General features: G+C 45.5%; 1 protein-coding gene and 1 long non-coding RNA gene across 4 annotated transcripts; one reads left to right on the top strand and one right to left on the bottom strand.

Annotated features, from left to right (window-relative positions):
* Positions 1 to 140961: 140961 nt before the first annotated feature.
* On the top strand, positions 140962 to 281734 carry UBASH3B (ubiquitin associated and SH3 domain containing B). 3 transcript variants are annotated; one of them, XM_019941741.3, is made up of 15 exons: positions 140962 to 141444; positions 247793 to 247846; positions 248599 to 248785; positions 250356 to 250554; positions 254054 to 254223; positions 259113 to 259321; positions 263367 to 263499; positions 264922 to 265042; positions 265664 to 265786; positions 266849 to 266941; positions 268181 to 268325; positions 274248 to 274354; positions 275773 to 275882; positions 277072 to 277236; positions 277470 to 281734. In XM_019941741.3, the coding sequence occupies exons 1-14, from the start codon at positions 141284 to 141286 to the stop codon at positions 277207 to 277209; spliced, it is 1950 nt and encodes a 649-aa protein (XP_019797300.1). In that variant the 5' UTR covers positions 140962 to 141283; the 3' UTR covers positions 277210 to 277236; positions 277470 to 281734. The 3 variants fall into 3 exon arrangements, with proteins under 3 accessions (XP_019797300.1, XP_019797299.1, XP_033717777.1); XM_019941740.3 differs by having other exon boundaries at positions 140963 to 141444; positions 277072 to 281734; XM_033861886.2 differs by having other exon boundaries at positions 140963 to 141444; positions 247793 to 247850; positions 277072 to 281734.
* Positions 199638 to 201351, bottom strand: LOC109550952 (uncharacterized). Its single transcript, XR_002177655.2, has 2 exons — positions 200899 to 201351; positions 199638 to 199834 (listed from the first exon to the last, which is right to left on the bottom strand). It is a non-coding gene; the product is annotated as an uncharacterized lncRNA (long non-coding RNA).
* Positions 281735 to 288358: the final 6624 nt, after the last annotated feature.

The raw sequence follows: 288358 nt of genomic DNA, 5'->3' as shown, positions 1-288358 counted from the left end.
TGGAGTAATTTGGAACAGTCACTGGGAGAGGCCTCAATAAATAAACAAATAAGCTGTGTGTTAATCTTGTCTCCCTAAATACATGAGTATGTCATTAGGGGTTAAGCCCTGGATTGGTATATATTTGTTGCTTTACTGATTCTCCCTTTATAAACCTATGGCTGTATTTTCTTACTTCTGCTCTTCTGACTTATCTTTTAAGTAAGGTAGTAGATGAATGATTTAATGAGACAGGTAACTGGTTACCTGTCTTTATTGTCACAGATCAGGGTGAGCCTATGATTTTCTCCAACTGTTTCAGAACACTGGCTAAAAAAAAATGGCGAGAGGCTATTATTTATTGCTTTCCCCAACTGTCCAACAATAAGATTCACAGGGACCCTGTAAAAATGCCATCTAGACTCTTGACTACCTGGTGTGTGCAGAAATGACAATGCAATCAAGGTATTGCCTAGAACACACCTATCAGCATACAATTTCCATCTGTCATTGTTTTATAGGAATAATGAGGGAATTCCTGTCTGTAAGTTAAAAAACGATTAAAAATTATAGTGGACAACTATTGGTCTTATTTTCCCAAGATCTCACTCATTTCTTCTGAGATTCACAGGGGTGGACATAAGACTTCAGCTAAGCCAAAAAGATAATACCTCCTTTCCTTGTCCAAGGAGAGGGCCCAGGACCAAAGCCAGCCCATCAGAATTCCCTGGAATTGTTGACTCTGGAGCTAGGAGAGAGAAAACTCTTTTCTTTCTACACAGTGGTGACGCTGTGAGCCCAGAGCTACAGGCTGCCATGCACCATTCATGTGAGGAAGTCTGCCTACAAGGGGAAAGACTCAGCCAACTTGTAGAGAAAAATCAGACCAGACCAGGGATGGAGGAGGAATACCAAAAGTGTGGCATCCTTATTTTACCTGCCCCCAGGTGCACCTTGTCTTTCCTGGTTTTATTATCCAACATAGGCTCCAAACAAAAGTTTAAGCTAGGTCAAGTTGGCCTTCTGTGACTTGCACCCAAAAGAGTCTTAACTAATGCAAATCCTAATCAAGGAGAGAATCCCAAAGATCAGAGCTGTGTAAATGGGACGAAATATCAAGTTCTAGCATGGAGGCAAGCCTGTAAACAGGAAACACATCTGGGAGTTGGGAGTCAAGGAGATCAGGAAAAGGTCACTGATCGGAGTACAAAGCACATAGGGCTGGTTTTTTCAGCTCTTGCCTCTCAGCTCCAAATCCACCCTCCTGGACTCTGCTTCATGACACTCGGGCATGGATACAGAACACCTCACTTCTCCTCTGCCAGCCAGATACCTGTTGGGCTCTGTCGATAGACTGTTAGCCTAGAGAAGGGGCTTTTTCTTCCTGCTTACTTGCCGTTTCTGTGTCGCCCACCGAGTTCTCCATCTCAGCGGTGGCAGTGAGATGCAGTACAACTGGCCCAGTATCCAGGTGTTTCTCACTTATTACAGGGCCCTTCAGAGGCACCATCACCAGTTGAGCAGTACCCCTTCTTCAGATGCCTGAATCCCATTTCCAAAGGGTCCCCAAAACAAGCTACTGTGGCATCAGCAAGGTCAGACTCCCTCCTCTCAGTCCCAGCTTCCTGGGGTTGTTTCTTTAAGCTTTGGGTTCTAACCTCCTAACTTGTCTCTTGTCCTCCCCCAGGGAACACCCTAGGAATGGCAGCTGCTTCCTGCAGGTACCATCTCCATGTTGCCTCTGTGTCCCTTTTTTGCCTTTTCATTCTTCCAATATCTATTTAACAAACTCCTAACATTAAATTTTCTGTTTAAAAATGCATTTGGGGGGGGGCTTCCCTGGTGGTGCAGTGGTTGAGAGTCCACCTGCCGATGCAGGGGACACGGGTTCGTGCCCCGGTCCGGGAAGATCCCACATGCCGCAGAGCGGTTGGGCCCGTGAGCCATGGCCGCTGAGTCTGCGTGTCCGGAGCCTGTGCTCCCCAATGGGAGAGGCCACAACAGTGAGTGGCCCATGTACCACAAAAAAAAAAAAAAAAAAGCATTTGGGGGACTTCCCTGGCGGTCCAGTGGTTAAGACCCTGCGCTCCCAAGGCAGGGGGCACTGGTTCGATCACTGGTCAGGGAACTAAGATCCCACATGCCAGGTGGCATGGCAATCAATCAATAATGCATTTGGTTTCTGTTTGCCAGATCGAACCCCATTTAGGATCAGGTCTGTGAATGAAGCTGGTTATAAGAGCAACATTAGCACAGGCTCTGGGCTCCTAGTTGTCCAAGAATCTGGGAGGAAATGAAGTGGAATGGACATCTGAGAGTTAGATTTTTGTGGGTAGACTCTCTCTTGTTACTATTTGGCGAGAGGGATGTTATTTTTCTCAATTCCACTATGTTCAAAGTGTGTTGCATACACTATCTTCTTTAATCTTACAAAGCACCTATTTTCATCATTTCACAGATTAAGAGACGGAGACTGAAAGAAGTTAGGTAATTTGCCCAGTGTAATCCAGCTAGGAAGCGGCAGAGATGGGATCATAATCCAAATTGATCTTCTATCAAAATTCATGCATCTGGCACCTGTCAGACCCACTGCCGTGGCTTCAGTCACAGGACAACTGAAGTCCACCCTGATGCCCCCTTTGACAGACGTGTCTTGGACTGCTGCCCCCTCAAAGTGCTGACTGTATGTTTACTCAAATGCTCTTTTCAAGGACTAAATACCCACTTGGGACATGCAGGAGCCCCATGCACTAAAGTGATATTTCATGCAGAGAGCTGGGAATGGTAGACAGCTAGAAAGGGTAGAGTGGGTCTGACTGAAGCACCCCAGTGGTGTGGGTGAGGGGAGAGAGTGGAAAATGGGAACAATCAGAACCATATTGGTTGAATCAATTACAGCATAACCGAGTGCTCGGTAAGGAAGAAACCCCGTTGTTCTCACCATTTGGCATATGCCTCACCATTACACACAGTGTCTGCCCCCAGCAAGCTACAAACTTCTGCTCCAGTCTGAGCATCCATTCAGATCTAATCATGACTTCAGAACCTTTCATCTCCTGTAACACATTCTGCACAAATGTGGCCCTTTCTGGGGCCCTTTGACTTTCTGGTCTCTGTGGCTCAACCATTTCTATGCGAGCTAACCAAGGTCAGTGCTGACACAAAACAGGCGCTTTGGAGACGGAGTTCCTGGGAGGGAGACCAACTCTACCGCTTACTGTATGACACTGAACAACTGACTTCCTTCTAATCTCCAACAAAACGTCCTCTTACTATCTCTGTTCTACAGATGATAAAATGATGCTTATGGAAGTTAATGACTAGCCTAAGGTACACATCTAGTGAGTACAGAGTCAGAACCAGAAAACAAGTCTGACTCAAATGCCCATGCTCTTGGCCCATGAAAGAGTAACCGGCACAAGACTCGCCCTCCCACTGTAAACAGCTAGAAAGTAAACAAAATACATGAAACAAATATTTTGAGATTGGAATGCCCAGGCAGCACAGAACTGCAATTCATGAGAGAAGGGAAGGAGCAAGGTTAAAGCCCTACGATGCACCGTCTCTCTCTCTCTCTGGAGGCAATGTTCAGGCTGCTGCAGAGGTGAGGTGGGGCAACCCAAGCACAGACCCAGGGTTCTACCGAGCTGAAGAGTCAGAAGTAATCTGCGACAAAGAATATGGGACCTGTGGGAAAGAGCACGGAAAAGGAAGGAAGCAGGCAAAGAGAGAGCTCCAAAAATCTACACACCTGCCCCTCTGGGCAGCCTCTGGCTCAATACTGATCTGTGCAAGTTTAGAATAAAACTCTACATGGCAGGATAAACTTGACTCACTTCCAGGGAGCCACACGCTGAGCAATTCCCTGAGCCCACACACACCTAGAAGATATTCCAGGGACGATCAACCAGAATGGAGAGACCCTGTTGAACACGGAGGGCACTGAGGAAAGTCACACCCTGCTGGTAGGGCTAAACTCGCCCCAAAACAAAGCCTTGAGAGGTATTAAGCTGATCCGTAAGTCATGAAACAGGCTGCCAAAGCAAGCCTCAGATTTTTTAAAGACAGACAACAAGATGCAAATATTCAACAGCATAACATACATAATGCCTAACATCCAATAAAAAATTACTAGCCTTCAAAGCAGCAGCAGAGAAGGAAAGTATTAGTCAATAGAAGCAGACCTAGAGATTACAGAGGTCACAGAATTAGGAACCAAGGACCTTAAAACAGCTGTTATATGATTTAAGTCAGGGATTTAAAGCAGAGATCAGCAAAATCCTTCTGTAAAGGACCAGATATCAAATATTTTCAGTTTTATGGACCATATATGTTCTGTTGCATATTTTCAATTTTTTTAAATAATCTTTTACAACATAAAACCCATTCCCAGCTCACAGGCCATACAAAAACAGATCATCAGTTCAATTTGGCCCATAGGCCATAGTTTACTAAACCTTGAATTAAAAGAAACAAAATATGGGAAAAGATGAAAGACGTAAAAAAATGAAACAAAACAAAACATACATATGGGTCTTCTAGAAAAGAAGACTACAATATCTGATAGAAAAATATTTACTGGATTACAGCGTATTAGAAGAAATATCAGTAAACTTGAAAACACAGCACTAAAAACTCTCCAGATTAAAGTTTAAGAGAAAAAAAATTAAATGAACAGAATCTTGATGACCTATGAAACAATGTCAAACGACTACTACATGTATAGTCAAGAACCCCAAAAGGAGAGAAGGAGGACAGAAAATGTATTTAAAGTAGTAGTGACGGAAGTTGTTCCAAATATGATTTTTAAGAAACGTGAATTCACATCATAATCAAACTGCCAAAAACCATCAATAAAGAGAAAAGTTTAGAAGTATACAGAGAGGGCTTCCCTGGCAGCACAGTGGTTAAGAAGCCACCTGTCAATGCAGGGGACATAGGTTTGATCCCTGGTCTGGGAAGATCCCACATGCCACGGAGCAACTAAGCCCATGTGCCACAACTACTGAGCCTGTGCTCTACAGCCTGCGAGCCACAACTACTGAGCCTGCGTGCCGCTACTACTGAAGCCCATGAGCTCTAGGGCCCACATGCCACAAATACTGAGCCCGCGTGCTGCAACTACTGAAGCCCACACACCTAGAGCCTATGCTCTGCAACGAGAAGCCACTGCTATGAGAAGCCCGCGCACCGCAACAAAGAGTAGCCCCCACTCGCCGCAACTAGAGAAAGTTTGCGCGCAGCAACAAAGACTCAGTGTAGCCAAAAAAAAAAACAACTAATAAAAAAAAATCATGTTTTTAAATCTATACTATTGATACAAAAGCCCAAACTTCTAGTATGGTAATCTGCCCCAAAGGATCTTTCAATTTCATCTCCACTTTCCCCACAATACATTTGCCTATTGGATTATTTCCCTTTCTCTAATCCACTGTTTTCTCACATCTGAGTCTTTGTGCGTATTTCTAGATACCCATTTTTCAAAGCCCATCTCAGTGCCAACTTCTCTTGAAGTCTTCCATTCGCATCCTTCCACAAGTCATTTCTTCTTCTTTTATGTTCCCGTAATACATTACTCCGGGGTTTCTCAAACTTTAACGTGCCTATGGACCACCTGGAGTGGAATCTGAGCTCTGTAGTTTTACAAGCTCCCAAGTGCCGTCCATGCTTCTAGTCTGAGAGGATGCCACTGTTGAGTAGCAAGGTCTTATATTTTTATGATCTCATCAACTAAAAAAATAACTATTTAAAGAAGAAAGTGAGTTATTCTCACCTTTGTAATTATTGTATTATCTAATACCATAGCACCAAATACAGGGCTATGCAGCTTGTCAATACTAGCTAGATTAAGAGATCAGAGATTCAGAGACATAAATAGGTTATCACCTTAGTCTTCTGCTGCCTAGCGAAACCCTGACTTCTCACTTGCTGACACCTATGGACATGTATCTAATTTTTAACTGTTCAGGCAAAATAAGATCTAGAGTAACCTTAAAGCCCTAGTACCAAGGTTTAGCCCACTACTCCACGATAGCTGCATTAGTCATGTATGATTATGAGAAATTCATTAAGAAGGACACTGCTGATAAAAATCGTCATTTATTTTACTGGATTTTAAAATGCAGATTTACTGAAACTTTCTTTCCACAAACACTCTAAGTACCTACTGTCTCTGGGGGTAAAAAAGAAGCACATGTGTGCTATGTCGTGTTCCAAGGAGGAAGATCATTCTAACTGAAAACAGAAAAGCATTCCTTCCAGACTCTCATAAACTTAATGGAGCCTCTATATTTAAATAGCTTCAGAGACCTTTTCTTCCCTTCTCCTCCCCCACACCCCAGGCCCCAAAGGCTCCTGGGTAGTGCTGCCTGACCCCCACTGTATCCTGTCATGTGACCTGACAGCTCGGCTATCAGCACCTCAGTATTGTTTTGCACTGCAGAACTCAACATGTGTTTCCCCTTTGCAAGAATTACATCATGTCTCAGGAAGTCTCTTTTCTCCAACAGAACCAGCGGATATTCTCCATCAAGGCTTTGCAAATAAGAAAAGGAGATAAATTAATCCTGGTGCAGTTGTTTAAAGTACACACGCTGGCTGCAGAGTCCTCTTCCCACAGTCCAGCCCCAGCCAATTCACCCACGCACTGAGTCCCAAATGTCTTAGTCCCCAACGAGATGAATAACACCAGGATGAGTAGAGTTTGTATCAATACTTGTCTCCTGTGCATTTCTCTACAGAAGGTGCAATTGTTTTCTACACCGGCCTTTGCCCAGAAACAAGCCAGATGATAGTTCGACTTCCACTCTGACAAATGCTTTAACCTGTTGCCAAAGAGCTGGGAACTGCACAATTCTGAGAATTCCATTTCTTTCATGATGCCTTCTCCAGTTTCTCAGAGGAAGGCTAACAAAATCCCTCGCATGCCTAGTTTGAAAGTAAAATGATCTGCGACTACTTTACTTTCCACCCAAAATATATTTGCCCTTGTTCCTCAATCTAAAATGCATTTCCCATATCTATACATTATGTAAAAATTTTCCTTTCTAATTCCTTTTTAAAGGATCAGATTTACACCTAACTTTTACTAAACCCTGTCTATTCCAATCATTGCTGTTTGTCAGAGGTTGTGAGTAACCAGATGCCAGAGACACAGATAACATGGTTCCCTTTTGTCAACAGCCAGCAGAGCAAATAGATGCTTTAGAGCTTACTTATCATGTCATCCTAGTGATCCCTTCAATTTTTGTAACACAAGTTTCAAAAATAGTTTCCTGCCTACGATACCGTATCATCATTCTTCATTTAACAAATATTCATCAATGTCCGCTCATAACGGGTGCCACGCAAGACATTCATAGGGGTTACAATGGTAGACAGGCGAAATATAGTCTCTGCCCTCATTTAATTTACATTCACTGAACGTTTATTTAGTTCCCATAAGGTTCTGGACACTCTGTGCTGGTAACATATTTAGAGAAGGTTATAATTTTCTTCATTTTATAGAACAGAAACCTGGGACACAGAAAGGTTAAGTGACTTTCTCCAGTCCAACGTTAGCTGTGGGTGCAAGGGATGTAACAAATATCAGGTATTATGTCAGAGGCTGACCAAAGCGCAGATAACCAGAGATAGAGCATATCAGTGATAATTAGCCTCCAAACCAAGGTCATAAATAAGTTATGATGCCTTGCATACCAGAAAGAATATCAGACTAGCAATTGTGATTTGGATTTAGGTTCCATCTTACTATTTCCTAATGCATTGAATAAGGTTAGCAGTTTTTAAAGTGCTACTCAGAGTCCTGGGGTTCTAAGGAAATGACCTACGAGTCTTTGAGGGGAGACGAGGGAGGGTGAGTTGGCTCCAGGCTCAAAGCTTTGAGCTGTTTTAAATATACTGAAGTACTATGTGTAATTTTGCTTTTAAAAGAAAAAGAATTTTTAAAAAATAAATTTGGGAACCAATTAACTGGATTAGCTCTAAAAGTTCTTTTTCAATTCTGACCATCTATAACTCATCAATCTTTTCATCACTATGAGGTAAGAGTCCGTTTCTTCTCTATTCGAGATGGTTATCATGGGGCACCATTCCCAGCGGATTGATCAGTATGGTAGATTCTAGAGTCTTATTACCTAAAATGTGGTTCGTATGTCAGCAGCACTGGCATTACCTGGAAGCTTCCAACAAATCTCAGATTCCAGAACTCCTGAATCAGATTTTGAATTTTACCGAGATCTCCACGTGACTTGATGAACATTAAAGTTTAAGAACCACTGATCTAGAATGAAATAATGCCATTTGCAGCAACATGGATGGAACCAGAGATTGTCATACTGAGCAAAGTAACTCAGAAAAAGAAAGACAAATATCATGTGATATCGCTTGTATGTGGAATCCAAAAAAAAAATGGTACAAATACACTTATTTACAAAACAGAAATACAGTCACAGATGTAGAAAACAAACTATGGTTACCAAGGGGGAAAGGGCGAGGGAGGAATAAATTGGGAGATTGGGATTGACATATACACACTACTATATATGAAATAGATAAACAACAAGGAGCTACTATATAGCACAGGAAGCTCTACTCGATACTCTATAATGACCAATATGGGAAAAGAATCTAAGACAGAGTGGATATATGCGTATGTATAACTGATTCACTCTGCTGTACAGCAGAAACACAACATTGTAAATCAACTATACTCCAATAAATTTAATTAACTGTACTCCAATTTAAAAAAAAAAGAACCACTGATCTAGAAGATATTGGAATCTTTCTTCATTGGCTAACATCACTGAACCCCATTCTCCTCTCTATGGTTTGTAGCAGAAAATTTAGGATGGTTGGTCACTCCTGGCCTGTCTCATCTCTCCATGGCTCCAAAGGAAAAGGTAGAGTTAGTATTTGCCATTTTTGCCCATATCCCAACTTACAACTTAACAGTCACCATCTGCCAACTTATTCTTATAAATGGTCCCCCCATACCCATGACCATTTAGAATGTCAGGGATATTAAAAGCAGTTCTTCTCTAGTAGAGAGCTGGGGCCCCTTTGATGAGATCATCTTTCCAATCCAGTCCAATCCTGAGACTCACTAATTCTATAATACAGACATTCATAACAAAAAACTCTCAGATCCTTTACAAATTGCCCCAGGCTTGTCCATGTGTTATTAAAGTTGGGCTGAGTAATAAACGCTATAAATGTCCTAGGAGACAGCACTCATGCCCAGTGAGCATGACATCCCATAATAGACCTATTTGGCTTGTTACCCTGGCGCCTCTCTCCACCCTGATCTCTGGAAACCAGAGAAAGGCAAACATCAGAATGTCAATCCAAAGGCACAGACATGAGTATAAGATGCTTTGCTTGGAGAGTTTTCATAAGATCGTATTTCTGGCCAGATTCCTATTACTTCTGAGTTGTAGTCGGGAGGTGATTTTTTTCATTAGCATTTCTCTTCCCAGAAGGAAAACATTATCTCCCAAATAAAATTCAAGTGAACTAAATCGCTTCCAACCTCAGCATCATTTCAGGTTTGGTGTCATTTGTAGATTCAAGATTGAGTCCTATTTAATCTGCTCAATTTCCATTCCTAATAGGAAAAATGCCAAGAAACAAAGAAAAGATGCATCCCACTTTTCAGAAGCAATCACCTTCTACGTTTTAGACTGATCATAAAGCAGTTCAATTCATAAGAAAATAAGAAAAACACACCCCAGCACTGGTAGGCAGTTCCCGCTAAGTGCCCAATGTATAATTATCTGAAACACATCTACGGCTAAATGTTGTTGGTGAACTAGTTACAGTATCTACCTAGTAATTGAGAGCTATCATGGTGGGCTATGGAGAATCAGGCAGGATGGAGGAGTGGATTAAAGCTGACTGTAAAAAAAAAATGGGAAGAATTTCCATCGCAAAACATAAGAAGGGGGATGAGTGAGCAGGGAAACCAGTGTGAGAAAAGGCATGCAGGTAGGAAAGCACCTCATCTTCCTCCACCCTGGAGCAACAACAAAGCTTTCACCCTGCTTGGAACAGAGGTTTTATGCATAGAATATGTTCAGTGACAAATTTGGAAAGAAAGAGCAGGAGCCCTGAATTGCATATATAGGAATGTGGATTTTATTCCATAACCAACGAAGAGCTCAGATGCATTTTTGAGCATCTGGAAGGAAATCCATGGGAAAATTAAATTTCTGGTAGTTTGTAGGATAAACTGGAGTAAGGAGGTACTGATGACAGAGGGGAAATTTTAGAAGTAATTGCTATAAACAGAGTCCCATGCTTATATTTAACAATCATTAATAAGTAGTCCTAGTATGGGGAGGGGGTGTTCATAAAAGGGAATCCAGGGTAAACAGCATCATTATTTCTGAGGAGTGTTCCTCGTACGTAATGTAGTTGAGGATCCTGGATTTGAACTTAAGACACCAGCTTTAGGTCATTTTCTTCATTTAAGTTGGTCAAATCCAAGTAGCAAGCACACTTGCGGGCATTACAAAGGTACCATCTGGAATCTCAGAACACAATATAACAGTAGGAAGCTTAGAGGCTATTTTGTCCAATGACTTCACTTTGTGGATATGGACAGAGCCCCCAAACAACAATAGGCAAAATTAACAGTACTTAAAATGCAGGAACCTCTAAGAGTTTTATAGTGCCTGGCCTTACATTTAGGTCTTTAATCCATTTTGAGTTTATTTTTGTGTACAGTGTTAGGAAGTGTTCTAATTTCATTCTTTTACATGTAGCTGTCCAGTTTTCCCAGCACCACTTACTGAAGAAGCTGTCTTTTCTCCATTGTATATTCTTGCCTCCTTTATCAAAGCTAAGGTGACCATACGTGCATGGGTTTATCTCTGGGATTTCTACCTTGTTCCATTGATCTATATTTCTGTTTTTGTGCCAGTACCATACTGTCTTGATTATTGTAGCTTTGTAGTATAATCTGAAGTCAGGGAGCCTGATTCCTCCAGCTCCATTTTTCTTTCTCAAGATTGCTTTGGCTATTCGGGGTCTTTCGTGTTATAAAACACTTAGAGGAAAAAATAGGCAGAACACTCTATGACTGAAATCACAGCAGAGCCTTTTTGACCCGCCTCCTAGAGTAATGGAAATAAAATCAAACATAAACAAATGGGACCTAATAAAACTTAAAAGCTTTTGCACAGCAAAGGAAAACATACACAAGATGAAAAGACAATCCTCAGAATGGGAGAAAATATTTGCAGATGAAGCAAATGACAAAGGATTAATCTCCAAAATTTACAAGCAGCTCATGCAGCTCAATATCAAAAAAACAAACAACCCAATCTAAAAATGGGCAGAAGACCTAAATAGACATTTCTCCAAAGAAGGTAATACAGATTGCCAACAAACACATGAAAGGATGCTCAACATTACTGATCATTAAGGAAATGCAAATCCGAACCACAATGAGGTATCACCTCACACCAGTCAGAATGGCCATCATCAAAAAAAATCTACAAACAATAAATACTGGAGAGGGTGTGGAGAAAAGGGAACCCTCTTGCACTGTTGGTGGGAATGTAAATTGATACAGCCACTATGGAGAACAGTATGGAGGTTCCTCAAAAAACTAAAAATAGAACTACCATATGACCCAGCAATCCCACTAGTGGGCATATACCCCGAGAAAACCATAATTCAAAAAGAGTCATGTAGGGCTTCCCTGGTGGCACAGTGGTTGAGAGTCCGCCTGCCAATGCAGGGGACACGGGTTCGTGTCCCAGTCCGGGAAGATACCACATGCCGCAGAGCGGCTGGGCCCGTGAGCCATGGCCACTGAGCCTGCGCATCCGGAGCCTGTGCTCCGCAACGGGAGAGGCCACAACAGTGAGAGGCCCACAAACAGCAAAAAAAAAAAAAAAAAAAAAAGAGTCATGTACCACAATGTTCACTGCAGCTCTATTTACAATAGCCAGGACATGGAAGCAACCTAAGTGTCCATCGACAGATGAATGGATGAAGAAGATGAGGCACATATATACAATGGAATATTACTCAGCCATAAAAAGAAATGAAATGGAGTTATTTGTAGTGAGGTGGATGGACCTAGAGTCTGTCATACAGAGCGAAGTAAGTCAGAAAGAGAAAAACAAATACTGTATGCTCACCCATATATATGGAATCTAAAAAAAAAAAAATGGTTCTGAAGAACCTAGGGGCAGGACAGGAATAAAGACACAGACGTAGAGAATGGACTTGAGGACACGGGGAGGGGGAAGGGTAAGCTGGGATGAAGTGAGAGAGTGGCAGGGACATATATACACTACCAAATATAAAAGAGATAGCTAGTGGGAAGCAGCCACATAGCACAGGGAGATCAGCTCGGTGCTTTGTGACCACCTAGAAGGGTGGGATAGGGAGGGTGGTAGGGAGATGCAAGAATGAGGAGATATGGGGATATATGTATATGTATAGCTGATTTACTTTGTTATAAAGCAGAAATTAACACACCAATGTAAAGCAATTATACTCCAATAAAGATGCAAAAGAAAAAAGAAAAAAAAAATCAAACATAAACAAATGTGACCTAATGAAACTTAAGAGCTTTTGCACAGCAAAGAAAACCATAAAAAAGGTGAAATGACAACTCTCAGAATGGGAGAAAATATTTGCAAACAAAGCAACTGACAAAGGATTAATCTCCAAAATATACAAGCAGCTCATGCAGCTCAATATCCAGAAAACAAACAACCCAATCCAAAAATGGGCAGAAGACCTAAATAGACATTTCTCCAAAGTAGATGTACAGACTGACAACAAACACATGAAAGGATGCTCAACATCACTAATCATTAGTGAAATGCAAATCAAAACTACAATGAGGTATCACCTCACAGCCGTCAGTTATACAGCAGAAACTAACTCAACGTTGTAAAGCAATTACACTCCATTAAAGATGTAAAAAAAGAAAAAAAGATGCAGGTACCTAATTCCAAATCCAATGCTCTTTCCACTACACCCAACTCTTTCTTAAATATGCCTCCCCTCAAAGAACTTACACACATTAAAGAAATCCCAAACATTGTCTTTCATGCAAGGAAGTATAAAAGTGCATGCTCATCCTATTGTGAGACAAATGGGATAATCTTTCTTAAAGACTGATAGAAAAACAAGTCTGTACATTACGAGAATAAAATTTTCTGGCGGGCTTCAAGGCCAGAGAGTCCAAAGCCGTATTTCTCCTTGAGTTTCAGCTTCTGCAGGCAAAGTCTCCCCTAGGAGATTAAAGGAGGAGAGATCTCTTTCTGCAAAAAGAAAGCTTTTCCTTCATTTGCCTAATGCTGTCTCCTTTCTGAACAATGCCCCCAGAAAAGCTAAACCAAAGGATTTGCAATTTGGAGTCACAATATTAAGGGTTCAAGTATTTTAAATAGGTGCAAGACTCGATGCAATAGGTCAGAGCCCTCAAAGGAATGTTCATGAGATCTCGAACAATCAGTCATCTTCTCTGTTAAATCCTTTATGAGAAACTAAACACACAGTGTTTGGTAACATAACAGAAAGGTAATTACTCATTAAAGCATCTCAACCATGGTCTTAACACCCCTTTTTTGGCCCAGCTATTATAATATGCATGAACATCAGAAAAGAGTCGTTAGGAATGATTCAGAAAGATTTCTATTTTTCCAATATATTTTATTTAGACTAGGTTTTCTACCTACAGATCTTTGTTTCCTCTTTAAAACATTTTCCAAAACCGTTGATTAAGTCCCATAACACACTTCAGATGATTAAAATATTTTTAATAAAACCAACAAATGTGAATCAAAATTATGGCATCTTATGGTTTATTGGGATGTTACAGGATGTCAAGCCCAAGCCCTCCACTGGCTGCTTAAATCCCCACTATTATACCTTATCAAGTGGCTCTTCCAGCCTCCACTTGAATACAGTGAATGAGAGGAAACCCACTACTTTCCAAAGTCACCTATCAATTGCATGCATTACCACCCAATGAAAGCCCAAAGCTTCTATCCTGTAGTTTTGCCTTTTGAAATACAGAGACCAAATCTATTCCCCCTTCCGTGGGACAATTCAAGTCAGACACTACCTGAATGTGCACCAGGCACTGTGCTGGGTACTAGACAGTAAATAAATGAACGAATGAGGCATGGACCTTGCTTTAGGGATATTTACATTGTAGTGGGGAGACAGATGTGTACTAGTATACTCAGAGTGTTCTGATGTATAGAACAGGGTACTTAATTCAGATTTGAAGGGTTAGAGGAAGTCAAGTGGACTTTTAAAGACAAATAGGAATTAGCCAAAGAAGTAATTCCCTAAAGGAAAGAAATTTAACGACACGAAGAAATGAGAAATACTATGGTATATTCAAGGAACTACAAGTAGAATGATATGAGGGGGGAGTGGTAGGCAGTGAGGTTAGAGACATAGGCAAGAATCTGATAAAGAGACTTGTATATCAGACCTAAAGGCTTTGAAGTGACTTGAAAAAGAGAATAATAAACTCAAATGTACCTTTTTGTTAGGTTGCTCTAGTGGCAGAGTGTAGAGGAACAAGGGTGGAAGAGGGGAGACCATTTAAGTTTTGTTATCCAGGTGAAAAAATGATGAAAACCTGAGTTCAGTATGTACTAATATGTACATATTTAAGGAATATTTATGAAATAAAATTGACAGGCCTGGATAACTCATTTGATGCAGGTGATAAAGGAGAGGTGGCAGTTCATAGATGATTCTGGCTTCTAACTTGAGTAATGAGGTGACTGTTGGTACTGCCAATTGTTGGTACACCAAGAACCAATGAGTTGATGCTGGATTTGTTTGATGTAACTGTAAAATATCAGTTAAGTTGCATGGTTAGTAACTGGACAAGTAAGCAGCTCAGAGGGAAAAAAAACGAGCTTGGAGAAATAAACCCAGCATATAAGTGAATAATGAGCTTAAGAGCAGGTAAGATCATCCAGGTACAGAACACAGTCTGAGAAACGAGAAGCATAAAATAGAGCACTGAGGAACTATAACATTTAAGATGATTTCCAATAGCTGGAGATAGCCATTGAGGGCCTCCTCTTTTCTAGACTAAACATTCACAGATCTTTCCATTGTCTCTTCTGTTCCACTGCTTCCAAGTATATTTTACTTTGCCAATTTTTCCTCCTAAATGGAATGCTCTCAAATGGTACTAATCCACAAACTGGGGACTGGCCCAAGCTGGGACTATCATCTGCATTCTGGATGGCCTAAGGGGGATGGATGGTGAACAAGTCAGCAATATGGGTCTTCCTACTTTCATAATATAGTTTTGTCACTAGAAAGCAGTTTCCTGTGGCGGGGTGGGGCAGTGGTGGTGGGATGAATTGGGAGAGTGGGACTGACATACACTAATATGTACAAAATGGATAACTAATAAGAACCTGCTGTATAAAAGAGTAAATAAAATTCAAAAATTAAAAAAAAAAAAAAAAACAAGGTAGTCTCCCATCCAAGAACTATACTTCCTAGTCTCCCTCAATAATGAAATGTAAGAGGAAATGACATGTGATATCTCTGGGCCGAGGTTTTCATGAAACAGAGGTCCTCTCTCCACTCTTTCTTCCCTCTTCTTCACCCGGATGCAAATGACAGTGAGGCCAAAGCTTAGAGAACTGCCTGGCCCCCACATGGAAGGAACCCAGGACCTGGGCTTCCACGTGGAAGAAAACACACAAGACGTGCGATATCTGACTTGGATAGTTAAGTGAGCAAGAATTCAATTGCAATTATGTTAAGCCTGAGATTTAGGAGTCTTTTTTGCAGCAGCTACTACCCTACTACCACACATTTATTGAAAGAGCATAAGAAACCATTTATCTTGAAAGAAGGGACATTGTACCAATGTGTTATCACTGAAAACTCCTCATACTGGCAAACTAAGAGTTTCCCCATTCTGGAATTCTACATTGCTTTTTTGGATCCAACTGCATAACTTTACATGCATCCCTGTTAAATTTCATCTGATTAGACTTAGCTGATCTCTGACTATTTTAAATATCCATTTGGAATTTGATTTTTCCAAGCAGTGCATTAACTATTTCCTTCAATTCCCTGGCATCTGCAAATTTAATCAAGGTTTCTATCTCTGAAGCATTAATAAAAATAATTGAAAAGTTGGGCTTGGACTAACATTTCCAGAAATATTCTCGTAACTGCATTCCTTGTGAGCTCTCTACAGACCTTTCCGAACTCTGGCATCTAATTGGAACCTCCTCTAATTGGAGCACACTTGTATCATCCTACGCAATTACTACTTTGAGTTTTGCAGGACTTGAAGATGAAAGATCAAAAGAATAAAAATGGAATAAAACCACAGGGAGTCTGGTCTCCTTTCCCTCTACCCCACCCCCAGCACAAGCTTTTCACCAGTCCCACATCACCCCTTTGGATGCAGTGGCATCCTAACTGGCCCCTCTGCTGATCTACCCCAACCCCGCTACTTATCCTATAGACTCCTCTCTCTCAGTTCTTTTCCTCTAAAACCAATCTGCTTATGTCACTCTCCTGCTAAAGATTTCCAAAGACTTCCCATTAAATCCAAATCCCTTCGTTTCATGTACACAGACCTTTATGACATGGATCCCAACCATCTCCCCAGTCTCATTTTTCTTCCCTCTATCATAAACTTCTTGTCATTCACGAAATATGTGAGGTCCTTCCACAAGCCTCTGTCTTGTAAATATTGTTCTCTGGCTTGCACTGAGGTTTCCACTCCTTTCCCGTTCTCCCCCAGGCAGAGTTAAGTGCCTGCTCCTCTATGCTTTCCCATTTCGTCTGCTCAACTTCATTGTTTACAGGTCCTTCCCCCTCCTCTAGCCTGGGAGCGTGTTGAGGACAGGGCTGTGGCTTCGTCTGTTTCCCCAGTTCCTAGCACAGTGTGTGTTTCATAGCTGGTACTCAGTAAATATTTGTGGAAATAATGAGTGATGAGAGGAAAGCACAAAGGGTGAGTGAAGGAAAAGGTGGTAAAAGGCAGAAGACAGCACTCTGACGTGGAAACAAATTCAATTTGCCAACGTTTATGTGGTGTTAAGTGAAACACACAGGCATTACTGTCCACCCTATCACCATGCAGCTTTAAGAACAATTTTTTCTTTCCAGAATGACAGTCACCATATAGAGACACAGCTTTATTATTACAAGTCTGGACCTACATTGATACACACGATAGATCTGGAAAGTCTCTCTATAGTTAAATATGAACATATTTAAGAAGCACTAAACTCCCTTAATATTTTAATCTTTAACATTAGCTCTAGAATCATCCTCACACCTGGTCAGGTGAAATCAGTATTACTATTTATTGTTGTTGTTTTAGTAACATAAAGAATATCAATGAAAAATGTCCAAATACCTAGAAATAAATTGAGTGAGAAGAATAAATCCAGTAATTAATCTGGGAGTACAAAGCAAGGTTGATTTCATTACATAATAGTTTCCAAAGGGAACTAGCTGTCTTCCTTTTGAATCTTGATTAAAGGTGTACATAGGACGGGTATTCTACTAAATGCTCCTTAGGGATTTCTTCCCATGATTTTGGTTTCCCTTGAGTAGTTGGTATGATTAACTGGGCTGGTTTCTTTCATAATTGTCCTGAAGCCCTTTGTATTTTCAAACTGCTTTGCAATTGTTTTTTCGTAGGATGTCCTTTGAAATGAACCCATTAGGCGATGTCCTGAGGCAGGCTCAGCTCAGGGAAGCTGTGGTTGGCAAAGCCAGGATAAAGCCATAGAAAGTCTTTCTTTTTTAGGGTACTTAGGGTGCTCTTTTCAAAATGTTTTTATTTCCAAAATTAAAAGATGTCCAAAGGAACAGCAAGCCTAGCTTTCCCTCTTTGGACTTCGAATGGGGCTGCCAGATAAAACACAGGATGTCCAGTTAAAATTTGAATTTCCGATAAACAGTGAATAATTTTTTAGAACAAGTATATCCCATCAATACTAGGAGTCCTCTATTTTCATTGGCTAACTCTGGGAACCCCAACTTAGGAAGACAACATTTTTCACCCCAGAGCTTAACCTTTCTGGGTTGAAATTTCCTCAACTCTAAAAATAAAATATTGTGCTGCATGACCTCTACATGACTTCTACTGCTAACCAGGCTATGGTACAACATCTTTCCATCATCCAAGACTTAGCTAGGTGTGTGATTCCAGTGTCATATAAAGAGAACTGCAATGGGAAGAGAAAGACCAGAGTTTGAATCTCATCTCACTAACAACCTATAGTTTCTTTGGCAAATCCTTAAAGGCTCAGATTCTTCAACTACAAAACTGGAGATCGTGTATTTATTCTAAGAATCAGATCAGTTAACGTGCAGAGAAGTGCTTCTTTGTCAAGTTATAAACAAAGGATGACTTATTAGAAAGTTACTCAACTTCTACCAGAAGTTACTCTCAACCAATGTGGAAGTGAGTTATCAAGAGACCACACAGCCAAAGACTCTGTTCCCCTATAGGACTCTAAGTTTTCAAGCTTGGATCAATTCTCAGAAGGTGCCCACAAGCAGTCGTTTTACCAACTGTGCTCTTTTTATTTCAAGAGACATAGGTTTGAATGTTGGCTCTAAACCTCTCTCTTCAAATAATAAATGGGGAAAATAATACCCACTGCACACATTTATTTTGAGAACTGAGGAAATATATACAAAGACCTGGCACAGTTTCTCAAGAGAACTATCAGTTCCTTCCTTTCTCTATGGTCCTGTTGGATGCCTCGGTTGACGCCCGGCCCTGGGTACAGTCCATCGGTCGGCGGGTGTGTTTAAGGAGTGGGTCTCAGTGTCCATTTCCCCCTGTACCAGGCAGCTCTGTTGTCACAGCCCAGCAGGACAAGGAAGGCCCCCTCCAACCCCCAGACCTCCCCCAGGATGGAGTCTGAGATGCCAACTCATTTTGTGTCCCCTGACCTCTACGGACCCATAGGACAATAATAACCTTCCTTAACCTCAGCCAGATTCAAACCAGAAAGCAGCAGGAGAAGAGTCGCCTTGACCCAAAGGGGCAGCCAGCCTCTCCCACACCAGACGCAGAATAATGAAGTCCAGACCCACCAAATTCCTCGCCTTTGATGACTGCATAAGCCCTCCCCGCACAAGGTCATCCAGCCTCTCTCCCGCTTGCCTCAAACACAGCTCTTCCTCAGCCACATTTTTCAGGTCACCAGGCCAGTCCTCAATGGGGACAGAAAGATGTCTGCCCTAGGGAATTTCCAACCTGCCCAGGAGTTGTCGGATTCACCCTTTGCAGAAGCCAACTTGCAAAGGGCAGCTCGGCGCTGTGCGCACACATCTATGGTGCAACAGTGACCTCCAGTGGCAGGCTTGCCTCTGGCTGAACAAGGAGGACAAAATGCCTGCACCCGGCTCTCTCAGGGCAACCCTGTCCCTGTCAGGAGGCCAGCAAGCAGGATGAGAACTTCTTAGGACCACTCTTCCAAAAACCTATGCACAGCATCTTTTTAAAAATACCAAAGAAACCACCCGAGTTATGGACCAATTAAATCTAACCATGTCACTCCATCACTTACACATTTTAAATGGCCATTGGTCCTTCCACTGACTTCAGGGTAAGGTCTGAACTCCTTAGCACAGCAGACAGGGCTCTTTAGGAGCCGGACATGACTACCTGTCATGTCTCACCACCTCCCCATCCTTTAATACACACCACACTTCTCCCTAATCCCTGAATGGCCTGTGCTGTTTCCTCTACTTTAAATGACCTCCTTCACTTCTCTGCCTGGTAAGACCCTTTTAAGGGTTTCATATCAGAAATTGCTGTCTTGGTGACAGCTTCAGTATTGTCTCCTAGCCACTGTGGGATGTTTTCAAAACATACAGCAAGTAGAGCTAATACTAATCTATTTATCTATTCAAGAACCAATAACAGGACAGCTGTTATAAGGTCAGTCATTGTGCTTGGGTGTTTGGAATAAACAGATGAAAGCGGCAAGGTTTCTGACCTCAGAACTGGTTTGTAAACCAGCGGTGAATATGTCGAGAAATAACTGTCATGCAGTGCTAGTAAGGTGCTATGTGCGAGTTCCACACGTGGTGTAAGAACGAGGGTTCTTACTTCAGCCTGGGCAAAGGGCAGAGACCCAGCCCAAGAGTGAGAGGCTTTGCCTGGGTCTTGAAGCATGAGTAGGAGTTAGCCAGGCAGGTGAAATAATTTAAAAGAGAAAAATGAATGCAGCACATTTGGGGCATGAAAGTACCTCGCACGGAAATAGAAATGTGTTGCGGGCAGGCCACAGTCCAAATCCGCTGAAGCGTGAGCTCTGTGTTGTACGATAGAGGGGTACAGGGCTAAGATGCAGGCTGGGATCACAAGTCAGGCCCAAGTGTTTAAAATACTTGCTGTGGCAATGAGAAGAATGAAAGCAACACTTAGGAAGAATGAACTGACACGAGAGCTAGCCACAGCATACAGGACAAGCAAAAGGATCTCAAAATCAGGTTTGTGTCTGACACTCAGACACTGTGGGTGTCAAATCCAGTCTGAGAGGCAAAGGCGAAGTCTGTGGGTAAACAGACATGGGGCACAGGACACTGAAGGAGAAGACTTTACAGCACAAGGGCCATCAATGTAGTCGTGAGTAGCAGCAAAAGTCAAGGTCTCAGGGAACGGGAAGTGCAGGTGCAAACACAGGGAAGTCCAGCTTCATTCTGGTGAACAGCCTCTTGCTGGACTGTGGTTGCTTTTAAAGGGCTGGGCCTTGATGGCAAGGTAGAGGGTCTGCTCAAGCTGCCCTAAAAGGTCCAGTTCTGACATTCTAGAGAGCCTGTTCATTTTATCATGAATGGGGGAAGACAGCCATCCCTTGACAGACAGGGCAGGGAAATAATGGTGGCTGAGATGGGAAATCATATAAACCAGGAGACCGCTTCTAGGCAGTTCTCCATTTGTGTGTCCCAAAGATCTCTTGCACACAGATGAAGGACCACAATCAATCTAGAACAGGGCCTCTCCAGGGAAAGGCAGACAACATGATGAAGAGGACGTTATGGTTCTCCATCCAAGTCCCCACAGCAAGATGCCCCCTTCTGTCATTAGACAACATAACACACCTGCCTGTTTACTAATCCATTTGTCCCATGAGAAAATAAGCTCCCTGAAGGTGACAGACTCATCCTCCTCAAGCCGCACAGTGCCTGGCATGGTCAGCACTCAATAATAAATACTGGTTTGAAGTAAAGAATAAATAAGCAACCCTGGGATGGGGGAAATTGATTGTGAAGTTCTCACAGACACTGTGGCTTAGGGTGAAGCACCAGAAAGTACTATATCTTCTCAGCTCTGTCCTTCATCCTCTTACAAACATTACTAAAGTGTACTTTAGAAAGACTGGTTTTTTTTGTTTGTTTGTTTGTTTTGCGGTACGCGGGCCTCTCACTGCTGTGGCCTCTCCCGTTGCAGAGCACAGGCTCCGGACGTGCAGGCTCAGTGGCCATGACTCACGGGCCCAGCCGCTCCGCGGCATGTGGGATCTTCCCGGACCGGGGCACGAACCCGTGTCCCCTGCATCGGCAGGCGGACTCCCAACCACTGCGCCACCAGGGAAGCCCAAGACTGTTAATTTTGAAAACAGATGAAAGTGATGTCAAATTCGAGCTGTACCATTTTATTCGCTTGAGCAAATTACTCAAATTGTCTAAGATTCCATTTCTTCACCTAATATATGAAGATAAAAATAACAATACCCTTCTCACTAAAGTATGGTGAGAGTAAGAAATCATACCTGTAAAACACCGTAGCACAGGATAAGGCAAATAAACAGCAGGCCTCCAGTAAACGGCAGAGGTGGTGACTATAACACGGTGTGTCTTCTTGTGATGGACTCTGAACCGCCGAAAACCCCTGAAGTCTTAGTGGATACTCCTATCCACCAAGTAGTTCTGTTGTAGGACTCAGGACCTGGAGAAGGCCTGGGCCCAACTCAAGGGCTGTGTCCCTGATTCTGTGGTTGGAACACACGGATTTGTGCTTGTACGCTGGCCTGGCAGTAACAGGGGCTTTTCTGAGCTTGAAATAAGGTCAGCGTGGAGGTCTGACTGTGTTCCTATATCATTCTGTCGTTGCTGGAGCTGGACGTATAAGTTCTGAAATCCTCATGACAGAGTTATGACATGAGAAGCCGCACGAGTATTTTGCCATCCAAGACACAGCAACAGTACAGCAGATCCAGCTTGCAGGCTTACAGGTGATAACAGAAAGAATCAGGAAAAATAATGACCATACCTTGTAGCTGAAGCTGCTGGTAGATGAGAGGCACCTTCAATTCCTTAAAAATCAGGCAAAGCGACCACCTCACATCAGTCACCTTCACATATAGGAGCACCAGCATCCACGGCTTGATACTGCTTTTCACATGTGAAATAATCCCTTAGAGTTGGATGTTGTTGCTTCGAGAAAGGGGAGTCGCATTCAATTTCAGAATCCCCCTGGGTCAATGGCCACATATAAGATACTGATTTCAACTGAAAATGGTTGATCAAGACATTGATCTTGATCCATGCCCTCTGTGGTATGCCCTCTGTGGACCCAGGCAATCCAGAGTGTAAGGTCCTGGAAGCCAGTTTGAGGAGCTGGGCACCAGAGAAGGGATCCCTTTTCCCCAGCTACCTATTGAGTGTGATGGAGCAAAGCAAGTTCATTCTCTTTGTGATGATAACGCTACAATACGAGTCTGTAGCCCAGACCTCTCTAAGGTCCAGAGCCTATACCCAACCTATAAACATGTCCACTTGACTCTCTCTCAGATTCCCAAAATTCAGCTTCTCCCAAATTAAACCATGGCAACAGCATGAATTCCCAAGCACTTTTCTTTTGAAGCATACTTGATTTACAATATTGTGTTAGTTTCGTGTGTACAGCAAAGCGATTCAGTCACGTATGCATTTTTTTCAGATTATTTTCCATCATAGGTTGTTACAAGACCCCACCACTCTTGATCCTGTATCCTTCTCCTCCCCCATATCTAGTCAGTTACTGTGTCCGAACGAGTCCCTATACTCGGTGCCTGCTGCATGCAGCATGGGGCTGAGCCCTCTACGTATGCATGAGTTTTCTACTGCTGCTGTAACAAATTACTACCCAATTGAAGGTTTAATAGAACACACATTTATTACCTTATAGCTCTGTAAGTCAGAAGTCCAACACAAGTCTCACTAGAGTCAAATCAATGTGCTGGCAGGGCTGTGCTCCTTTCTGGAAGCTGTAGGGGAGAATCTGTTTCTTTGCCTTTTCCAGCTTCCAGAAGCCACTCACATTCCTTGCCTCACAGCCCCTTCCTCCTTCTTCAAAACTACCAACGTACGTGACTCACACAGGAACCTGTCACTCCTTGCTCTAAAGCTCTGGATGATTCCCGTTCGCTAGAGAACAAAGTCCAAACTGCTTAGTATAGACCTTAAGGCCCTCTATTAGCGGCTCCAACCTACTTCCCTAGCCTGGTATTTCCCATCGTTCAGTTCCATAAATAAATGCTTGATTTACATAAAATAAATTTCTTCTTCTTTATATCTCTCAAAAAAAAAAAAAAAAAACTACCAACGTAACATCTCTCTGACCCATATCTATTGTTACATTGCTTTCTGACCACAGCCAGGAAATGTTCTCCACTTCTAAGGACTTATGTGATTAGACTGAGGTCACTGGGACCCTAACCCAGGAAAATCTCCCCACCTCAGAGTCCTTAATTTTCGTCACAACTGCAAAGTCTCTTTTGCCATAGAGGGTAACATATTCACAAGTTCTGGGGATTAGGACGCGGATCTCTCTTGGGGACCAGTATTCTGGCTACCACAACATGCATTATCTCAGTCTTCCCAAGAACTCCGTGAGATGGCTACTACTGTTATCTCCATTTTACACATTTAACAAAGTTGCCTAAATTGCCTCAGGTCACTTTAATACACGGCAGAGAGATCTGTCCTGAGCTCTGTTTGGCTTGCTATACTATCCTGCATTCCTGCTTCCTAAATATCTCTGGACTATATGGTCTACCATCCTTGTTCAGGCCACCACTATGATTTACGCAGATTACTGGATTATCCTAACTGGTCTGTCTTCCTCCATTTTTAGGATCCTTCCACCCATTCTCCACTCTGCAGCCAGAGCTCTTTCTAAAGCATAAATCTAATAAGGTCACCACCAATGACACTCCATTGCTTTTGGATAAAGCCCAGACTCTTGGACATGGTGTACAAGGACCGTAAGACGCAGCCTCTGCTTAACTGTAGCTTCACCCATCTCTCTCCAGTCCCCCTCCTCCCACAATCTGTGTTGAAAGCAACATAGTACTACTATCAGTTTCCCAAACTTATCATACCCTCTCTTGGGTATGATTACCACGTGTCCACATGCGAATCCTTCATAGGGCTGTTGGACAGATTAAATAATTGATACAAAGTGCTTATAACTGTATTGTGAACACAGTAAGTACTTAAAGGACTGACTGCACAGAAAGGCAATACTTTGTATGACAGTGAAGAAAACGTGACAGACCTTGCCAACACAGATCTAAAATAAACAGGAAGCTTAATGGAAATTATCAAATCTGCTTTTTTTATTTTTTCAAGTTGTTTTTCATGGGTCACCTCCAAAGATTAGTTTGAGATAGGGAGAACAAAAGCATATTTCCAAAACAACACAGCTAAAAATTACTGAATAACTCATCCTCTCCATTCTGTTGTCTAAGACTAAGCACATAAATGGAACAAAAGTAACAGGAATTCAGAGATTAAACCACAGCTCCATTATAACTACAGCAAGTGCAGGAAATGGGCTAGTTAATGTGAAGGTATCTTTGTTCTTGAAGCATTCTGTCACAGAGCGCAGACAAAGGTCTACGTGGTTTAAGGAACAGGGTGAGTGATCTTTATAAACAATTTGCATTTCCGTGTCAAATAGAATTTTTCATAGTATGATTTAGGGAAAACAGTCAAGGCTAGGTCAGATGTTATCCCAGACCTACACATGGAGTAAGCTACACTATTAATTCATTTGACAAAGGTTGACTGCACATCTACATGTATTGGGCACTGAGAGACATAAATAACCAATTACCTGCTTTTAAGGAGCTCAGAGGTTGGTGACAGAAATAAGCAAAGCACCAACTACGGCAATGCACCACAGACCTGTAGATAATCCCGTGGGGAAGGAGCTGAGGGCGTTCTGAGGCGACGAATCTCCTGTTTTGGATGGTCAAGACATCTCTACTAGACGTGGTGATGCTTTAGCTGAGTCCTGCAGAATGAGCCAGGCATCAAGAATAAACCAGGCCTCAAAGTGCAGGAGCGAAGAGCGTATGGAATGACACAGAGGCACAAAGGAGAGTGAGGGAAAGCAGCTGAGGAGGAGACTGGGAAGGGAGTCAAGAACAAGACTGTGCAGCATCTTGACTGTGATGTTAAGGACTCTGACTTTATCCCAAGTTAATGGGAGCCCATGAACACTTTTTTTTTTTTTTTTTTTTTTTGTGGTTCGCGGGCCTCTCACCATCATGGCCTCTCCCGTTGCGGAGCACAGGCTCCGGACGCGCAGGCTCAGCGGCCATGGCTCACACGCCCAGCCGCTCCGCCGCATGTGGGATCTTCCCAGATCGGGGCACTAACCTGTGTCCCCTGCATCGGCAGGCAGACTCTCAACCACTGCGCCACCAGGGAAGCCCCCATGAACACTTTTAAGCATAACAGTGACATGGGCAAATTTGAACTTTCGAACTATTATTTGGGCTGTCATCTAGAGGCTGGATTGGAGGGGGAGGGGGAGGTTTGTTTCCAAGATGTTGTAGTAATCCAGGAAAGGGCTTTTAATGATGTCCTGGACATGGATCAGAGATGAAAACGGAAATGAAGGGACAAAAATTAAAAGGGAATTTTAAAAAAAAGAGTACCCACTAATTGGATGTGGGTGATGTCATTCCCTGACATAAGGAATTTAAAGTGAAAACCAGTTTGGGGAGAGAAAAGATTAAGCTGGATTTGGATATTTTCAGTTTAGGGTGTCTGTGAAACATCCAGGAAGAGTTATACAACAAACAGTTGGACACCTGAACTTGGAATTCAGGAAAGAGGTCTACAATAGACATAAATTTGAGAGTCATCACCACGAGGTGCTGGCTGAAACCATCAGAGAGAATAAAGGAAGAATAGGAAAGCCCCTGGGGAAATCGGACCCCTAGGATTTTAGTAGGATGAAGAGAAAGTTCATGCAGGGGATTTGGTTGTCATCACCAGAAAGGTTGGAAGAAAAACAAGGGAGATGAGTAGCATTAGAGCCACGGGAAGAGGGCAGCTTCAAGAACGAAGACCTGGCACAGCACTGCCACACAGGAAAGAGGCGACAAGAAGAATGCAGAGCCTTGGGGCTTCCTTGATGGCGCAGTGGTTGAGAGTCCGCCTGCCGATGCAGGGGACGCGGGTTCGTGCCCCGGTCCGGGAAGATCCCACATGCCGTGGAGCTGCTGGGCCCGTGAGCCATGGCCGCTGAGCCTGCGCGTCCGGAGCCTGTGCTCTGCAACGGGAGAGGCCACAACAGTGAGAGGCCCGCGTACCACAAAAAAAAAAAAGAATGCAGAGCCTCACCTGCCTTGTCTGCCCTGAACACCCAACCTACGTGGCCCATCCATCCCTCCTGTCTTCCTGCCATGCTAGTCACTTTCTCTTCTATTACCCTGTTTTACTTTATTCATCACACGAGTTCTGACTAAAAATATCTTGTTTGTTTTTGTCTCCATCGTCTGTATCCGTCTACAGGGTATAAGTGCCACGAAGGCAGGAATCTCATACATTTTGTTCACCACCGTCTTCATTTGGATTTCTCAAGGGCAGACCCTGAGACTAGGGTTTGAACGCAAGGAGTTTATTTGGGACGTGATTCAAGGAAACGCTGGGCAGGAAGACGACAGTGAGTGTTCAAACCAGCTACTGTGGGTAGCTAGTGTGTAATCCACCTGGAACGTGTGTCAGTCAGGGTGGAAGACACAGTCATAGATTTCCCACTCATGGGGCAAAGGGGTTGGTATCTGGTATTTCTATTATCTGCCTACTCCTATAGGTCACTTCGGGAGGAATGCTGGGGGCCGGGGAAGGTGGGCTTTAGTATCCCAGCACTTCTGGGCTACTTACGTGTAGGCAGAACTGGCCCAGCAGCCAGAGAAATCCTAGCGCAAAAACAGCACGTGCCGGCAAAGGGAAGCGGAAGTGAGGACCAAGGGTCTAGAACTAGTAGGTCCAAGGGACAGGAGCAGGCCCTTGACAGCATCTGCTGTAACTCCCAAATCCTGGCACAGAAAAGGGCGCCAGGCACATTGTGAGCGCTCAACAGATATCTGAATGAACACTGCACCCAATTCCTCACCTCTGGGACTTCCCATGAGATGCTCCCACTGAATGAATGTTTCCTTTGCCATCAGTGTCACTTCCTTAGCAAAGTCTTCTCTAGCCTCCCTCCCAATAGTTTATGTCTTCAGGTTACGTATCACTACAGCACCCTGTCACCCCCTTCCCTTTTATAATACTCACCATATCTGAAATCACTGTCTACCTTCTTCAGTGTGACTCTAATACCCAGCATAGAGCCTATCACATAGCAAGTGCTCAACATGTCTTTATGAATAAGGTAAGATTAGAGTTAGATGATCACGTGGAGGGCTCACGCACGAAAGTGAAGAATTGCAACTGCAGCTAAAAGGGATGCAGAAAATTGCTGACGAGAGACACAGAAAGACTCCGGACAACCATGAAGAGCCAGGAGAGTTTGGAGATCATTAATATACAGTAGCACTGATCTTCATGATTCTGTTTTCCCCCAGTCATGCTCTGAAAAGCAGAGAGTGGGTCTGCAGATGGCGGTTGGGCATGTTGATGCAGAACTGGGGCTTTCTGAGGGCAGGGTAGAGAAAAACTAACATGGCAAAGGAACTCCAAAGGTAATTGGAAGAGGGGCTGAAGTGATGTCCTAAACATCTAGGCTGGTCTCCGGGGAAAACGTAGAGCCAGGATGGTAATGGGTGTGTGGTGAAGTGGCTAAAATGGAGATAAAAGATTGGAGGTCTTGATTGGGGTGGGGAATGGAGGTGTCAAGATGTGAAAGGATAAAAGAGTGTGGTTGGACGGTAGGATGTTAAAAGTTTATGATTTCAGAGGTAGAGGGATACTGGGATAAGGAACATGGAACTTCGGATGCAGCATGGTCAGGACTGAATCCATCTTCAGCTGGAGAGACGGGCATAAGATAAATTTTGAAAGTTATGGCAGTCGTTTGTAAGTTATCAGTGAGGTCTCTTGTGATAACCCCTTGAAAACAGACTTTGTCTACCTGTCTACTGTTCACTGCTCTATCGCTAGCACCTAAAACAGTGTTTAGAACAATGCAAGAACTCAATGAATATCTGTTTAATGAACAGATAAATAAAATAACAAATGTGACCCATCTGGCTTAAACAAGTAAGGAAATGTATTGGCTTACACAAGCTAAAGTCGCAGGGTAAGGCTGTCTTCAGGTATTACTAGGCTCAAGGATTAAATAATCAGCACTCGAGTTTCCTCCATGTATGGACTTTACCTTCCATTTTTGTGGCCTCAGTCCTGGGCTTCATGTGATAGCAAGATCTAAGAAGAGTCACTTTCCCAAAAATTCCAGCAAAACTCTCATTGTCCCTAATTGACTAACATGCCCATTCCCAAACCAGTCACAGGGTACAAGAGGACAATTATGATTTTCTTAGGCCTGGATCACATGTTCTACCCTGAAGGCTAGGAGGCAGTCAACCTCACTCCAGTCCCAGAGTCTGAGATCGAGCAGAAATCAATTCTACTAAGAGTCAAGTTAACACAGACTGTGTAGCAAAAACAGCAGGGGCCCATCTTTTCTCCAGTAGCAGCGGAGAAAAGATTTAAGGAAAGAGGCACGGTCATACCTGCATTTCAGGTCATACCTGAAAGATTTAAGGAAAGAGGCACGGTCATACCTGTACTTCAGAAAGATCATCCTCTAGCAGTGTAGAGGGCACGCTAGAAAAGGTTGAGGCTAAGAGAAGAACATATAGGAGGACATCATTCAAATTCAAAATCATCAACTATCAGTGGATCATTTCTTCTCTGTCCACAGAGAGAGAAGAAACCTCCATCTGAAGGCACAGCAATGAACACGACGTAGTCCCTGCACTCAAGGAGCTTCCAGTCTAATGAGGAAGACAGACGAGTAAACAGGCATTTATATGACATGTAACAACAGGAAGGCTTCCTGATGTACCAGGAAATGCCATCTAAGTGAGAAAGGTACATAGGCAGTAACAGTGTCTACAACCAGAGACAAGTGGAAACACTGCACACTTGCAAAAGCAGTAGGTTCAATATAGCCAGAGCGTGCAGTTCCAACAGCGAAGCAGAGAAAGACGAGACCAGATTATTAGGAGGGCAGATCTGGAAGGGCTTTGCAAAGCCCAAGTAAGGCGTTAGGCTTTATCCTAGGAGTCCTGCAGGACCACAAACACTATAAAGTCTGAGAGTGGTATTATCCAATCAGTACTCAAAAAACAAAAAAAATCAATCTGGCCACGTGGCATATGGATTGCAAAGTTACAAAAAAGTACACAAGATCATCACGGAAGAGACTTCTGTGGTAATTCAGGGAAGAGATGGTGGTGCCCTCTACTAAAACAGTAGCAATGGGAAGAGAAGGGGAGAGATTGGAGAGTTTTAAAATCTGGACTCAACTGTACCTGGAAACAAGGATAAGCGTATACAGGAAGTAAAGGAGAATAAGGAGTCAATAACAGCAATTAGGTTTTTTGGTTTGGTTGTTGTTTTTTGTTTTGTTTTGTTTTTTTTTGGCTGTGCTACGTGGCCAGCAGGAACTTAGTTCCCTGACCAGGGATCAAACCCAGGCCCCCAGCCATGGAAGCACGCAGTCCTACCCACTGGACCGCCAGGAATTCACATGGCAATGGGAACTTGCATGACTGAATGGACAGGGATGCTATTCACAGTAAGAGACAAGTTTTGGGGAGGAAGATAATGAACTTGCTTATGGACACACCGAGTTTGAAATGCCTGTGGAATACCCATGTGGAGATGCCTGGCTTGTCACTGGTTACGTAGACCTGGGGCTCAGGAGAGAGTCTGCAGTTGGAAACATACATTTGGGAGCTATCAGCATAAAAATGGTAGCTGAAACCTCAAAGTGGGCGAAGTCACTCTGGTACAATTCAGTGTTCAAAGAGGAGGATCCCGGCAGCAAAAGCCTAGGAAAAACTGCCATTTAAGGGATGACTGAGGGCTGGGAGCCATCAAGGGAGACCAGAAGGATAAGCCCAGAGGCGGAGAAGCAAGAAAGCGGTCTAAACAAGGGTCAGAGAGAAGTATACAAAGATGGCTTGAGAATTATATTTTAGATGTAAAATGAACAGAGCTCCTCAATATCCTGGAGGAGGGGAATGAGGGAGAGGAAGGGGTAGAGAACGAATCCCAGGTTTCTAGCTTGAGTGAAGAGTCGGCTGGTAAGGAGAAGGAAGAAGAGGTTAGGTTCTAGAAATAATTGTTTGAGGTGCTAGTGGGACAGCCAGTAGAAGAGCTGTGGGCAGTTGGAATTCAGGGGAGCATCTGGATAGCAGCCTAGCCTTGGAAGCAGTCCATGCAGAGGTGGTATTTACCATCAGGGAGAAGATGAGATGGTCCTGGAGGAGCCATTAGCTGAGACTGGAGCCCCAGGAATGCTCTAAATTTAAAGAGCAGGCAGTGAAAGAGGTGCCGGCAAAGAAGACTATAAACAAACCGAGAACAGGGAGAACTGAGTTTGTCCTTCAGTAGAAAGCTTTCTTATCTGTAGCTCACATAGTGCTTAGAATATTGGTCCTTATACATTTTTCTGCCATCAATTTCCTCATCTGCTTTGGGTCTTAGAAAGTCTAATTATATAATGATCCCACAGGGCTTCCCTGGTGGCGCAGTGGTTGAGAGTCCGCCTGCCGATGCAGGGGACGTAGGTTCGTGCCCCAGTCTGGGAGGATCCCACATGCCGCGGAGCGGCTGGGCCTGTGAGCCATGGCCCCTGAGCCTGTGCGTCCGGAGCCTGTGCTCCGCGACGGGAGAGGCCACAGCAGTGAGAAGCCTGCGTACCACAAAAAAAAAAAAAAAAAATATCTAAATATAATGATCCCACATATCTTCTAAATTCATCCCAAAGCATATCAAAAGCCCCAGGACTCATAAGGAGTTCTTTATAGTTTCCTAACTTGCCTTTAAATAAAGGACTTCCATGGGTTAAAAGAAGTGGACCACTTAATCCAGAAATGGTTTAAATTTACTTCCATATTTGGAACTACTTCAATCATTAGGGTTGAGCAGAAACACACAGCATCCTTCAAACACTGTTCCTCTTTCTTCACGTGGTATTGTGAATGGCTCAGCAAGTGGCCCCATCATTTTCTTGCTAATTAATTTAGGTCTAATTGGTTTCAGCCCACACAACAGTACAGGTTGTAAGAGAGGGCAACAGCAGTCATATTCCACTTAAAGTACCTGCCAGCATCAGAGCATCCACCGTTAAGCAATTCACTACCAGAGGAAAGAGCGCTTAAGAGCTAAACAGAGTGAATTAAATACTCCCCCCTCCCCGCAATTAGCTTCAAAAAAACCTCAGAGTACTCAGAACTCTGTCAAAGCACCGGGAAGCATTTCATCCTACTATCACCGTTCTAGCGTAACAGTCTTGCAAGGAGTTACGAAACATTTACCAGCCGGCATACTGTGTATTGTTTAGAAGGATTTCAAGTTCTCCAAATGACTGGTACCTCCGTAGGTGCCACAACTAGGACCAGTTTGGCTTGTTATTTTATCCCCAGAGTAACACAGTGCGTACAGATGGTGTACAATTAATATTCATTACACAAACAAATGACTGAAAAAAAGAGAAAGAGGGAGGGAGAGGGGAAAGAGGGAAGGATGGAAGGACTGCCTGATGGGAGTGACTCCAATGCAAAAAGTCATAATAAAAGAGCATGACCTCCAAAGCTGGTGAGCCAGCCCCCATCACCCACAAGCTGTGTGACCACAAACAGGTCCTTTAACCTCTGAATCATAGTTTCTTCATTCATTTAATGGAAATAATGCCTGCACTACGTACTTTAACACGTGATAATGAAGCTGAATTGATGAGTTCGAAAGCATTTTGTAAACAGTAAAAGAGCCGCTACTAAGACTGGGAACTCTACCTGAAATCGTTCTCTACCTAGAGTTATTGTTCTTGCGTCATATAATGAGGTTTTAGTTTCACTAAACTTCTGATAAGACTCTTACCATGAGTTTATGTCCCGAGTGTACAAATAAGAACGCAGCCCAGTCCTTAAAGAGCTCACCGTTTAGTGAGGGATCCCAACATGAAAACAGAAACTATAATTCCAGGAGTACGAACCTGCGATGGAAACCCTACAAATGAATGGCTGTAAGTCATTGGAGAGGGGCAACAGCTCTACTGAGCAAGGAATTGAGAGGGGGTGGTATTTGAACTGGGTCATAAGGAACAGAAGCAGCTCGCCAGGTGGAGACAGAACAGGCTTTGGGGGCTTCAAGTTTTCATAAAGAATATTTCACTAGAATATTTTTTCAACTTTCTTTTGACACTCAACATTATGTTTTTGTTTTTTTTTTTTACATCTGCCCATGTATTTATATAATGGATACAAAAAGAGTGTGTTTTCTGGCTTTTTCCTAGGTTTGGAATGTTCTATGATTAAAACTGATTTTTCAGGAAACAAAGAAAGGTACACAGCTGGGGCAAAGAGTATGAGGCGACTGAGAGGTGGGCTCTGGTAGATCTGGGCCTGATTGGGGAAGACGTAGCGTGTTGGAAGGTTTTGTTTCTTAAAGTTTTGGGTTTGTTTTTTGTTTTTTTTTTTGACGTGGACCATTTTTAAAGTCTTTATTGAATTTTTCACCATATTGCTTCTGTTTTGTTTTGGTTTTTTAGCCACCAGGCATGTGGGATCTTAGCTTCCCGAGCAGGGATTGAACCCACACCCCCTGCACTAGAAAGCTAAGTCTTAACCACTGGACCACCAGGGAAGTCCCAATGTTTTGTATTCCACTGTTTGAACAAAAGGGAATCATATCAGATTATTAAACGGGATTGAAATGATTTTTGTTGTCACCAGAAAGCTAAATTGGGGGTGACCCCAACCAGCTGAGACCTGGCCCATCCCCCTTTGCTGACTGTCTCCACAAACAAAGCCCTCCAGATTCTGAGAGCAAACCAGACAAGGAAAAGATCATTAGCATCTGGGGGACGAAGGCTGCACTTGACATGTTTAAGCTGGTCCTGGTGCATTCACGGCCAGCGTCCAAGGAGCAGGCCTCCACCCCAGGTCAAGCCGGGCAGCAGAAACATCTGTGTGTTCACTCGTATCCTCCCCGGCTCCACCAGTAAGTCATGCTTCCACCACCCCATACCACACGAGGTCCCACCAGCCTCAGGATTGAAGGCCAATTGTGTGTTGCTGTGACAGCAAGTATTTAAGAGGAAAACAAAGAAGCGACAAGCTGCGACATGCTATCATTAAGTAATCATAATTTCCTTCCTATATTACGACAATAGATGTCACTCTCTCGTCTGGAAGGCAGGCCACATATAGAAACACCGTGTCAAAAACCTTTTCAGACAAAGACAGAGGGAGGCGAGTGAGTTGGGTGTGGAACAGAATATTTTGATGGGTTGCATCCACCCTATTTCCCACCCCCCAACTCCTACACGCTCTGATAAAAGTCAGATTTGAAAAGAACTTCAAAGCCTCCCCAGCCTGACAAACAGTAATAAAACAAGAAATTGGGGGGAAAAAATCTGCCAAAGCGCATGGAGGAAGCAGAGCTGACAAGTGTTATGATGGTTCTGTTTTTGTAATCAGCAGACTAACTGCGGGGCACTTCCTCCTCGCCGGGGAGCCGAGCCTGAGCTGTCAGCGATGAAGGAGGACAGAAAGGTCAGGCGGCAGAGGGGTGCGATGGGCCTGGGATAAGCCATGGCACATTCTTCCCGGCTATTTGTCTTCCAGCCCACATCCCAGCCCAAGCCCACAGCCGGCTCCAGCCCAACTGTAACCTCAACTGCTCCCTCACCTCCTTCTTCCAAGGAGAAATATGTGAAAAGCAGACTCAGTCTGGGCTCCCCTTCCCTTTCTCCGTTTCATGGAGTGTTGGGAGTGATGGGAAGTGGACCACGAGGAAATCGCTCTGGAATCCAGGACATCTGGCTTCTATTCAGACCCAATCACCGACCTTGGGAGCATATTGAAAGCATCTGGCTGTCTCAACAGTCTAAAAGGAGCTATTTATTTCAGACTCAACAACCAGCCCAAACATATGCTTCCATTTGGAAACAACTGGAGGTAAAACAGCGTTCCTTTTTTTTTTTTTAAAGGAGGAAGGTGGAAATAACACAGGACTTTAAGTCAGAAGACAGACCTCCATTCCAACCACTGATCTGCCACTTGCTCGAGACAGCTGTGCAACTTTATTTAGCTTCCTTAATCTCTCTGCCATGTTAGTTTCTCAACTGTCAGACCGTGATTGAATGCCTCTCTCATGGAGCTACCAAGGAGTAAATAATGCAATGCATCCTGAGGGCCTGCTGACTTTCCTCAGGTGAACGTTTAGCCATGGTTTACTCACTGGGTATAAACATGCCCGTCTCATCCACCTCCCCTGCTGCTGCCATAACCACGTGGATAACGTACATCTGAGTGTTCGGTAACTTTAAAGTGCTTTGCAGACATGAGGGATTATAGTGGGGACCATTATGCTGCAAGTAATGTGTAATAACATATCAAAGCCAAATGCTTTAATTCCTAAGACCAATCCAGGGGATACTGGGAATGCCAAGTTCCTAGACCATCCCTGGACACCATGTGGCCACGCTGATGACTAACACTGCCTCAGCATTAGACCATCCACACCAGGTCATTATCTGTTTCTCCATCCCTTCCTAGAAACTGCTTCCATGTAATCCCTGTGGCTTCTGCTGTCCTGAATGAGAAGCAGCCGTCCTGTTGGAGAGTCACTAGAAATATCTGTTAAGATAAGCAGTGAGAACTGCTTCTTCCCCTACACCTGTGTGTCCATTCCCTGAGTGTTTTCAAGCCTAGCTAAAGAACACCTGAGCCTCCTTTACTTTGGCCTATTGGAGTCCGATGTGTCCCCATAAGCTTGGCATCACTTCCAGAACATTTCTAAGCCATCAAGCTTCAAGCCTCACTTCTCTAATCTCTAAGACTAAAAATCTCTAAACCCTAAGAACAGGGGCTATTTACACAGTATTTTACAACGTATATGACACTTCCACTAACGTGCTCTCGTTTTATCCTCACAATCACCCTGTAATTTGTGTGTAATATTGCAGATGAGGAAACAGTCTTACCCGGGTGGTGTCGCAGGGCTCCTGGCTCAGAATCCTCAGCTTCATGTCACAGCTTCCCACCGAGTCGGCCGGAACTGCCTCTGGTATGTGAGAGGTGGGTGTAGGTAATCCCGGGACAGGAAAGAAACCAAGAGGAGCCCTAGAAAACAAAGTACTCAGTGAAGACCCTCCATCACACAGGATTTGGGCCAGGTAAAATTATCCCCCATTCCAACTCATACTGAACCTTGTGACTGAAACAAAATATCAGCCCTTAAAATTGCGGAGGGGGCTTCCCTGGTGGCGCAGTGGTTGAGAGTCTGCCTGCCAATGCAGGGGACGCGGGTTCACACCCTGGTCTGGGAAGATCCCACATGCCGCGGAGCAACTGGGCCTGTGAGCCACAACTACTGAGCCTGCGCGTCTGGAGCCTGTGCTCCGCGACAAGTGAGGCCGCGATAGTGAGAGACCCGTGCACCGCAATGAAGAGTGGCCCCCGCTCGCCGCAACTAGAGAAAGCCCTCGCACAGAAACAAAGACCCAACACAGCCATAAATTAATTAATTAATTTTTAAAAAAATTGCGGAGGAAGCAGCAGACCTGCAGTGGAAATATCGGGTCTCCAGACCTGGCTGCAATACCTGCCATCCTCCCCCAGACCTCTCCACGTTTCTGGCTCTACCTTGGGTTTTGGTCCCCTGGGTTCCCGGCTCGACCAGGCCACTGAGAGGACCTGTTGTCTAACCACCTGTCTCTGAGCCCAGCTCACGCCCCAGCGAGACATTTCCTAGGTCTCCTACCAGCTAGCCAACCAAGTCTTCTAGAAGGACTTTTAGTATCACTAAAGTGTCAGAGTCCTTTAGCTCAGAAGAAAAAGCAAAATAAGGAAGTACTTCTTCACCTTGATCTAACTTAGATGCTGGCCCCTCTGGGGCGCCTTCTTTGAAGGCTCTTTCTCCGCTCCAACTCCTCCCCCAGGCTGAGTTAGGCGCACACCCACGTACCTGTAAGAGCACTTGGTCCACTGTTACCGAACCAGGTTCGTCTTGCCCGACGCACAGCAAGCCAAAAGGCCGAGACCCCGAGGTCTGCAGCAAAGAGGGTTTATTTTCAAGACAGCCAAGCGACGAAACGGGTGAACAAATCTCAAACTCACCTCCTGAAGGCAAGGGGCTCGGGGTATTTATGAGCTAAGGAATAAAGCAGCAGGGCGTCCTGAGGCGTCGGGAGCTTGGGGCGCGCCAGGCCCCTGCCAGGCGCCTGCTAGGCGCCTGGAGAAAGGCGTGGTGTGTCGTTCTGCGCAGGCGTGACTAAGCTAGCGGCCTCTGCACGTTCTGGGGGTGGAGTTTTCGGCCCGCCGACAGCAAAAGGATGCTGCGCATGTCCAGCTGGAGGGTCCGTGGTTCTATCCTGTCTGAACAGGCTCAACTCGAACTGGATGCAGCTGACTTCAAGCTCCTAGAACACAACTCAAGCAAACATCTTATTGTTGAGGCTGCGTGCTGCTTGGTGGACTTGCAAGTCTTAAAACAACCTTGATTAGCAAAGACAGGTGAGATGGATTTAGCTAATCCTTGAGGTTTTTCCACTGTATCGTAAATGTCTGCTTTTTCTGTCATTGCCTTTGCCTTGTGAGGTAGATATTCTATCTGGATCCCTAAGTCCATGGCCCCTAGGATAATGTCTTTGACATGGTAAGCGTTCAGTAAATGGTTGATGAATGAATGAATGAGCTATGTTAAAAAAAACAAACAAAAGAAACCTCTGTAAAGACAAGGGCTATAATAGGATGTAAAAAATGAAAATTGTTTTCTGCAATGATATTAAGTGATATCTGTTCTATTATTCTTAAAAAATTATTTATACTGTACAGCCCGAAGAAAAATAAGACATGCTTCCAAAAATTTTTATGAAGTAGGAATAACACTGACACCTGGCAACAGACATAAAACAAAGCTCAAGAGGCTTAAATTTCAGATTCCCTGACTATCAATGGCTCCTCCCAAAGCCCTGGCCCAAAATTTATATTCATCATTTTCTATTCTTAGAATGCCTCCAAAACTGTATAAGCTTCAGGTCTTTTGAAACTTAGGTCCACTCCTACTGAAACCAAAACCCAATAAAAATAGCACAAATATAAGACTACAGTACGATTTCACTTATGAGTATCAGTGTAAATAATACTAAATAAAATTTTATCAAACAGAACCCAGCTGCATATAAAATTATGACCAAGTGGGCTGTGTTTCAGGAATGCAAGGACAGGTTAGTATTAGGAATCTACTAATACCGTTTATCATTATAATATCTCTAAGGAGAAAAAGCATGCATTTTCATAGTTGCCAAAAGCCATTAGTTAACATAGAATACTTATTTTTGATTTAAAAAACTCATTAAGAACAGATGCGTTCTTCCTTAATATAATAAAGGTACATGTAACTTCACTGAAAAGCCAGTGTCCAGTTATCTATTGCTGTGCAACAAACCATTCAGAATCAGTGGCTTTAAAACAATAACAATTATTTATTTTGCTCACAAATCTGGGGGTCTCCCGGGCTCAGCAAGGCAGTTCCTGCCTGGGTCTGTCAGGGCTGCCCTCAGACGTTTCTGGGCCTGGGCCTTCTGCAAAGCATCTCCACTCCAATGTCTGGTGCTCAGCCTGCAAAGAATCAAACAGCTAGGACCCCTCAGGCATCTTTCTCTGTGTGAAGCCTCCAGGTAGAGACCTCAGGGGAGCTAGATTTTTTAAATGGCAACTGAAGGTGCCCAAAGCAAGTGTCCCAGGAGAGAGAAACAGGCATGACCATTTCTAACCTTGCTGGGAAAACCAACAGAGTCTATTTTGCTGAATTATGTTCCCTGAGGCAGCCATAACCTATCCAAGTTCAAGGAGAAGAGACAAGACTGCACCTGTATGGGAGACCTTCAAAAACGTACAAGTACATTTTGAAAGCCACCATGGCATCTTACTTAAATGAGACAACAGAAGCATTCCCATTAAAGTCAGAAACAAAACAAGGATGCCCACTATTAACTAAACTTAGTATTTGACATTGTTCTAGCATAAAGATGGGTAAATTTTTTCTGTAAAGGGCTGGATAGTAGGTATTTAAGGCTTCTCAGGCCATCTTGTCTCCGTCAAAACTACTCAGCTGTAGTGAAAAAGACATAGATAATATGTAAATGAACGTATGTGGTTGTGATCCTACAGAACTTTACTTGCAAAAACAGGTCACAGGGCCTTCCCTGGTGGCGCAGTGGTTGGGGGTCTGCCTGCTGATGCAGGGGACGCGGGTTCATGCCCCAGCCCGGGAGGATACCGCATGCCGCGGAGTGGCTGGGCCCGTGAGCCATGGCCGCTGAGCCTGCGCGTCCGGAGCCTGTGCTCTGCAGCGGGAGAGGCCGCAACAGTGAGAGGCCCGCGTACCAAAAAAAAAAAAAAAAAAAACAGGTCGCAGGCTGGATTCAGCCAATAGGCTGTCATTTGCTGACCCCTGTTTCTGGCAACACTCATTTAGAAAAAGAAAGTAAGATGTATAAATATAGGAGGAAATAATTTTTTTTTTTTGCAGATAGTATGATATATAACTGCAAAGCCCAAAAGAATCAGCTGAAAAACTATAACAAACAATAAGAAAATTCAGAAAGATGGATGAACACACAACCGGAGTACAGCAGTCAATAGCTGTAACATTGTGACACGATACGAAATACTTATTTGGTCTTCACCTGGGTTCCTGACACAGGAGCTGCCCTTGGAGTCTCCTGAGTGATAGGGGTGGGCGAGAATCTTTTATTATTCATAATAAGCCCCTTTTAATAATACCTGGGTGTATGCTAATGAGGTGACTTGTTGGCCCCCTAGACCTGTTGCCGGAGGAACCAACCACGTGATTAGAGGGTTGGACCTTTCAGCCCCACGCCCTGAACCTCAGGCAGTGGGACAGGGAATGAAGACTGAGTTCATCACCAAAGGCCAATGACTTAATTACTTATGCCTGTGGAATGGAACCTCCATACAAATCCCTAAATGGTGGGGTTCGGAGATCCTCCAGATTGGTGAGTGCATAAAATGCTGGGAAGGTGGCCCTCCCATGGAAGCTCTGCACCCCACCCTGTACCTTGCCCTGTGTACCTCTTCACCTTTGTCTTGCCCTGTGTTTCTGTCCTTTATAATTCCCTTTATAATAAAGTGGTAATAGTATACTCTTTTCCCTGAGTTCTGTGAGCCATTCCAGCAAATTATTGAACCTGAGGAGGGAGTCATGGGGAACCCCCAATTTATAGCTGGTGGATCAGAACACCGAAAGGCCTGGGACTTGCTACTGGCCTCTGAAGTGGGAGCAGTCATGTGGGACTGAGCCCTTAACCTGTGGGGTCTGCATTAACTCTGGGTAGTTAGTATCAGAATTGATGTGAGTCACTGGACATTCAGCTGTGTCTGGAGAGTTAGAGAATTGGTTGTTGGTGTGGGGGAAGAAGAATACATATTTGGTTTCAGAAGTGTTGTGAGTAGCAATAGGTCAGAATAGCACTTAAAAATACAAACATTAGAAGTTATAGTGAGAGGTAAGAGAAAACTAAATTGCTTAGGAGCATACCCTAATACCCAAGGAGCAAGGGATTGTGTGTAATTGATGATGGAAACTTAAAAACACTCCTGCAGAACACAATTTATTCTATTAAATATTTACTTCTGAACATGCAAAATGATGAAAATGCAAGGTTATATGTTACCATAGGGTCTTAAATAGCAAAATATTTCAAATAACCAGTCCAACAATAGAGAACTGGTTAAAGTATTGCGTTCACATACAAAGAATACAAAGTATCCATCAGATAAGAATGAGAAGGTTGACTTCCTTGGTAGCGCAGTGGTTAAGAATCCGCCTGCCAGTGCAGGGAACACAGGTTCATAGCCCTGGTCCAGGAAGATCCCACATGCCGCAGAGCAATAAGCCCACACGCCTAGAGCCCGTGCTCCGCAACAAAGAGAAGCCACAGCAAAGAGAAGCCCGCGCACCGCAACGAAGAGTAGCCCCCACTCACTGCAACTAGAGAATACCCATGCCCAGCAACAAAGACCCAACACAGCCCAAAAATAAAATTAATTAATTTTAAAAATAAAATGAGAAAGTCCTTTGTGTATTGATGTGGAACGTGGGAGATTAGGTTTGACATAAATACATTACCACATGTAAAAGAGATAGCTAGTGGCAACCTGCGGTATAACGCAGGGAGCTAAGCTCGGTGCTCTGTGATGACCTAGATGGGGTTGGGTGGAGGTTCGAGAGGGAGAGGATATATGTATACCTGTAGATGATTCACTTCATTGTACAGCAGAAACTAACACAACATTGTAAGACAATTATATTCCAGTTTTTAAAAAGGATGTACTGTTAACACACTCACTGTGCAAAACATATTTATGGTCTCTATCATTTGTCCAAAAAAGGTAGGAAGAGGAAATATACATAAGCACACGCATGTAGGCATTTGCTACAATGTTTGTGGAGTGATACATGAGAGACTAACAACATTGTTTGCTTCCAGAAAGGGGAACTGGATGGCTGGGAGAGGCAGAGGAAGTTTGCATCAAGTTGCCCCTTTCTGTGTTTTGGTCCTTGAACCGTGTGAGTGCATTAAGTAGTCAAAAATTAAATGCCATTTTAAAAATATTGTTTATACACTAAATAAAAATCAAATGCCTTTAAATCTTTAAATTTTTTTTGTCATTATTTACTTTACTTCACAAGTTGTCACATGCCCAAAGATTTGAAGTCACACAGATCTGAACAAGCATATAGAATAGTAATTAATACCATAGATTCTACAGCTCCAGACTGCCTGGATTTGAATCCCAGCCCTGCCAGTTATGATCTGTGGGATCTTGAGTCAGTTAATTAACATCTCTGTGCCTCAGTTTACATATCTGCAAAACAGAAGTATTGATAACTCCTCCACAAGGTAAATGGGATCATCTCTGCTCAGTGTTTTATCCAGTGTCTTGATGGAGTGACAATGTAATAAATTATGCTGTAGTGTCTATCAGGACAAACAAAAGATGAAGGAGGGATTAGAAAGGTGGGCATGTTTCTGAGGATATTTATCTTGTAGGTCAGAGAACCACAGTCTTAGACCTGAAAGTGACCTTAAATTTGAGCAACGCTCCTCCTCCTACTACCTCCAATCAGACCTTTACAATTCAGGGTAGGATACCTGTTTGACCTTGTTTAAATCCACCTGTTAAATGCAGGTGTTCTCAAGTTTGTTTGACAATGGTACCCTCGACTGACAGAAAACCTATCATTATCTTTCAAGAAACTACTCTTTAGAGCAGAGCTTGTTAAACTTTACTATGACTCACATGGATTTATTCTTTTTTTTTTTTTTTGGCTGCGATGGGTCTTCATTGCTGCGCGTGGGCTTTCTCTAGTTGCGGCAAGCGGGGGCTACTCTTCATTGCGGTGTGCGGGCTTCTCATTGCGGTGGCTTCTCGTTGCAGAGCACAGGCTCTAGGCGCGTGGGCTTCAGTAGTTGCAGCACTCGGGCTCAGTAGTTGTGGCTCATGGGCTCTAGAGCGCAGGCTCAGTAGTTGTGGCGCACAGGCTTAGTTGCTGCACGGCATGTGGGATCTTCCCGGACCAGGGCTCGAACCCGTGTCCCCTGCATTGGCAGGCGGACTCATAACCACTGCACCACTGGGAAAGTCCACATGGATTTATTCTTAAAAGGCAGATTCTGATTCAGTAGGTCTGGGGTGGGGCCCGAGATTGTTCATTTCTAACTTTTTCCCAGTTGATTCCAATGCAGCTGGTCCACAGACCCACTATGAGTAGCAAAGCTTCATAGAGCAGCTTGGGAAATGCTGGTGTGTACAGTACATCTGTAGATGTATTCGTGTACAAGCTTCCATTCATCTCTCAATTATTCAAGGGCATTGACTTGTCAGTTTGTGTTTAACTGTATTTCACCTTTCACAGGACAGGTTTTGTTAATTAAATGTGCCAGTCAGTTTATTACGGGGGAAAAACCCTCAACCAGTCCCAATAATAGTGACAGACTTCAAAATGTATAACAGTGCATACATTTTGCCTAAAATGAAAACAGCAACAACAACAAATATGCTATTTTTAAATGACATTACCATGACATTTGTTAACTGAACATTTTTTGTATTTTACAAATCTTAGGATAGTGGACAGAGCTCTGGATTCGGAATTGCTCACTTTTCTGAACTTCAATTTCTTCATCTATAAAATGAAGATAGTAATTCACACGTCGAAAAACTAAACTGAGGGTGTCTAATAGAAAGTGCTCGACATTTAGTAGTTAATACATTAATTTTTAATTGAAATCACTGAAGATTATATTTGTTTAGAGTCCATTTTATCACATAATATAAGATTTCTCTAGAACAATTATTCTCAAACTTCAGTGTGCAGTAGAATTACCGAGAGGGCTTGTTGAAACATAGAAACTCCCAAATTCTCTAAAATGGTTAGTCTGGGTCCTCACTTTAAGAGCTAACGCTCTAGAAGAAAAGAAAAACATGTGAGAAACCGTATACATTTATAGAAAAGGCTGCTATGTTACACAGTGCTTTCCTCCTCTCCTCCACACTATGTGTGTGTGTGTGTGTGTGTGTGTGTGTATACTATATATATATATATCTATATCTATATATATATATAGATATAGATATATGGTAAAATACATCTGTTGTAGAAAGTGGGAGAATTACCGGAAACTGAGAGACAGGGGATTCTGAAAATAGTCAGGCTGTCTTGATGTTACACTCGAGCAAGATTGAAGAGTGGACGTTTACAGGGCTGTTTGGAAATACTGATGGGGGAAATGATGACCATGAAGAAACAGAACTGGTTCACCAAGAGCACACCACATCAGATTAACCTTGTTCCTTTCACTGACAGTGTCACTGCACTAAAACAGATTTTATCAAAGCATTTGACAATGACTTTCAATGATATCCTATAGAGAGAATAAAAAACAAGGAATTATGGATCTATGAAAACATAACTAAGAGGATTAGCAAATAGTGGGACAAATAATCAAAGAATTAGTTTAACATGCCCATTAAGAGGTTGCTGCTGGCGGATCCTGAGCCAACAAGTGAAAACTAGCCTTGATGTCACAGGAAGTCAACATAGTTGCCCTTAAATGTTAGGTGGAACCTTAAAAGGACCTTATTTTTGTAGGTCAAAGTGTTCAGATATTTAACCCAATAGATGAAGAGTTATCCTCTAATGGCATCCCTCTCTTCTAAATCTGTTGACAATGCTCAGTCCTCACTGATATATCTACATATTTCTCACTCCAATAAACAAAGCCCTCTAAAATTTAGCCCAATTTTCCGGCCCCATGTTCCATTATTGCCCCATATATGCTCAACATTTCAGCCAAACTGGATTGCACAATACTCTCCAGACATACCCCAAACTTTCTCGTCTCTGCCTTTATTTGTGCTGCAGCCTTTAAAATTCCCTCCCTCTATCCCATATCCCTCCTCCATATGGCACGTGTGGGTGGAAACCTACTCACAGTACGCTCAGTTGTGAGAGAAAGTCAGCTTATCTATTTTGTGTCTTACTGATCCAGTGTTCCTCATTAAGTCCCCACCCAATGGTTAAGTGGGAAGGAGACTCTGCCTGGACTGGGTTGAATCCAGTCCAGTACTCCAAATTGTCCCTTTAGGGAATACTTAGTCTCTATATGGAACACTGAATACCCATGTCCTCAGATTGCTTCGTCTCCCGAACTCGTTTCTGCAGTGGCATCTGTATGTGGCAGGGAGGTAGGGAGTGACTTGCTGAACCACATGGCGGAGGCAAAGGCTCTGGGATTACTGAGTATCTCAGCCTCAAGACAGGGGGAGAAAACGAAAAGGTAGAGTCTGCCTTTCTCCTCTTCCTCTCCCACTCCCTTCTCCTTTACATTCCTTCTTTAAGAATCCTCATCTACCCATTGGTAGATGGATCCTTAAGACCCATAAGAAGAAGGTCATATACTCAGGGGGCCTTAAAAAAAAGAGAACATATACTTACCCTCCTTCCTAACTCTTTTATAACACTTTTTACTGTTGGAAAATGTGTTGCTTGCATGGTGTAGGTGGTTATTGTATCTCTGTAGGAAAGACAACAGCAAGATGCAGATCAAGAAAAAGGCAGTGGACCAGACCACTCTAGAGGCACCAGAGCTGGGGTGACGGGATGGGGAGGAAAAGAGTTAAAAATTATTTAACTAGAAGGTTCAAGAGAAGAAGAAGGAAGAATAACAAGCGAAGCAGAATGCTTTGGCAGGAAAAACACTCCTTCCAAGAAGACTTTGAGTCTCCAACACTGTATCAGATGCTTCTTGTAACTTTCTTCCACTGTGGTATACTTCAGCAAGCAGTGAGATCTAAAATTTTGGAAATTTTTCCTATGTTCTGCCTGTAGCATGGAGACAGCTGGGCAATGGTCCTAAAGGGACAAACTCATAGAGACTTGGGCTACTCGGCAAACAGTGACTGGCAACCATTGACCGGAAGGGCATCCCCAATGCTTTAGCACTGGGTGACCTTTGGACCTTTGTATGTTCTTGGGGCGGAGAACTCCAATAATAACTGAGGCTTAATTTCCTGCCAGCAAGTTGATTAGAGATTTTAAGTCAGAAGCAATTTGATTTAAAGGAAATTAAGAAATTTGATGTGCTTTGCTTTGCACAACTGGGTTTGTAGACTGAGATTCATTCCCACTATAATAGTTTAGCTTAGCCCAAGGGAATGTGAACCTGGAGGTGAATGTGAGTTTGCAGAATTTAATATAAGTCCTTACTCTCTTCCCAGTGGCCAGCCAGCTTGGGCATGTGCCCAGGACACTCTCCTTATCTGATTATCTTATTATAGAGAACATGAACACAGCAGAGTGGTAAACAACAGAAGACTTTCTTTCACCCTTCCCTTTTAAGGCTTACAACCCACACTAGGCACCCCATAGGAATCATAGTACCACACAAGACAATATCTTGCCTGTTTCCAACAGCGCTGGGGAATTAGTTGACCTTACCTTTGAGTCTTAAGCATCTTCACCAAGTGATTTCTCTCTCTTCTCCATCAGCCCAGTCAGCAGGTTCCACACACATATAAATTATATTAAACAAATGTGTTCAAAAATCAAAACCCCCAGAAGCTCCTAAGACCTTTGGCATTCTAAAGCCCTTCACATTCTAACTGCAAACTGCCTTTCCAGTTTTATCTCCTACCACACACACACACACACACACACGCGCACACACACACACACACACACACACAGTCATTCAGCCATACCCAGTTGCTCCCTTTCCTGAGGGTGCCATATTTATGCCTGTGCACTTCTACACGTGATTCCCTCTGCTTCCTGTTGACCTCCCGTTTCACTTAATAACACCAACTAAAATATCAAAATCCCGCGGAGGGGGTTGGGGGAGGGATGGAATGGGAGGTTGGGGTTAGCAGATGTAAGCTATTATATATAGGATGGATAAACAACAAAGTCCTACTGTATAGCACGGGGAACTATAGTCAATATCCCATGATAAACCATAATGGAAAAGAATATTTAGAAAAATAATGTATGTATACGTGTAACTGAATAACTCTACTGTACAGAAGAAATTAACATTGTAAACCAACTATACTTCAATTAAAAAAATAAGAAGAATTGGACGTCCCTGGTGGCGCAGTGGTTAAGAATCCACCTGCCAATGCAGGGGACATGGGTTCGATCCCTGGTCCGGGAAGATCCCATATGCCACAGAGCAACTCAGCCCGTGTGCCACAACTACTGAGCCCGCATGCCACAACTACTGAAGCCTGCGCGCCTAGAGCCTATGCTCCTCAACAAGAGAAGCCACCGCAATGAGAAGCCTGCACATCGCAACAAAGAGTAGCCCCCGCTTGCTGCAACTAGAGCAAGCCCATGTGCAGCAACAAAGACCCAACGCAGCCCAAAATAAATAAATATATATATATTTTTTAATACTATAAAAAAATAAAGCATCAAGAGCTTCCCTGGTGGTGCGATGGTTGAGAGTCCACCCGCCGATGCAGGGGACCCAGGTTCATGCCCCTCTCCAGGAGGATCCCACATGCTGCGGAGCGGCTGGGCCTGTGAGCCATGGCCGCTGAGCCTATGCGTCCAGAGCCTGTGCTCCGCAATGGGAGAGGCCACAACAGTGAGAGGCCCACGTACCGCAAAAAAAATAAATAGATAAATAAAAAATAAATAAATAAAACATCAAGATTCACCTCAGGTGTCACCACCTCCCCTGACTCAGGACATATTAGAACTCCCTACTCTGTGGGTTCAGAGCACTTAGTGAACACTGGTCTAGAGCACATGTATTGTATAGCAATTGGTTTACCTGCCCGAGTCACTAACACATCAGCTCCCAAACAAGGAAGGACTGTGTTCCTTTGTACTGCCAGCGTATTACAGTGTGAACCACACAGTAAGATGTATAGGTGAATGGCTGAATAAAGCAGTTATGTAGTCAGGAAGCAAAAGTGATTACAAGACCAGACAGGAATCCAATGAATGTGGGCAAGATGTTCAAAATCAAGCCTATCTTAATATATAGCCAAAACCATTTTTAAGTTCATATTTTCCATCTGGAAATGCCAATCCTTGGTTTAGTCCTAAAGAAAAAAAATCACATGCATTTACACATAGCACAGATTAATTTCATAGATCATTCTTGAACATAGGAAGAAACAAGAAAATAACTGCAAAATAAATCAAGATATTTCTTAAACTTATTCAGACTGCAAGTCTTCAGAATGCCTTAGAGATGTTGTTATCGTTATTTTTCCACACACTTTTGCCTCATGTACCATCAATAGCATTGGTCATAAAATGTTTCTTAAAAAAAAGAAAGAACTTTAAAATGTATATGTACAAACACTCTATTTCCAATAATGATGGTATGAGGAAGTTGGGGGATTCCCTTCAGGAGAAAACAAGTATAAAACCAGACAAAATTATAAAAGCACATTTCAGCACACTGAAAAACATCTTGAGAAGTTGTTGTTTCAAGGCAACAACTTGAGAAGCATTCACTCATGAAAAATTGCTAATGCATTTAGTGAGAATGGCACATTGATGGCCTTACTGCCAAGGAACATTGCTATCGTCCCCAGTTTAGGTGGTATAAACCCACAGCTTTACTAACCAGAAGAGGAAGACTTAGTTACTGATGTGTATCAGAGCTGATAAATATACAGCAAGGAAACTTTGGAAGCCAGAAAACCATAGAAGGGCTGAGATAACAAACTCTTCACACAGCCCTGGCTGACTGCTAAGCTACATGTGTGCTGAAAATATCAGGGAGTTCAAAAAAAAGGTAAGCAAGACTTATAAATACGCTGTGCCTTGGAATATGCTCCTCAAACCACAAACAGCTTGGGCAGCAAAGAACAGAAGCCTTCCTGTCTGCCCATATATCACTGACTGACCCCTAAACTATGTACAAGTACAGGAGAAGCACCAAAGTCACACTGAAAAAAATGGGCAGAGACATTAGCAGCTGCACACCACAGAGGAGAAAGATTTGGTAGTTTGAGTCTAAACAAGTTAGATGATTACTAATTATTCAACAAAAATTTAAAAGCAACCCACGGAAGAACAGAACAGAATCCAAAGTCACTGCAACCTATTAATTACAATGTCCAGTTTACAACAGCATCAACATGCAAAGAATAGGAAAGTACGACCCTTATTCAGGACATAATATATGATCAATAGAAACTGACTGCCTGGAGCCCCATGTGCTAGATTTAGGAGACAAATTTCAAATAGCCATTGTAAATATGTTAAACGAATGCAGAAAAATGTGCAAAAAATTAAAGAAAATTATACCAAGAATGAATGATCAAATAGGATTATCAACAGGAAAATTAACACTATTTTGTAAAAAAAAAAAAAAAATGCAATTTCCAGAGCTGAAAAGTAAAAAGAATGAAAAATTCACTAATGGGCTCAAGAGCAGATCTAAGATGGTAGAAGAAAGAATCAGTAACTTGAATATAGAAAGTATCCAATCCAAAGAATAGAAAGAAAATGACTGAAGAAAAATGAATAGTCTTGAGATCTGTGAAACAATATAAAGAATTCCTATACATGTATAATTGAAGGAACAGAGAGCACGAAAGGGAAATCTATTTAAAGCAGAAAGACTATTTAAAGAAATAATAGCCTGGGCTTCCCTGGTGGCGCAGTGGTTGCGGTTGAGGGTCCGCCTGGCAATGCGGGGGACGCGGGTTCGTGCTCCGGTCCGGGAGGATCCCACATGCTGTGGAGCGGCTGGGCCCGTGGGCCATGGCCGCTGAGCCTGCGCGTCCAGAGCCTGTGCTCCGCAGCGGAAGAGGCCACAACAGTGAGAGGCCCGCATACCGCAAAAAAAAAAAGAAAGAATAGCCTAAAAATTCCCAAATTTGATGAAAAACCACAACTAACAATTCCAAGACACTCAACAAAACCCAAATAGGATAAATACAAAAAGAACCATAGCTGAACAAAGCATATTACAGCTTCTAAAAGCTAAACACAAAACAAAACCTTGAAAGCAGAGAGAGAAAAGATAAAACTCATATAAGGAAACAACAGTGTGATTAATAGCGGATTGCTCATTAGATAACAATGGAGGTTTGAAGACACTGGATGAACACATTCAAAATGCTGAAGAAAAAAACAAGCAAACTACCAAACAAGAATCAACATCCAGTGAAAATGTCCTTTAAAAATAAAGGTAGGGCTTCCCCGGCGGTGCAGTGGTTGGGGGTCCGCCTGCCGATGCAGGGGACGCGGGTTCGTGCTCCGGTCCGGCAGGATCCCGCATGCCGCAGAGCTGCTGGGCCTGTGGGCTGCTGGGCCTGCACGTCCGGAGCCTGTGCTCCGCAGCGGGAGGGGCCGCAGCGGTGAGAGGCCTGCATGCCGCAAAAAAAATAAATAAATAAAAAATAAAGGTAAAATAGAGATATCTCTGGATAAACAATAATGGAGAGAATTTGCTGCTAACAGACCTACACTACAAGAAATTCTAAAAGGAAATCCTTGGAGCTGAAGGGTAATGTTACTGGAGGCTAACTCAGATTCTAGAAAAAGAATAAAGAACACCGGGAATAGTATATTTGTCAGGAAACATAAAATTTTGTGTAATTTTTTTTCTTTTCCTCTCAACTTATTTTAAAGATATATCAGTGTTTAAAGTAAAAATTATAAAACTCTATTGTAGGGTTTATTATGCATAGATATGGATATAAGATAACAATAGCTCTGAAGAGGAGAATAATTGAAGCTCTAATGGTGCACATTTTCTAGATTTTATAGGAATTTGGTATTAATATATGTATATCGTGAACCTTAAAGATACATACTGCAATCCCTAAAACAACTCCTCCACAAAATGCAAAGAAGGATAGCTAAAAAGTCGACAGAATTACAATTGCGTAACTAAAAATAGTTAACAAAAAAATTCAGTTTAATAAGAAAAGATTTAGTAAAGACAAACAGAAAAAGAACGAGACAAATACAAAACAAATATCAAAAGAGCAGACCTACATCTAATTGTAACAATAATTACATTAAATGGGAATAGACTAAACCCTTTACTCATAATGCAGAGATTATCCCTCAGGATAAAAACGCAATATCCAAAAAAACAAACAACCCAATCCAAAAATGGGCAGAAGACCTAAATAGACATTTCTCCAGAGAAGATACACAGATTGCCAACAAACACATGAAAGGATGCTCAACATCACTAATCATTAGAGAAATGCAAATCAAAACTACAATGAGGTATCACCTCACATGGGTTAGAAGGCCATCATCAAAAAATCTACAAACAATAAATGCTGGAGAGGGTGTGGAGAAAAGGGAACCCTCTTGCACTGTTGGTGGGAATGTAAATTGATACAGCCACTATGGAGAACAGTATGGAGGTTCCTTAAAAAACTACAAACAGAACTACCATATGACCCAGCAATCCCACTACTGGGCATATACCCATAATTCAAAGAGTCATGTACCACAATGTTCATTGCAGCTCTATTTACAATAGCCAGGACATGGAAGCAACTTAAGTGTCCATCAACAGATGAATGGATAAAGAAGATTTGGCACATATATACAATGGAATATTAGCCATGAAAAGAAACGAAACTGAGTTATTTGTGGTGAGGTGGATGGACCTAGAGTCTGTCATACAAAGAGAAGTAAGTCAGAAAGAGAAAAACAAATACCGTATGCTAACACATATATATGGAATCTAAAAAAAAAAAAAATGGTTCTGAAGCACCTAGGGGCAGGACAGGAATAAAGACGCAGACGTAGAGAAGGACTTGAGGATATGGGGAGGCAGAAGGGTAAGCTGGGATGAAGTGAGAGAGTAGTATGGACATACATACACTACCAAATGTAAAAGAGATAGCTAGTGGGAAGCAGCCACATAGCACAGGGAGGTCAGCTCTGTGCTTTGTGACCACCTAGAGGGGTGGGATAGGGAGGGTGGGAGGGAGACACAAGAGGGAGGGAATATGGGGATATATGTATATGTATAGCTGATTCACTTTGTTATACAGCAGAAACTAACACACCATTGTAAAGCTGTTATACTCCAAAAAAGATGTAAAAAAAAATACAATATCCAATTATTTTCTGTTTACAAGAGGTGCACTTTAAATTCCAAAACACAAATAGTTTGACAGTAAAAAAACACAGAGAAAGATATATCGTGTAAACAGTAAGTTTAAAAGAGATGGAGTGCCTATATTAATATCAGACAAAATAGACCTCAAGATAAGGAATATTACTAGGAACAAAGAGGGTCATTTCATAATGATTGATAGAGCAAGATGATACATAAATTTTAAATGTATAACTGCCTAGTAAGAGAATCTGAAACGCATGAAGGAAAACTTGTAAGAGCTGAAATGAGGAAAAGAAAATAATAAGCAATTATAGTTGGAAATTGTAATGCTCTTCTCACAGTCATTCATAGAACAAGTACAGAGACAATCTGTAAGGATATTCAGCAAAACCCGGTCCCCACATCAGAAGGATACAAGTGTGTGAGTTGGGAGCCTTTGACTCCGGGTGTCAGAACACTAAGTAGTGTGGGCTATCTTGAAAAGGCTGCTGTGAGAATGATTCTAGGGTCCTAGGGCTCCTGGCAAGCTGCTTAACAACCCAAGTGGTCTTTGGCATCAGCCCTAGGGCTTCAGGATGGGAGACAAGTGGGTAGAGTCTGGCCAGGCCAGAGGGGAGCCCCGCAGCAGCCCTAGCTCTGCTGAGTCACTGTGTCAATCAAGGCTTTTTCTGCATCTAGCATCTCCAAGGAAACCAAACATCATGAGGATCTACTTGACCCCAAAATTAACACCTTAGAGCAAGAAAAAGAAACGCTTTTCATTAAGGAATTGAAAATCCACCAACACGATTAGTTTCTACTGAGGTAACCTAACAGTTACGAAACATCACCCACCCACCGCTCCCCATCAGAAATGCCAACAGCACAGCTGGGAACCACAGGCCACTGGAACTGGAAAGTTCCTTGTCCCAACATAGCCTTCTCCAGAGTCTCCTTTTATTCAACTCTTTGGTAACAGTAATAGTAGCCATCACCTCTAAGGACAGGGCAGTGTGAAAACTACTTTATCCAGTGATCGTTTGTGATTCTCATAATTTTCCTATGAGACTTAATCCCGGTAAAATTCCTGAAGTTTATGATGGAGTCAGGACTGTCACTGCGACCTCCATCATTAGCCATTCCTGTTCCTTTTCTTGCTTTCAGTATTGGGCATGGTCCGAAGTTCTCCACTCCTCCAGACATCCCAGAGATGTCTCTCAAATCCATCCTCCAGTCTTGCTCTGGCTCTCTCTTGGATTCTATCCACCTGAGTATTTTTCTGGTACCTCAGATCACAGCTAAGATGAGTTCTTCATCTGTTCCCTTTCTGGTCACGGGGCGGGCACCCTTCCAGTTACGCAGGTCAGAATCTCTCTGTCACTCTCATTCTGAACCTTCCTTAATGGCCAATTCCATCTTCACACCATCTCTGGCATCCATCCCCCCTCACCTGCCCTGGAGCATGACAGCATGATCCTAACAGACCCCACTCCTTCCATCCTGCCTGGTGGTACCAGACCCACAAAACACTGAGGGCTCCACATTCTCCACTGAATATCACTCCACTCTTTGTCCCACGTCCCCACAGATTTATTTTCTGACAAGCCCTAGTAGTGGGCCTAATGCAACTCATCATCCTCAAGAACATGAATGTTCCCTGAAGCTCCTTTCACCACATGTATCTTCACCAGAGGTCAGCAAGCTATGGCCTGTGGGTCAAATCTGGCCTTAGCCACCAGGGCTAAGAAGAGTCTCCACATTTTTTAAAAGTTGAAGAAAGTCAAAGAAAGAAAAATATTTTGTGACCCATGAAAATTATATGAAATTCAGATTTCAGTGTGCATAAGTAAAGTTTTATTGGAATGTAACCATGCCCGTCTGTATACCTGTTGTCCAGGGTTTCTTCTGTGTCACATGACAGAGTTGAGTTGTGATCACAGAGAATGTGAGGCCCAAGATGACTAATATTAACTATCTGGCCCTTAAAGGCTGCCCATCCGTGTCTTCACTATAACCTTGCCAATCTTGATTACTGTAACAGTTTTAAAATTTTTTTCTGATACACATTGTAAATGTTTTGTAGTTTGTCACTTCTGATATTAATTGCTTAACATCTGTACGTTTTTAATTTTGTGAGATTAACTCTACGAGTGTTTTCCTTTATGGTTCCTTTGCTTTTATGCTTGAAAAGGTCTTACCTTTTGTTAGTATCAGAAAAATATTCACTTACATTTTCTTCTAACTTTTTAATGATTTATTTTCAATCTTTTAACTTTTTAACGAATGTGGAATTTATGTCCATGAGGGTTGCAAGTTAAAGAAAATTAACTATTGCCCAAACCATTATTCATTTCTCCTAGACCATTGGTTGAATACATATTTATTCCCCATTAATTTGAAAAGATGCTGTTGAAATACCGTTTCATTCATTAACATGATAAGCATTCTATTCTAACTTTAAAGTTAAAGCAATGCTGAGTCTTTTTTATGAATGTTCTGAATATTTTGCAGATGAGAAATATGTTTTTAAATGTGTAAATCTGATGTTAAAATTGAGAAAGTAAAACTCTTAATTAGGTTTACAGCTTTCTTAAATATTTTGTCAACTTGGTTATAAAACCATACAACTTTGGGGATGCACAATGAACTCTGCTGTGCTCATCTCACTAAGAAAACCCAAGTTTTCTTGGGTCCTTCCTGTCTCTGAATTCTCTTTACTATGTTACTATTCTATTCTGATAGTAGCAGCTCACTGTTTTCAGTAAAGTAGCATTAGATGTTTTACTACCTGATAGGAAATTTTCTTTATTGCTCCACTTTTCAAATTGTCCTTAATATTTTCTCCTGCTTCTTCTCCTAGGTAAAATTCAGAAGTGCAAAGTGATTGCTGTGTGATTTTGACTTTATGTTGATTTTTTTTTTTTTTGCACTACGCGGGCCTCTCACTGCTGCGGCCTCTCCCGTTGCGGAGCACAGGCTCCGGACGCACAGGCTCAGCGGCCATGGCTCACGGGCCCAGCCGCTCCGCGGCATATGGGATCTTCCCGGACCGGGGCACGAACCCGTGTCCCCTGCATCGGCAGGCGGACTCTCAACCACTGCGCCACCAGGGAAGCCCTATGTTGATTTTTGAAGAATTGCCATCCAAACAGTATTTAGTTTGCCTAATGTGAAGCATGTACTAATACATGAACTATCCTGTACTGAGAAGTGTATTAGCTAAATACTATCATTACGTCCCACTTTACAAATGAGGACATGAAAGTACTGCACCCCGACAATTGGATTCTAATACTAACTACACTGACTTATCACAGACCCCACAGGGTAAGGGTCACAGTCCCCAACAAGAATGCTCTCACTTTACATGCAAGCCACAAGTATGCTTTATAACATATACAATACGTGATAATACATCATGAACTTCATAAAATAAGCACACGTAAAACAAGGGGCGAATGCACAAACATGATTTTTACAACAAAAATTTAGAGACACCTGAACCAGAGAAACACAACGTGCTACTAACACCAGTAAAATTACTGTGAAAATACTAGGATGATTTATTCTTTTTTTTTGGCCACACCACAACTTGTGGGATGTTAGTTCCCCGACCAGGGATTGAACCCGGACCATCAGGGAATTCCAAGGCAATTTATTCTTAAGCCAGGAAAAGATGGAACAAATGTGAAAACCCCACAGGAATCTTTACAACTCAGAAACTGTGAAATAGTGACAATTTTAAAAAGTGTTTGGTTAAAAATAACCACTAAAGACAATTTTGAGTATGGTGCTTTAACTCCAAGTCCCTATGTCAAAATATTTCAGAGGCCCCAGATATTTATAAATGATTTTAAATAATTGTATGAAGTGTTTTATACCAGTGGTTCTCAAACGCCAGTCCTTAGACCAGTGCCAAATCTTGTTAAGTTTTTCACCCCTTTGTAACAAAACTATAAAAATAAGAAAAAGGGCTTCCCTGGTGGCGCAGTGGTTGGGAGTCCGCCTGCCGATTCAGGGAATGCAGGTTCGTGCCCCGGTCCGGGAGGATCCCACATGCCGCGGAGCGGCTGGGCCCGTGAGCCATGGCCGCTGAGCCTGCGCGTCCGGAGCCTGTGCTCCGCAACGGGAGAGGCCACAGCAGTGAGAGGCCCGCGTACCGCAAAAAAGAAAAAAATAAATAAATAAGAAAAATATGATTATACGTTCATTAACCTAGGTATGCAATTAAAAGGGCTGCCCTTTTTTTCTACAAAAACACTTTCTTTATGAATTATTGCCCTTGAAGAGTAAGATGATGGTAACCATAGATGCTGGATTTTAAAAAAAGTATTACCTGGAAAACTAAAAAGGTGCCACCCTGAGCTGGATTTATTTATTTACCTGGGCTTTTTGTGGGACTTTTTGTTTGCTTGCTTGTTTTTCCTTTTTTATAATTCATAAACATCTAAGTCTGGGAACCACGCAGTTTACAAAGTGCAGGTGCCACTTTGGCCACCAGATGGCAGAGCAGCTCTATTGATACATTTGACGTCTTGAGGCTCCACCTTCTGCTACCTCTGCCCGTTTGCCCTTGGCAAACAGCACCCGTTCATTTTTCGAAAAATATCTTATTTCCTCTTTTTAGGATTTTCCCCTAAGGAATATTTTGAACAGAAGTATTTTACATCTCAGCCTAGAAATGAATTTCCCCCACGGTGTTGTGTTTAGACTTGCCATCTATTTTTTTTTAATTCATTATGTCTCTGTTAATAAAGACCTAACCGAGCTGCTTCAGAGGAACAGAAAGATGATGTGACGAAAGGAGGGGAGAGGAAAGGAGGGGAAGGAATCGATCCTAAACATTTATCCTTCTCCCGTCTAACCCCAACCCCCCCCCCCCCGCATCGCACGCGCGCGCGCGCGCGCACACACACACACACACACACACACACACACACACACACACGGAAGCTCAGGATATGTAGGAACAGGGACACTCGGGGAGGGAGGAAGGAAAGGGTAGCTGGTTTAACCCAAAGGAATATGATTCTTTAGATCCGGAAAACAGAGCCACTTACTAGAAACAAAGGGGCGCGCCATACTGCCACCCAGTGGTGTGTGTGAGCTGTTTCTTTCTAGACTCGTGCTAACAAGACCTTTCTGTAGATGCTTCACGTGGTGGCTCAGGCCATGGTCTGGGAGGACTTTGTATGACACCTATTACACCACTCTTCTGTCCCCACCAGCACCTGATGGTGTCCGGTCCAAACGAGTATATTCACAGACCTCTGAGTCACTGGCTTGTCCGAATGCCAGGCCTGTGAGGACTTGCTCTCTGCCACCTTGCAATTCTAGTGAACATCAAAAAGGACCACTCGTGCACCCTAAGAACCGAAGTGTTACCCTAGCGCCCCACTGTTATCTGAGCAAGAGACTCATAATCATCTCATGTGGTCAACTTTCTCTAAAATCCCCCATTTCAGAAAACCTGAGTAAATCTTCGATTCTCCCCCAAATGCTTTGTCTTAGCAGGAACTGACTGGCTGCAGAAAACATCCCAGGTCTTCCTGAGAGCATCTTGCTGAAGCCATCTCTTCCTCGTCCTAGGCCAGGAGCACAGAGCCTAGGAAAGGACCCAGGGGCATCTCTGGATGCAGAAGAAGGAAAAAGCAATCCTACATCAGTTTGGCCTGAGATGTTGAGAGATGTTCAGAGTACCTGAGCTTAAGTCCCAAATCCCCCTTCCTTCCTTCTATGTTTTTCTTCCACTTCCCAGACCACCCCTCTTTTACACTTTGGAACGTGACATACGTGGGTTCAAATTCAGATGACCTCCCTTGCTAGGTGGGTGACATTGTCATGTTTCTTGACCTTGTTTCTCATCTGTAAAATGAGGATACAGGAACCTCACCAGTGCCCTCTTGTAGGGCTTCACCCTCTCAGTCTAACCTTTCCTTTAAAACATCCCCGTGCTTCCAAATTACATGCTCTGTTTCTGCATTCTCATCAAAACTCATTTTTCTTCAGTGTCAGGCTATGTCAGTTTCTGAGAAAGCAAGTTCATTGAATTAATGTACGATCATGTGAAAATGACTAATAATAGCCTCTCCCTCTTGGATCCTAGACTTACAAAATCCTCTGTCCGAATTGTAGAACTGCCAAATGCTAGAAATGAGAGAGAACTTAGAGGTCATCTGGTTCAAATCCCATATTCTCCAAGTGATGCAACTGAATCCTGAAGACATTAAGTGGATGGTCTGAGTCCCAGAGTATTTCCTAGAAGAGCCCAGACTGGGACACAGTAGATGCAGCGTACTGACCTCTGCCCAGATTCCTTCCAGTATTCCACACTGCCTCTGGGATTCTAGTCCTGCCTGGCTTCCTTGGCTTCTTCCCACTGCCTGCTTCTGAACCCGTTGGTACAATTCTCCTCCCCGCCCCTCTCTTCCTAATTATCACCCTCTCACGCAGGTGATGCCAAGACCTCACGCACATTATCCAGACCGCGATACTTGGAATTCCTTAGGGAATGGCCCTCGGCTCCGCGTTTAAGGTAATTTAGAATAGAGTTATTTTGTAGGAACAAGTAGAAGAAATTTCTGGAAGAGAGAAAACTACATGAGCAAAGGCATGCAGGTGTGGAGTGTTTACACCAGTGATTGTAAGACTGCAAATAACGTAAATACAAACTGAAAGGAAACAGATCAGACCTCAGTTTCAAGTGTGAGAATGAAAACAGCTGATAACAGAAGGAGAGGACCAGGAGAAAATAATGTGGTTAAGGATTCAGCTGCCACATCTAGTTAAGTCTATTATGGGAGAAAATCAGAAAGGTGGGTTGCAGGGGGGGAAGAAAGAATCCACGTAGAGGAATAAGAATGGTCGGACAACACAGCTTTACAAGGCTTTGTCCTCACTGCTGGTCCTACCTTTCCCATCCCCACTGCCCCAGGGAGCTTTATAAAACATGAATGCTCAGACCTTCTTGGCAAATTAAATCATGATTTCTGGGAGTGAGGCTGCTATAATGTTTGTGTTCCTCCCCCCTTGTCCGAAAGTCATACGCTGAAATCCTCATCCTGAATGTGATATTAGGAGTTGGGGTCTTTGGAAGGTGATTAGGTCATGGGGGTGGAGCCCTTATGAATATGATTAGTGCCCTTATAAAAGAGGCCCCCCAAGAGCTCCCTCACCCTTTCCACCATGTGAGGACACAGAGGGAAGATGGCCACCTATGAACCAGGAAGTGGGTTCTCACCAAATCCCAAATCTGCCAGCATCTTCATCTTGGACTTACCAGCCTCCAGAACTGCGATAAATTAATTCCTGTTGTGTAAGCCACCCAGTCTATGGTATTCTGTTATAGCAGTCTGAATGGACGGAGGTCTAGGCATTGGTAATTTTTTCCCTGATGTATTATGAAAAAGGTCAAAGCTGCAGTGTAGTTGGAAGAATTTTATAGTGAATATGAGTAGATCTACCATCTAGATTCCACCATTAATATTGTTAATTTTATTTTTTAAATCATGGAGTAATATTAACTTATTTTGGTATATAGGTCTTTGAATTTGAACATATGTATCTATTCACGTAACCACCACCTAGGATGCAGAACAATTCCATCACCCGAAACTCCCTCATGCTCTCCTTTTATAGTCACACCCTCTCTGCCCTGCTAACCCTGGGCAACCTCTGGTCTGTTCTCCATAACTACAGTTTTGTCTTTGTGAGAATGTCATGTAAATGGAAACATACATTATGTAACCTTTTGTGATGGTTCTTCCACTCAGCATCATACCTTTGGGGCTCATCCAAGCTGTTACAAACATCAACCGTTGACTCTTTTATATCGCTGAGCAGCCTTCTATTTTATGCATGTAATATAATTTATCTCTTAACCTGTTGAAGATACTCAGGTTGTTTCCAGTGTCTGGCTATTACAAATAAAGTTGCTATAAATATGTGTAAAGGTTTTCGTGTATACTTAATTTTTCATTTCTCTAGGGTAAATATCCAGGAGCAACAATGCTGGGTCATAGTAAGTGTGAGTTTAACTTTACAAGGAATGTCCAAGCTTTCTTCCAGAATGGTGGTTCCATGTTTCATTCCTACCCGCTAGGTATGGGCGTTCCAGTTGTTCTGCATCCTTCTCAGCACTTGATATGGTCGGTAGTTTTTTTGGTTTTGTTTTAAATATTTATTATTTGGCTGCGCTAGGTCTTAGTTGTGGCATGCAGGATCTTTGTTTCATGTGTGGGATCTTTGTTGCGGCATGCGGGATCAGCACGCAAACTCTTAGTTGTGGCATGTGTGATCTAGTTCCCTGACCAGGGATCGAACACAGGCCCCCTGCATTGGGAGCACAGTCTTAGCCATTGGACTACCAGGGAAGTCCCTGGTCGGTGTTTTAATTTTAACAATTCCAACATGTGTACTGAGGTATCTCATTGTGGTTTTAATTTGCATTTCCTTCATGCATAATGATGTTGAATATCTTTTCATTATCTTATTTGTTGCCCATATATTCTCAATGGTGAAGTGTCTATTCAAGTTTTGCTCATATAAAATGTGGTTGTTTGTTGTCGTACTGATGAGTTTTGAGAGTTCTTTCTATATTCTAGATACCAGTGGTTTTTGTCAGATACATGATTTACAAATATTTCTTTCATTCTAGAACTTGTTATTCTCTTAACAGGGTCCTTCCCACTTTAAGGAGAATGTAGAAATTTGACCACCATATAGGGCTCTTTATACACACCCTTTTATGTTACAGTTGTCTTATACATTACATTTACATACATTAAAACCCCATCAGGCAATGCTATAATTTTTGCTTTTAAACTTTGAATATACTTTAAAGAACTAGAGAGGAGACTTCTTTGCTCAGAACTATGCATATGATTTTAGAAAACCATATGAGGTGGTTGACTTCCTGGGAAAAAATTAATTACTTAAACTAAGAAGTGGAAAACTTAGATCAATTACCATCAAAGGATGAGAGTTAAAGAAAAATGCAGACTCTCCAGAGTTTGGGGCTTGACAGGAATACTATCAAACATTAAGGGAAGTGAATGGATGCTGTGTACAAGTGATATATCACGAAATAGCTAAATAAGCATGTTGCTTAGAAATATGGACGGCAATCACATAAGCAGCGGCTGAAAATAGTTCAGTGGACTGCTTACCTGGAGCAAATTACCCAAGTTCCCACAAAGACTCCCTCCCCTTTGCTTGGAATGCAGATTTCAATCCCCTCTGATAGGCCTCCATTCTTCTTCATTCTTTTCTCCTACACACTCCCTGCTTCATCCAGGTTAACAGACTTTCTCTGCACACAAATCACCTCCTACGCCAGGGTGTATGAATAATACCTCTTTTTGAAATACCTTCCATGCCCATAACATTCTCCCGTACCCTCCTGTGATAATGGCGTTCCCAGGTGTTCCTTCACCGAGGTGACGGCACTGTCTCACCTGCCTTAATGTCCCAGCATATTGAGACTTACAGATGCACTGATATGTCCTAGAGGAGTCTGGTCTCTGGCAAAATGCTAGGCAGCCAGCTGGCACTTTGGGCACTTTGTGAACATTTGTTGAATTTTGCTTCAATAAATATTCTCCTCGTGTGTCTTCCACATTTTGTCCCTCCAACTACACTGTCAGCAGCTCCAGAATGGTCACCCTTTTCTCTGGTTGTCCACCATTTCTAGAGTCACCCTGGCTAGACTATTTGGGAGGGATGTGAATAAACCAAAAAGTTAATGCCATGGCCTTTCTGGGGGTGCCTGGTAAGCCCCGGCTTCGTGGTTTCTCACAATGAGTTACAGAACAGTGTTGTCTCCTGAAATGTTAGTAGATGTTCTGTAGAAAGGATGAGCAGCCTCTGAAGTGACCCCATTGGTCACCACCTCTGGTATTCACAGTCCTATGTAATCCCCTCCCATTGAGTGTGGGCTTGACGTATTGACTGACATCTGATGAATGAGATATGGCACATGGGCTGTCATTTCCAAGATTAGGTTATAAAAACATTGAGTCTTTAAAAAAGAACAAAATCAGGGACTCACGCTTCTTGATTTCAAAAGTTGCTATAGAGCTACAGCGATCAAAATAATATTGTACTGCCATAAAGACAGACAGACAGACATGCCAACGGACTAGAATAGAGAGCTAAGAAAGAAACCTACACCCATATCGTATACCTATACCAACAAATGATGTTTCACAAAGGTGCCAAGACAGTTCGATGAGGAAAGAATAGTCTCTTCAACAAGTGGTGCTGGAAAAACTGGATATCCATACGCAAAAAAATGAAGTTGGACTCTTACCTTACACCACATAAAAAATTAACTCAAAATGGATCAAAGACCTAAATGTAAAAGATAAAATTATAAGACTCTTAGAAGAAAACAGGAAAAAAAACTTCATGACATTGGATTTGACAATGATTTCTTGGATACGACACTGGAAGTAGAGGGAACAAAAAAAAAAAGATAAATTAGACTTTATCAAAATTAAAAATTTGTGCATCAAAGGACACTATCAAGAGAATGAAAAGGCAATCCACAGAATGGGGAACTATATTTACAAATCATACATCTGTTAAGAGATTAATATCTAGAATATACAAAGAACTTTTATAACTCCACAACAAAAAGCAATCAAAAATAGGCAAAGGGCCTTAAATAGACATTTCTCCAAAGAAGATAAACAAATGTTCAAATAAGCATGTGAAAAGATGCTCAATATCGCTAATCATTAGGGAAATGCAAATCAAAGCCACGATGAGCTATCACTCCATACCCATTAGGATGGCTATTATGAAACAAAGAAACAAACAAAAACCCCAGAAAATAACATTTTGGTGAGGGTGAGAAACTGGAGCCTTTGCGCACCGTTGGTGGGAACGTAAAATGGTTCAGCCGCTATAGCAAACAGTGTGATGGTCCTCAAAAAATTAAAAATAGATTTATCATACAATCCTGCAGTTCCACTTCTGGGTATACCCCCAAAAGATTTGAAAGCAGGGACTCGAACAGATATTTGTATACCCATGTTCGTACATAGCAGAATTATTCACAATAGCTAAAACGTGGAAGCAAGCCACGTGTCCACTGACACATGGATATGAAAGGATAAATAAAATATGTATATATATACAATGGAATAGTATTCAGCCTTAAAAAGGAAGGAAATCCCGACATATGCTAGAAAACAGATGAAACTTAAAGACATGCTAAGTGAAATAAGCCAGGCACAAAAAGACAAATACCATATGATTCCATTTATATGAGGTACCTAGAGCAGTCACGTTCCTAGAGACAGGAAGTAGAATAGCAGTTGCCGGAGCCTGGGGACGGTGTGGCTGGAATGGGGGATTACTGTTCAATGGGTACAGAGTTTCAGGGTTTTTTTTTTGCGGTACGCGGCCCTCTCACTGTTGTGGCCTCTCCCGTTGCAGAGCACAGGCTCCGGACGTGCAGGCTCAGCGGCCATGGCTCACGGGCCCAGCCGCTCTGCGGCATGTGGGATCTTTCCTCACCGGGGCACGAACCCGCGTCCCCTGCATTGGCAGGCGGACTCTCAACCACTGCGCCACCAGGGAAGCCCAGAGTTTCCGTTTTGAAGGATGAAAAAACATTCTGGAGCTGGATGGTAGTGATGGTTGCACAACCATGTGAATGTACTTAAAGCCACTAAACTGTACACTTAAAACTGTTAAATGTTCTGTATATTTTACCGTAATAAAAAAAGTAATGGAAAAAAACACATCTTCCATCTTGGTTTTCTCTCTCTCTCTCTTTTTCTCATCACTCACACGGAGGGAAGCCAGCTGCCCTGTGGAGAGACAGTCCTGGGGAGAGGCCCTCATGGCAGAAACCAAGGCCTGCGGACAGCCACGCAGGTGAGGAGTGAGTGACAGGTGGATCTTGGAAGGCCTGTGGACAGTGGGCCTAACGTGGACCCTCCCACACAGAGCCTGGAGATGACTGCAGCCTGTGAGAGACCCTGGGCACAACCTGACGGAGTCACTCTCAGGTTCCTGGCCCTCGGATAGTGTGAGAGAATGAACGTTTGTGGTTTTCAGCTAAGTTTTAGGCTGCTTTGTCACACAGCAGTAGGTAACCAATGCAGGTCCCATGGTCAAATACGTCTGGGGAATGTTCCAAACTGTATACCTTTTTTTGTAGATTCACAAAGAACATCAATATGTGGAAAGGAAGGGAGGGAGGGAGGGAGGAGGGAAGGATGGAAGTGCTGTAAAGAAAAGAAAATCCATTAAACTTTATCTCAGTGATACACAAATTTACTTGGCTATCAAACCCTTTCATTATGGAACACCTATTAACATTTCACAATATAATGCTATTCTAAGAAACATAATTGGGTAAATATTTTTTTTTTCAAATTTGCATACAACTTGTAAGTTCTTTATAACTATTAAATCATTTCTAGGATCAGAAGGATTCACCTCCCTATAACAGAAAATTCAAATTTTAATGGCTAAATAAATACAGATTTATCTTTCTGACTTAAGAAATCTGGAGGTAAGTAGCTGGTAGCACTGGCTCAGGAGCTCGGTGATGTCAAAGTATTGGTGATACGTCTCCTTCTCTCATGATGATGCCTCTGGGTGGCAAGATGGACATACCAGCTTCAAGCCTGGTAGCAATTTTCAAGAAGACGAATCACCGTGAGGCCAGCCCTGTCTGCCCTTTTTTATCCTAAGAAGCAAATTCTTTCTCAGGACGATTTCTACTTGTATTTTCTTGCCCAGAACTGTGTTTCCTGGTCACTAATATCTGAAGGAGAGGTTGGAAAAGTGAGTATCTCATCTGTGCTGCACACATTTCTGCCCTGAGCAGAATTGGGATTTATTAGCAGAGAACAAGGGGGAAATGGATGCTGAGTTGGCAAATTATAGGGTCTGCAGCACAAGGTTAAAAAGGAGCATCTGGAATCTACCCTCACTCCTGGAAAGACAGTTCAAGGTTCATGTGAACCCTAGCCGTATGTATTCATGAAATAGTTAAACTACAGAACAGTAATGAGGCAGAAGTTACATTTTTTAAGCCCAGCTGCCTCAGAGGGACAGATATTTGAGGGGGGACAGAGGAAACAATTGTGGGGTAAGGAGTTTATAGTCATAGGATGAAAATCTCTCAGGAATAACTCAGCTGGGAAGTTGTTCTTTCCCTGCCAAAATTCATTCTAAACTTCCCCTCACTTAACAACCTCAGAGGGTGTTATCGTAAAGCTGGAGCAAGTCTGTGAACATCTAAATAGAGTTCAGAGGCAATCAGAACAGAAACTGCCAGACAAGTGCAAATCCAGGTGGCGGACTTGAAGCAGTTCCAGGGTGAATGACCAAGGGCCCTTTGCAATTGGTGTGCCCAGAGGTGATGATAAAAGTGAGATGGGGCTTCCCTGGTGGTGCAGCGGTTGAGAGTCTGCCTGCCGATGTAGGGGACACGGGTTCGTGCCCCAGTCCGGGAGGATCCCACGTGCCGCGGAGCAACTAAGCCCGTGTGCCACAACTACTGAGCCTGTGCTCTAGAGCCCATGAGCCACAACTACTGAAGCCCACGTGCCTAGAGCCCATGCTCCACAACAAGAGAAGCCACCGCAATGAGAAACCCGCGCACCGCAAAGAAGAGTAGCCCCCCTCGCCCCCATTAGAGAAAGCCTGCGCTTAGCAACAAAGACCCAACCCAGCCAAAAATTAATTAATTAATTAATTAAAAATCTAATGGCATAAGAACGTATTAGAGACTATTCATTTGCTCTGGCTGCCATAACAAGATACCACAGACTGGGGGGTTTAAATTACAGAAATGTATTTTCTTGGAGTTCTCTTCTGGAGACCAGAAGTCCAAGATCAAGGTGTCAGCAGGGTTGATTTCCTTTGAAGCTTCTCTCCTTGGCTTGCAGCTGGCCACCCTCTTCCTGTGTCCTCACGTGGTCTTTTCTCTGGGCACACACATGCCTGTGTCCAAATTTTCTCTTCCTTAAGGATACCAGGCATATTAGATTAAGGCTCACCCTAATGGCCTCCTTTTAACATAATTATCGTTTTAAAGAACTTGTCTCCAAACACATTCATAGGGCTTCAGCCTATGAATTTGGTGGGGACACAGTTCGCCCATAACAGAGACTCTAAGTCAGATCCTAAAAAACCCTATGGACAGTGTTTTGATTGAATGACTGACAAATATACCCATCATCTTGGCTTCCAGGGACTCACCCCCAAAGTTTCTGTCACTATGACTCTTAAGGGATCCTGGGATGAATTAAAAGACCAAGACCATTTGGTCAGAAGATTTATGAGATCGTGCTGATGCAATGCATCATGAAAATTAGGTAATGTTTCAGTTTCCGTCTGAATCACATAGAAAGGTTTTCAAAAGATTTTACATTAATTCCCCAGGGCTTTCCCTAATCATGCCCCCAATCACCATGGAAGGCCAGTTGGGGGAAGCCTTGAAGACCCACTGATAACATCATCACAACTGTTCTTCATTCTGTTGGGAATCAGTCAAGATTTACAGACTCTGATGATTGTCTCTTCTCCTAAGTACTGAGAGTATCTGTGTTTGCCTTCCCAAAAGAGAAACTGTAGATTTGCAACCAAGAAAAGATCACATTTTGTTTGAGAATTTCCTGTGAAAAGTTGATCTTTGCCCAGAAATTATACATATTTGTTTTCTGAAGTTTTTGTTAAAGAATAGGGAAGGAGGTCCTTGTTCCCATGGTGAGCCACAGCCACCCCTGACTCTGCAGGAGACCCTCCAACACTAGCAGCTTCAAACAGGCCCAGGGAGCTGCATGCCTGCTGCCTGGGAAAGGAAAATCTGAATGTAAATATTATCTGCGCTTCTGAGAACATTCAAATGCTGCCTGTGCCAGCTACAGACATTTCAAATACCAAACATAAAGACATGACCCAGTGGTAGTTATTTCTAAGGTTGATGTGACTGTCACAGTCATTCTTAATATCAGCTTCTGATGGAAGAGAGGACTGAGAAACAAGCCCTGCTGAGTTCACAGTTCTGTAGAGAACCTGCTGCATCTTCATCTGTTCCAGGCCTTTTCCAGCCATGTGGCTGACAGGCTCTTGGTGCTCCGGCCAGGTATCAGGCCTGTGCCTCTGAGGTGCGAGAGCCGAGTTCAGGACATTGGCCAACCAAAGACCTTCTGGCTCTACATAATATCAAATGGTGAAAGCTCTCCCAGAGATCTCCATCTCAATGCTAAGACCCAGCTCCACTCAACGACGAGCAAGCTACAGTGCTGGACAACCTATGCCAAACAACTAGCAAGACAGGAACACAACCCCACCCATTAGTAGAGAGGCTGCCTAAAATCATAATACTGTCACAGACACCTCAAAACACACCACTGGACATGGTCCTGCCCACCAGGAAGACAAGATCCAGCCACATCCACCAGAACATAGGCACCAGTCCCCTCCACCAGGAAGCCAACACAATCCACTGAACCAACCTTACCCACTGGGGGCAGACACCAAAAACAACGGGAACTATGAACCTATAGCCTGCGAAAAGGAGACCCCAAACACAGTAAGTTAAGCAAAATGAGAAGACAGAGAAACACCAGCAGATGAAAGAGCAAGGTAAAAACCCACCAGACCAAACAAAAGAAGAGGAAATAGGCAGTCTACCTGAAAAAGAATTCAGAGTAATGATAGTAAAGATGATCCAAAATCTTGGAAATAGAATGGAGAAAATATAAGAAACGTTTAACAAGGACCTAGAGAACTAAAGAGTAAACAATGATGAACAATACCATAAATGAAATTAAAAATTCTCTGGAAGGAATCAATAGCAGAATAACTGAGGCAGAAGAACAGATAAGTGACCTGGAAGATAAAATAGTGGAAACAACTACTGCAGAACAGAATAAGAAAAAAGAATGAAAAGAACTGAGGACAGTCTCAGAGACCTCTGGGACAACAATAAACGCACCACATTTGAATTATAGGGGTCTCAAAAGAGGAAGAGAAAAACAAAGGGACTGAGAAAATATTTGAAGAGATTACAGTTGAAAACTTCCCTAAAGTGGGAAAGGAAATTGTCAATCAAGTCCAGGAAGCACAGAGAGTCCCATACAGGATAAATCCAAGGAGAAACGTGCCAAGACACATGTTAATCAAATTATCAAAAGTTAAATATAAAGAAAAAATATTAAAAGCAGCAAGGGAAAAACAACAAATAGCATACAAGGGAATCCCCATAATGTTAACAGCTGATCTTTCAGCAGAAACTCTGAAAGCCAGAAGGGACTGGCAGGACATATTTACAGTGATGAAAGGGAAAAACCTACAACCAAGATTACTCTACCCAGAAGGGTCTCAGTGAGATTCAACAGAGAAATTAAAACCTTTACAGACAAGCAAAAGCTAAGAGAATGCAGCGCCACCAAACCAGCTTTACAACAAATGCTAAAAGAACTTCTCTAGGCAGGAAACACAGGAAAAGGAAAAGACCTACAATAACAAACCCCAAAAAATTAAGAAAATGGTAAGAGGAACATATATATCGATAACTACCTTAAATGTAAATGGATCAAATACTCCAACCAAAATACATAGACTGGCTAAATGGATAAAAAAACAAGACTTGTATATATATGCTGTCTACAAGAAACCCACTTCAGACCTAGGGACACATACAGACTGAAAGTGAGGGGATGGAAAAAGATATTCCATGCAAATGGAAATCAAAAGAAAGCTGGAGTAGCAATTCTCACATCAGACAAAATAGACTTTAAAGTAAAGACTATTAGAAGAGACAAAGAAGGACACTACATAATGATCAAGGGATCAATTCAAGACGAAGACATAACAATTGTAAATATTTATGCACCCAACACAGGAGCACCTCAATACATAAGGCAAATGCTAACAGCTATAAAAGGGGACATTGACAGTAACACAATCATACTAGGGGACTTTAACACCCCACTTTCACCAATGGGCAGATCATCAAAAATGAAAATAAATAAGGAAACACAAGCTTTAAATGATACATTAAACGAGATAGACTTAATTGATATTTATAAGACATTCCATCCGAAAAAAAACAAAATACACTTTCTTCTCAAGTGCTCATGGAACATTCTCCAGGATAGATCATCACTTGTGTCACAAATCAAGCCTTGGGAAATCTAAGAAAACTGAAATCATATCAAGTATCTTTTCCAACCACAACGCTATGAGACTAGATATCAATTACAGGAAAAAAATCTGTAAAAAATACAAACACATGGAGGCTAAACAATACACTACTAAATAACCAAGAGATCACTGAAGAAATCAACGAGGAAATCAAAAAATACCTAGAAACAAATGACAATGAAAACACAACAACCCAAAACGTATGGGATGCAGTAAAAGCATTTCTAAGAGGGAAGTTTATAGCAATACAACCTACTTCAAGAAACAAGAAAAATCTCAAATAAACAACCTAACCTTACACCTAAAGCAATTAGAGAAAGAAGAACAAAAAAAACCCAAAGTTAGCAGAGGGAAAGAAATCATAAAGATCAGATCAGAAATAAATAAAAAAGAAATGAAGGAACAAACAAACAACCAAACAAAAAAACCCAAAAGGGCTTCCCTGGTGGTGCAGTGGTAGAGAGTCCGCATGCCGATGTAGGGGACACGGGTTCGTGCCCTGGTCTGGGAAGATCCGACATGCCGCGGAGCGGCTAGGACCATGAGCCATGGCCACTGAGCCTGCGCGTCCGGAGCCTGTGCTCTGCAACGGGAGAGGCCACAACAGTGAGAGACCCACGTACCGCAAAAATAAACAAAAAAAACAAAAAAAAAAAAGAAAAAGAAAGAAATGAAGAAAACAATAGCAAACATCAATAAAACTAAAAGCCGGTTCTTTGAGAAGATAAACAAAATTGATAAACCATTAGCCAGACTCATCAAGAAAAAAGAGAGAAGACTCAAATCAATAGAATTTGAAATGAAAAAGAAGTAAAAACTGACACTGCAGAAATACAAAGAATCATGAAAGATTACTATAAGCAACTATATGCCAATAATATGGACAATCTGGAAGACACAGACAAAACCTTAGAAAAGTTCAACCTTCTGAGACAGAACCAGGAAGAAATATAAACAGACCAATCACAATCATTGTAATTGAAACTGTGATTAAAAATCTTCCAGCAAACAAAAGCCCAGGACCAGATGGCTTCACAGGCAAATTCTACTGAAAATTTTGAGAAGAGCTAACACCTATCCTTCTCAAACTCTTCCAAAGTATAGCAGACAGAGGAACACTCCCAAACTCATTCATGAGGCCACTATCACCCTGATACCAAAACCAGACAAAGATGTCCCAAAGAAAGAAAACTACAGGCCAATATCACTGATGAACACAGATGCAAAAATCCTCTACAAAATACTAGCAAACAGAATCCAATAGCACAATAAAGGATCGTACACCATGATCAAGTGGGGTTTATCCCAGGAATGCAAGGATTCTTCAATATATGCAAATCAATCAATGTGACAAACCATATTAACAAACTGAAGGAAAAAAACCATATGATCATCTCAATAGATGCAGAAAAAGCTTTCAACAAAATTCAACACCTATTTATGATAAAAACCCTCCAGAAAGTAAGCAGAGAGGGAACTTTCCTCAACATAATAAAGGCCATATATGACAAACCCACAGCCAACATCATTCTCAATGGTGAAAAACTGAAAACGTTTCCTCTAAGATCAGGAACAAGACAAGGTTGTCCACTCTCACCACTTTTATTCAACATAGTTTTGGAAGTTTTAGCTTCCAAAACAGCAATCAGAGAAGAAAACAGAAATAAAAGGAATCCAAATCAGAAAAGAAGAAGTAAAGCTGTCATTGTTTGCAGATGAGATGATACTATACATAGAGAATCCTAAAGATGCTACCAGAAAACTACTAGAGCTAATCAATGAATCTGGTAAAGTATCAGGATACAAAATTAATGCACAGAAATCTCTTGCATTCTTATACACTAATGGTGAAAAATCTGAAAGAAATTAAGGAACACTCCCATTTACCATTGCAACAAAAAGAATAAAATACCTAGGAATAAACCTACCTAAGGAGACAAAAGACCTGTATGCAAAAATCTATAACACACTGATGAAAAAAATTAAAGATGATACAAAGAGATGGAGAGATATACCATGTTCTTGGATTGGAAAAATCAACATTATGAAAATGACTATACTACCCAAAGCGATCTACAAATTCAATGTAATCCCTATCAAACTACCAATGGCATTTTTCACAGAACTAGAACCAAAATTTCACAATTTGTATGGAAAAACCGAAGACCCCGAATAGCCAAAGCAATCTTGAGAAAGAGAGATGGAGCTTGAGGAATCAGGATCCCAGACTTCATACTATACTACAAAGCTACAGTAATCAAGACAGTATGGTACTGGCACAAAAACAGAAACATAGATCAATGGAACAGGATAGAAATCCCAGAGATAAACCCAAGCACCTATGGTCACCTTATTTTTGATTAAAGAGGCAGGAATATACAATGGACAAAAGACAGCCTCTTCAATAACTGGTGCTGGGAAAACTGGACAGCTACATGGAAAAGAATGAAATTTGAACACTCCCTAACACCATACACAAAAATAAACTCAAAATGGATTAAAGACCTAAATGTAAGGCCAGAAACTATCAAACTCTTAGAGGAAAACATAGACAGAACACTCTTTCACATAAATCACAGCCAGATCCTTTTTGACTCACCTCCTAGAGAAATAGAAATAAAAATAAAAATAAACAAATGGGACCTAACGAAACTTCAAAGCTTTAGCACAGCAAAGGAAAACATAAACAAGACGAAAAGACAACCCTCAGAATGGGAGAAAGTGTTTGCAAGTGAAGCAACTGACAAAGGATTAATCTCCAAAATTTACAAGCAGCTCATGCAGCTCAATATCAAAAAAACAAACCCAATCCAAACATGGGCAGAAGACCTAAATAGATATTTCTCCAAAGAAGATATACAGATTGCCAACAAACACATGAAAGGATGCTCAACATTACTAATCATTAGAGAAATGCAAATCAAAACTACAATGAGGTGTCACCTCACACCAGTCAGAATGGTCATCATCAAAAAAATCTACAAACAATAAATGATGGAGATCGTGTGGAGAAAAGGGAACCCCCTTGCACTGTTGGTGGGAATGTAAATTGATACAGCCACTACAGAGAACAGTATAGAGGTTCCTTAAAAAACTAAAAATAGAACTACCATATGACCCAGCAATCCCACTACTGGGCATTTACCCTGAGAAACCCATAATTCAAAAAGAGTCATGTACCAAAATGTTCATTGCAGCTCTATTTACAATAGCCAGGACATGGAAGCAACCTAAGTGTCCATCAACAGATGAATGGATAAAGAAGATGTGGCACATTATACAATGGAATATTACTCAGCCATAAAAAGAAACGAAAGTGAGTTATTTGTAGTGAGGTAGATAGACCTAGACTCTGTCATACAGAGTGAAGTAAGTCAGAAAGGAAAAACAAATACCGTATGCTAACACATATGCATGGAATCTAAAAAAAAAAAAAAAATGGTTCTGAAGAACCTAGGGGCAGGACAGGAATAAAGACACAGACGTAGAGAATGGACTTGAGGACACGGGGAGGGGGAAGGGTAAGCTGGGATGAAGTGACAGAGTGCAGGGACATATATACACTATCAAATGTAAAGTAGACAGCTAGTGGGAAGCAGCTGCATAGCACAAGGAGATCAGCTCGGTGCTTTGTGACCACCTAGAGGGGTGGGAGGGAGACGCAAGAGGAAGGGGATATGGGGATATATGTAAATGTATAGCTGATTCACTTTGTTATAAAGCAGAAACTAACACACCATTGTAAAGCAATTATATTCCAAAAACGATGTTAAAAAAAAAAAAAGAATAGGGAAGGAAAGTCTCTGTGTCAAAATAAGAATTTTAAAAAGCAAGGTGGGATGAGAGGCCCCTATAAAACTTGCTTCAAATCATGTAAGAGACTTATGTTTGAATTACACAAGTAGTCTACAATTTCTGCACTGAGAACAATAAAAAGGGTCAAGACACTCCCCTCCTTCAAGGTAGACGCCTGGGGATAATGGCAGGGACACGGCTACAGACATGGCAGCCATCTCCTCTGTCATCTGCCTTCAAAGACCAAGTAAATTGAACCTATTGTGAGGCTCTGAACCATTTGTATGCTCAACGACATCCACCTTCAGAAAGAAAGCAGGACCTGTGCTTAGAATATAGAGGCGTTTCTTGACACTACAATTTGATGTCCTGACAATTATCCTCTCATTGTGATGAAAAGAATCAAATTGTGAGTTGCACTCACAGAGGAGGAGTCCCAGATTTTGGCAGACCTAACACAAGCCCACGTAAGGAAAACGTGGAAACAGAGATTCTCATTACCTTTTGGTCTAGGAGTCTTGTCTTGCCCTTTGCTCTTCCAAGATACATGGGGCCACTAATAAGTTCAGTCTTTTCGAGAAAAAGCAAGTCTCATTATGTTATTAGAGATGAAGTTGTTTATTTTCAAGAAGGTGACACTGGAGAAAAAAAGCAATACACAAGGACAAGGAAAGGTACAAAAAGGACACGCAGAAAGTTTATAATGCAAATGTCTAGCCATCTGTATCCTTCTTCCTGGATGAGCTCAGCTAGCAAACAGGGTCTAAGAAAGGCATGAAAGTTTTCTGCTTTGGTGAATTATCAGAACTCTATGAATTGTCAAATCTCTTATGCTTTTATTACTGCTCAACACTAATATAAGGGGTAATGAGAACTACAGAATGTTAGAACCACAAAGATTCCCCTAGCCCAAAGTTTTCAAACTTTATTTAGCTATACAATTCATAATTTTTTTAAAAAAAGGAAGGAATGAACAGAAGAACAAACGAATGAATGAAGGGCAAGAGAGAGAGAAGCAAGGAAAAAATAATGACTACTTAATACATAAAGTGGAGGGAAGGGGGGCTGTTGTGCCTGAAGAAATGAGGGGTAAGGGGACTCACTAAACTCCCACATTCTTTATAAGAGCCCCAGAAAGTTCTACAGAACATCTCGGTCTTCTGAAGCACAGTTGGTAAACCAATCATTCTAGTCCAGTCTTTTCATTTAATACAGGCAAAAACAGAGGTCCTGTGAGGGGGAACCACTAGTGCAAAACCAGACCTAGAACCCAGATCTCCTGGCCCCAAATCCAAGGCTTGGAGAAAGAAATTTTCCTCCCTCCAACAGCTGCTGATGGAAAGATGAACCCTAAAGACGTCTGCTCCGAACAGTGTACTTCCTGATAGAAAACGTGAGATTAAACCAAACCCTAGCAACAATCAGGAAATTGATCTTCATAGCAAGTAACAAGCATGAGACGGTGTAGTTAGAAGGTTTTGCTGGTGACCCATGTGCTGCGACCACCAGAGCTCCAGAACCACGGTGGCAGTGTGCCCAACGGCCAGCCTCGAGTATCTATATGTGGTGTGATGTCTGCAAACCAGCCTGACAGAGCCCTGTACTGACACAGAAAACTTTTTGTTAAGTTTGTTCTTTCGGAGGAACAGGATTAGCACATAAAAATGTAAGCGTGTGACTTCGCTGGTGGCGCAGTGGTTAAGAGTCTGCTTGCCGATGCAAGGGACACGGGTTCGTACCCCGGTCCGGGAAGATCCCACATGCCGCGGAGCGGCTGGGCCCCGTGAGCCATGGCCGCTGAGCCTGCGCGTCCGGAGCCTGTGCTCCGCAACGAGAGAGGCCACAAGAGTGAGAGGCCCGCGTATAGAAAAAAAAAAAAAAAAAAAATGTAAGCGTGAATTAGTACCTAAAGGATAAAAAGCACTTACGCGGCATCAGCACATAAGAACATCACGCAGGGGGACTTCCGGGAAGATGGCGGAAGAGTAAGACGCCGAGATCACCACAGAACACCTACTGAACGCTGGCAGAAGACCTCAGACCTCCCAAAAGGCAAGAAACCCCCCAAGTACCTGGGTAGGGCAAAAGGAAAAACAGAGACAAAAGGATAGGGACTGGCCCTGCACCAGTGGGAGGGAGCTGTGAAGGAGGAAATGTTTCCACACACTAGGAAGCTCCTTCGCGGGCGGAGACTGCGGGTGGTGGAGGCGGGGAGCTTCAGAGCCGCGGAGGAGAGCACAGCAACAGGGGTGCGGGGGGCAAAGAGGAGAGATTCCCGCACAGAGGATCCGGGCCGACCGGCACTCACCAGCCGAGAGGCTTGTCTGCTCGCCCGCCGGGGCGGGCGGGACTGGGAGCTGAGGCTCGGGCTTCGGTCGGAGCGCAGGGAGAGGACTGGGGTTGGCGGCGTGAACACAGCCTGCAAGGGGTTAGTGCACCACAGCTGGCCGGGAGGGAGTCCGGGGAAAAGTCTGGACCTGCCGAAGAGGCAAGAGACTTTTTCTTACCTCTTTGTTTCCTGGTGCACGAGGAGAGGGTATTAAGAGCGCTGCTTAAAGGAGCTCCACAGACGGGCATGAGCCGCAGCTAAAAGCGCGGACCCCAGAGACGGGCATGAGACGCTAAGGCTGCTGCTGCCGCCACCAAGAAGCCTGTGTGCGAGCACTGGTCACTATCCACACCCCCCTTCCAGGGAGCCTGTGCAGCCCGCCACTGCCAGGGTCCCGGGATCCAAGGACAACTTCCCCGGGAGAACGCACGGCACACCTCAGGCTGGTGCAACGTCCCGCCGGCCTCTGCCGCTGCAGGCTCGCCCCGCCCTCCGCGCCCCTCCCTCCCCCCGGGCCTGAGTGAGCCAGAGCCCCCGAATCAGCGGCTCCTTTAACCCCGTCCTGTCTGAGCGAAGAACAGTCGCCCTCTGGCGACCTACACGCAGAGGCGGGGCCAATTCCAAAGCTGAGCCCTGGGAGCTGTGAGAACAAAGAAGAGAAAGGGAAATCTCTCCCAGCAGCCTCAGAAGCAGCGGATTAAAACTCCACAATCAACTTTATGTACCCTGCATCTGTGGAATACCTGAATAGACAAGGAATGATCCCAAATTAAGGAGGTGGACTTTGAGAGCAAGATTTATGATTTTTTCCCTTTTTCCTCTTTTTGTGAGTGTGTATGTGTATGCTTCTGTGTGAGATTTTGTCTGTATAGCTTTGCTTCCACCATTTGTCCTCGGGTTCTATCCGTCCGTTTTTGTTTTTTTTTTCTTTTTTTTTCTTTTTTTTCTCTTAATAATTATTTTTTTAATTTTAATAACTTTATTATATTTTATATTATTTTATTTTACTTTATCTTCTTTCTTGCTTTTTTCCTTCCTTCCCTCCTTTCTTCCTTCCTCCCTCCCTCCCTCCCTCCTTTCTTTCTTTCTTTCTTTCTTTCTTTCTTTCTTTCTTTCTTTCTTTCTTCTAATTCTTTCTTTCTACTTTTTCTCCCTTTTATTCTGAGCCGTGTGGACCAAAAGCTCTTGATGCTGCAGCCAGGAGTCAGTGCTGTGCCTCTGAGGTGGGAGAGCCAACTTCAGGACACTGGTCCACAAGAGACCTCCCAGCTCCACATAATATCAAACGGCGAAAACTCCCAGAGATCTCCATCTCAACACCAACACCCAGCTTCACTCAACGAGCAGCAAGCTACCGTGCTGGACACCCTATGCCAAACAACTAGCAAGACAGGAACACAACCCCACCCATTAGCAGAGAGGCTGCCCAAAATCATAATAAGTCCACAGACACCCCAAAACACACCACCAGACATGGACCTGCCCACCAGAAAGAAAAGATCCAGCCTCATCCACCAGAACACAGGCACTAGTCCCCTCCACCAGGAAGCCTACACAATCCACTGAACCAACCTTAGCCACTGGGGACAGACACCAAAAACAATGGGAACTACGAACCTGCAGCCTGCAAAAAGGAGACCCCAAACACAGTAAGATAAGCAAAATGAGAAGACAGAAAAACACACAGGAGATGAAGGAGCAGGATAAAAACCCACCAGACCTAACAAATGAAGAGGAAATAGGCAGTCTACCTGAAAAAGATTCAGAATAATGAGAGTAACGATAATCCAAAATCTTGGAAATAGAATAGACAAAATGCAAGAAACATTTAACAAGGACCTAGAAGAGCTAAAGATGAAACAAACAATTATGAACAACACAATAAATGAAATTTAAAATACTCTAGATGGAATTAATAGCAGAATAATTGAGGCAGAAAAACGGATAAATGACCTGGAAGATAAAATAGTGGAAATAACTACTGCAGAGCAGAATAAAGAAAAAAGAATGAAAAGAATTGAGGACAGTCTCAGAGACCTCTGGGACAACATTAAACGCACCAACATTCGAATTACAGGGGTTCCAGAAGAAGAAGAGAAAAAGAAAGGGACTGAGAAAATATTTGAAGAGATTATAGTTGAAAACTTCCCTAATATGGGAAAGGAAATAGTTAATCAAGTCCAGGAAGCACAGAGAGTCCCATACAGGATAAATCCAAGGAGAAACATGCCAAGACACATATTAATCAAACTGTCAAAAATTAAATACAAAGAAAACATATTAAAAGCAGCAAGGGAAAAACAACAAATAACAAGGGAATCCTCATAATGTTAACAGCTGATCTTTCAGCAGAAACTCTGCAAGCCAGAAGGGACTGGCAGGACATATTTAAAGTGATGAAGGAGAAAAAGCTACAACCAAGATTACTCTACCCAGCAAGGATCTCATTCAGATTTGATGGAGAAATTAAAACCTTTACAGACAAGCAAAAGCTGAGAGAGTTCAGCACCACCAAACCAGCTTTACAACAAGTGCTAAAGGAACTTCTCTAGGCAAGAAACACAAGAGGAGGAAAAGACCTACAATAACAAACCCAAAACAATTAAGAAAATGGGAATAGGAACATACATATCAATAATTACCTTAAATGTAAATGGATTAAATGCTCCCACAAAAAGACACAGACTGGCTGAATGGATACAAAAACAAGACCCGTATATATGCTGTCTACAAGAGACCCACTTCAGACCTAGAGACACATACAGACTGAAAGTAAGTGGATGGAAAAAGATATTTCATGCAATGGAAACCAAAAGAAAGCTGGAGTAGCAATTCTCATATCAGACAAAATAGACTTTAAACTAAAGACTATTAGAAGAGACAAAGAAGGACACTACATAATGATCAAGGGATCGATCCAAGAAGAAGATATAACAATTGTAAATATCTATGCACCCAACATAGGAGCACCTCAATACATAAGGCAAATACTAACAGCCATAAAAGGGGAAATCGACAGTAACACATTCATGGTAGGGGACTTTAACACCCCACTTTCACCAATGGACAGATCATCCAAAATGCAAATAAATAAGGAAACACAAGCTTTAAATGATACATTAAACAAGATGGACTTAATTGATATTATAGGACATTCCATCCAAAAACAACAGAATACACATTTTTCTCAAGTGCTCATGGAACATTCTCCAGGATAGATCATATCTTGGGTCAGAAATCAAGCCTTCGTAAATTTAAGAAAATTGAAATTGTATCAAGTATCTTTTCCAACCACAATGTTATGAGACTAGATATCAATTACAGGAAAAGATCTGTAAAAAATACAAACACATGGAGGCTAAACAATATACTACTTAATAACGAAGTGATCACTGAAGAAATCAAAGGGGAAATAAAAAAAATACCTAGAAACAAATGACAATGGAGACACAATGACCCAAAATCTATGGGATGCAGCAAAAGCAGTTCTAAGAGGGAAGTTTATAGCAATACAATCCTACCTTAAGAAACAGGAAACATCTCGAATAAACAACCTAACCATGCACCTAAAGCAATTAGAGAAAGAAGAACAAAAAAACTCCAAAGTTAGCAGAAGGAAAGAAATCATAAAAATCAGAAATAAATGAAAAAGAAAGGAAGGAAATGATAGCAAAGATCAATAAAACTAAAAGCTGGTTCTTTGAGAAGATAAACAAAATTGATAAACCATTAGCCAGACTCATCAAGAAAAAAAGGGAGAAGACTCAAATCAATAGAATTAGACATGAAAAAGGAGAAGTAACAACTGACACTGCAGAAATACAAAAGATCATGAGAGATTACTACAAGCAGAGGGCACGCCAATAAAATGGACAACCTGGAAGAAATGGACAAAATCTTAGAAATGCACAGCCTGCCAAGACTGAATCAGGAAGACATAGAAAATATGAACAGGCCAATCACAAGCACTGAAATTGAAACTGTGATTAAAAATCTTCCAACAAACAAAAGCCCAGGACCAGATGGCTTCACAGGCGAATTCTATCAAACATTTAGAGAAGAGCTAACACCTATCCTTCTCAAACTCTTCCAAAATATAGCAGAGGGAGGAACACTCCCAAACTCATCCTACGAGGCCACCATCACCCTGATACCAAAACCAGACAAGGATGTCACAAAGAAAGAAAACTACAGGCCAATATCACTGATGAACATAGATGCAAAAATCCGCAACAAAATACTAGCAAACAGGATCCAACAGCACTTTAAATGGATCATACACCATGATCAAGTGGGGTTTATTCCAGGAATGCAAGGACTCTTCAATATATGCAAATCAATCAATGTGATAAACCATATTAACAAATTGAAGGAGAAAAACCATATGATCATCTCAATAGATGCAGAGAAAGCTTTCGACAAAATTCAACACCCATTTATGATAAAAACCATGCAGAAAGTAGGCATAGAGGGAACTTTCCTCAACATAATAAAGGCCATATATGACAAACCCACAGCCAACATCGTTCTCAATGGTGAAAAACTGAAATCATTTCCACTAAGATCAGGAAGAAGACAAGGTTGCCCACTCTCACCACTCTTATTCAACATAGCTTTGGAAGTTTTAGCCATAGCAATCAGAGAAGAAAAGGAAATAAAAGGAATCCAAATCGGAAAAGAAGAAGTAAAGCTGTCACTGTTTGCAGATGACATGATACTATACATAGAGAATCCTAAAGATGCTACCAGAAAACTACTAGAGCTAATCAATGAATCTGATAAAGTAGCAGGATTCAAAATTAATGCACAGAAATCTCTGGTATTCCTATACACTAATGATGAAAAATCTGAAAGTGAAATCAAGAAAACACTCCCATTTACCACTGCAACAAAAAGAATAAAATATCTAGGAATAAACCTACCTAAGTAGACAAAAGGCCTGTATGCAGAAAATTATAAGACACTGATGAAAGAAATTAAAGATGATACAAATAGATGGAGAGATATACCATGTTCTTGGATTGGAAGAATCAACACTGTGAAAATGACTCTACTACCCAAAGCAATCTACAGATTCAATGCAATCCCTATCAAACTACCACTGGCATTTTTCACAGAACTAGAACAAAAAATTTCACAATTTGTATGGAAACACAAAAGACCCTGAATAGCGAAAGCAATCTTGAGAATGAAAAATGGAGCTGGAGGAATCAGGCTCCCTGACTTCAGACTATACTACAAAGCTACAGTAATCAAGACAGTATGGTACTGGCACAAAAACAGAAAGATAGATCAATGGAACAGGATAGAAATCCTAGAGATAAACCCACGCACCTATGGTCACCTTATCTTTGATAAAGGAGGCAGGAATGTTCAGTGGAGAAAGGACAGCCTCTTCAATAAGTGGTGCTGGGAAAACTGGACAGGTACATGTAAAAGTATGAGATTAGATCACTCCCTAACACCATACACAAAAATAAGCTCAAAATGGATTAAAGGCCTAAATGTAAGTCCAGAAACTATCAAACTCTTAGAGGAAAACATAGGCAGAACACTCTATGATATAAATCACAGCAAGATCCTTTTTGACCCACCTTCTAGAGAAATGGAAATAAAAACAAAAATAAACAAATGGGACCTAATGAAACTTCAAAGCTTTTGCACAGCAAAGGAAACCATAAACAAGACCAAAAGACAACCCTCAGAATGGGAGAAAATATTTGCAAATGAAGCAACCAACAAAGGATTAATTTCCAAAATTTACAAGCAGCTCATGCAGCTCAATAACAAAAAAACAAACAACCCAATCCAAAAATGGGCAGAAGACCTAAATAGACATTTCTCCAAAGAAGATATACAGACTGCCAACAAACACATGAAAGAATGCTCAACATCATTAATCATTAGAGAAATGCAAATCAAAACTACAATGAGATATCATCTCACGCCAGTCAGAATGGCTATCATCAAAAAATCTAGAAACAATAAATGCTGGAGAGGGTGTGGAGAAAAGGGAACACTCTTGCACTTCTGGTGGGAATGTGAATTGGTTCAGCCACTATGGAGAACAGTATGGAAGTTCCTTAAAAAACTATAAACAGAACTACCATATGACCCAGCAATCCCACTACTGAGCATATACCCTGAGAAAACCAAAATTCAAACAGAGTCATGTACCAAAATGTTCATTGCAGCTCTATTTACAATAGCCCAGAGATGGAAACAACCTAAGTGTCCATCAACAACTGAATGGATAAAGAAGACGTGGCACATATATACAATGGAATATTACTCAGCCATAAAATGAAAGGAAATTGAGCTATTTGTAATGAGGTGGATAGACCTAGAGTCTGTCTGTCATACAGAGTGAAGTAAGTCAGAAAGAGAAAGACAAATACCGTATGCTAACACATATATATGGAATTTAAGGGGAAAAAATGACATGAAGAACCTAGGGGTAAGACAGGAATAAAGACACAGACCTACTGGAGAACGGACTTGAGGATATGGGGAGGGGGAAGGGTGAGCTGTGACAAAGCGAGAGAGAGGCATGGACATATATACACTAACAAACATAGGGTAGATAGCTAGTGGGAAGCAGCCACATAGCACAGGGATATCGGCTTGGTGCTTTGTGACCGCCTGGAGGGGTGGGATAGGGAGGGTGGGAGGGAGGGAGACGCAAGAGGGAAGAGATACGGGAACATATGTATATGTATAACTGATTTGCTTTGTTATGAAGCAGAGACTAACACACCACTGTAAAGCAATTATACCCCAATAAAGATGTTAAAAAAAAAAGGAAAATGTGTGGAAGCCCAGCTGAAGTAGGGCTCATGGAAACTTGAGGAGGGGAACCACCGCAGTTTTGCAGGGAATGGGGATGGAGGTGAATTCCACACCTGCCTGTGGGGAAAGAACTGCTACAGTGATCACACAGAGCATTGCTGTGGGACAGACCCTTGAGAGGCACTTTACATGAGTGTTCCTAATTGTCCCTACACTCCCATTGTCCTCATTTTTCAGAGAAAGAGAACTGGATCTCAGAGAAGGTGAGTAACCAGCCAAGTTTACACAGCTGTAATCTAGAAAATCATTATTCATTCATTCAACAGATCCACGGCATGTCAGGCACGTGTAGGTGCTGAAGAGTCCGTGGCCAACAAGAGAAACAATCTCCACCTCCAGGAGCATGTGGTCCATGGAAGGTACAGGTGAGTGAACAGTTACCATGGAGCCCTGGGAGCCATCGGGTAACCAGCTAAAAGACACGGGGTGTCTGCCTGGCTTCAGAGCCTCCCGTTCTCAGTGATGGGGAACCATTCGTTAAAAAAGCCTGTGCAACCTCAGAGACTCTCCCCAGAGCACTTAGCAACCTTCTCGCTAAGCTTCCCAGCAGAAGGGCTTCTGTTGTCCGAGCCTCCAAGTAGAAAGGAGTCATTTTCTCTCTAGGCTTGGACAACACGAGTACCTAGGGGAGGGCATCGTCCAGCAGACTGAAAGCTTAAAATTTTCCTTGTCTAGTAATAAATGGATAAATTGCACCTCGTGTGTAAATTCCACCTGTGGAACCTGAGTGACGTTTCAGAGAGGATTCCCTTCTCTTAATTAGTTATGAAGAATGAGACCCCAACACAGACATATCCCCAGGAGTTCCCTACAGGGCAGCAGCTGATGTATTTACCTCTACACACCCACGTCCCACCATATTTCTCAGTGACGCTCTTCTCTTTCCAAGCTCTCCCACCACCTTCTGTGTCATCACAAGTCCTTTAGCTCTGAAGGTATTGAAGAAAAGCACCTTCTTGCAACAGCAGCTGCAGGGTTTCTTCTAGTCTTTTGCCCTCCCTCTGTTTCCTCCCCAGCCTCCGTCCTCCTTTATACCTACTCTAACCCTGGCATCTTCCTCACTCTGATTTCTCCAACTTGTACCTTTTGCAGCTTCTTTCTCTTCACCATCCTCTGTAAAATCCAACGTAAAGGGAAGCAAGAAGGAAGTCGGAAGAGACTGTTCGGCTTTGCTTCGTGGACGCGGGACATGTCTCCCATCTCAGTGAGTCATAAACTTGCTCCACCAATTTGAAATCTCACGGGTTCTTTTCTAGGAAGAACTGATGCCTGGTCCCCACCCAAACATCGTGATCTAATTGGGATGGAGCGCGGCCCAGGCACCAGGATTTCTAAAAAACTCCCAGGCTGAGTCTAATGGGCAGCAGACTTTAGGGGTTACTGACCTGTGTAGCTGTTCTTCTCAGGCATGAGACATGGGTATCCACACGAAACATGGCCTTCTGTCCAAAGGGCAGAACCTGAGGGATTTGGAGTCAATGGGGGCCCATTTTGAAGATTCACAGCCAGCCTAACCCCTTCAGAACTGGCCCCTTTTGCCAGTCTCAAATTCAGACCCTCGTTCTGGAGTGAATATAAAAACAGGATTATAAGGCAGCATTGAGTCAAAGCTAAAAAGTACCATGAGCTGCTCTGCAAAAGAAAAACAAGGGGACAGGGAGAGAGCGCCTAATTATATTAGTCTGTCAAGTACAAGGTGGAAGCCGATTTATTTTCCGTACAGGAAATGTCGACTCTGGTCAAAATGCTATCAGCTCCGTTAACAGCTCCTCTTCTGGAAGGCCGCGGCAGAATCTACACTTTAAACAGGATAAGCCTGAAGCTCAGGAAAATGAAATCATTGTCCTAGTGTCAGACAGTCCGTTTATGGTAGACCCAGAGCTGGAAAAACGCAGGTGGCTTTTTTCTTTTAATATTGATTTATTTATTTGGCTGCACCAGCTCTTAGTTGCAGCATGCGGGATCTTTAGTTGTGGCATGTGGGATCTTTAGTTGTGGCACGTGGGATCTTAATTGCGGCATGCATGAGGGATCTAGTTCCCTGACCAGGGATCGAACCCAGCCTCCCTGCATTGGGAGCGTGGAGTCTTAACCACTGGACCACCAGGGAAGTCCCAAACTCCAGGTGTCTTTTGAGAATGCTCAGGCAAGTTAAGGCTGCCATCAAAATTCTGCTAACGCTGTTATTATTGTCCTGTTAATAACTCATTACTACTGCTAAGATTTACAGTAAGTACATTTGTCTGCACCTCTGCCGTAGACAAGAACAGGATGATGACTTCGGGATGACCCCTCCCCACAGAGGAATCCTTGTATTAGTCCTCTCCATCTCTACCTCACTCCCCAGAGCCTCTGATTGGATTTCCTGGTGATGAGATCGCAAGGTTTTCACTGGAAAGTGACACGTTAGCCTGAGTGACTGGGTGGTCCTGACAACAGGTAGCCGAGCGCCTTGGTTTGTAAGTGCAGTCTGCTCCCCAGAAGGAAGAAGCCTTCTGCTGAGTTTACCTAAGTCCCCAGAAGGTGACTGACAGCCTGCTGTAGAGGGAGGCGCCCTGGTGGGGACCCGAGCCCCGCATCCCAGCCCCGGCTCTCCACTAACGAGCAGTGTGGTCTTGGCCGGCTGTGCCAGCTCCACATCTGGAAAATGAGGGGCTTGCGCAGGACCATCCTGAAGGGGGCCTCCAGCTCTCAGATTCACGGATTCCATGATCTGACACACAGAAAACCGTGCAGAGCCAGGCAGACTGAGAAATTTGCAGCTCCCTGGAGTTCCATAACCATAACTGAATAAGCTTCTTGGAGTAGACTTGGAAGTTGGGGGAACTGAACGCCTCATTTGATGACAGGAAACCTATGTGTGAACAGATTTTCCAAGATATTTCATATTATAATTGTTCTGCCCCATAAATATAGTCTTGTCAGACTATAGTGCAGATAGTTGGATAAGAAAGGCACAGTTTTCGGGAATTCCCTGGCAGTCCAGTGGTTAGGACTCCACACTTTCACTGCCAAGGGCACAGCCAAAAAAAAAAACAAAACAAAACAGCACAGTTTCTACGAGCATAAACCTTTCAGACCTGCTACACATCCTTGACTTACACAGAGCAAGTGCGTACAGTTGCACAGCCTTGTTCTTTGGATTTATTCCGCAGAAAAGACACATTTATGTATTTTGTCTCAAAATAATGCTACTTAGTAGAGCACCCTCACATATATTACCTCCATTTAAAGTTTTAGGAATCGTTTTCTTTGTCTATCAGCCTTTCAAGATAGGTGGTACTACAGTATGTTATCTTACTTTACAGATGACAAAATTGAGGCCCAGGAAGGTTAAATATTTTGTTAATAAATATCAGAGTCTCTGCTGACTCAACTCTGGTCTTCCAACTTTATTTCCTGTTCTTTTTTTTTTTTTTTTTTTTTGCAGTACGCGGGCCTCTCACTATTGTGGTCTCTCCCGTTGCGGAGCACAGGCTCCGGATGCGCAGGCTCAGTGGCCATGGCTCACGGGCCCAGCCGCTCCACGGCACGTGGGATCTTCCCGGACCGGGGCACGAACCCGCGTCCCCTGCATCGGCAGGCGGACCCTCAACCACTGCACCACCAGGGAAGCCCTCCTGTTCATTTTTAATTCAGAACAATAGCAATTCCTAGCCTTAGAAAACTTAGCTACCACTTGATTTGGTGTCTTGAATTTGGCAGCTATAAAACAGGTTTACTAGGATGAGACAGGGATCAAATACTGGTTCAGGGTCAGAGTCGATGACTATAAACTAATCTGAAGGTTCAGAGTCAGACTCAGGACTCAGTGAGCAGGCTCGAGGCACTCGTATGCCCTGGGCCCACGATACTGATCTTTATGATCACCTGAAGCTGTGTTGTACAACTAAGCATGGCTATGTGTAATAGAAGCCAGGCTGGGTGCTGGAAGCAGTGGTCGTTCAGACTGACTCAGAATGGAATTGGTCTGTAGTCTTGCTACTCAAGTAGACTGGGGCATCACCTGGGGCTTGTTACAATGCAGACTCGGCCCTGTACCCCAGATGCGCTGAATCAGAATCGATATTTTAACAAGGACCCACGTGGATCCTATGCCCACCCTACTTGAGGAGCACTGCTCTGGGCTCCCCTCCATCGAGGTTCTACCGGCAATGATTTTACAAATGAAACTTGTTGTCCAGCACCCTCTGTGCAGCACGCTAGCAAGTGGGGGAGTGAGGGCAAGTCCACTGCCGGCATCTTGGACACCGAGATGACACACATGGGGCTCAGCAAAACAGTGATAACAACTGTAGAGCATCTACATGGGAGCCCTTAAGCAGCAGCCTGTTAGTCTGTCCTGTGAGAGGAATGAGATTACCAGACCTTTTCACTGTCCTTAACTTACACTTGAGACAGTGAGAGGTGAGATTTCAAAAGCCAATATCATTGAGCTTCCCTCTCACTGCCTGGCACAGATGAGGAAGCTGGTTTTTCTCCCTCTGTCCTCCCATTGTCATTGCTCTGTTTCTCATTGTCCCTTCTTCCTGTCTCTTTCCCGTCCCATCCACCCCCAACACACACACACACACATTTTCAAAGTTAAAGAGATGTGAAGATCATCTCTTCTGATTAGGACCCAGGAGAGGAGCTTCTGCAGAGCCATTTGCATTAATTACCACATTAATTTCTTGTCCCTCGGAAAGCTCAGCAAACCCTAAAGCCTTCCTGCAGGCAAACACCTGCAAGACCTGGCAGTGGATTCTGGGGGCTCTGGGTGAGTGAGGTGCTAACGAGAGCACTGGAAAGGAGCCCGAGTGCTGGAAAGGAGCCCTCAAATGGCTTCCGTGCAGGTGTTCGGCATAATAGGGCGTTAATTGGGTAACAGGTGGAGGCACAGAGGGTGGATGAGCGGTGAAGTGAATAGGGCAGAAGCTGACTGCGTAACCTAATTTTAACCGCAGTGGAATTTTCCTTCCTTTTACTTCAGTTTGGGCTCAGAAAGCTCAGTCACAATGGAACGTTACAGCACAACATCATTTATAACGACTAATATTTAGAGCTGCTTTCTAAGTGCCAGCACTGCATGCTGTGTACATTACACGCTTTATCCCAGATCATCAAAGCAGTTCTTCAGGACAGGTACGAAGAGCTTATTTCGAGAATGCAGAAGCCAAGGCTCAGAACAAGATGAGTAATTGCTCAAGGGCACACAGCTCGTACTAGTATGGTGGCAGAGCTAGTATTCTCTGCATGAACACACTGCATGGTACTGTCTTCCCGTATCAGTGTTTTTAGGAGAGGCAAGAAGCCTGTTAGACTGTGTGTTGGTCACCCTCATGTGGAGGTTGTCCTTAAATCTGGAGGCCATGTTTTAACACAGATGGAGGGACAAGGAGTCAACTAAACAGATGAGGGTTGAGAAACCACTGGAGAATGAGCTAAATCAGGGCTCAGCAAATTACCACCCAAATCCCAACCTGTCCTTGTTTTTGTAAATAATGTTTTATTGGAACACAGCCATGTTGTCTGTGGCTCCTTTCATGCTACAATTGCAGGCCTGAGTCATTGAGACAGAGATTGTATGGCCCACAAAGTCTAAAGATCTACGGTCTGGCCCTTTACAGGAAAAGATTGCCAACCCCTGGGCTAAATAAATTATTGCCCATAAGCCTAATCGCAGAGACCCTGCTTTGAATCACTACTCAGTGCTATCAAAGACACTGTGAATACTTTATCCAAAACAGAGAAAACTCAAGGGCACATACCTGACATCATGTAGAAATGGATTTCCTTGCAAGCCAAGGGGCAGAAATTTCCAGGACATGTTTTTTTGGCCCAACCTAAAGAATTTTCTCTTCCTAATGTCTGAGTTAACTTGTAGGGTAATAAGGTCTCCATCACTATTAGTATTCAAATAGTCAAATGAACATCCATCAGAAATATCATGGACTTTGTCCCAGATGAGCTCTATGTTCCTTTACAGCCCCCATGATCATAGGACTTTGTGAGTTTCAGTATGACCAGTGAGTCAAGGGGACTTTTCCTTTCCTGAGTCGCTGTGCCCTCGTCTACTATGTTAAACTCATCGTCCCCTCCCGCTACCCACGAATACAGTAACAGTTAACTTATCAAGTGTCAGCAAAGAATAAGCTATTGTACTTAAGTGGCGTTTCAGATAACTGGAATACAACGTGTGGTCACGATGCACTCACCTTTAAATGTCCTTTTGTGTTTTTCGTTTGGGGTTTTTTTTTCACTTTTTTCACATTTATTAACAACACTCTTTTAGAGTAACTTCCATCTTTTTGTTTTGTTTTGCTTTGTTTTCACACTTATTAACACTTTAAAAGTAACTTCCATCTTTTGGGGGGTGTTTTTTTGTCCTTTTGGTTTTTTATTTATTTATTTTTGGCTGTGTTGGGTCTTCATTGCTGTGTGCGGGCTTTCTCTAGTTGTGGTGAGCAGGGGCTACTCTTTGCGGTGCGTGGGCTTCTCATTGCAGTGGCTTCTCTTGTTGCAGAGCACAGGCTCTAGGCGCGCTGGCTTCAGTAGTTGTGGCGCACGGGCTTAGTTGCTCCGCAGCGTGTGGGATCTTCCCGAACCAGGGCTCGAACCCATGTCCCCTGCATTGACAGGTGGATTCTTAACCACTGTGCCACCAGGGAAGTCCCTGTCCTTTTGTTTTTTTAAATCAACAATGAAACATAATTATTAAAGCCAAAAAGGACATAGCTGCTATCAAAAACAAGATTCATTCATTCATTCATTTAATAAATACTTGTTGAGAGCTACTATGTACACATACAGAAGTAGGACGGTAAGTAGGCTGAAGCGACGGGCATCTGACCCCTGATCTGGAAACAGGCAGAAGAAATCCAAGCCCTGCAGGGTAACAAGGAGGGGAGGGGCCAGAGCCAGGCTTACTGGCAGGAAATAGGTGCTGGGAAAGCTGTGACCACTACCTGGGGCAATGGCTTGTAGAAAAGTACCTGTGGTCAGAGGAAAAAGAGACAGGCTGGGAGAGACGCACACACAGAACCCGGGCCAAAGCATCTGCTGGATCTGGGATAATTCTCCATTATCACCAATGGGGAGGAGCCCCGAGCTATCAGGATAAGACCTAATATCTAAACTGGAGGTTCCAGGAAAACAAGTGCAGCCAATCACAAAACTACAGTTGAGGAAAGACTGGCTGCAGAAAGGAGGGGAAGCTCTCCTTTAGAAACCTGCCTCTTCAAGTCGTTCCAAGATTGTTCCATTATTTACACTTTACTGAAAGTGAATTCAGCTTCCAAATGTGGATTTTGTTGGCTGTTTTTCAAAGCACATGAGGAAAAGGAACCAAGAAAATCATTCCTAATAAAATGTAAATACTAGGACAATCTCAACATGATTTTTAAATAAGTGCACACAAAGCCTCAGAAAGATAATAGAATAACATTTCTTTACAATAAAAAGAAATTACGAAACAAAAACATACATGATGCCCATCCCTTTGTGGTAGAGGAAAAAAGATGGACTCCTGTGTTTCCTGGGACTTGCCCCTCCTTACTTGCTAAGGATTTGGGCTCAGCTCAGCTGTAGTCCCATCTTTCTTGGAGAATTACACCTGGGACATTGTGATGCCAAATCAGGATGAAGTATTAGGTTGGCCAAAAACGATCGTTTGGGTTTTTCCGTAACATCTTATGGAAAAATACAGTAGCCAAGAAGAAAAGAATGAGAATCCAGTAGGAGCCAGAGCTGGGGGGCAGAGGAGGAGGGGAGGGGTAGAGTAAGAAAAGGGTGAAAACCCTTATTTTGAGGCAAGTTATAAGGGGTTAGAAGTTTTGCTGCAATCTACACATTCACCCTCTTGTACATGAGACATGCGAGTGAAATGCTATGATTTTAGAACTATTTTAGTTGCTGTGGTGTATCTTTTTAATCACAGAGCTTTCCTGAGTTTGGACAACAACAGTTATGACATTATATGCATATAACCTTAATTTATTTATTTTTACATTAATTTGGAAATATTTCTAAAATATATCACATATGTTCCTACTTTCTTGAGCAGAACAAGCAATAATTTAACTTCTCTTCATGACCTGGGGTTAAATTAGATGGGTTTCCCCCTAAACAAGACAACGCCTCTTGCTCTTGGGGATGTCACCCTGTTCTTTCTGTCTCTGGCTTTTTTTTTTTTTTTTTTCTGGCCAAGCCACAAGGCTTGTGTGGGATCTTAGTTCCCCAACCAGGGATCGAACCCCAAACCCCTGCAATGGAAGCGCTGAGTCTTAACCACTGGACCTCTAGGGAATTCCCTCTGGCCATTTCTGAGGATGTCACCGTAGGCAATTCCTCACTTCCATCTCTGCTGTCGGTACTCCATCACAAGACATCAGAGAATCAAATCAACTCCCTTAGGCTACAAAAAAATGTTGGAAACAGACCTGAAGGTGGTTCCATTCAATGCTGAAACAGAAAGTGAAGGATACAAGCTGTGTGAAATCTATTTTCTAGCCATTTTACCTTGCTTCCTTCTAGGTTCACAGCTACCCTACAAACACTCGAGAACTCTAGAAGTCAAAACTGGATGAGTGAAATATTAGTGCAACGTGAGGATCTAAGTGTGAATCTCTGGTGTGAAAATGCTTCATCCTCTCCTAGGGTTGGCAAAGGAGATACAGTCAACGCTGTAGAAGATGATCTCTTGAACAAACTCCCTCAAATCCACTTCAGATCACAGCCAAAGCTCCACTGTGGACTACCCAGCACAGGTAGGCGGATTGGTATCTAGAAGAGAGGCAGGGGCCATTATGCTGACCCCAGAGGATCCCTAGGTGTATACAGGTGGTACCAAGCAGGTGCTAAGTAGCCAGGCAGAGTCGTTTCATCCATCCATGGAGTCAAGGAGAACTGAAAACTTAAACCCACCCCTTCCCCCCTTCTCTCATGTCTGGTCCTTCCTCCTGCAAATTCAATTTACTGACAACTTACTTTGTGCCAGTAACTTTACTAGGCGCTGGAGGAATACAATGATGAATAAGGGGGAAAAAACCCTTCTTTCAAGGAGCTCCCAGCTGAGTAAGGGAATACAGAGAAGTAAACAGATAACTACAGAACGAGGCAGAGTAAGAGCAGTGAGAGAGATGAAGCAACCTGCTTTGGAAGCACAAAGGGAACAACTAATTTTTTAACAGCTTTACTGAGATGTAATTGATAAAGAACAGCATGTCTTTAATGTGTGCCATTTGATGAGTTTGGACATATGCAAACACTCGTGATACCGTCACCACCATCAAGGTAATAGACATACCCAACACGTCCCAGAGTTTCCTTGTGTCCCTTTGTTTTCTGTGGTAGGAACACTTAACATGCAATCTACCTTCCCAATAAATTTTGAAGTCACAACACCATATTTGTTCACTACAGACACTATACTGTACAGCAGATCTCTAGAACTCACTCATCTAACATAACTAAAGCTTTATACCCATTAAACAATGACTCCCCATTCCCCCACCACGACCACCACCCAGTCCCTGGCAACCACTGTTGTATTCTCTGCTTCCATGAGTTTGGCTATGTCTTATACCTCATATAAGTGGAATCATGCAGTGTTTGTCCTTCTTTGTCTGGCTTATTTCATTTAGCGATAATGTCCTTCAGGTTCATCCACGTTGTCAGAAATGGCAGGATTTATATTTTTAAGGCTGTATAATATTCCATTTTGTAAATATACCGCATTTTCTTTATCTGTTTATCTTTTGTCACTTTTGTTGTTTCCACATTTTGGCTATTTGAATAATGCTCCAATTGGGAATTCCCTGGCTGTCCAGTGGTTAGGACTCCATGCTTTCACTGCCGAGGGCCCGGGTTCAGTCCCTGGTCAGGGAACTAAGATCCCACAAGCTGCGTGGCACAGGCAAAAACAAAAATTAATGATGCTGCAATAAATGTGGGAGTGCAGATATCACTTCAAAATCCTGATTTCTTTTGGATATATGCCCAGAAGTACGATTGAGGAACATTTAATTTTTAATAAGGGATCAGAAAAGTCTCACAGAGGAGGTAGCAATGAAGCTTGATCCTGAAGGATGAGAAAGATTTTGATTTACAGCAAATGGAGGGACAAGGCATGGTGGAATAAGCATGAATGGGACCCTAGGATGTGTCCACAATACTAATCCTATGAGGCTGCAACATCAGATGAATGGAAGGAGGTAGAGGCAGAGGGGGCTAAAGAAAGTGGAGAATGAGAAACTCACAGGAGATCCTGAATTTGGTCTTAAAAAGTTTAAAGTTATTCTCCAGACATGGAATGCTTTGGCAGATCTTAATGGAGGGGAGATATGCCATCTGTTTTGATAGTCCCCCTATGTGGACCATATATGGAGGAGGGGCTAGAGTGCAGACCCATGAAGAGCCCATTTCAGGAGCCCTTACAAGAGAAAATGCTGAAAATTTCCCTCAGTCTCTTCTGTTAGATGAAAGCTCTTGAAAGAATCATCTGCCTTAATATGAAGGGATAAGCTGGTACAGGATGTGAAGCCAAGATCTTGGCAAAGACTGACTCAGGCCTGCTCGCCCATGTTGGACCTTGTTGCATTAATTCCAGGCCCCTCACTGCCTGGAAGGGAGTTTCTCTCACTCCATCCTGACTTCTCTGAATGCTTGTGTTCCCTCCAATATTCCTGTGTTGAAACCTAATCCTTAGTGTGATGGTGTTAGGAGGTAAGGCTTTTGGGAGGTGATTAGGTCATGAGGGTGGAGCCCTCATGAATGAGATTAGTGCCCTTATATAGGAGACCCCAGAGATTTCTCTTGCCCCTTCTGCCATGTGAGGACACAGTAAGAAGACAGCCTGGCTATGAACCAGGAAGCAGGCCCTCACAAGACACCTAATCTGCTGGTGCCTTGATCTTGGATTTCCTAGCCTCCAGAACTGTGAGAAATGAGTGCTTTTTGTTGAAGCCACCCAGTCTATAGTATTTTTGTTACAGCAGCTCAGAAAGACTAAGATGCTGACCGACTCTACTGACCTCTACCGGTCATCTCCGTGTATGTACAGCATTCAGAACCATGCCTGGTACAAAGCCAATGCTACACAACGGATTGTTGTGGTCTGGCCATACTCTGGGTCCCCTGTTCTCCCTGTGTGACTGTGTGTGAGAGCCTCCGTCCTCAGCTACAGGCTACATTGTTCCAGCAAGTGACCAGCCTGAGCCAAACAGACCCCAATATGGACCAAGCCTCCCAACTTGCCAAGCTGATTTGGCCCCAGAGGCCTCCACTGGTTGGTTTCTCTTGGGTTAAAATAGGTTTTCAGTAACCCCATAGATAGAGTGCTGATCAGACAGCTCCTGCAATACCTGGGGAACTCCCAAATCAGGAAGGGCCGACAGATTGTCCCGGTAGTTTCTGGAGTCTTTTGGCTTCAGAGCTCAGTATTTCTTCCCCACATGGCTCTTTTCTCTCTGTCTGCAATCTTCACCCTGCAACCAGAGTGCATTTCTAAACTGCAAGTCCCAGCACGCCAACTGCATTAGTTATGTACTCCCATGGGATAAACAACCTAAAAGAGTGGCTGAAAACAATAGCAATGATCTATGATTATTATTTCTCTGGTCCTGGAGTCTGACTGGGCTCAGCTGCAATAGCTCTCACTCAGAACTTCTCCATGGTGGCTATCAGACAGTAGCTGGGACTGGGGTAACCTGAAGGCTTGCACACTCCCATGACCGGAACCTGGCCTGGGAGGACTCAAAAGGCTGGGGACTCCCTGAGCAGCCCTCTCTATTTTTATATGGTCTCTACTTGTGGTCCCTCCAGTGTGGCAGCTGCAAGGTAGCCATACTTCTTACGTGGTGGCCCAGTGCTCCGAGGTCAAGAGCACTGAGCGGGGAGAAAAAAGAGTCCTGAGGGAGAGCCAGTTGGAAGCTTTATGGCCTTGGAAATCATTCAGTGTCATTTCCACCACTTCTTATTCAATAGATGTGAGTCACTAAGTCTGACTCACTTACAGGAGGAGTTGAATTAGACTTTCTCTTTGCAAAGGAAGAGCATCTGTCTAGAGTTTAGAGAACTGTTCTCTGCCATTGCTGCCTCGGCATCTGTTTTATTTGGCCAAGCGTCCTGTGGGACGTTCAACGAACATTAGCCCCTCGTGCAAGCTCATGCCCTAGAGAACTGCCCTAGAAAACAGCCCACAGGGTTATATGCAAAGTAAGTTCCTAATATGACTTCCCAAGCAGGCCTTGTGAGCCAGTCTCGTCTACCTCCCAGGGCCTGCCCCTTGTGTGCCCCCTGGAGCTTACCAAAATCTCACACGTTTTGGTTTGACTTGTCCAATCCAGCCTTAGCTCAGGAACCCCAAAGCCCTCCCTCTGCACACCCGAGGCCCTGCCGCTCTCTCTGCCTGCACCCCGCTTTGACCTCCCTGCGTAGCCCCTCCAAGAGGGCTCCAGGACCTATGAGCAATAAGCTTCTCTGCTTCATTTCCTTTATGGTCTTTTTTGGAACCTCAGCTCACTGACCGACATCCCGGGGCTCTACTGAACAAAGTGTTAATTTTCCGAAGTCACAACAGCACCACAGACTTTGCAGACATATTTTAAGATTATGACACCATCCCTCCTCTTAACATCCATCCTTTGTCCCCCATTGCCTTCAGGATGAAATGTCGGCCCCCTTAGCAGACTCCTGGGGCCCTTCTTGATCTGGGCGCTGTCAGGCTGTCTGATTTCAGCCTCACCAATTCATGCACCTTCTCCTTACCTCCTCATACCTAAGCTCCAGTCATACCAAACAACTCTGGGGTCCCTGAGTGAATGTGTCAGGACCTGGCCCACTTTCCTGTTTTCTGGGTGCCCCCTCTGCCTGACATGCTCCCGTCCCCCATGGCAGCCCTAACCCCATGCAGCTACTTGAAATCATTCATGACGCAGCTCTGCAGAGGCTTCCTCTGATCACTGTCCCATCCTGTGGGTCTGGCGCCAGCCTCAGGTGGCCCATCATATCTGTGTGCACTTCTACCCCCTCGCTTCACTGCAGTCTTTCTGCCTTGTGCCTGCCTGTGTCCTCCTCTCCACGGCGGTCTCCTCGGGCTCATGCATCAGATTTTGCTCATCATCTCCCAGCTCCTATCAAACCCAGCATAATTGTGACAAAGGGAGAGAGTGGCATGGACATATATACACTACCAAACGTAAGGTAGATAGCTAGTGGGAAGCAGCTGCATAGCACGAGGAGATCAGCTCAGTGCTTTGTGACCGCCTGAAGGGGTGGGATAGGGAGGGTGGGAGGGAGGGAGACGCAAGAGGGAAGAGATGTGGGAACATATGTATATGTATAACTGATTCACTTTGTTATAAAGCAGAAACTAACACACCATTGTAAAGCAATTATACTCCAAAAAAAAAGACTCATTACGTTGGTTAATAAATGACATGTCAAACTTGAAAAAAAAAAAAAACCCAGCATATTGTAGGCCCTCAAAACATGATCAGTGAATGAATGAGGGCCGAGGGTCTTCAAAAATTCTGCTATGGTGCCTGGAATTTAGATTTATATATTCTAAAGATAGATAGATAATAGATAAGTAGATGATAGATATAAATAGATATAGATATACTTATATCTGTATGGTTATCCTTACATATGGAAAAATCAGTGTGTGAAAGCTGCTTAGAGGGACTTCCCTGTGGTACAGTGGTTAAGATTTCACCTGCCAATGCAGGGGACACAGGTTCAATCCCTGGTCCGGGAAGATCCCATGCGCCACGGAGCAACTAAGCCCCTGTGCCACAACTACTGAGCCCGTGCACCACAACTACTGAAGCCCACGCGCCTAGAGCCCGTGCTCCACAACAAGAGAAGCCACTGCAATGAGAAGCCTGCGCACCACAACGAAGAGTAGCCCCCGCTCACCGCAACTAGAGAAAGCCACGTGCAGCAACAAAGACCCAACAAAGCCAAAAAATAAATTAATTAATTTTTAAAAATCTGTTTAGACACTGTATTATCACTTTAGCAGTGTTTAGTTAGAGTTATGTAGAAAACAAAGCTTGATACTTTGTGAGATATAAATCTAGGGCAGAAAAACTGAGACAAGGAGAGATTCAAGGCAATGTTAGCATTCTGGCTACTGTTCATGACAAGCTACGAAGAGACATAGCAGATCTTTGCAGATGTGTCCATTTGGCATGTGGGATGTCTCCAGAAAGGCTATGTAGAGAAGATGGGGGAGGGGGAGACAACCTGACCCTCTCCTGCCAACCTCTGGTTTCCCATTGGTTGCAAGTTCACTCCACGTAGAGTTAACTCTCCCACAATTTTAAGTTGCAATAAAGGAATTGAGGTTGCAGTAAAGGACTCAGAAAAGATGCCAAAGATGTGTGCTGTACACGAGTAGCATATCAGGAAGTGTGCTATAGAGCAGTGTTCCTCAAACACTGGTAAATGACAATTTCTTTTCAATCTCCAACTTAGATATACCGATGGTTTTGTAACATACAATAAAGGTGAATTACTGGAAAAATGAAATTTCTAAAAAAACTTACAAAATATGCTCTGAATATTACTGCTACAGAACATCTGAGTCACTCTTGGCAGAAAGCAGAGGGAAATTGCATGGCCAAATAAATGTGAAAAACACTGTGTGCAGAGGGCATCCTTGTCTCAGAGACTCTCTGTGTGGCCTAGCTTCTCAGATATCCTGCAGTGAAGAAACCTGGTCCCTTGTTTAAGCCCTAGTTTATAAAATATAGTTGATCATCAAACCCAGTCCTCACAAAACACCCATTAAACTTTATGGATCTCAGGCTCATCACGTTGATATATTGAAAGTACTGGTTTGTTAGGTATATTCAAGGAGCGAGTTCAATCAACTTATAAGACAGTACTAAGCAAAGTAGAATGTGTCCAATACCGGGAGGCAGTGGGGTCATTATAGTCTAACTAGAGAACTAGAGTGCCATGTATAAAACATTTAGACTAGTACAGGGTAATATAACCAAGCACCAATGAAAACGGCACAGGGTATAAGTGCCTTAAAAGATAATACAGAAAATCGAAAATTTTATCCAAGAGCTTCCCATTTAAAAAGCACTAGAACTGGAACTTCCCTGGTGGTCCAGTGGTTAAGACTCTGTGCGTCCAATGCAGGGGGTGTGGGTTTGATCCCTGGTCAGGAAACTAAGATCCCACATGCCATGCAGTGTGGCCAACAATTTAAAAAACAAAAAAAACAAAAGGCACTAGATCCAAACAACTTAATTCTACAAAGGTTTGAGAAATTTTATATTCCTCAAACTAATCCAGAAAATTAAAAATATTTCCCAATTCTTTTGATGGCGTAATCATATACTGATGCCTCCTTTAATAAATCACAAGAATATCAAAACTTAAAGACTAGCTTATGAATATGAATTCGAAAAGACCTAAATAAAAAGTAGAAGAGGGAATGCCCTGGCGGTCCAGTGGTAAGGACTCCATGCTCTCCCTACTGAGGGCCCGGGTTCGACCCCGGATTGGGGAACTAGGATCCCACAGGTGTGTGTGGCAAAAAAATAAAAATAAAAATAAATCAAGAAATAGGGACTTCCCTTGTGGTGCAGTGGTTAAGAATCTACCTGCCAATGCAGGGGACACGGGTTCGAGCCCTGGTCTGGGAAGATCCCACATGCTGTGGAGCAACTAAGCCCATGCACCACAACTACTGAGCCTGTGCTCTAGAGCCCACGAGCCACAGCTACTGAGCCCACATGCCACAACTACTGAAGTCCGTGTGCCTAGAGCCCGTGCTCCACAACAAGAGAAGCCACCGCAATGAGAAGCCCACGCACAACGAAGAGTAGCCCCCGCTCACCGCAACTAGAGAAAGCCCGCACGCAGCCACAAAGACCCAGCGCAGCCAAAAATAAAAATTAAAAAAAAAAGAAATAAATAAATAAAATAAAAAGTAGAAGAAATATCATTCAGCAACTTGTTAAAAACTAAAATACCAGGACTAAATAGAGTTTAAACATGGAAAGAATGGGTGAATATTAAGAATTCTATTTACATAATTCACTAACTTAGCCTATTATTATATCAGAGTAAAAGAAATGTTTATCCAGAGATGCTATAAAATCATCTGATAAAATTTAACGTCTGTTCTTGATTTTTACATAATTCTTCCTTAATACAATTGCATATTTCCATGCCTATCTGTATCTATATCTACCTTTATATAGCTATATGAACTCTTAAGACAAGAAACTTTAAGGTTAGTGTCAAGCTTAATAGAGAAATGATGTAAGCAATTCTGTAAAGTCAGAAACTAGACAAGGTCGTTTATTATTATTACTCGTTTACTATTTATTATTATTATATGTATGCAGGTATACATATAATATATATTGTATATATGTTAGAAAGAAAGAAGCAAAATTATTTTTGGCAGGTGGCCTAATTATACACAGACAATTAACTATAAAACTATTACAAGCAATAAGAGAATTCAATAAGGTGACGATGCAACAAAAATAAGACTTTTGATAATAAAAGTCTGAAAAATAGACTTTTATTAGTAATGATAGCTTTCTTACACAAAACAACGTATTTTCCCCTGTTAAATAACAATCATATTTTATCTTACTGGCAAACTAACAATTTAGTCTGCCACAGTTTCATGGATGCTAGCAGGAGAAGGGAGACTCCTGGGTCAGAGACAAAGAATTTTATTACTCACAGTAATTACAGCAGTCAGATTGTTAGCATTTTCTTGGGCCAATTCCCTGAGCTCTAGTTCCAACAGGGCAACACAAGAGAGGGCCAGGTGACACCTGCATATTCAGTGGGTTATATTACCAGAAGAATCCTGGACCTGGGGGACCTGAATCTTTTATATAAGACATTAATCATGCCTGCCCTTTGCTCAAGGGGAAGACATAATCTCTACCTTTTAAGGCTGTTTGCTATACAAACATCCTTGAAAAGTTAGTTTGGAACAAAGGGAGAAACGCAACTCATAGAGAAACATGAGCAACCCGTGGAGAAGTGTCTCCCAACATATGCAAAGAAAACTTTAAAATGCTATTTGAGGATATAAATGAAGATTACAAATTGAAAGATCTATTTTATTCTTGAATAATCACTAAATATAATGAAAAGGTCAAGCACACCTAAATCTATAAATTTAATGCTATTCCAATTAAAATACAAACAGGTGGAGCAACAGGACTCATTAATTGCTGGTGGCAATGCAAAATGGTACAGCCACTTGGAAGACAGTTAGTGTCTTCTTAGAAAGCTAAACATAGTCTTGCCATGTGACCCAACAATCTCACTCCTAAATATTTACCCAGTGAGTTGAAAACTTACGTTCACACAAAAACCTGCACACAAATGTTCATAGCAACCTTATTTATAATTGCCAGAAATTGGAAGCAACCAAGATGTCCTTCAATAGGTGAATGGATAATGAAATGAAATATTATTCAGTGCTAGAAATGAGCTATCAAATCCATGAAAAGACAGGGAGAAAACTTAAATGCAAATAGCTAAGTGAAAGAGCCAGTCTGAAAGGCTACATACCATATGATTCCAACTACATGATATTCTGGAAAAGGAAACTACAGAGCCCTCAGTTTTGTCTGCCAAATAAAACATAATTCTCAACTTTTAGGTTGTGCCTTTTTTTTCAGTCGACATCTTGTCAGTTCTTCTTGAAAACTGGACATAATGTACTGGGTAAAAGGCCTTTAGTAATGTGGTGGTGAGGAATGGGTTGAGGGGATACGTTCTAAGTCCTGGGATAAAGTCTCAGGCTTTTAGTGAGCCCGTGCCTCTGGACTGTGAACTTCACAAGACTTTCTCAGATTTTTCTTTTCCCCCCCTTGAGTGGGAGAGGATGGCTGGGGTGAGCTAGTCTTGGGCATTTCCCTCCCTCAGGTCACTTAGGCTCTGAGAATACCCTAGCAGGTTAAGCTCTTGTTAACTAGTTTCCTCTGAGGGCATGCCTTAGAGTAGAATGCTCTGGCTTATTTAAAAATGGTTCCCTTTCCCCTCCCCCTACCGGAAGCACTAGGGGATTGTTGTCCAAAATTTACTGTGGGAACATAGTCAAGCTCCTGGGGGTAAATCTCACAATATTGTGGAGGTCTCCCTGTTACTGGGTTTCCCTAGAGTTTTTAATTCTCAGACTGGTACACACGGAGCATCCAGCAATTCGTCAATTACAGTGCTGGTTTTCCTATCCCAGCTGGCCTTCGGGAGGTTTCCACTCCTGAGTCTCCGTTCTTGGAAGCCAGGACTTCCGGTATTCATTTGACTGTCTCTCCAAGCTTGGGGAGTGCAGTTTGCCCTGTGTCCTCATCTCATTTTCAGATCCTAGAAGAGTTGTTGATTTTTCAGTCTGTTCAGGTTTTTACTTGTTGCTAGGATGAAGTGGCAACTTCCAAGCTCCCTACATGTGGAACCTGAAAGCAGACGTCCTTAACTTTTTTTTAAGTACTAAATCGTACCACATTTTTTAAAATTTGCATTTTAATAGGGACATAAAGTTGAAAACCAGATTACAGCTTAGGGAAAAATATTTTCACTTCACATTATACACAAAGTCTAATCTATTTTTTTATGCTGACTTTCTACACAATGTATAAAGAATCTTTTTTCTATTATGTGTAACATAGGCAAAATTATTTAAGTCAATAAAAATTTTTTTAATAAATTTATTTTTGGCTGCGTTGGGTCTTCGTTGCTGCGCGCAGGCTTTCTCTAGTTGCGGCGAGCGGGGGTTACTCTTTGTTGCGGTGCGCGGGCTTCTCATTGCGGTGGCTTCTCTTGTTGCGGAGAACGGGCTCTAGGCGCGCGGGCTTCAGTAGTTGTGGCACGTGGGCTCTAGAGCGTAGGCTCAGTAGTTGTGGCGCACGGGCTCAGCTGCTCCGCGGCGCATGGGATCTTCCCGAACCAGGGATCGAGCCTGTGTCCCCTGCATTGGCAGGCAGATTCTTAACCACTGTGCCACCAGGGGAGTCCCTAAGCCAATAAATTTTTAAGGAATTTCACATGTTCCGATTCTTTCCCCTGCCAATCACCTTAGTTCCTCCAAACTCATAATCTTCAAGATAAGATAGCCCTTTCAAAAAGAAGTTGTCATGTGAGTCAGCCCACAGTTCTTTTAGTTGGGCTTCTTTGATCTCCAGTGGAATACGAACACACTTCAAAATTCCCCACCTGTAATCTGTGGGATCCAATTTCCTCAAGCAATTTACTTTAGGACCATGTTTAGGGTCAGGGGTTGGATCTGCCTGGTTCTGAATTTGACACCCTCTAAAAATGTATTAGGTTCATATCATATTCACTCCCAAGCCATCACACCCTAGAACAGTACAGATCGTTGGGATATGCCAATACCTAAGATAAAAAAAGTTTGACTGTTAGGTTTTTCATAGACTACTTGGCAGCTCTGTCTTGTAGTTCTTTCCCACAGATCTAACAGGTAATTCTATGAATAAAGGAAACCACACAGTTACTCTATGGGGCGTTTCCAACGCTAATCTCTTTAATAGAAAATGGACAAAGGACAAGAATGAAATTACAGAATAATTACAAATGACTTTTAAGTATTTAAAAAGATGTTTAAATATATACAAAGTATTTAGAAAATGTTTACTTAACTACTAATTTTTACCTTTATTGTTATTATTACCTTTCCAAATAAAATAAATGCAAATTAAAACTATTAGACATCACTTTAAATTTAGATTGGCAAAGATTAAAAACAATGGATAATGCAATGCATGAGCATTTCTATACTTTGTTGTTGAGAGGGTAATTTGATACAACTTCTTTTGGAAAGAAATTTAACAAGATCTATCAAGAATGAAAAGGTATATATTCCTTTTATGCAGCAATTTCAATTCTAGGGTTGATCCCTTAGCTATATATGTTCCCAAATATGTGTGTACAAGAGTATTTATTGTAGCATCTTTAGTAGTATAAGTGACTGGAAACAGTTATATACACCATGATACAGCAATATAATAAAATACTATAGGGCTTCCCTGGTGACGCAGTGGTTATGAATCTGCCTGCCAATGCAGGGCACATGGGTTCGAGCCCTGGTCCGGGAAGATCCCACATGCTGTAGAACAACTAAGCCTGTGCGCCACAACTGCTGAGCCTGTGCTCTAGAGCCTGCGAGCCACAGCTACTGAACCCACATGCCACAACTACAGAAGACCACGCCCCTAGAGCCCGTGCTCCGCAACAAGAGAAGCCACGACAATGAGAAGCCCACGCAATGCAACAAAGAGTAGCCCGTGCTCGCTGCAACTAGAGAAAGCCCGTGCACAGCAACAAAGACCAAATGCAGCCACAAATAAATAAATAAGTAATACTATATAGCTCTTTAACATAGTAAGATGGTGCTATAGTATGTCCATGGAAAGATTTTGAAAATATAATATTAAGAAACCAAACAGAGAAAAAGACTGTGCTACCATTTATGTAAAAAAAAAAAAAAGTGCAGATACATCTGGAAGAAGAAAAAAATGTTAGTGGTTGACTCTAGGAAGTCGTGGGTCAGGAGTCAGTGAGAGAAGACTCACCTAGGTCTTTCATTATGTGCTTTTATTGCTTCAGAAAAGGAGGGAGGGAGGGGGGGAGAGAGAGAGAGAATGCAATCAAGCACACTTCTCTGTAGAAGGTTGCTGCTCATCATGAGGAACAGAGATCTTAGTTAATGGTTTTGAAACAGGAGGGAAAGGGGCAGAGCACAACCTTTAAAAGAATGACAGAGCTGTTGTGGATACAGCAAGAACTGGCGAGAACAGATTAGGCCCAAGATGGCAGAAGATTTGACTTCAAGTAGACCTTGAGCCTCATTATATGCTCATTGTAATATATTAGCATATGCTAAACAACACACCCACAGTTGCCATGACAGTTCAGGGGCTGACCATAAAAGGTCAAAAAGTGGGTGGTGGCCCAAATCGTGGAAATCCCCGCCCCTTCTCCAAAATAGTTGGAATAATTCTCCCACTTATTAGCCTAAGAAATTACCCAGCCCATAAACACTAACCACCCCGTATTTCAGCACAGCTCTCGCCTTTTGAGACGGACCGCATTCTATCTACAGGATGTGTATCTCTCTAAATAAACTGACTTCTTACATTTGTCTTATCACTTTGTCTCTCACTGAATTCTTTCTGTGCTGAGACACAAAGAACCTGAGCTTCATCAAGTCCTGACACCAGGTGAGTGATTCTAAATAAAAGACAGTGGGTTCAAGTCCCGCTCTGGGTTGCATGGTTTCAGTTTCAGTGCTTTTCTAAGTGTGGGAAGGTGCAGGAATCCAGGTTCCTGAAGAATCTCTCCTGCAAATATCTATCTGCAGTCCTGTTCTGCCAGTTTTCCCAGAGCACAGAGTGCCTCATTCCACCTGGAGTTCCTTTCAGAGTGTGTTGAAGGTCAGTAACTGCGGTAGCCAATAACTTAATTCTTGTAGAATCGGGTGGCAAGTGACATTCTTTAGTTGGCAAGTTGGTATAAAGCTTCAATTATGCAAGATGAGTAAGTTCTAGAGATCTACTGTGCAACATTGTACCTACAGTTAACCATACTCTTGCACACTCACACATTTGTTAAGAGGGTAGATTTCATGTTAAATATTCTTACCACAGGGACTTCCCTGGTGGTCCAGTGGTTAAGACTCCGTGCTCCCAATGCAGGGGGCCTGGGTTTGATCCCTGGTCAGGGAACTAGATCCCACATGCATGCTGCAACTAAGAGTTTGCATGCCTCAACTAAGGAGCCCACCTGCCGCAGCTAAGACCCAGCACAACCAAATGAATAAATATTTTTTAAAAATTCTTACTACAATGAAAAACATGTTTGATGAATGAAAACAAACAAGCAAATAAATACATTTTTAATAAATAAACTCCCATACACATCAATCGGTTCTACTCCTAAGCCTACTAGCAGATCACAGCCCAGGATCCATAAGAAACATGAATATTTTGATTTCTAAACTCAGTAGGGGCCAAAAAGAAAAATCAGGCCCTAGTAAAATTATCTCTCACTTTCCTAGGTCATGCTGCACAGTGTTTTGAATTTAACAGGTATGCAATCAGTATCTGCTGTGAATTTCATTAAATGGTTTTCACTACCATTGAACATTCATTTATCTGCATTTGTACATATAGCAGATTTCCTCAGTTAAAAGTCCTGGATAAAAACTCTTTGAAGATGTAAACATCGTTAAAATGTCACCCCTCAGCTTTCAACTCCCTGAGGCCAATCGTGCCAGTAATTTTCATCTTTTGCTCAAGTATAAATTGGCTCTTAGATCAGATGGCTGTTGCAGACCTGTGCTCTTCTTTTCCAAAATAATCGTTCAACTGTGATTGGGATAACCGTAGCAGCTCTCCTCGGGAGGGGCAAGGGTACGGGGAAGAGCTGTGAGCAGGCTTCGTGGGCTGGCAGATGCTGTGTTTCCTTCTCGGTGCAGCAGTTGCGCTGAGCTATATGCTTCTGCACGCATTTCCTTGGCAAACAGACTGTTCTCGGGAGGGACGGGGGGTACGGGGAAGAGCTGTGAGCAGGCTTCGTGGGCTGGCAGATGCTGTGTTTCCCTCTCGGTGCAGCAGTCGCGCTGAGCTATATGCTTCTGCACACATTTCCTTGGGAAACAGACTGTTCTTTTCGATGTATGGCTCCAACAGCCTGGTGGCATCCTGTGCAGGCTCCTCCAGGGACGCCAGCCCCTAGGGATGCAGGGCCCAGGGCAAACCACAAGGGGTCACTTTTGCACACAGGTGCAACCCACTTTAAAACACCACCAGTAGCGGAGGAGAAGGTAGCTGGAGATTGTGGCCCGAGGTGTGGAAAGGAGAGACTACTTGTTGTGAACTGGCTGAGCCAATTTAGCCACACGCAACGCCGAGGTCCTTTTGGAATAAATCATAGCCACCCAGGAATTTTAAAGGCAAAAACTAGCTGCTCTCCTACACCCTCGATCCCCGATTAAATTGAAAATAAACCTCAAACCAAATACATACGAGAAATTATTAAACAAACAGGAGCAAACTGAAAGAGCACTGTTCATATAACTTGTTTGGTAAACACAATAAATCCCAGCTCTGTGTTCTTTGAGTGCTCCAAACGTTCCGCAAGTCAGGCACAGCATTCCAAGGGAAGGATTCTGTTACCCTAAGAGGCAATATCAGGAAACCAGAAATCTTCCTAAACCAATAGCCAGACACAGGACCTCATAGGGATCAAGTCTTGCATGTTGTTTCCCAAGGGAGCTGACACAGAGCTCAGGGATTTTTCACACTCTGTTCAAAGCGTGTGTCCATCTTATTCCTCAGGTAGGTGAGACCATGAACTCCTTTAGGAAAGAAACTAGGTCTTATTCACATTCTCTTCCCTTGTTGTAGCGTGGCCACCGACAATTCCTACCGGCCCATCCAGAGGTGGAGCCTAATTCCCATCCCGTTGAATCTGGGCTGGCCTCGATTGCTGTGGCCGGTAGACGGTGGTGGAAGTGACACCGTGCCAATCCTAGGCCTAGACCTTCTGAAGACCGGTGGCTTCTACTTTCACTCTCTTGGAAGCCAGCCACCATGTAAAGAAGTCTGATTACCTTGCTGGAGAAAGAGGCCATATGGAGAGAGTGGAGACCTGGGGGATGAAAGCGAAAGAGACCCAGCCAGCCCTCAGCCATTTCAGCCTTGCCAGCTAAGGCACCAGACACATGAGTGAGGCCATCCTGGACCTTCCAGCAAGTACCACAGGAGCAGAGACAAGCCATCCCTGCCAAGCGCTGCCCAAATTGCAGAATCAGGAGCAGATAAATAGTCTTCGTTTCTACCCACTGAGTTTTTGGAGCGATTTATTACATAGCAGTAGATAACAGGACATCCCCCTTTCCACCTGCCCCAACACAATGGCAGTCACATTCACAGCTGAGGACCAAGAATGCTGCCTGCCATACCAGCAAACAAAGGATGTTTCAGCCATCAGCCCCTACAGACACCATGTCTGTGAGCCCTGAGGCAACTCAGGATGGAGACAAACAGGCCGCCTGCCATCAAGCAGGTCAGTCACTGCAGCTGCCCCCAGCGGTGCAACCTGAGGGGATTCAGGATGGAAAAGAACTCGATACTGGCACTAGGTAATTGAGGTGCATTTCAAAGAAATGACTTCATTAAGCCCAGGCTCTTGCATCTTCCCGTACCTAGGAAAGTGCCAAATTCATTAACTTGAGATGTCTGGTTTTCTTTAATTAATAGCAATCTTTTGATGTTCTGACCACCTGGTTTTTACTGCAAAACTCCTATTACCCTGGGTCCTCCCTCACCTCTTGAGAGCCGTCCCCCAGAGCTATCTGAGAGGCTGCCTCTCGGGCTTGAGTCCTCAGCAAGTCCCCCAAATAAAACATAATCCTCAACTTCTAGGTTGTGAATTTTTTTCAGTTGACAGAGTAATAGCACGAAGGTCGGCTGAACTCAGATATTACCCCATCCAAGAAGGCTCCTTCCATCTCTCCAGACGCCAATGCTCCTTCTTTATGATATTCTAATATCGGGTGCATCGCTGTCACGACTCTGAATACTCTGTAGTTAGAATGACTGAGATTCATGTACTGTGTGCGTGTCTACCCCCCAACACTTGACTCAAGGACAAGAAGCATGTTACATTCATATTTGTCCCTCCCCATGCCTTAAATGTTTATTGAAGTAGTAACTCAATGCATAAAGAAATGGAAAGTGGGCTTCCCTGGTGGCGTAGTGGTTAAAAATCAGTCTGCTAATGCAGTGGATGCGGGTTCGAGCCCTGGTCCGCGAAGATCCCACATGCCGCGGAGCAACTGGGCCCGTGAGCCACAACTACTGAGCCTGTGCTCTAGAGCCCGCAAGCCACAACTACTGTGCCCACGTGCCACAACTAATGAAGCCCGTGCACCTAGAGCCCGTGCTCCGCAACAAGAAGCCACCACAGTGAGAAGCCCACGCACTGCAATGAAGAGTAGCCCCCGCTCGCAGCAGCCGGAGAGGGCCCGCACACAGCAATGAAGACCCAAAGCAGCCAAAAATAAATGAATGAATAAATGTATTAAAAAAACAAGAAATGGAAAGTGAGATATAGTTCAGAGTACAGACACCCCCTTGATAGAACAGGTTAACTTTGTAAAGCAACGACACAATGCAAAACAGTCAAAATCCATGGCCAATCCAAGTCCACAGTGTCATTCTCCACGCCTCAGGAATCTGCCCGGAGCTCCTAATCAAGAAAGACTTGAGTTTTTGTCTCCTCTCTCATCCTCCCTCCAGGGACGCTGCTAACAAGCTGGGAAACCGTCAAGATGCAGCTGTCAAGGTGTGGGGAGCCGCACAGACATCGGGCAGTCAGCCCCTGGAGCTGAGGCCAGGCTGGCTGTGGGCAGGCAAAGGTAATAACTGGATCACAGCCAAGAACTGTAAGAATCATCACTGACAGTGGCCCAGTTTGTGTCATTAGAACATACCTCCCCAGGGGGACCGGCAAGTGGAAAGGTCTTCCGCTCACTTCCTGGTGTGAGCCAGTCCCCAGGGGAATGACACTTTCTCTGAATCCTTTCCTCACATCCCCCAACACACACATACACACCCAAAAACCACTATCTCTTAGTCTGGACACCTTTACCTGCACTGACAGCCACACTCTTTGAAACAGACCAGTGAAGAGCAGTGATCTCAATGGTGATGGTTCCCACTCACTGGACATGGAAGTAGAGACAAAGGTTCAGTTGCAACCCCAGGCATCCAGGGCTTTGGAACTTGCCAGCTGATGCTGAATCTTTCCCCTTTCATCCTTTTGATGAAACCCTGATCGAGGGTTTGTTTTATCACGACTTAGTCATAATAATTGAGAATCTGATGCCATCACTTAGATGTCCTGATACCCAACTGTCCTGCAACAAAAACAGAAGGACATCGGATCTACTCCAGACTTTTTCAAACAAGGAATTACTGAGAGCCTCAGAAGCACTTGGAATTTGACATATGGAAATAGTCATCTCTAAGTAGTTCTAAAGATATTGTGGTGGTTTTGCACTGTGTCAACCTCAGTAAAGTGGAGCCACATTTCCCAGAATCCCCTTCCCTGTATGCTTCTGGGTTAGGTTGGCCTCAGGGAAATTTGCATGAAATGTGGAAGGTGGAAGGGAAGCAGCAGTGATTATACTAGGAAGGTTGGTGATGCACCATTTGCATGTGTTGTTAATCTGCTGGCTTGTCATCGCCGTGGGGCAGTAATGGAGCCACAGAGCCTCTGAGTCTCACTGGCTCGCCCCCTCCAGCTCTTTTGCGTCCCCTGCCAGGCATGTCTGCAGTTCCAGGGAAAAGCTACCATCTTCTTCCTACGCTACTGGAGTTAGATGCGGGGAGGATGAACATGGGTTCTCCTTTGTCCTCGTGAGTAGGCTACACTTTGTCCTCATAGGTTCCAGTTTATTCCTATGCGTTCCTGTTAGTCCTCACTTTACCCCATTTCCCACCCAGCTTTGCTTCTCAACTGCTGGTCCTATTGACCTTCAGCAGCTTGGAGCCCACCCACCAGTGGCAGAACTTTCCACAGACATCCTCATCTACTGTGTAAGTCCCAGCACCTACAATAGATCTCTTATTCCACATCACTCATAGTGATTCTGCTTGCTTAAGGGAACGCCAGCTGTTAACACTTAGGTCAGTATTTTTCTGCCTCAAAAAATGTGGTTCTGTGGATGAAGGTGCAAAGAAAAACTGGTACCTACATACAATGGAATACTAGTCAACCTTTAAAAGGAAGGAAATTCTAACACAGGGTACAACATGGATGAGTCCTGAAGACATTATGCCAAGTGGAATAAGTCAGACAAATCCTGTGTGACTTCACTTATATGAGGTACTGAGAATGTCAAATTCACAGACAGAAAGGAGAATGGTGGTTGCCAGGGGCTGGGGTGGGGGGAGTGGGGAGTTATTGTTTAAGGTTAGTGGGTACAGAGGTTCAGTCTGAGAAGATGAAAACACTCTGGAGGTGAAGGTGGTGCTGATGTTTGCAGAACAAAGTTACTATTTTAGTATCATTGAACTGTACACTTTAAAATGTTCCAGGGACCGAGGTCCAGTGGTTAAGACTCTGCACTTCCACTGCAGGGGGCGCAGGTTCCATCCCTGATCAGGTAATTAAGATCCTGCACGCTGTGTGTCGTGGCCAAAAAAAAAAAAAAAAGGTCCAAAATGTCATGAGTTTTTTGCTATGTGTATTTCAGGTTATATTCTACCACAATAAAAAATACAGTACGTATTTGATAATTTTATGAATTTCTCTGTCTCCCTCCCTTCTCCTCCCTCTCTCTCTGCTGTTTTCCCATATACCTCTTCTCAAACTCTCCATTAAATCTAAGTGTTTGGCACATATATGTCACCTCAAATGCTAGATGTAGGTCAAAGGTCACTATTTTAAAAAGCAAGAAAAAGTAAAGCTCACTACCTCCCAGTGTTTGCAACTCAATGATAAACTTTTCAACAGCTACACTTCCCACTAGAGAGGTCACAGAGTTCAGTCTACACATTGGCACATGGATGTTCTGTTTCGGCCAAAAGAATCGGTTGAAAATGTTAATAATTTGAGTAGGCATTTCAGGAAAGCTCTGCAGGGAGAAAAAAAAAATCTGTGACTAAAACCAGGTCAAAAAAAAAAAAAGAAAAAAAGCACTGCTTCCCATATTTCTATTCAGATTTGCCCAGGGTCCTTAGATTATCAGGTATGACTCTGAGCCCTCACCTCTGCCCTAGAAATCGGAGATAATGTTGCCCTTTCTTTGCTTACAGTCTCTCTTTCTCAGTGTACCCTGACCCACTGTATACTCCATTCCCAACTTTCAGCCCTTAAGCTTCATTTTCTCACCTCACCTTTGGATAATAACACTTGGCATCACATATTGCTTTGGTTCGGTTTGGTTTGGTTTGGTTTTTGTCTCTTTAACCACAATGTAGTCCCCCCACCCCCTGACATTTGGCCACCATGACCTGGAACCTGCCAAGGAGCCCATGAGTTGTGTCCCAGTGGATTCCCCTTAACTTGCAGGCACCTTCTCACTTCCTTTATTTCTTTGGCCATGTTGCCAGGGTAACTGGAAGATCTAGAGGGAAAAAAATTAATCAGCATTAGGAGGCAAGTAGATTTCTTTAACTACAAACACGAGAAGTGAAACAGAATTTGGGGGAAAACAGGCAAAAAGAATCCAGTCCAGATGAAAAATGAACTGAGTTCCGAGCAGACTAATCCAATTTCATTCGGGGAGGCAGTAAAGTATAGTAGGTATGGGTTGGGCCTGGGGATCCGACATTTCTGGATCCCAGTCCCAGCTCGGCTCTTTACTGTTTAGGCAAAGTTACTTATCCCCACGAAGCCTCAGTGCCCTCAGCTGTGATAGAAATACCTGCCTTAAGAGTTTAGGAGAATTAAAGAGACAACATTTGTAAGCAATTCACTACAATGCCTGGTTCAGAGTAAATTCTCAATTAAAAATATTGATAATTATAGCCACTTCCAAGTGAAGAATCAGAGAGACCTGGATGACAAAGAGATTAACACTGTGTCATGTAATGAACTGAAGTTTTCATCATGGAAAAAAATAGATTCAAGAGCTATCTTTGAGTATAGGATGGGCTGTCATGTGGACAGTTTAAAAAATGTTTTATATTCCTAATGAACTTATCTACAAAACAGAAACAGACTCACAGACATGGAGAACAGACTTGTGGCTGCCAAGGGGGAAGGGGGCTGGGGGAGGGATGGAGTGGGAATTTGGAATTAGCAGATGCAAACTATTATATATAGAACAGATAAACAACAAGGTCCTACTATATATAACTATATATATAGTATATATATATAACTATATTTAATAATGTGTGATAAACCATAATGGAAAAGTATATGAAAAGGAATGTATGTATATATGTGTGTATGTATGTATGTATAACTGAATCACTTTGCTGTACAGCAGAAATTAACACAACATTGTAAATCAACTATACTTCAATAAAATAAATTTTTTTGTATTCCTCCAATGGATAGGAGGTTTTGTATTCCTCCAATGGATAGGTTTTTAGATGGAAGGTGAAAGGGAAAGGGAAACAAATTGTAGCTCAATATAAAGAAGAGCTTTCTTTCTGAAATCTCTACCTTGATAACAGTACAACCCCGGGGATGAGACTTGCACCGGCAAAGCGAGAAGGGTCTTTGGCTGGACCGTTGTCACAGAATTCAGGCCTGGAGTGGATGCCGATGAAGATGCCTTGCAGCACTGGAATTCTGGGTCTGCTCCGTTCTATTCCTTACTGTAAATATTATCAGGTATTTACTGATCATTTCTTGAGCACCGTCGTGGAGTAAGAGGAGAGAAAAGAAGGTACGAAGAAGTAGAGAATAAAGTTTCTGGTTTTGAAACATTTCGAGTCTCCTTAGGCAAACAAGATACACAATTCAATTTAATTCAGTAAATATTTATTAGAGCTGACTTTGTGGTGAAGCCTGTGCTTGTTGGTAGAAAGTTAAAGAGGAATTGAGACAGCCCCAAGGATCCTGGAGAAGCCTACGTTAGAGCAAAATGCTATACGCTAAGGGCTGAGTTTTTTGCATAAGTTCTACATGAATTCGGAGGAAGGACAAATCCTTTATTGTGAACAGGAGCATAATTATGTATAAGACCTTGGTGAACACTTTGTACACACAACTCTCCTGACTAATCTCAAGAAAATGTGTCTGTATTTTGATTTGAGGACTTGCTATGAACAGGGTTATATGACGGAAGAAATAGACACTTGCCAGATGTCAACAAGCAGAAGAAAAGATAGGTCCTTTGCCTTCCGGAGTAGTGACAATAAAGGCAGGGAGCTGGGAAAACAGGAAGTGAGCAAAGGGTACCCTGCTGGGCATAATGATGAGCCAAAACAGTACCACTGACTCATTTTTAATTTTTTTTTAAATTTGGTTGCTTTGTTACTATGTAGGTAGCTTAAAGATTACTCAAACCTTTGATAAGTTCCCGACATATCCAATTTGCTTCCATTACATCGTTAACTGTTTCTTTCCCAGAATTTCTGTCTTCCTTAGAGAAAGAAGAAATGAATGGGAAAGGGGGTCATATTTTCTGAGCCTTGACATCAGATACTTTACATACTTGTATGGTCGGGCCATTCAAGATGGCTATTCTCCTGGTCTCTGTACATCCCCTACTTGACCAATCCCTGCTTCAATCCTCTTAATTATGGGGCTTAATTAGTAACTGCCTATGTGCTTGCTCCTTGCCCCAGCTGCTGGTTTCCATAGTAATTGATGAGCCAACCTGACATCCATTGCCCCTATAAATTGCAGCCTCCTTCCTCCCGAAGTAGCGAAGGTTGCTGTCATGTCCTGCTTGAGGTCTGCCGTACACGACGGGGGTGTTGCTCCAGGAACCTGCTTCAGATGTGTAAGATCCCCCTGTCCAATAAGCCGTTGATGTCTCTCACTGTCCCCGGGCTCTTTCTTTGGCTTCAGGTTGGACAGCTACAAGGCTTGCAGGCCTGCGGGGCACAGCCCAACAATATTTCATTCTAGTTTCTCCTGAAAACTGTTATGTGAGTGTCATAATCACTTTCACTTAATCAGTGCAGAAACTGACACACAAAGGTGTGAGTAACTCACCCAGGTAACACAGTGAAGAGGAAAGAGTTCAAATTCATATCTGTCTGGTTCCAAAGCATGTGGTTTTGAACTACCCTGCACTGTTTTTCCATTATGCTGATGGTGATGAGGAGGACGATGGTGTAGGTGGAGATAATGATGGTGATGAGGAGGAGGATATTGGTTGCAATAAGCTAATGAACTCAAATGTAGAATCATCATGTTCTAGGGCCAGTAGCAAGACAGTGTTAACAGTCAACACAAGAGGGACCTGTAACACCAGACTACAGGGAAATAGAGCCACGTTCTCAAGCAAGCCTGCCCACTTCTGAATTCCAGGAGAGAAGCAGTCCTGGTAGCACAGCTGCCTCTAATGTAGCCAGTTCAATGTTTCATTTTTATCTTTGATTTAAAAGTTAACCATTACCCTTTGGTTAAAGTTTAAGGAGTCTGTTAACAAGACATTAAAATAGAGTTTGTGCACTGCCTTCAACAAAACTGCATACGGCTTAATCAGACATGATTTTATTTATTATTTTATTTAGATTTATTTGTAAGTTAGAATGGAGAAACTTCATCTTCGTGAAAAAAAATTTTTTTTTTTTTGATGAAACAATCCAAGACACCTTAGTCTGAGTGGGAACAAGGAATTCCCTAGTATAATCCCAGTAACAAACCCGACATTTTCATTAAAGTGAAGGTAGTCAAATGAGGTCACTATGCTCCCAGCTGAGCTGTGTGTTCTTAGGGTGGGGGAGAGGGCGGGAAGAGAATAAAAGAAATCAGAGAAGAGAGGGGAAATAGAATGAGAAACAGATGGTCTCTAATTTCCAAACCGGAAGCTTTTTTTGGTTGTTTACCATTTGTAATCTGAACTAAAAACAGGAGGCAGACAGAAGTGCCTTCAAGTGACAACTCACAAAACTAGTGGCTGGAAGTCAAGCCAGCAACTCCCTCTGGCTTGGAGCAGGGGAATGGGGAGCCCTGGAGCCCTTTGCCCCACCCCACACGTGGTCCTGGCCACAGGGTTCTCCTGGCCATGGCATCTTCCAGTTTAGGGCTTGGGAATCTCTGGTCCTGGGGAACTGGCCTTGCTTTGGGCTCTGGGTGTGGTTTCCATAGTCAGCTTGATCCACATTGTAATGAGTGAAGGGGCCATGGGTCCCAAATGTAGTGGGATGGGTAATGTGTCTTCTGGTTCTTCCAAGTTCCAGCTTCATCTTTCCATTTTGCTACCACGCTGGCTCTTCAAATGCAATGCGTCCAAAATTAATTTTGCAGATTTTTGAGAATGGAATTTCTTTAGTCCTCTAGATTCAAATATTTTTCATTCACCTCCCATATCCAAATCATTTTCAATCCTCTAGAAGGGGTAGATTTACTTCCAAAATATCTCTTGAATCTAATTTTTATTTTCAGCTGCACTGCGGACGTTCTATTTAAGCAGTTTTCTCACCTTGGTTTTTGTAAGATCATAATCAGTCTCTCTGTATTCCTGAAAACCGTACTGACTTTATACGAGAGAGAGAATAATCCTATGGTCCTTCAGTGTTGATGTAATACATTTAATTTAAATATGTGCAGGCATAAAACTATTAACTTTTTACCTGTAGTTCTTATACTACAGACATTCAGTCTTCCATATCTGCAGGTTCCATGTCCATGAGTTTCGCATCTGCAAATTGCACATCCACAGATTCAACTGAACGCGGATCAAAAATATTCCCAAAAGTTCCAGAAAATTCCAAAAAGCAACACTTGAATTTGTCACACACGGGCAACTGTCCACAAAGCCTTTACATTGTATTTACAACTATTTACATGGTATTTGCATTGTATTAGGTATAATTAGTAATCTAGAGATAGTTTAGGGTATACAGGAGGATGCGTGTAGGCTATATGGAAATACTATACCATTTTATATAAGGGACTTGAGCACCCACAGATGTTGGTATCTGTGGGGGTCCTGGACCCAATCCCCTGCAGATACCCAGGGACAACTGTAACTAAAACATTTTACATTAACAAATAGACATGTAAAACTAATGAAACTAAAATACATTGATTTAAAGTGACAGTATATTGTTCTGCTGAAGCTAGTGTTAGAAAGGTGAATTTGTTCATTTTGTGTTTCACTTGCTGTTAGCTAAATTCTTTTAATTTTGAGTGTGGTGGGCCACTTTTTGAGTCCTGTCACATTGTTTATTTAACAAACACCCTTGAAACTGTCACTGAATGAGTTTTTGATAGTGTACCCCATAATTCTAACACAATTTTTAATGCTTTCTTATTTACTTGCTAACGAACAGTTCCAAGTAAAAATGTACAGAGACAGGAAACAGGCACATCCAAGAGGCTTCATGTATCAAACTGGGTCTTTGGAATCCAGGATGCCTGCACTTCCATGTGCCAGGTAAGGCCTCAATTTCCTCGCTCATCTTTGTATAACCTGCTTTGCAACTTCTGTTCTTTGCTGGCACCGTGACATCATATTGCCTTCACTTGGTGTTGATGCCTCATTAGCACCAATTCAAACACTAGAAAGTAAACTCCATAAGGGCAGGGATTCCTTCCGTTCTTTCTTTCCTTTCTTTTTTTCTTTCTTTTTTCTTTCTTTTTTTCTTTCTTTCTTTCTCTTTTTTTTTCTTTTTTGTGAAAAACATTAAGCATACACAGAAGTAAAGAGAATATTACAATGAATCTTTTCATACCCTTTGTCCAAGTACAACCATCAACTCCTGGACAATCTCATTTCATCTATATTCTCACCCACTTTTTTCCACCCCACTGGACAACTGTGAAGCAAATCTTAGATACCATGTAAATCCATGCATAAACGTTTCAGTATATATATCCCTGAAAGATAAGAACTCCTTTTAAAACATAAACATACACTGTGATTATGCCTAAAAAAATGTTCTTAATATTGATAAATATCCAGTTAATGTTCAAATTTACAGAGGGAGACTTTTATCTGTTGTGTCTACTGCTGTATGCCCAGTGCTTAGAACAATGCCTGGCACATAGTAAGCGCTCAATTAATATTTTGAGTGGGGCTTCCCTGGTGGCACAGTGGTTGAGAGTCCGCCTACCGATGCAGGGGACACGGGTTCGTGCCCCGGTCCGGGAAGATCCCGCATGCCGTGGAGCGGCTGGGCCCGTGAGCCATGGCCGCTGAGCCTGTGCATCCAGAGCCTATGCTCCGCAGTGGGAGAGGCCACAACAGTGAGAGGCCTGCGTACCGCAAAAAAAAAAAAAAAATTTTGAGTGAAAGAATGGACATTGAACTTGAGTGGCAGAATTCTGCAGTCGTTCAAATACTCCAGAATATTATAATATTTTAAGATTTTCATTAGAATAAAAACACATAATTTTAAAATTACTGTAGAATTCTCAGAGCACTGAAAATACATCCACAAATCCCAGCTGAGTAACACTGGTGTATAGATACCCCTGCCAATTAATCTTCAAGTTCTTATCCTGGCTCTTCTGATCTTAAAAACCTCTGGTGCTTCCTGTTACTTGCAGAGTTAAATCCAGATTTCTTGGCTGGGCATTTGGGGCCCTTGGGACTCTGACTTCAACCTGCCCAGCTTATCTCTCACCATCCTCCTCCCCCATCCTGTTCCGGGAGTCTAAGGAGGCTCTTCCCTGCTCTCCTGCTTTCTCCTCCCCGGTCCTGACCTTCCTGGCCCCTCCCCTCCTTGCTTCACCATCACTGCTGATTGAAACCCTTCCTGTTCTTCAGACAGTCTCAAAGAGCATCTTCCTCATGAGACCTTTGGTGATGCTCCAACTGAACTGAATTGCTCTCTTTCTTGAATTCAGCTAACATTTGATTGTACCTCTATTATCACAGTTTTAATATTCTGCCTGGTTTCGGGTTTTTGGTTGTGTTTGTTTGTTTTATTGAAGTATAGTTGATTTACAATGTTGTGTTAGTTTCAGGTGTGCAGCAAAGTGATTCAGTTATATATATATTTTTTTCAGATTCTTTTCCATTATAGTTTATTACAAGATACTGAATATAGTTCCCTGTGCTATACAGTAGAACCTTGTTGTTCATCAATTTTATACACAATAGTCTGTACCTTCTAATCTCAAACTCCTAATTCATCCCCCACCCCAACCTTTCCTCTTTGATGACCTTAAGTTTGTTCTCTATATCTGTGAGTCTGTTTCTGTTTTGTAAATATGTTTATTTGTGTCGTATTTTAGTTTTCACATATAAGTGATATCATATGATATTTGTCTTTCTCTGTCTGACTTACTTCGCATAGTATGATCATCTCATTCATGTTGCTGCAAATGGTGTCATTTCCTTCTTTTTTATGGCTGAGTGATTAGTCCACTGTATATATGTTTTTGTTTTGTCTGTCTTAACCCTCTTCCTAGACCATGAGATTTTTTTTTTTTTTTTTTGCGGTACGCGGGCCTCTCACTGCTGTGGCCTCTCCCGTTGCGGAGCACAGGCTCCGGACGCGCAGGCTCAGCGGCCATGGCTCACGGGCCCAGCCGCTCCGTGGCATGTGGGATCTTCCCAGACCGGGGCACGAACCCGTGTCCCCTGCATCGGCAGGCAGACTCTCAACCACTGCGCCACCAGGGAAGCCCTCCATGAGATTTTTTAAGGGAAAGCTCTGGGTATTTTTTTCTGCATCTTCCCTACCAGGTTTGGCTTAGAGCTTTGTGTGGTTGTTTTCAACAAATGGTTATGGATTGAGCAAAGCTAGCAGAAGCTAGTGACCTCTTTTCGCTCAGACCGTCCCCTTCTCACTCCTCAGTTCCTTATGCACCTCAGTTTAAGCTTAAAGCCCTTCACTGTTGCCCATAGCCTTGGAGGCACGGTCTAGATGCCTCGGTGGGGCTTAGAGGCCTCAGCACGACCGGCCCTACCTACCCCAGCCTCGCTTCCTCCCATCCTGCCAACCACCTCTTACTCCTTTGGTTCCTGAACCCCGTGTCCTTGTCTGCCTCCTGCACTTACTCCATACTGTTTGCCTGAAACACTCCTAACCCTCTTCATCGATTACCATCATCTAGCTTTTAGCTTAGGTATCACTCCCTGATCTCCTAAATCTGGCCCAGGTGTCCTTCCTGTGAATTCCCATGAAACCCAGCACATCACAATCACAGTACTGGTCTGTCTGCACCATTACTGCCAGTGTCCTGGTCTGCCGTCAAGAGCACCAGCGAACGTCTGGAAGGTGGGGTCATAGTGTCACTCACCACTGTACTGAATTGGAGCGTAGATTACACATGTTCCCGGTGGTGATGGGGGGCAGTGGTTACATGGTGTGAAGTTATAGAGGAAAACAGAGGCCACAGTGAAGAGGGCCTTGCAGACCACATCGGGGAATTTGGCTTTATCCTGAAGACAACGGAGCAATGGAAGACCCTTTAAAAGGGTCTTTAGGGCTTCCCTGGTGGCGCAGTGGTTGAGAGTCCGCCTGCCGATGTAGGGGACGCGGGTTCGTGTCCCGGTCCGGGAAGATCCCACATGCTGCGGAGCGGCTGGGCCCGTGAGCCATGGCCGCTGAGCCTGCGCGTCCAGAGCCCGTGCTCCGCAACGGGAGAGGCCACAGCACTGAGAGGCCCGCGTACTGCAAAAAAAAAACAACAAAAAAAAACAAACAAATAAATAAATAAAAGGGTCTTTAGCTTGGGAAAGGCATGAGTACATTTTCTGATCAGATTTTAGAAAGAGTATTTTACCTACAGTGTAAAGGACAAACGCCAGCCAAGACTAGTTCCTCCCTGTTCCCAGCTTTAAGCACTCTTGCCAGCTTGCCCTGCTCTCGGGGCATCTACATTCCAGGTCTCTCCTGACTCCCTACCCCTTGCCAGAGCTGACCGGTCCTGGGTCTTAGGGTCCTGTTTTGTGACAGCAGTTACAGAGCCAATCTGCTGATGTGCTCACAGGGGCCATACATCAGTCCTTCCAGATAAGGACGTGCAATGCAAAGGGCATCGCCTGGAGTCAGGATACTGAAGTTAATGTTCATTTCAGCTACAGCCAGCGTGAGACCTGGGGTGAGACACTTTTGGTTCTAACCTTCACACAAGTATGCTGTGAGGAAAGAGGGAAAATCAAGGTGATTTTCGGTTTCAGAGAAGAGATTTTTTTTTTTTCTAGCAAGGGGAGAAGAGGAATTGGGAAGGTTTCATGGCATAAGTAACATTAGAGCTAGGCAAAGGCCTAGGGAGGAAAAAATGGGGCATTTCTCAGGGAACAAAAAATTATTTATTTTTTTGGCTGCACTGCATGTCATGCAGGATCTTAGTTCCCTGACCAGGGACTGAACTGCACTGCCTGCAACGGAAGCATGGAATCTTCACCGCTGGACCACCAGAGAAGTCCCCAGAAAATAATATAAATGTTATCTCAAGGATAGGTTTGGAGGTTGCTAAAGATTGAGTGTTTGTGTCCTCCTCAAATATGTTAGAACCTAATCCCCAATGGGATGGTATTTGGGAGTGGGGTCTTTGGGGTGATTAGGTCATGAGAGTGGAGCCCTCATGAGTGAGATTAGCACCCTTCTAAAAGGGACCCCAGTGAGCTCCCTCACCCCTTCTGCCATGTGAGGACACAGAGAGAAAACAGCCATCTATGAACAAAGAAGTGAGCTCTCATCAGACATTAAATCTGCCAGGGCCTTGATCTTGAACTTTCCAGCCTCCAGATCTGCAAGAAACAAATGTTTGTTGATTATAAGCCACCCAGTCTATGGTATTCTGTTATAGCAGCCGAAACAGTCTAAGACAGCAATCTAGGAAGGAAAGATTTGATCTCAGAGTACTTGTCCTAAAGATCTGGGTGTCCTGTCCTCCAGACAGAGTTCAGGTGATGCTAATTTTTACTGTTTTGGCTCCCTTTTTCTTTTATATACTCTCAGAAGACCACCTTGTATTAATACACTATTATCTGCAAATCTATTCTTTGTTCAACTGATAACATAACAGCCCTTTGAACATTAATAGTGCTCTAGGCTATTGCTTGGTTTGGGGTCATATTCTGATTGTCTCAGAACAGGTGTAAAAAACCTGTTTTAGGTGGATTCATTTGTGGATAGTAGAGCCCATGTTTGTCCAATCAGATTCTAAGTTACATGGTGACATTTTCCAATTCTGTTCTTCTGTCTGAGAGAAGAGAAGACAATACCACAGTTGGGGCCCGTGGGCCTCTGCACACCTCACGCTCTGGATGGAGTCAAGTCAGAAAGCCAGATAGCTCCACTCACTTCCCAAATCATTTTTAAGCACCTCCTTAGGTGCCCAAAGCACTGAAGAACGCTCAGGATTTTTCCATAAGTGTGATTCTGAACCCTCTGGAAACTACAGGCAATGTTTAGGTTGGGCAGGATTAGCGGATAGGAATTCTCCCCAAATTTTTTATCATTCTTATTCCAGTTCTATTAAGGTGCAAATTGTGTGTCCCCCCCCCCCCGCCCCTCCTGCCCCAGCACACACACACTCAGCACTTTTATGCTGAGACAGACACAGAAGAGAGGGAGGTCTGGAATCTGAATCCCTAGGGCGGAGCCCCAGATCTTGCGCTTACAAGCCCTGTGACTGGAGGACAATCCAGTCCCTCAATGAACTGCAGTCTCCCACCTGTAAAATCTATAAAATGGGGGTAACAATAGTAGTAGCCCTTCTGGGGTGTCACACGGTATCACAGATACGGAACGACTGTAAATGGCAACTCAATGTTCTGATGCTCCTGAAGTTGCCATTATTTATTTATTTTTTCTTCTCTCCGTTTGAACAGCTCAAATGCGACTGAGGTGGCAGGAGAGGAGTGGAAAATGGAGAACCGGGAGACCCGGGGCAGTTCATGATCAGAGAATGTGTCAGGGAAAGATACTGGGACGAGCAGAGCAGAGGCTGCAGCCAGGGTAAGTCAGAAGAAAACCAGCCCTCCTTCCTGTGTTCCTTCCTTCCTCCCCCCTCCACCCCACCTCCCTCCTTCTGTCCCATGTGGTCTCACTTGAAGAAAATGATCAAAGAGTAGACACCTCGAGCCTTCTTCCCAGGGCCTTTGCAGTCAGGTGAGCAGAGGCTGGGAAGAATAGGCTCTGGGGGACCAGCAGGGGCATGACTGGCGTTGTGGACACCCCAATGGAGACCCGATGTCCGTAAAATGGGAAAGGGCCGGAAAGGCAGGTGAGCTGCAGAGGGCGTGGGTGATGTGGACTTACTGGGTTTGTTGCACCGGAACGCTGCCCTTCTGGAGTCCTCTCCTGCCATCCTGCCTTCCAGCCATTTCTACAAAACCCTAAGAATAAGCTTCGATGTGTGTGTTTCAGTTTGGAAGGCATTTCATTTATTTTCAACAGCTTTATGTTCTAGGTAGTAGTATCCACTTGACAGGTGAAGAATCTGAGGCCCGGTGGTCAAGTGACTTGCCCAAGGGCACACTGCATGAAAGACATAGAACCCAAACCAACCGTGAAATCCAACGACTAAACCCAGTGATCATAGCAGGACACCACTCTACACACTGAGCTGAAACGCTTGGACTTGCAAGTGGGGAAGAAGGCCTGATGGGAGGGGAAAATGGTCTTATTCATCCACCACCCCCATATGTCTTTCCCTCCCTCCTCCTGTCCTCTGCTGTCTCTCCCCAGAGCATCCATCGCCCACGCCATCCCCAACCAGCTGCAGTTCTTCTGACTGCAAAACACTTCCCACTTAACATCCTGCCCCAGACCTAGTACAAAAGGCACCACAACAAAAGGAAGCAGTTAAAGGGCTCATTCCTCTCTCCCTCCCTCCCTCCCTCCCCTCTCTCACCTTCTCTCCCCAGACGCCTCCTCCGCCCCTGCCTTCCAAACACAACTAGGCTTTTAAACCCCTTCCGACTAACAGCAAGGGACGATCATGGGTGGCGGGGGGGCCGTCTGGAACTGGCTTCTGTCCCTCTGATGGGCCCAGGAGATTTGACATTGCCAAGCATTTTAAGAAATTTACTTATTTTCATTCCTTACAAATCATTCCTGCAAAACCAGCACCAGCTCTCATTTTGTGGTTGTTCCCCTGGGGAGATTAATAACACAACAAAGAGCCTTCCTCTCCAGGCTTTCGTGAGTAAGAGCTGGAACACACTCAGAAATTGGAGGTGATGGGCTGGACTCTGTTTCTACCTGTCCCCATTTTGTTTTCTCTTTTCCTGTCCTCCTTCCCATTCTAATCCCAGTATTACACGTAGTCAGCAAGTTGGCTAGGCCCAAGCCCACTGCGAAGAATGACTCCTCTCTACAGTGGTCATAGGCTGATGATATGCCTGTTAGGGGCAGTCTGACTTTTTTTTTTTTTTTTTTGGCTGCATTGGGTCTTCATTGCTGCGTGCGGGCTTTCTCTGGTTGCGGCGAGCGGGGGCTACTCTTCCTTGCGGTGCACGGACTTATTGCCGTGGCTTCTCTTGTTGCAGAGCATGGGCTCTAGGAGCGTGGGCTTCAGTAGTTGCAGCACATGGGCTCAGTAGTTGTGGCTTGTGGGCTCTAGAGCGCAGGCTCAATAGTTGTGGCGCACGGGCTTTGTTGCTCCGCGGCACGTGGGATCTTCCCGGACCAGGGATTGAACCCGTGTCCCCTGCATTGGCAGGTGGATGCTTAACCACTGAGAAACCAGGGAAGTCCCCTGAATTCAAATATTGTCTTCTTGGCAGGTACTGTGAGCTGATGTTGGGTTCAGAAAACATGGTTACCTGGTTTATACCTTCCCCTGGGGGCCTGGCAAGGCTTGTTTCCCACCCTATGTTTCTTGGGGAAGAAAGCCGGCCTGGCTGTGTCCATTTGTCTTCATTTTTGGTAGTGTGTGCTGACCACCGCCTGAGAGTTTGGAGGGACTAGAGCATGAGGAGAGGCTAAGAAGATGACAGATGCCTAAACGGACATCCACAGTCTAAGCCCTTATGCATAAGATCCTTGCCCTCAGGGGGTCCTCACAGTGGTGACAGGCAACTGCCTCATGTGAGCACTGTCACTGTGGGATGTCATTAAAGGTGATGCCCAACTTTCTCATCTGTCAAATGGCAACAGTACTGCAAAGTTCCCAGACTACTGTGAGACAATTCATGTGATAACTGTAGATCACCGCATAGAGGAGGGCTATTCTGACACCCACCCAGTTGCAGGCTCTTAGCAGGACTTCATCAACCCTGCACAATGAATGAGGAAATAATGTAAGAAAGAGTGAATGAATAAATAATGGCTTATTGTCAGTGTAAGAGGAGTGATGTGTCAACTCACCTTTTGTGGGATTTGATATGCTGCAACGCACATGTATGCACTAACGTTTTAAAATCTTCACATTCCTTTAAGTAGCTTTTCAGTTTATCTTTTTTTCTTTTTGCACACCAGGAATGTGAGACCCATTTCACCTACAGTGAACTAGGTGAGAAGTAGCAGAATGGGAACTTGAACTCAGGTCTTCTCCCTCTAAGCCCGGCACCAGTGCCATTTCCCTCTGGAATGCAGGTCTCAGCTTCAACCTCACCTCTCTATCCTATCCAGCCAAGGTGGCCGCCTCCCCTTCACTCTCTTTCCAATTCACCTGTTTTATTTCCTTTACCTCATATATCACTTCCGCTGTTGGACATCATCTTATTTGTTGCTTTTAAGTCTGTAAGCTGTTCTATGTGCTAAATTAGACCTTTGTTCTTTAATAAAACTATCACAACAGCCTTATGAATTTAGTATCAGTTTTATCTCTATTTTAAGTATGCAAAAACTGAAATTTAGAGAGTTTAGGTTACTTTCAAAGTTTAAACAATATTGACAAAGTTACTCTAAGTAGAAGTGTTCAGATATTTGGTATCTGACTGCAATGGTCACGCTTTTCAATTCTGTTACGCGGGCCTCTCACTGTTGTGGCCTCTACCGTTGTGGAGCACAGGCTCCGGATGCACAGGCTCAGCGGCCATGGCTCACAGGCCCAGCCGCTCCGCGGCATGTGGGATCTTCCTAGACCGGGGCACGAACCCGTGTCCCCTGCATCGGCAGGCGGACTCTCAACCACTGCGCCACCAAGGAAGCCCAGGATAAGGGTGTTTTTGTCATTGTTATTGTTGTTTTCCGAATTAATGTATAACTTCTACAACATCTCTTAAGAAAATTGGTGACATCCTACTATCTACTGACTTCAGGAGGATTGAGTGTTACCGAAATAAATGATATAATAGACGTGTACAATAATGGAATTATTCCAGTGTTTTTTTCACTCTTGGAGACAAGCAGCAGTGTAGGCCTCGTTGATATCTGGCTTGAAAATGCATGTTCTTATTCTTCTCTACAGATTTTACCATACCAAAGATCATTTCACCAAGAGCATATGTTGGCTGGTTATGAGGGAGAGATGGCCCAGATGTGTATTTGGGGGCAAAAGGAAATTAACAGTTTAAAACCTGCTGGCTATCACTTACCAAGCAAATACTACAGTTGACTCTAATGATTGGAAATAGTAAACAGAGCATGGATTTCAGCTTCTGGAACTTATAACAGCGTGTTTGGGGTAAGTCTCTTAGCTGTCTGAGTCTTGCTTTTCTCATCTGTAAAATGAGGAAAATAAAACCTTATTTTCAGGAATGTTATAAGGATTAAGTGAAACAATTCATATAAACTGCCTGGTGTGCTGCTAGTGATAAGTAAACTTTAGTCTCCTTCCACTATCCCTGGTTCATAATGATTTACTAGTCTGTATATGAGTCGTGATTATAAAATAAAGAATAAGGTTGATATTGCAAGTAAAGAGACTGGAATGCAAACATCGCAGTACGTCTTGGGAAGCTACCCACTTGGCCTAACTATGCTGTGTTGGCTCAAAACATTTTTGGAATGCTTCTCTCTACCAGTCAGCCCTCCGTGCAGAAGACATTCACAGGAAATGAAATCAACAACTTGTTATTCATCCATCTCAGACTCTTACTCATCCTGAACAAGTGAATGAATGATTATTTTCAGACCAACAGATAAGGAACAAGCCACAACACCACAACATTTTCTGGAGTGGCCATTCAGCTCTCTGGTCAAGTATCACTCCGCTTCCCTGAACTTTTTCCAGATGTGCTCAGAGAAGCACTTGTTAGCAATTTTACCAGTAGCCAGTTTCTAAATGGGGAAGTGGACTGGCTCTGAGGGGCAGTGTGTATTAGTCACAGAAGGCGAGGGATGGTGACATTCTTGAAAACAGAGGGGACCAGAAATAGTATTACAAATATCTAGAGCATTTCTTTCTTGAGAGAAAGGTTCAACAACACTCGTTTTAATGAGGCTGGTGTGTAACAAGACTGATGTGGGAGTGAGGCAACCCCATTTCAGGGAACAGCAGTCCACCGGAGAAGGTCTCAAGAGCCCTCACTTACAAAAAACTTTGCTTTGACTGTGAGCACCCTGAGCTATGGATACTTTACTTAGATTTCAAAGGCCAACGACGCAGATGCTCTTCAAGAGTAATTACTAGCTAGATGTGTGAATGTATGAGCCTTGGGTCTCGTGCTGCCCGTGCTAGAGATTCTTTGTCGGAAGAAGACTTACATCTCCCATTTCATCTCTAGCTGTGCTAGCTCTGCTCCAAGGTCAGAGACCATCCCCTGCTCAAATTTGCCAACTTTCTTGCAAATGCATCACTACCACTGGACAGAAACCCAAAGTCCTTTGTGATGTGAAAGGCTTAACTGCAATTCCTTAAGTACGGCTCTATATATTTATACACACCCTTCTCTTCAGCCCTATCACCCAAAAGTATGCTTCCCATATAATGACATCTCACCCTTAAAATCTTCAGCTTGCATCTCCCAAGGACAAGAACATTCTTCTATGTAATCATAAGACCGTTATCGCGCTTATGAAAATCAACAGTAACACAATAACCGCAGCCAACAGTAAGTCCATATTCATATTTCTCGAATTGTCTCAAAAATGTCCTTTTATAGCAGGTTTTTTGGATCCAGGATCCAATCAAGTTCTGAGCGTTGCACATGGCTGTTCTGTCTCTCTACTTTTCTCCCAGGTAGAGCACTCCACTGTCTCATTCTGATCTTCTGATCTGGGCCCTTTAATGAGCCTAGGCTACTTGTCCTGAAGAATGTCCCACACTCTTAATGAATGACTGTTTCCTCCTCGGGATTAGATTCAGGTGACATTTCTGACAAGAGCATCGCATAAGCTGTGATGTGTACCACCCACTGCATCTCATCTCAGGAGTCACAAGTCAGAGGCACCCCTTGATTGGCAATGCCAAGGTCAAGCTCTTGGTTAAGGTAGAGACCACCAGGTCTCTCCATTCTCCCTTTGTATTTAATAAATAAGCTATGGGGTGACACTCTGAAACACTATGAATATCCTACTCCCCAACAGCCCTTTTACCCAATGGCTTTAACATCTATTAGTGATTCTTAATAGAATCTGCCGTTATTACACTGAGGGTTGAAAAATGGTGATTTCTCTAATTCCGGCATTGTTTCCACACTCATTTGTCAGCATTGTTTTGTGAAAAAGTTTTCCCTTTTCTCTCCCCTTTTTCCCCTCTCTTTATTTTTTAAAGTATCACTATGGGTTTATGGGGTTTTATTTGCTTGTTTAGCCTGCTATAATCCAATATCATCATTTGAGGGTAGAGAAGGGGGGGTGTTCAAATTGGATTTGGCTGTGGGAGCTCCTTCAGGCTGGCTCCTATATCCTTTTCATATAATCCCATTAATCCTGGGGCAATTCAACACTTTGTGACGTAAGATGTTCCAGACCAACCTTGTGCTTTCCCTGCCTCTGACCTGGAATCAGCATCTCTCCATGGAGCCCTGACTCTTTTTAGTTGAGGAAGTGGTGCTTAGAAATAAAAATCTATGTGCTAGGTGTGCGTCCAACTGCAATTTTAAAATGCAATGTTAAAGCAATAAATTTCTAGATCTCTGCTACCCAGGCCTGGGATTACCGAGACATTATGACAGCCAATAGTAATACGGCATGACTCCAGAGGACCTTCCTCCTAAAAAGAATCTCTGTCTTGGATGCCCTTCTGAGGCTGAGGGGTGATCCGAACCTTCACTTGGTCTCACCTGAGAGATTTATCTACCACTGCTCTAAGGAACTTGCCCTACACTTAAGAGTAGCAAGTCTTAAGACATTTTTAGCCCCAGCCCAAGAAAGAAAGAAGAACATTTCTAGAATGGCTCTCATTTCTGAAAAGCCTGGGTTAAGCACTGATTTACTCTCCTGCATCACTGTATTATCATGGTTACATTGCACAGTTTTTCTGAGCCTCAGTCTTTTTTTTCTGTCTTTAAGAAAAATGTATTTAATGTAGCTTCTTTATATTGTTTTGTTTTCTTGGGGGGTGATAATTAAACAAGGTATTATGCCTGAAAGTGCTTAAAAATTGTAAAGAGCTCTGTGGACACTATTACTAAATGGGAATAAGAGGGTAACATTTTAGGTGGGTGGAAGCAGCATAGATAATTCAAATTCAAGAGCAATCTCAGTCTCTACTTCTTTAATTAAAGTCTCTAACTAAGGAGCAGTTTGCACTTGCATTTCTCCTCTTGGCTTCTCTTTACAGGAGCTTCCAACTAATGAGCGGAGAACAGGCCATGAGGAAGCTTCTAGGAGTGGTCTGGAGGCTCCATCCACACTCATGCTGGACACTTAGCCCCAGGAGCACCCACAAGTAGCCGGATGGGGGGGCAATAACTAAAGGCAAAGTCAGGGCCTGAAAGAATAGAGTCACTTGCCATTTAAAGACACGTGTTTCAGACCTTCCCTGGTGGCGCAGTGGTTAAGAATCCGCCTGCCAGTGCAGGGGACACGGGTTCGATCCCTGGTCCAGGAAGATCCCACAAGCCGTGGAGCAACTAAGCCCATGCGCCACAACTACGGAGCCTTCGCACTAGAGCCCGCAAGTCACAACTACTCAGCCCATGTGCTGCAACTACTGAAGCCCGCGCGCCTAAAGCCCGAGCTCCACAAGAGAAACCACTGCAATGAGAAGCCTGTGCATGGCAACGAAGAGTAGCCCCCGCTCGATGCAACTAGAGAAAGCCTGCGTGCAGCAAGACCCAATGCAACCAAATAAATAAAATAAAATAGAGACACGTGTTTCCCAAACAGCCCTTCCACTGAATGTTGGAGGTTTGCGTAAATATCACCTCTCTTGCTGGTTCAGGCCACCCATGTGAATGTCCCACACTCTTAATGAATGACTGTAGCGGTGAGGTCATTTTCCCTCTAAAACCCCTACAAGCCTCCAGTCACAGGTGCTCCACTTCTGGTGTGTGGCCCTTAGATCTTTCCAAAAGGATGTCTTTAAGGAGACTTGCTTTGGGGTTACTCACAGCACCATGAACCGGAGGCATGAACTAGGCATGAAGATCTGTCTCATCACCAAGGAAACTGAAGGAGGGAGAGGGGAGATTCTGACCAGGACTCTGAGCCCATTCACCCAGTGGGGTGGGAGAGAGAGTTTCTTAGCCTCAGTCTCAAAATCAGGGAAGCGAGGAAATGCAATTGCATATGTGCTGTCAAGGAGTCTCTCATCTCAGCTGGAATGCAATTCAAGGCAATTCAAGAGCATTTATTAAGTGCCCACTGAGGGCACAGCTCTGGGAAAGGCACATGGAGCCTTATGGAGCTCACATTCTCCCCTGGAGGTAAGCATTAAGTATATGACATAGCCTTCACTGTGCTTAGTGCTATGATAAAGGGGGCACAGAGGACAAGGTGGGTGGCAGTTTTCATCTATGCAGTATGCGCAAGAAAGGCAGGTGATCTCAGGTAAGTCCCCTTAGAAGAGGTCGGGGGAAGAAAGAGCTCCAGGCAGAGGGAACAGCATAAATTGAGGACAGTGGCCTTTTCCAATAGGACTGGGAAAGTATGATTTACTTACTCATTTCCTGCCCCTCCCCATAATCTGTCTCCTCCCATTAACCCAGATCATGAGGTGGAAAAAGCTTCTCTTGAACCTTGAAGCTCCTCCAGCCTCAACATTAGTTGCTCTAGGACTGGTAGTGAAGGAGGTTGAATAACGGCCACCCAAAGTTATCAGGTCCTCATCTCTAGAACCTGTAAATGTTTCATTGTAAGGAAAATAGGGTGTTTGCAGAGGTCATGAAATTAGGATTTTTGAAAAAGCTTCTCTTGAACCTTGAAGCTCCTCCAGCCTCAACATTAGTTGCTCTAGGACTGGTAGTGAAGGAGGTTGAATAACGGCCACCCAAAGTTATCAGGTCCTCATCTCTAGAACCTGTAAATGTTTCATTGTAAGGAAAATAGGGGGTTTGCAGAGGTCATGAAATTAAGGATTTTGAGATGGAGCGAACGTCCTGGATTATCTGGGTGGGCACTGAATCACAAGGGTCCTTATAAGGCAGAGGCAAAGGGAGATCTCAGACAGACACACACGAGGAGAAGGTAACGTGCAAGACAAAGCAGAGAGAGATTTGAAGATGCTGCCTTAAAGACTCGAGTGATGCAGCCACAAGCCCAAAACTGCTAATAGCCACCAGAAGCTGGAAGAGGCAAGGAATGCATTTTCCCCTAGAACCTCCCGGAGGGTGTACAGCCCTGCTGACACCTTGATTTCAACCCAGGGACTCTGATTGAGGGCTTCTGGTCTCCAGAACTGTGGGAGAATACATTTCTGTTGTTTTAAGCCACCCAGATTGTGATCATTTGTTACAGCAGCCACAGAAATTAACAACATTCAGATTCGTCCAAAGATCAAGCATCTATTTCGCCCAGGGGACTTCGTTAAGGAAGAAGGAGAGGGGAAGAGGGTGGTCTGTTCTTTGCTGTATTCATTTTGCTTTTATTTTTCAGATGATAGTCTGGTCACTCACCCCCAGAGATGGATCCAGCATGCCCACAGGAAACTAGCCAGCACTGGTGGTCTCCACTCTAAAGAGCCATGTTTGTGGAAAGACCTTTCCTGGATTTTTGAAGATGACAAGGCTGATTATGTCATCTCCTCTTCTGGGCTTTTTTACAATGCTCCTCGCTCAAGGCCCACATTTTCAAGCGAATCTACATTAACACAGGCTTATGCCATGGTCCCAACTAGCTGGGAGCTCATAATCCATTGAGTGTTGTCTCCATCAGTGCCAAGTATTGAAGAGGTCCATATGGGAGGTAAAAAGGATACAGTGATGATAGTGCACAACCCCCATGCTCAGGTAATTTAGAATTAATTTGACTAGGACCAAGCATTGATCATCAATCTTACTAAACAGTGGACGAAAATGGACTAAAATGTTAGTTGATCACTTCTGCCTAAAATGATTTGTTTTTCCTTCTTTATCTTTTTGACATTAATTTTGTGATAAAAAATACCTTGCTGTATTGCTTCTATATTTTATAAAGCATTTACATTTAAACGAGAGAGAGTGAAAAAGTGAAGGAAAAATCAAAGGCAGCATATTGTTAATTATCCATGAGGTTTTAGGATTTGAAAAGCGCTCTGAGTTTCAGTAGCTGGGGGCCTGGGAAGACTCCTTGGAAATTTCAAGACTTTAGTTGAGCTTGAAGAATGAGCAGTATTTTGAGATGTCACTCTAATTTTCCCTTGTGTCTTAGTCCGTTTGGGCTGCTATAACAAAATACCATAGCCTGGGTGGCTTATAACAACAGATATTGATTTCTTACAGTTCTGGGGGATGGAAGTTCAAGGGAGCTCTCTGGGATCTTTGTTATAAGGACACTAATAATTCATAAGGAATCCACTCTCATGACCTAATCACCTTCCCAAAGCCCCATCTCCTAATCCCATCACCTTCGGGGTTAGGATTTCAACATATTAATTTTGGGGGAACACAAAAATTCAGACTATAGCACCATGGATTCTAAGTGGTTTTGGATTATGAACCCAATCATTGGGTGGTGATGGATTTCCTAATAGGGTATCAAAGCTGGGCAGACATCAGCTAGGGAAATATTACCTATAAAGAAGTCTGGTTCCGCAGTAACCCAGATTCTCCAACCCTGCTCTAATATCTGAATCTCCTCCATTTCCCCCAAATCCTGTGCTTCTGCCATGCAAGTTATCTAAGATGACCTGACCTCTCCCATCTCTGGCCTTTGCACTTGGCATCTTCTCAGGCTGGAACATCCTTTCTTTCTTTCTTTCTCTTTCTACCCAGCCTCATCCCACCCCTAGTCTCCATGTCTACTTAACCTCCATTCACCTTCCAATGTCCAGCTCAGACATCATGTTCTCTGGGAAGCTTTACCAACCACCCTCCCACCATTTGGCCCCTTATAGCAACTTAGGCAAGCCTCTGTCTCTCAATCATCCTGTGTTGTCATGGTCTGATCATGCCTGTCTCCCACTAGACTTTGCAAACCTTGAATCCACCCCTATCCTCGAGCCCATTGCCCAGATATAGTAGGTATCCGATTACTGTAGAAGGGAAGAACTACAGGAGGGAAGAATTTTGTCTTTTACTTGTTAGTCACCTGATGATGAGTTTGGTAAAGATTATTTCAATGCCAGATTTGCTTCAACCCCTTCTACTCATGTATCTTCAAATAGTCTCAAACAAGCCTGTGGTTCATTTAATAACACATCCAAAATAATTATCCCTGAATGAGTTGCCTATTCATATATTTTAATTGACATTAATGAATTAAGGTTCACTGTGATGTGCCCTGAAGCTAGATTCTGATGTCTTAGTTTTCAATGCCAGCTCACCACTTAGCAGCTGTGTGACCCTGGGCAAGTTACACAACATCCCTGAACCTCAATAGGTTTATCAGTAAATTTCCCATACAGATATCTGCCTGACAGTGTTGCTGATGGTATGAAATAACGACATGTGAGAGTCCTAGCCTAGAGTGACCACTCAACATATGTTTGTTCTTTTTCCTTCAAGGAGCATCGTGAACAGATTGTTGGAGGGTAGGGAACCTGGAGAAGGAGCAGGAAAATTGGCAGGAGCCGGCAAACACTGTAGTCACTGAGCTCTCTTTCTCTGCCCTGTGCTTTCTGTGAACCAACTCATTTCATTCTCATGGCAGCCTTTTGGGTTCTGAGAGGTGAAGCAACTCATCTCACTTTTTTTTAAATTTATTTTATTTATTTTTATTTTTGGCTGCGTTGGGTCATCATTGCTGCGCGTGGGCTTTCTCTAGTTGCGGCGAGCGGGGGCTACTCTTCGCTGCAGTGCGCAGGCTTCTCATTGTGGTGGCTTCTCTTACTACAGAGCACAGGCTCTAGGCGCACAGGCTTCAGTAGTTGTGGCATGCGGGCTCAGTAGTTGTGGCTCGCAGGCTTAGCTGCTCTGCAGCATGTAGGGTCTTCCCGGGCCAGGGCTCAAACCTGTGTCCCCTGCATTGGCAGGCGGATTCTTAACCACTTCGTCACCAGGGAAGCCCAGCCCATCTCACTTTTTAACTGCATCTGTTCAGTAGTATTTCCCCCTTCCCCCATTCCCCCTACCCACTCTCAGGGCCAGGGGGAAAAAGCCCTGGGGAAGCATTTGCCAATTTCCACGGTGTAAATATTCCCACTGTGGCTGATTTCCAGCTACTAATGTTTTCACAGTGGCTCCAGGTACTCCTGAAAATTTAACAATGGGTTGTGAACACGGAGCTTGAGTTGGCTCTGTGCATCCACTGCCGGTCTTCATTCTCCCCTCCCTCACTATGCTTCAATTTCACTGGCCTCCTTTATGTGCCTTTGAGTATTTTCACCTTCGAGGGTTTGCATGTGCTGCGCCCTCTGCCTAAAACGCTCCCCCTCAACCTCTTCATTTGGCTGTTTCCTTCTGATTATTCAGATCTTAGCTCTGAGGTCACCTCCACACATGTGATCTTCCCAACCCATTTCGCTAAAGGAGCTTCCTACTCTCAGTTACTTTTAAGCACATCATTCTGTTTTCCTTCTTTATAGCACTTATCATTGTATGGAATTTACATTTATTCATTTATTATCTGTCTCTTCCTACTAGAATGTAGGATCCTTGGGAAGAGGGACTTTATCCTCAGCACATAGTAGGTGCTCAGTGAATAATTGTCGAATGAATGAATTTGTTCAAGATCACATGGCTCATAAGGAAGAAAGTGGAACTCAAACACGGGGCCTATACTCTTGAACTCTCTGACTACATTACCTCAAGTTAACCTCAGGTAGCTTGTAGAATAATCTGGACTACAGAATAATTATCTAGCCACAGGCAACCACAAGCGAAGAAATCTCTAACGTGCTGGTGGTGGGAATATAAATTGGTGTAACTACTTTGGAAAACAGTTTTCTGTTACCTTTTCTAGGCTACATTGGGTCTTTGTTGCTGCACGTGGGCTTTCTCTAGTTGCCGCGAGTGGGGGTTACTCTTCATCGTGGTGCGCAGGCTTCTCATTGCGGTGGCTGCTCTTGTTGCAGAGCATGGGCTCTAGGCGCACAGGCTTCAGTAGTTGTCACACGCGGGCTCAGTAGTTGTGGCACACGGGCCTAGTTGCTCCACAGCATATGTGATCTTCCTGGACCAGGGCTCGAACACATGTGCCCTGTATGCGCAGGCAGATTCTTAACCACTGCGCCACTGGGGAAGTCCCTTGTATTACCTTCTAAGTTGAAGATGACCCAGCAATTCTACTCCTAGAATTACCCAAGGGTAATTTTTGCACACATACAGTTGGAAACATATAAAGAGTGGTCATAACAGCAGAATCATAAAAGCAAAAACTTGGAAATAATCCAAATATGAATTAACAGGAGATAGGCTATTTTTCCTTTTTTTTGTTTGTCTTTTTTGGCCCTGCTGTGTGGCTTGCGGGATCTTAGTTCCCTAACCAGGGATTGAACCTGGGCCATGGAAGGGAAAGCACGGAGTCCTAACCACTGAACTGCCAGGGAATTCCCAGAGATGAACTATTATACAGCAACCAAACCAATGAACTACACAATATTCAACAGTGTGGATATGCCTTAGCTATATACTATTGAGCAAAAAAGTAAATCTCAAAAGATTACAAACAACATTATACCCTACTATATTAAAACAGCTTAAAAATCTCTAAGAATACTTTTTAAGACTACTCACAGGTTCAATAAAATTATATGAAAAGGGGGCTTCCCTGGTGGCGCAGTGGTTGAGAGTCTGCCTGCCGATGCAGGGGACACGGGTTCATGCTCCGGTCCGGGAGGATCCCACGTGCCACGGAGCGGCTGGGCCCGTGAGCCATGGCCACTGAGCCTGCGCGTCCGGAGCCTGTGCTCCGCAACGGGAGAGGCCACAACAGCGAGAGGCCCGCGTACCACAAAAAAAAAAAAAAAAATTATATGAAAAGGAAATCAGGAGAATGATGAACATGGGGTACAGGAGGAAGCTACCTGGGGTATATGGGGAGGCAGGGGATGGGCTTGTTGGAGCAGGGAGTGGTCATTTGGTAAGATACTGGTTACTGTCAAGGTCCTAACTTTTGTTTCAGGTGAAGGGTTTATGGGTGCTTATTGTATTATTAAAAATGAGTTGAGTAAACAAGTAGCTAGATGGCTAAAATTGAGCCATATATGGACCATTGATTACGATTAATTCTATAGTCCTAAGGTCTAATTAAACAAAGAAACTGCACAAATGTCATAGGAATGGGAAGGTGAGTACTGCACAGGGAAAAACTGTTCCATTAAGCCCTCAGCAAGCATGTACCACCTTGCTTGGTACTTCCATATTAGTGATTCACTTAATATCACAAAAACCCTATGAAGTACGTATTGTTGTTCCCATTTTAAACATGAGGAAACTGAAGTAAATTATCTTGCTTACTTTCCCAAACCTATAACCCAATCGTAGAAGGGGACTTATCCTAAAATGTAGCTAAACACTTTCTAGGGTGGCTTGGGGAGATGATGGAACAGGCAACTGGGTAGGGGAGGCAGCATCTGGCACTTTTAATATTTCCATTTCCAGAATGAAGATGGAAGAAATAGTGACCTGGCCAGAGCATTATTCTACCAATGGCTCGGCATTACAAAAAATTCCCTATTTGTATAGGTCATAAGTTATTTATGTTTGCTTTATGTATTATGCATGATTTGGAAGTGTAACGACAAAGTACACAGACCCACAAAGATTCATTAAAATGCATGTTATGGAATTTTAAAGTAAACTTACATTTTTAAAAAATTATTAAAATATTTTATCTTGCAATCCCTGAAACCACTCTGAATTTTTAAATGGTAAAAATATTTTTCCAAGTATTTTGGTTCATGGCTGTTGTTTCCACTCTTTTTTAAAAAGAATTATTTATTTATTTTTGGCTTCATTGGGTCTTCGTTGCTGTGCACGGGTTTTCTCTAGTTGCGGTGAGCGGGGGCTACTCATTGTTGAAGCACGTGGGCGTCTCATTGCGGTGGCTTCTCTTGTTGCAGAGCACTGGGCTCTAGGCGTGCAGGCTTCAGTAGTTGTGGCACAGGGGCTCAGAAGTTGTGGCTCACGGGCGTAGTTGCTCCACGGCATGTGGGATCTTCCCGGACCAGGGCTCGAACCCATGTCCCTGCATTGGCAGGCGGATTCTTAACCACTGCGCCACCAGGGAAGCCCTCCACTTTTTTTTTTTTTTTTTTTTGCGGTACGCGGGCCTCTCACTGTTATGGCCTCTCCCGCTGCGGAGCACTGGCTCCAGACGCGCAGGCTCAGCGGCCATGGCTCATGGGCCCAGACGCTCCGCGGCATGTGGGATCTTCCCAGACCGGGGCACGAACCCGTGTTCCCTGCATCGGCAGGCGGACTCCCAACCACTGCACCACCAGGGAAGCCCCCTCCACTCTTTTAAATCAAGGTTTTTGGAGTTTGGGGGGGAGGCTTTGTTTTTTGTTTTTCTTTTCCCTCAGGTTATTTTTAAATTTTATTTTTATTAAAGTATAGTTGATTTACAATGTTGTTGATTTTAGCAGTACAGCAAAAGTTATAGTACAGTTATACATATATATATACATTCTTTTTCATATTCTTTTCCATTGTGGTTTATCACAGGGTATTGAATCCTGTGCTATACAGTAAGACCTTGTTTATCCATTCTATGTATAATAGTTTGCATCTGCTAATCCCAAACTCCCAATCCATCCCTCCCCCACTCCCCTCCCCCTTGGCAACCACAAGTCTGTTCTTTATGTCTGTGAGTGTTTTTCTGTTTCGTAGATAAGTTCATTTGTGTCTTATTTTAGACTCCACATATAAAAGTGATATATGGTATTTGTCCTTCTCTTTCTGATTTACTTGGCTTAGTATGATAATCTCTAGGTCCATCCATGTTGCTGCAAATGGCATCATTTCACTCTTTTTTATGACTGAATAATATTCCACTCTGTGTGTATGTATATATATATATATACCACATCTTCTTTATCCATTCTTCTGTCCATGGCCATTTAGGTTGTTTCCATGTCTTGGCTATTGTAAATAGTGCTGCTAGGAACATTGGGGTGTATGTATCTTTTCGAATTACAGTTTTGTCTGGATCCCTCGGGTTTTTACAGCTACTTAATTTTATATTGTTTCTTGGAAATAAAATTTCCCCTGAAGTTTCCTGTACATTTCCTTTTGTATACAAAAAGGAAGTTATGTGAGAAGTGGCATTAACCTTTGATTAAGCTTGTACTGTTTATTTCCCAACACTTCTATTGTCTTGTGGCAAGTCAGGGACACAGACCCTTCGGCAGTGACATTTAGGATGAGGCTTTTCCAAGGAGGAAGCATACACAATGGAGTGTCTCCTACGAGGATTCCAAAATAGACACGCTGGGAGTTTTGTTCAGAGACGGACAAAAGAGAAGTGAAAATAGACTCCCCCACTCTCTCTTTCTTCCTTTTGCAATTGAGGGAGAGATCTTAATTTTTTCAATGTATGAGGAAAAAACATAAGTTTTTTTAGTGGTTTGGATGGATGCTCCTAACGTTGTTTCAGCCTTACCTTTTCCTACCGTACACGAGGCTTCACAGATTCAACAACCCAGCAGTAATTGTACAAGTATAGGCTTCCTGCGTGCCCAGCACTGGGCTGAGTCCTACAGACAAATTCAAGACTGTGAAATAGTCACCAATCTCCAGATCCTTAGACATGTTATAACTGTGCCTCAGGACAGGGTAGAAAAGATATGACTGTTTTTAAATTTAATTTTTTTAATTGAGGTATAATTAACATATAATATTGTGTAAATTTAAGGTGTACAACATATTGAGTTGATGCATTTATATTGCAGTATGATTTCCACTGTAGCATTTTGTCAAGTCATATAACTATCATTTCCTCTAGTGGTGGAAACAATGTGACTTTTTTTTTCTTTTTTATAGAAGTATTGTTGATTTACAATATCATGTTAGTTTCAGGTGTACAGAACAGTGATTCAGTTATATTTATATATATACACATACACACACACACACACACACACACACACACACACACACACACACACACATATCTTCTTTTTCAGAATCTTTTCCCTTATAGGTTATTACAAAATGTTGACTATAGTTCCCTGTGCTCTACAGTAGGTCCTTGTTGGTTATCTATTTTATATATAGTAGTGTGTATCTGTTAATCCCAACCTCCCAATTCATCCCTCCCCCCACCCCATTTCCTCTTTGGTAACCAGAAGTCTGTTTTCTATGTCTCTTTCTGTTTTGTAAATAAGTTCATGTGTATCATTTTTTTAGATTCCACACATAAGCGATATCATATGACATAACAATAGGACTTTTTAAAGTTTGTTTTACCCTAACATTCGACCTGTGTGGACCCTTCTCCCCTCCCCCCACCCCACTCCTCACCTGTCCCTCCATTCCCAGCAACCTTGGCCCCTACTCACCAATCGGACTTCATTCCCCTTTTACTTTCCCTCTTGTTAAATTATGGTCTCTCAGAACAAAACTAGGCGTTAAAGATCATCTAGTTCAGTGTTTTTCAAAATGTTTTTTAATCTTCTAAACCATCTTCCCATAGAAAACCTTATATAAAATCCCCAAGAGGAAGAGAGGATGCCATGCTTTGCCCACTCCAACTTTCAGCTGACAGCACCAACCCCTGCCCACAAGAGTCCCCAAGGGTCCCCAGGCAAAGTCCTAGGAGTCCCCAGCTTAAGCCACCCCCTCATTTGGCAGATGAGGAAGCAGGTAAGTTCTCTATCCCTCTCATTTAGCCTAGAGAAGGAGAGAGAACATCTAAGTCACAGCCAACACCTAGGCGTCCCAATTCCCCGCTCTGGAACCTTCCCATGCCGCTTCCTTTCTTTCCTTATCGCATAGTTTCAAAACCTTCTGGCCATGAGAAATCCCCAGGAAGTCTAGGGGCTAATGGCATCCCAGTGGTTTGAAAAGTGCCTTTGACAAAGCAATATGCCAACCCTTGGGACTGGAGACATTCTGCAGACTTTAGTGCCTGTGCTTAATGGGATCTCTTGACCTTTTCTCGAGGACAGAGAGAAGCAGAAGGGAAAGGCACAGGACACACTTTCAGAAATTATGAGTGCAATTAACTGGGCCCGCCTGGGCATCCCGATGGCCTTGTCAGAAGGGCTGCCACACCAAGAAAGTGGCTGGGGCAGCGGGCGTGCAGTTAAACAGTGCTCACATGAACAGAAGGAGGTTTGTGGGGAATTCCCTGGTCCACCTATTAGGACTCCACGCTTTTGCTGCTGAGGGCCTAGGTTCAATCCCTGGTCGGGGAACTAAGATCCCACAAGCCGAGTGGTGCTGCCAAAGGAAATAAAAGAGGCTGTGGTCCAGGGTGGATTCGGACATGACCTGTGGGTGCAGGGGGACATGACAACTTGCTTCCCTTCTGAGAGAGCAGCCTGACGCTGGGCCTCACTGTGTGAGGCCCCCTCTCTCCTCCCCACTGCTGTCAGATATCCTGTCCAATGAATAGTCATTCCTCTTCTCTTTGTCATATAACAATATAGACTTTTATAAAGCTTCCCCTAGCTTTTCAAAGTCAGTACAATTAAAGCACAATGCATCTTAGTTGCCAGCACCTTACTCATGCAGAACAAAACAGCTGCAGTCTTAAGTAAAATGAGTGCTGGCACTGGGCTGAAGACTGATGAGGAAGCCGGGATGGGATTCCTGTAGAAGTGCCTCAGACAGAACAGTTTGAGTCTAAGGTGTCTGGTTTTTCCATAGTGCTTTTTCCAGGCTACCTAAAACTATTTTTATACCCATCATTTCCTCTCACAGTTTGCCTAGAGGAGGGAGAAAGACAATTCAATTTTTCTAGAGAAACAGAGATCCAGCAATTCTGTGTCAAGGGGGATAGGAGTGAAACTAAGTCCCCGTAAAACTGAGTTCCGTTACCAAATTTATGACTAATCTCTCTATCCGAAACTTTCCTTTCTTGTCCCCTCTGACTTCAATCCCGTGTGAACTGAACACTAATCCACCAGAGTCAGATGACTAAAATTGCTGTGGTCGATAACATCGTTAACGTACTGAAATTGCTGTTGTTGATAAAATTGCTGTTGTATCATTAGATATCATCATTAACGAACAAACTCAGGTTTCTCCAGGGCAAGAGGGGCTAACAGGCCCCCGAGCCATGGACCACGTGGCCAGAGGATCATAAACCAGAGACATCCTGACTCCGAGAAATGTCACAGAAATATCACAGGATGAGGATTAATTGCAGCCTCTTTGTTCTTCTTTAGAAAAAAACAAAACCAAAAAACACCAGGGAATTCACTGGCGGTCCAGTGATTAGGACTCAGCACTTTCACTGCTGTGGCCCGGGTTCAATCCCTGGTCAAGGAACTAAGATCCCACAAGCCGTGTGGAAAAAAGAGAAAGAGAAACCAAAAAAACCCTAACTCAGGGATCAAATTGGGATGGATCTGAGGCTTGTCTCCCACTTCCTTGCTTGGTGCCCTGAAATAAACACTCTACTTTCCTTCACCACAATCTGGCATCAGTAAACTGGCTTTGCTACACTTTGAATGAGTGGACCCCAATTCAGTGCGGTAACAGGAGGAGTCAAAAAGGTTATTATTTGACCATGTTATTTTAATAACATGGCATCTCTTCATCATCATAGTAATGGCTGTAAGTGGTTGTTTGGAAAAATTTTAAGGGTTCAAACCACTTACTGGCCATGTGATCTTGGAGAAGATGCTTATCTCTGTCTCCTTCAAGATCTTCATTTGTAAAATGGCCAATGGTAATATGGTGGTACCTACGTCATTGTCTTGTCAAGGGACTAATGAGTTATATGTGGAAGACGCTAAGAACAGCATCAGTTCTCAGTAAATTTCAGTTGTTATTTGTGTGGTACTCATGGTTTACAAAGTGCTTCTACAGACATTAACGCTTGACTAGGTTCCAGATCATTTGACTCCCAGCCCAGGCATTTGGAAGAAATTCAGAATATCGGGTAAGGTCCAGCGTCGTTTACCGAACACGTCCCAGGGAGGCTAGTCTACTAGGTATGGTTTGTCTCTTTGCTCCATGCCCAGGAGAAGCCCTCTGCATCGCTTCAGGGCACTTGCTGTGCTCCGGCAGAAGCCCCCACCCAGGAACTTTTCCTCATCCCCTACACAGCAGGAGACAGAATTATGCACATGGTTACTTAGGCCCCAGTAGTCCTTATCTCCCCACTTCCAAACACCACTGGATATTTTTTAGAAAACAAATTCTGGGCTAAGAGAATTAAGCTGTGTCATTTCCCCTGGTAAAACCCTTGGATGCTTTATAAAGCAACATCAAAAAGTTGCTCCTTGGGAGCCGGTCATCATCCCTCCCCCATGCTCCAGGCAAGGGGAGGAGCTGACATTTTTGGAGAACCCAGAGTGTGTAAGGTTAGTTACTATGATGCATACAGATAAGGACACGGGGCTGTAGAGAGCAGAAACAACTCATCCAAGGCACCAAAAGCTCTGGCTCTGACTTACCAGCCCTACAATCTTCCTCAACCTCTCTAAGCTGAGTTTTCTCTTCTGCAAACTGGGATAATAATCATACACACCCCATAGGGTCATAAAAATTCAATGAGTTAATTCATTTATTATCCTGAACACAATGACTGACACATACAAGAGCCCAATAAATGTTAGGTGGTGTTATAATTATTATTATTGCCTGAAAAAGAGCAGCCGGGCTTTACTCTCTGCCTTTTGCATTACACCAGGCAGGGTCCTTGTCCCTGACTGAGGACCGTAAGTTTGTCTCCGAATGGAAGAGCTTTAACATCCCCAAGCCAAGTTCATGGTGTGGGGCACTGGGGAGTAGGGATGTCTAGGACTTCCACCTTCTTTGAGGTGGGAGTAATTTGAGCCAAACTATGATGCAATTTACTTATTCGTCACTGCTGAGCAGCAATGCTCCAGTCTTTACTTTGAATGCTTTTATTGACGGGGTACTCATTTGCTGTTGAAAATCAACCCATTCCACGTTGCACACCTTTTACAATTAGAAAGTGTTCTTTCTCTGTTCCGGCTCCCTCCACCCTCCTCCACTTCCCACTTCCTTCCTCTCCGCCTCCTTCTTCCTGGCATCTTCCCTTCCCTCTTCTTTCTGCCCTGTCCTTTCCCTCCCTTCCTCTCCCCTCCTAGGTCGAGAGCCCCAGGTTCCACCCTTTGCCCTGAAGTCACCGTCTAGGCCACGGAGGTCACGGAGAACACAGAAGGTCTTCAGTGTAGCCCTTAGCCAGCTGATGGGAACTTAGTCTCCAGGAGCCGTAACCCAATCCTCTGGGTTTTGCAGGGTCTTTGGGAATCAAAACGTTTTATCTGGGCCTCATGGCTTGGCCTTCTGGTGCATTAATGTCATCCATCAGTTCGCCCAATTTCCATTAATAAAACCCCGTCTAGAACCACAGGAAACTTGAAATGGGTTGATCTTGTGTCTTGAGGCCCAGCTGTCCCTTGATGGCAGCCATGGAGAAGCTGGAGCGCTGGGAGTGACTCTCCGGAACCAACTGGAACCAGTGTACACAGGCAGCCCTCGCTGGTTCGAATCCTCCGCCCAGAGCACCTGGACTCCACAGCTTGCGGGAGCAGCCGCGGGCTGCGCTGCCGCTTTAAGAGAGGGGCGGGGCCCGGGTACAGGCCAGGCAGGGCCGGCCCACAAGGCTCCTTTTCCTTTTTGATCCATTCAAAAATTACTCAGTGCAAATTCCCGGACTGCTGGGAGCGGAGAAGGAGAGGGGCGGAGGAGAGAGGGCTGCTGCGGGCGCCGTGCAGGGGGCACCCGGGCCCCGAGGGGCTGACGGCCGGTCGGGGAGAAGCCGCTTGCGGCGGGCCGTTCTGGCTCCGGTGGCCTCACCAGGAAGCGTCAGTCTCGACACCGGGGAAGCTCCGAGCGCCGCCGCCGCCTCCCTCCCGGCACCGGGTCCCCGAGCCCCCGCCCCGGCTCCGGGCCAGTCCTCCGCCCTCCGGGACCCTCCGGCTTGGGCGCCTTCCCGGGCGATGGCTGGCCGCTGAGCATGGCTCAGTACGGCCACCCCAGCCCGCTCGGCATGGCTGCGAGAGAGGAGCTGTACAGCAAAGTCACCCCGCGGAGGAACCGCCAGCAGCGCCCCGGCACCATCAAGCATGGATCGGCGCTGGACGTGCTCCTGTCCATGGGGTTCCCCAGAGCCCGCGCGTAAGTGGCCGGGCTCGCCGCCCGGGCGACCCCTCCCGCCCCAAGCGACCGGCCCTCGGCTTCGCTCCGGCTCGCCTCCTGGCGCCTGCCCGGCGGGCGGCGCGTTCCCCGCTGCCCACGACCTGTTGGGGGTAGGCTGGGCGCGCGGGCGGCCCGGGACTCGGTTCCTCCTGGCGGGGGTGCAGGGGAGGGCTCCGCGCCCGAGCGCTGGGCTGGGGGCTTGCTGGCGATGCCTACGGTGAGGCGTGCCTAAGGGTGCGGGATGCCTAAGGGCTAGGGCACAGGGTTCGAGTCCCGGGTACGGTGGCCCGCGCCCGGCCTCAGAGGGTGGGGCTAAGCGAGTCTCTCCCGGGCTCCCCGAGGTCTCCAGCGCTGAGCCCCCGGGGAGGCGGGGCCCCACCGAGGATTCGGGCACCCTCTTGATCCGGAACGCCGGGCTGGCTTGGGATCCTCTGATGGCTGGGAAAGGGCAAGGCACGGCGGGGCAGGGAGGCCGGCCCTCCCACTGTTGCGGCTTCCAGCTCCGGATGTCGCTCTCGGGTTCTGCCTCCCTCGGAGTAGGAGGGGCGGGAGCGTTGGGATTGCCTCGTGTTCATTGATGGGGAGGATGGAATGAGAAGGGGAAGCACTTCCCCCAGGGGCCCTGGGTTCTCGTCAACGGTGACGGCAGCGCAGGAATCTGTGGGTGCCTGAGAGTGAGGAGAGGAGCAGTCCTCCCTCATCCTTCTTCCTCCGGGAGGGCGGGGTAGGGAAGGGCAGAGAGCGCGCAGGTGGCTGCCCCAGCAGCTTGCTGGGAAGAGGCCTGGTCGCCGGCACCAGGCAGCAGCGGCAGCAGGAGTCTTCGGAGGCTGGCCGCCCAAGGCCGTGGGGCTGGAACGCTGCCTAGGCCGGGTGGCCAGGCCCTTCTCCCTCGGTGAATTCCTCACATGCAGATTTCTTAGGCTGGGACACAAGGCCTGGGATCCTTGTAGGGCGCTGCTTCTTTGAATGACATCACCTGAACAGGGAGCTGGGCAAACTTTATCAGAAAGGGCCAACTTGAGGAAAGTTTGTCTTCTTCTCCCTTTTTTCAGGTGATAGTGCTAGGTCTCCCTTACTTGGCCTCTGGGCAAACCTTTATTCTTTACTAGTAACTTGGCTGTAATCTCTTGATCAAAGCTGATCCCTGATTTTATCATTCCACCCAGCCTGCTGGGACAGGTCGGAGTGGCCTTGGAAGGCCATAAAATGGACTGACATTTCTGCCTCCTACTAACTTCCAGCTGCTGACGCCAGAGTTACAAGGAGAAGATGTGGTGGGCTCTGCAGGGGTGTGCCAGGTGTGGAAGCTGCAAGTCAGGTCCTTCGTATGATGGATGTGCATAGCTGTCCTTAAGAAGGGGCAGGTAGGGGCCAGCAGTCTGTGGGGCAAGGCTGCAGAATTAGCACAGCCCCTGGCATTCGCCTTTTCTAAAATGAGGCCAGCGTTAAGGACCTAAATTGCTTAATGAAGGGAAGAAATACTTAACTGAATTCTTCAGACCGTGGTGTTTGCTCTTTGAGGTGGCTTTAACAGGACATCTTTCCTGCACTGGGTCCAAGAGGCCTTGGCTACGTGCTGAAACATTAGGATGATGGTTTCATTTTGGCTTGTTCTATCCCTGAGATCTCATAATAACTAGCATTTAGTGAGTACTTACTATGTACTGTTCTAAGCACTTCACATTTATTATCCATTTTTATCCTCCCAGCAGCCCAGTGAGAAAGGTAATTATATGCCCATTTTATGAACTGGGGAACAGAGGTTTAGAGAGGTTGCATAACTTGCTCAGGGTCACAACAGTGAGCAGTGAACCTGGGATTCAAACTCAGGCATGTGTCGGCTCAGCTCAGGCCTCACATCCAGAACCAGGATGTAATGAGTTAATGTGGGTAAAACACTTAGAGCAGTGCCTGGCACACAGTGGGTGATCTTTAAGTGTTAGCTACTGTATTAGTTTCTGTTTTAACAAATTACCCCATTCCGGGTTGTTTAAAAACACAGAAATTTATTCTCTCACAGTTCTGAAGGCCAGAAGCCCTAAATCAGCATACCTGGGCTGAAATCAAGGTGTTGGCAGGGCTTTGCCCCCTCCGGAGGTTCTAAGGGAGAATCTATTCCTTGCCTCTTCCAGCTCCTGGCGTCTGCTGGCATTCTTTGGCTTGTGGCAGCATCCCTCCAATCTCTGCTTCTGTGGTTGCCTTGCCTTCTTTTCTTTCTGTGTCAAATCTCCCTCTGCCTCTTTCCTATGAAGACACTGTGATTGCATTTAGGGCCTCCCCAGATAATTCAGGATAATCTCCCCATCTCAAGGTCTTTAACTTAATCTCATTCACAAAACCCTCTTTTCACAGGTTCCAGGAATTAGGGCATGAATATTTTGGGAGGAGCCCCTTTCAGCCTATCACAGCTACTATTATTACTAGCACTGCCTCTCTACTGGAAACGTGACAGAGTGGGTCATGAGGAAACATCCTGGGGAGGGGGTAGGCTTGCTCTTCTGTCTTCTCAAATTCTCTGTCTTGGAGCGTCAGAGCCCTTGGCGGTCATCTGATCTAGTCTACTCCCTACCTGGGCTGGCATCTCTTCTACTTCAGCCAAGAGAGGCTGATGTGGTCAGCCTTCCTCTTAATAACTTAATCAGGTCAGTAAGAAGAGGGACTTCTCCCCAGGGCCATCTGAGATTCCAGAGAGCAGACTTTTTTTTTTGAATTTATTTTATTTATTTTTTATACAGCAGGTTCTTATTAGTCATCCATTTTATACACATCAGTGTATACATGTCAATCCCAATCTCCCAATTCATCACACACACACACACACACACACACACGCACACACACACACACACCCCGCTGCTTTCCCTCCTTGGTGTCGGTACGTTTGTGCTCTACATCTGCGCAGAGAGCAGACTTTTAACTTCATTCTGGAGAGTTGTGAAGAAAGAGAGCAAAGGCACCGGGCTCCACTTCTGAGAAGCCTCTTTCTTAGGCTTTAAGCCTGGAGGAAGGAGCGTGATGAAATGGAAAGTGGGAGAGAGCAGTGATGGTTTCCTGGATTCAGGAAGACCAGGCTGTGATGTTTCAAGAAGGAATGAGACCGAGGTCTGGAACACAGCCCTTTGGAGGGAATGGTGGTAACCAGGGCTGGCAGCTCTGGTTTCCCTTCTGGGTGTAACTGCGTCTGATCTTGTGCAGCAGCAAGAAGGGCCCTTCCACTGGGCTCTGGGTGGACCGTAGAGAGCACCGATGCCAGCAAGGCCCAGGTCCCATGCAGCCTGTGCTGTGCTCTGGCCTTGGATAAGTCACTCAAGCCCTCAGGGCCTGGCCGGCTCCCTCTGAGGGGAGCAGGATTAATTAGCGCATGCTTATTAAGTGCTTGACGGCTACTGAGAGGAGTCCGGTATGTTCCTCTAGCTCGTTATGCCCCTGGAGCCGTGCTAGGGTTTTTCCACCCAACCGTATGACCTTTGGTCCAACTTAGACGCTGCTGTAGAAGAACAGCAGCCATGTGGAGAAGGTTCGAGAACTGGCCGTTTATATCGTGTGTGTGTGCGCGTGTGCGTGTGTGTGTGCATGCACGCACACACGCAAGCACAAGGCAGGGAGGTGTTAGGGAGGCCTCAGGAAGGAAGCTTTCAAGGGGCCAAAATGGCCTGTCCCTTCCTTTTTCTTTCTATGCCCTTAGCTCTTCCTTTTCCCCCAAGTTCTAAAAATAAAGGCCCAGCTTTGTCAAGACTGGAGTGAGGTAGGTCGGAAGGAAAAGGAAGAGTGTGTGTGCTGGGAAAGGCCTGGGGCCAGGAAGGGCCCAAATGGATCACCCAGGAAGGCAGGGTGAATTCTGACCGAGTGTTGCCTTTTTTGTTGTTGTCTTTTGTATCTTTTTTTTTTTAAATTTTTATTGGAGTACAGTTGATTTACCACGTTGTGCCAGCCTGAGGTGTACAGCAAAGTGAATCAGCCATAATACATGTATTGATATGTCCACCCCCCCTTGCAGGTTCCCCTCCCACAGCGGCCAGCACAGAGCACCGAGCAGAGTTCCCTGTGCCACACAGCAGGCCTCTGTTAGTTATCCGGTTTATATATAGTAGCGTGTATATGTCAATCCCAGTCTCCCAATTTATCCCCCCCAACCTTACCCCCTTGGCGTGTTGCTTTGTGTTCCCTACTTGCTTTTCTTACTTGCCTCTGTGGTTTTGGGGGGCAGCGGAGGCTTCTCTGCCACTGGAACTCTGAGAGCAGCCACCCAGCAACTGAATTTGATGAGGCCCCACTGACACAACTCTGGCCTTTTGTTTTGGTTCCATTCGTTCGAGACTGCCTATGGCTAATACTTTGTCTACAGCGCATGGCTCTCGAATGTTCTCTAATGATTGAGAAGTAGAATTTTACAAAAGGACCCTCTGGCCGGGGTCTGATGCCCTGATTCCCAGCCCAGCTTCTGACCGACACTTGAAGCATTTAGGTCTTCTGCTGAACCCCTTTCCTCAATATCCTGTTCAGCTTCTGTGCTGTGTAACTCACGAGGCTTTGTGAAGACCGAATGAGCTGAGGGGCAGGAAGGGACTTAGAACTAAGTTAAAAATATAATCTGGACCCAAGGTAGATAGGATTACGGTATTGTGGTGTTGGATGAAAAGAAAAGGAAGGAGGTGAGATCGTGGTGGTAAATCTCCAGCAAGGATTTACATGTGCTGTTAGGTTGTTGATATCTGAACAATGCCCAGCGAAAGAGCAGGACAGTGGCGGAAGGAAGGAGCTGGACTAAGCGCCTTTGACTTTGCTTTGGACAGTCAGCATTAGCTATGCATCACTGCCCAAAGATAAAAGCAGCTCGGAGCTGGCAACACAAGGAACTGGGAGGCATCTTGCAGAGCCCGTGAATTCAAGCATCCGGTTTCTCCAGCTTACCTGCTGGTGGACATTGGATCCCCTGAGAGTACCTGGTCAGCTCAGCATCTCCGAATCGTGGCTGATTCTGGGTGGGTGCTGCAGCTGCGTTCCCAGGGGCCTTGGGCAGAAAGAGGAGACCAACCAAAGCCCACGTGGAGTGAAGGGATCTTAGAGGTGGATGGGGCAAGCAAGTCTCTACTCCACCCGTCATGGCGGTTCACCCACACAGCACTCCCCCCTTACACGTGTGTGTGATTTTGTGGGTGAGGTTGCTCTCACGTGCCCTAAATATCCCCCTTGATCTTGAGAAAAGCCTCGCTTTATTTATTTATTTTTAAAATATTTATTTATTTAATTTATTTTTGGCTGTGTCGGGTCTTAGTTGCGGCACGCGGGCTCTGTAGTTGAGGTGCACGAGCTCAGTAGTTGTGACATGCGGGCTTAGTTGCTCTGTGGCATGTGGGATCTTGGTTCCCCAACCAGGGATCCAACCCATGTCCCCTGCATTGGAGGTGGATTCTTAACCACTGGACCTGAAAAAGTCCTGGGAAGCCCTGAGAAAAGCCTCGTTTTAAAGATTAGGTGACTTAAGTCTCAGAGGACTTCCAGGGCATGCCCTGTGTGAGGCCATGTTGCCATGACAGCATTGGTCTAGAACTGCAAGTCCAGTGAACTTCCCAGGCTACCCAGAGGACCTGGCTCCAAAGGAAAGACCTTGGCATACATTCATTTTTCACTTTCCTGAGGTATAATTTATGTACAATAAGCTGAACCTATTTCAAGATTGATGAGTTTTGACAAATAAATATACCTGTGGCATCACCTCTGCAAGATAGCACGTGTCCTTCGCTCCTGTAAGTTTCCTTTTGCCCCCTTGCAGTCAATTCCTTCTCCACCCCTATCCCTGGGCAAGCAGCGACCCACCTCGTGTCACCGGCGATGAGTTCACATTTTCTCGATCTGCAGACGAGCGGAATCATACAATGCCTACTCCTGTGCCTGCCTGGCTTCTCTCCTGATATTTATGACACTCATCCGTGTTGCATGTAGCGGTAGTTTGTCTCCTTTTATTGCTGAGTAGACCTTAATGTGTTTGGATGGGCTGATAAGGTAATGATAACCCCTTGCACACAGCGTCTGTGAAAATTTCCTGTTATGCCCTAATACTACCTTAGATTTTTAGATCACTTTAGAGATGACAAAGCGGATTCATGTACCTAATCACTGTTAAGTTTCAGACATTGATAATTTCATGAGAAAACAGGTTCAAATTCAGTGCCCCAGAGAGTGAAGAGCATCCTGCCTCATGACTCTGTCCTGCGGTTTTTGTCACTACCCCGCCCTTGGCGGCCTCAAACTCTAACTGCTTTTCACTGAGTGGACAAGAGTGCTTAGCGCTAAGGGCTTTCTTTGCTTTTCAGAGAGGCAACAAACCGAGGGAACCCTGTGTCTCCCACCAGCTCTGCTCCTGCTGACAGTGGAGGCGGAGCTCAGCGCCCCCCTCGTCCGGGCGGGCATCTGGGGTGCATGTATGTGAGGGTGTGTCCCTCTTCTAGGGCAGGCAGAAACTGAAGAGACCCAGTCACCCTCTGCCTGATACACAGACGTCTCACCGTGGCAGCCGTCGGCACAGCCTGGGTTTGAATCCCAGCTCTGCCTCTTCCCAGCTGGTGACCTTGGGCGCGTTGCTGAACGCCCTGAACCTCAGTTCACCTGTCTGTACACTGTTGATAATGCTGACTGAAAAATATGCCCAACCTAGAAGTTGAGGATTTTGTTTTGTTCGGGGGACTTGCTGAGGACTCAAGCCCGAGAGGCAGCCTCTCAGATAGCTCTGGGGGACGGCTCTCAAGAGGTGAGGGAGGACCCAGGGTAATAGGAGTTTTGCAGTAAAAACCAGGTGGTCAGAACATCAAAAGATTACTATTAATTAAAGAAAACCAGACATCTCAAGTTAGCGGGTTTAGCACTCTTCTATGTATGGGAAAATGCCAAGAGTCTGGGCTCACTGAAATCATTCCTTGGAAAGGCACCTCAGCTGTCTGGGGCCAGGATCCTGCTTTTCTCCATCCTGAGTCCCCTCAGGGTGCACAGTTGGGGATGGCCGCAGTGGCTGCTGGCTTGATGGTTGCGACATCCTTTGTTTACTGAAATGGCAGGTGACATTCTTCGTCCACAACAATAATAGTATGTAGCTCCGTAGATCCTTGTGAGGGTTAAGGGTGCAGAAAACAGTTGGGGAACGCCCGTAATCCCTCAGTGAGGAGGGAGGCGTGACTGCTACTCCAACGGTGATTTCATTCCACGTGACTCCCTTTGTCTCGGGGTTCCCGGTTGTCCCCCACTTTTATATCACTGCTCCTCACTGAGCTGTGGACGTGGAGTAGAGGCTGATAGCCTCCTTCCTCAGCATCTTGTCCCCGCAAACTGCCCCGGGGTTGCCGGCCGAGTGGAAGCGGGCCCCCGGAGCAGAGCAGGGCCATCCAAACTGCTGACGGTAATAAATGGCCAGGCTGGAGAGTTGAAGGGGTACCATATGGTTGTCTTCTGATTCATCTCAAATGGAATCAGACGCCAGCCCTGGAGAGAAAAAAATAAAGTGCACTGAAGAACAGCTCCTGCATGTGACGGGCAGGGTCCCAGGCAGGACAGAGTTGCTGTTGGGAGAATGAGATGGCTGTGGCCCCCTCAGGGCTGAAAGCCCTTGTCTTCTTCATTGGGAAGTTCTCCAGGTTCCACTGGGGGTTTTCCCAGAGACTTATGGGAGAATCTCTGAATTTTCTCTTCCCTGGAAGATGGAGGGATAGATGTAGCAGCAGCCTGTGTCCTCTGGACCTTCTGTCAAGAGCTCAGGCTATGTAGGTGATGTCCGTCCTTGTTGGTCCTCTGGCTAACATCCCGTTTTGCTGGTGACTTTGCTGTCATGTTCTTTTTGCCACCTGCTGCGTAAGAGGATGAGGCTTATGGTGAAGTACCTCAGATGAACATCCAGAAATTGTCTGAGCTCCTAATGTGCGCACAGCACCCTATTAAATTCTGTGCAGGAATAGATGAATGTCAAGTTCTGCCACCTGGCACCCTGAAGTCAGCCACTGGCTCTAGCTGGCTGCACATCCTCCACAGTGACTTTCTGAGGAGCCGGTATGCCTCTTCTTGGCCTGGGTGAATAATTCTCTACAGATAGTTGACAGGCTCTAGGTTTGGCCCTCACCCCACAGGTGGCCCAGGGGTAATGCACCATGAAAGCAAACTCCGTGTACCTTTCTTTCAGAACCCCGCCTTGGGCTTTCACTCTGCTCTCACTGGTTGGCTGTCTGGACTCATATACATCCTTTTCCTTCCCTGGGCCTCAGTGTTCCCACCTGTAAAAGGGGTTGACGTCAACCACCTCTCCGATCCCAGTTCTGGTGACTTGGGGGTGACATGGACAGCGTTTTTGTTCAACGCAAGGATGTTTTCACTGCCTCGTGTGCTTTTCTGTTCCGGAACGTTTGGCTTCTCTGGTTTTGTTTTGTTTTGCTTTCCCCAGTGCTATATGGTCAAATTCTTCTCCCTTTAAAAAACTCTTCAGGACTATTGATATTCTAAAGAATAAATGAATGGAAAAGAAGAACAATACAGGGCAATTACAACGGTGGGGAGTCGTCTAACGAGTATGCATTATTAGTATAATTTTCAAATTGGTATGATGTGCTTTGCTGCAAAATACAACCACAATGCTGGTTAAATGAGAAAGGAAGTTAGTGCCCTGAGCCCAGCCCCTGGGGGAGAGAAATTGCTCCTTGGTACCTTTTTAATTGAAGGGACATCTCCCCTTCTACAGAATCACCAGCTGTTTGTGTAACAACTCCCATTGTGTTCAGTTGCCCCAGTGGAAGAATAAACATTCCTGTACATAAAGCAACGGTGGCAGTGAACTCCACCAGGACCAGCTATTGCCACACACAGTGGGAAGCTGAGAGAAACACCACCATCGCAGCTCACAGCAGTCCGGAGCACGCCAGAGGAAGCTGACAGCACAGATGGCCAGAGGCGGCCAAAGGTTTCAGATTTCTTTTCAGGTTTTGCGGGATAAACCTTCTGTATGAATCAGGTAGCACGATTGTTTAGAATCCTACTTCCGTGTTGACGGTGCCCCATTCAGAAATATTTACTGTGCGCATTGGCTCTCTGTTTATTCTCTTATCTTGGGCAGGAAGCAGGGAGAGAGAAGGAAAGAAACCTGCCTTGAATGGCTGCTTTTGTGTACAGTCTCTTTAAACACAGGCGACCACACGTAGAACCACACAGGGTTGCTGGATTTCCGAAACCGCAGCATCTGCTGTCTCCTTTCTTAATCAACCTGTCCTTGAATTGCCTGCATGCCTTTCCTTTCTCCTCTTTTTGCCTCATCAGATTTTACCCGCCCTGGAGAACTAGTTCGACCACAGTACAGCTGGCCTCCCTTCTCTTTGCTTTCTTCTCATTCCCCTCCCCGCTCCCTTTCTCTCTATTATCCTCTCTCTTCCATCTCTTCTCCCTCAAGCTTCACTTTGTGAAGTAAGCAAGGTAGAGAGGCTCTTCCCTCCATCACCTATGAAGTGCTTTGTCCAAGGTCTTCAGCCAGTTCTGCACAGTTACCTATCTCTTTGGGGCCTCTTATAACGCATCTTGACAATTGAAATCTTTGAGAAACAAGACCAGAAAAAAAAATTGTATATGTTTTATCTCCATGAAAATTTCCCTGGGTAATGCCATTTTTTCAGAAAAACATACAGACATTTCCCGGCGTACTTATGGGCAACTATTATGACCTATTATAAGAGGAGTTGGGAGTACAAAGGTAATTAGATGTAATCCTTGCCCTCAGGGGACTGACAATCTAGTGTGGAAGATAGAAAGTTATGACTAAATGTCATGTTATGATTAAGTGTGATGCAAGAGATAGATGCAATATCTAAGTGTGAAGAGGAGGAGGTGATATAACCAGACAGAGGGGCCCTGAATTAAATTTAAAGGGCAAATAAGAAGGGCGCGATACTCTTCTACAGTTTGAGAGGTAGGGAGACCAGTAGACAGTTCAAATGATTTAATATCACACTGCAAATGAAGATGGAGGCAGATTTTAATTTCAATTTGGGTTTCTTGAATCATCTCACCACCACCCCTCCCCCCAACTAAATGAGTAACTTGATGCTATCTAGCTTAGAAAGAAAAGGAAATATTTTGTCTACCAAAGGAAACAGTTGGCCCATAGTTGGGCCTAACTTTAGATCTGACATTATTTTATTCATTCTTCCAGTGGGCATTTACTGAGTTGCCTACTATAGGCCAGGAACGTGTTCGGGATGCAAAGAAAATTGTCTTTCTTCTCCAGGAGCTCAGCCTTCCTCAAGAAAGAAAGGCATATAAACCATAAACATGATTTAATAATGGAATTAGTGCCATAGTAGAGGTTTGAAAAAAAGCTCTGTGGGACCACCAAGAAAACAATTACTGTAACTTAAGAAGGTTGAGGAAAGCAGAGGAGGTGACAATTAAGGCAGAACTTAAAGAATGAATAAAGATTCTCTAGGTGTAGAAGAGGGAAGAGCATTCTAAGTCAGAGAGAACAGCATGAAATTCAGATCCTAAGGCACAGGGGGGCTGGAGACTGGTGGGAAGGAGACAGAAAAGGCGCAGTGAGAGATGAGAGTGTGGAAATTAGGGCCAGACTGTTTCCTAGAGGTTATGGGAAATAACATTATAAGGCAGAGAAGTCAGTATAAAGGGGAATGGAGCAGAGAAAAACTAGGCCTGGAAGCCAGTTAGAAGGTGGTTGTAATAGTCCTGATGAAAGATAAATCGGGCTTGGGTTAAAATACCCGAGAGCCAGATACTAGAGAGGTTTTGGAAATTGAATTGACAGGATTTATAATCTGTGGGGTGTGAAGGGTAGGGGACCATAAAGGTAGCCCAGGATTTCCAGCTTGGGAAACTAGAATGGTGGAGACATTATGAACTGAGATAGGACATACGAAGATAGGGTGATTTAGAGGGTGAGGCAACGAATCTGGATTGAGACATGTTTTAGGTGCTATAGACACAAAGGTACAGATGCGGTTGCAAATGGGGCTCTGGAGCTCAGAGTGGTTAGGGCTAGAAATACCAATTTGGGTATTTATGGTAGTAGAAGGCTTGGGAGTAGGTGTCACAAACCAGGCAGAGTGTAAAGAAAAGGAAAGAAGCCAACTCCCAAGGGTAGAATTCTGGGGAACCAGCTGGTGGGTAGAGGAAAAAGAACAGGTGAAGGAGGCTAAGATAAATGGTTTGAGAGAGAGGAAAAAACAAAATGAGAGATGTCCTAGAAGAAGACAGGGAAGAAGAGAATTTCACATCAAAGATGCAGGTCAACAAAATGTTTCTTTCCCTTTGCGTTTCCAAAGTGAGTAAAATCGTTGGAGGTGACTGTAGTTGGCTGTGAATGGGATGTTCTCAGAGGATGATTCCAAAGCTTCTCTTTAGGGTTTCTGGTAGCTCCCTTCAGCTTCCCCAGACTCCAGAGGACCAGGACCCTGAGATCCTGCCTAGCTCCTTGCCAGCTCTCTGAAACTGCCAGCTCTCTGAAATCTGCTCTCTGAAACTGAGACTGCTGACAGATCTGACTGAATAGACAGATGATCAGGAATCTGATGTAAGAAACACCTGCTCTTTAGAATTCCCCCAGCGCTAAGTTCCACTTGGAAATTTCACCTTCCCCCTTCCATCCCTACCTCACTACCGACCCCCAGCCCCATCCATATCACACCTGAACTTGTTCTCATTGGAAACCAGGCTGAGGTCCCCTGATTATCCTTGCTGGTGTGACCCTTCATTCATTTTTTTATTCAGCAAATCTTTCCCCATCCTTGCTGTGTGCCAGTCAATGCATTAAGTGCTGTGGATAAAAAGCATTGAGGGGGCTTCCTTGGTGGTGCAGTGGTTGAGAGTCCGCCTGCCGATGCAGGGGACACAGGTTCGTGCCCCGGTCCGGGAAGACCCCACATGCCACGGAGCGGCTGGGCCCGTGAGCCATGGCCGCTGAGCCTGCGTGTCCGGAGCCTGTGCTCCGCAGCGGGAGAGGCCACAACAGTGAGAGGCCCGCGTACCGCAAAAAAACAAAACCAAAAACGCATTGAGAGACCATCTCAGTTCCTCCTCTTTTATATCTCAGGAAGCTGAAATCGCAGCGTGCCATGTGCTAAGCTCATTTCCTATCATTTCCTCTCTCTGGTAAGCCCCTGCCACTACCACCACCTCCATCAGGAATAGCTCATCTCAAGGAATGTCGGGGATCTATGCTCTGTCTATAAGACATAGATTCAAGAGGTGACTGGTGGTCAGGGGCTGGACCATCCTCTGTGGCCCTGAGGGAAGGTTTTCTCCAGTCTTCCAAGTCCTTGCAAGTTGTTCTGCACACTTGGGTCTGTCTGTACTCACTAACAACCTGGAGTGGGGAGGTGTGGAATCTGAGTGGATGATGGGTGATTTGGAAGGAAAAGATAGAGGAAAGAAGATGGAGGAGGAAACAAGCAGAAGACCTTGAATGGGGCATGGGGTGTGTACCTGAATCAAGGGTGGAGAAAGTACATTTACCCCCCCCAAAAGGGAAGTTGTATTTTACATGGTAGGTTGTATGTTTGCGGGGATTGAATTTCTAAGAGTCGGTAGACCTTGAAATGCAAACACAGAATATATAGTTTTAAATTTAGGTGATTTTGGTGAGTGACAATTCTTCATGAGTTGCCAAAGGATGTGAAGAAGAACAATGTCCTTTGTGAAAGATGTAGATAGACACAGGTGCTCGAGAAATGTTAGTCATTATTCATAACCTAGGCAGTTCCTAGTATTTAGTTGCATAATAGCAATCACTTGTTCCTGCCTTGAGAGTCATGTGTGACAGCAGGTACGTTTTGCTTCAGAGTAAAGAAGCTCAAAAAAAGTTCCGGCCCTAGGTTGAAAATGACTCAAGTACCTCTTCTGAAACAGAGTATTCCTACTTGGAAAAAACCTGCAGAGGTAGAATCTCAGAAGTGTCTTAGTGGAAATTGCTAGTAGAGCTTATCTAGTCCAACTCCCACTTTTTACAGAATGTCAAGTGAGATGAGCAAGTGAAGTGACTTTTTCAAGACCAACAACTAGCCTGCGACAGAAGCAGAGTTTGAGGCCCCCTGGCTGTCAGTCCCAACCACATTCCCTTTTTCTATATCAGACTCCTTCCCTGAGTCCAGACTCCGCCTCCAAGAAATAGATTTCTAACAAAGTTTCAGCTCTGTTTTCTGGAAGAATGGACTGGTCTGTTGTCTGGATTAGCTCTTTCTTATATTGTCTTGGTTTTTTTCTTTCCTTTTTGCTTCCCTCCTTCTGCCTGCCATTGTTTGCATCGCAACCCATAGAAGATGAAGGTAATTTGTGGATAGGCCCGTTGGAATGGTTACTTCTGAGACGTGGTTGGCGGGGCGGTGAGGAAGTATCACACCAAGAGTAGAGTAGTTGTTGGAGGGGATCCATAGTTGTCTCAGTGACCCACCCCTGGGGGGTATTCTTCTTAGGGGGAAAAGAAACTTGGTTTTAGAGACAAAAGACCTGGTTCAAATTCTGGATCTGTCACTTTCTGCGGGTGTAGTTTTTGAACAGGTTTTTATAGGTTGGATGAATCAAAACAAGGCAATGTATATAAATGTAATAAAACCCACAGAAAGTCAGGCACATGTAAAGTGATACTACTATTTGTCATCAGTGATTGGGTTCTGGTACTTTGAGGCTTTTCCAGAAAGTCTGTGACCTGTTGGTTTTGTGTGACTTTCGGCAGGTTGTTCTAACCTTCCCTAACCAAGCTCCGTTCTTCCAGAGAAGCTAATTCTGTCACCGTGGGGAACACAAGGAGCCCTTGGAGAGGCCCGTTCCGTCAAAGTGAATGCTTCCTTCTGGAAGCTTAAGTTTTCACTTCACCTTTTTTGGGAAGTAGGGACTTGAGTCATAAGGACTTAGAAAGTGGCTTTTGTGAAATACAGCACATGTGACCAGAGGCATGCATAGTAGTTTCCCATTGCTGCTTTAACAAGTTCAGTGGCTTAAAACAACACAAATTGATTCTCTGAAAGTTTGGAGATCAGAAGTCCAAAATGGGCAGTATGGGCTAAAATCAAGATGTCCATAGAGATGGGTTCTTTCTGGAGGCTCTAGGAGAGAACCTGTTCCCCTGACGTCTCCAGCTTCCCGAATCCTCCCGCATTCCTTGGCTGGTGGCCCCTTCCTCCGTCTTCCAAATGCATCACTCCAACTCCTGCTTCAGTCATCACATCTCCCATCCGACTGCTTCTCCTCCCGCCCTCTTTCCCTTACCAAGACCCTTATGACTACATCTCTCCCACTCAAGATCCTTGGCATAATCACATCTCTGAAGTCCTTTTTGCCATTCATAAGTTCTGGGGATTAGGACATGGGCATCTTTGGGGGCCATTCTTCTCTCTACCGTGGCATGTGCATGTGTAAGCACTTGGCCTGTCTCCTTAGTTCACGATATTTCTCACAGAAGAGAGGTCTGCTAGGCTCTTCTCAACTGCATTTCTGATTGTTCACTCATTTGTTGTCTCATCACCTTCACCATTCCCAACCCAAGCACCAAATACCCATAGCTAACTTTTGCTGAGCGCCTACTGTGTACAGACAACACTTTAAACACATTACCTGTGGATTATTTTGTTTATTCCTCATAACAGCCCTATGAGATGGGAACTATTATGATCCCAACTTTACAGATGAGAAAACTGAGGCACAGAGGTTTTTTTTTTTAAGTTGCCCAGGATCACGCAACTAGTAAGTGGTAGACCCAAAGATGAAGACTCCGGGCAGTCTGACTCGGTGTGAGTTTTTTTTTTTTTTTTTTTTGCGGGAAGTGGGCCTCTCACTGGTTTGGCCTCTCCCGTTGCGGAGCACAGGCTCCGGACGCGCAGGCTCAGCGGCCATGGCTCACGGGCCCAGCCGCTCCGTGGCATGTGGGATCTTCCCGGACCGGGGCACGAACCTGTGTCCCCTGCATCAGCAGGCGGACTCCCAACCACTGCGCCACCAGGGAAGCCCAGCACCCACAGTATTGGCACATAGCTGGTGTTTAGTAAAGTTTGATGAATTGCAGAAGGAAACTTGAGGTCCAAGGAAACAATGTGATGTCCCTAGATTACACAGAACTGGGGTCACAAGGGCCGCCCGCCTTGCCCGTTGGTTTGGTCTGTTATTGGGCCCCAAGTAACAGCAATGTGGTTGGCTGTGTAGAAGTGTGATCTGGAGTTGCAATGATGTTATCGTCCTTTCTGAAAGCGTGTGTGTGTGTGTGTGTGTGTGTGTGTACATAGTACTCATCTCGGCTCCACACTATGAGAAGACAGGATTGTTCCCAGGAGTTAGTAGACTCCCTGCCGACCACCTCCCCCAGCCTCCACCGGCTGCTGCAGATTGAGCCTCCACAGTAGAAGCAGGAAGCTCCTATTCCTGTGGCCCCGATGAGGGCTCCTCGGGTAGAGTGCACACTGGTCAAAGCAACATGTGTTCAAATTCCTACCGCACTTGGAGCAAGTTACTGAACCCTTCTAAGCCTCAGTTTTCTCATCTGTTAAATGAGGATAATGAGATCTGCCTCAAGGGATTGTTATAATGATTAAATGAGATAATACATAGAAAAGAGTGCACAGTAAATGGTAGCTACGGTGGTTAAGATCAGCAGCTCTGGAGTCACACTGTTGTGTGTGGCACACGAGGAGACTCCAGGTATAAGTCAATAAGGTGGTCTAAATCTTTTTTTTAATTAATTAATTTTAATTTATTTATTTTAGGCTGCATTGGGTCTTTGTTGCTGCGCACGGGCTTTCTCTAGTTGCGGTGAGCGGGGGCTACTCTTTGTTGTGGTGCACGGGCTTCTCGTTGCAGTGGCTTCTCTTGTTGCGGAGTATGAGCTCTAGGCAGGTGGGCTTCAGTAGTTGTGGCACGTAGGCTCAGTAGTTGTGGCTCACGGGCTCTAGAGCGCAGGCTCTGTAGTTGTGGCACACGGGCTTAGTTGCTACGTGGCATGGGGGATCTTCCCAGACCAGGGCTCGAACTTGTGTCCCCTGCAATGGCAGGCGGATTCCTAACCACTGCACCACCAGGGAAGTCCCAAGGGGAAGTTCACTCCGAACATCTTTACGACCTGTGTCTATGTTCATTCCATTGGGTAAGGCTCTGGGGAGGGACTTCCCTCCCCTACCAGCAGCGTGGGGAGGATGGCAGGGGGCCCCGTGGGAGTCAGCTTGTAGGTAGGCCTGGAAAATCAACTGATCCGTCACGAGGAGCCTCGGAGGAACCTCAGACCTCACGCAGACCTGTGGCAACGCTGTGCGTCAGGATTGAGGGGAGAGTTTGAAGTTCTTATCTCCCTCTAAATGTGAGATCCCAGGCTCCCAACCAGATGGCTGAACAGACAGCTGTACCCCTTTGCTGTCTGGCTGCTTCGGGTGCCGTAGATCTCTGGATGTCACTTCATCCATCAAGCCTTGGCAGAAAGGCGGCAGGTGTGGTTGTCTCATTAGGGCTGCAGCTACGCGCCCTGCTGGCCGCTCGAGTGGGGACATGGGACAGAGGAAGAGCGGCTGGGCACCAGTCAAGCCACTTTAGCAAGATGGCCTGTACCGTGTGTAATCCATGAAGGCTTTTGAACAGAATGACTCTTGGGGGATGTTGAGTAAAGAAAGAAGGTTGCTATTTGCTAGGCAGCGGGCTCAGAAAGATGTGGAGGCTAAGGGGAGAAATCTCAGTTAATTCCTTATTTATTTCTTCTTTCCCTCTACTGCAGGCTAAGGAACTAGCCATGGCTTTTCTTTTTTCTCGTTTTTTTTTTAATTTATTTTTTTTTGAAGTACAGTTGATTTACCAGGTTGTGTTAATTTCTGCTGTATAGCAGAGTGATTCAGTTATACACATATATACATTCTTTTCTATATTCTCTTCCATTACGGTTCATCCCAGGATATTGAGTATAGTTCCCTGTGCTGTATATACAGTAGGACCTTGTTGTTCTTCCGTTCTATGTGTAATTGTTGCCACTGCTTTTCTGAGTTGGCCTGGGAAACAGGTAGTGTGGGGCTAAATGTGCTTAGTCTGAAGAAGACTTGAAGGGATAAGGAAGATGCTGAGGCAGGGCAGAAAGCAGGTTCTATTAATTCAACGAAAATTCACTGAGCAATGCCTTTGTGCTGGGCACCCAGGACTTGTGCTGAGTGCTGGGGCTACAAAGTTGAGTATGACCCAGCCCTGGCCACAAGGAGCTCCCAAGCTCTTGGGGAAGTCTGACTCAAGCAGATGACTTTGATATAACGTGATAAGATAGCAAAGGAGGGGAGGTATCTCTCCTCTGATATCCGGAGGGCTGTCATGTGAAAAGAGGATGCTTATTTTAGGGACTTCACTGGGTGCTTAGTGTGGCTGCGGGAGCTGATTGAAGTTCACCAGGAAAACAGGGAAACCAGGGACCTGAGCCCAGGATGCCCCGCCTTCCGAGGCAGTGTCTTCTCTCTCTGGTTGTGGTTGATTGTGAACAAGCTTCCTTATCAGTCTCCTCAGAAGGACTTAAGTATTTCTAGGTTGGAGTCAAGAACTTATCTGAAGTCCCTGGGGTGGGGTGAGGCTGGGCCCACCTAGGATCTGAGCTCTGCAGGGAAGGATATGGAATCCAAGGGCCACATGCCCAGAAATAGAGAGATGTAAATGGTGCTTTGGAATCACACAGGAGCGAGGGGATAGCTCTACTTGGGGGTCCTTAGTTCTTCCAAAGATCTGGATGTTGTCAAGTGAATTTATATTAGGTCCTCACAGGTATTAGAGGTAAATACCATTTTCTTAAAAGGCTTCATTTGTTTAGAGCAGTTTTAGGTTCGTAGTAAAATTGAGAGGAATGTTCTCATATACCCCCTGCCCCCCACAATGCACAGCCTCTGCCGTGATCAGCATCACTCACTGGAGTGGGACATTTGTTAAAACTGATGCACCCACACTGACGCATCATAATTGCCCGAAGCCTATAGTTTACCTTAGGGTTCACGCTTGGTGTTGAACATTTTATGGGTTTGGAGAAATGTGTAATGACAGGCATCCATCGTTGTAGTATCCTACGGAGTATTTTCACTGCCCTGAAAATCCTCTGTGCTCCACCTGCTGCCTACGCAGCCCTCCCTCCTCAGCAACCCCTGGAAACCACTCATTTTTACCGTCTCCATAGTTTTGCCTTTTCCCAAATGTCATCTGGTTGGAATCATTCCGTATGAGTGTATGATAAGGCTATGAATCATAGCCTTTTCAGATGGCTTCTTTTACTTAGTAATATGTATTTAAGGTTCCTCCACGTCTTCATGGCTTGATAGCTCAATTCTCTTTAGCACTGAATACTATTCCATTGTCTGGATGTACCACAGTTTATTTATCCATTCACCTAACGAAGGACATCTTGGTTGCTTCCAGCGTTGGGCAATTATGACTAACGCTGCTGTAAAAATCTGTGTGCAGGTTTCTGTGAGGGCGTAAGTTTTCAACTGCTTTGGATAAATACCAGGGAGCATGGTGGTAGATACCGTTTTTAATCCTATTTTATGGGCCATTCACTAGCCTCAGCTCCTTACAAACGCTAAATCACTCTTTACTGAAAACCTATGCAGTATTATTAACAGACCCACTGACAGATGAGCAAATGGGAGCTCAGAAAGTTATTTAACATGCATTTAAGCGGCAGAGCTGGGTTGCCAACCCTAGTTTTTCCTACTCCAAGGGCCTTTTCATTAGAGCTACAGTCAGGTCACCTCAGTTTCTGCTTTCCTGGTTTATTTTCATTCCTGGATCACAGCTTTTAACTCACACACAGAGCTCTAGCACCCTGACTGGCAAATAAATGTTCCCGGCAATCCAGCCAGCTGCCGTTTCCTGTGTTTATAGACCACATAGCAGGAAAGTGTTTTAAGAGCTGTTTCGAGTGTTGTGTCTGCTTCTCCATGCGAACGTGTGGATGCCGCTCCCGAGAGGGAGGATGGTGACATGGGGTGCTCCGTGCTGGGTGGCAGTTCCCATGTGGTGGGGATTTGGAAAGGAATGCATACGCCACTGGATGAGATCAGAGCCTTTGTTCTGTTTGGTCTGACACCATGTGGTCTCAAGAAATCAATGGACTGCGAGGTCAGAGTGCTAGAACGAACTCCACTGTCCATCTGTCTTGTGACTTTGGTGAAGGTGGTCTGCGTCCGCTTTGCCCATCTGTGCAATTTAGTTCTCTGACGTCTCAAGGCCCTCTGATAAGCCACGCACCGTGTAGATCCATGAGCCCCAGAGACACAGGATGCATTCCTGACCTTCTGAATCCCTGAGTTTAGGAAGGGGGGAGACACGGAAGCAGCAGATAATCACCAAACAAAGAGGTACATCGTGCTGCAGCCATGCTTCCTCCAAGTTTTCAAAGGATCATCTTGTACTGCAGGGTGTTTGGAGCTTCTTAATTAGATAGAGACAGACAGCTGGTGAGATCTTACATTTGTTGTGGATCTGCTATGTGTTGTTTGACTCTTTTCTTAATCCTGAGGGGATTTGCAGGTAGTATTTCCATTTTACAAATGAGAAAAGTGAGACAGATCAATTTAAAAATTTATCCAACTTGTAAGTGACTGCAGCAACATCCCGGAATTAGTCTGGCTTCAGAGCCTTACGCTTTTCTACCTCACCTAACAGCCCTTTGAAGATTTCGTTTTGAAGTTTCGAGATACCAGCAGTCCAGCATTCCTCCGCTATTGAAATGACTTCTGTTTCTTTCGCATTAGTGTGTTTCGGGATATCACTGTCAATCAGGAGGTGATAATGGCCTATTTGTTGCTGCCTGTCTTTCTAGCCTCTTCTCTCCTGCTGCCCCCTTGACCACTCAAGTTCCTGCATTTTCAACACTGCGGGCGTCTTGCTCAGATTCGTTAAGGAATCGACAAATCAACACACGTCTTCTTCCTGGGTACATTTTTCTCTTAGGTGCAATGGTGTACATTTTTTACAAATATACTCTCCTTTGAAAAACTTTCTCAGATTGTATTACCTGTTTCTCATTCCTCCACCCTCCTCTCTACTCCCATCTCAAAGCAGGATATGTGTGTGCGTGCGCGCGCGTGTGTGTGTGTGTGTGTATGCTGCGTGTGTATGCTGCCCCAGCACATTAGATGTGCCCCAACCCACACCTCTGTTGGAGCACTTTTCCTATCACATCATCATGTTTAGTTTACATCAGCCTCCCAGACTAGACCATGTCTCCTTGGGGTGATAGTGGCCTGGTTTTCCTATTTCCCTAGCACTTTGCATGGTGCCTAGTACATAGCAGGCGCTCAGTTCATTCTTTCATTTCTTTATTAACATTCATTATTCATGTGCCCTGTGCTGGGTGCTAGGGAAACAATGGCAAACAAAACTGGACTTGTCCCTGCCTTCCTGAGCTTAATAAAGGTTCCTTGGAGGAAACTGAAATTGATCCGTTTACCCGTGAAAGAAGGCTGCTGTCTTAGTCTGCTCAGGCTGCCTTAAGAAAGTACCACAGGGGCTTCCCTGGTGGCGCAGTGGTTAAGAATCCACCTGCCAGTGCAGGGGACATGGGTTTGAGCCCTGGTCCGGGAAGATCCCACATGCTGCGGAGCAACTAAGCCCGTGTGCCGCAACTGCTGAGCCTGCACTTTAGAGCCCACGAGTCACAACTACTGAGCCCACGTGCCACAACTAATGAAACCTGAGCATCTAGAGCCCATGCTCCGCAATAAGAGAAGCCATTGCAATGAGAAGCCCGCGCACCTCAACGAAGAGTAGCCCCTGCTCACCGCAACAAGAGAAATTCCGCGCACAGCAACGAAGACCCAACGCAGACAAAAAAAAAAAAAGACTTCAGTTATTAAAAAAAAAAGAGAAAGTACCACAGGGGGAGGGATAAATTGAGAGACTTGGACTGACATATACACACTACTATGTATAAAATAGATAACTCATAAGAACCTACTGTGTAGCACAGGGAACTCTACTCAATACTCTTGTAATGACCTATATGGGAAAAGAATCTAAAAAGAGTGGATATATGTATATGTATAACTGATTCACTTTGCTGCACAGAAACTAACACAACATTGTAAATCAACTATACTCCAATAAAAATTAATTATTTAAAAAAAAAGAGAAAGTACCACAGACTGGGGGCCTTAAACTACACACAGTTATTTTCTAACAGTTTGGAGGCTAGAATTCCAAGATCAAGGTCTAACAGGTTTAGGGTTCTGGTGAGGTCCTTCTTCCTGGCTTGCAGAGGGCCACCTTCTCCCTGTGTCTTCACGTGGCCTTTGCTGGGTGGGGTGCTTGTGGGGAGAGAGATAGAGTGAGCTTTCTGGTTATCTCTTCTTTTTTTTTTTATATCAGTTATACATATACATATGTTCCCATATCTCTTCCCTCTTGCGTCTCCCTCCCTCCCACCCTCCCTATCCCACCCCTCCAGGCTGTCACAAAGCACCGAGCTGATCTCCCTGTGCTATGCGGCTGCTTCCCATGCCTCTCTCTCGCTTTGTCACAGCTTACCCTTCCCCCTTCCCATATCCTCAAGTCCGTTCTCTAGTAGGTCTGGTTATCTCTTCTTATAAGGACACTAATCCTATCAGATCTGTGCTCCACCTCATGACCTTATCTGACCCTAATTCCCTCCCAAAGGCCCTACCTCCAAATACCATCACCCTGGAGGCTAGGGATTCAACATATGAATTTGCAGGGTCGGGGTGGGGACCGGGGTGGGGACCGTGATTCAATCCAGTCCATTGCAACTGTCAGTGACCTTCTGGAGAGAATACCTGTGAATTTAATGATAGGGATTTTAGGAGGAGGGGTGGGGAAGGTGCCATATAGAGCAGGTAGGGGCACATTTCAGGGTAGTTTATGGCTCCCTGTACACACTGTCCCCTCCATCCTGCCCCAGCTGGGCTGACAGGGGATCGCGCTTGCTACCCCTCTTTCCCTGGTGGCTGCACTCAGCCTACATCTGACTGTCTGACCTATCATCCTCCGGGTCCAGGTGGCCTTAATAAGGAGATAGAAGCCATAAGAAATGAGAAAGGGAAATGGCCGCAGCCTGAGAGACAGAAGGTGGTGACGGCTGTATCTCTTTCCCAGGCCTTTTCACTCACCACTTCTCAGTGCTTTGTATGAGGCAGTCCCAGGATGACTGACTCACTGCTGTGGGTGCCCAGTCTGCCAGCACTGCTGTGGGGACCTGCCGTACAGGGGCCAAAAGCTGTGTCTTCGGGAGCTGCTCCCTGGGCTCAGAAGTTCTCTGTTCTCCACAAAGTGGCAGCCATGGGAAGGGGCTGCTATTCCCAAACCCTGCAAGTGTCTCAGAGGACAGGCTGAATTTCCCTCTGTTTGAAATGCCATGGAACTAATTCCCCCATTCGTTTCTGAGGTGCAGGTCAGGGAAAAGAAGACACACACCAGGATTCTGAAGGTCTGGGCTCCCGTCCCAGCTTTTCACTTGATTTCCTGGGTGATCCTGGGCAATTCATTTGTCCGATTTCAAATACTGTGCATGATACCCCTGCCCTATACTGAGAACTGTGCTTGGTCAATGGGCATCTAGGAATAAACAAGACGACTTGTGCTTTAAGGACGTCAGTGACATACGCCATGTGATTCAGGCTGCAAAGAGGAGTGTGACGTATAAATAGGGACCGCACCAAAGGACCACTTAGCCTCAGCGAATCTGGGAAGGCGCCTTTCAAGGAGGTGCCACTCAGCCAAAGGGCAAGAAGGACAATTGGACGTGTTGAGGGTGGAGGGATGGGGAGAGGAGAGGATGTTAGAGGCAAAGAGATCAGTGTGTGCACAGGTGTGTGGATGAGAATGGTGAGCATCAGGGAGTGGAGGGCATGGGTGTGCACACGTGGTGTGCATTTCCGGGTATGTGTGCGAGATGCACTGTGGCCAGTGAAGCTGGACACACGGGCAAGAATCACACTGTAGTAAGGGTCTGAGTTAACATGAAGGCTCTGGAACGGCACCAAAGGATGTTGAGCAAGTACACGGCATAACCAGGTTTGTCTAATAGAGCCCAGCCTCGTCATACAAAATGTGGTCCCCAGACCAGTGGCTTCTGCACCACCCAGGAGCTAGTTAGAAATGCAGAATCTGAGCTCCACCCCAAACCCACTAAATCAGAATCTACTGTTAATAAAATCCCTAGGTGATCGGGATGTACCTTAAAGTTGGAGCCTTACTGATCTATATAGTAAGGGTCAGCAAACTTTGTAAAGAGAGTAAATATTTTAGCCTTTGCCAGCCAGACCGTCACTGTGACAACTATTTAGCCTTGCCTTTGTAGTGCAAAAGCAGACAGACAATATGTAAACAAATGAGGTGGCTGTGTTCTGACAAAAGTTTATTTATGGGCACTGAAATTTGAATTTCACGTCATTTTCACCTGTCACAAAATATTCTTCTTCTTTTGATTTTTTTTCATCCATTTAAAAATGTAAATACCATTCTTAGCTGGCAGGTTGTATAAAAGCAGGCAAGCAGGCTGGATTTGACCATGGGCTGTAGTTTGCTGACCCTTGATCTATAGGATTCTGATCCTCTGCCTTCAAGTAATACCTCCTGATCTTTATGCTTTATTGTGAAAATCCAATAAGCTGGGAATGACATCCAAGCCAAACCTTTATTTTTCAGATGAAGAAATGGAGGCCCAGAGAGAGACACTGACCTGCTCAAAGAAACACAGCTGGTTAGGACTGGTTAGGACTCAAACACAGGCTTGCTTATTTCCACGAAAACACTCATCCCCTGTTCCATGTATAAGCAATCTGAAAGAACTAGAGCCCTGTTTTTTCTCCACAACTGCAGCAGAATAAGGAATGCTTAAAAGGCAAATTGACTCTTTCTTTCTGATAAGTTACAGTTAGTTAAGGGCTTTTTAATGTCAGAGCTACTTCCACAAAGCCAGATACTCTTGAGCGGCTTGTGCTGGGAAAATGTATTATGCAGAGCAAAACCCTAGACTTTTCAACACCTGAAATAAGATATCAAAGCTCTTTTTTTATTTAGAAGAATTAAAGTTAGATTAGGTGCTGCTTGATAGCAAATGAAGTTTGCCTAGACATCATTTCATGTGTACGTATTTGTTTTTATTTATTTATGTAAGTATGAATTTATTTTATAAATTTTTTTTATTTTTAAGTTTTCTTTCTTTCTTTTTTATTTTTGGCTGCATCGGGTCTTAGTTGTAGCACGCGGGATCTTCGCTGAGGCATGTGAGGTCTTTTTCGTTGCGGTGTGTGGGCTCTTCATTGCGGCGCTCCGCTCGGGCTTTTCTCTAGGTGCAGCATACAGGTTTTCTCTCTCTAGTTGTGGTGCATGGGCTCCAGGGCGCGTGGGCTCTGTAGTTAGTGGCACGCGGGCTCTCTTGTTGAGGCGTGCAAGCTCAGTAGTTGTGGCGTTCAGGCAAGGCATGTGAGATCTTAGTTCCTCCACCGGGGATTGAACCTATGTCCCCTGCATTGGAAGGCAGATTCTTTACCACTGGACCACCGGGGAAGTCCCCTTATTTGTTTTTATTTAAATCTTGCCTGTTCCTAGTAATTAATGTCATTCATTATAATAGTTGTTTAAAAGCATAATAGAACGAATCCAGTGCTCCACTTGTTTTCTTATCCTAAACTGGAGGAAGCCTAAGGGATTCTTAGAGCAAAATCCAAGACACTGTAAATGAGAAGAAAAAAAAAAAATCTACCAATAAATTCCACATTCTCCATAAATACATATCCCTATCTGTGGTCCTTTTTCTTGTTTCCTTAGTCAAACAGAAACAGTCACTCACAAAGGAAATGGCGTTTTTGCCTCCTTGTACCTCTAGTGCTTTGTCTTTGGACACAGAAAGACGATGATGAGATTCAGAATATAGGTCTGCGATCAGCCAGACTGAATACTCCACCTGGAAATCACACCGCAGGGAGGTCCTCTGAGATCACAGCTGAGCTCACCTCTAAATAAAGCAGGGCCTGGGCAAGTGGGGTCTGGCCATCGTCGTTTGGGTGTCCTGTTCCCTGTTCTTCCACTATGGCACTGAGACGGCGCACCGCCCCACTGAGGTAACAGGCGTGGGTTCATATGCATACTCTTATACATGCATATACGCACGTGCACACGCATACACGTCCCTCTTGTTAGCTTGATCCGGCAGGGCTGGCAAAAATGTGTTTCTACTCGGAGGCTGGGAGAAGCCTGTGAAGTTACAGGGGAGAAGGCACAAAGGATGGCCATCTATGGCCATCACACAAAAAGGCTTGGTCAGAGCATCTTGGATGCCTGGCCTCGGCTCAGGAAACCTCGTGTACTGAGCATGGCAGCGGCAAGACTGATTCATCACTGCCCCCGCTGGGGTGGCCCAGCTGTCAGAACACGATTCCCCAGCTCCTCCTCTCCATCCTCCCTGCTCTGTCCAAAAAGTGACAGGTGGTGAATCAACCGCCCAGATACAGCCACAAGGGAAGCTCAGAGGGTGAGTGGGGAGGACGGCTGAGCGCAAATTCTCCTGCTGAGTAGTGCCCTGCTGACTCACTTGGAGGCCTTGAACAAATTGCTTTTTCTTAAATAATTAATTTTAATAGTTTTCACTTATTTAGAACTTGACCGTGTGGCTGGTACAATGGAGCCACCGTTCAGACCCAAGTCTCTGACCCACCGCGCCACCCTACCTCTCATCTTCCCAGGCGAGATCTCCTCTAATCCTCAGCCCAGTTCTTTGACATGGAGGGTAGTCATATTCCCATTTTAGAGATGAGGACATTGAAGCACTGAGAAGTTCACTGGTCCTAGATGGGTGGCAAGGAGGGAATCCAAAACTTCTGACTCCAAATCCCAAATTCTCTCCAGTCTGCCTTTCCTGGGCTTTTATTTTTTCATAGGAGAAGCGGAGAAATACTTCTTTTCCTTTCTTTGGGTTCCCAGAACCTGAGACACACATTTCTCTCTAACCAGTAGCTTCTCTGAGGAAGACAGGAGTCAGGACCCGGGGATCTGCTCTCTCTGCAGGGCAAGAGGAGTAACCCAGTCCTGGGCTGTCTGCAGCCTGCCCTGCCCCGCCAAGAGGGGCCAGTACCCAGCACAGCACCATCATGGAGAATCCTGCTCTATAGAATTCACCAGATCGAAAATTTAATAAAGTACTGATTTAATAGTAATTTTCAAACTTACCTAAAGGTAGCAAGAGTGGTATTAATGAAACAATGTATCTAGCCATTCCTGCCTGATTTTTTTTCATCTATACCACACATTTCTCCACCCTCCTCCAGATTGTTTTGAATTAAATCCTAGACGTATCATTTCATCTGTAAATATTTCCATATATGCCACTAAGAGATTACAACTCTCCTTAAAATGTAACTGCAGGATCATGATCACACCTAAAAAACAAATAATTATGTAATATCAAATATCCAGTCAGTGATCACATATCCTCTATTTCCTTATAATTTTTTTTTATTATTATTTTTTTATCCTTATAATGTTTTTTAAAAGTATTTTTTTTGTGTGAACCAGGATTCAGATAAGGTTCCTACATGAATTGACAGATATGCCTCTTCGTGTGGCTACCCTCCCTTCCCGCCCTTCTCTTATTTTTATTTGTAGTTTTTTGGTCAATGAAACTAGGTTGTGTGTCTGTAGTTTCCCGTAGTCTGGATCATGCTATAGGTAGCCCCAGGATGTCATGGGACATCTTTTTCTGATAGTTCTTATAAATTGATAGTTAGATCAAGAGGAAACTATCAGCGCAGTGGGTGAGAGTCCGCCTGCCGATGCAGGGGATGCAGGTTCGTGCCCCGGTCCGGGAAGATCCCACATGCCGCGGAGCGGCTGGGCCCGTGAGCCATGGCCGCTGAGCCTGCGCGTCCAGAGCCTGTGCTCTTCAACGGGAGAGGCCACAACAGTGAGAGGCCCGCGTACTGCAAAAAAAAAAAAAAAGAGGAAACTATCCATTTTTAACGTAGATTTTTTTTAAAAGATTAATTTATTTATTTTTGGTTACATTGAGTCTTTGTTGCTGCACATGGGCTTTCTCTAGTTGCAGCAAGCATGGGCTGTTCTTCGTTGCAGTGCGCGGGCTTCTCATTGCGGTGGCTTCTCTTGTTGCAGAGCACAGGCTCTAGGCGCGCTGGCTTCAGTAGTTGTGGCACACGGGCTTAGTTGCTCCGCAGCGTGTGGGATCTTCCCGGACCAGGGCTTGAACCCGTGTCCTCTGCATTGGCAGGCAGATTCTTAAACACCGCGCCACCAGGGAAGTCCCTTTAATGTAGATTTTATTTGGATCAAAACCTCACCTGACCAGGAACTCTTGGTGAGACACCAGATAAAGCACAAGTCCTTGTGGGAGAATCACTGAAGACCAAGTGAAGATGGGACGTTTGTCTTGTTAAACCAACTTGCAGAGTGTGTCCTAGCGACTGTGTTCACGTTCACGTACATTGGCTGTAGATACACAGTGGGCCAGTGAGAAGTGACCTCGTGAGTGAGCATGTATCAAGTACCTGCCGTGTGTCCTCCGTGATAATGAGGTGTCAGGGATTCACAATCAAATAAAGTGCAGCCCCGGCTGGGGATGCTCTTCCTCTAGTGAGGGACAAACCGATAATTCAGGGTGATGGTATGTTGTGAAAGTGCTTTGTGGAGTTACTCACAGATGATAGAGCTGCAGAGAAGGGGGTATTAATTTTGCTGGGTGATGAGAGGCTTCTTGGAGGAAGTGGTATATTATGAACGATGAGGTATGAACAGTTTTAAAACTGAAAATTATTTGGTTCAATATTCTGCATTTGGAAAAATGGAGAGGAACGCAAAGTGATACAGGCTGATTCTCCTTTTTTAAGATTTCAACAAGGATTCCCAGCTGATGCTAGAAACCCTCCTATACCTGGAAAATCGCTTGTCCAGATCTCTCATGTTTTAACATCTCTGGCTCATCAGCATTTCATTGTGCTGTCACTTTACCAACAATATAAAGAACCAACACATCTTCATGTGTCTGAAATTGTGTATCTTATCCTGTTGGGGAAGGTAACTTTTTTCTTTCACCAATTCTGGGTGTTCTCCTTGGATTAACACTGAGTTTGCAGCCAACCTTCCTGCAGTCTCAGAACGGGAAAATGGGGAAGGTGAGAGCCCACTTGTGCCCACAGAGGCAGGACAACTGACCTCGTTTTTTGCTTGTTTGCTTATTCTCTGCTGACTGGGACTGAGAGCAAGGACCTTGACTGTCTCCATCATCACCCTGATCCTACTGTCTACAAGAGTTTGCCAGGGCATGTGCTCCAGAAATATTCGAGAATTACTTAGTGTATTCATCTTTGTCCACTCCCTATTCTTCTTCTTCTTCTTTTTTTTTTTTTTTGCGGTACGCGGGCCTCTCACTGTTGTGGCCTCTCCCGTCGCGGAGCACAGGCTCCGGACGCGCAGGCTCAGCGGCCATGGCTCACGGGCCCAGCCGCTCCGCGGCATGTGGGATCTTGCCGGACCGGGGCACGAACCCGCGCCCCCTGCATCGGCAGGCGGACTCTCAACCACTGCGCCACCAGGGAAGCCTCCCTATTCTTCTTATTTGGGGTAGTGTTTCCCTCTGAACGTTTCCTCCCGTGAGTGGTCCAGGTTATATGCAGGAACGGGCTTATTAACATGTAATGTCTTATGACCAGATGCATCCCTGTGTTAACGATGAAACCTCTCATCCTTACAGCGCGCTACAGTTTGTAAAGCATTTCTGTTTGTATTCTCTTCCTTGAGCTTCACTGCAACCCTGTTAAGGTGAAGGCAGAACAGATACTGTTACCACCGTTTCTCGATGAGGAAGCTGAGGCTCCGAGAGCTGAGTGAGTTGTACAGGGTCCCAGGGTGGAGCAAGGAGGCACTGACCCCGGGCCTCCCTGGGCCTTAAACCAGCGCCCCCTGGTGCAACCCACTGCAGGCCACCAGGCCCCTCTCTTGTCTCTGCTCATGGAAAACAAAACCAACAAGGAGAAGGGTTCATCCCAGGCCATTTGGCAAGACCTCTGGGGAAGTCTCACCCCAGCTTCAACCTGATGTGGCTGGGGTCCTTAGGAGACACACAATATTGGGGGCTGTTTACGTGCCCAGTGGAAAGCCAGCCAGACAAACCCTAAGGGGAATCCCAGAGAAGCAGACTTTCTCTCTAACGAGCTGAGTCAAGTCAAATTAGAGACACTAAATGCCCACGAAGGAAGAGTCGGTAAGAAAACCGGCCGACACGTGACCTAGGGTAGAAGCAGCAAGACACGTGTCCACTCTGAGGATGCACGGTGCCCTGCCTGACTTCAGGGCTTGGAGCCAGGAACACTGGTTCCCTCTCGGGAACGCAGGGGCACCGTGACTGCAGTGGGCGATGTGCAACAGAGGTTGAAATGGTGCTAAGGTGGTCTTAAATGTTCAGAAAACAATGACAAAACATTTCGAGGCTGGATGTATGCAGGGTGAGCAAGGCTTGGCCCTGATGTATGGGGAAAGAGCCCGTGGCCTTGGAGGAAAGGCCATCCGGGCACACGAATAGAGCTGGGGTTAGTGGATATTGAGGGGAGAGTAGAGACTAGAATATTCTGTGTCCTCTCCCTTTCCTGCCACAAATGCCTCATTGGAATAACTAGTCCAGGCACTGGCTTCCTCCTTTCCCTTAAGACCCTTCTTCCCCCACCTCCTCTTCCCGTGTGCTGACCAAGCTATATGAGCGAGCTATTTTCCCTTAAGTAAAATGAAGCTCTTTCCAATTTTTTATACCTCCACTGAGGCGAGGTGCAATTGCGAGTTTATCCCAAGCCGCACAAATGGTAGGTGGTTGTGATACCATCACCTTTGTTGCCTGAGGAGCGTCTAATAAATACGACAAGGTCGTGGCATCTCCAGGTGTGCGTAGCATGGCAGTTGACCATCTGTTTGGGATCCTGCCTGAATTTCAGGTGCCCACGAGGACTGATTAAATGGCTTGGCACTTTGATTCAAACCTTCCATTTGAGATGGTCCTTCACAACACTGGTTTTCCAAGGGAGATTTTTGCTCCACTCCCGCAGGGGGTAGATTTTGGAACTTGAGGATGATGGAGAACAGGTGTGTTGTGCTGGAGAGAGGATGGGCGAGGAGGGGCTGGGAGAAAGATATTAAACACCTTCTGCATGTTTCCTACTATGCTTTCAAGAGTCCCTTCGCACCCATTTTACAGATGAGAAAGTTAAGGATTTGGCCAGTGTCACTCAGTTAGTAAATGGGATCAGGATTCTTTTTTTTTTTTTTTTTTTGGCCATGCTGCGTGGCTTGTGGGCTTTTAATTCCCTGACCAGGGATCAAACCTGAGCTCCCTGCAGCGAAAGCACAGAGTCCTGACTACTGGACTGCCAGGGAATACCCTGGGATCAGGATTCTAACCCGAGCTTCCCTGAAGCCAGAGCCCACGTTCTTTCTCCCACCCCTCAGAGTCTTGCCACTTCTCCACGGCCATCTTCCGGGCACTCCCAGGTCTCCAAGCTGAGAGAATTTTCCAAGTCATGAAGCCAACTCTGTAGTAGCTCTTCTCCCTATCCTGACACAAATGCCTCATTTAAATAACTACTACTGCTAGAAATAATGATAACAACAATCATAGTAATTGAGTGGAGAGTGTTCATGCATTCTGTTTTGTTTTAGTTGGTCATTTCATTTTGGGTTCACTGCCTGACTTCTTTAGGGCATAGTGACCTGGGCCAAATGGCATCACAGGAGCCACAATCTTAAAGAAAGAACTGTTCATCTGCCTTGAAATTCTACTCAATCCCACATTCATGCACGGCGTGCCTGAGGAATAAGGGGAGCAGCTGAGGGGACCGCTTGCTTCTGACTGGGGAGATGTCTGCTGTGTAGAAACTGAATCTGTTAGGGTGCTTCTCTAGAATCCAGACACCAACGTGGATGGGGATGGGCTTTTGATTATTTGTGATGGGCCTTTAAATAGCCCCACAGTTTAAAAAGTGATATATGCTTACTATGTAAACTTTGGAAAATACAGAAGAAACAAGTAGGAACAAATACCATAGTATAGATAGTTATATGTAAATTAAACAAAGTTGGGATTATTACTTAGTCATCTGCTGCAAACATTTTCTTATGTCATTAATTATTCTCACATAGTATCTCATGCATTTCTAGAATGCCATTAGATGAATATACCATTTAATCGATTCCCTATTTTTGGAAATCTGGGTCATTTTGTTGCGATGAACATTCTTACACAAAAATGTCTGTGTCCTGAATAGCAGAGCGAGATTAAAAGCCTTGGTTTTATGTTTTGTAAAATGGGGATAATAGTACCCACTTCAAAGCCCTGCCGTGAGGATTATATAGAATAGTATATATAAAGTACTTAGCACATCGCCCGGCACACAGCGAGCTCTCCGTAAACAGCACCTTATTATTAGCTTACTTCACGTCTGATTATTTTCTTAAGTTAACTGCCAAAAACTAGAATGACATTCTCAGGGTTTTTGAGGCCTGTGTGGTTTAACTGTGTCAGCCTATCTGAAGGTCAGTGGAAAGAAGGTGGTACAAGAAGCCACTGTGGCGTGTCAGCTCAGCCAGCGCAGAAGCTGATCAGGTAAGGCAGCCACCGACCCACAGATTGGGGTCCTGCTGTCCCCAGACTGCCTCTGTCCTGCGCATCCCTGGCCAAGACCTGGTCTTCTAATGTGCAGACATATTGAGTGACCCCAAAGCCACTCAAATTTAAATACATGCTCACAAGAGCCAATGAGAGCCAAGTAAATTTGTTCCTCCCTCTGAAACTCATCCTTGCCCACTATTTCGCATTTTTGTGCCTTAATTTGTAAGACACAGTGGCCGAGGGTAGGCACCATGTAATCATCGCTGCTACGGGAAGAGGATTTGTCGTAGGACGTGACGCCCTAAGATGTGTCAGATGTGTCATCTTGCTCTGTATAATACGTTACCAAATATCATAGGATTTCAGAGCTGAAAGGAAACTTAGTCACAGCTGGGGCTGATCCCCAGACTTTTATGAAAAGCTGAGGCCTAGAGCATTTAAATGATTCTTTCAAGTGGCAAAGCCAGAACCAGATCCCAGGTCTTCCGGATCCCTCCCCCTTCCAGGATTTTCCTCCCTGGACCAAGCTTATTTCCAACAAATGAAAAGAAACCCAGGATTCGAGGCCACAGTTAACTTGTTGTCCTTTCTTTCCAAAATGGAGTGTTTCTCCTGAGGGGTTCATCACTGGAAAAAGGAAACCGCATGACTGTGTGTTCTGCCCTAGGCCTGTGCTGAACCTTTCCTGCAGAGAATTCTGTTAACATCATCAAGAAGCAGGAAGGAACTTTTATAAGATGGCTCTTATTTCTTCTCTCCCCTCCTAACTTTAATACAAATATTTGAAGCTGCTTTCTGTAGGAGAAAGTTGCTGTTTTCTGGACCAAAACTACTGCAGCCAAGCAGCATTTCGTCTCACTTCCTTGGGTGCAAATTCGAGGAAACTGGCCTTTGTTACCTCAGATGTTTTCAGCACAGAACTTTGAGTGAAGAAAGAGCAGCCGCGGTGTCATCTCTGGTGCAGAGAATGAAGTTAGGAAAACTGCACCAAGATGCTTTCCCTCCCTGGGGTGTGGCTGGATTCTCACCTTGCTCCTCAGTCAATTTAGAATTTAAAATCTTTATTTAAGAAGTGTTTTCATTGAGCTTTCAAAGACACCAGTGCATCCTCTATTATTGTAGTAGCCACCCACCACTGGCAAGAAAATCCCTAGATGTCAAACTGTTGATTATTTTGCAAATGAAGGAGACACTTCTGGAATCAGTGAAGGGCTGCCTTGGGTAAGTGAGGAACTGGTGATTTTGGCCAGTCCCACAGCTCAAGCGAGAGGCCAGGTGGCCGTTCTATGGGGGCCTTGTGCTTTGGGCAGGGGCTGCCTGGTGGCTTGATTGTGCTCTCAAAGGCCACGGTCAAAGCTGCCCACGGCAGGCCCAGGTCCATCTGCTCAGGATTGGGCTTCTGATCACGAAGGAGGGCAGTCGGTCAGGGAGAGGAAGGTCACATCAGGCTAGAGTGGTAGTTAAGAACATCGGAGTTTATCAGGCCTGGGTCCATTTCTTGGGTCTGCCAAGGTTACTTGGACAAGTGACTTAATCTCCCGAAGCCCATATTTCCTCGCCTGCAAACTGGCATCAGCACAAGTCCCTACCCTCACAAGGTTGTGGGATAATTAAAAGAGAGAATGCTTATAAAGTACTTGACAGATTGTAAGCACTCTATATGTTAGCAATCAATTGAATATTCTCTTGCTTTTACTGACGGTGACTCTAGGTCCTTTGGAATTGATAAGAGGAGAGGTGAATAGAAAACTGTTTTCTTGTTAGTCATTAATTCCTTTCTTCAGAAAATATTTAATGATATGCACCAGACACTGTCTAGACCTTGGGGGTGCGAAAACGAGACTCTCATAGTCTACGGAATCGTGGCACAGTAGAAACAAAGAATTGCACCGAGGTGGGATAAACCCTACAGTAAAGTGGTATACTGGGGGGATCGTGGAAACAGGGAGGAAGGACTGTCACAGCTGGCTTGGGGAATGGGCCCTGAAAGGCTTCTCAGAGCAGGAACGTGGAAGGGAGTTTGCAGATTGTCAAAGGCATTCCAGGCAGAGACACAGTCTACACAGACTCGGGAGGGAAAGGCAGGGTCTGTATGGTACAACAGGAGCATATGGGGAAATAGCCAGAGATGCTTTCATTCAACACCGGAGATAGGAGGCACACCTTCAACCGTCAAGGTGTTTAGAGACTGGTGGGCAGAGAAAGACAAGCAGATTAGTGATTATCATGTGATAATCACGATGACCAGGGTACCCATGTAGCGGGCATACTGAAAAGGATGGCTAGTCTCAGCCTGAAGTGGTGAGGGAAAACCATGAAGGGAAGATGACACAACCTAAGACTTGAAGATCTGAGAGTGGACAAGTTGGAGGAAACTAGAGGGAGGAGGAAAAATATTCCATAAAGGATACAGGTGGCACAGGGCGTGGAGGCTTATGAGAAGGCATGGGTCCACTGAGGAGAAGTAAGCCTATAGGCATGGCTGGAATAAAGAGGGATGAGGCTAAGATATGCACCCATGAGCTCATTCAACATATATGTGTTGAGTTCCCCCCGTATTCCTGTGGAATGTTCTAGGCTCTGGGTAGAGGACCAATCATGAAGTGGGCTAGGGAGCACAGATGGTGTTTAGTGGACCACGGTGTTTGACTTGGGTGATATGCAGATGTGACCCAAAGAGGCAGAGTCACGTGGTGATCAATGAATCCTTTTCCAATTCTGATTATAGGGGAGGGTCTCAGCTCAGAGTTAGTTGATCTTTAACACCTCTCTAGTACTTATTAATCTCTCTTTTTAACAGAGAGCTATAGGCCTTAGGCTCAGAACACTTACAGGGAAGAGTATGTACCTAGAACTTAGTAAGACTGTTTTGTATTTTTTTAAATTTATTTTGGGTGCGTTCTGTCTTCGTTGCTGCGTGCAGGCTTTTCTCTAGTTGCGGTGAGCGGGGGCTACTCTTTGTTGTCATGTGCGGGCTTCTTATTGTGGTGGCTTCTCTTGTTGCAGAGCTTGGGTTCCAGGCACGCGGGCTTCCTTAGTTGTGGTGCATGGGCTCAGTAGTTGTGGCTCTCGGGCTGTAGAGTGCAGGCTCAGTAGTTGTGGTGCACGGCTTAGCTGCTCTGCGGCATGTGGGATCTTCCAGGACCAGGGCTCAAACCCGTGTCCCCTACATTGGCAGGTGGATTCTTAACCACTGCGCCACCAGGGAAGTCCCTTGTATTTTTTTTTTTTAATTATTAGATATTTTCTGTTTATGGCAAGTAGGACTAGTTTTCCATTTATAGATGTCATATCAAATTTTCGCTAAGATGTGTTTGAGTTAAAGTAAATGAGTTGCCTTAAAGAACAATCCTTAAATCCAGTAGAGTACAAGTGCAGATATAGCAAAACTAACGAGTTGATCTAGAAAGGGTTAAGGCCTAGGAAGCACTGCCGTTGCTGATGGGAAGGCGTTGTAAGTTCTGGGAAGGGAGAGCAGCTAAGAGATGTGTTTGGACTGGGGGTTTCCTGGGTGCCAAATCTTTTTTTTTTTTTTTCTGGTCACAGATGTGCGGCTTTCAGGATCTTAGTTCCCCGACCAGGGATCGGACCCATGCCCTCAGGAGTGAAAGCCTGGAGCCCTAATCACTGGACCACCATAGAATTCCCAAGCGTGCCATATTGGTCTTGAGGTTCCAGCTCCTAGCATAAAGTTTGGCACTTAGCTTGCGCTTAATTTGGGGCATGCCATTCACAACTAATCTGCTTTAAAATCTAAAACTTGCATTTAGTCCTTCTATTCCATCCACACCTGTCATCACTCAGTTGCATAGATGCTTGGAAGGCACTGGAAACTCTGGCATTAAATGACAGGAGGCTGTGGATGGATAGGAGTTCCCGTACTCGGGCCAGCGGGCTGGAGAGCGTATGCGCCTGGGTCTCCCCCTGCAAACGTGTTGAGTTGTCCAGACTTTGTGTTATGATGATAACGCTACCCCTCCTGGGACTGTCTCCTGGGATCCTATGGTAGTCCCTCCATTATTCAGAGAGAGACGACACCCAGAGATGCCGGTAAGCATCTAATACCAGCACTGGTTCAGTAGTTCTAAGAGACTTTGTGGTTTCTTTCTTACTCCTTTAAAAAAAAATGTTCTCTTTTCACTACTCGTAAGCATTTATGCATGTCATGTTTTATGTATTACGATCCTTTTAACACCTTGGATATGTTGTTTGGACCCTCATTGCCTCTCTTTCTGGAGGTCTGATGATCAGGTAAGACAGAGGAAAGAACTGCCTTGCAGCACCTTGCATCACTTCATCCATTCCTGCAACCCAACCATAACAAAGGGGGTTTAAAATGAAGTTTTCAACGACATCATTTAGAGCTACCCTTATTCTAGAGCTGTTGGGAAGTTACTGAACAGACACATTGAGCGTAGGGCCCCTGGTCTGATGACCAAATGATTTTTAATTCCTCAGTTCTAAGCAGATAGGATTTTTTGTAAAAGTTTATTTTATTGAAGTATAGTTGATTTACAATGTTGTATTAATTTCTACTGTACAGCAAAGTTTTATATATATATATACATTCTTTTTCATATTCTTTTCCATTATGATTTATCACAGGATATTGAATATTGTTCCCTGTGCTATACAGTAGGACCTTGTTTATCCATCCTAAATATAATAGTTTTAAGCAGGTAGGATTTGAACCTTAATGGTGATTCCTACAAGGCATTATGTCACTAAATATATATTTTAAAAGACAGCTAAAGGCTCAAGTGAGTGAGGTGCATGTGTCTCTGAGCTGCTGCCCAGCATTCTTTAGACCGTGTTCAGCACTGCGGCCACAGCAGAGCAGCATTGCAGGTGACTGCGTGGCCTCCGGCTTCCCATCTGTGCAGAATACACAGAAAGCAGCCCGGCTCTGGGGGAGGCCTGAGTCTGTTGACAGATGTTTCTCCTTATCTTGTTTTCACATCGGTTGCAACACCATGTCTGTTCAGAGCAAGTGTGGGTGGGGATTCCTCCTGCCCTGCCCTAGCTAGCTGTTAAAATAAGACAGTGGTTTATCACATTGTTTTTCAAGTTAATATCAGGCCACCAGTAGTTGGGGGGCCAGTGGGTCACTGGAGGGATTAGTTGATTGCGAAGGAAAACAAGCCCAGCTGTTTGGGGGGGCATATACCTCAACAATCCACATGATAGTCACTCGAATTCGAAAGTGAGGATTTGGGGAAAGTTTGAAGTTTTGTTTGACTGCTAAGGTCATTGTTTAGCTCTCAAAACATTTAAACTGCATTTTCAAACTTGTATATTTGGACAAATTTTCAAATCGCTTGCCAGGAATCATGGCAGGCAACTGACCACTAACATTCCAATTGCACTTTCTAATCCGCAGAGCACTTTTACACATATATGATTATTCCCATATTACAGATGAGAAAACTGAGACTCAGAAACATTAAGAAAATTTGCACCAAAGTCACGTGTTTCATGGCTAGTGACTGAGGGAGTTAGAGATCCACCCCAGATCCACTGCTCCCCAGTTCTGGGTCCTTTTGCCTTCACCATCCTGCCTCTTGTTTATTTCCACCTTCTTGTCCACGTTGATTTGTCCATTTGCTGCTTCAGTGAACGGCACCTCTGTGCTTGATAGTTGAGGTTTAGGGAGGGTAGCGTGGCCATGTGAGATCACTGAGGATCGACTCGTTGCATTGCACCATGGATTCATACGTTCACAGCAATTTAGAGCTAGAATCAAGAAAAGAGACCAGTATTAACTGAGAAAGCAGCAGCTGTGCCGGGAGCCTTATGGACCTGTCACTGCGCAAGAGGGTAGATATTCACATACCTCCTCCCTTAATTCTCCAACAGCTTCTCGAGATGAGGTCTCTCATCCCCACCTGACGGTTGAGAGTACTGGAGCTTGTGGAGATACAAAGAAACTTGCCCAAAGTTGCGTAACGAGTAAGCGGTAGAGCCTGAACCTAGGTTTGTCTGATTCCAGAGCCAGCCCGGTCCCACTCCCACATTCCATGGATGAGGAAGCCAGAGTGGTGGAATGTCTGTTATGATCTCATGGAGGATGTGGCAGAGCTGGGTCTCATCAGCCTACTCGCAGGCCTCTTCCCAGCACTCCTGGCAGACCTCATCTCTTGGGGCTGGAATTCTCCTCTGTCCCATCAGATGAAAAGTTGTCAGCATTGCGGATTACCTCCCCTCGCCCCACCCATGCCTGTGTAGTCATGAGAACTTTTGGTTGCAATTCACACCAGCCACTGCTTTCTACCTCCTGGTTCTCTTCCAGAATCCACCATGCTGCTTATCTAGGCTACTTGATTTGTACATTTTCTCCCTACCTTGCAACATGACAGGAGGAAATGGCTTATAAGACTATAGAAAACTAGGGTGGCATAATGCTGAAGTAGAGAAGCTGGATGTATCACCCTGTGGAAACAGCACCCACAATGTGTAAGAGCCTGGGGTAAGTGGTAAGTAGGCACCAGCTTCGAGGATACTAGAAACAGGGCCCTGGGTCATCCTAGGTGCCAGTTGTGGAGGCTCCCTGTGTCGCTACAAAGGCCAGACCCTACAGTTGTCCCCAACCCCAGTGTCCCCACAACTTCCATCCTCTGCTCCTTACACCCTGCCCTCCAGCCTCTTTGGAAATCCATTGGCTTCAGTGCTGTCACTGATGTTCATTTTAACCTGCAGCTGTGCGTATAAGCGTATCACGGACGCAAACCCTACAGAGATTAGTTCTAAATCTCTTTAGAGGGTAGGGCCTCAGGGGCATGGAAGGGAGGACTGACTACCAGGTGCCCGCTCTACATAGTTACTGCCTTTAATCCTCACAACACGAAGGAGGTGGGTGTTCGTCCCATTTTCCAGAGAAGATTGGGAGGCTCACAGCAGGAAGGGAATTTACTCACGGTTTCCCAGATGGCGAGCGACCGACCCAGGATCAGAATCCAGCTTTTTCTCCAGAACCCACACTCTTTCCTCTTTACCGTGTATCAGCTGTATCGCAGAACCTACCTTCAACATCTTGCAGGGAGGGGACAGTATGACCTCTGATCTCAAAGGACGCACATGCGTGGCAGTGGAGTCACAGAATTGGGTCTGAATCCTGGCCTAGCAGCCTCCTAGCCGTGTGTTCCCTCTGTGCTGTCTGTCGCCTCTTCTCTGAAATCTCTAAACGATAGTTATCTACCTTCTAGAATTACTCTGAGAAACACATCAGATGACAGATTTTTCTGATGCCTGTTAAGCTGTATGTAAACGATATTATTTAATTTTGAAAATCAATCAAGGAACTGACAGTGGTACTCACAGGCCTAGCGGTGGAGCCAGAGGGAGAATGGCTGTCAGTGGTTCCCTAATCAGGAACTCTACTCACCTGGACTGGCCTGGTGGGCAGGTGTGTGGTGTGAGGAATCAGGCGTGGCTATTAAGGGATGCCCAGCCCCCGTGGGCCTGGGAGGCTGGGAGAAGTGGTAGCGGCCATGATGCCTCTTGGAGCAGCCCTGCCTTGTGAGTGAGAAGTCAGACCCTGGTGATGAGCTGGAGACCCAGAACTGATTCTCTGCAGGTTTGGTTTGAGATCTGATTCCTCGAATCCTGGAAGTAAGTGCAGAGGCCCCATTGCTCAGCGGACGGTTTAACTTGCAGAGCTTTGCCTCCTTGGTTTGGACCCTGACCAGAGTTACCGGTGGTGAGTGCTTCTTTTGTTTGCTTTTAAATCATTCTGTAAGTTTGGGATTATTTGTTAAACTTTGTAATTTAGTGGATAACTTGAGCATTTCATTGCGTTTAATTTTTTCTATTTAAATTTTCATGTGTTTATCTTATTTCTCTCGTAATTTACTTCTGGTTTTGAGGTTAGCATTTGGGAAGTGGTTTGGAAGCGTCTTGCTGACAGGTGAGGGAAAGCTTCACCTTGGAGTAAACAGTAAACTGCCCCAGACATGGAACTTCGTGCCATGGGGGCAAGCCCTGGGAGATTCAGGACTCAGTCCGTGTTAGCTCAGAGTTCCAGAAAGAGACACTCTGCTCTACGTTTAACCAGAATCATCTCTGTCTCATCACAAAAGGAACATTAGTGCCATGGGTGACATTTTCTGGTTTATATTAAAAATTCCCAGCTCCCAGCGTATTAATCCTGTGCAGCCCCCAGGCCCGTACTAATATGCATGGTTGTGTGATTCAGCTCCACCTGCATTGAATTTCTTCGCCTCTTTGTCGGAGGGCATTAACAAACCTACTTGTTTCTTGGGAGGGGCTAAGGACATGATTGATTGGTTTTGGAGTATAAAGAAACAAAAAGACAGTGGGAAACTAGTTAGTCTTTTTGTTATGCACTGTAGCCTGGAGGCCCCCAGGGTAATTAACACAAGTGCAGAAACTTAACTGTTCCAGTCTAAAAGTGGGTGGGAGAAATTACAGAGCCCGGAAATAATAAAATGAAGTCTTATGAACAAGAGCGAGGCCCTTGCAGTGGCAAGTTCTGCTGGTCACCCGATGGGATGGGAGCCTTTTCAAGCTGCTTTTTGGATAGCACAGTTTCCCAAGGAGGTGTCCTTCCTTCTGACACGCACCTCAAGGCCCCGAGCCGCCCAAAGGCGCAGAAGTTTCCCCAAAGTCACGGGGTTGTGTCTGCACTCGCCACCGAGGCACCCACTCACCAGCCCACTGCTTCTCATGAGGAACGAAGGGTGTTCAGGGTGGGAGGGATGGAGGGCTGAAAATTGGACCAGTTCTTTCCTTTTGACTTTCCACGGGAGATGTCCCTCTTCCATCTCAGAACCTGCCCTGACAGCTGTTGCCCACATCAAGCCATGTCTCTCCCGTGAAGTCCTAGGGCATGTGTTGGCCTCCTCTCTCAAGACAACCGTACTGCCTTTTGCCCCGTGGAGACTGCAGTATCCACAAGGGCAGCAGCGGCCTTGCCTGTAGTCCTCACGTGTGGCTTGCGAATACTATCGTGTACACTCCACAAAGAGATTAGCCAACACCCCTTGGGGAGAAGTGGCGTTTGTTCCTTAAAAACACGAAATGCTACAGATGAACTTATTTGCAAAGCAGAGATAAAGACACAGATGTAGAGAACAAACTTATGGATACCAAGGGGGGAAAGGGGGGTGAGATGAATTGAGAGATTGGGGTTGACATATATACAGTACTACGTATAAAATAGATAACTAACGAGAACCTACTGTATAGCACAGGGAACTCTACTCAGTGCTCTGTGGTGACATAAATGGGAAGGAAATCCAAAAAAGAGGGGATATTTGTATATGTATAGCTGGTTCACTTTGCTGTACAGCAGGAACTAACACAACATTGTAAAGCGACTATACTCCAATAAGAATTAAAGAAAAAAACACAAAATGATTTGCTTTAGAAAATGAATCCAAGTCCATAGAAACATTTCATCCAAAACACTAATGACATCTGCATGGAGAGAGATGTAAGAGTCTAAACTAAAGATCTGGCGGAAGTGTGAAAGGAGGGCAGAGAATATCACTCCATAAAATAAAATATATAAGATTCCATCCCCAGGTCTGAAGACTCCTTTCCTTCATCATTCGAGATCAGATTGGAGACTTCATAGAAATTGCAAAATTTGCAAATTGCAAAAGATTCTAGAAACCAAAAATGTGTTTGGGGGAACAGGTAAAAAAACATTAAGCAGCAAGAAGAACCATAAGATATTAACTCAGGAAAAGTGTATATTCTCCTAACTCTGTGGACCATATTAATGCAATTAAATGAAGGAGTGGAATTGCTCTCAAACTTACTACTAATCCTGATTTTGCATTCATTCATCACTCACGTGTTCACTTATTCACCCATTCTTTGGACACCTCACACGCTCCCAGAGGAGAGCTGCCATGTCTGGTTCATTTTTGGAATGTCCTCTTCCCCCCCATTCTCACAAGCTTGGACCACAGCAAGTTCTTAGAACATGGCTGTTAAATTGGTTTGGTTGTAGACATGCCACATACTTCTTTGAAATATCGTTTTCTTTTTACTTTTCAAAACAAATATCAAGGGACTTCCCTGGTGGTGCAGTGATTAAGAATCCGCCAGCCAATGCAGGGGACACGGGTTCAAGCCCTGGTCTGGGAAGATCCCACATGCCGTGGAGCAACTAAGCCCGTGCACCACAAGTACTGAGCCTGGGCTCTAGAGCCTGCGAGCCACAACTACTAAGCCCACGTGCTGCAACTACTGAAGCCCGCGCACCTAGAGCCCGTGCTCCGCAACGAGAGAAGCCACCGCAATGAGAAGCCCGCGCGCCGCAGTGAAGAGTAACCCCTGCTTGCCGCAACTAGAGAAAGCCCGCGCGCAGCAACGAAGACCCAAGGCAGCCAACTAAATAAATACATTTATTAAAACAATAACAAAAATCAAGTAAATAAGTCTTATCCTCTTTCATGGGGAAGTCTGCCTGATTGGGAGTCATGGACTAAGTTTTGAAACTTGGACAGTTTATTGATTTCAAAAAGAAGTTTAAATCGTATCTAAGTAGAAACTTTTAAAATACATTTTAAAGGTTACACTCCATTTATAGTTATTACAAAACATTGGCTATATTCCCCGTGTTATACAGTACATCCTTGAGCCTATCTTATACCCAATAGTTTGTACCTCCCACTGGTAACCACTAGTTTGTTCTCTATATCTGTGAGTCTGCTTCTTTGTGTGTTATTGAATAGAAACTTTTAGACCTTGAGCATAATGGGGCCAGCTGAGACTCCAGGACTCTTGGCATGAGTATAAAGTATTGTTTATTGTTCATTTGAGCCCCTCGTTTTGTGAGGGCAAGCATCCTGCCTCCCAGGGTACAGGAAAGGACTGAGGAGTTAAGAGAAAGATGACTTGGAAGCCTGTTAACTGGTTTTGGGTTGATGGAAAAGCATGTGTTTCTAGGGTAGATGAGAGAGAAGCAATGGCATGGGTGCTGGGGGTGTACTCCAGGGACCTGGCATCCTTGGGAAGTGTCCTACTGGCTTCACAGTGGTTGTTCTTCCCTGTCTTCGTAGACAAGAGGATCTTTTGGCTCGGGGGCCAGTGTCCCCTACAGGCTAACAGTCATGGCCTCAAGAATGACTCACTTAGACTTGGAAACTAGCCTGACTTGCTCAAGCAGTCTGTGGCTTACACGCCCCGTAGAGACCGAAGCAAAGTTTTGCCAACAGCAGCAAGTGCTCTGTAGGCTGTGTGTGAGCTCAGAGGAAGCAGAGCTGGTTGATGTGTTACGTAGGGGCTAAGTCCGTGGCTTGCGGAACCTGAAACCTGCCAGTGGAACAGTCTACTTTGGCCAAATGTGGAGCATCTGAATCACCACTTCCCAGGGTCTTCCTCTGAGAAGGTGGTGGTAAGAAGGTTTGGCTTTGAAAACACCTGCTGCTCTTTACTTTGATTGACAATTGTCTTGTGAAAGGTCAGGCCAGCGGGGATGAGAACAGTTTCCATGGGGACCTGAGCACAGGGGTCTTAAGAGACTTCAGTTGTGGCAGGTGTGAGAGCATTGCCCTATTCTAAGGCTGGTGGAGTATTAGAGAAGGCACTTTCTCCAGAGGGATTGTGGACAGATGTCTCTGAAAACAATTGTTTAATTTTTTTTTTTTTAATAGAGAACTCTATCCCAGGGTTTCTTTAAGGGCTATACTTTCTAGGGGTGGCAGTGGGTGAAACAGGCCACACCCTCTTATGTTTTCTTTATTCTGGGGGATAGAAGAAAGGAAAATAAAGTCACCCAGATGAAAAGACCTATGGTTAAAGAAGGATTTACGTTAGAGCCCCAAATCTAGTTACTTCAGCGGAGGGAAGAAGCAGGTGCTAACCTGGCCGAGATGACATGTTTGGCCCGATCCCAGCCCCCCACCCGGCCCTGCACAGAGAGAAACCTCCCTGGACCCAGGCTGCCCTCCCAGCTGCCAGCCAAATTCACGAGTCCCAAAGGGAAGTGGCTTTGAGGTTGAAGCTGGCTCAGCCTAAAATCCTTTCCACTACTGACAAGCAACCCAAGAGCCCACAGTCCACTGTCTGAAGGCCAGTGACCCCCCGCTTTATACACCACGGCCATTTCTTATAGAAACTGTAGAAGCAGGGCCTGCTTTCCGAGTCCTAACGAAGAGACTATTTCCCAAGGAGCTACCATGCCAGACGCCCTTGTGCAGCCCAGGGGCTTCTTTGCCAATGACCTTGAATCTCACCAACCCAGTGGGGCATCCCCACCACCAAATACCACATGTGGTCAGTTAATAGGGAGGCTGGGAAGCCTTGTGAGCAGGTGAGTGGAAAAAGAAAGAAAGAAAAAACCTGCCCATGGATTCTTTCTAATGTTCCCATCCTCACCAGCCACGTTTTATCACAGGACTCTGGGCTACCCTTGCTCTGCCTAATTCACACCTCCGAGGCTGTGAGGGAAGCAGCTGACCGGCTGGAATTCTGTGATCCTAGGTATGGTGTCAATCTCCACAAGTCACCCTGAGGCCCCGGTACACACACTGGCTGACTGGGTCTGGACCTCAGGCCACCAGATGCCCTAACAGCTATTCCTGGGGAGTCAAAAAAAAATTCATGATGAAGAAAGAAGATAAAGACATTCTCTTATTTGCCAAAACTCTAGTTTTTAATGAGCCCCCCAGATTCAGATCTAAGGCATGGGACTTGAGAACGTGTGGGTTATTTAGAAGAATCCATCTATCCCCTTCTGAACAAAACTTAAAAAGTAGGTTTGAGACCCCTCTTCTCGGCTGTACCCTTTGGGTGGCTTCTATAATCTGAGCACTCAAAGGCATTCAGAGGTCTTGTTTGCACATCTGGCCGGCTGTGGGGAAGTTCCTCCCATAAAGGTCTGGGGCTTTGTTGCCGACAACTTGGGGTGTTAAGCGGCAGTGTACATTTTGCATTTCACTCCGGAACCCTGGATACAAGATTCCCTTGGGGAATCTGCTGTAGGGAAGGGGCTGGTTTGGGGACAGCCTTCAGAATAATGCGTTTTAGGTTTGCTGTTCTTCTGATGTTGGAATCTAAAAAGGAGTGGAAGTATTCCAGAAGCCCTGGGTAGATGGATGGGTCTGAAACTCTTGGCTAGAAGGAATATCAAGAAGTCATATAGGTACAGAAAAATAATAACTTACAGCTTGGTTCATATTCTGAAAAGACACTGTAAGATGGGGAATTTCAGCTGTACAGAGATTAATCTACAGAGATTATTTTATGTGTGCCAAGCGGAAGATTTTACCATTCCAGGTAGAAGAAAATGGTTTGCCTTTAACTAACTCTATCTAAATCTAGCAGGGCTGATGGGCTGTATTCTTCCACCGTGCCTTTGGTCCCAAATCCTGTCAGTGTTGTCATTAGACCAAAGCAACATAAGTGAACAAATACCGGTGGAAAGTTTCCAGATCGTCTTCCTGAGGACGAGGTTCCAGTCATTCTGAGATTGTGCCCTTCCTACTTTTTTGGAATTAAAACATCCTTCTTATTACGAATGAATGGCAATAATTGGTAGTGGGGACTTTAGAATAAGATTCTTTTTTTTTTTTTTTTCCCGGTACGGGGGCCTCTCCCTGTTGTGGCCTCTCCCGTTGCGGAGCACAGTCTCCAGATGCGCAGGCTCAGCGGCCATGGCTCACGGGCCCAGCTGCTTCGTGGCATGTGGGATCTTCCCGGACCGGGGCACGAACCCATGTCCCCTGCATCGGCAGGCGGACTCTCAATCACTGCGCCACCAGGGAAGCCCTAGAATAAGATTCTTAATTGAGAAAATTAAAAGTTAACAACTCCGTGAGATCCACCCCCACCCCACTGGCCCCTGTTTTCAAAATGCATTGGTCCGTAAAGTGCAAATATCTGGGATCATCTGATCTACCCATCTTCTTATAAGCCACCGGGCAGATGAGACTTTCCTGCTCCCTGTCTTAAAAGAAGACTCTACAAACCTATTCTGCAGGCTTTTCCCATATAGTTGGCCCTTGACCAACACGGGGGTTAGGGGAGCTGACCCTCCATGTATTGATATAACTTGTAGTTGGCCCTTCACGTCCTCTGATTCAACAAATAACTAGTATTTACTATGGCAAAAATACGCATGTCAGTGGACTGGTCAGTTCAAAAATGTTGTTCAAGCGTCAGCTGTACTTTCCTCCTGGACAGAAAGTTGGAGGCTTTTCTAGCCTGTGCCCTCTCTGCTTGATGCCCTCCCTCCTTATCTTCTCAGTGGAGCCCCTGGCAAGAGAGCTAATGGGCCTCTTCCTCCTCTGGGCTGGCCAAGCATCTCATTCATACTTTGTTCGAGCCCGTATTTACCATGATAAAAGATAATTATTTGAATGAGCCTCTTTCTCATTAGGCTGTGAGGTCCGTGGCAGCTTATCTTTTCGTCTTTTTTTTTTTTTGTCATTACTAAACACAATGCCTGATAAATATATATTTGTCGAACGAATAAGCATCCTAAATATCAGGTTACGGGTCACGTCCATTGTCTCCTTTGTCTGCCTCAGTAGAAATGAACAGCTAACCTCGTATGCAATGGTCCTTATGATTCATGGGTCCTGTGATGGATGCCCGCTTTCCATCTCTTCTCCTGACATCATCATCATATTAGTAGAGAGGCGCTGGGCCAGGAATCTGCACACCTGGGTTCTAGCTCTGACTGTCACAAGTCACTCTTTGGAGACTCTGTGTTCTATCTGTATTTTGTTTTTGTTTTTGCGGTACGCGGGCCTCTCACTGTTGTGGCGTCTCCCGTTGTGGAGCACAGGCTCCGGACACGCAGGCTCAGCGGCCGTGGCTCACGGGCCCAGCCACTCTGCGGCATGTGGGATCTTCCCAGACCGGGGCACGAACCCGTGTCCCCTGCATCGGCAGGCGGACTCTCAACCACTGCGCCACCAGGGAAGCCCTGTGTTCTATCTGTAAAGGAAGGGGGCTGAAAGCCATTGTCTCGAGGGTTCTCATTATCCTCAGCATCCTACAGGAGAGCGGATGGGAGGGAGGGGCCTTCAGATGTGAGACGCATGACTCTTCTCCAGAAAGTTTCACTCAGTCATTTAAACTTCAGTTTGATTTTGGGTAACCTATTTGTTCATTCATTCACGCAACGAAACCTACGGCCAAATAGTACCATTCACTTACATGTCTCAAAAGGTCCAATAGGTTTTGGAATCAGAGCATTTCTAAGTTGGATATTGCTCTGAGTTCTGTCCATGTTCTAGGAGATGTGTAACATGGGACAAGTCCCCATCTGGGCTTCAGGTTTTCTCACGAGCAGAGTGTGTATAATAATCCCTCTGTCGTAGCCGTTGAGAAAACGAAATGGGAAAATGTATGTAAGCATCCAGCGTGGTGCCTGGAGTACACGTGTTCAGCACTTGGTCATTTCCCCTCTCCTGAATGCAGGGAGCCTTCTCATGGCAGCCCAAGCCCCAGCCAACTTAAACAGGAGAAACTCACTCATACTTGAAACTCTTCACCTTCTTTCCCCATCTCTACCTTTATGCCTACTTTGTAAAAAAAATAGGCTGTTTGTAAGAGAGGCTTCAGACACAGGGCAATACCAACATCTATCCCAGAAGAAGATTTTGAGGAGTGATAGAATTTCAGGAGTGAAGATTTCAGGGAGGAGTAGGAATTTCATCACTTACAGGTCAGCCCCAGTAGAAGCCAGCCAAGTGTGCTGCCTGATACGTGAGCTTTAACTTCAGTAAATCAGAATGAGAAGGGGAACAGGTGTGGGTGTGGGAGGGATTAGAGATTCAGTGCGTGTGTGTCCTGCTGTTTCAATCCCTGGTTAAATATGGTGAAAATAACTTCAGCTGATGGTTAACTCTCTCCAGGTGTGGGCCTGTGATGATCAGTCATCAAGCACTGCTGGCATCGTCAGTGGAATTCTCTAGTCCACCGCTTTTGTCAATGGGGAATTTAAGTCCCCACCCAGCTCTTTCTCCTAGAGACCTGGAAGAGGTTATCACAAGGTCTCAGAAGCTAGAGCTCTAGGCCAATTTTTATTTGCGTTCATTCATTCGTTCAGTTGCCTGGGATTGAAAGAGCATTCTCACTCACGGATTTAAGATGATGGATAATAAATGACATGGCCTGGCCTTCCAGGTCTCCACAACAAGGGGAAGATGAGACTGATAGAAGTAAAGTTGGAAGGTATAGGTAAATGCAGTTTGGGAAAGGCATCCAGGAACAGGAGGAAAAACAAGCCGGGGAGTGTGCTGGGAGCTGGGGAGAGGGTGGGCCCACCATTGTTTGCAAGCTGATTACGTGCCAGGTACAGTGCTGTCCTTTGCATATATTTTCTCCCTCTGCATCCCCACCACTCTGCTGGGCAGGTCCAGCCTCCTCCTGTTTTGTGAAGAACAGGCTCAGATGTTTAGCCCCATAGCTGACGTTCCCCACCTGAAAAGTGGTAGAGCTAGAAATGAAATCTTCATCCCGCTGGTTGTAGTGTCCCCAACCTCCGCTTCCAGAAGCATGTGACTCGAGCTGCAGTTAAATGGTAGCTGACCCTGGCACAGCCCAAAGTGGGACAATAAAGGTACCAAAGCAGAAGCGGTAGCGGGGGGTGGAGGTGGCCCCAGAAGGGCATCCTGGGGAGAGCTGGGAGGTAGAACTGGTGGGCTCTGGGAACACAGAGAGCTCGTGCTGCACACCACTTCCCTAGAGCTCTTGTGCTCTCATTCCGTGGGGACGGGAAGCCCAGGTGGAGGCTTTGGGGAGGGGGTAGTGGGGGGAGGTGGTGGAGAGGACGTGGGAACAGCTAAGTGTACCTCTTGGGTTTTCTGGGACAATCTTCACTTGTAAATCATGCCTTTCATTGGCAGGCCATAGACAAAACATTGATATTGACAATTGTTTCAGAAAATAAGGCCCCCACTGAAGTCACAGGGTTAGGAAGTGGCAGGGGGAGGGGTGGCAGTAGCTTGAGGACTGTTGGAAGCCAGATTCGTGGAAAGAGAATTCTGAGCACTCCTGACTCGGGGCCTCTGTGTCCAGGCAGGATCCCCTCAGCCAATTTTCCCAAAGGAAGCCCCCGGCCTTCCTCTTTAAAAATCTCTGGCAAGGAAGCTTCTTAGCTTTGCAATTCCAGGCTCCAAAAATCTCTGCAGCAGATATATTTTTTTGTGGGGGGACCCCATCTTCAGTCCAAGCCCTGGAATTCTTCATATTTTTAGTGCTTTAGTGCCTAGGGAAGAGAGAGGAGAGCAACCGGATCGCATTCAAAAATCCATCTCCTTCCTTCCTTTTTCCTTGCCTCACTCTCCAGGGAGGTGGGTCCCCTCCCAAGTCGTCAGTGACAACATAACTATGTTGTCCTAGGCAGGCTGTCCTAGGCAGGCTCACAGGACACAGGCAGGGAGAAGCCAAGCTCAGGCCAGGACCGGGAAGTGGGGAGCAGGTCCGAGTGGTGGGCAAGGAAGGCTGGGCGCTGGCCACCCTCTAGTGCCTTCGGGGCCACGTCTTAGGAATACATCCACCTGGGACTCTCTGGAGCGCGTTCCCTGGGAATGTCAGCCTGGCCTTGGCCTCTTTACTACCTCACTCTGCGCTGGGTACAGACACATGTGGGTAAAGAGCCTAGGTTTCCCGACAGAACTGATGTCCTGTGTTTAGGCAAATCCCCTGCTTGCCCTGAACCTTTCTTCCTCCACCTCTGAAATGGGGATACTGATCTATCTCATCCCTGAGGTCCACACACCCTTCTCCCAGGGATGCTTTGAGGACAAGTGAGTCAAAGCAAAGAATCTCAAAGCTAAAACTCACCCCGGGATTCATTTTGCCCTTCCTCCACCTCCAGCCAAGTCCTCTCCATAACAATACCCACAGCAGACAGAGGAATGTGCCAGGGCATCGAGACCACCTCTGAAGAAGAACCCACAGCTTCCCCTTGGGTGGGAGCCAAGTTAGAAGTTGTCATGCCAGCTTTTTTTTTTTTTTTTTTTTGCTGCATGGCTGTGCATCATCAAGTAATTCAGGCCACTCGAAAAAAAAAGACTTCTCTCAAAATGAGGGAGTGATTTGCAGCATCTGTTACTTCCTTTTTAATTGAATCTGTTCTTCTCAGATACTAGGAGTAACTGCCAAAGTCAGCAGTAGGATTCAGCTGTGTACATTTTGAAGGCGCTGGAAGATAAATTTCTGTGCGCTGTACGGATGCAGACTGTACAGAAACCAGATGGCCATCTGTCCCCGAGGTCCTCTCGTGAGCAGTGGCCGATCTGAAGCTCTAGGGTGAGGAGGTCACTTAAGTCTCCTAAGGAGCTGCCTTGGTGAACACGTGCCCAGGGTGGACTTGGAAGCTTCCTCCAGGGGGTTGGGAGGGTGTCACACGAGACAGGCTTTCTCAGCAGCCGAAATGGACCCAGAGGTGCTCATGCCTCCTTCCATCCTGCTCCCCGCTGAGTGATGGTTTGGCATAGCCAGGATCCAGTAGGTTCTAGTATCTTGCACTCTCCAGGCTTGTGGCGAACCAGGAGGGCTACCAAGGAAGGCTCTGGAATACCTTGCCCCACAAAGTGCCCGACTGGAAGAGTTTAAGTGCTTGAGGCAAGGGGAGGAATCAACGGGCTTGGCAGGTCCCTTCTAACCCGCGAGGTTAGAGACACGCACACACATACACTCACATGTGCACACACAAAACCTGGAACCGTGTAAAGCTCCAATAGCCCAGCTTCTTAAAGACAGTTGTGGGGGGGCTTCCTTGGTGGCGCAGTGGTTAAGAATCCACCTGCCAGTGCAGGGGACACGGGTTCGAACCCTGGTCCAGGAAGATCCCACATGCCATGGAGCAACTAAGCCCATGCGCCACAACTACTGAGCCTGCGCTCTAGAGCCCGTGAGCCACAACTACTGAGCCCACGCGCCTAGAGCCCGTGCTCCGCAACAAGAGAAGCCACTGCAATGAGAAGCCTGCTCACCGCAACTAGAGAAATGCGTGCAGCAAGGAAGACCCAACGCAGCCAAAAATAAAAAAATAATAAAAAAAACAGTTGTTGGCAGGAGAATTGGGGATTTTGCTCCAGGCAGGATGGGTGAGTGATGATGGTACAGGGATGTACGCTTCTGAGCTGAGCTCCAGAAAGTTAACTGGATAGTCATCTTTCTTAGCTAAATGCGTACTTTCTGAGCCTGAATAACGAGAATTGGGAGATTGTGATGCCGCAGTGTCTCAGCCTTCTTGTGACGTGAGACTTGACAGAGGAGCTTGGTATCAGCGTTCCCCATTTCAGGCGGGGAAGTTGGGGCTCAGAACGGGGATGAGGCTTTCCCTCAGGTGCACAGAAGGCATGCAGTAAATCCTCAGTGCAACTCCGTGTGATGAAGGGAGGCCTTGGTTTGGGAAGTAAAAAGCCTTGTGCTCGGCCGACATTGTAGAATCAGAGGAATGTGTATAGAAACATAGACCTTAGCCACTTGAGGAAGGCATGGAGTTGTAAGGGCGAAGGTCAAGATCTGCAGATGGGAAGGGAACTCCTGGCGGTGCAGTGGTTAGGACTCGGCCGTTTCACTGTTGAGGCCCGGGTTCAATCCCTGGTCGGGGAACTAAGATCCCAGAAGCTGCGCGGCTCGGCCAAAAAAAAAAAAAGATCTGTAGATGGGAAAGCCCTTGGGGAGGAATATCCCATGGAAATAGAATAGAAGGAAAATCATAGCGTTAGACTCTGGGGAGCGTATGTTACTTATTCAAGGAGATAAGCTTCTTGTTAGCAAATGTAACTGAACTATAGACAGCTTGCATTTTTCAGATAGCCATGCCCAGATTCTTGGTAAGAGGGTTTCAGAGAATCAGAGTATTTTATTTTGGGGACTTAGAGTTTACTTATTCTAGTCAAATCTGGCTACATGTCACAATCATCTGGGGAGTTTTTAAAAATAGTGATGTTCGGAGTGCTTCTCTGAAGATTCTGATGCACTAGGTCTTGGTGGACCTGGGGACCTGGAAGGTTTATTTTGACTGAGCTGTACCGGTTAGTAACCCAGATGTGTGGCCAGCACAGTGACCTGCTCTATTGCAGCCTTCCATGTCAGAAACCATCTATGGCTAACGGAACAGGTTTTATGTAGCTCACGGAACTGGCTGGAACCTGGATGACCAGGTTCTGACACAGGAACCAAGGACACTGCTGCCATCACCTCTACACTTTGAGTCACTCCTTTAAGGGTCCAACTCCAGTTGATTGGCTAAGTCCAGGTCATATGTCTGGATATCATCCGGCAGAAAGTTGAAAGAGAGAACATCTGCCCCATAGGCTTCCTTAGGGGGCTCCCGCTCCCCCCATTGGGATGCCCCTTAAATAAGAAGGGTGTTTGGATACTGGATGGCCAAGGCAACAGTGCTCCCTACAAATTCCCTCTGTCAAAGGAATGCCACCAAGAGTTCATCAAGACTATGCTGGGCCCCCCGTGGTCGTGGAGCTCTCCACCTTACAAGGCTATCCATTCTATCTCTGGACATATTCCATGATTAGGAAGTTCTTCACAAATCCACCTCCCTGAAATGGCTACGCGTTGGCCCTCAGGTTCAAGTCTTTTTCCAAATCCCAGCTAAACCTCTGGGACATTTAAGAAAAACTTCTGAGCTTCCTCTTCTACTTTTACTTTAAAATCTGGAGCAATTGAGAGGCAGACCCCTTCCTCCAGGAATTTGGTCCAGAGACAGCATGATAAAAAGGAGAAAGCACAGGACTGATCTCGGTCCTGGCTCTGAATCCGAGCTGTGCTGCTTCTTAGCAGTGAGACTTGGGCCAAATTAGTTTCTTCAGCAGAAGACTGGAGATACTGATGATGGCAGGGATTAAGCTCACACACTTTACCAATGTGCTTATTCCTTCTAGCCTTGCTCTCAGTGAAGCAATGCCAGCTGACGACAGGAAGGCAGGGTAGGATGGTGGTTAAGAGTAGAGGTGCCAGGAACACCTGAGTCTGAGCCCAGGTCCCACTCACTATCTGCATAACCTTGTACAAATGATTTATCTTCTCCTTCGCTCATCTGTAAAATGGGCATAATAATAGTAGCGACACCATAGAGTTGTCCTAGAGATTAAGTGAGGTAAATGTCAAAAGGCTTACGTGGTGCTTGGTACATAAATAACATTCAAGAAGTGTTATTTCTTGTTCTTATTGATTGGCGGTTGGGGGTGTGACTCCTTGATCCAGAAGGACTTTTCATCACTGCCATTGGGGGAGGTGGCTGCCTCTTTCAGGAGAGTCGTAGCCCTGCTGTCAGTGTCCGTGAGGAAGGAGACAGGGCACGTGCTGGTTTATTAAGTTTTGGCAGAGATCATCCTGGAAGCTTCTGAATCAGTAGATGCCTGTGACTGGTGGGGCTTCAGCTGAGCTCCTGTCACTGAGGGCCATTGACCCCATCTGTCGCCAGAGGAGATGCAGCAGATCTTGCTGGAGAAACACTGATCAGAGTCCAGAATGAAAACTGCTCCTCTCCTCTTCCTACTCCTCCCACCCCATCTGCTTCTGTCCCCCGCTCCCTTCAAAGCACACACAGAGACACACACCCTTTTTTCCTCTCTCTCTTTCAAAACAGGGAATAATTAAAAAACCCAAATCCAAACATCCAGCAGAAGTTTATGCTTGAGTCTTAGAACACAACATATGGCTTCCCAGTCATTGCCAGATTCTGCAAACTGCAGAGAGAGAGAAGTCTTCGGCCTCCACCACGGCCCCGCCAGCTTTGGGACCATTTGCCGCAGGGTCGGCACCCCTCCCTCGAAGACGAGGGGTCCTGGAGTTCAACCCCTTGACTTTTAGTCATAATTCCATCTTCCTCGTTTGAAAACGTTCCAAGAATGGCGGGCATTCAAATGCTTTTCTTCCCTCTTTTTTTTTTTTTTTTTTTTTTAGGTACGCGGGCCTCTCACTGCTGTGGCCTCTCCCGTTGCGGAGCACAGGCTCAGCGGCCATGGCTCACGGGCCCAGCCGCTCCGCAGCATGTGGGATCTTCCCGGACCGGGGCACGAACCCGCGTCTCCTGCATCGGCGGTCGGACTCTCAGCCACTGCACCACCAGGGAAGCCCTTCTTCCCTCTTCTTGCCGATCTATTGCTCACCTTCTGCGTTGGGTTTAGAGGCACTGGGGACCACGGAGAGGATTCGGATATGGAATTTTCTGGTCACGTCCCACTGCCCCTCTGTAGGGGCAGAAAAGCTGTGTGGTGGCAGTAGCAAGCTGGGGCTGACGAGAACCCCAGGAGGAAGGGGACTCGAGGCATGAGTAGGAGCCGTGCTGAACCACACAAGGAATCTCCGCTCTGAGGCTTGGGCCAGTAAGAGCCCCTTTCATCTTCTGCGGCCTTTGCCTGGGAGCTCTTACTTTCCAGTCGTGGCTGCTCCGTAGAGAGGTCTGGGCTATAGACACGTAATCTCTCCACTGGGCAGATAACGCAACCGGCATATGGGCCGATGAGATAAATTCTTGTCTGTGAAGTCCAGATTTCCAAATCTTGGCTGTCAGACCAGGCTGAAGAGGGGTGTCCTAGAATGGTTGGGGAAGGGGGGAATCAAAGGAAAATCTTCGCCTTTCCTCCCAGTGGAAGCCTCAGCCTCCTACCTTGTGGATCACAGAGGGAGTCGTGTTCTGGCAGGAGCTGAGCTGGGGTGAGCGTGGGGTATCCTCGCCCCGCCCACCCCAGGCCACCTGGATCCTGTGGGCTCCACCGCATGCATTAGGTGTGGCTACGGCTGCAGATCAGTAGAGGCAGAAGCATGACAAACAGCAAAGGCGCTTGTGAATGTCCATGGCCCTCTTTGGGGGCCGGGGGCATGGTGGCTATAATTAGCTTCTCTAGCACTCTGTGTGCACAGAGGGGGAAACAAGCCCTTGGAGAGTGTATATTTTCCACTGCTGTACCCCGTGATGTCACCACAGGTGCCTTCTGGCTGGCCCCAAGCTTCTCATTCTCCAGGAACTGCCGTGCCTGTCGGCGGTAGTTTTGTAACTCTGAAAAGTCCCAGGGGGTCTGGTCAACCACCAGCAAATGATTTCCTGTTCCCTTCCCCTGCTACCCCACGATGGCCCAGCCCCCATGACACCGGGCCAGCGCTCGCTTGGTGAGAATGAATTCAACTCTTAAGTGGATTTCTCACCCAAGTTTTAAACAACTCCAGGAAAGCAGATGCACACGTACCTAGCCAGATGTGTAAAATACAAGTCAGGTAGAACTGCTTTTCCTGTTCTAAAATGACCTATCCGAAAGCCCTAGAGCCTTGGGTTCCTGGCAGATCCCTGAGACATTAGTACATGGCATCAACGTTTAGAGCTGGGCGGGCTTGTGGAAGGAACGAGCGTATGAAGTCTGATGGCCTTGGGTTTGAACCTCAGCTCTGCTGCCTTCAGCCATATGACCTTGGGCAAGTTATTTAACCTTTGAGTACCAGCTTCCTGGCCTGTAAAATGGGGTAGTGACTTGCCTCATAGGATTGTGTGAGGATTAAGTATGATATATATAAAAGCAAATAACAGAGCATTCCTCAGACACTGAATAATGGTAGTTTTTGTATTAATAGTACAGATGAAAGAATCTTTGTGATTGGAGCTGATAAAGAGATAAAGAGGGGCAGAGATTAAAGGCTAACTCATGGAGTGTGTGTCTTTTGTGGAGAGAAGGATAATGTTCTGTGTTAGAATTTGAGTCAATTTGGAGTAGAAAGAGGATAGTTCAACTGCATCTTGCTCCTCCAATATGATACAAAATCCTCTGACGGACTTGCACGATTGCAGTTAAAGATAATACTTTTTGAGCATTTACCATGTACCATTGTTCTAAGAATCTCACATGTAATGATTGTCTTAATCCTCATTACAACCCAAGGTGGTGGGTATTATAATTGTCCATTTTACAGATGGATTAGCTGATGCACTGAGGTTAAAAGTAACTGCCCAAGACCATACAACTAAGAATTGGAAGAGCCAGAGAGTCCATTCCCTCTCTGAGCTTCATTTTTCTCCTGGGGAGGGGGCAGTTTAGAGATTCATAACATCCAAAATTCTCTGTCTATCCTAAATTTACCTGGGGAACTTTCTGGAGTATGTGGAAATTTGAGAGTTACTTTAGTGATGTTTAGTGATGGAAAAAGAAACCATTTAGGAAGCTTTCAATGACCTGAAACTCTTTAAAAGTATTACATATTCACTTGCCTCCTTTTTCACTTCTCTTTTCTTGTCTTTGCTCTTCCTCTTCCTTAAAATGAGTCTCTGTGGTATATATAATTCATTAGCTTATGAGAACCAAGCTCCTATCCTATAAGTCAAGGAGTATATTTGAGATTGTTAAGAAAGCCAATACTATGAGTTCTCATCACAAGGTATATAAGTATATAAATTATATACATTTTTTCCTATTTCTTTAATATTGTGTCTCTATGAGGTGATGGATGTTCACTAAACCTACTGTGGTCATCATTTCATGATGTACGTAAGTCAAATCATTATGCTGCATACCTTAAACTTATACAGTGCTACTTATTTTATATCTCAATAAAACTGAAAGAAAAAAAAAGCCTCTGATCAGAGGTTGTAACAGTCCAGCTTAGCATCTTGAGAGATCATTGCAGCTGTTTCTCTTCTTGCAAAGCCTAAAGCATTAAAAAACAGATTCTTTAAGAATAAAACTTCTCGAAGAGTCATCCGCACTGGCTGTTTCTACTTCCTTTCCTCCTCTTCTCTCATAAACTGATTTCACCCAGGCTTTTGGTCCCACCTCCTGCCCAAACTGCTCTTGTCGAGGTCAGCAATGGCCTCAGCATCACCACATTCGGTCAATTCTCCATCCTCCTTGTGTCCATCCATCAGTGGCATTTGATCCAGGTGACCCCTTCTTCCTTCCTTGATAACACCTGGCTGCCAGGAGTCTCTTCTCTTGGTCCTCCTACCTCAATAGCTGCTTCTGCTCTGACTCATAATCCCCTCACCTCTAAATGTTGAAGCCCCCCAGACTGAAACACCGACCACTTTACTTCTCTGTCTCATCAGACTCCTGGCTTTAAATTCCATCCATATGCTGACAACCTGTATACTTATATTCCCAGCCCAGCCTCCCCTCCTGTTTTCCAACTCCATATTCACCATCTCCTTAGGATGTCAGATGGGCATCTCAACCATGCCTCCTCCTACAGAGTTTTCCCCTGTTCAGGTATGGTAACTTCATTCTTCCAGACGTTCAAGCCCAGCACCTTGGAGTCATCCTCAATGCCTCACTTTTTCTCACGTTCAACTGATCAGCAAATCTGTCGGTGTCACTGCTTCATACTCACCAGATCGCTTTCATCTCTCATCTGTATTATTGCAATTGCCTCCAAACGGATCTCTCTGTTTTCACATTTGCTCTCCTACAGTTTCTGCTCATCAGCATATCAAGAGATCCTTTTACAATGTAGGATGGATTATATCACTCAAAACACCCTAGTGTTTTCCCCATCACAGTCAAAGTAAAATCTAAAGCCTTCAAGTCCCTATCTGGTGTGTTTCCTTGTCACCTCTCTGAGTTTTATCTCCTTTCACCCTCCTTGCTCTTTGAACCGAAGCCACTGATTGATCTACTTACTGTTCCTTGAATACACGAACGGTGCTCCTGCCTCAGGCCTTTTGTACTTGCTGGTCCCTCTGCCAGGAATGCTCTTCACATAGACGTCCACATGGTTGCCTCCCTCACTGGTTCATTTATGATCTTATTGGACCACCCTGTATAAAATAGAAATCCCTTCCCATCCTTCCTTGCTTTATTCTTTTCCAAAACACTTATCATAAGATGCATGCATTTATTTATTCGTTATAATAGCTGTCCTCTCCCTGAGAATATAAACTGCATGAGGGTGAAGATTTTTGTATGTTTCACTCACTGCTGTATCCCCAGGGCCAGAACAATGAATGGCTGGCACGTGGTAGATGTCCCATTAATATTTACTAAGAGAATAAATGACTCTAGGTCAGTTTCTACAACAGATTCCGAATGACCAGCCCAGCTCTCTGTGGAATTCTGCTCACTCAGAGTGCGTAAATCTTCCACACTGTTTAGGGTAGGAGTCGGGGCATGGTGGTTGGGAGGGCCACTAGACCTTTTCTGCTATAAATTCTTTTTCCATCTGATGGTATTTACCATCCCAAGATTTCAGCTCTGGCTCCAGACTTGCCTGAGGATGTTTGTCAGGAAGAACTGGACTAAGAATTCAGTGATTCTCAAGATGGTTTCCCTGAAAAGGCCCTTGTGGAACACCACCCGTTTAAAAGTCCTGAATCCAGACTGCCTGTTTCATTCTCGGAGGCATTATTTAAAGTATTTCCAGTGGTGCGGGGGCAGGAGGTGTGAGCTACTTTTGTTACTTAGTGGTTTCAAAAGCCTTCCAGGATCTCTTTCCTTATTACCCCAAAGAATTTGCTCACTCTTAACCCTTCTCTACCGTCACCTAACATAACCTCTTAGACTTCCTAGCTCATCAGCAGATCTGTTCGTGCATTTCATCTGCACCTCCAACTCTTAGTGGGTGAAATTGAGAAACATGCCACTCCCTTCTTTTGGGATGTCTCTTGGGAGAGCGAGACTTCTTTTCCTTGGAGAGGCAGAGAATGATATTCATAGAAGATACTTTTTATTGAATGAACCAATTGCACAGACTTTTAATTCCTTGGAGAATGTTCCATATTCGTGGTACAGCGCATTAGTCCTAATACTTTTAAAGAATGAAAACATTGCGTTGTATTTGCGTGGTTTTCCATCATGCTCTGCAGCCCTTCACATCTGTTATTTCATTTGACGGTCATGAAGCTTGCTGTAATAGACAAGTTGTATCCAATTTTACAGATGAAAACAGGAGCATTGTTGGGTCCTAGTGACTCACTTAGGACCGCCCTTGATCGACGGACGGCCCAGTCCATCTCAGGTCTTTGGTGCTCCCACTCCCTGGCCTTCAGCGCTTGGCCTCCCCCCAATACTGATAGGTGTCCCTCTGGTTCTCCCCTGCACTCCTGGAGCTCAAGTCCCTGTCTCAAACACTTGATGATTGCCTTTTCCTGTGGGAGTCCATTTCTAGCTTACAGCATCCTACTGTTGGTTTTGCCAGGTTCTGAGGGGGCGGGCTGGGGAATGTCTGTGTCTGGGGACTGTTCTTTCCCTAGAAGGATGCTCAGTGGAAGAAGGAACCGTCATGAATGAACCGTAGGATCCATGGCTGGCTGCCCTTCCCGTGTTCATGGGTCCCCAAGCTCCAACCTGGTCTAGAGTTGGGCTTCCTCTCTGGACATCCACTGGGAAGTCACATCCTTTAGAAATCTTCCACTTGTAAGTCAGGCAGCCCTAGGGGGTAACCTTGAAGCATAATACTCAGACTGGTATTTCTTTGACCACAGAATTATAGCAATGGCCACCTTTGTATAGTGCTCTAAGGGTTACGACCATGCTTCAGAAGCTCCCAGAGAGTCTTTTAAAATGCAGGTTCCTGGACTCCTCCCCTGGACATTCTAATTAAGTAGGTTTAAGAAGGATCCAGAAATCTGTAATTAAAAAAAAAAAAGGAATTCCTTGGCAATTAACCTGGCTCTGAAATCACTGTTTAGATTACAAAGCCCTTTTGTTTATAATACTTCATTTGTTCCTTACAGCACACGAGGAAGCTGTTAACCTCTTTTGCAGATGGGGCTCAAATATGGTAAATGACTTATTCCAAATTCCTAAGTTAGGGAATGGCAGAGCCAAGCCTCCAGCCTCAGGTCTTTGTCTCCAAACCTGGTTCTCTTTCCACTCCGTTCTCCCTTAAGAGACTCCTTCCTTCTCTCGGTTGCCCTGGGGTATTGGTTTTCCCTCATACCCTGATTGCAAGCCAACAGTCTCACTCACCAGGTCCAACTGTTCTCTCCTGAGAGCAGCTCTGAGCAGGTTTGGGGAAGACAGTAGGAATCCAGGCCCTGGGGGAAGCTTTTCCGGCCATCCTTCCATGTCAGGTATCCGGGAATATCAGGCAACAGTGGTGGCCAGGCCCAGCCCCATCCTGGAGGACGTGCAGCCACCACGAGTTGAGTGCTGCAGGGGCCCCAGACCAGCTTTCATGACCAAATAGAACTTTCAGCCCAGTTCCAAGAAAGAATTCTGGAGAGCACAGGCTGAAACCACTGACCGCTGGCATGGAGAGTTGGTGGTAAAGTAAATCTTTCCTCTTTCCGTGTGCGTTGTGTTTGGAGCCAGCTCATTATGGAGAAACCTCAGAATCTCAGGTTTCATTGTAATGGGAAGAATGCAGGGTGGCGCTGGGGATGAGTATGGGAAACTTTGAATAGATCTTCTGGTGTCTGTGGATGGGGAGATGCCAACGTGTAAGGGTCATGGGAGGGCAGGGCTCCTTTGTTCCAGCCGCCCCATACCTTCGGGCACACCGTCCTGCGGCTGAAAGTCTTGCGTTGACTTTGGAGGGGGCCCTCCTCGGCCCGACTCCCAGTGTGCCTGCTGTCCTTGGGATTTCAGAGGTTAGAACCTGCAGGAACTTTGCTTTAGGAATGGGCACTTGATTTCTAGTTCTTGCATTTATTCATGTAGTATAGGCATCATTATATCATGGTTAAAAGCATGGGCCCAATCTGGCTGTGCCACATACTAGCCTTGTAATTACGTTGCGGTGCCTGTTTCCTCATCCGTAAGATGGTGACACTAGTGCCCACTTCCTAGGGTTGTGGTGAGGATTAGACAACGTGTGGCAGGTACACAGGAGGTGCCACCTACTGCTTGCCAAACATCCAGCTCCGTGCCCCACCCCCCCACCCCCGTGGCATGTAGGAGAACAGCCATGGACCCCGCTTTGCAGGAGTTCACAGTTTACCGGGAGACAGACAGAGCAGCAGATCACCGCGACATCAAATGGGAAGTCCTGTAGTAGAGGAACGTTCAGAGTGTCACGGGGGCACAGACGAGGGGCAGGCCGTGAGGGGCTGGGGCTGGGCCTGAACTGGAGGCGGCTTCCTAGCAGAGATGGTACATTTGATCTTAAACGGTCAGTAGAAGTCCGCCTGATGGAGAAAGAGGGACCAGCATTCCAGACAGAGGCAGCAGCATGAGTAGGGCCACAGAGGCATGTAAACTCTAACATGTGCGGGAAATTCTGTCAGGTGGAGAATGTGATGCATCCAAAGGAGGTGGGAGGTGAGGCAGAGGGTCAGTGAGCGCAGGGACCATAAATGCCGAGGGATTTGGACTTCACCCGAAGGAAGTGCACTTGAGGGTCACTGGGGCCGTTGGAGAAATGTGCTCAAGTTTGTATTTTCATGAAATCAGTCGGATTGTTGGGAGAAGTGGAGAACAATAAAAAAGGAAACAAACTAACCGGCTGACTTGAGTCTCTCACCCTCCTTAAAGGTGAGTGTAGGTCATCTCCCCCCATTCAGAGAACACCCGACTCCAACTGTGGCCAACAGACAGGGCATGGAGAACTTGGTGCCGATCCTGCCTGTGACTTTCAAGGTGACCTTGAGAAGGGCCCTTCAAGTGTCTGGGCTCCCAGTTGCTCTGTAGTTCAATGGGGATTGCATACGTGGTCTCCCTACCTCATAGGAGCAGGGTGCTGTACTCTATTCCCGCAAAATGTAGCCCCCTCAGAAGGAAAACTGGGGGTCCAGCGCTTGTTCTGTCTTTCTATAGAGTGTATTTGCACTTAATTTTATTATTTAATAGGGAGCATTCTCATGATGCAAAAAGCAACGTGATAGAAAAAGTTACCCATCGCAAGCCTTGCTCCTACCCACCCACCCTCTTGTGCCCCCATTCCCTCCACAAGAAGCCACCCTTACTAGTTCCTTGGGTGTCCTTCTAGCATTTATGCAAATTATGCATAATTATGCATAATTATGCACAAACTTATGCAAATTATAGCGAATACAAATTGAGATGCTTACTGTACCCCGTGTCTTATATAAGTCCAGACACTTCTAGAACATGCATCATTTTCTTCTTCAGGCCGTATATCAACAAGCTCTTTGAAAAATAAAAGTTGTGCTTGTCAAGGGCTTTCTGAGTAGTCCAGTTATTTCTTACAAAATGGAATAAAGGAGAGCTTTGCTGTGACATTGTCTCCCTGCTCTGTAAAATAGGGACAACCTTCTGTCTACCCTGACTCCCATGGGGGAAAGTTATAAGTCATTTCACACTCATAAATTACTTCGAGACTTCTGGTGGAAGGGAGTCTCACAGTGGGACTGTCTGATGATTTCCTCAGTGAAATATTCCTGCTTTGTTCACTGGTTCCAGGATTTTTTCCTTTTTTTTTAATTTAGACTGCTAATTGTTGAGGTTTTTTCCTCCCCTCCAGCTTTTCCTCTTAAAACCACTGAGTCTTAATGGGCAGCCCGTGTCTCCGCCAGGGCCATGTGGGTCTGATTTTAAGCCGCATCCTGCCAGAGACTCCTGCCTGCACGCATGTGGCTCCCACCGCTTCTCCCGGCGTCTGGTGCAAAGTCCTTTCTTTTTTTCTACCACATGTGCTGAGCCACACAGAAGCTTCAAGACTTCACAGCACAGCACAGCAGTAAGCCAGTGCTGGCTGTAATTAGCTAGAATTGCACATTCCTCCTGGTCAGAAAGACATCGTATCTTCGCCTTTTCGTTCACTGTGGAGAATTTCCTGCGTTCTCTAGGTTCGCTGGAGAGGCCTCAGAGGAAGGAAGTTGTCTGTGAAAGGGGGGAGGGGCTCACTCTCTAAGGTCTCTGCAGTTCTCAGGGTGCACTTTAATGACACCTTCCGGGGCTGCCTGTCCCAACATCAGGAGGTAACCATGACGCACCGTAGGTTTAGCGGATGCCGGGAGTGGAGACCTCCGAGATACGCACCAAGAGAACACGGACAGTGATGCTATTGTCCGGAAACCACAGAACCTGGTGAATGTTTTGAAAGGGATTTGGTTTTGTTTTACTGGCAAGCTTCTGGAAGTCTTTTCTTGAGGCAGAGAGCTTATGTTAGGTCTTAGGTAGAGCATAAGGCCGTTGTCTCTCAGATGTGGACTTGGTCATGGGGAGCTTAATTCTGGGCCGTGGTTCAAAGCCTTGCTGGTGCCAGCTTTGAGAATTTGAGAAATTCAGGTCCCGCCCGAGGAACCAGAGGGATTTTGAACAGTCCCTTCACCCTCCCTGCCCAGCCAGGCAGGGCAGCAGCCAGGGGCATATTCTCTATCCTGAGGGCTAACGGCCCTCACCTATAGGAAATTCACACATTAGGGACCATCTTCCGCTCGGTCCTCACCTATAGGAACTTCACAGGTTAGGGACCGTCTTCCACTCTGTAGTCTTAGCCCATGTTGAAGATGAGCCATGCCGTTGTCCCGGGTGGATGTGTACAATCTAGGAGGATTCGAGAATCACTGAGCTCCCTTATGGAAGGTTTCGCCATCTATCTGCATTGTTCCCGTGGGCCTCCCTTCAGGAAGACGGACGTTTGAAAGGGCTCATGGGTGCTGCTGGGGAGATGTTCCCCATTGTAAATTGGCACAGACAGCTTTCTGCACTTTCTTCTCGCCAGGACCACTCTCTATGGTATTTCTGTTGGAGCAGGTGGGGTTCAACTTGAGCAGGAACCCCCATGGATTGGGGCCACCAGCCCAGTGTCTAGGTCATAGGTCTGAGCTGATAAGACCCACAAGCACTTCTGTTATAATTAGAGCACTTTCCTGCTCCATTGAACAGCTCCCTATTTAAACATTAGCCTCTCCAGGGAGACACTGGTGACCCCTAGCCCAGCACAGTGTCTGGCTTACTGTGAGCACTCAGTCATTGGTTGTTGGGTTGGGTACTTCATTCAACAACATTACTTGAGCCCCTACCACGTGCTTGGTGTTGTGCTAGAATCTGGCAGTGCCAAAGTAAGGTAGAGGCCCCGCCCATAAAGAGTTTATAATCTAGAAGGAGAGGCACCGGGGTACTCCCAACATCTGGCACATTGCCAGACACATGGGGGTCACCTGATGGCTTTTGAACTTGAAGTTACAGAATGACGGAACTGGAGGGTCTTCGGGATCGCAGCGTCCCTCCCTCTCACTTCAGAAATGAAGACACTGATTGGCGAGGGACTTGCATTCAAGGCCACCCAGACAGAGGCAGAGAGAGAACTCGGTCCATGGTCCTCGCTTTCGGCTCTTTGTAGCACCCCTCTCAGCTTGCTTTTGGCGCTTAACGAGAAGGGTCCAATTCTGAAAAGTAAAGGCAGTACCAAAAAGCGTAGGAACCCGCTTGCACTGCACGCCCGCCGCTTCTCGGTGACCTGAATCCTGTAAGTACTTGGAAACTCCGGACACTGGTTCTCAGACGTGGGCTGCAGAGTGAGTTACTCAGAGGCAGCAGGGGCCCAGCTGCCTGCAGTTCCCACTGAGATGTCACTCTTGGGAGGCCAGAGCTCCCAAGCTGGAGAGTCATCAGTTTGACCTTGTGGCTCTTTGAGCTGGGGTGCCGAATGGTGTTCAGGATAAGGTGTGTGAGAGGTTCTGGTTTGTAAACCACATAGAAGGGCTTTCCATCCTGCTAAAATAAGGCCGGGACCTTGTTTGACCCTGATTCAAACAAAGTAACTGTAAAAAGATGTTGAGATAATCATGGAGAAAAGAATGTGGATTTGATATTTGATGATACTAAGAAATGCTCACAAATGGTAGAGATGATCATGGCACAGTGACTGTGTTACAGGAAAAACAGTCATCAGTTAGAGAGGCATAGGAGGTTGTTTTGGAATACTCTAGGGAAAAAAGTAAGTCTTCATAAGAGTTTTGGGGTAAGGTGATATGTATGAGATTTGCTTTAAAATATTCCAGGGGAGGGGCTTCCCTGGTGGCGCAGTGGTTGAGAGTCCGCCTGCCGATGCAGGGGACACGGGTTTGTGCCCCGGTCCGGGAAGTTCCCACATGCCGTGGAGCGGCTGGGCCCGTGAGCCATGGCCACTGAGCCTGCGCGTCCGGAGCCTGTGCTCCTCAACGGGAGAGTCCACAACAGTGAGAGGCCTGTGTACCAAAAAAAAAAAAAAATTACAGGGGAAAAAAAAGTTGGGGAATAGATGAAAAATTTGGCCAAACATTGGTCATTGTCGTTACTGAAGCTGGGAGATAAATGCAAGGCAGTTTGTCATACTAGTCTCTCTACTTCTGTATGTGTTTGGAAAAGTCCAGAATAAAAAGTTAGAGAAATAGGGTCTAGATCTCTCTCCTTGCCCTCCATGCCCACCGCTGAAGCCCTTCCAGTCAGGGTGGAGGCTGGCACTGCGATGACAGACCACACGAGGAGGCTACCGCAGGGGCCCTGTAGTAGTTGGCCGGGCCCCTGGCTAATTTAGAGGTGCCCTGAAGGGCTGGACCCTCCTTTGAAGCCCCTTGTACCATGTCAGCCAACAGCCCCATCTCATCCCTGTTGTGTCTTTGGCAGCCACCTCCTCCTCAGCCCGGGGAGCTCAGTGCCATCCTTGGTGTTTACCATTCCCTGCCAAGTGCATCTGCCCATCAGGCCAGCCCCGTCAGACTCACCCAGAGAGGCCCACCTAAGGCAGACTCTGCCGAGCAGGTGACACAACGCATCGCCAACGCTGCACATCGGGGCGTGACAGGGTTTCTCTCTCAACACCCTGCGATGCCGCTATCTGAATCCTTATTCACCCTCAGTCCATGTCTGTCCATTTCCGCTCCCTCCCTGATAGAGGGACCATCGTTATATCTCCCTGCTGGTGGTCTGCAGAAGGATCTGCAGTCACCCACAGCCTTTACAATGTAGAGATTTCACTAGTATTCGTTGGTTTCACTTTTTTCTCTCTTGTCTTACTCATACATGAACTTTTTGTACCCAATCTTGATCTTAGACCAGAGGGTTCCCTTCTGGTCTTCTACGGCTGTGCCCTTTAGGACAGAGTGCAGATTCCCTAGGTCCACAGGGACGCGCTTACCTGGAGCCTGTGTCCCTCCCCCTCCCCCTGCCCCCCACAAACACACATCACACACTCTGGGTGTTAAGGACCCAGAGGACTAGCAGGCTGCTTCCTGAGTTTCTTCCCTGTGTCCAGCCTCTCGAGGACAGACACCCCTAGCCCTGAGCATGACCAAGGAGCAGCTGTTTGTGGTGTGAACAGTTTTGACATGCTCCTGAGGTGTCCATACACATGCATGTGAGGACTCTCCTGGTACCCGAAGGAGCCGGGGGGAGGGCATAAAAGCGGGTGGGGGCAGAGCGCACGTAAAGGGATCAGGGCCAGCCGTGTTTTGGCACAAAATGCCAAGGAGTCTGGGAAATCTAACCAGGCCTTGATGAAGGCCGATGTGTCAAGCAGGAGGATAGGACGTATTTTATTTGCCAGTTTGTTTGCTTGATTTATAGCTTCTAAGCATTAGACGTCGGACAGGTGGGTCTCCCTTGACATTCTTGCCCAGGCTCTGCACATTTTAGGTATCTGTGTCCTAACTGAGACACGGGAATTTTGCTCGTGGCTGGACTTCATCTCATCTCAAGATAAGCTTATGTTCTCCCACAGTATTTCCTGCAGCTTGTAAAATACAACTTGTGAAGTCCTGTTGTAGCACCAGTTACTTCCTGTGTTTATAATGGAGGTGAAATCATGGTTTGCCTTTCCACCACCCTGCTTCCCATTCCCAAACAAGCAAGCCTGAGTTACATAAGCTAACAAGCTAATCTAAAATAACCTTAAAGTGAGGGTCACTTACGTGTGCCAACAACTTTATCTAAAAGTCTTCCCCTGTAATTTCCTATGCTCGTTCAAAGGGACTGGCAGGGTTCTGGCCTCCCTTCAATGGGCATTAGCCGTAAGACCTAAAAAGTTGAGCTATTTTTTAAATTATAGTTTCCCAAAGTGGCTCCTTCTCTTCAAATAGGTGCTGGAATTCCACCTGCCCTCCCTTTCTCCCTCCAATGAAACATTTTCATCTCTCTCAATGAGGTTTTTTTTTTAACTTTTATTGGAGTATAGTTGATTTACAGTGTTGTGTTAGTTTCAGGTGTATAGCAATCAGTGAGTTCTATTGAAATGCCTGACCTCTTATGGTACACTCATCACTATGTTACCAATCAGGGTTCATGGCCTCCTTAATCAATAGAAATTGATAAGAGGCCAGACAAGGATTTTAGGCAAGGCTTTATTGGGTCTCCTGCTGTAGCAGGAGGGAGCAAAAACAAGTAACTGGTTCCCTTGCTTGCTACCTGAGGGAGTGCAGGCTGGTTCCTTATATGGAGTGAGGGTAGGGGTGTGTCCAGGAGTCGGGCCAGAGGGGTGGCTTAGGTGGTCTGCCCACCCCTTTCGTGGTGCTGTGTGCAGGGGCATGCGTAGTACCCTGCTTTTGCTCCCGGATCTTCAGAAGTCGGGCTTGGGTTCTTTTGGGCTTTTTGTATCTTGTCCATAATTTGCCCCAACTGCGCATGCATGCAGTTATTTTTAGTCCCTTACAATTTCTTTGTATTTTGTTACTCAGGGAGACGTTTATCCAGGTACAAGCATTGCAGCCAAGGGCCCCAGCTCCCAGGTTCCAGCTTGTCTCAACTGTACCTATGTAATATCAAACAGAAAGGTTTTGAAGGGCTTTGGGAATGTCAGAGCAAACGTCTCCCACCCATATTGGCTGTGTAGTTGGCCTGTCGCTCTCTTTAGAGACATTAAGCCCTCATGTTAAATAGCAAATAAGAATACGAAAAAAACACAATGTCTATATGTGTAAAACTGAGTCTCTTTGCTGTACAGCAGTGATTGTCACAACACTGTAAATCAACTAAACTTCAATTAAAAAATTAAATTAAAAAAATAAATAAGAAAGGACTGTGGATTTGGGGAGGGAGTATTGAGGTCAAGGAAGCAAGTAGGAGGCTTCACATCGACAAAAGAAGTGCACCCCCTACACCCCTGCAAACCTTGGCTTCCGCCCCCTCACTGCATCTCAAACCCCAATTAAAGTTTAATCCAAATCATCACAAGTGCAAAGTGTTTTCTTCAAGCTCCATTACTTCATGGAGCTCCCAGGTGTCCAATTTAATACATGCTTCAGGGAAAGATGTCTGGCAGGGACTGGATGCAGGTATTGACTTTGGAAAGAGGAGTCCTAACATCCTCAAGTATGTCTGAACATGCTCGAGTATGTCGCTGATCAGTCCCTGGAAACAAGTCCCAGCCATCCAGTTTGCTTGTTTATGTGGCTTGGGCGCCTTGCACCCGAGCTCGGCCCAAATCCAAGCTTCACATTGGCAATCCTGCCATTCGACGTGTTTGGCTCTTGTCTCTAAATGGGTGTCGACAGACAGAATCTCCACTCCTTCATTCAGAAGTGCATTCATTCATAACCTTTATTCCCCAAACGTGTGTTGAGGAGCCCTGCGTGAGGCTTGGGAGGGAAGGGAGACTGATCACAGTGCAGGCCTTGCCTTAAAGGCAGCCAAGCTGTATGAACGAATTATCATAGTGATGAGAAGAGCGTGTGATAATAGAGGTATGTACAGAAATGTATGAACGCAGGAGAAGTAGTGTCTTGTCTGGAGGAACTGGATGAGGTATCAGAGGAGGGGACACCTGATGTGGACGTTGAATGATGCGCAAGAACAGGGATGGCTGAATAGGGCCATTGACATTTACATTCTCCTCTCGAGACTTAACACTTCAAAAGCTTTTGGTTTTCATGAGCACAGAGAGGGCTGGAGGCCTGATGATCCACTGGGGGCCTTATCTACAGCTGCCGTGAGGAGAGAGAGAATGGAAAAGAGCTTCGGATGCTGAGCCAGAGGGAAGGACTCTGCCTGGGCACAGGGGATTTACCAAGGAGAAAGGAAGGGGCTCAGGGGCCGGCCCCACCCCTTTGCTTGGGCGTCAGTCATAGACTTACTAGTTGTTGATGCCTCCGGTATGCCACTGGGTGGGAACCAGCAGCCCCGAAAGGCCAGTGGGGATAGTTGTCAGCTCTGCTCATCTGAAGACTTGGCATGTGCTTCACATACAAACCTCACTGCAGCCACTGCCTTGATTCCCATCTTGAAATAACTCATCACGGGATGAGTATTTTAAGATGCAGCTTTCATCGAGAAGCTTCCATTAAAGCAATTCCAGTAGAGTGAATAATCATTTCCCCCCCTTCATCAGACATGCTTGTCTTACAGAATTATGATGAGTTCAATTCTCACTTTTTTTAGTCCCATCTTAAAAAAAAAAAAAGCCCTCAGAGAAATGATCCTGCATCTGTGTTAAAAAGTTTCCCTCTGTGTTTTCAGATCCGTCTTTTCTGGGTCAGCATTTCTCTTTAAGGCTTTCCTTATCACAGTTCTTTTTTTCTTTTTTTTTTTAACTTCCTGTTTCCTATCGAGCTTTGTATAAACTCATTTTGTCTTAAGCCATTCAGGAGTGAACTTTTCCCCTTTTTTTGCAGGCCAGTACTTTTTCAGCAACTTCTTATTCACTGTACACTCGAAGGTCATGCTTGTTTCAAATGTTTTGACAATCTTCAATTATTTGCACTTAAGGATTTGAGTAGAAAAGGGGAGCTGCATAAATTACCAGCAGAATGACATTAGAGCATGACATAGATGATACCCAGTGACAGGTTCTCCCCATGTGTTTATTCGCCCTTGGAATGTACTTAAGATCTTGTGTTTAACACACTAAACTGCTTCATCTGCAATTCTTATGCATAGAGTAGATGGGCAACAAAATTTACAGTGCAGAACCAACCCATTGGCATGTGGGTAACAGAAAGCTGGAGTAATGTAACTTTTCTCTACCAGGAATCATAAGGAGAGGCCAGATAATCTTCTAGTTAAGGAAAGAAACAAAAGCCTAGACAGACACCAGCCTGACTCACAAAGACCTAGGCTTCTTTCCTTTATTTATTCAGCATTTACTGAGCACCTAGTGTATGATAGATGCCAGAGATTGATTGATTGATTAATTTTTTAAGAATTTTAAAAAAATTTTTATTTATTTTGGATGCACCGGGTCTTCGTTGCGGCATGCGGACTTCTTAGTTGTGGCACACAGACGTCTTAGTTGTGGCATGCGAACTCTTAGTTGCGGCATGCATGTGGGATCTAGGTCCCTGGGATCAAACGCAGACCCCCTGCATTGGGAGCGTGCAGTCTTACCCACTGGACCACCAGGGAAGTCCCAGATGCCAGAGATTTAAAGAAGCGAAAGACATTTCTCTATCTTCTTTGGGTCAGTAAAGGCAAACACAGCTTGACAGAAGCCAAACAGACGAGTCCCTGGTAGGAACAGTTAACTCCACTGTACTGTCCAGAGTGTGACTCCAAGCTCACTCTGGTCGCCACAGGACAGGCCAATGAATTAGAGACAAGGTGTTGAGGCAAGGAAGACGACTTAATTCAGAAAGCTGGTAGACAGAGAAGATGGCAGACTAAAGTCTCAAAATAATCATCTTATCGGGGCTCAGATGCCAGTTTCTTTTATAGCACAGAGAGGGGGAGGAGATGAGGAAGAAAGGTAAAAAGGCCATAAGTTTTGCAAATATCCCCTGGAATGGCCAGCCTCGGGGAGGGGACGTGTTAATTTCTTCTTTCTTACAGCCATCCACAGGTGGACAGGGTCCGGATGTTTGCCTGAACAAAGGCACTTTGGTTTAACATTCAGGCAGGGGGGCAGGGTTCCCCGAGGCAGGCCATTATGTATAGACAGTACCCTTTTAGTGAACAAAAGCAGCGGAGAGCAAAGGTTAAAGTAAAAGAAACAGATCCAACATGTAGTCGATTTGGCGCTTCCCTGTTACAAATATAGAAAAGTGCGTCGAAGGCAGGTATGTGTGGAAACGGGAACAGTGTTCCGGGCAGAGGGCCCGAGCATGTACAAAGACAAGGAAGGAAACAATGTATTAAAGGAGAGAGAGTTCAGGGTTGTTGAGATGTGTGGGAGGGAAATGGCAGGGTTGAGCATAGAAAAGTAGGTTTGGGCACCAGCATGAAGCGCCTTGCATGCCAAATGGAAAAGATTTTATTCTGTAGGTAACAGCAACTCTCTAAAGACTTAAGCAGAGGTAATATGGTCCAGTCTCAATTCTAGAATAATAACTCTGACAGCAAGGCAGACAGTGTATAAAAGAGGAGAAAGGACTAGGGGACACCAGAGCAGACTTGCCAGGTGAGAGATGAAGCTGTCCCGGCCCAGGACAGAAGAGCTGTAGATGGAACACAGGCGGTACAGCCACCACAGTTAGCATGCTTTGGTAGCCGATAGAGAAAGGGAAATGAGGAAGATGGGCAAGTTGAGAACGGTTCGTAATTTCTCCTTATTTCAATGCCATGACCGATTTTCGAAATGCACAGGTTAAAAACGTCTACTGCTAAAGTACAGCCCTTGCTGCCTCTCGGTGTTTCTCCAGCTCCTTTCAGAAACGGGTAACTCATCCCTAGAATTTTGAGGGGGACACAGCCTCATTCTGCATACCTGACTCTGAGGAATGCAGAGGACTGGTAACATACAAGGCTCAGGCTTTTAGCTTTTTCCTCTTTAATTTAATAAACACCTTTGGCATCATGCTAGAATGTAAGGCATGTCGAGTGAAGACCTGGTCCTTTTCCTCCATAAGCTCGTAAGCTTATGGAGGAGAAAGACAGGTACAACATTAAATATTAACCAAGGCAGAATGAAAACCTAAGGGCTGTGGGAGCACAGAGAGAAGCCTAGGAGGATGCAGGAGGGTTTCCTGTACCAGGTGGTGTTGGGGCCAGGCTGTTCGTGTTTGCTGAGTATCTACCACATGCCCCGTACTTCCCTCAGCACTGAGAATAACAGTCAAATATATATATATACACAGTAAGGAGGAAGAAAAACACTACGTAAGTCGTTACAAGCACAGTGAATACTGGACGAGAGAATTGCAGGATGTCATGAGGGTAAGTAAGTGAGAGCTTAGTCTAAGGAATCAGCGAAAGCAACCCAGAAGATGTAACCTGGGATGTGAAAAATGAGCCGAGATATTGGTGTAGGAGAGGGAGAGAGAAGTACGTGTTCCCTTGCTCCGTTGTGAGAAGATGTGTTCAAAGAATGGAAAGAAATCTAATGTGACAAGAGCATATAGAGAAGGGGGAGTGGCCTTAAGAAAGGCTAGGAGGGGCCAGAAAATCTGTCAGACAGGCTTGTTAGCCATGGTGAGGTCCTGGCACTTTATCCTAAAGGAAGTAGGGAGCTATGGAGGTTTTAAGCAGAAGAGTGGTGTGATGGCTGCATATTTGGAGAATAAATCGGAAACGGCAAAACTGGAAGCTGCTGCGGTAGTCAGAGTGAGCGGCAGTGGTGGCTTAGAGAGAGGAGATGACAGATTGAAGAGACCAGGGGTGGAATAAATTCAGGAGCAGACCTGGGCAAGAAAGGAAAGAGAGGAAGAAGTTAGGAGTTGATCTTAAGCTTCTCATTTGGGAAGTGGGACAGATGGTGTGTTATTAACTGAGAGAATCTGGAGAGAAACAGGTTTGCAGGGGGAAAAGGTGAGTTTGGTGTTTGAACACGTGAGGTTTAGTACAAGCAAGATATTCAAGCAGAGATTAACAGGAAGGAACGTGTTATGGAAGCACAATGGTTAAGAGGGAGAAATGGAGCTTCCCTGGTGGCGCAGTGGTTGAGAGTCCGCCTGCCGATGCTGGGGACACGGGTTCGTGCCCCGGTCCGGGAAGATCCCACATGCAGCGGAGTGGCTGGACCCGTGAGCCATGGCCACTGAGCCTGCGCATCCGGAGCCTGTGCTCCGCAGCGGGAGAGGCCACAGCAGTGAGAGACCCGTGTACCGCAAAAAAAAAAAAATTTTTTTTAAAAAAGAGGGAGAAATGGTTGGTACACAGAGCATCAGTGTGTACAGGTGGGAGTCGCGGTCATGGGAGTGGCTGGGATCTCCTAGAGAGAGTGAACAGAATAGGGAAAGAAAGACTGGACACATGCCTGAGGAATACCAACAATTAGAAGGCCTGCAGAAGAGTCGGAGATAACAAAGAAAGCTGAGAAGGAACAGCTAGAGAAAACAGCAGAAAACCCAAAGGGTATAGTGTCAGCGAGGTAGAAAGTAGAGAGCAAAGGGAGCATCAGTAACGTGAAATGCTGTTGAGAGGCCACGAGAGACTGAAATTCAAAAAGCCCACTGAACGGACTGTGATAGTTCAGATTCTTACCGCCGCTTCCCGAGTGACCTGAGACAAGCTACTTAATTTCACACTGAGCCCCCATCTATAAACTGGAGTGACGGTACAATATTCAGCATCTGAAGTTTCAGTCAATATTAGCCATTATTTCTCACATGATTTTTGACGTGGAGGACTCCTGGGGGCTTGTGGGGGAGCAATTTTAGTGGCGAGGTGCCTGATCAGAGTAGCTTTGAACCAGAGGGAAAAGTGAGGTTGAAGATTTGGAAGGGATTGTTGAAACGTAGAGGAGGAGACCACAGGGAAGGAGAAGCAGAAGATCCAGGAAAAGGATGAATTGGCTTTCAGTGAGTATACAGCAAAACAGCCGAGAAGGAGAGGCATGAGCCAGGGGCCTGAGGTGTGGTATTATCTCAGTACATGGTATGATAAAGGAGCGCAGTCCGGTATGATGGTCGGGAGGATGGAGGATGGGAAATGGAAGACCGATGGGTGGGAACTGAACCTGTCAAGAATGTGACATTCATGAGTTTGAGCATCTGAATTTTGATTTTGTGAATGTAAGAGAACCATTGACAGTTTTAAAGGAGTGGAAAGTCTAACTCAACTAGCTTTAGGAAAATTACTCTAACAGTAGTGAGAAGGATAGATTAGAGTGGAGAAAGATGGTTCCACGCTGCAGTTGCTGGTGGTGGAATTTTAATACAGAGCAAAAGGCCGCCTGTGAGCGTTTGATCTTCACTTGCTCACTTAACCTCATCTAGACTCCACTTCCCCATCAATAAAATGGGGATGATAGTGTTTCTCTCTGAGGTTCTTTTGAGCATCATGTTTCATGTCAAGGACCCAGGATGGTGCCTGGCATCCAGTGAACAGTGAATATCCTTGCACTCCCCGTGCTCCGCCTCCCCCCCCCCGCCCACTTTTGGCAGCTACCTGAATGTCTTCCTGGCACCTGATTCTCAGGGGAAGTATCTTTGCTTCCCACCTTTCTGGGCCGCACTAAAATAAAACAACAATCTTATCTTGCAGAAAGGTTCCTTTCAAGAGTGGGACTACTCTGTCACTACTGCTACTGCTCACCCCTGACTGGGCAAATCGACGTAAGTTCTTTGCATTGCACCAGACTGTCTGGACGCAAGAGTTTCTGTGTTTGGGGCTGGGCAGTGGCTCAAGAGTATTGCTTTTTCATTAAGCTTTTAAGGCACTTACCTACAAGATGGGTAACACATCCTTCCTTGACAGATGGCAAAACCCTGAAGTTGTTCCCTTAAGTTCTCCTCTAATTTCTCCTTTTATCCCACCCTCTGTGACATCCGATTTGGTAAAATTCGTTTCCACACAGAAATAACTGGTTTCTTGAAAAGATAGAATATGGATGATTATATTTCTCTAAAGCCATATGCCCCATAAATCCTGGCATCCGCACAGATGACATTTGATTCCATTTGGTTTTATTCATTCAATAAATATATATTTTTTAATTTTAAATATTTATTCGTGGCTGCATTGGGTCTTCGTTGCTGCGCGCGGGCTTTCTCTCTAGTTGTGGTGAGCGGGGGCTACCCTTCATTGCAGTGCACGGGCTTCTCATTGTGGTGGCTTCTCTTGTTGTGGAGCATGGGCTCTAGGCACGCGGGCTTCAGTAGTTGTGGCATGTGGGCTCAGTAGTTGGGGCTCGCGGGCTTAGTTGCTCCGCGGCATGTGGGATCTTCCCGGACCAGGGCTCAAGTCCGTATCCCCTGCATTGACAGGAGGATTCTTAACCACTGTGCCACCAGGGAAGTCCCTCAATAAATATTTATTGAGTGTCTGCTTGGTGTCTTGGCATCACAAAATAAAAATTCAAATACTCAAACTCATGAATGTCACATTCTTGACGTAATTTCAGTAGACGGTGGCTAGGTTAGGTAAGAGGTGCCATCCAGCTTTCAGGTCGGGGGAGGGGGGACTAAGGGGTTGCAATAAAAAGCTTTAGAAAGCTGGCATTTGAACTGAGTCTCGAAGCGTGAGCTCGGTTTTCCCAGGTGAAGTAAAAGGGATGGGCTTTCCTGACATGTTTCCTGATGAAATGACATGTGATTTGAAAGAGGATGGCTGACCCTGAAAAGGCTGACGTATTCATTGTCCCAGAACGAGGATGCCAGCCAATGTTCACTGAGAGCTCAGTATATGCCACGTAAGGTGCTAAGTGCCTTGTGTTTTACTTCACCTGATTCACAGAACCGTATGAGGCAGGTCCTATGAGTATTCCCATTTTACACAGGAGGCAACTGATCTCAGAGAGGTTGAGTAAGTTGCCCGTGGTCACACAGTGACACAGCTATGATTGAACATAAGCTGTTCCGCTCCAGAGTCTGTGGATGCTGTGAACCACCACTGCACGAGCTGGGTGCGGGCCGTGGTACAGAGGACGAGGGGCGAGGGGATGGGCGGAAGGAAGAAGGGTGGGTGGAGACCAGCTTCGAGGGACTGAACACTAAGATGGGGCTGGTAGATATATCTTTGCATGTTTATTTCTTATAAAAGTGTAAGTATATTACTTTTAAAGTGAAATAGGACCCATTATTTAGACACTTTTTAATTTATTTTTTAAGGCATTTCTCTTTTTTAAAATTTATTTTATTTATTTATTTTTGGCTGTGTTGGGTCTTCGTTGCTGCACGTGGGCTTTCTCTAGTTGCGGTGAGCAGGGGCTACTCTTTGTTGTGGTGCACAGGCTTCTCATTGCGGGGGCTTCTCTTGTTGCAGAGCACGGGCTCTAGGCACACGGGCTTCAGTAGTTGCGGCACGTGGGCTCAATAGTTGTGGCTCTCAGGCTCTAGAGTGCAGGCTCAGTAGTTGTGGCACACGGGCTTAGTTGCTCTGCAGCATGTGGGGTCTTCCCAGAGCAGGGCTCGAACCCGTGTCCCCTGCATTGGCAGGCGGATTCTTAACCACTCCGCCACCAGGGAAGCCTGATACTTTTTTTTTTAGCAGAAGTCCTGCTTTAGTGGGAGATAATAATTGTATAAATGAGACAAGAGGATTAGTGTAGGAAATCTAACTTAAAAACCAACTGTTCTTAGGGATTTTGATTCTTACTTACTTGAAAAACGCTTACTGATACATAGATTCACTTTCAGTCATCAAAGTAAACCCCAACAATGTAAAAGTACTTCTAAGTTACTCACTCTTTTCACTTGAAAAATGATGAAATTTATTTTCCGTGAAAAATTAAGGAATGTAGATTGGCTTTAACCTCCAGCTCTCGTAAGCACTAACATTGTAATGCGATTCAGATTTCTATAGGAACTTGCCCAGAAAAAAATATCTGTTCAATTTACTTTCAGTTCATAGAACACTTTCATGTTCTGGGTTTCCTCCCACCCCCAACAGTGAATATTAAGAATTATCGATTTGAACCTACTACCAGTATATTCACGAAGTGTTTCAAAAAGCAAAACTAAACCCAAACAAGTAAAAATATGAATCAACCACAGAAATAGCGCACTTGTGTTGGTTGTAAATAAATGAGTAAATAAATGAACATCTGGGCTCGTGACAGAATTCAGCCGAAGGAGCACAACTCCAGATCCTATTTGCTTCATTTCAGGTCCCTCACTTTAAGGTCTAAGTCAGTCCGTGTAGTGGTTACTCAGCTTCCCGCTTGGCAGGAGCTGCATTAGGAATCCAGTATTCCAGATTTACAGTCTTTGCCGGTCTCCGGGGAGGAGTGCTGACCTCTTTGGATCCTGAGGCCCGAGGGTCTCTGCTTGGAGAACACAAACCCCTAGCAAGGAGCCCAGCCACTCCCCTTCCTTCCCGCGAGGCCCTCATGACTTCCGGGCCCCACGAACATGAACTTGCTGGACTTGGGTGGCCAGGCTGCTTCAGAGCCTCTCTGGGAGCGAGCAGCCCCGTTTCCCTCCCGTGGCTTCTGCATCCCAGATCCTTCTGCTGACCAACGAAACCAGCCTTGAGCAAAGTCCAGCTCCCCGGATGACCCTCCTCTCCTCCTACCAGGTCTCTCCTGGAACCCGGGCTGCATCCACCACCCACACAAGCTGGAATTTAGCCTCTGCGGTCTGACAGTGGAGTACAGCCCTGCGAAACCCCTCCCCACTCCCCACAAAACAGCCCAGGGACAGCAGGCGCCGGTGTTGGGTACCATCCAAGGTCATCTCAGGCATCATCCGCTTTCTCACTCGTCAGTCGGTGAGACTCCGTTGGTCAGAGTCTCTGACCCCAGGGAGCATGAATGCCTGGAAGGGTCAGGAGAGGCTTTTAAGAAAAGGGTGGGACTTGGAGAAAGCGAGAGAGGTTTGGACAGTGGTCCAGACAGGAGGGAAGAGCAATACATTCTCCCAGCATGGGCGTCTCTCATTTCAGTCCTGGAGATCTCCAGGAAAGGAAATTCCAGGGCTTCCCCTGAGCCTGACCCATCCTTTTCCTGTGACATCTGATGTCCCGTTTTATAGGCCCCGGCTGTTAAATATATGAAACCTACAGTGCAGGGGACTGTGAAACAGAGGGCACAGTCTGACAGAACTGCTAGCCTGGTGGAAAAATCCAGCCGGGTCTCGTTTTTCGTCCCCTCTTGTCTCCTTCCAGCCACACACATGCTATCATCACTCGATCTGAGTCTCTTAGGCTGGTTTGGGAGGACAGCCTGCTGCTGGCACCCTGCTCTACCCTCCGGAGCATCCTTTGGCAGGAATATAGCACAAAGGGCTGTGTGTGCGGCTTCCCTCTAAGCTTCAAAGCACTGAAGCCAATTTCCTTTGCAAGGTCATTGCTGAAGGAAAAACGGTTCTTAATCACTTCTCTCAGAGAGAGAAAGAGAGAAAGCAAAGTTCCAGAAGTGTCATTCATCCCCAGAAATGTCATCTCGCTAAGGCTTCCCCTCCATCTTGCTCTGTAAATTGTGGAAATCAGTCCCAACTGCCTCAGGCAATTGAAGTCTATACATGGACCTATCCAAGCCCCTGGCACCAGGCCAGCTAGAATCTATTTCTATGCATGTGGTTTGTTATGTGTATGAAAAAGGGGGGGGGAGGGAGTGCCTTCAGGGCCAAAGGTGGGGCATGATGTTCGCCAGCCTGTGACAGAGCTTCACTCCTCTCCTTCGTCTTCTCTCCCTGCTCACATCAGGCATTGCTCTGGCTGTCCTAACACACTATCCATCTCAGACACACCTGCGTTCAGAGCCAGGGTGACAGGTGGAGTAGTGACATTCCTGAAAATGGAGCATTGAGATCAGAAAGGCTGCTTCTGGGCCCCCGGGACAAGTGACTTATCTCTTTGCTCTCAGCTTCCTCATCTGTAAAATGGGTATAGTATTCACCACTTCATGAAGCCATCTTGAAGACTTAAGGAGATGCTGGTTATGAAAAACTGTAGGGATTTCCCTGGCGGTCCAGTGGTTAAGACTCCCTGCTTCCACTGCAGGGGGCACAGGTTCGATCCCTGGTCAGGGAACTAAGATCCTGCGTGTGCTCATAAAACGGCCAAAAAAAGGAGAGAACGAAAAACTGTGAAATACAAGGTGCTGCAAGGAGTTCATCTTAGAAAACAGGTCCCTGGTCTGTTTCATCTTGGAATGGGGGGGAGGGGAGGGGCGGGGACAGGTCACAAAACTGAATATTTCCCTTGTAAAGGAGCCCGGCTGAGTAGGTAGCAGAGGACCTAAGGGGTGAGGTAGAACGGCTCACAGGAATTAGTCCCAGAGGACTCCGGGAAGAGGTGGCTTCCAAAAGAGAGGGTGCTCCATGTCTGCAGGCAGGAAGGCAGAGGGTGTTCCCTTCTTCCTCACAGAAAACCCCTGGCCGAGGGGGAGATGCCATGTGATCTGGGTGACTGCATCATCGCCGCCCTGGCCGGCCGAACGGTCCACAGCCGGGCGCCAGGCCTGGTGCTGCTCAGGGTCTTGGCTAAGCCCCGGCCTCGTGCCTCTGAAGGGGACGGGCACCCGCAAGGCGTCCCTTTTGAATCCAGCCCGCGCACCTGGGTCCTTCACACAGCGCTCGCCTCACCCACACCTCCCCTCCGCGCTCAGGCTTCCTGTTTTGAAACCACCAAGAGATGGAAAATGTGAGTGCTGTCACTTTAACGGCTCAGGCTGTGTGTGTGTGTGTGTGTGTGTACATGTAAGAGAACTGGGTGTGTGACTGTGTGCTGTGTGAATATGGGAGCTGTGTTGTGTGAGTGGGTGTATGTGTGTGTGGGCAAGTGTGTGAGTGTGTGTTGTATGTGATCCTGTGTCTGTTCGAGCATGTGTTGTGTGAGTGTGTGATCGTATGTGACCGTGTGATTGTGTGGCTGTATGAGCATGAGTTGTGAGCGTGAGCATGTGTGTTTGTGAGCACGAGTGTACCACACGGCCTAGAAAAGGCAGCTGAGGCCCAGGGCTTGCCAGTGCCCGGACACCTGTGGGGAGGGGTCTACTAGGCGCTGTTGCGCTCCCAGCACACCTGTCTGCCCCAGAGACAGAAGGGAGGGGCACTGTAAAATTAGTGTCTGCAAGCATGCAGGGGCAGGTGGCCGAGACCCTTCCTGTGAACTCCCAAAAGGTCATCTCACAGCTTGTAGAAAGGTCTTTTTTATTTTTCAAGCTTTAAAACAGAAATGATTTCTTACCAACCCCAAAATGGCTTTCTAAGGAGCTAGCTCATGTAATTGACCTTGCTTAAAGGGCAGGCAATGTGTCTAGTCCATGCCTTTATCTCCAGGACCTAATTCAGTTCCTGGCAGGTAGCAGGAGTCCAGTGAATTCATTAAGCAAATATTTATGAGGTGTTTACTATGTACCAGGGATTGCTGGAGGCTCTTGGGATTCCACGCAGATCATAACAAAATCTCTGCTCTCAGGTAGCTTATAGACATTGGGGGGAGACGATTGCCATCCCACGAATACAAATATTAAATATGGTAGGTGCTGGTAGTGTTGGATGAAAGAATGGATTCATTTTAAAGCTCTTTCCTTGGCTTTTTAGAGGAGGCTGTGGCTTGCCGAGTTCTGCAGAGCAAAGGCCAGAATCGGCATGCTTTTCTTCATTTACTAAGATAATGTAATTGACCCACGGTCTTTTGGAAACAAAACTTCTCCCCTAGTGAGAAAAGATAGACAAGGTTTCTCTTTCCTGCCATGCCCCTCCTCCACCCCATTGTTGCCCTCCTTAGAGCTTCTAGTACCTTCCCTCCTTCCCATATCACACCTGCTGTTCCTTCTCTCTCGTCTGGATGGCAAAAGTCCTCCCATCCATCAAGACTCTGCTCAAATCCTGCCCACTGTCAGCAGAGTTAATCTCACCGTCTTGGTGAGATGCTTTAATTTTATTTATTTTTGGCTACGTTGGGTCTTCGTTGCTGCACGCGGGCTTTCTCTAGCTGCGGCGAGCAGGGGCTACTCTTCGTTGCGGTGCGTGGGTTTCTCATTGCGGTGGCTTCTCTTGTTGCGGAGCATGGGTTCTAGATGCGCGGGCTTCAGTAGTTGCGGCGCGCGGGGTTAGTAGTTGTGGCTCACGGGCTCTAGAGCATAGGCTCAGTAGTTGTGGCGCACGGGCTTAGATGCTCCGTGGCATGTGGGATGTTCCCGGACCAGGGCTCGAACCCATGTCCCCTGCATTGGCAGGCGGATTCTTAACCACTGCGCCACCAGGGAAGTCCCCCCACCTGCATGCTTTAAATGACCTCAGGAGCATGTGTGTCACAGGGCATTATGCTTATTTGTTCCCTGTTTGTCTTCTGCCCCAACTGAGCTCCTTGAGGCCAGGAACTCTGTTTTGTCTATCAGTGAATTTCCCAGAGTCTGGCACAAGGCCTGGTCCTTCTCAGATGTTCAACACAAGTGGGATGGATGCATGGATGGGTGGGTGGGCAGACAGGTGGTTAGATGAATATTTTCTCACCAACCTTTATGTAATGAAAAATAGACACTAAAGAGATGTCAGCCCAGGATGAGGAGTGCAAACCAAGACCCAAGGCTCATGCAAGAGATGGAGCTTTGGGGCTTCCCTGGTGGCGCAATGGTTGAGAGTCCGCCTGCCGATGCAGGGGACACGGGTTCGTGCCCCGGTCTGGGAAGATCCCACATGCCGCGGAGCGGCTGGGCCCGTGAGCCATGAGGACACAGAGCTGTTTGGGTAGCGAGGAGCCGTGCCCCAAGATGTCAGCTGGCAGACAAGTAGACCTGGCTTGGGCGTGAGCAAAGCAAGCCACTGCGTTTAGGTAGAAGTTACCTGAGGTATGAGATGGTGCTCCTCCGTGATTAGCATTGGCAGGAAAGAGCGAGGACCTGGGAGTCACTCCGTTCACTCAATTAATTCAGCTCCTACTATGTGCTGGGCTTTGTGCTCGGAAATGCACCTCCTACCCTTGAAATATCTCAGAGTCTGAGGAAGAAGAATATATTTCCAATGTAGTGGTGAAAACAGACATGGAAGGAAATAGAGACAGACATACAAGGAAACAGAAATAGAGGCTAGCAGTGCTCATAGAAAGATATTCTAAAGTGCTGAGAGACCTCAGAAGACAGCCGCTCTGCTGGGGTCGGGGTGGGCAAGGGAGGATTCATTCATTCATTCCTCCCTTATTTAATGCACATTCCAAGGATTCACTGTGCGCCATATCCGGAAGGCACAAAGTTAGATAGGGAGCCTTGTTTCGAGGAGTTTCCAGTCCAGTGGCGGATATGGAGAAGTGAAGTGTGGGAGGGGCCGTGAGGGGAGATGTGTGATTCAGAAAGGAAGTTCTAGTAGGATTCCACTCGAGAGATACGAAATCTTGGCTTGACTTACAGTCATCCTCTGAGTTCGTTAGACAGAAAAGAGAGGAGGTGTAGGTAATCCCGCTGGAAAGAGCAGAGTGGACAAGGCTTCAGCAGAGAGAGCTTCAGGGTATTGGGGGCAACTGCAGGGCTCCTGTGGCTGAAGCCAAGGCTTCGTGGGGTAGGGCGGGGGGCGGGGTACAGGGAGGGACAACATGGTGGGGGGAGGGTAACTGCAGGAGAGGCAGCCAGGATGACGGGAGCCACCACGGGCTGTGGCCAGGGATATGGCTCTGAAGGATCTTAAGTAAGACGGTGGCGTGATCCAGGTTAGTATTTTAGGGAGATTATTCTGGCCTCAGTGGAGGATGGACTGGGAACTGGGGAGGAGAAGGGAAGGCGAAACCAGGAGCCACGAGAACCTCTGAAATCACCCAACAGGAGCTTATGCGTGGAGAACAGAATGAATGAATGGACCCACAATGACCTAGGGAGTGGGGTTGGCCTGGTGACATCAGCCAATAAGACTTGGGAAATGTCATACTCTCGCCAAACATACAGGGTGTCCTGTGGGAACAAGGCTGAGACCAACACCCAGAAGCAACGCTAGACAGGAGGGGGGAAAGAGCACGGGAGGCGTGGGTCCTGGGCTGAGCCATGGCTCCGTGACCTTGGACAATTGTCTGACCTGCCGATGTCCCCACTGGGACTGCTGCGAGAATAAAATGAGATAACATCGTTAAGTTATTTGTAAACTACAGGGTCAGCACCTGGAGTGATGTTGGGTAGTTCTGGCTCTTGCACATTAAGAGGTAAAAACCTCTTAAAGGCTGGAGAAGCTCCAGAGATGGGCACTGGGGTGATTAGGGGTTGGAAGATTTTCTTTATAGAGGCGCAATGAAAATATTAGAGCTACTCAATCTGGAAAGAATGAAGGGAGTCTGCCAAAGCTTGGGCTTTACAGCCCAGGAATGGAGAGGGAGGCAGGCAGACTGCCTGTGTGCGAATCCTGACTCTAGGGACTTCCCTGGCGGTCCAGTGGTTGAGACCCCGTGCTTTCACCGCGGGGGGGGGGGGGGGGGGCAAGCGTTGGATCCCTGGTTGGGGAACCAGGATCCCGCATGCCTTGCGGCGGCGTGGCCAGGGAAAAAAAATTCCTGACTCTACAATTGGAGATCCTCCTAGGGCCTTGGGCAACCTCCTTAGCATCTTTAAGCCTTAGTTTCCTCGATTATCTAACTGGGGGATGGTGATCCTGAGCTGATTGCTGTGATTAGATGGCATAATGATGACCTAGCTGTTGGGAGGATTGAATGACCCGATGCAGGTAAAGAGCTTAGTACAGGGAGTGGCAGGTGATAAGCACGGACTGTTAGCCATTAACAGGAACTGGGGAACGGGTGTCTGTGCAGTTATTCCCTGGATCCTGCAGGGCAGAAGAATACCTCCCTTGTGCTTGAACTAAGGAAAGGTAGAGGGCTCTCCCACAGTGGAAGGAAAGTGATGAAATTCATCAGACTGAAAAAACTGCGTGGGCAACTCTGGGCTCCCACCCTGCAAGTTGGCAGTTGAGGGCAGTTAGGCGGGGAACAGCAGCCCCGCACCCTGTCGTATTCCCTGGGTCACTTGCACACACCAGCGCTTAATACTGATTTGCCACCTCACAAGTCTCTTGGCTGTCAGTGAGGGACGGAGCACGTGGGAGGAAGCGGGTGGGGAGAGCCCTCAGCTTTGGCTGCTCTTACACGGAGAAAGTCTTTGCTGCCGAGACAACCCGGGACAGCTGTGCTGTCTCCAGGTCCCAGAGTGATCCCTGCACAGTGCGTGCCCCAAACTACACATGGCACTAGGTTTATCTTCCCTGGGAGAGGAAGAGCCTTCTGCTGACACACAGAAATTACTCAGGTCGAATCTCTTGTGGCTTTCGCTGTCACCAGAAACCCTCCCCTGAGAGGCAGCTGAATCACACTGCCTGTCTTTAGTTGGTCCACTTTGTAGGGTTGGCAGCCTGGAAGGTCGTTATTGCAAATGATACTCATCTCTGAGCTGACTTCCAGAGTGAAGCTGCTGCTATACGGATGCCATAATTACACGGAGCAGGTACTTATCATGCGTTTACCATATGCAAAGCCCTGCATATACTGACACCACTTGCCCAAAGCCTAGAAAATAATCGATTGCAGTCGCATTGTGCGTTACATCTTTTATCTGTAATACTAACTCGCAGAGTTTATTGAGAGCTCACTGTGCACAGGCACCATGTCAATGAAAACCTCCAAACAACACTCTAAGTACGATTGCCCTTCTCTAGTGTCAGATGAGAAAACTAGGGGTTCGCTATATTCAGTACGTTACCCAAGAGTCCTGTAACTAGTGGGTGGTGCAACAGGATCCGCATCCAGCTCTGTCTCTGGAGGCCATGGGTTTGACCACTAGGCTACACTGCCCTTTACCTCTTAACAATAGCTTTGTGACGTTAATGGTTATCATTCCAGTTTTACAGATGAGATGCCAATGCCCAGAGGAGTCTTCCCTGAATCGCAGTTAATAGATAGCAGAGCCCAGCTCGAAGCCAGATCCTGTGACCCCGTATTCAGTGTTTGTTAGCGCAACTCCCATCCCTCTGTCAAAGAACGTCTGGGCTACTAAGGGAACAGGCTTGCTGACACCGATGCCCACTGCTGATGGGGTTCAGTAGCAGGACCCCTGTTCTGGCATATTGCTCAGGCTGGTTGGGAGGAGGGAGGTGTTTTCTCCCCTTGAGGACACAATATACCCTTAGTTACACCCACATAATGTGGTGGTGTGCTTTTGACCTAAAGCCCCAAAGCTACAGAGACCTCCTCTCAGCCAGTGCTATGTGAGCTAAGAACACTTGACTAACAATATCACCCTCCCTGAGGTGAGGGGCCACATCCCATCCTTTTATTATGTAAAAGAAACAGAAGAAGGCTTCTCCCCAAAGGAGGCTAGGGAAATGACCCCAGAAAAGCTGAAACCTAGACTCTGCCTCAGTTCCACTTGGTAGTGTCCACTTCTAGCAGTGCTTTGAAGGCTTAACCTAGCGGGCTTCAAGATGATGACCTTGATGCTTGCATTTCGAGGTCCTAGTTCAAGCTCTTCCTCTGTCATCCTAGGGGAACTGGGGGCAAGTTACTGGAACACAGAGCCCTCGTTCTCCACCAGTAAGATTCAAATGTTCACCCCTGTTATCAACCTCTTAGGAAGGTTGGAGTCATAGACACCTGTGAACCATGCTTTGAAATCCTAGGAGGAAAGACATCGTAGAAACTTATTTTATCATCAGTATCGCTGAAAACGGTATATTAAGCACTGACAGTGTGATGATTGAGGTAGAGTTGGGTGACCATCAGTATTTCGGTGCCTGGCAAGAGGGATGAACACCTGCAGGTCAGCAGGAAGAACTGTTTTGCGCCCAGGTTTTGGGCCACTGCTGTTCAGAGCATGTCCCTGCCTCCGGCTTTTTGGGAAAGCGCATGGTCTATTGCAGTGCTCCGCCAAGAGCAAAGGGCTTTTAAATTACCCTTGGCTACATTTATTTCATAGTTATCCTGTGAATGAGGTATCCCTTTCCTTAGATGAGGTAACTGGGTCCCCAAAAAGTGAAATCCCAACTCTCCTCTGCTAAGGGGCATCTCCCCCTATAGTCTTCCAGAAAGCTGCCTGGGTGCTCCTTGGGAGAACGCTCCCACAGCCCTAGGAGCTTAGAAGCAACAAGGCGTGCCTTCTCCCCTCTTGGAGGGCCCCCCTCTGCCCTCCCAGCCCTCCAGTGCATGTGTCCACTTGGAGGTTCACTCCAGTCTGAGACCGGTTGTGGCTGATTTGGGAGAAGCCAGCAGCCTGGCTGGCAGCTGGCTTCGGGGCCACCAACAGAGCCCCCCTCCTGGTTCTAGTCTGCCCTATAATTAGGTGTTTTAATTGGGCATTCTGTTTATACTCAGCCACAACTGTTGGCGCTGGCTTAGGCCTCACACGAGCAATATCTGCTTGGCTGTAACCCTGTTCTCCCCAGGGAAGATGGTGTTTACTATAAGGAGGACGCAGTCTGGGGCCGCACGCATCCCGGCCTTCTGCAGTGGGTTGGGAGCCTGGGCTCACCTTCCGGGATGATCTTGGCTAATCCCAGGGCTCTGCTTCCCCCTAGAATGCCACTTAAAGTCACTGGGCTGCACGTCACATCCGTCATTGCTGTACCGTGTGAGAGGCCTCTAGATGAGTAGTGGGAGTCATGGAGGTTTGGATCCAGGGTGAGACCATTTACTGAAACCCAAAGGAGTCAGCTCTCTGGAGGAAAGCTTCATTTAACTAAAATTCTGTTCCTTTGGGCTGAAATGATACCAACCTAAAGTATAACAACATGGGGAAATGAAATTTTTATTATCATTACATACTAAACATAAGGTATTTGCAATGTGTTCGCTAAAACATGGAGTCCATTGAAGGAAAAGCATAGTCTGCCTGTACAAAGCTGGTCGGACTGTCTTTTCAAGGCTAAGCTTCTTGGCTTACCCTGTTCCCTATCTATCTGACCCTATTGGAACCCAGGCCTACAGGGCCAACCACGCCATCCCCGTCCCTAGGTTCCCCTAAGGAGCCAAGTACTGCCTAAGAGCACCTCCCTTCTTTGAGTGTGGACCCGTGTGGTGGAGGAGCAGAGACACAGGAAACCATCAGAACAAGCCCACGCGGGAGAACTTAACATGTACAAGACAGGAGAGGCACTAAGAGCGCCTGGGTTTGGGGGCTGGAGTTACAGACAGGGTGAACTAAGGGGGCAGATGCAGTGTGAAGAGGTGGGAGAAGCAAAGGCACAGGTGGGGCCGGGGCACATGTGTAACAGGAATAAGGGTTCTCACCTCAGGAACGGCCTATCTGCCGATCATGAAATAGGAGCTTCCTAAGCACATGGGGCACGTAATCCTACCAAGTATTAGAAGATGGAGATAGGTCTTGATCTCCCAGGCAGTCGGGAGCCATTTTAGTCTTTGGAGCTCCAGGACATGATAATAGTGGTATTTCAGCAGAAATCTTTCCTTGGACGTGTACACGATGGACTGAGGTATTATGATCTCAAGGCAGGGAGAGCCTTTGGATAAGGCAAAATATTCTTAAGGATCATGGCAGCGGGACTCAAAAGCAACTTGAGGGCGAGGTCAATGACGCCAACTCCTTAGAGCTTCCAAAGTATTCTGTTACATTATCCCACTTGGTTCATAGAAACACCTCCTTGGGGAGAGTATTATTACTCTCATTGTACAGGTTACAAGGGAGATTCAAAGGGGCTCCACTTGCCCCTGTGATTGAAATATGGACTAGGGCCTGGGTCTTCTCTTTCCCAGTCCTCTGCTCTGCTCCTTCCAATACATTGACCGACCTACTCTTGGTGGTGGTGGTGTTTTTTTGTTTGTTTTTTTCCGGCCACACCGTATGGCTTGCAGGATCTTAGTTCCCTGACCAGCGATCAAACCTGGGCCCCTGGCAGTGAAAACCCGAAATCCTAACCACTGGACCACCAGAGAATTCCCTTGTTGTTGTTTTTCATATCCCTCTTAGTACCCAGGCTAGGGAAGCACCAATGGGGCTCAGACGCCTCTTAGAGAACGAACAGTAGAGGAAATCAGAGTTTCTTGGTGTAATTTTGAATTACTAGCATCCTTGTACTGGCACTACCGTATTCTCTGCCCTATCTAACTTGCCTAGCCACGAATTCAATAAATTCATTCAATAAATGCAGTGCCAAGTGTGTGTCAGATACTTCACTGGGTACTTGAGACCTGGGAACAAACAAGGCCGAGTCCCTGCTCTTGGGGAGTTTATGTTCTAGTGCATCTCACTGTGCACTCGAATACTCTGTGGCGATGAGAATCTTCAGATCTGTGCGGCCGACATGGTAGCCACCAGCACCTTCACTGCGGCCAGCGTGAGGAGGACCTGAATTTTTAGTTTTATTTTACACGTGCCTGGCGGCTAGCGTATTGGGCAGCACAGTTCGGATGGAATATTTTTATGGACAATAGTGAAGGGGAATTCCAAATTTACACCCAATTGCTAAGAAAGGCAAACTACAGGACGAAATAAGTCTTTTCCTTGGGATGATGGAGGCCGCTCTTCTAGCATGTGGCTGCCACTCCAGAAATGGAGATGGGCCTTTTAGCCTTCTCTCTTCCCCTCAAGGAAATTGTCTTCCTGACAAGCTAAAAATGGCATCTCATTTTCCTGAAGCATCATTCTCTTTGTGTCTTATCTACTGAACACAGAACAATAGTTGGAGGAACCCAACTTGTATTGCATCTGGGAGAGCAGCTGAAGGGGGTAGACAGAGCATGAATGGCTTAGAGAGAGGGAATACGGTCCTTTCCCGCTGGCATGGAGCACAGTGAGGCCTGAGGCTGTCACCTGTAGAGAGGGCTGCAGTTTGAAATGGCCACTTTCCGTTTCTTTTGGTCTTTGTAAGCATGACTCCTGCTTTGGTATCTGTTGTCAATTCCCACTGAGGATTCTCCATGACCCTTCCCTCCCTCCCTCCCTCCCTCCCTCCCCTGCAGGCCACTCTTCATGATCAGCCCACACCTGGCTCTTCTGTTTTACCCATCATTGTCATCTAGGGAAAGAAACAGCCCAACTTCCTCCCCCCCCCTCCCCCGGTGTATGAAAGGGAAGAGAATCCACAGGACATATAACTCACAGGCTATCAGAACTGGAAGGGAACTTTGAGATCCATCTAAGCCCTTTCCATTTTCTACGATCTCAGGAAGGTTAGGGACGTGCCCAGGGTCACACAGTGACAGAGCCAGGACCAGAACTGGCTGTCCCACCAGCTCAGTCCTTTTCCCAGGGATGCACAACGGACAGTCAAAGGGGCGGAAAGAAGACATGGGTTGGAGCACTGGATTGGGTACATGACAAGGATTTGTGAGTCCTGGCTTCCAAGTTGGCTCTGCACCAACTCACTGTGACCTTAGGGAAGTTGCTTTTCTTCTCTAAGCCTCAGTTCCCTGCTCTATGAAATGGAGAAGTTAGCCTCCACCTTCACAGTCCAATGGTGAATAGGAGTTTCAGTGAAGCCCCAGAGCTCTGAAGCACATTTAATGACGTTAGTACCCCCTGTCACCTCATGCTGCAGAGCACTGCGAATGCAATTTAATACACAAGCCCAAGGAACATGCAACCCCTTGCCCCACTCAGCTTTTCAATTTCCCACCTCGTCCATAAAAGAGACTCAGGTAGCAGTTGACTTTTTGACTTGTAGCCTTCTGTGGAAAGGGCCTGAACATTTTATACCTTTTTTTTTTTTTTAAGGGAAACTGAGGATCAGGTTGTGGGTCGGGGAGGTAGCTCGGGCTAGAGAATGTGGCCACTCAGAGTGATGGTCTGCCCCCCTCGGAGGGGCTTTGCCCAGCCAGCTTCAGAAAAGCCTCCCATGTCAATGAAAATGGTTCTGCAGAGCAGGGCATGCTCTCTGCTCCAGAATAATGCCCTCAGCTCTTATCTTTCCCTCCCACCCCGAGAGGGAGGCTTATCGACCCAGGGGGAAGCAGGCAGGGGGAAGTGACTCACTCAGGATCCTCTTTTGAGCTGGGGACGGAGTCAACTTAGCCTTTGTCAACTGAGGCTCGAGGCCCTAGGATTCTAAAACTGGATTTATATTTAGAAAAAAGAGAACAGAGCAGAATGCACTTATGTAAACCTCGTGGCTACAGAGAAACCTGGTCCACACGTAGGTAATTAATTATAATCTGCTTTGGTTTTCTTACTGATTAATTTGTCTTGTTTCCTGGGGTTCGGAGCTAATTTGAGAAATCGTTTGTATCCAAAAACACTGCAGCGCCCCTGTCCCGGTTACACACAGCACAGGTGTTGCTGGGCAACTCGGGGGGCTGGTTAAGGAAGAGGGTCAGTTAATTAGGACGGAAGGAATGAAGCCCTGCATTTCCGCCCACGATTACCTTGCGGTGGCCTGAGAGGCATCGAGCGAGGCCCACTGCAGTTGGGGGTGACGTTTGAATGAGGCAGTAAGAATAAACTGCTTGGAAAATTCTTAAGCGCTTTTGGCCTTGAAAGTCACGCAGAGCCACCTGGAGCTGAGTCAGGTCCTCTTGGTGCCTCGGAAATGTAGGACCACGGCTCTCGCTGGAGCCAGCCACTGGATTGGATTCTTACGCTCGCACGTTTTTAAGCCTAAGCCTGGCTGCCTCCCTCTCTAAGCCTCAGCTTCCTCATCTTGTAAAACACCTCAGAGACGTGCCCTGAGGATTAAATAAGCTTGTGCCGTGCCGCTTCCTCCTTTCCCTGCCCTCTCCCCACGGCACCCTGCTCATTGCCAGCATCCAGTTCCCACATCTCAGGGAAGGGCGCACGGCTGGCTCTCCAGACTCTGCTCCCTTCACACCAAGGGCGGTTCTAGCTCTTCTCGAAGGCTGTAGTGCCCCAGTGTGGAGGGCTGGAGTAGGACCGGGGGCAGCGGGGGGTGGGGGGGAGGAGGTCAAAGAAGGAAGCAGGACCCTGGGCGGGAGGGCTGCCCTGCCAAGATGGCAGCTGAAAGGCCTGAGGCAAACCAAGGGGTCCCCTCTGGCACTGCTCCCTAAGAAGGGGGTCCCAAGGCCTCTGAGCAAAGTAGCACCTGCCCAGGGGCTAAAGAAGTGGGGCTAGATCAAAAGGAAATCGAGCAGCACGGTCTAAGCAAAAAAGGCAGAGCCAGAGACTTAGGAAACCTGGCTTCCTGTGCTTGTCCTTTGCCTGGGCGGGTCTTAGTTCTTCATCTGTAACACGAGAAGATTGATCTCAGAGGCGTGAGATTCCATGAGCATCCTCAACATCATACCTTAATACGTACACTGTTAGCAGAATCTGAAATCACACACACACACACACACACACACACACACACACACACACGCACTGTCACGCTCAGGGGTGCCCGACGTGGTCCTGGGTATTAGTAGACATCTGATAAATCTAGATATTCCAGGCTGTGGGATACTGGACAAATGGGCTCTATTTCTCTATCCATAAAATAAAGTTAGTGATTGCATTCTGTTTCCTGTTTCCTTCCCTCCTAAGGCATTGAGGGAGGAGGGCTTGTGAGGTAGAAGGGCTCAAAGCTCTCAGAAGTCTAATGGGAAAACAAGAGCTTATTTATTTAAAAACAAAAAACAAAAAACAGGCTCTCCTTTGATGCTTCCTCAGGGCCCCCAGGCCACCCAGGGTGGCAGTGTGCTTTCTGCCCATCTGAGGGGACGCCGCCTGATTCCCTGAGCTCTGGGGGCAAAGGCCCAGGGGACTGGATGATGTGGCAAAGGGGTGATGGTCTGGGGGACGGGAGTTAGGACAGCTCTCGCTTCCCAACGTGTTTGGTCAAGTCCCATTTATGATATAGAAAGTGCCCGTGAAAGGGGAAGCAGTAAGTCATTTCAGGAAATTGGCCTGATCTCTCAGCAGCCTCACGGCGTTGGAACAGGCAGGGTACAATTTCCTGGGATTTCAGCTGCAGCGTAAACCTCCCAGGCATCGGCCAAGACCTGTTCGGTCCAGGAGAATCCCATAGCGGCCTTAACCTTAGAGCCAGGGAAAGTGGGGGAGGGCAGCGGGTGGTGGGGTTGGGAAGGGAACATAGACCTTGAACTTGCCACTTCTTGCCATTTCACATAACTGTAACAGAGCCCTGAAATCAGCCTTGCTTACCCAGGGGACTAAGCTCAGGGAGGTTAGGCCATTTACCCGGGGTCTCGCATCTTGACAGAAGCAGCCGCAGGTTCCAGCCCCACTCTGTCCGACTCTGATTCTGTGTTCTGGCCGCTCCATTTACCTCCTCCCTTAAGTACCAACCTATGACTCTTGGCCAAGTAACAGCCTAAATCAGATTTAAATGGCGGCAGGAATGAGATGGGATGTATTCATGGCGAAGGACTCAGACTAGCCAGGTTCAGTGGGTTCTGGGATGGAGGCCTCCCATCTCCTGCATCAAATACTGAGGTGCCTGCTTAATGCTGAGGTTGGGCTCACTAGCTTATACCAGCCAATGCTCCACTGGTGTTGCTTTCCTGCCTCTCTTCCCTTTCCTGAAAAGCTGGACATCCATTCGTTTTCTATTACGCCACACTAGAAACTTAGTGACTTAAAACACACGCATTTATTATCTCCCGGTCTCTGTAGGCCAGGAGTCCGGGCTTAGCTGGGTTCTTTGTTCAGAGTCTGGTTGCAATTAAGCTGTTGACCGGACTGGGTTGTTATCTGGCGGCTCAACTAGGATCCACCTCCAACCTCATTCAGGTTGCTGGCAGAATTCCTTTCCTTTTGGTGTAGGACTGAGGGCCCCAGTTTTCTGCTGGATGTTGGCTCGGAGCCACTGTCTGGTCTTAGAGGCCACTGACATTTCCCTGACATGTGACTCTCCCCATAGCCAGTTCACAACATGCTGCTTCTTCAAGGCCAGGAGGGCAGTGAGTCCCTTAGAGTCTTATATGTGTATCACAGTGGAAGCACAGAAGTGACATCCATCACCTTCGCCATATTCTATTGGACAGAAGCAATAGGGCTGGCCAGACTCATATTCTGTTGGGTCTCACCTACACTCTATGGGAGAGGATTATACAGCAGAGTGAATGCCAGCAGGCAGAGATTACTAGGGTGTCACCGTAGACTCTGTCTGCCACATATCTAGACCTTTAACATCTTCATAAAGTTCACTTTTTAAAAAAATTATTTAACACCTACTCTGTGCCAAGTACTATACCATCTATTAGGACTGCAAAGAATGTCAGAAATGGTCTCAGCTTCATATAGATCACAGTCTATTGCACAAGACAGATCATTTAAATATAATGCAGGAGGCGCTGGGGTGCAGCCACGTACGGGATGTTCCGGGTGCCCAGACCAGTCAGGGATAGCTTCCAGAGGAGACGAACACTCCACTTCCATGTGGAGTGTTAAAGCACAGGTAGGAAGCATCCAGGTAACCAAGGGTAGGGTTGACCTTGCAGAAACAGGAACACACAGGAGGAAGGTTTGGAGTGTGAGACAGGATCCAGGGAACAGCATGCTTGAGGGTGAAGCTGAAGAGCAGACAGGACTGAGGCCACGGAAGGTGCAGGGTACACGGTAAGGAGGTTGTACGTGTTCTTGGAGGTGACGGTCTGTAATAATAGGATGGGCAAGCTTTATATTGAGCCCTGAGTGGCAGCAGGTGTCTAAACTAGCTACCCCGCTTTGCTCTGAATCCCTGCGGCCCTTACTGACGCCTCTCTTTGCCCCTTCCTATCACGGGTTCAACTACACTGGTTGTCATTCACACAGTGGACTCCAAGACTGTCCAGTTCTTTTGCCAGCTTGGATTTTGGTCTCCACAAATACCTCTTTTTTTTCCCTAGTGTAAATTACTCCTTTTTTTTTTTTTGAGAAAATAAAATTGATTTTATATGCATTTCTCATATTCTATGCTTTAACTTTTTAAATTAAACCAACAATGTAACAATAAAGAAAAACTGCTAGAAAAGATTACTCGTAATCCATCACCCTAATACAACTTCAGTGTCTTTTTTTAAATCTCCTATTCTTATTTTTCTTATTAAAGTACAGTTGATTTACAATGTTGTGTTAATTACTGGTGTACAGCAGTGATTCAGTTATACATATATATACTTTTCTTTTTTACATTCTTTTCCATTATGGTTTATCATAGGATATTGGATAGAGTTCTCTGTGCTATACAGTAGGACCTTGTTGTTTATCCATTCTGGACATAAAAGCTTACATCTGCTAATCCCACCTTCCCACTCCATCCCTCCCCCAGCCCCCTCCCCCTTGGCAACCACCAGTCTGTTCTCTATGTCCGTGATTCTGTTTCTGTTTCATAGATAGGTTCATTTGTGTCCTATTTTAGATTCCACATATAAGTGATATCATATGGTATTCGTCTTTCTCTTTCTGACTTACTTCAGTTAGTATGGTAATCTCTAGCTGCATCCATGTCACTGCAAATGGCATTATTTCATTCTTTTTTATGGCTGAGTAGTATTCCATTGTGTATATGTACCACAGCTTCTTTATCCATTCATCTGTCGATGGACATTTAAGTTGTTTCCATATCTTGGCTATTGTGAATAGTGCTGCTATGAACACAGGGGTGCATGTATCTTTTTGGATTACAGTTTTGTCTGGATATACGCCCAGGAGTGGGATTGCTGGATCATATTTTTAGTTTTCTGAGGAGCCTCCATTACTGTTTTCCACAGTGTCTGCACCAACTTACATTCCCACCAACAGTGTAGGAGAGTTTCCTATATTCCACACCCTCTCCAGCCACAAATACCTCTTGCAATAAGTGGCAGCAGAATGGGATTGGCTCTGGTGGAGTTTGGGCCACACATAAGACTCAGTGGTGTCCCTCTGCCTCACATCCTCCTTCAAAGGTCCACCCAAGAATCCCATGATAATAACCCATCCTCCTGGTAGAAGACCCTCATCTTAATTCTTCAAATCCAGGGCTTATTTTTGTTTATCCATGTATTCCTTTGGAAACTGACCTCCATCCTTCAGTGGAGGGAGAGGCATGGGGGTGGGGTGGGAAAGAGGGATGCCGGCCAAGGACATGAGTTTGAAAATAAGACCCGTTTTGATCCCAGGACTGTCTTGAGCAGTGTTCTTAATCTTTCTACACCACAGTTTCATCGTGTATTAAGATGGAGGCAGTAATACCCACTCCACCAAATTGGCTTAAGGATCACATAAGCTGATACCTGGAAATGCACAGTACATACCAGGTGTTCCATTAAGGTTGGCTTCCTCCTCTTTCTGATACGTGCTTGTTGAAGTGGTCATGGGGTGACTTCCCTTAAGGGCAGGAGCCATGGTTTCCAACCATCTTTATATTCACAGCCCTCAGCATAGTGTCCGGCAACAGATCTGGACACGACACGTGCTGGTGAAGGAATATTTGAGTGAATGAACAAATGAACTGTCATGAGTCAGATTGAGAAAGCAGTGCCGTCGTGTTTTGTAGCAAGTTCCCATGGAAGATTGTCACTGCACTTCGCCTCACTGTGAACCAGAAACAGTGGCCGCGCTGGTCCTGGCGTCCATCTGCTCTGAGGACGTGTGGCCTGGCGGCTGAGCACACACTTGAATGCCACACCTTCCTCTTCACGGCCACATTCTGCAGCCTCTCTAAGCCTCACTTTTCCTACCTGTTCGGTGAGGGAAACAATGGCACCTACCCCAAAAGAGCTAGGGATTGAATGAGATCATTTCTATTTAAAATGTTAGTACATTGCCCGGCTTTTAGTAAACATTCACTACCTCTTAGCTAAGAAATCACTTGTTTGATGAGGTATGTGGTGACGGTGTACGGCGACAATGGCTGTTTGGTCTGTACTTTTCTCTGACACACAGATGCTGGGAGTCAGAGCCTCTTATGAAGATTTGGGCTGAAACTATTTCTGAGGGACTAAAAACCATCCCTGTTTAAGTATTTTTAGCTGATTCTAGTGGCTTGGAGAGGGAGGAGGTGGAAATGGGAGAAGGAAAAGAATTAATCTCTGCAACCTGGAATGATTCCTCCTTTTCATCTGTTTCTCCCAGATCCTTTATGGTGGGGCATGGGTGGGGCTGTTCCCGCCATGCGCGTTAAATCCCACCTGCCAATCATTGCGGCCAAAATTAACCTCATGGGCCCAGTCGTACCTCAGAGCTCTGGGCAAGAAAAAGCGGGTCAGAGTCCGGGCCACCCCTCTGCCGCACGCTGCTGTGTGAGCTGCACTAGAATTTGAACCTCTCTGTTCCCTCCTCCTCATCTGTGACATGACAGTAACAAGGGTGCTCTGCCTACCTCTCAGGGCTGTTAGGAGGACCCAGGAGTGATCATATAAAAGTCTTGAGCAAAGTTTCAGCCCTACTGTCGTGTTTATTGGTTGAGCCCCATCCTCCTTCTCCCCGGCACGTCCTACCTCCCTGAGCACAGTCACTTCTCGGCTTCCTGTGTCTTCCTGCAGGAGCCTTCCTGCCTTCCACACACCTCGGAGCACTTCCGCATTGGGCCACCGGCCTGAAAGGCGTCTGGGGGCTCCCTGTGGCTCTGTATTAACCTTCCCGCCCTCCACAGTGCCGCTCTTTTATGCAGTGGACACCTTTGCCCCCAAACCGGCTGGACTTTCCTCTGCAAGGATGCAGAGACTCTGCACAACAGACAATGCCCTTCCAGGGGTGCCTGATTTCCATGGTTTTCTATAGAACCCGTAACCTAGAAACAGAATCTTCTGGACTGACAGAGAGTCAGAGACCGAAGCCTTAATGTGAAACTGAACCAAGCGGCTAGTTAGAGCCCAGACCTGCGTTCCATCCTCAGGTCTCTCGTAGAGGAGGAAAAGGGTATGAAAGTACGCAGAAATGGTAAAGTCCCAGAGAGGAGAGAGGAGATAATCATCAAAATATAAATCTTGGCCATTTTTACTGGGCAAGATTTATAGGCAGGGGACTGGACTAAGTGGCACTACCACATTCGTGATTTCCTTTCGTCTGATTCTGGGATCCTTGAGTCCCCCGTTTGCTGTGTGTCCTCGGGCAAAACAGGCAGCTTCTGATCCTCTGTTTCTCAGGGAATAATAATAGTTCAGCATGTACAGTGGATTGAACTTTTTTTTTTTTTCGGTACGCGGGCCTCTCACTGCTGTGGCCTCTCCCGTTGCGGAGCACAGGCTCCGGACGCGCAGGCTCAGCGGCCATGGCTCACGGGCCCAGCCGCTCCGCGGCATGTGGGATCCTCCCGGACCGGGGCACGAACCCGTGTTCCCTGCATCAGCAGGCCGACTCTCAACCACTGCGCCACCAGGGAAGCCCATGGATTGAATGTTTAACACTTGTATCCTATTCCCTTGGGAGGTGGTTCAGCTATTATTTCTCCACAGCGGCGTGGGGAATAAAGAACCCCATAGGGAGCACTAGTAACAGGATCTCAGAGGAGGAAGGGAACCCTGGCCAGTCTCGCCAGTGCCTGATAACCACAGACACCCAGATCGGGGCTGGCTCTCCCTCCTCCCCTTGGATTCCTGCAGTGAGCGGAAACTCTGTCCCTCCCTTGCTTAGGGCCTCTCAGTGACTCCCAGCTTCCTTCCTGATGGAATCTGAACTCCCCTGCCTGCCTCCCGACAATCTGGGCTGTGTCCCCCCTCAGTGGAAGCTCTCCAGACAGCCACACATCACTGGCTGGTTTTCCCTTTGTGCCTTTTCTTGTGTTACTGCCTTATCTGGAAAGCTTTTCTTTCTTCCCCCAAATCTCATGTACTCCTCAAGACCTTCCCAGATGGTTGGAGATTGTTTTAGCAGAGAGGGGAGCTGGTGCCCAGTCTTGAAATATTCCTATTAGCATGGAACTTGCAGACATTTATTCTGGGAAAATTGCAAAGATTGTTAGGTAATATGCATAGGCATCTGTACAGATGTTATTTTTTTTTTATTTTTTATTATTTTGCGGTACGCGGGCCTCTCACTGTTGCGGCCTCTCCCGTTGCGGAGCACAGGCTCCGGACACGCAGGCTCGGCGGACATGGCTCACGGGCCCAGCCGCTCCGCGGCATGTGGGATCTTCCCAGACCGGGGCACGAACCCGCGTCCCCTGCATTGGCAGGCGGACTCTACCGCTGCGCCACCAGGGAAGCCCCAGATGTTATTTTTAAGTACCTAAGCCAGATGCTGTGCCGAGCTCTTCCAATACATGATCTGTTATTGATATTAGTCATCATTGTATCCTACAGGGTAGGTATCGTCGGCCCCATGGAAGAGGCTGGGAAAGCGAATCCTCAGATTAATTAACTTGTCCGCAGTCCCACGATTAGTAAGAGGTGGGCTCCCAAGAATGTGCTCCTTTTACACGGCAAACACTCCCTTGTGCCTCCATGCAGAAACTCATTGGCCTTAGGGGGAGGAAAGGACTTGTCTAGATCCCAGGGAGACTTAGAGGCAAAGAGCAATGTATTATGTCACCACCCATGGTCTAATGGCTGGTTTCCCCATTACAAACGGCTTCCTCCTTAACAGCAGAGGCCAGAGCCCCAGCCCCTTCTTAGCAGGAACAAAACAAGGCCTCTCCGCACGGCCGCTGGGCCCACCACATAAAAACACCAGGGGACCTAAGCAGCATTTTCCCTGCTAAGCACGCCCTGTGGAGAGCGGCCTAATAGGCTCTTTATGGGTTGGGAAGTAGAGCCTTGGTGATAGGAGAGAAAGAAGGGCTTCACCGCAGGTTGAAGTTCTTCCACTGGAAAGCCTTCTTAAGCCCCCAGATAGCTCAGCATTTTTTTTTTCCATCTCTGATTAGCTTCATATAAAAGCCCACAGCTTTTTCTTCCCGTTGATCGGCCTTTTGGTGGTAGCATCCCCGGCCCCCTGGCAGGCCTGCTCTATCCCATTGATTGTTAGATGCATGGCTCTCAGGCCATTAGCCCCGGCCGACTGAAAGGGTTCACCGCCAGGAGACTGATTGTGAAACTGGGTCTTTATGATCAATATGTCGTCCTCCATTAGGTTCATTTCCTCCGAAGGAAATGGGTCGGGCCATTAGGGTTTCTGTGTATTGATGGGCCTCTCACTGCCCCCACTGCAGCTTCACAGGGAGGAGACCAGAGCCAGCAAAGACTTCGGAGACGTACTTGCTAGACTGAACCGCCCAGGCTCTTTGCAAGCCTGTCTTACTGGCCTTGGTGACCAAGAGTAGCCAGAATCCCATGTATGAAAGTGACAGGATAAATGATTTTGTTATATAGGAAAGAGTGACCAGCTCCACCAGGTACAGAAAACATGGCATAAGTTTGGGCACAGCTGGAAGGACTTTCCGAGCACAAGGGCTATTAAGCAAAAAAGAAACATTGTTGAATCCCCTTTTCTTAAGGTCTGTAAGAACAGGAAAGATTCTTTCAAAGATACAACCTTGAAGAAAGTACAACCTTGTCTGGTCCTAAGGAGGAACGGACAGGATGGTCTCAAGATCCTTTGTCAACACAGACACAGTTTATCACTTCTAGTTGCTTCTGAGGACCTCAAAACACTTTATAAATGGCCCATCTCTCTTTCTCAACCTGCTTGTGTGCAGTTTCATCACCTCCTCTTTGGAGATGAAAAAACGAAACCTCCAAATTGGGGAATGACTTCCTTCGGGGAAATGGCAGCTGCAAACCAGCGCCCGTGTTCTAGCTGCAGGGATCCACTGGGACAACAGTATTCGGCCTGTCCTTTAGTTTTATTTAACTTTTACTAAAATAGCACCACTGCCCCCTCCTTGGCTTGCGTAGCTCTTAGCTGCTCCGCAAACGCTCCCCCACATTCATTTGGCCTCTGATCGTCAATTAAAAGTGGGATTAAATCTGTAAGGATCTTATTGGCCACTGGTAGCCAAGAGGGTAACCATATCAGAAACTGAAGTCTCGATTAATAGGCAGTAATGGGTGAGGGGGCTGCAGGATGTGAATTCAGGGGGTTACGCTGGTTACTCTAGAAGCATCTCCCATCGCTGGCCACTGGGGAGCCTGGACTCCTGTCTGCTCTGTATTTTGTGTTCATCCACCCCATCCTCATACCCTCCGGCTCCTGATGGGGGCTCTGCTCATGGGGGATACTCTCTCTTGCCATGAAGTCCCATTACAACCTGGAAGGCACCCCAGATCTCCAGGATCACACCCGGTGAGAGGTTTAGGGGCCACTTCTCCCTGGGTTTCCAGAGAGGATGGAGTTTGGAGGCCATTGGCTGAGATGCTGCCCAGGGTTCTAGGCTCATGCTTTGTTTTTGTTTGTTTTTGCGGTACACGGGCCTCTCACTGTTGTGGCCTCTTCCGTTGCGGAGCACAGGCTCCGGACGTGCAGGCTCAGTGGCCATGGCTCACGGGCCCAGCCGCTCCGCGGCATGTGGGATCTTCCCGGACCGGGGCACAAACCCACGTCCCCTGCATCGGCAGGCGGACTCTCAACCACTGTGCCACCAGGGAAGCCCTAGGCTCATGCTTTGACTACTTAATATACTCCTTTGACTGATGCAGACTTTGGTCACTGCCTCCAGAACCAGCCCCTGGATTGGGACCACCACAGAGGTGACTGGACAGCTGACCTGTCAGGGTAGAGCCACCCAGCTCCAGGGAGGCTCCTAACAATACCGGCTTCACCATTTGTCATGAGGCTTAACGTCTAAGTGCCTGATACATAGAAGGCCTTCAATTGTGGACTTCCTTATCCTTATTTTTCTCCTACTAGAGAACAAAGATGCAGAGTTACCTGTTTGCACTTTGTTCTCAGGATAGCTGTCAGCTGCAGGCAGGCTCACGCTGCCTCAAATCATCCATAAAGAAGCTGGCACTGGGGCTTCCCTGGTGGCGCAGTGGTTAAGAATCCACCTGCCAATGCAGGGGACACGGTTTGAGCCCTGGTCCAGGAAGGTCCCACATGCTGCGGAGCAACTAAGCCCGTGCACCACAACTACTGAGCCTGCGCTCTAGAGCCCGTGAGCCACAACTGCTGAGCCCGTGTGCCACAACTACTGAAGCCCGCGTGCCTAGAGCCCCTGCTCCGCAAAAGAGAAGCCACCGCAATGAGAAACCCGCGCGCTGCGATGAGTAGCCCCCGCTCACCGCAACTAGAGAAAGCCCACGCACAGCAGCAAAAATTAATTAATTAATTAATTAAAAAAAGAAAGAAGCTGGCACTGAGCAGGTAACTCTTCATGGAGCACAATAAAAGCCTCTGTATTTCCACCTAAAACCACATTACAAAGCACCGTCTGCTTTGCAGATACACTCTAAAAGAATTCCTCAATTTGGCTTTGTGGCGCCAGTGGCCTCTTTATATGACTAGACTCTCCAACCAAGAAAAATAGAAGTAGTCGGATTCTATCTGTTGGCCCCGGTCTAGTGCAGATCCTGGAAAAGGAATGAGATATCTGATTAATTGGGTCATCTTTTAATTGAATTCACAGTATTAGATGTTGCAAATTTATCAATTGGTATCCTGGATGCTGTGAACATTTTTTAAAAATCCTATATTAGCTTCAAATGTTTCTAAAAGTTGAGATTGTCTTAGCTACACAAAAGAATGATACCATTTAACTTTGGTTGCACAGGGAGCGTTACCCACTTGGAGGATTACCTACTTGACCCCTTGTCTCTTTTCCTGCACAAATAAGTCCTTAGTCACAGAGAACCAAGGCACAGAGCAGATGGGATGCCAAGGCCACGAGCATGCATCTACCAAAGCCAAGGACCGAACAACTTCAAGTAACTGGAAAGTTCAACAAATTCGTTTTCTACTTAATTGAATCAAGGTCTTACTATTTTGAGGAAATATATTACTATTTACATTACTATATAATGTAAATGCCTGTTGTTTTTCACTACAGGTGTCAGATATTTGAGTTTTGTCAAGTGCAGTAAAGTAAGGGATTAACTCCCCTCTATGAGTGAGAGACGAGTCAGCGTGGAGAACCTGGGGGTCTGGGTAACCTGTCTGCTTAAGCCATGGATGGCTTGAGTATTTACTGACCTCAGTATTGAACAAGTTTGGAGCTGAAGGTATTCCTTAGACAGGAAATAGGAATTCAGTGGGGAGCCTAAAAGAAGTGTCTGGCTTCCAAACAGAGACAAGGAATCATAGTCAGGCTAACAGAGAAAGCTTTGGGGATATGGTACCCTAAGCCAGACCCAGAGTCTGTTAATGATACTTGGTGTAGATGTCGTTAGTCAGACCCCCAGATTCTCCAGGGGACAGTAACTGAACTCATCATCCATTGCCACCCCAGCCCAAACTTGTTTCTACCCCGCATTCTCACTCAGGGGTGTCTGCGCCATCCACATAGGCCTTCAAGCAACAATTGCTAACCCGTCTCCAAGCTTCATTCAGTCAACAGCCCGAACATCTTAGGCAACGTCCCCACCCTCATTATAGTTCAAGACTCAGTGTCCCTCTTCTGATCGATTGTCAAGGTCTTTTAAATAGTCTCCAGCATACAGTTTATCTCCCTTGAATCTGACCCTCACATGCAAATCTGATCGTGCCTTCATTGTTCCCCGCTGCATAAAACAGTCAGGTCCAAGCCCTAAAATAGCACAAGGACCTTTGTGAGCTGTCCCCTTTCCAGCTTCATTTTTACCTTCTTCAAGCCTTGCCGTTTTTGCTCTAGTATCACCAAATTCTAACTTCCCCGCCCATACAGTGCTGTCTCTCACCTTCCTATATTAGCTCTTGATGTGGTCTTCGCTTCAGATGCCCTTCTCTCCTTGTGGATTTCTCTAGCCAGCTCTGACTCTGCTTTGAAGATCCAGATCAATCATTGTTTCTTCCCGGACGGATTCCCAACCTTCTCAGTTCATAGCACCCTTAGAGTCTGAGTAATTTTTACATAGAGCTTGTAGACCAACATAAATACCTAATGGTTCTGTGTATTTAGTAGCTAGATCCAAACAACTCAATAAATCGCTCCTAACAATTTAAGGACCGTGTGAAAAAATAATACACAAAATTGAAAGAAAAATAATATTTTTATTTCATTCTTAAAGAATTGCGACTACTTACTAATGACACGTGTGTATGTATAACTGAATCACCTTGCTGTACACCTGAAACTATCACAACATTGTTGATCAACTATACTCCAATATAAAATAAAAAGTTTAAAAAAAAAAAAGAAATTGTAACTACCTCGAACTAGTAGCTTAATGGGATGCCCAACAGATGATGAAGGTGGCTTTGTTTCCTTCCAAAATTAGCAATGTCCCATGGCACCTCTGAGTTTGCTGTGGTATCCTGACCTAGGGTAGCTTTGTGGACAATGTGAGAACCTCAGCCCCCCAAAATGCCCCACTACTGAGTCAGCATCCCTATTCAGAGCAGCCCTAGCACACTCGGCCCATCTCTTATGGCCATTAACGTATCGCCTTGTAAGAAGCTGCTTGTATATCTACGTTCTGAACTCTTTGAGGTCCAGGATCGTCCTTCCCTCTTCTTTGCTTGCTGGTGATAACACAGTGCCTAGCGCACAGCTGGTTCTCGGCTGAGAAGACCTGAACTACCGAGAGTGTCAGAGACCCCCGTGGAACCCAGAGCACCAGGGTGGCTGCAGAGGAAGTCAGCCTGGGTGACAATTAAGCAGGAAATTCCAGTGTGGCTCAGAACGTGTGTTTTGAAGAGGGAGTGAGGATCCTGCTGGACCCGGACATGGGACCAGCCCAAATCCACTCATCAGGCCCGAATCCAGCCGAGGGTACCAGAGACCATGGTCTCTGAAAGGGCTCCAACCAGTCAAACTTCAGCTGAGACAGCGACACCCAATAAACTCTTGGTTTTATTTTTGATGTATTGGTCCATTTGGTTTCCTGGTAAGAGTTCCTTGGGAGGAGAAGGAAATAAAGAGAAAGGTAGGAAGAAAGTAGGAGGGAAGGAGGGTGGGAGGGAGGAAGGAAGGATGCTGCTTTGCCTCCCACAAACTGTGACCCTGGTGGTTGGGTAGAGCCATGGTTCTGGGGCCAGAGCCACCACGGACCCAAAATTCAACCAAGCTGCGGGCAGACAGTGGCAGGAATCCCAGCCCCTGCAGCCGCAGTAAAGCAAGGCTATCAGTGTGCGCTACTCGTTCCTCCCCATCTGGCTAATTTCCTCACGGCTGCGTGCCTGAGTTTTTTGATGAGCCATTGCTTTTATCTGCTTTGTGCTCTTCCTCCCCATCATTAGGCGTTAGAGTTTGCATCACTTTTTTTTTTTTTTCCACACTCTGCTAAGAATGAACCCTAGACATAATTGGGAAGGTTAGGACCAGGGTCCGAAGTCAAATTTGTGCTCTCATGTAATAGCAGAATCTCAGTAGTTCACACGTCCCTCTGATTCTTACCATGAAAGTCCCAACTCAATGGCTGCTATGATCCAGGAATCTCTCCTTGGAGTTTAAAGGGATATTCCCCCTTTATCTGCCCAGCGGGCTCTGCCGACTTCTGAGTCACTCTGAGGGTAGCAGCTGTTCAGGCTCAGCCTGGTGTTTGGGGTCTACCCCACACACCCCGCTGTTCTTGGCATTTACCCCATCGGTGGACCATGGAGGTGGCAACTCTATGGCAACAGGCTTTCCTGTTGGGAAAGTGGGATGGAGCGGAGAGATGTTCTGCCGCTGCCTGTGTTCAGTCTGTTTTGTGGGCAGAGTTCTGGGAACAGACTCAGCACAAACCTCCATAAGCCTGGCGGTGGGTGAAGGAGTAGCAGAGCTCAGCCTCTGGCTCAGGACCCGAGGGACGCAGTGCTGTCACTCCTCCTACGGTCTCCTGCCTAGAGAATCACACACCTGTTTCAGATCGGTAACTACTTTCTAGAGACTTCTCCAAAACAAAACCAAACCAAAAAGCCACTTTAAAGCACATTACTGCCAGGACGTTCTTTCCGGAATCTAACGTGAGCCCCTTGTGCTGTTGCCAAAGCTTCTTTTACTGTGGCTGACCCTTGCCAGGAAAGCTACAACAGATACGAGAACCTTCCATAACCCTGAGGACCTCTCAGACTTGTCTTCTTCAGAAAAAAGGATTGGTGTTTCCTTAGCCTTTCACCACGGCCTTATCACCCAAACCTTTCATTATCTTTCTCAATTGTATCTTTGAATCCTCTCCAACACTTGGCTTTTGAGTTACAGGGACCATAACTTAATGAGATCTTTCATTTCCAGAGGACATTCCTAGTGCTGAAGGAAAAATAAATTAAACTTCAGATAAAATATATTTCTTTGGGGGAAGAGCCTAGGGAAAAAAATATTGGATCCTTTATATAAATAGCACATGGTACTGCAAGCGAGCTTTCCTTTTCCCAATTGTTTTTGAAACAATGGGTCTTTTTTTGGGTGAACTTAATCCCTCAAAGATTCTAACCTCTAAAAGACCATGTTTTGTGTTCTTTTGTGGGTACACGGCTTGAGGATTTGAAAAAAGCACAACAGGTGACCTCTGATTATCTAGTAAGTGGTAAAGGAAACAGGGCTTGCATCTTGGCAACAATTAAGCACCTTATGCAGGTGTGGGAAGGAGTTTCCTGTGTTTCCAGCTTTTTCGGCACCGGCTTCTCTTCCAAGGGGTTCTGAGGTCTTCCTTCTTCATAACCTCATCTTACTGTAAGTAGGCTTGTCTTCTAGAATGCAGTTCTACTTAGCTGTGCAGATTTTTCTATTCTGATCATTTGGTATTTGTGCTCAGAGTTTCGTGGGGGAAAAGAAGGGATTCTCTTTGGACTGTGGAAAAGAGCAACTGAGGCTGGCCTTGAATCAGGCTGGAATCTGCCCTTCACTCAGCACTCACCGCAGCCAGGCTGCCCTAAGCACGTGACTTGTCTTCCTTTACCTGAATTTCCCCCTGTGTCAAGTGAAGAAATTGGGGCCCCAGTTGATGTCTTAGGTCCCTTCCAATCTGACCCTCTGTGACTGTCACAGCATCATGGGTTCTCATTGCTCCAGAGAGGTACCAGGAAAAGGCAGGAGGAGTTGGGTTCAGCAGACAGTCAGGAAAAGGATGCTTGGGAAGAGCATCAGTTTAAACTAGAAATTCCTGCCCTCTCTTCTCTCTCCCAAGGACCCTGAAAGGGATAGGAATAACCAATTATTGATCGCCTCCAGTGAGTCAGGCACTGTTCAAGGCTCCTCACTGTAGAGGAGAGGTACTCAGTGAATTCCATCACCACAGCCCCTCACACCCAGCCCACCCCGCCCTCCCCCTAGGCTCAGCCCAGATCAGGTGTCCCAATCCTATGTGCTTAAGGTTCTCTGTGCTCTCCCCTCATGGCACTGACCACCCATGTAATTAAATAATTATTTGTGCAGTTGACACTTTCACGCCTGCTCAACTGAAAACTCCCTGAGGGCAGGGACCATATAAGTCTTGTGTTTCAGTGTATTCCTGGAGCCTAGCACAGTGCTGAAAAAGTCATAGCAGTTCAGTAGGTATGTACTGAGCAAACATAAACTTGAATGCCTGAACGGACGGACAAGTAGCAAAGCTGGATACAAACCCAGAACTATTTGGCTTTTGGAGACCTGTCTGACGTTTCAGAAGCGCTCTCCTCGTACGCTCGTGTGCAGGGCAGTGACTCGCTGCCAGCGCCACCCTGTGATCCTGCCCCACCACGCACAGAACTTTTGAGTGTTTCTCCCACAGTGGGAGTGATAGCCGCCCTTCTCCAGCCAGCCCCTTTCACCAAGTGCTACTCGTCCCCAAAGACGTCTGTAAAATTGTTGGAGACGATAGATCCAGTCTGAGGCTGCTGGTGGTAGTTGGAGGAAAGTGGGAGGAGGCACTGGATTTAAAGCAGACCAATTGTCCTTCTGGGCATTTAACTTCAAGTCTCAATGGCCTTCATAGAAAGTGGCGGGGGTGAGGGTGGGGGTGGGATGAACTGGGAGATTGGGATTGATATATATACACTAATATGTATAAAATAGATTAATAAGAGCCTGCTGTATAAAAAATAAATTAAATAATTAAAAAAATTTTTAAAAAGCACCCTTTTCTAGCACACTTTGCCAGGAGGCTGCGAATGAGAAAATGTTCTGTAGGGGATCTGGGTCAGGAAGAGTGAGTGGGTGAAAGGGAAGGAGGGAAAAGCAAGACATGACAACCTTTAGGGAAGCAAAAATAAAAGTCTAATGTGGAAATGGCTAAAAATAGACGGCATGGGCTGTTAGGCTGCGTGCAAATCCAATGCTAATTACATGGAAATTAATCACAAGTCCTAACGTCCCTGTGCCTTGCTGTGACCCCTGGGGGGGTGCCCTGCTGCAGGTGTCTCCCCTACACCCTTGAGGAGGCTTAACAGTGCCTGCTTCACACCCAACTCTTGCCACTGCAGTGGGAAAAGCTGATAGGAGGCTAAAAATACTAACAATAGAAATCTGATTTCTTCTTCCAGACAAAAAGCCTTGGCATCCACAGGAGGAAGAAGTGTTCAGGCAGCATGTGACTGGTTGGTATGAAATAAATAAATTGAGAAAATAGCATGTAATTAACTCTAAGTGTATGCGGATGAGCAGGGATGTGCAGCCTGTGTCTAACGGGCCCTTTGGGGGTGGGGGGGGGAGGGGAAGGATCCCAAAGACCATGTGACCGGCCTGTGCATCAAGCCATTTGCCGCCCCCGTCCTGGCCCCAGAGTGTGCTCTCCTCAGAGCTGTCAAAGAAATTCAGAGCATTTCCAAGACAGAGCCTCTGTCATGCTTTCCGCCCCCTCCTCCACTCACTTAAAGATTCATCCTAGATATCGGGCAAATGGATTTAGAAATATCCTACTTACTTACCTTCCAGGATATCGCTACGCAGGGCTGACCCCACAAGGCGACCCTCCAAGCTTCCCTCATCTTTGGAGGCACATGCGTTTAATCCTAGACGGAGCTGGAGGGACAGGCCGGGCTGGAACAGTACTGATGGCCTGGGAAAGGATTTGGGGTTGATCCAAAACACTTCCTGGAGAGCGGCCTTAGGAGGGAGTCGTGGGATGCCCATGCGATAGGACAGGCAGGAGTAGAGAAGTTGGTGCATCTGAGAGTTGGTTACAAAGTGTGAGCTTTGAGGGGTAGATGTTTAAAGTACAAAACTGAAAACCCTCCCGCTGGCGGTGCTTGGTGGGGTGGAGGCTGCCCAGGATGGACCTTGATGTCAGTTCTCCCTTTGCTTCCATTGTTCTCAAGTGAGGCGTGCTCGGCCCCCCTCTCTCTGGCAGGTTGTTCTCCCACGTCGGCGACCCCTTCCTGGATGACCCCCTGCCCCGGGAGTACGTCCTCTACCTCCGCCCCACCGGCCCCTTAGCGCAGAAGCTTTCCGACTTCTGGCAGCAGTCGAAGCAGATCTGTGGCAAGAACAAGGCGCACAACATCTTCCCTCACATCACCCTCTGCCAGTTCTTCATGGTGAGCCGCAGCCCCCCACCCCGGGGCGCCTGCATCCCTCCAGCCCCGGGGGACTGTAGTCAAAGCTGGGAGCTGGGCTTCCCGGGTGGCGCAGTGGTTGAGAGTCCGCCTGCCGATGCAGGGGCACGGGTTCGTGCCCCGGTCCGGGAAGATCCCACATGCCGCAGAGGGGCTGGGCCCGTGAGCCATGGCCGCTGAGCCTGCGCGTCCGGAGCCTGTGCTCCGCAACGGGAGAGGCCGCAGCAGTGAGAGGCCCGCGAACCGCAAAAAAAAAAAAAAAAGCTGGGAGCCTCTCTGGATGTTGGTAGAAACAGTCACGGGCTCCAGAGCTGGGTGAGCCTTTGAGGAATCAGTGAGGTCCACGGCTGCTCACCCCGGTCCTCTTTCTAACACCTGCCGAGACCTCGGTGCACCCTGGGTCTGGTGTGGCATCGTGATGACCGTGTGCTCCTCAGGACCCAGGGGACAAGCCTGACCCACTGGGTGGCACACTTGTCTGGTAGCCACAAGGGGAATGGATTCTCTAACCTAGCTTCTCCCGTCTGTCATCTCCCTCCCCTCTCACGAGGAAAGAGCAGACATTAGAGAGCTGGGGATGAAAAACGTAGTCTACAGATGGGGGGAGAGACTTAGCCTCCTGCACACCATCCACAGGTTTTGCCGTGCTGGATCTTTCTAGAGATGGCTAGGATACATTTCCCCTGCCATAGTTACCTAGCCCATAATTCTAGCTGTCATGAAGCTTATGCAGAGACTGAATCAAATCCCTCTCATTCCAATAAATGTAAACATATTGCATCTACTTTGGTTCTCTGCAGAGATGGAGAAGAATTGACGTGTCCAGCTATAGTCACAATGAAGCAGAATGGTAGCATTTTAAGACAATATGTTTTTCTAATATTGGGGGTTGTTTTTCCAGAATCTCATTCATATTCTCCCCCATCTCCACCTTTTATAGGTGAAAATATGTTCCTAACACCTCCTCTTTTACCATTCATGCTGAAAATTAAAATGATGATCATTTCCTCTTAGTCATCCAGGCTCTTTCTCAAAAGCATTCAGAGTTTCAGACACTCTCATTGTTTCTTCTAGTGCCCGGGGGAGGCGGGGGGAGGATGAGGATATTACAGCTCTTGCAGCCTCATTCTTCCCAAGTATCATGGGGGTGGAGGTAGAGTCAACTTTGGATCATGTAAGTGGAATAGAAAAGGCACAAACGATGCAAAACTGTAGAAAACACAACAACTTATCGTGGGGTGCTGTACACTCTCTTGGCACGTCCCTCATGCTTGCTTTCTGCTGGACCGGCCCTACTGCATTCTGGCGGGGCTCAGAGGAGCACATCGGAGCAGGGAGAGAGGGAGGGGAGAGGTTGTCTGTCGCCCCAGTTTAACTGACTGGTCGGATAATCCATTTCCAGATAATTGGGAGGCTGCAGGTCTTCTCCCTGCTCACAGACAGGAATGATGGTTCAGTTAGCAGCCTCCAGCTCTGGGCAGAGGATGCCAAAGGTAAGTAGCGGCAGACATCTCCCCTTGTCTCTGAGCGAAGCCTCTTGTTTCCCTGCCAGTGTGAGGACAGCAAGGTGGACGCCTTGGGGGAAGCCCTGCAGACCACCGTCAGTCGCTGGAAATGTAAGTTCTCAGCCCCGCTGCCCCTGGAGCTCTATACCTCCTCCAACTTCATCGGCCTCTTCGTGAAGGAAGACAGCGCAGAGGTCCTCAAGAAGTTTGCCGCCGACTTTGCTGCGGAGGCTGCCTCCAAAACCGGTGAGCTTCCAGCTGCCAGGCCTGCCCTGGGCCCTGGGAATTGGAAAGTTGGGAAGGAAAGGGACAGGAAATGATTGTGGAGGAGGAGGATGGAGTCGGGAGGTAGAGGGTCCTGCAGGAATGGGCAGAACGTGCCCAAGAACACAGCCGTTTCCTGCAGGACCCCACACCTCTTGCCCCTTTAAAAAATATTCAGGGCTTCCCTGGTGGCGCAGTGGTTGAGAGTCCGCCTGCCGATGCAGGGGACACGGGTTCGTGCCCCGGTCCGGGAAGATCCCACATGCCGCGGAGCGGCTGGGCCCGTGAGCCATGGCCGCTGAGCCTGCGCGTCCGGAGCCTGTGCTCCGCAACGGGAGTGGCCACAACAGTGAGAGGCCCGCGTACCGCAAAAAAAAAAAAAAAAAAATTACAGTTCTGCTAACCTCCATGAGAGCAGGTCCAGTGTCTACTCCCTGACACCCACGTTGAAGGTACATAAATGACTGTTCCCATTGAACTATAAATGTGTTCCTTTGCAGCCCCACCATCTCTTCCCTGTTCAGAAATAAGGAACTTTTCTGTGTGTGGTTTTTTTTTTTTTTTTTTTTGGCCATGCTGCCCTGCTTGCAGGATCTTAGTTCCCCGACCAGGGATCGAATCCCGGGCCCTTGGCAGTGAAAGCGTGGAGTCCTAACCACTGGACCGCCAGGGAATTCCCAAGTAACCTTCTTTTCCTCCTCCAAACCCCCATCCCAGGCAGGTGTTAATCTGGGTCTCCCCGTCCCCTCCGTGTGGACCGAGGTCTTTGCTCAGGGGGTCATACAGCACAGAGAGTAGAGTGGAACCACTTAGCATCCAGTAATAATCAAATCCACTGAGCCAACACCTTTCGACTTGCTGAAGCCCAGTAGACAGGCCCCTAGGCCTCAAAAGGGCCCTTATCCACCCCTTTACAATGTCACCTGCTCTTTGCACGGGAGGTCTCAGTTCAAGCTAACAACTGAGGTTTACCGTCAAAGGAATCAGTTTGGAGGGACGCTCAGGATGTGTGCTGACTTAAAGGCGGGCGGCGGCGAGACGGGACAGGAGGCAGAGGTTTGCAGAGCCTTCCTGTGTGACTGCAGGTGCAGACAGCTCCGCAAGGGCCTCGCCTGCCGTGAGACAGACAGACGGTGGGGGGTGGGGAGTCTTTTTGGTCCCTTTAGAATGAAGTCACGATCAGCAGGTATTTATTGGGCACCTACTGTGTGTTTATCCATGAGGGACACAACAGGGAAGAAGAGGTGGTTTCTCCAGGCACCGTGTCATAAGAGCTGTGAGAAGAGAGGCCATCATCCCGCCATGGGATGATGGAGTGGGGCCCCCTTCAGAGAAGAAAGGACAGTCACCCCGGGAAGACGCTGATCCACCAGATGGGAATAGGGCCCTGCAGGAGGGCAGGTGGCATGAGCGCAGGCCGGAGGGAGCACGGTGCTGGGGCCGGTGGGCCATTGCCCTGATCAGAGTGGAGGGCGTGAGCTGCCCACCCGGGTCCTGAGTGTTGAACGCAGTGCTGGCAGAGGCCCCAGCTGGCCAGCCCCGCCCTTTGCTCCCTGGGCTCCTGACCTTTGGCCTCCACCTCACCTGCCTGTGTCCCACTCTGCTCTTTTCATCCCCAGCTCTGGGCCTATTTCTCAGTGGCCTTTTCTACCAGAAAATCCCCAAATAGGGCTCAGGACTCTAGGAAGAGTGTGGTGAGGGCCCAGCATCACTGAACAGGATCACAGTGAGGTCTCTACGCTCAGAGGAACCCGGGCCCTTAGGTCACCTCTGTGCATTGGGAGCCTGCTCTCCTTAGATGCCCCACCTCCACCCCTTCGTCCCCAGGGACTCGTCTCTGCTCTCTGACTTCGGTGGAACCTGCCCCCTTCACAGGAGCATAAAATTTCAGAGAAATGGCCTCATAGGCAGATTATTTCCTGTTCCCATCCCTCCACCTCAGGGAAATGGCTCTTTTCATCCCACAGTAGCTATTGTCAAAACCACTAAAACTCCCACAAGAACCAAATCTAATGTTGTAGCCACAAAACCCAAATCATTCGCAAGTGAGTAAAGCAGGTCTCAGGCAGGACGCGGCCAGTTCATAAAGTACATATTGAGCAAAAGGCAGGCGGGCCCTTGCAGGCTTTCCTGCCAGGAAGGGGGCGAGCCAGCTCCTCCCCAGCCATCTGAGTCCTCTCTGCAAGAACCGGTGGGCTCGGCTGGCTTCTCGGCCCTGGTGTGGCCCCCTGCTGGCGACTCGGAGAACTGGGTGGCCCGGTGTGGGAAGCGGGCCATCAGGTCTTTGCCCTAGAACTTGTGTCATGGTATTCAGACGTGTGGCAGACCCAGATTTCCGTCAGCGAGTAGATGAAGTGTCATCCTCCATCCTTGATGGTTTAAGGAGATTCATTCGTGTGTCTTCATTCATTTAACAAATACTGAAAGCCCGTGGGGTGCTGAGCACGGGTTGGGGGGTAGGGGGGTTATAATCCATGAACAGGACACAGAGCCCTCGCCTTGGGGGGCTTACACCAAAGAAACGCATGTGGTATAACAGAAAAGTACTCAAAACCACAGCCCCAACTTCTACAATTCTTCTACCTCTGTGCGACTTGAGCAAGCCCCTTAATTTCTGGAATTCCCTAAATCCCCTCTAGTTGCGTCTTCTTTGGTGTTTGAGCTTGGACAGTAGGTGAATCTCCCTCACTGAAAGACGGACAAAAGACAAAATCTCTTGCCTTGTGTAGGTAGGCTGGTTTCTTTTGGTTTGCTTTTTAGGGTGTCTTAGAATAACAGTCTGCATACTCTAAACCTGTGGTTTTCAATCGGAGTGATTTTTGCTCCATCTCTCCCCAGAGGTCCTTTGGCAAGGTCTGGAGTCGGTTTTGGTTGTTACAACTTGGGGGGTGCTGCTGGCATCTAGTGGGTAGGGGCCAGGGTTGCAGCTAAACACCCAGTAATGCACAGGACAGCCCCCATAACAAAGAATTTATCTGGTCCAAAATGATGTTGAGAGACCCTGTTTTAAACTTTGAAAATAATCCATCTTTTCCCCTCATTTCTCCATCAGAGCCACCCAGAAGCTAAGAGGCTTGATTTCAAAACGAAGGCAAGATAACCTGGGGAGTCCCATGATGACAAAATTTGCTCCTTATTTCCACATAAACTAGCTCATCCCTTTAGTTCTCGGTTTCCTCATCTGAATGGTGAGGCCAGTGACACTCATCTGGATTTGCTGTGAGCAGCCGCCAATCAAAATGATTGTCTCTCAGCTGGTCCAGAAAAGCCAGACATGTGGCTCTTTCTCTCTCGGACTGTGGGTTTTTCTCCCCCGCCCCACTCTCATTCCGCTGCTGTGAAGGAGAGACACAGGTTTTGTCTGACCGAGGGACTCTGTCCTCTGCTATTTGGGAAACAGATTTATCAGGGCACCGTTCTGTGTTTTTCCTTGTCTTCACCATCGAGATGCAACAGCTGCCTCTTTCCTTCCTTCTTCCAGAAGTGCACGTGGAGCCTCATAAGAAGCAGCTGCACGTGACCCTGGCTTACCACTTCCAAGCCAGCCACCTGCCCACCCTAGAGAAACTCGCCCAGAACATTGATGTCAAACTCGGGTGCGACTGGGTGGCGACCATATTCTCCCGGGATATCCGATTTGCTAACCACGAGGTAATGTCTCCCTGGGGCTCCTGACTCTGCCAGGGGTGCCGGGGTGCCATCAGCACCAGTAGCACTTGCTGCTGTGGGGAGATGGACACCAAAGGGAAGTAATGCCCAGGAGTCATCTGGCCTGGAATTTCATCCAAGCACTGGCCGGCTCACTGGGAAGCTTTGAGCTTGCATCTCTTGTCTCTGGGTCCCAAGTGTAATATCCCCATTGTTCTATCTGCCCTGCCAAACTTACTGGAATGATATAGAAATGAAATGGGAGAATAGATAGAAAAGCATGTTGATAAATTTTTAAATATTCTATCAGTTCACAGTATTAATAGGTAGAAGACACCATCCTGATCTTAGGTGAGGAGAACACCTAAATACGAAAAAGACCCCAAACAAACCCTGAACACATAGCTAACGGATATTTGCTGAGTGTCTGGCATGCAAGTTACCATGGAACATACTAAAATTTTATTTTTTTTATTTTATTTTTGGCTTTGTTGGGTCTTCGTTGCTGCACGTGGACTTTCTCTAGTTGCGGCGAGCAGGGTCTACTCTTCGTTGCGGTGCGCGGGCTTCTCATTGCAGTGGCTTCTCGTTGCAGCACGCAGGCTTCAGTAGTTGGAGTACGGGCTCAGTAGTTGCGACACACGGGCCCTAGAGCGCGCGGGCTTCAGTAGTTGTGGTGTGTGGGCTCAGTAGTTGTGGCTTGCGGGCTGTAGAGCACAGGCTCAGTAGTTGTGGCGCACAGGCTTAGTTGCTCTGCAGCATGTGGGATCTTCCCGGAGCAGGGCTCGAACCCATGTCCCCTGCATTGGCAGGCGGATTCTTAATCACTGCACCACCAGGGAATTTTAAAATGTGGTCCATATGAAATGAAAGCACAGACCAAATATTGTGAGAGTTTGTGTGTATCACATGGGAGACCTGAGAGGGACAACTGATTCCAGGACAGGCAGAAAGATTGGCATGGTCCTGGCATCCTTCTTTTGAAGGAATTGACATTGCTTTCCAGGACAAGCACGTGCCATCTCTGAAGAGTCTTATTGTCCTTTTTTTCCTGAAGGAGAAGCTGAGACATAGGGATTCAGTGGCTGGTCCAAAGCTAAAGAGCAATTTAGGACCAGAACTGAAGCCAGAAGCCAGGGGTTCTGACCAATGAAGACGGGCAGCCCATCTAAAAAAAGACCACAGAGTTTGCAACAATTGTCATCCAGTTTAACTACATTTACGAAACATACGTATAAATCGTTTCCTAGTTTTTCAGCAGCAAAAGAACTGATATTTTGTTAGTTTACGTAGCCTTTTAACATCTGTTTTAGGTGTGTTTTTTAAATATGAAAAAGAGTTCGAAATTCAGGGTCTAGGCCAGGCGACCTCATCGTTGTTTTGGAAGTGTTTGGAAGAGCCAACCCACGACGAAGGTCCAGGACTGTGCGCGGGGCCCGAGAGTGTCAGGGACGTGCAGGTTTGTCTGGCTCTGCTGATGGGAATGTCACGTCCTCCTTCCAAGTCATTTGATGCAAGTTTCTGTAAAGACACAGCAAGGAGACTGGGCTTAATCTTACTTCAGAATTCTGAAATCTCCTGGACTTGCTTAGCATGAGCTCTAAATAGAACAAGAGAGGTGTGGCTGGCTGGATTCCTTCCGAGGGCAGAGAAAAAAAAGTCAAGGGTGGCATGCCAATGGACGGTGAGCAGTCACCTTTCTAAGAGAAGGAAGGTGGCGATGGAATTTTCCGAGGAATATCTTCTAATCAACACTGCCCTCCAGTTAACTCAGAGGGTAATTGCTTTTCTGCCTGACCCACATTCTGCTCAACTGGCACGGAGGGAAAGAGGCAGCTAGCGCCCACATGAATTATTTTCTAAAAATAACATGGCCTCTTTTATCTCTTATTTGTAAAAGCTCATTTATTACTGTTCCTCCTGATAAAGTTCTCCGTCCGAGGTCATCTGGCTTTAGCTGTGCCCTCCTGCATACGTAAACCTCTACTTGCCTTTCTCCTCCTCCTGTGCCCAGGAGGCAGGATTGATTAACTGGTCCAGTGAGGTGACAGATGTCCGGAGGAGGCCAGTGGTTTAGGCAAGGACACTCAGCAAGTGATGCTTTGGAACCCTCTGGGGTCTCACCCCTCTGCTGTTCAGATGCTCACTTGATGTGGGCTTGCAAATGCTTGCTTGTACTTCACACCGTCTCTTCCACGTTAGCGATCCCAGCGTGCCACGCCAGTTTTATGTGTCAAGCACTAGAAATCTAGAGGAAGGACAGAGTTACAGAAAAAGCATAAATTCTGGAGTTGGGCACACACGGCTTCAAATCCTGGCTCCCTCGCTTTAGCGGTGGTTAGATTCGCTTTTACAACTTCTAGAAAATAATCCAGTCCTTAGTTCTCTCGTGTGCAGAATGCCGACAATATTTTGCTGGACTGTCGCATGAACTAGAGGACATATGGAAAGGTCCTACCGTAAGAGCCAGCACAGAGTGGGCATAGCGACAACGACAAAATTGCCACAGCTGTTATTGTTACTGAGAGTAAAAAGGGCTTCAGAGGCAAAGAGGGTCAGTTCCTGTCATCACCTGGGGCTGTATCTGCCCTTCCCAAGATGTCAGTCAGCAAACTTTGAGCTTAGTCCCCAAGTAGGAAGGGAGGGAAAACATACTTGACACAGACTCAAGAGTGCTTACAAGTAGATGCTAAACGTAAAAGAGTATCACATAGGACAAAACTAGGCACGTGAGCTGAGATCCCCCAAACTTGGGCTGACTTTTGCACACGCTTTTGGTAAGTGGGAAAGGGCTATGGGGACCTGGGCACCGGTTATAATTTGAGATTTGCCGCAATACCTCGATGGTTTTCTTATTGATTATTCGATAAATCAAAGCTCCTTATTGTCCAACTACCCTCTGCCCAGGACACGATGTCCCCTCTGCTCCTTTCTGTGCCTCGATCTCCCTGGAGATCGCCTAGAGCTAGAACACTTAGCCCAGCGCCCCCAAGTGAAAGGAGGAATGAGTTCTTCTCCCAAGTCATTTTTGAGGTTCTCAAAGAAGAGACACTTCTGCCAAGTGAAAGGCATCATTAGCCAGAACTGTGCTGCACTTGAGTGTCTGAGGAACCTGAGTTGAGTTTAGACTTGTTCCCCGTGACTTGGTGCCTCTCTCCACCCTGTTCCAGGAAAAGGAATGTTCCTTTTGGTGTCTCAGCACATACCTAGCCTATAGATTTAAGATTTTTTTTCTTTAAGCTCTTTTAACAACCCAGCAAAAAAAACCCTTCCTGGTTAGTGTGGAAACGTGGTTTGAGTGAGTATGTGGCAGAGGAGTGGGAAGGCGATGGGATGCAAGAAGATCTAGGGCTGAAGGGGACATCAGAAATCCAGTGGAGCAGGTAGTCAAGTTCTGTGCATTATCGTGTTCATTCTCTGGGGGGAAAAATCATATTTTTACTGGCTCCTCTCATTAGCAACTGCCAGAAAGAAATTCTTTATTGACATGCTCTGATGTATCACCTTGACCCCAGTGAGCTGATGAGCTCACAAGCCTACCCAGCACAGGATTCAGGGGTCAGCATCAGCTAGACAGAAAGGTAACCCCTTGAAAGCGAGCCATCATGGGTCATAGAAATAATTATGCTCCTTCTGTGTACCAGAGGCCTCAGGAGTTTTCTTAGGTTGTCTCATTTAACTTTTATAGTCCGGGTATCATTTGACAGATGAGAAAACAGAGGCCAAAGTTAAAAACCTGTACGTGGGAACCAGAATATTTTGCCTGCCACTGGTAGCTTCAAGATCAAAGGAAGAGCTGATAGAACAGCCCCTCTTAGCCCTTGTGAAACACAGAAAATATTTTCCTTACTATTGAGGTCTCCTGCTGTTAACAAAAATGGAGTAAAAGAAATGTTTTCCAAAGCATCTTCATGCCTATGCCTGTGATGTTTCTATATACCAGAAAAGGAGACAAAAAGTGGAATAAATCAGCCAAGTGGCATAGCCTGAGGTTGGCCCTGGGGGCTTTTTCTGAGCCCAAAGAAGGAACACGTGGTCTCCATCTGTTCACTGACAAAAGCTGGTTACAGACATGACACACTGATGGCTGCGAAAGATATTTTTCTTTCTAGGCCTTTGTTAAAAATGGAGGTTTAAAGAAAGCTTTTTTTTTTAAATTATTTTATTTATTTTATTTTTGGCTGCATTGGGTCTTCGTTGCAGTGCGCGGGCTTCTCACTGCAGTGGCTTCTCTTGCAGAACAGGGGCTCTAGGCGCACAGGCTTCAGTAGTTGTGGCACGTGGGCTCAGTAGTTGTGGCGCACGGGCTTAGTTGCTCCGCGGCATGTGGGATCTTCCTGGACCAGGGCTCGAACCTGTGCCCCCTGCATTGGCAGGAGGATTCTTAACCACTGCACCACCAGGGAAGCCCTAAAGAAAGCTTCTTGAAGGCAGGGACCATGTCTTGTTTAAGCCGCTGAGTTACATGGAAGGGAGAACACTTCATTCCCAAAGCCTTCCTAGGGGAGTCTCCATCTGGGCATCGGTGACATCTGCATGGAAGACTCCCTTCCCGTGAGTTGCATTTCCAGGGTCTATTATGGCACCTACCCCGGCAGACGGAGCAGAGAAAACTAGGTCCAACCCCGTTTGTACAGAAGTTTACCGGAGAGCCTACAGGTTTTCAGATGAATTTCTAAAAACCGTATCTTTTGAAGCAAAGACATGCCTGAAGGAAAGTCTGGAGACAGCCAGGAGCGCCAGCACATACTCACAGTACCCTGAAAAGAGAAGAAACGCCTTCTGATCTGAATCCAGATCTCCTCAGAGCCTGCAGACCCCAGGGGCACCTGGAGGCGCTCAGAAGCATGGGTCAGATGTGGGCCTCACGCATCCCTCTCCTCCTTTTTCAGACGTTACAGGTGATCTACCCCTACACCCCGCAGAACGACGATGAGCTGGAGCTGGTCCCTGGGGACTTCATCTTCATGTCGCCCATGGAGCAGACCAGCACCAGCGAGGGCTGGATCTACGGCACGTCCCTAACCACAGGCTGCTCCGGACTCCTGCCTGAGAACTACATCACCAAGGCTGACGAGTGCAGCACCTGGATATTTCATGGGTGAGCAGATGCTAAGTTCTTTGTCTGCTGCTTTTCAAAGAACATTGTGGAGTTTGAGGAGGTGGCAGGGAAACGGACTTGATTGATCCTGGATGGGCAGGGCAGCAGTGCCAGTAAATGAAGTCCGAGGGGGAAGAAAGCCCTATCGGTTCCAGACTTTCAGGGAAGGGCTGAGCTGGGGCATGAGAAGAATGGGAGATGGCTTGCCCTGCTTTGCTCTGCCTGCCCCCATTGGATGTAACATCTGTCTGAGTTCCTGACTGGAGACTAAACTGAGGCTGCCTGGGGGACCATCTCTTCTGGCCTCAGTGTGGGTCATCCCAGCACTGAGTCTTTATGGCTTTGGGGCTTCTGTCCACTCTTTCTTGGGTCATTGCACGGAGGGGTCTGACTCCCCAGAGAAGCAGGACAGGTTCCCACTATGCCAGCCAGACCAGTAGTGAAAGGATTTGCAAGGGTCAGGAAACCGAACCGCCCCTCACCGTGAGGTGACCCCGAGCAAGTCCTGAGACTTGGCATGTGAATGCCTAGATGACAGAGACCATTTCTGTGGCAATGGGCAACCGCCAGAGCCTTAGAAAGGCAAGCGGTCCCTCCCCCACCCAAGTTTTCTGGAGAGTGATAGCGTTCCACCCATCCCTCACTCCTGCTTTGCCCCCAAACCAACCTGGTTCCACGTTGAGAGTGACCTGTGCTGCATGACCAGCTTTGTCCTGAGAGAGAGGTGCCTTTTGTTCCTCTTTTATGTTTCTTAATCGGAGGAGTTCAAAGCCAGCCCTTCCCTGGTGCACTCGGGCATCTGGCCAGGGTGTGCGTGCTGGTTTGTTTTTCCTCCCTCTTGTTCTTGCCATGTGCCAACGTGGCTGAGAGCCGGAAGCTCTGAGCACCAGCTGCATGGTGTGTAACTCTGCTTCTCTTTTATGACAGTAATAACAGAGACAGGCAATTTCAGTGAGTGTTTTGCCTGGAGGAAGAAAAGAAAAGACGGTCCCCTACCCTGGTTAGCAGCAAGCCAATAAACCACAAACCCAGGGATGGGAAGGAATATCTTCTTCCTTCATAACCGCCTCCCCAGCAACCCTTCCTCTTCCTTCCCCATCCCCACCCAAGGAACATCCAGCATTTGGGGGCGCAAATTGGAAGGTCAAAGCGGCCTCGTGTTCCCGAGACCTTTACTTTTTTTTTTTTAAATATTTATGTATTTATTTGGCTGTGCCAGGTCTTAGTTATGACACGTGGGATCTAGCTCCCTGACCGGGGATTGAACCCGGGCCCCCCTGCATTGGGAGCACGGAGTCTCAGCCACTGGACCACCAGGAAAGTCCCCCCAGACCTTTGCTTTTTCAGAAATGTTTCTAAGTTGGGTTTCCAAAGTCACCGTTTTATCCCTATTAAAAAAAAAAAAAAAAAAGCATAATATATGTGAAGAAACGGAGAATCAAAAGATTATTTGATGATATACAGCTCCCAGATCACATTCTTAAAAGTAGGGCTCCCTGTGGGAAGAGTATGTGGGAGAAGTTCTGCTGACCCGGTTCAGATCTCTGCATCTAAACCCACTCTTGCCCAAGTTAGAGCTCCGCTGAAACTGGGGGGGGATCCTCAGTGACCTCAGTCCATGGATCCCAGGGAGGTCTGTGTGTCATCTCCCTTTATTTGGAGAGATTACTAGTGATGTTATTTTCCTGGGAACCATGTCTGAAATTTCACTATCAGCTGCTACAGCCAACCCAGCTGAGAGAGGGGGAAATACTAATATACTAGGTGTTTGTTAGGACACTGTAATTAAGAATTTGAGTTTTTACTCCAGTAGTCTTAGATTCAAATCCTGACTCTCCCACTCACCAGCTGTGTGACCTTGGCCAACTAACATGACGTCTCTGAGCCTCAGTTTGCTAATCTATGAGATGGAGATGATAATTGCCTTTCCCGTAGAGGCGTGTGTGAACACTGCTGTAAAGGACTTAGCTTTATGTGGATCAGGGCTGTGTATAAAACAGCACTGAATCTACAAGAGCCATTAGCTTTACGGTTATTTTCTTTTTCTAACTTGTCTTTTCTAGTCCTCTCTTACATGCTTGTCAAATCAAATGTCTCTTCCACAAAAGCGATCCTATAGAAGAACTGCACTTTCCTAATTAACCCCAGAAGTGGAAATGACTCAGCGAGGCAGAGCCCAGCTGCTGTAAGACAGCCTTGTTTCACCCCTAATGACAGGTAGCCTGGGGGAGGGAGAGCCACAGGGTCCTCAAGCATGACGAGGCCGACTTGATGGGAAGTTGCAGAGGGGATTCAAGCAACCAACAAGTGGGGACTTGGGGTCAGCAGCCCTTCACAACTCTTCCTCCCCCGTCCTCAGTTTTCCGAGTCCCTCCTAAGGAAATATTTTCCTACCATCCTTATTAGAGCACCCTGCCGGCTTCTGAGTACCTCCAGATATGTACCAATTGGTGCAAGTCCCGCCGTGTCCTCTAAATTGGGGTAGGCTGGCCGGTCCTTCTCGGCTGACACACAGCCCTGAGGTGTCCTAGGGAGGTGCCAGTGTCTCTCCGATGCTTGAGAAGATGTGCCGGGCGTCAGGTGCAGCTTTCTCCCTACTCTGCGCTCAACACGAAGCATCTGACTATTGTCTTACTGGAACTGACAGCCCCAAACTGCCTCAGTGAGTCGGGGGCTTTGATGACAGTGACAGCTGAGAAGAGAAGGAGGAGGCTGGCAGTCTCGCTGCCGGCTGAGCTGAAGGAGAGAGAGGAGGGATTCTAGCAGTGTCTTCACAGCTGTAATAAAGTAAAGAAATTAGGGAACATGTACAAGTAAGATGTCAGGATGATTCCATATATCCAGACATCTCGGGCGCTGAAGCTGTGATGAATCAGACAGTGAAAATGAATTTTCTTTAACGGTGTGATGTTTGGGAGGGTCTCGGTTTAAAATAAAGGAAAGCAACCAGCCTATTAGACTGTGTGAATGGTACAAGATTTCCTTAGAAATAACCCCAAAATATTAAAAAATAACCATAAAGCTAATGGCTATTTTAGATTCAGTGCTCTTTTATACATATGGAACTTTACCCTATTTGTAAAGAAGCAAGAAATCTAAAATTTAAATGCTCTCCCTTGACGCTGCCCAGTGATGTCTGTTGGATTTGCCTAACAACCATATTTGAATTGCAGTGTTTATTAGATAAAGCTTTTTGGAGGCCTTACTAATCAAAATAATTTAAACACAGCATGATTTGCTGCCTGTCTTTCAGCAAGACCTCTTTTGGGGCTTCTGTAGTTACAGTGTTACATCCAGAAATGAGAGCTCTTGGCTCAAAGCTCTACACATCTGGTGAGAATGGTCTCCTCTGGAAAAATGCTGTATTTAATCATCTTGTTGGAGGTATGATTGAGATGGGGGAGGGGTTTGGAAACTGAAGGAGGTAGAGTAGGGGGTAATGGGCAAAGGTTTCCTTGACCATTAGGCGCCACAGGCAAAGTGGTAGAGACGGTCAAAATCCTCCCTCTTATTTGTCAGTTCAGATGGAAATCACCATGGAAAAGATTAAAGGCAACAGGAATTGTTTATTTCTTGGAGCCAGAAAAAGAGCTGGAGACAATGGTACAAAATTGATACCTCATTATTCTGCAGCATGCTTTGGGTGCCAGCCACGCCTGTGGCATCCTAATAAGCACAGAATCACAGGCCCCATCCCTGCCCACAGGGATGAACGCATCTGTTCCAAGTACAGAAATCCATCTACCACTAATTTATTAACTGCAAGACTTCAGTATAAAACAGGATGTTCCTTATAAAAATACCAAATCGCTATGTCGTACACTTGAAACTAATATGATATTGTTAGTTAATTATACTTCAATAAGCAATTTTTTAAAAAGATGTTCCTCTGCAGGCATGGGATGCCCCCTGCTCAGCTTTCCCAGCCATTGCACCGCCCCAGGGAGTGTCTCCTACTCGTTCCCACAGTCCCGTTGAGCCCAGGGGTGAAGTGCTGATGACTTCTGGCCAAAGCAGTTAACGTCTTCCTTGTCTTCCTCTGCAGTTCTTACTCGATCTTAAATACATCATCTTCCAATGCGCTCTCATTTGGGGATGGCATCCTGGAGAGGCGGCAGTATGAGGACCAGGGCCTGGGGGATACGACGCCCCTGACCGTCATCTGCCAGCCCACCCAGGTAAGGTTGACTGTCAGGGCCGCCTCCTCAACTCTGCTCAGGATTCACTGAGCACCTTTTTACTAAGGAGGAGGCCTTGCCCTTGCTGCCCCCAAAGGGTTACCTATCTCTCAGGGCACAAGAGCCTAAAAGATATATAAAAATTTAAGGCTTAGGAAGAGTCAGATGGGTGGTGCTGACAATGACTCCCAGCATCTGGGTCTAGGCTGGTAAGGAAGGCTGCTCTGCAGAGAGGATGATATGTTATCTGTAAAGTAGTGACGCGGTTGAGCCTTGAACAACGCGGGGGTTAGGAATGCCGACCCTCCATGCTCCGTACAGTGGAACATCCGCTTGCAACTTACAACTGGCCCTCCACCTACCCAGTTTGCTTCCTACAGATCCACGGGTCTCCATCCTCAGATTCAACACACTGCAGATTTTATCGTAGTATTTACTTTTGGGAAAAAAATCTGTGTATTAGTTGGACCTGCATGGTTCAAACCCAAGTTGTTCAAGGGTCAACTGTATCTAATCTATTTTACAGGCCATTGTGAAGATGAAAGGAAATAAGGATACGGTTCTTAGCACCGTTCCTGGCACCTAGTGAACGCTCAGTGTATGTCCGATATATGCCAGAAAGGGTACAGAATGGAGGAGTTTGTAAAGTGTATGTACTGTATTGGCAAATGTGAAGCCAGTAGGAGCTGGCATCCCTGAGGAAGCTGGGAACAGCTGACTCCATCAGAAAGAAGGAACCTAGAAACATCTGTAAGGATCCACGCAGTAGTTCTAGAAACCAGAGCCGTTTGGACAAGCCTTTGACTAGACTTGCCGATTTCATCACCCAGAGGTAGCAACTGCCCTCCCCGAGCCACTCCTGGGAACACCGTCTTGCGTGCAGCGAGACCACAGAGCCTAACCTGCGATTAGAATGGGCAAAGCGGGACCTCCTGGCCGGAGTAGCCTTCGGACCACCACAAGGTGGAGATGCGGCAGATGTATTTGTGGTAATAAAAGTCCTCGCTCCCTGAAGAAGTTGATGGAGCATCTCGTTAGGGGAAGAAGCTGTCCCGCTACAGGGCCGTCTCTCCATCCTGGCTAGTTTTGCCTCTGAGCTGTAACTCAGGTGGTCTTCGTGTTTCGGTATTGGCCAGATACTAATCCTACCAACAGCAGCAGCAGTAACAAGAAAACCATTTTCATAGCCCTTCTTATTTTGCAAAGCACCTGCAGTGCATCTCATCTGAGCCTCAAAATAACTTGCGAGGTCAGTACATGAGGCCTACCACCCCCATCTTATAGAAATCCGAGGCAGTTAAGGGGCTTATCCCGCTCGAACATTAGTGAAACTCGTTCTAGAGCGCAGCTCACCTGACAACCAGCTAGCTCTGAGACGTGTCTGTGTGTGTGTCCCCACTTATAGCCTTTCTTTCTCTGCAGCCTCTGAGGATCAGCGGCCAGCCTGGCCCTCAGAAGAGATGCCTCTTTGTGTGTCGGCACGGTGAGAGGATGGATGTTGTTTTTGGGAAGTACTGGCTATCCCAGTGCTTCGACGCCAAAGGTCAGTAATTGGTGGGCCTGTTCAGCGTTGGCATACCTATCACGGCCTCTAGGGGGCAGAGTCAAGCTACTTTTATCTAGATGGAGTCATTTATGAAATGCCTGTCATCTGTTACATTGTAAGTCCTTCCGGATTGTCTGGAGTGTTAGGGGAGAGAGAAGTGTTCTTACCCCCATTCTATAAACTGGGACACCATGGACCAAAAAAGGCAGATGTCTTGCCCCACAGCCACATGGCAAAGTTAGAGGCAGAGACAGGTGTCTTGATTCCATGACCAGACCTCCCTCTAGTAAGTCACCCTGGCTCATTTTGGTTCCATTTTCATTTGGGTGGCATGCTTAAGATAGGGAGGCTTGCACCTCAGAGAATCCTACCTGCTTTAGAGTGTCCGGTTGTTACTTTCCCTTAAAAACTATCTCTTGTCACTTCCGTCAGCGGAATGGAAGCGTGGATTCCAGGACACAGTACTAAAGGAGGACGTCGGCTTCAATATTTTCTAGAGAGCTCAGTTCAGTCTCTGTGGCCAAAAAGGAATGGAAGTGGAGGGGCTGGCAGGACCAGCAGTGGAAGCCCTAAGGAGATAGGAAACTCACGTCGCCCTGGCCTGACTTTTCTTTCCAGGTCGCTACGTACGCACTAACCTGAACATGCCTCATAGCTTACCTCAGCGGAGCGGCGGTTTCCGAGATTACGAGAAAGATGCTCCAATCACCGTGTTCGGATGTATGCAAGCAAGACTCGTGGGTGAGTGTCCTGGCGTGATCACACAGCCTTTCCTGGCTACTTCTTCCAAAGACTGGCTCCAGTGCGGATGCCAGAATGCTGCCTAGGGCTTTCCTACAAGTACTATATTTCCTCAATTCAAAAGGGATTTATTATGTAACCATTAGGTCCAGGGCACTGCGTTGGTTTGCCAAAGTGAACGAGGTGTGATCCCTATCAAGGGGCAGATGGTCCAGTGATGGGGCAAGGTCAGGCTTGGTGCGGCAGACAGGTCAGCTTCTAGCGCAAGGATGAGAAGGCAACCCAGGAGTGGCTGAAAATATAGAGGCCCACCAGTCCCCAAGATGCTCAGTTCTTTGCAGGTCTAGGTCCATACCTGCCACACAGAGCCAGCAGCAGCCCTGTCCTGTTCAATCATTTAACACACGTCAATTGATCACTTACCTTGTGCAAGGCACCATGCTAGGTACTGGGGACCTAAGCGTGAGTCCCCACCCTCGGCGAAGCTTGTAAGTGGATAAATAATATAGAGTATTCTTGTTACTCAAGAATAGAACTATGTACAAAGTATCATGGGAGCACAAAAGAAGACATGAGAGGAGACTAGAGTAGAAGTTAGTAGGAAGGTGGGACAGCATCTCAGTGGGAGGATCAACATCAAGTCATAGACATGAGAAGCAGTGTCCACAGTGCAGAGGAAACAAGCCTCTTGTTTCTAGAGCATCAGCTGTGACCAGGGCGGGAGACAAGGCTGGCGGGATGGAGACAGACAAGTTCATGGAAGACTTTGACCGCCATGTTAAGGCATTCAGACTTTATCCATGAGAGAAAAACGGGCATTTTACTGCTTGTTAGGACCAGAGAGACAGAAAGAAAATAGACAAGAAGGGTGTATCCCTTGGTCTTTCACAGAAACACGGGTCAGGAGAGTTGTTGAAAATGAGACTGAAACTGCTGGCCCTATGTGAGCGCCCACCTGGAAACAGAGGTTTGCAGGGTCTGTCTGGCACCCTCTCCGACACTGAGAGTCAAGTTGAGGCTTCGTAAATCATCGGATGGATTCTTCTCTGGTTTCCTTCGCAGGTGAAGCCTTATTAGAGAGTAACACCATCATTGACCATGTCTACTGCTCCCCGTCCCTGCGCTGTGTGCAGACTGCGTACAACATCTTGAAAGGTGAGACTGGATAAAGGTCAGCTAGCCCATCCCTCCGTCTCCAGGCAACCTGACACAAATTATCCTACTCAGGGGACATTAGCCAGTTGAAAGCTTTGAATTTGAAATGTTGAGCAGTGATTCTTTCTTTTGGAAGATGACTTTGCAAAAGTCCCCAAATCATACTCTGGCAGCGGAAGTGAGATCAAGAGAATACACAAATCATGTTTTTCTTGAAAATGTAAAGCTCTCTTCGATGAATTAGAGGCTTGTAAAATATTGTTCTCTGGCAGTAATTTAGAGCCTAGAGCGTGATCCTTTTCTGTTTTGTTTTTTCTTTGTTTCCTCCCACTCTGCTCTGTTTGCCTCTTTACGACAGGGAACGGTGCTCCTAGGTGTCTGTAAATCTTAATCACCCTTGTTTCTTTAGTTCATTGGAAGAAGTTCAAACGTACCATTGTTATAAAGATATTCAGCTCTTACCCTAAAATCTGTGGAAGCTTGTGTTACAGGAATCTCCATTCTCATTTCACTGGAAGGAAAACTAGAAGAAACAGGGTTGACTGTTTACTTATGCCAAACAGACAAGCCAGAAAAAGCTGAGTCAACAAGGAAAGTACACTACGTTTGAGACTTCTGTTCGTTAACCTTAAGTAAGCCAGAATGCATCTGTGTATTCAAACGCATTCTCTATCACATTTGCAAGGAAAAACTGTTGGCTAAATGCAATACAAAGAGTTAAACAGGGACAGTTCCTACTCTGAGGACAGTTACACAATCACAAAACACAGGACTTGTGCACTGGCATTGGTAAATATTCAACACTGGATTTTCTAGTAGAGAAAATGAACTATCTCTATGATACGCAAATATAATGTAAGCTATTGTAAAACAGTGGATGCTGAGAATTTCTGAAGTTTCTTGGTAAGAACATCTTGGAACTTACTTTAGAAAGGAATTATAGTAGTCACAGAACTGTAATAAATTATATGGATAATGACTTTTTCTTTAATCAGATACCATTTAAAGCCAGCACACATCCTGGTGATGTGACCAGAATAAACTCACGTGCTTATAACACAAAAATTCAAAACTCTTGTCCAAACCTGCCTACTTTACTTCCTTAAGCTATATATAGCATCTGCTAGGAAAGAGAATAGAAGGTTTATGAGCATTTCTGTAACAATTTGGCCTCTAATTTACTTTTCCGCTGAGAACATAGTAATACTTCCTTCATCTTCATTTTATTTTCCCTCTAAGGTTTACAACAAGAAAATCACTTGAAGATCCGCGTAGAGCCTGGTTTATTTGAGTGGACAAAGTGGGTTGCTGGGAACACACTACCTGCGTGGATACCTCCATCAGAGTTAGCTGCAGCCAACCTGAGTGTTGATACAACCTACAGGTAACCCTCCGAAAGCGCTGTTTCCTGAGGCCAATGTGGAAGTACTCTTCTCCACCAGGCCAGGCTAATTAAGGAGATGAAGGACCAGAGGTAGCCCACAGCCAGTTGTCCATATTGGTGGAAGTCACCCTATGATTTAAAAAAAAAAAAAACTGGAGAAAGCCAGCATTCCCTTGTATTGGGCATTGGTGTAGAGTATGTCTCCCATCACATGCACTAGGGTTTTCTGACTTTACTACATTGATTTCAGTGAATAATAAAACCACTTCGCATGCCAGGAGCACACACCAGCTAATGATAAAGCAGTTCAGAAGCCTGTTGGGAAATAAGGGAAATGACGGTGTCTTGCCTTGGATTGTCGCTTTCGAGTTTTCAAAGCATTTTTAATTATCTTCATTCATTATCGCTATAACCCCAGGATGGAGGCAAGCCACTTTCATATGTGAGAGAGTTCTGTGGGCTGCCGAAAGTTATACACGTAGTGGACATATCTGACAATAATAATAACTAACCTTTATTGATCATTTTCTGTGTGCCAAACACCGTGTGATCTGCTTTATAGTAGTCCTTTGCTTTTTCCATTAGACTATTATTAGAAAGAAGTGTTTGTAGGTTATAACATACTTACATTAACCATCAAAAATCCACTCGGGCTTCTTAGTGACGTGATAAAAATAAATGCTTTTTGTGTTCTTTATAGCAGTATTTATTTTAAATATTTTTAGTAAGCAATGATATTTTTCTCTCTAACCAACCCCTGTATTTGGTTTAAATATTTTTGTTAGTTGTTCCTATTAAGCGTTTAAAATATATCTGATTATCTTGTCAGTGTGCAATAAAGTTTTAGGTTGAGCATTAAAAAAAAAAATCCACCCAGACATTTGTAAAATGCCTTTGAAGAAGGACAGATATTCACAACCATTACGGTGGGGAATTAAATGCATTTCTTAAAACAGAGTTTGGAACAAGTGACCAATATAAGCAAAACTTGCTTCCTTGCGCTATCCCTTGACCTTTCATTTCAAATACCTACCCAAACCTCAGATGAAGCAATGTGAGTTTCTGGCTAAGGTAGGAGAGAATATCTTTTCTTCCATACTAATTTTTGGCTCTGCAAATAAGATCTCAGATAACCCCATTAATTAATTAATGTGTGCTACTTCTTGCCTTAAAGGAATGAGCGTTCCTCAAAAATAAGATTAAATCAATCAATCAGATCCTCTACTGAAATAATTCACATTTTGTCCTATCTACTCTATGGCCACTGTTTTTCTGTTCCTTGGGAAGCAGCAATAAATGATTGTCCCCATGCCAACAGCCACCATCCCTCTGCCCTGCAAAGAGAACAAGTTACTGCCAACGTTGGTAAAATGACTTTCCTCACCTACCACCCAGCCCCACCCAGGCCAGCTAGCCTTCAGATTCCCCTTTAAGTGCAGCCTGCAATTCTTCCCAAGCTATTTACAAAGGTTCCCAGAATCATTCCACCTGAGCCCTTCATTGCACACACAGACACATACCCCACCAGCAGTACGAACAGAAGGATGAATGCCGGGAACCTGGGGGTCAGGACGCGGTTCATATTCCAGATTTCCTTTTCCTCTACGAAAAATCAAAGTTCTATTCAACCATTTTGTGTTGGGGCTTGGGGTGGTGGTGAGATTAAGCCTCTAATTCTATAAATCAGTCGTGAAATTCGCCCATCAAGCATGTGAGAGGCACAGCCCCTAGAGTCAAATTCACTCTGAAATTAATTCTGTCAAGTGAGCAGGGCTTCTGAAGCAGGTAGTGGTGCCCAAATGATTGAAGAAACGTGGTGATGTGCAGAGGGGCAAGAACCGACAGGCAGGGTATTATAAGCCAAGCAAGCACTGCTCATAGATCCCTCCCTGTCGCCTTGAACAGGAGGGAGGAGCGGCTGGAAGGTGGATTTAGGCTGGTGACCCATATCCAAGCGTCCGCCACGGGCAACAAGACCCATCCTGGGGGCTGGGTGTAGAAAGCAGCCCCAGTGGAGCTAGGCGGGAAGGAGCAAGACAGAAAAAACAAAATACACACCGGCTGCATGAGGCTTCAGAACAGGACCCTGACTGGGGGAGGCAGGGCAAAGGGGAGGGGGAGCCATGGATCTGGAGTATGAGAGAGACAACAAATCAAACTTTGGTGTGGGACTCAGGGCAGAAGCCTGCTCTATAGTCTGGACCAAAGTAGGCTGGGGAGAGGAGAGTATACACGGGAGAATACTATCCCAAGGGTACTACCTGTGTACCCAGAGCTCTGGGGGCCAGGTCTAGTTGGTGGTTGGAGGCCCACCTGAGTCCCAGAATAGTACAGGGGTCCTGTCAGAAGCAGGATACTGCTGACAAGAGTGGGAAAGCTTTGACTGTCCCGTCCCCGTCAGGGCTCGTTCAAACGTGGAAGCCATTCATAGGTTCACCTTCAAGGCAAGAACTGATCAGGAGGAACTGGAGTCTGGCATCTACCGACTCTTCACTTCCGCAAATCTTGTACATTACAGTGTGGTTTCACCCCTGCCGTGACTCCCTGAACCAAAGAGGCCTTTTGTCACAGTGTGTGTGTTATGTGTGTGTGTTGGGGGAGGGGTCCTGGGAAACCAGGTGATGTAAATGGTAATGGAACTGGAAGAGAAGTAGGGATGGGAAGAAAGGGTTTGCTCCAGAACAAGGAGGCATATCCCTAACGAGTGGGGATTCGTGTTTCTCCCTGTCACCCAGGGTGTTGTAGGATTCAGAAGGTTGTTTTCTAGGAGAAATAGTATGCTTGCAGAGAGAATGTTATTTAGATGAAGGCAAGTTACCTTCAAAAGGAACAGCATCCTTCCTCTCCAGACAGTAAACCCAAGTGCACAGAAGGGCAGCTTTGAGGAGGGCACTATCAGAAGCCATCCAGGGTGAAGGATAACTTTATAGGTATTAATCTCAGACACAGGTTCAAATCCGGGCTCTAAGAGTTGCTAATGATGTAAGCAAAGGCAAGTCAGCTGTAGCCTTTCTAAGCCTTAGTTTTGTCATCCATAAACTCAGAATTTGCAAAAGTGTTGCTAGGTGGGCTAGGTTCAAAGGATGCAAGTAGGGCGCTTTGCGCAGAGCCTGACACACGGGAACCTCTCAGTAAATCTTAGTAGCAGCAGCAGCAGCAGCAATGTATTCTGATGCAGATGCCATGAGAATTCACTTTGAGAACTCACTAGCACCTCCATGCACTAAATACCAACAGTGAAAGACAAAATAAGAAAATATGACACAGTTGTACTCAAAAAATCAAGGTAAACACCTCATAGACCAGAAAACTAAATAGCAAAGGAAGGTGCAAGACAGAAGTGGCTGGGATTGAAGACATTCAGGGTCACCAGGATCGGAGGGCCCTGCTTTGACCATCGTCGTATATGCGTTTGTACATTGTGTCATAATTATCATTTACATCAATAGCTTACTCACCCCAACCACACACAGAGAGCTCCTCAAACATAGAAATTGGGTTTTCTTCATCTTTATGTTCCCTGGACTTCTCCAACTGCCAGGTATGTGGTCTGTGTTCAAACTAAGAAAGAAAAGGAAAGGCTGGTGAAGCGTTATTAGCTCACAAGTCCAATGGACCTAATATCTCCTTTAAAAACCTATCCTTACAACTCCCTATTTCATTTTATGAGACCAGCATTACCCTGATACCAAAGCCAGATAAGAATACTACAAGAAAAGAGAACTACAGGCCAATATTCTCAACAAAATATTAGCAAACCAAATTCCACAGCACATCAAAAGGACCGTACACCATGATCAAGTGGGATTCATCCCTGGGTTGCAAGGGTGGCGCAACATACAAAAATCAATAAATGTGATACCCCACATTTATTGTGGTGTATTTATTTAGAAAAAAGATGATAAAAATTATATGATCATCTCAGTAGATGCAGAAAAAGCATTTGACAATATACACCATCCTCTTCATGATAAAAATTGTTCAACAGATTGGGTATAGAAGGAACATATCTAAACATAATAAAGGCAATTTATGGCAAGTCCACAGCTAACATCATACTCAATGGTGAAAGGTTGAAAGCTTTTCCTCTAAGATCAGGAACAAGACAAGCATGGCCACTCTCACCACTGCTATTCAACATAGTTCTGGAAGTTCTAGCCAGAGCAATTAGGCAAGATAAATAAATAAAAGGCATCCAAACTGGAAGAGAAGTAGTGAAACTCCCTTTGTTTGCAGATGACATGATCTTATATATAGGAAATCCTAAAGACTCAGAAAATCCTAGAACTGTCAAAACTAATCAAATTCAGCAAAGTTGCAGGATACAAAATCAACATACAGAAGTCAATTGTGCACAAAAACTCAAAATGGATCAAGGACCTAAATGTAAGGCCGGACGCTATAAAACTCTTAGAGAAGAACATAGGCAGAACACTCTTTGACGTAAATCACAGCAGGATCTTTTCTAAAATTTATTTTATTATTCTTGGCTGTGTTGGGTCTTCATTGCTGCATGCAGGCTTTCTCTAGTTGCGGCGAGCGGGGGCTACTCTTGGTTACGGTGCACATGCTTCTCATTGCAGTGGCTTCTCGTTGCAGAGCACGGGCTCTAGGCATACAGGCTTCAGTAGTTGCAAGATGCGGGCTCAGTAGTTGCAGCATGCAGGCTCAGTAGTTGTAGCTCACAAGCTCTAGAGCACAGGCTCAGTAGTTGTGGCGCATGGGCTTAGTTGCTCCGTGGCATGTGGGATCTTCCTGGACCAGGGCTCGAACCCATGTCCCCTGCATTGGCAGGCGGATTCTTAACCACTGCACCACCAGGGAAGCCCGCACGTCTCCTTTTGAATTATGGTTTTCTCAGGGTATAGGCCCAGTAGTGCGATTGCTGGGTCATGTGGTAGTTCTACTGAGAAAAGGGATCCTTGTGCACTGTTGGTGGGAATGTAAACGGGTACAACCACTACGGAAACACTATGGAGGGTCCACAAAAAATTAACAATAGAACTACCGTATGATCCAGCAATCCCACTTCTGGGGTATATCCAAAGGAAATGAAAACAAGATCTCAGAGAGATATCTCCACATAATATCACTTACATGTGAATCTAAAAAAGCCAAGCTCAGAGAAACAGACAGTAGAGTAGCATGGACACCCCTGGGACCGTGGGGAGACGGAAATAGGGAGAGACTGGTCAAAGGGCTACAGACTTACAGTTAAAAGCTGAATACATTCTGGGGATCTAATGTACAGCATTGTGATTATAGTTAACAATACTGTATTATATTCTTGAAAGCTGATGAGAGAGTAAAGCTTCAATGTTCTCACCACCAAAAAGAAAATGTGACATAATGGAGGTGTTAGCTAAGACTATGGTGGTCATCATTTTGCAATGTATAAATGTATCAAATCAATACATTGTACACCCTTAAACTTACACCATGTTATACATCAATGAAATCCCAATAAAACTGGAAAAAGATGAAGTAAAACTTACCCTTACTGCTTATCGTGTGCAAGCCTACTAGAGGCTTGGGAAATCTCTGGTGATTTAAATAGATAAAGCGATCTAACCTCTGCTTGGCTTCCTCTTATTCATGTGACCTGGGACTGACTGTCAGTAAAATTAGTCAAACTGCTATGAGATATCCTGCAAGGGAAGCCTGAACTGAATGTTTCATTTTTCAGCTGGTCACTTTGACACCATGCGCACATGGCCTTTATTTCTGTACATTCTGCATATTAGGACCCCACTTCTACATAGTTGAAATACTCTTCCCTGTGCCTCCATCCTTTCTAGGGAAATGGATAAACAGAAATATGGGAACTTTAGAAAGGTCTTGAACTAAAACTTAGAGTAATGTCAGTTGCTTTGTCTTGGGATCAAAATGTTTTCGATGCCTTTGTTCATTTTTCTATTGCAGACCTCACATTCCAGTCAGCAAATTAGTGGTTTCAGAATCCTATGACACCTATATCAGTAGAAGTTTCCAAGTAACAAAGGAAATAATAAGTGAATGTAAAAGTAAAGGTAGGTATTATTTTGGACTCCATAGTTAAATCTGTGATCATTTTTCCACCATGGTTAATTGGCTATTCAAGATGGTTCAACGTGCTTTGACAGACTTGCTTAGTAGGAAAGAAAAATATTTCCAGACTCTCTTATAGATACTTTCATGTTAAATTTGTACTATTCTCTTGAGTACCTCAAATGGTAGATATTCCGTGGAAATACATCAGACTTAGTTACTCTATGAAATAACAGAATTCTGCATTTCAGCTATTTATCTTCCACTCTCTGAAGGAGGTTCCCTATTACAGTTGCCAGAAATTCTTTACCATAACACTGTTTTGCCTCTAATTTGATCCAGGAGCATGGACACCTACACACAAACACACTGACACAAATATACCTACCGTCACTACTACCACCAACCAAGAGCAGTGTGCTATACGACTCAGGTCTGCCACTGAATCTTATAATCATTGAACTCAAATATTTAATGATGTGTAGGACTGTAATATTTGTAGTAGAAAGGGCAGATTATAAGAGAGTCTGCACGTTCCCATCCCCCACTAAAAGTTAAAATATTTATCTTCATAGAGCAAAGGCTGGATTTACGTACACCAGAAAGTTAACAGTGGGTAGCCCAGGTCAACAGTATTATGGATGGTTCCCGCCTTCCAGTTATCACTTGTAAGCCACTCACTTCATGACCACCCCTGTGGTACCACCCATCCCCACTGCAAAGAAACTCAGCTTGTTCTATCAACCAGAAAGTCTCAAGTGCTCACAGCTCTACAATGGCAACATCAAAAACTATAATATATTAGAATAGCAGAGAGGCCTGTAGACATAGAACAGTTTTGTACCTTGATTGAGGTGATGGTTCCCAAAAGCTCCACATGTGATAGACTTGGCTAAAGCTGGTGAAATCCGAATAGGCTGTGTGGATTATACCAGTGTTCATTTCCTAGTGTTGATAGTATACCTTAGGCAAGATGTTACTATCAGAGAGGCTGTGTGAAGGGTGCATGGGACCTACCTAGTGTGTGTGTGTATAGTATATATGCAAGATACATATTGTATATATATGTATGTATATACATATTATATAATATGTGTATATAGTATATATAAAATATACACACGTATATTTAATATGTAAAATATGTATTTGTTACCTTCTGTGAATCTAATTACTTTAAGATTAAAAGTAGGTTTGTTGTTGGGTTTTTCTGTTGTTTTTGTTTGTTTGTTTTTTGTTTTTAATGACATTAGGCTGCCTTAACAATACAAAGCGTTTTCAAAATCTTGCTTTTGGCCGAATTGTCTCCTTCTCGAAAATGTTTGCCTCTCCCTGGAACACTTGGCTTCAGGACTTATTACAAGGTTTACATATGTCTTTATAGAAACAGTCTTTTCAGTCCTTGCTTTTTTGCCCCCAGGAAATAACATCCTGATTGTGGCCCACGCATCTTCCCTTGAAGCGTGTACCTGCCAGCTTCAGGGCCTGTCACCTCAGAACTCCAAGGACTTTGTGCAAATGGTCCGAAAGGTAATTCCTGCTTGCATTTCAGGGGCCTGTGGGGCCTCGGAGCTTCAGAATGGTTCAGTGCTGGCTGATAGCGAAGTTCTTTGGAGCTGGGAAGGTACATTTATTGGTTTATTCAACCAAGATGTATTGAATGGGGCTCTGTTTAAGGCGCTTTATCAGGCCTTGGGTAAGAGAAAAAGATGTGTTTGAGCTACTTCTAGCTTCTAAGAGCTAAAACTTAAGAAGTAGCTAAGAATCATAAGCAAATTGTCTGGATTTCCCTGTGGGACCGTGGAACGGATACGGAGGAGGTTTGTGGGCCAAAACACAGCATCTGATAGCTCAGCTGGAAGAGAGGTCCTGGCGGATAGGCCAAAGGAAGCAGTGATTCAAAATGAGGAGGCTGCAAGGCAAACCCAGGAACAAGGCAGCGAGACAGAAAACCCACCAGGCTGACCAACACATCTGGATTCTTCCTTCTCATGCCTGTGGAAGAGGTTTTCCCGTCAGCCACCCTCCCACATACACTTCCCTCCAGGCTGAGTTATATGCTTCCCGTAACTATCCCCAGAGAACCTGGTTCAAACTCGACGGCAACTCTTTTCTCATTTTTTAAAAACTTACTTACGTGTCTGTCCTTCCCATTAGTCTGTAAGCTGCCTGAGGGCAGAGATTTTTGTCTTGTTCCTAAATGCAACTCTGGACACACACACAAGTACGTTTTGAAATGCCATGCCTACTGAAGTTAGGAAGGGCACACAGCTTCAGCTCTGAATGTGTTAGACACACATGCCAAAAAATGCAAGAAAAAGCAGGATAAAACAAATTCTTAAAACTTGATTCATCTTTCCCATTGTCCAAGTATAATTTCAGAAAGGTTTGAGCTGCGTTTTCAGCTTGACTTGTAATTAGGAATGAACTAGCACCTTAGCTTTATACATGAGTTCCTTTTTTTCCTCCCGTGCTATATAGAAACCATCTATAAAGAATTGCACTAGAAGCGCTCACCATGTAATGAATCCTTCCAAAGAATCCTCTTGCGTTGTAAATACTCTTCCTTCTAATGTATCAGTTCTCTCCATTTCATTTTCAATATTTTGGAGGGGATGCTTGCCTACAAAGCCCTTATTCATTCCTTTGAATTTTCCTTCGTCTAGCTAAAAGTTAGAGCACTCAACCTGTTTTCCCTTTCTTTACTATCTTACTTCAGATCCCCTACTTGGGGTTTTGTTCCTGTGAAGAATTAGGAGAAACTGGAATCTGGCAGCTGACAGACCCACCAATCCTCCCTCTTACCCATGGACCAACTGGGGGCTTCAACTGGAGAGAGACCCTGCTGCAAGAATAACCGCACGAGCGAACAAGAAGAAAAGATGTGAGGAAGGCTTTGGGAGAGTGTCTTTTCGTGTACTTAGTAACAGTGGGAAAGTCTGCACCACATCCTAAGTGGACAGCTCAGAATCATTTAGCATATTTCCTTTCAGGCTTTAATGTTCTTAGGATGAGACCATGTCAAGGAGAGAAAGACTTGATTCAGGGAAAAAAAATTCATTCTCCCTGGACTCTTGCCTCGCTAACAAGGCTTTCAAGAATTGTCTTCCTATACAGGGGCACCTGCTACAGCAGAGGATGTTTCCTCCCTTCCATCTGTGCTAAGGAGCCTGGGTCCTCCCAAAGAGAGCTGCCAGCCCACTCTGAGGAAAGATGCAGGAGAATCCAGCTGGAGGGACACCAAGCTACCAGTCCAGTGATGGGCTTTTCTTTTCTTTGTAACTCCATGTTCCAGTTAAAACCAAGCTGCAGAATTCTTTTAAGGTGATTAGAAAACATGCGGTTGCCCATCAATTTCTACCCTCAGTATGACCCACACACACACTAGTGCTGCTGGCTCAGGCCATCTGCCGGAGGACTCTAACCTTCACCCTGGTACCACCACATCACATTTTCTCTAGAGAAAAGCTGACTACAGCTTTGTGCTACTGTCCTACCCCCCTTGCTTCTATCTATCTGTGAAACGGGGAGACAGCATTTTTACTCTCCAAAAGCACTTTTGGATACTCAGGAGGAAGATAAGATAAATGTGTGAAGTATTCAATTGTAGGAGCAACGAACTTGCCAAATATATCAAAGGAGTTCCTCGTGTCACAGCCTAACGAGCCACAGGACTTCTGAATCACCGTGATTCGCTCGTCTTCGCCCCGAGAGTCTAGACCATGTTAACTGGTTAAGGATGTTGACATTTTCAGATGTATGTGAAATACATTCTTGGAGTCAGCAAGAAGCTCATTCTTGTGCAATATGGACGTCGTTACAAACCATACCAAGGGTCAGGTCATTGTACGCTTACAGTACATGTCAACCATAACAGAACACCCACAAATGCATCAGTTACATCCAGAGATGTATTATGAAGTCAGGGAACTAACTTAAATGATGACAGTCACGACTGCACTGCTGCTTGTGCTGTCGTTTTTATTTGTTTGTTTGTTTTGCTATGGTAATTTAAAAGAGGTAGGTAGGGCTACTTAAGGAAAGTTGGGAGAGCCACATCCTGTGGTATCTCGTCACACTTGCTTCCTGAATTTAGAGGGAGTTTATTTAAAAGAAAAACAAATGACAGTCAAGCGAAAACAGTTATCAATGTCTAGTTAATTGTGTGACTAGCTGACTGTTGACGGCAGCAGACAATGGTCTGGCATGGTATAGTTCACTCTAGAATATATGCGCAAAATGAAATCGCAGCCATTTAAAGAGAACATTCATGTAAAACAAGTCAGTATACATTGTAGCATTAAACAAGCTTCAGAACCCAAAGGAGAAAACATATGGGATATAAAAATAGATCTATGCTCCGATTTGAAACTAGAATTTGATGATCCTTGAAAAGAAGAGGAAGTGAAAGGATGCTGGCTATGTATGTTAATCTGCAAGAGGATTATTGTTGAGTTTTTTTTTTAAGTCACTTAGAGAAATATGTCATGAATTTTATATTTTAAGAAACAAATCTTGATTTCTTCCAGCATTGCACAAACACTGATCCAGCTTCTGGGTCTAGAAATAACTCTGTGCTGACATGATTGATTAATATAAAAGTTTTCATCTTAAACTGGGGGAAATACTCATATTAAAGGTTTTAAGAGAAAAGCCACAGTATGGCCAATGCAATGTCACTGCCAGTCATTCTTTTATCTGTAATTAGGTGAATCCACTGTAATCAGATCTATAATGTTTATTAGATTCTCCACAAATTTTCATGGACTTTCAATGCTCAGAATAATGCGCGAACATCTCATATTCGATTTCCTTGAAAATTGTAGCAGTGTGTTCTGGACAGGGTCTGTACTTGTATAGAACAAAGTTCAGAACAGGTTATCCCTCTCTCCTTCTCCATGATCTTAAGCCTTTGATGACCTGATAGATTGGTTTAGCTGGGCTACGGTCCAGTGTCCTTAGTCCAATATGGACAAAGCCTTAGGCCATCATCTGTGTGAGCAAAGGAAGGCAAAGATCTGAAATAATCTTCTGAATAATTTAGGGTGGAAAACCTTGAGTCAAAGAGTTTATTCCTCTGCTTTATCCAGATTGTTGATCAAAATGGCCTGAATGATCTGAATTATCATGAAATTCTCTTTTCACATTTACCTAATTAAAAAACTAAACTTGGACTCCAGTTGAGAAATTCTTTGGAAATTGTGTTGAATCTATGTGTAATAAAAGGAAGAGACAACTGTATTACATGATTTCATATCCATTTAAAGATTCTAAATTGCTATTACAACTCGAAGTTCAGGCTGGTTTCTTTTGAACTGAGGCTGCTGCTTGTTAAATGTTCTGGGGGGGCTAGGAGAAAGAAGGAAGGTAGAAGGGAGGGGGAGGGGGAAGGAAGCAAGGGAGAAAGGAAGGAAATGCCAGATTGGAAGAAGCAAATGGTTTCCTGTAGAGAGGAAATTTTTTTTTTTAATGTTGAAAGTTATCTGAAATAAACTGAGATAAAATTAACTAAAGGATTTAATCTGGGATTGAAAGTCCAAAACAGTCTGCTGCCTGCACAAGTGTGCCACACCAACCCGCTAATGGCTCAGTATTATTCACAGATAGACTTTGGTTTCAGTGATTTTAAAACGCCACGTCTATTCCTTTGTGGACTAGAATAATTGGCACATTTTAATGCACAAGCTGGGGGTTTCATTTTCCCAGGCTCCCTCTCCATCACTGCAATGGTAGCTGGGAGCTTATTGCTTCACCCCAGCAAGGAGTTCAGAATACAGTGTTTTCCATTACATTTAGATTCATAGAATCTGAATGGCTGATTAAATGGCCATCTGATGGCTGAAAGAGGGGGGTATTTTTCACCCTGTATTGAAAGGCTTGGGGGAGTCTCTAGTTTTTATTTTAATTATACTTTAACCAAAGAATTCTTTTAAAGTAACCTTATATTTGAAAGACAATTTTGCAAAAAATGAAAATAATAAAAAATAAAAAATATCTTCTGGAGTGATGTCAGTTTGGTAAATCATTGTTGATCCTTTTCTTGCATCTTAGGCTGCTGTGGTCATTTTCCTGTCAGTGGAATTTGGAATGCCTATAGATTGTCATTCAGTTGTGCTTAGCATTACCATAAATGTATCTTTTCCACTCAACTAGCTGTGTCCGTATTAAATCAAGTCTCTTATTTCAATTACCTAGTGTCACTGGGGACTGACTGAAGAACTGCAGAGAGGTTCCTATCTCGTTGCCTTTGTAGAAAGGCGTCCCTGGGTGGTAAGGGAGGTATTCCTCGTAACCTAGGCACTCTGCCGCTCCGGTGTCTAATTTGAAAGCAGTGATGAATTGCTCTTTTGAATTTACTCTAAGTCACGCGTGTGTTGGAATACAGATGAGCCTCCTTTAACTTTCGCAGGCACAGTCACAACTGGCCCGTCTGCACCAACTTCTCAGATAATGAGGCGCAGGGTTATTTGCATTTAAATTGTAGTCCTGCACACGTGTGAGAACTCAGAGACGCCAGTCTTGCTGCCTCGCCATGAGGGATGAGATCGGGCGGAGGAGGGAAGGGAAAAGAGCGACTTAATATCTATTTTAGGTGAATATTCACTTTACTAAGGTGATGGGGGGATATTTTGTTAGGTGACGGCAGATGCTTTTCATGTTTAAACATAGGATTCACTTTGGATTTGCTTCGCTTTCGTACCGCAACATATTGAATTTTCCTAGGGAAGTGACTAGCTGTAACAGAAATTCAAGGGAAGGGGGAAAAGTCGCCTCTAAATGCAGAGGAAATCACTTGGTTTTAAATACATATACTATTTTGTTCCGTGTGTGTAAGCTTCAAATTATGATGATGAATAGTCAGAACTTAATATACCATCAGTTCTTACAAATGTTTTACACCGCACCATTTAGCTGCCATTACTCACACAGAAATCGGAATTTTTGCAGCTGCTCAACTATTCTTGGACTCTGTACAGGATACATATGTATGTATAATGGGAAATATGTACTGGTTCTTTCTTTGATTGCCACGCAAGATTGGGAACACCATCCTGAAGCATTTTGGTTACACATAGACCATTTTAAACCTGTTTGGGGAGGTGTATTGGTTTCTTTCTCATTTATAAGGCTATGTATCATTTTTCTATGTGATTCAGGCATATTTATTTGGTGAAAAGGGTTTGTAATTATAAAAGAGGAAACCACACCTAATTGTGTCGCCAAATTCCTTGTAAAGTACCTGTGGCATCTGTGCTTTTTCCTGGCTGTGTGCTCTTCTCCGTACAGCTCTGGCACCATTGTAATTAGTTCATTCCATTCCATGAGCAGCTCCATTTAAGTGGTTCCTAGATGATTTAATAAAGAGAAACTGTGTCCTCAGTCGATCCAGAGCGATCTCGTATTACACTGAGTGGTCTCGACTCCTATCATGTCCTCAGACGTTGCTGTGGTCATTATTATTTCATAAATGTCCATTAAGAGTGGGATCCTTCCCTCAGAGGGGCACTTGCTGCTCAAGGAAATGAGAGGAGGCTCTGGCAGCACCGTGGGCCTCTGCTCCCTTCTGGTTGGGCATCTCTCTGAGCCATCCTGGCTGGAGAGGTGAAAACCCACCCAGGAATGAAAGAGCGAGCTCCAAAACGCTTCCTCTGCCCCACGTGCGAGGCTTCATCCCTCACCACTACCCACCCGGAGGAGGTGTACCAGGAATGATGCATAGAGAAAGAATTTGGGTCAGAGAGAGGACAATTCCAGTTCAAACTGGGTTCCACACTACTAAAAGCCATAGACCCCATTTCTGACGTAATGATATGTTAAGCTAATAGGTTTTAAAATAAGCCATGTATGCAAATGTATACCGAGAACATGAACACACATTTTCATTGGCACAACTGGCTACTACCCTTGCAGGGTTTACTTACTGAGGAAACTTAACAGCTAATGCTCAGATCTGACAAAAGACCAAGCTGTGGTTAGCCTTGTGGCTGGTTCTCAGCTGTTCTGTGCTTGACAGTTTCCCAAGCTCATTTTGCCCTTTTGTGATATACGTACAGGCTGCCTGCACATCCAAAGAAAACGAATCATTGTGCTTTGGATCTGTTTAAGCTTAAATAAGCAAAAATGTTTGGTTTTTTTTTTTTTGGAAAGTTGTTTGAGGACCAAAAAGCAGTTTTCCTTCGAAAGAAAGAGAATGCGTCATTTTGCCCAAAATAAACATGTAAAACCCAGATGGCTTGCTCCTGACCACGAAAGGATGCCAAGGTTCATGTAGCTTGCTGGTTGTCATTGTATTGATGGGACAATTCAGAAAGTCTTTGTATCACTGAAGAGGAACTTGATATTGTACCGGAGAGGAACCCCTAATTCCAGAGTCAGATAGAGCCATGTTCTGATCCTGGCTCAGCTACTTCCTAGATCCCTTAAACTCATTTCACCTGGAAAAATGGGTGCATAATGATTTTTTATAGCATGCTTATGAGCATCAAATAGGATAATATAAAATACCTAATACTACATGCTAATAATAAAAAGATACTACATGCTGATAACTAAATCGCTTTTGCTAAGGCCAAGATAAAATCACTCATCTAGCCGTTCCTCTTGTCTATGGGGAATATCAGGGACAAGGAATAAAACAGCCTCATTCATACTGGTGTCACTTTACTATTTGCCCCATAATTTAGCTTCTGTAGTAAGAGGAGAATGGTAAAAGTTGGGGTGTTTGTTGAATTCTGTGATTTGTCTAAGAGGCTGCCCTAATGATTTTACCACCTTCCCCAAGTATAATTGTTTATAGTTTTAAAAGCACATTCTCATTTGATCCTCAAAACAATTTTTCAAGGTAAGGAGATCAGGTATTATTAACTCGTATGAGAGAAATTAAGATACTAAGATCTTAAGGTTGTGGACTCATCCTTCATTCTACAACACTGATTGAATGCTACGTTCCTAGCAGGTGGCAGGTGGAGGTACAGCGGCAAATCAAAAAGCAAGGTCCCGGGGCCTCCCTGGTGGCGCAGTGGTTGGGAGTCCGCCCGCCGATGCAGGGGACACGGGTTTGTGCCCCGGTCCGGGAAGATCCCACATGCTGTGGAGCGGCTGGGCCTGTAAGCCATGGCCGCTGGGCCTGCGCATCCGGAGCCTGTGCTCCGCAACGGGAGAGGCCAAAACGGTGAGAGGCCCGCGTACCACAAAAAAAAAAAAAACAACAAGGTCCCTGCTTTCATGAATTTTGGAGATAGACAATGAATCCACAAGTAAACAAAATAATTACAGGTGTTGATCCATGTTGTTTAGGAGGAAGATGGGTTATATGATAGTACATTTGGAAGGGATGCAGGGCGGGGGATGCTACTTGAGATGGGATGGCCAGCTTTGGTGTACCTGAGCAGTGGCAATGAAGCCAGCAGTGGAGGCTTGAGTAGAAACTGGTTGTGGTGAAGAGCTAAATGAGGAGGCTCCTGGGGAGACAGAATGAGTGCAAAAGCCCCCACGTGGGAAGGAGCTAAGGGTTAGAACAAAGGGGGTCAGTGGGCTAAACCTTCATGAGCATGGCAGGAAGTGGGGGGAAATGAGTCAGGAGAGGAAGGCAGACCCAGAAACACGGGGCCCTGTACACCAGGGCTCTGCAGAATCTGGCCTACAGCCCTGTGTTTGTCCAGCCCACAAGCTAAGGACATTTTTACAATTTTAAATGGTCGAAAAACATCAAAAGGATATTGTGCAAAAAGATACAAGCACCCCTATGTTCATACTAGCACTATTCACAACAGCCAAAACATGGAAACAACCTAAATGTCCATCGACAGATGAGTGGATAAAGAAGATGTGGTGTACATATCTATATACAATGGAACACTACTCAGCCATAAATAAACAAGATATTGCCACTTGCAGCAACACGGACGCAACTAGAGATTATCATACTAAGTGACGTCACTCAGAAAGAGAAAGACAAACACCATATGGTATCACATATATGGAATCTAAAATACGGCACAAATGAACCTATCTACAAAACAGAAACAGACTCACAGACATAGAGGTCAGACTTGTGGTTGCCAAGGGAGAGGAAGGGAGGGAGAGGGATGGACTGGGAATTTGGGGTTGGTAGATGTAAACTATTACATTTAGAATGGATAAACAATAAGGTCCTACTGTATAGCACAGGGAACTCTATCCAGTCTCCTGGGATAAACCATAATGGAAAAGAGTATTAAAAAAAGAATGTGTCTATATGTGTGAAACTGAATCACTTTGCTGTACAGCAGAGCTTGTCACAGCACTGTAAATCAGCTATACTTCAATTTTAAAAAAAAGAATATTATGTCAGGACACAACTCAATAATTATAGGAAATCCAAATTCCAGTCTCTATAATAAAGTTCTTTTTTTTGTTTTTTTAAGTTTAGTTTTATAATTATAATAAAGTTTATTGGCACATGGCCATGCTCATTCATTGACATATTGCTTACAGCTGCTTCCTGGATACAAGGGCAGAGGTGAGTACAAGAGGACACAAGACCCTCAAAGCCTGAAATATTTACTTCTTGGCGCTTTACCAAAAAAGTTAGCCGGCCTCTGTTGTGGACCACGGTGAAGCATTTGGATTTTGTTCTAAGCCCAGAGTCCAGCACAGAAACCATTCCTACTGTATAACAAATGAAGAGGCTGGTAATGTCCAGTAGGTGGCAAAATGACAGCCAGCACTTAGTGAGGGCTTAGCTCGTAAACCTCTTTAATCTTCTCAACAACCCTATTTTAAAGATACTATTATTATTCCCAATTTACAAAAGAGGAAGCTGAGTCTTAGATTCTACAACCTGCCCAAAGTCACATGGCTGGATTTGTTGGAGCTAAGATCCCAGCCATGTCAGCCTGGTTCCAGAGCCTGGACAACCAGTTTGAAATATTTTTGAAAGAAATTTTAAGGAAAATACTGAAGAACCCTGAGGCACCTGGGGGATACATGGGTTCTTCAGAACACAGTTGGAAAACAATTGCTCTCATCCAACCCCCTCATTTGCACATGAAGACACCAAGGGAAGTCACTTGTCCTGGGAGATCTGTGAGCTAAGATGTGAAGCTGGAGATCGCTTTTCTGCGGTACCTTCCCCCAAACCACAATTTCCTTCTGAAATCAGCTCTTACTTGAGTTCTGTTTTCAGAATGATCCATTTGATTAGGTTGTAGGCAGAAGCCTTAAGAACAAAAGCTGAGCTGGCCCTTTCGTTTTCCAGGAACGTCTCACCTGCTGTGGTTCCTGTGGGGACAAGATGCAGCCCAGCTCCCTGAGGTCTGCAGATTTACGGAGGATCTTGGATGTGCCGCCGTGCTGGGCACGATGGATAATGTGTTTGATTCATACCTCCCAGTCACCTTATGCTGTCATTATCCTTCCCATTTTACAGATGAGGACACTGATACCAAGAGACAAGTATTCTTCTCAAGACGACAGGTCTGCTAGTGACAGGGCCCAGTGGACAAGTCCGCGTATGTCTGCCCCACCACCCCTTATTCATCCCGCTAAGCTCTGCTGCTCCTAGGAAGCCCTTTTCTCAATCAATAACTAGTTACAGAGGCTGCTGCTCTGGTTTGCAAACTCCCCAACCACTCTGTGTAAGTTGACAACAGTGCTCAGAGAATCCCGACAAGGTGTGAACTGGGCATCCTGCATCTGCTGGGAAATGTAGGCCAGGCCACCTCTGGCCCTGGCTTTGGGAAAGGTCACAGATTCTTCACAGGAGCCATGAAAGGTCAAGAAGAAAGTTTAGGCCCCTCTTGTCATTGCAACAAAAACCCCAGGGGCTTCCTTCTGCATGGGGAAATCCCCTATCCTTTCTGACCCTTAAAAGAGTCCATCTTTCACCTACTTGATAAATCTCCTTTTCAGAATTTTTTTTCTTCCTGACAACCTAGGTTGCTCAGGGTGATGATGTTTATTTCTCTCAAATCTGTCCCAACACCACGACCCCATCAAATGCTACCTCCTATGAGTACGAAAACATACCATGGGGATTTCATGAAACCCAGATCAAAGTGACAAATGGGCTATCAGCTATGAGACCTCCCACATACAATGTGGTCAGTAGACACTTTTCCATGAGAAAATAGGTAGAAGGTCACTCCTTGACCACTATGCTCTGACCTCACCTTTTTCCTCCACTTGCTAAGCAGGCACAAACTGCTCCCTTCCCCTGCTGAGCCCCCTGTGGGCTGCAGGCTGAAGTGGGGGTGTTGAGAGAGGGAAGGACCATGAAAACCACAAGGGCATGTCACTCAGAGCCTGCCTTGCAGCATTTCCCCCACGGACCATTTGTCCTTTCTGAGCCCAGTGGACTACTGTGACATTTCTCAAGGTTGGCAGCCAGTTGATAGCACATCCATGGGTGAATAAGATACACTCATCATCTCCCAGAGGGCAATTTAAAGTAAGATCTGGGCTTCCCTGGTGGAGCAGTGGTTGGGAGTCTGCCTGCCAATGCAGGAGACACGGGTTCGAGCCCTGGTCTGGGAAGATCCCACATGCTGCGGAGCAACTAAGCCCGTGAGCCACAACTACTGAGCTTGCACATCTGGAGCCTGTGCTCCGCAACAGGAGAGGCTGTGACAGTGAGAGGCCCGTGCACCACGATGAAGAGTGGCCCCCGCTCGCCACAACTGTAGAAAGCCCTCGCACAGAAACGAAGACCCAACACAGCCAAAAATAAATAAATAAATAAATAAAAATAAAAAAAATAATAATAATAAAGTAAGATCTTTAATGCTCTGAAAAAAATTGTAAGACATCCTTCTAGGCTCAGAGAAAAAGAGCGGTGTTTCTATCTCAGATGGAGAATTCATTCATTCTTTCATTCACTCACTCATTTGACAACCTATTTCAGGTGCTGTTGTGGGTCAGTTTCCCTGGAAAACAGATGCTGAGATGGAGACTTGTGTGCGGGAGTTTATAGCCACACTCTCAGGACAACACTTGTGAAGGAAGCAAGATGGGGCGGGGAGAGTTGCTGAAATGGGGTGCTGTGGCAACAAAGGTCTCAGCTAATCCTGATCCCAAGGGAAGCTCTGAAGCTGGACCATTTCCCTTTAGAGCTGCTCCACCTGGAGGCAAGGGCACAGGACCTTTCAGCCCCTCTCGATGGGGCCCGTGGAGGGGCCCCATGGAGGAGGTGTGACTTGGGCAAAATGATTCTCCCCACTGAAGGCAATTCTCAGAGAAGGAGCCAGCTGACACATCCCAGCCTCTGGGGGATGGACGGAGACTCTGAGTATCACACCTGAGTGTACACTCCAGGTGCCAACTAAGGACCGGCATTTACTTTAACATCTCTTGCTAACCTTGAGCTTTTTCTCTGAATTAGGAGATTATCACAAAAAGCAGATGTGAAACACACCAGGTTCCCCTTAGTTAAAGTTTTGCTACAGCTGATTCAATTTAATAAACAATTATTTAACCCTATCCTATGGTAAACAACCAGAAGTCCATCTACAGGTGAATGGGCAGACAAACTGTGGTAAATTCATATCATGTGCTACTACCCAGCCACAGAAAGGAATAAACCCTCGACAAATTATTTTGAGATGAACCTCAAAATAATCATGCCAAATGGAAGAACGGTGACAGAAAGTAGATCAGTGGTTGCCTGAAGAGGGAAGGTAAAGAGGGAAGGAGAGGATTACAGTAGGCAGGAAGAAGCTTTAGGGGGCAATGGACAGTTCACCATTTTGATTGTAATGATGATTTTATGGGTGTATACATATATCAACATTTATCAAATTGTACATGTTAAATATGGACAATTCATTATGTCAATTATATCTAAATAAAGCTATTTTTAAAAATAACTATGATCTTCAGACTAAACAACAAAGCTATAGTAATCAAAACAGTATGGTACTGGCACAAAAACAGATGCATGGATCAATGAAACAGGATAGAAAGCCCAGAAACAAACCTACACACTTATGGTCAATTAATCTATGACAAAGAAGGCAAGAATATACAAT

The sequence above is a fragment of the Tursiops truncatus genome, chromosome 8 (assembly GCF_011762595.2).
Source record: "Tursiops truncatus isolate mTurTru1 chromosome 8, mTurTru1.mat.Y, whole genome shotgun sequence".
In the NCBI taxonomy this organism is placed as follows: Eukaryota; Metazoa; Chordata; class Mammalia; order Artiodactyla; family Delphinidae; genus Tursiops; species Tursiops truncatus.
This window is presented reverse-complemented; position numbering and strand designations above follow the sequence as displayed.

Excerpts from the sequence above, each read along its gene's own strand:
- UBASH3B (XM_019941741.3), top strand. The coding sequence starts at position 141,284 with ATGGCTCAGTACGGCCACCCCAGCCCGCTCGGCATGGCTGCGAGAGAG. Across the intron at positions 247,847-248,598 it reads GTTCAGGCAGCATGTGACTG|GTTGTTCTCCCACGTCGGCG; the intron begins GTTGGTATGAAA and ends TCTCTCTGGCAG. Across the intron at positions 254,224-259,112 it reads TCCGATTTGCTAACCACGAG|ACGTTACAGGTGATCTACCC; the intron begins GTAATGTCTCCC and ends CTCCTTTTTCAG.